This window comes from Labrus mixtus, chromosome 6 (assembly GCF_963584025.1).
Source record: "Labrus mixtus chromosome 6, fLabMix1.1, whole genome shotgun sequence".
NCBI classification, from domain to species: Eukaryota; Metazoa; Chordata; class Actinopteri; order Labriformes; family Labridae; genus Labrus; species Labrus mixtus.
Genome location: NC_083617.1, coordinates 29,639,254 through 29,927,611, shown reverse-complemented (window position 1 = coordinate 29,927,611; position 288,358 = coordinate 29,639,254). Strand labels below are relative to the sequence as shown.

The window sequence follows — 288,358 nt, the reverse complement described above, 5'->3', positions numbered from 1 at the left end:
ACAGGTACCGCTAACTAAATATAACATGTCTGCCCACTTTACAGGACTCCGCAGTGTCTCCAGTGTTTGAACCTGTTTCCTTTTTCAATGCAGATCTTCAGTAAGCTGCTTTCCTTTGAGCCAGTTGTTGGAGAGGCAACCTTTGCTGCTGTGCAGTGAGTTGTCTTATTTCTCTCTAAGAGTGTTTTTCCAGGTTGTAAAACAAAGCTGACAGTTGATGTCGTTTCTGCACAGAGATATCACCAAGCTGAGGAGTGTTCCTGAAATGGCTTACTACGGCCTGCGGCTGCTCTGCTCTCCGAAACATGGAGACCAGAAAGAAGTGAGATCCTTGAGTAGTACTCCATGATTTTAATACAGGAAAAAAATGTAAAAGCTTTCATCGTTACAGTTTTCCTTCAAGCATCAATGATTGTGTTTTTTTTGCCTTTGGAGCAGAAGAAATCCCAGAGGAGGATGAAGCTTTAGAAATCTATTTGCCTGACCAAATGATAAAACAGCAGTGGTTCAAAAACCCCTGATATTAACAGTATTGTTAGTTCAAATGCCACAAGAGAAGCATGTTTCTAATCCAAACTGTTTTTTTCCAGTCCCTCCGGAGGGTTTTCCACCGACTTCTCTATGTCATCTTGATGATGAATAAAAACAACACAGGGAAGCCTTCCCTCCTCGTACCCAGCCAGTCTGTCCTCTCCACCCGCAACCAGGCCATCAGTTTTGTTTGGTAAATATAATTTCTATCATTTTTCTATTTATGTTGAACAGTACCCTTCTTTGTTATTGGTTATCAGGGATCTATTAGCCATTTAAGAATGGCATGTTACATCATGCTTAATTTCTCTGTTTGTGTGATTTCAGTCACCTTGTGGAGGAGCTGAAGGAGCTGGCGCTGCCTTTCCTGCAAATCCTCCTGCAGCATATCTGCTATCAGGTGAATCTCTCAGCAAATCTTCCATGCAAAAATATAAACGTATACTTACTATCTGTGTAAAGTTCAAAGACTCTGTGACAACTGTTGTGCCTAAAAGTTATGAAGGAAGTATTATTCGAAGCTATTAGCTGAAGATTACATGGGAGGGTTTTATGATAAGAATCAAACGAAGGACCAAGGAGCTCCCGTTTAAAGGATTAAGCGGATTCTGTTTGCTCCTTTTTAGCTAAGTTTTTTATTTTTTTTTGATCCAGCAATCTCCTAGGGGTGTCCTTGTATTTTTTAGGATCACTTATACTTTGTTACAAGTTGATTCACTGGTTAAGTAGTGAAACAATGTTTCTTCTGCTGATGTTTAGATGGTGGAGAAGAGTGATTTTCGTAGCCATGGAGCCCAGGCTGTGGGTATGTTGACGTCACAGATGGCAAGTCAAGACTACGCCCGCTTCATCAAGTGGCTGTTTAACTTCTCGAGACACTCAAAGGTAAGACACCCCCAATTTCACAGGACTCCTTCCTTTAATGTAAGATCCAAACATGATGATCTAAAGTTCACTCATTTATAACAACACATTTTCACAACATTGATTTTTACCACCTGATTTAAAAAGCTCACAATCATAACCAAATCTTAACAGTTTTATTCAAACTATACAGCAAATAAGCAATCTGTCTTACATGCCGTGCCACAAAGTAAAATATTATACTGGGTTGCTGAAGACACTTTTCTGGAGAGCTATCACAAAAGTGATTTTCCGCCTCTGACCTTGAAATATTGGTTAAACCTGATGTGAGCAGTTTTCAACTTGATAAACAAAATATGATCAACACTAGGGGTGTAACGGTACACAAAAATTTCGGTTCGGTACGGTTCCAAGTTTTGAAGCTTCGGTTCGGTACATTTTCGGTACAGTAAAGGGACCTGATGCAACACTTTTTTTTTCTCTTTATTAGGAACATTTAGAATTTTCCTTTTACACATTGGGCAGCATCGACAGTTCAGACTTGTACACCTGCTCAGGTTACTTTTTAATAACATTTTAAATTAAACATTGTAAAAAAATAAAATAAATAAACTTATGCTGCATCCTTAAAATATATGAATAAAATAAAATATTTTAGAATGAAATGAATTCATTTATATAGCCTATATGTAAAAATATTTATTTTTAATTTCACTGACACCTTTTGGTTTATTAAGGCAACACTTTGTTGAATGCCCTTTGAGCACATAATAAACCTAATCACATCTGGGACAGTATAGTTTCATCGCAGAACTATTAATATTTCCCTCTGTCGATATAAGAACTTTAATGGCATTTGTTGTGGCTTTGGCCCGTTCAGAATTACTAGCAAAAGGCTGTCTGTTGGGGAGGGAGGGGGTTCATTCTATCATGCTGCAGGTTATGCTCCCACACAGACATGTCTCCCCCTCCCCCTTTCACGCAGCAGCGCTGTTGGAGTGGGATCATCGCTGAAAATGAAAACAAAACTTAAGAGTCAGTCCGTAAAAAGAACTCCATCCCGGTTATATGCAACTGTCCAAACCGACAGGGCTCGAGGAACTAGTAATCTGCAGAGTTTGCACAGTTTATGTTTGAACTTTTTTACAATTTACTAACTAAAAGTTGTGTCCCATACCAGCGGCCGCAGCCTTCCTTCACACTGAGGTGTGCTGCCGCTTTGCAGTCCCTGTGGGAACACAGATTAAAGCACTTCTGTTCTGTGCGTACTCGGATCAGTCCGTGTGCGGACCGGACCGAAGGCCCTGTACCGAAACGGTCCGGTCCGAGTACGTGTACCTTTACACCCCTAATCAATACTATTCTCCCAATAGTTCCCAAAAGCAAAGGAGATAATTAGGAAAAGGTTGATCATTTCTGCTAAGTGCTTTGAAGTGCCTGTAAGCGCTTCTAAGGGGTTGGTGTCAAACTGAGTTGCAGCACACAGGCTAAAGTGCCTTTGTTTCCACAGAACAGATTCACAGTGAAGGATTTGTTTGACAGTTACAAAGAAGCAGGGGTAGACTTTTCATCAGAAAACACAAATGCATGTAAAGGATAGGACCAGCAGATAAGACGTACCACCGATATCGACACAAACCAAAAGTCCCTCCACAGCAGCTCTAAAGACGAAACACTTTTAAAAACAAAAAAGACGAAAATATAATCATTAAGTGGTTGAGAAAAGATAGGAGCAACTGAAACAGAAACAAAAACTCTGCTCAGAGATTTTGTTCTTCTTGATTTCCTCCAGTACGTAGGCAATAATCTTCAAGACATTCAGACTTGCAGGAGCAGGCAACATGTTCATATTGAGCAGATTTCATTTTTAAACGCAAGACCGACCTTTTTAGGTCCTAGACCTAGACCTCATCTAGTTTTATTACATTTTGAACCTCCTGTGTTTCCTCATTCAGAATAAATGATAGCGTTTCCTCAGTACCTGTTCTTATCTAGTTATTTTTACCTTAGTTTTTGGATTGTGGGATAGGGGTGGGGGAGGGAGTCATGTTGTTGCTGTTTGATTAAATGTTGATGCAAAGCACTTTGGGATACATTTGTTGTGTGAAAAGTGCTATACAAATAAAGTTTGATTGATTGATTTTCTCAGCACTCTTCATGACATGAAGGGACACAGATTAAGAAGAAAGCTTCCCAAGTTGCTACCCCTAGTGCGATAAACAAAATGGGAGAACTGAAAAGACTTAGATCTTTGAGTGAGTCGCTGTGTGACATCCTCCTGAAGCTCTTTCTGCAGCTTCTTGCCCCCTTAAATCTTTTTTTCAAATATCAGAATCAGAATCAGAATCAGGGTTTATTGCCAAGTACATTTACACATACAAGGAATTTGACTTGTTGTATTGGTGCTAAACAATTAACAAGGAAATAAAGCAGAACTAGCAACAACTTAAATAATACAGTATAAGAAGATATTACAATATATAAAATATAATTTAAAAATGTAAAATATAAAACATAAAAATAAAAAGCACTAAATGTACAAAAGGTGAAATGTAGGAGCTGTGCAGTGGACTATGATAAAAAAATCTTAGTGTGTGTAACTACTCACAGTGCATGTAAGGAAGATGCATCTTTAATGTCCAGTGGGAGTTAATGTAACGCATAAAGAACAGTTCAGTTCATATTACTTATACTTCAGCCTTTAGAACAGATGAACAATCAACATTTGACTGTTTAATCGCTATGAAATGGTTGCAGATGTTGGATATAGTCTGAGTATCATTCTGGCTTCATTCTCTCTAAGTCACTGTAGTCCCTATGTGTTAAGTCTTTTGTTGTGCTTTCTGCAGATGGTGCACCGGCTCTTCTCTGTGGACGTGGTGATGGTTTTACTGGAGCAGCCAGAAAGGAGCTCTGAGGATTGTCAGGATCCAGAGCTTGCTAACTTCATACCACACAAGTTCCTGATCCAGAATCTGCTTTTCACTCGGCGGATGGACGACTCCCCGACTGTCCAAGGCCACGCCCTCTCCTGCCTGGCCCAGTGTTTGGAGCTGCCTTCATTTAACGTCACCAGGGCTGTCCACAACCTCTTCTCGCCCAGTGAGAAAACATTCCTACACACTAGTGGGGAACAACTGAGTTTGAAAAACAGTTTTTCATTTGTGCTTATTTGGGAGGTGACACTGGGACTACTTTTAGGAGAATATTTACTCTTAAAGGTCCTATATTATGCTTTTTCTGGTTTTATATGTGTATGATTTATATATGTGTCCTGTGCATGTTTAGGCAGATCTATTTGTGTCAGGAAAACGGGAAAGTGGGACACAGGTGCGGACCCAGGGGTGTCTTAAAGTTATAAGAAGGATAACCACAAAAATCACAAGCGATAGATTGGAGGGGGGGTAGGGAACAATGAAAATAGTATAGAGCCAAAACACCGCTCTAACTAATGCACCGAAAATTATCAACTAAACCACTGCTGCCAAGCAGCTGACTCGAAACTAAATTGTCCGGGAGACCCAGAAACAATTCACGAAAGTAAAGGCTGCCAGGGAGGCCTTAAAACTCAACACAAAACGCTGGGGTATATCAACTACCCAGCACCCCAAGTTATTTTGGCAATAGACACAAATACACAGAAAGTTATTTGTTCGTGTTTATGAACACACCGACAACAAGAGACAACACAGGGAGAACCTCTCACTACCTCTTAAGGTGAGATAATGAGTCAGCACAGAGCACTGAATTCCAGGAGTATATATAAGCTCCCCACACCTGGTTTTAATCAAGGCCAATCAGCCACAAACACACCTGACTCTGCACTTAGGTGATTCATTCACCAACCCCAGTGAGAAGCCAGTCCGCGAAACGCAGCTTCTCCTACCTCCTCCCGTTAGCTGTAGCATTAGCCGCATATAACGCTCGGTTCTAGCCCCCCTCGATAAAAATTTGTCAGTCCGACGTCATTGTCAGTGTGAGATCACTGATCTAAGCCCATTGGCTCGTTGTGGTAAACCCTGCAGCTCATGTTGCACGCCCGTTAACTTCTGTTAATATATACGATATGCCGCAGCCTGCGGTAGCACAGTAAGGTGCTAATGTTTTTGCTCCCCTCGGACAGAGCCAGTGGCTGCATTATGGTAAAAGAGGCGGGGCATTTCCGAGAACCGTGCTGAGAAACTGACCAATTACGGCAGAGTCGACAGGCCGACCAATCAGATCAGACTTGGCACACGTGGGGACTCTGAACGTGGGCACTTCAGAGCCTTAGAGAGAGAGTCAGAAGCGAGCCGGTGCATGGAGCGACAGTACATGAAAACATACACTTTTTTAGAACTTTAGCTATTGTGAACATACTTTAGTAGGTACATAGATTAAATATATGAACCCTAAAAAGGGCATAATATGACCTCTTTAAAGCTAAGGGAATAAAAACATGTCGAATCATTGGAGAATCTCAGGGAATTTTAAATGAGCAAAATGAAAGGATAAACGCTCATCCCAATTATTCCCATATGATTTATCAGTAAGTTACATAACTGCCACATGGCCCGTAGTTGCTACTTCAACCCAAACAGCCACCTTCAACAGACCCATGCTCCGTTAATGCGAGCTAGCTAGGTAGTGAAACTTGGTGCTACCTACCCTACCACATTGCTTTAAAGGGATACTTCACCCATTTGCATTAAGCTTTGTATCATTAGAAAACTGGTAGTATTTTTGAATGGTCGTGCATCCCGCCCTCATTTTCAGGGATATCTTTGTATTTCTAAGTATGAAAAGGAGCTTCCAATGACACAAAAATCTTCATTTTGCATATATGACCCATACAAAAATCTTCATTTTGCGTCACTGGAAGCTGTTGGGGTTAGGGGGGTGAAACTACAACGCTAGTTCCTCATATTTTTGACCACTGAAGCTACAGACCAATCACAGATCAGTGGGTGGGATCTCACTCCCAGAATCGAAACTTAACGTCCGCCATATTGCTTGGAAGCTATGCTAACAGGCTCTATGGAGAAAGCTGATAATGGCGAAAAAATAAACATATAGCGGCGAGACAGCTGCTGCCGACAGGCCGGTCTTGTGTTTTGGCTGCTGCGTCCGCTGGGTCACCTCCAGGGCCACCGCTGGCCGCAGCAGCAGAGTCACAAGACCGGCCTGTCGGCAGCAACCGTCTCACGGCTATATTGCTATATTGCCGTCGAGTCGAGACATAGGGCCTGCCTGTCGGCGGTGGTAAGGACGAGGAGCCCGGGCCGGCTCGAGCTGGGGTGGACTGGTAGTGTCGGTGCTCTCACTGTTTGTCTATGGACACAGACATAGAGTCTGTTTTCTGCCAGGAATTTCCAAGATCAATTCTGGAAGAAATCTCTGAATCAGTTGAGGAAATGGCCTTATGTGTTGAAGTAGGCCTAAATATGTCTGTCTCCCTTAGTGGGAGTGGCCTGTGCTGTGTATTCTGGGTTTTGGTGTCTTTCATCCACATGAGCCAAAAAGACACTTTCTGTCTTTTCTCGACCAAGAAGGCACCAACTTCAAAATGTATTTCACATTTCTACTACATATATGACCCAATGTCAATACAGATTCATGTTTCAACAGGTGAAGTATCCCTTTAATGACCTCCACAACCAATATGGAAATCTTCCTGGTGAAAACATCACACATAGAAAAGAAAGACTAAAAGAATACTATCTAGAGAGAATACTCAACTCAGCTTTATTTACAGTCTTGCACCTTTCATTCATAAAAACATACAGCCCAAGTGCTTCACAAAGGGACAGACAGATGAGAACAGAAGTTGAAAGGAAGAGATATAAACCAGAATTAAATAAAAGGAGAAAAAAATATCTATACAACAGGGGGAATAGATATCGGTAAATTAATAACACATGGTAAGAAGGTGACTTAGATGAAATAAAAGACATGTAAAAACAATGATAAAGAGAAACGTGAAAACTGTAAATCCACTCCTTATTAAAAACAGAAAGCTCTCTCCCTGGTGCTTGTGTGGGCTGGAACATAAAAGGAAATAAGATGAGGTAAAAAGGTGATATATTGAGGAGCAAGGCCGTGAAAAGCTTTAAAAATGATGAATATCTGTTCAACTTTGAAATAGAAAGACAGATAATTCTGACGAGAGATCTTGGAAAGAGGATGGGTGAAGTAAAAAATCGAGTGAGGGGAATAAAAATATAATTTTGATAGCACTGTGTTTGTATCATAAACTGCTTATGGACACATTTCTACTAACTTGACCTTTCTACTGTCTCTGTTTAGCTGCAACCCAGACGGTGTTGGAGAGTGAAATCACAGAAGGTAACCTTTTTCTTTCCCTTCATTAGGAATCTCGATGTTGACTAACCACAGAGACAGATGATGACAAATGTACCAGATGTTGTTCACAACAGTAGGAGTTTGGTTGGCGACCGGCCATAGGGGCTTCGAGAGTTACATTTTCACAGACAAATAAGATGTGCCCTTTTTATTTCTCTATATCTTGTTTGAAAATATATCGATATATCTTAAAAACTCAATATATTTCCCAGCCCTAGTAGACGGTAGAGCATGCTGTATCAAGTGTTGGTGTTTCAATAGACTTGCCTGTGTGTTTCAGAGAGTCACAGTTCTCAGCACACTCAGAAAACCTACCGCACTCTGCCCTTCAGGACCGTGGAGATCAGCAGCACTGACAGCTCCAGCCTTGACGGTAAGACATAACAGCATCGCCGTGTTACTCAAATCATTTTAATTGCATGCATTTGGGACTTGGAAATAGATGTGCAAGTTCACACATTTGCACTATTTTCATGATAGATTGACTGGATATGTGAGTTATTTTATATTGTTGATGCAGCAAAAGAGAACGTGGCTCTTCTCTTGCGGCGTGTGAAAGACTCCAAGGCCAATGTGAGGAAATCGGCCCTGCAGGTATTTTGAACTCAACTTGAAAAAGATATTTTCATGGTCCAAATCTTAATTTTAAAAAGTGTATACTGATCAGTCAACACTTCATGGGTTTTATCCTAGATTTACTCACTGCATGTTTTTTGGTGAATTATTGATGCACAGATGACCTTCCACCTCTGTACTTTGCCGTCACTCCGCAGGCTCTCGTTGGTCTCCTGAAACACGATGTGATCCCAGCCAGCTGGGAGAACTTGTCCACGCTGTCAGAACGCTGCAGAGACCCCGCTGTGTCTGTAAAGAAGAAGGCCCTGCAGTGTTTAGGAGAGCTGCTTGCTGTGAGTCTCAAAAATCAGCTCAGTGAGGCTGGACATCAGCAGAACATAGAGAGCTTGAGTATTGAAAAAACACTAATAGGATGTTTAATACCAATAAGTATCAATATCAAAGGGAGTTATTTTTCTCCTGCATTAACAGTCACAGTTTCTCCAAAAAAATATACAGCTGACTTAATCTCTAAAAATAAGAAGAGAAAGAAATGGCCACACAATTTTGGATACATTTTATTTTATATTTCAAAAGTTGTGATTTTTTTCTTTTCAGAAAAACACAAACATACACTTCAAATTAGCCTAAAAACATACATTCCCATCTGTCCCCCAAACCTCCTCACATCAATAATTGATTTTCTCCACCAGGCTAAACCTGAGTGCAGTGTGGTGCAGAAGGCGTGGCTGCAGGGTGTGGTACCAGCAGTGGTGGACTCTGAGAGCTCAGTGCAGGTAAAGGCCCTTGAGGCTCTGGATCAGGTGCTGCTTAGCCGGATCAAACCTTACTCTGCCGACCGCTATATGGATGCCAGTCAGAGTCTGACCTGGGCGCTGTTGGACCTGCTCTGCCAGGAATGCCAGAACCTCAGGTATAAATAACTACATTCAGTCCAGAATGTGTTCTGTACAAAATACTACAAAACAATGTTTTACTTACTGATCTTTAAAAGGCGTTGTTTCTAAATCATAATCACCTCACCAATGTTGTTCTCTCTCTCTCTAGCCGATATTTCAGCAGGGCTTTCACCATCTGGTCCAAACAGAACATGTTCACCCCGACATTCATCACCAACCTGATCTCACACACCGAGGCTGATCACGCCGCCGGGGCCTGGCTGCTGCTCTCCAAGGTGGTCACTTCGTCCTCAAAACTTCCTTATGGAAAGATCCTGGATGCCTGGAACAACATGATCACGTGAGATGGACACATTCATATCCAGCATTTACATTGAGATTATATTTTATTTTCAGATAAATAAGTGTTACCTAGATGATTTTTCACTTTTTTTATTTTTTATTTTTTACTTTTTATTTTTTATTTTTTATTTTTTATTTTTTATTTTTTATTTTTTATTTTTTATTTTTTGCTCTCAGATCAAAGGACGTACCGGTGACAACCTGCTGTCACATCCTGTGTGTGATGGGAGACATCGCCACTCATTTGAATGAAGACACCAAAGACAGGATAGTTAGTAAGTGATTGTGGAAGGATTAAGTCTTGAACTGTCAATCTTTCTCTCTCCCTCTCTGTCTTCATCTGATTGGTGCACTTTCTGTCTGAGCATACAACACCCTCACTATGACGTCTCTCAGCGTGGCTGCTGGGGAACCCGCTTGGTAGGGAAGCGTGGCTGCTGCTTGGCTGGGAAGCTTTGCTGTTTAGGCTTCTGGGGGTGCATTGGGCAGCTTTTCTATTTCATAAAAATTGAATGTGTATTTGTGTATTCCTGGCATGTGTGATTGAAGCATGTCCAAACCAATAACAGCGTAAAGTAAAACAGGATCAATAAGCTGATTTAAAAAAGCTGGCCCTGTGATTGGCATTACCCCAGACTCACTTGAGATCACTGTTCATAAGAGAATGAGGACCAAACTTAAAACTGTTTTGATCTTTGAAGGCGATCCTCTACATGGTGTTTTTAACGGACTCCGAAGCTCCTTCAGTGAGCGATTAGTGATGCCACAATGTTCCACTGAACGGCTGAGGAGGTCCTTTGTTCCTGCAGCAGTCCGATATTTTAATGAACATTTTTACTTGTGTTTCTGACTCGTGGCTGTACATGATTATTCAAATGGTTTCAGTGGTGTTTGCTATTTATTTACTTGTTGTGTACTGTCAATATTTTTCGTTGTGTGTATGAACTGACCAGGTGACAAATGAGTTACCCCGCTGAGGATCAATAAAGTTTTCTAATCTAATCTAAGTATGTCTTCTTCTTCTTCCTCTGTTCCTCTCTCCCTTTCCTTCTCTCCAGGTGATCTGATGTCTTGGTTAAAGACCTTCACTTTGTCTCTGGAGGTGATCAGTGCTGCTGTTGAGACTCTTCATCAACTTGGCCACAGTGAGGATGTCAAACAGACCCAGGTTGGAGGCCCCGGTTTCTCACTATACAACCTACTGATATGCAGTGTCTTTCTTCCACATACTTTTGTGATTAGACATACGGTACTAGGGTGCTGATAATAAATCAGTGGTAAATCTCTCTTAAAGGCTTTATATGCAATTTTTCACACTTAAATGTAATAGAAAAGATGAGTTAAAGTGAACTCTAGCCATGCTGTGTCGGTTGATGTTTCACCCGGACATTTGATGGAAGTTTCCCCCCCTGTCCTTATTAACTTTAAAGGCTTTATATGTGATTTTTCACACTTAAACATAATATAAATCAAGTATATCCTCTGAGAATAACTCTGTGAGTCATGACTGTCTACAATGGGTGTAACACCAGAGTCCCACTGTCTGTGATGTTTTCAGAGTTTTCAGAGTCCTATCTTCACTTTGTTTACATCGCCTGGACGGCCGGCTGACTCCTCCCCTCGTGTATAAAAGTTGTTTAATTGAGGGACTAGAGAAAAGAAGAATAACATACTGTACTCACTGCTTAACTGTGTTTCTAGATCACGCTCATTTCAGGTAAATTTACATGCAGTGTGAAGATACGAGCATAATAAAGATCGCTAGCATTAGCATGCTAACACAACAATGCAGCGCGAGTTGTTTTGGTTTCATGCTGGTGCTCATCTGCTGGATCAAAAAATCACATATAAAGCCTTTAAAGTAAAAAAAAAAGTGGTAGAACTGAAACAGATAACTAAATAACTGTATTTCATGTATACTAGTGATATTTGCCTGAGTAGCACATAGTAGAACCCTTTTTTTTTTTTCCTCGGGATCAATAAAGTATCCATCTATCTACCATCTGATTGATTGGCCAGCCGATAATAACGGCCGAAATTAGCTTATCAAGTGACTATCAGTATCAGCTAATTTTTAGGTGTCAATATTACTAGATTTATTCACAAGTCGAGTATCATTGTATTAAACTAGCAGTTCTCTTTCACTCCACTCCAGAGTGTGAAGTGGTGATGCATGTGTACATCTTGTCTTCATTATACTGTAAATCTTTTCCACAAGTGTTTTTTTAACTGCATTTGAGGGATCAATGCACTAAGTGTTTGTATCTATAGCTATCTATCTCTACAGATCAAAGGTGGATCTAAGAAAGATATCGGTTGATATATTGATATCAGATTATTTTTCTCTACCTAAAATTGATATCAGTATGGCCAAAAAATTCCATATCGGTCAGGCCCTTGTACATAGAGTGCTAGTCTTAAATGTTAACTAGAAAGCAGATGTGTATACAAAATCAAGTAAAGTGAGATGTGGGGGTGTTTCTAATGACAGTTTGGGCCTTTTTTTTTAGAAATAAAGCTGAACACGGCAGTCTTAAACATTCATGGTCTGTGACTTGACTTCTATCAATTAGAGGTCATTATAATGACTATATTTTTAAGTTATTGCTCAGTGGTGGTGACATTATCAAGTTCAAAGCTCCCTAAAAAAAGTAATCCTGTTAGCTTTAGGGAGCAGTCAGACACTGTAAAATATGTTCTCCCATTATGATCGCACACCATCATCAGTCATATCAAAATCTGTCATTTCTTTCTTACTGAATTGAACTTCTTTTGTTGTTTTTTCAGGCTTTTCTGAACCAGCACTGTGGTGAGCTGGTGTCTGTGTGTGAAGCTTATCTAGCTGCCATCATCCTGAGTGAAAAGGGAAACGAGAACTTGAATGAAGAGCTTATGGTGAGAGCTGACCTTCAGCAGGAACATGTTCACAGTTTGTTGTTCAATAAACGTCTGCCTGAAAACGTCTTCACCAGTTATGTGTCACTAATTTGACATCAACAACATCATGCAGAGACATGCCATGTACAGCAGGTGATACCTAATTTACAACCATCTGTTGCTCAGAAACATTCTTCACCCTCTTCTTTAAGTCATAAAGACAAAACACCATCACAACAAACGTCCGATACAGACAGCTGTAGATTAAATCATTCTTTTTTGGTTGTCTTGTCACTGACAGAGGATAAGATTTGCCAATTTGCTTTGATGTACAAAGTAATTTTAGAGATGTGAAATATGTCCATTTAAAATTGAAAAGAACAATGTTTCAAATAAAGAAAAGAAACAAAATCTAAATATTGACCACAGAATGGGAAATATTAACAAGATTCAGATTCTTTATTGTCCCACAAAGGGAAATTAGTTTTGCAGCAGGCGCACACAGAAGAGAACATATACAGGGACAACAGTAACAGTGAACAGTAAACAGTTTTTAGGTTGTTTTAGCGAAATTCATTTTTTTGTCCAGAAACAGGCTATTTGAGGCATCTATTTAAATGGCTGTATTTGTCACATTACCCTTTAGTTGACCGAGACATGAACCCATAGGTCTACACTGTCCCAGTGCTTGAAAGCTACTCTTGTAGTGTACTGTGATTGTGTATGAATTGAACAGTTGGCAAATGAGTTTCCCCGCTGGGGATTAATAAAGTTTTCTAATCTAATCTTGATCTAAAGATGATCTCTGTTCCAGATAAAACACCTCCACACTCTGGGTGTGGCATCACTCCACTGTCCTTTAAAGGTTGGCAAGAGGACGGTGCTGCTTGTGGAATCGGTCCTGACAACACAATCTGACAGAGTGGCAGGTATGAGGGATGAACAACGACCAGACAGAGCTACTGTGTCCTGCCTGTACAAAACATCTAAGAATGTCTTTCGCCTGACATACAAACTGAATGCTCACAGAGACTGAGTATGATAGAGTTTTGTTGGCTTCTAGTTTTTGTTTATTTGTATAATTTTATATCTGAACAACAAATGATGAAGCCGTTTAAAAGACTCTTTTAAGTACACACTGTTTCTAATTAACCCTCAGTTTAGCGTATGTACCACAATTTCTAGCAGCTTCTTGCTCTTGACTTTTACTCAGATACCAGTGTATCAAGAAAAAAGCTCAGTTGAGCTCTTACAAAAACTTGATCTTTAACATTTCAAAGTCTCTTAAATGTTTCTGTATAGTGTTAACTCATCTTCACTGGCGCAAAAACAACTTGAATAATATTAAAGTCAAAACACATGAATCCTACGACTACAGACTAAATTATTCAAGATTTTACCTTTGTGAATGTATATTCTGTATTTGATGGTGTACTGTCCAAACGTTGTTTGATTATAGAGAGGATAAATATCTGTTGATGTCTGGTTGTGTATGAAGAAATATTGGAGTTTATTAAAAAATAAGTTATAAATACATGAAAAAATTCTACTTATGAAACATTTTAGGGCTTTATTGATTTCTATTGAGATTCTGATTATTAAACATGATTTTACAACATCTGCATCCCATGCTTTTATCAAACTTAAACACTCAACACTTTAACAATCTGAACACTTTGAAAAACAAGCAAGAAATGAAAAAAAGTTACCAAAATATAACACTTATAACACATATCACAACACGGCATGTGGCTAGTAATCGTTTAATCTCCATGATCTTGTTGTCATGATCGTGGGAAGCCAAAGACATAACTGAAATCGAAACAATTAATTGTCCAGCACGAGGACATTATTACAGTAGAGATACATTTTTGGTATATACTGTATTTGTAGCTATTTATGTTTTTTGTTTCTTCCTGACAGAGTTACAGGGAGAGGTACCGGCCTCACAGCCTCTGTCTCAGTTCAGAGCAAACTCTCTGCCCACCAGAGTTAGAGCGCACGGAGTCATCACCTTAGGTAAACTTTCTATCTGCCTTCATGAGTCCTTTTCTAATAATGTTTGTCATCTTCCAGACCCTCCATTCATTTCTGCATCTGTCTGCATCAGGTAAACTCTGTCTGCAGCATGAGGAACTGGTCCAGAAGTACCTGCCGGTGTTTGCCAGAGAGCTGGAGGTTGGCACAGAGGTTGCCGTGCGCAACAATGTGGTGGTGATCATGTGTGATTTGTGTGTTCGATACACCAACATCGTGGATCACTACATCCCAAACATCTCCGCCTGTCTGCAAGATAATGAAGCTGTAATCAGGGAACAGACCCTCATCATGCTGACCAACCTGCTTCAGGTGAGAGTTCTTCTAACCACATTCTTCTCTAGGCTTCTTTCTTTGTTTTTTTTATTTTTACTCTAGCCTCTGTAGATAGGGCATGTGATATAACCTATATTCAAGCTCTCCAGTGCCCTCTTTAGGTAACAGTTTGAAAATGTTGGTAAATATCTATTTTGGGTGAACTTAAATCGAATAAATTGGGTAATTCAACATATTTAATCGGTAAAGGTCACACCTTTTCAATCAGTTTAAATAAGTCTCAGAGCTCCCTAAAACATGTGTGTGAAGTTTCTTGTTGTAAATCCACTCTAATCATGTCTATAAACCCCTCTATTTCAGCCCTGCTCAGAACAGGCTGTTTCTGTGTCTGTACCTTTAAATATGTAAATGAGCTGTGTCTGACCACGCCCTCTCTCTGGAAGGGGATGAGGCTCAAGCTTTCTCGCTCCATGTCCTATTGTTTATGGTGAGAAGGCAGACTCAGAGGGCAGAACAAACACCTAGCTGTGGGAGTGTCACCCACCTGGGGGAGGGGTTACTGTGGAGCGTCACTGAAGAATTTGTTGGAATCATAAATTCATGAACTCTGGTGTTCTTTGAACTCATCAGCAGGTGCTTCAGTGAATTAGAGATACTAAAAGTCATAGGCTTCAGTACATTTAGGTAAAAATCGCTGTGTGGTTCCATGTTCGCTTTAATAAAGATATAAACTCTTCTATGCATCACTTTTTGTGTGACTTTTAACACTTTTTCAAATAGTTATTATCTTCACTCAGGTTTTTTATTAGCAGTTTAGAACTCCACATGATTTCAGGTGGATGGACTTCTACCTTTTACTAATAGCTTTTTTTATATTCCAGGAGGAGTTTGTGAAATGGAAGGGGTCTCTCTTCTTTCGCTTCATGGTGGCCTTGGTCGACCCAATCCCTGCCATCGCCAGGTAAAAGACAGTGTGCATGGCTAGGAAGACCAGACCAAGTAAATAATTATAGAATCAAATACATATCTGAATATATGATCTGTTTCTCATTTTTTTTATTTAACCAGGGCTGCATGATGCAGGATTTTTAAAAGTAGGCAGTAAAGGGTGCTAATATCACATTTAAATAACCGTGCGTGACATGATGAAAGGAAATGCACATTTGAGTTGTCATTTGGGTTTATGTGTCATATACAAAGACATGGTGACATACATTCAAATCTTTGTACTGCCATTATCATTTTCAAGGCAAATGTCATATATCATAGTATACCTATAATAAAACGTGTATACTATGATACGATGACACAGTTTCACATCGTACATAAACAAACTGAAATGTAATATTGCTTTAAAGGCTTTATATGTGATTTTTCACACTTAAATATAATATAAATGAAGTATATCCTCTGAAAATAACTCTGTGAGTCATGACTGTCTACAATGGGTGTAACACCCGAGTCCCACTGTCTGTGATGCTTTCAGAGTTTTCAGAGTCCTATCTTCACTTTGTTTACATCGCCTGGACGGCCGGCTGACTCCTCCCCTCGTGTATAAAAGTTGTTTAATTGAGGGACTAGAGAAAAGAAGAATAACATACTGTACTCACTGCTTAACTGTGTTTCTAGATCACGCTCATTTCAGGTAAATTTACATGCAGTGTGAAGATACGAGCATAATAAAGATCACTAGCATTAGCATGCTAACACAACAATGCACCGCGAGTTGTTTTGGTTTCATGCTGGTGCTCAAGGGCGACATCTGCTGGATCAAAAAATCGCATATAAAGCCTTTAAGCAGTAAAAAAATTAAAAAATCACAATTATTATATCAAGTTTTGTACTTCCTGTTTTCTCTGTCCCAGTCTGTGTGAATACTGCCTGCTCCACCTGCTGCTAAAGAAGAACCCAGAAATGTTCAGCATGCATTTCATCGAGTGCATCTTCCACTTCAACTCCTATGACCAACACAAGACCTACAACAAGTTCACTCAAAGTGAGAGGTAGGACGCGGGGGAAACTATTTCTGACATCTAGTTCATGTTTGGCTTAACATTTTATTTAATTTTTTTTAACAAAAATCACTTTTACATCCAAGTTTGACTTAAAGTGAATAAATAAACCTAAACGGTTTACACTTAATGCAAACAATATGAGTTATTTCTTTAACTTTTTGCAGAGAAAGGGTTAAGTTTTCACTGAAAGGAGCACAGCACCGTGAGAAGCGTTTTAGGATCTACCGCTTCCTGTTGGAGCACTTCACAGACGCCCAGCGCTTCAACATTGTCAACAAAATCAACCAGTCTGTCCTGGGTAAGCATGCGTGTGGATTTAGAATCAGAGCTGTGCGAGAAATCTATCATACTGCATATAGAACAATAATTTAATTTTCCATCTCTGTCTGACATGAATAATAAAATCAGCCCAGGGTCTCTATAATTATAAAGTTTTTTATGAACAGGAAACATCTTCAGGCATCTTGACTCATTGTCTTTGTGGATTCTGAACTATTAGCCATCACTTTTCTTTGCCTAGGAATAAACTTCTTAAACCTTTCCCTTTTCCAGCATGCTTTGCAGACGAGGAGCTGCCACTGGATGCAGACGGTGTTGAAATTCTTTCAGAGACCTTTAAAATTCTGAGTCTGAAGGAGATGAAGCTGCAGGCTGTATCTGCTCCAGCAGGAGGCCCAGCAGAGGAGGAACCAGAGGAGGAGAACATGGCTAACATGGCCAAAGCTGTCCTGCAGGCTGCACAGAAGAAGGTGGTATCACAGGTGAGCTACATGAAAATAACTACAGGTAGGTGAAATATGGTACAACTGTTTTTAAACAACAGTCAGTGTTTTGGGCTTGATCAACGTCACTCTGCTGCTGAAGTAAGGTAGGGTGGAAATAGCGGCCGCAGGGCAATATTTCAAATCTGAGGATGCATATTTATGTTTCAAATCAGATGTTAGGCAGAGGAATGGCTTCCACCAAAAAGTGGGCAAATAATGGAGAGACTTACAAACTGCAGAAAAAGAATGCAAATATAATAAATTACTCAAAACAGCACCATTACGAGAAGCTGTCTACACCACAGCAGACTAAGCCAAGTTGAAAATATGTTTTTGCAGCTTCTTCTATCCCCAGTTTCTTTCCTTCACAGCTGCTTTATCAAAGCCGATTTATTTGGCTGTTTCTCTGGTGGCTGCTAGCAAGCAACAAACAGCTAATTTAATAACTGTGGCTGGATACGTTGCAGTAATATTGCATAATACAGATTATTTTTTACTCACCACAGCTAACACAAAACATCTCCTTCACAATCATTGTACATGAACCTGAGCTCATCTGGACACTCATTGTTGACTTCTTTAACAACCCATGGAGAATACCATGTTTTCTTTCATATTTGACTAATTTCCTATAACAAACCAGCCTAACTACTTCACATACATATGAACCAATAGGGCCACTTCCTTTATTGGGAGGCCAGGTCAGTAACGCTGGGATAGGTCTTACAGACACTCAGTCAAAGGATAAGATGCATATTTAGGTTTAAGGTGTTTTTAGTCCTGAAACTAGAAAAGTTGGTTGACTCCCATTATGGACAAACATCTGGTTGATTACTAGGGTTGCACCCCTAAATGACTGTTGCATGTAACAAAGTATTGTAGTCCTGCAGAAACAATAGGAGTTGACATTTTGTTTCCTACTTTCCTAAAACAGCAGTTCAGTATGATTGGTTAATGATTGGCTTTATGCTTCTGTGCACAGGTCCAGAAGAAGGCCTTCATAGAGAACACAGTTCCTCTCATCATCGGCCTGAAGAGTCTGCTTGAGCAGAAACGCTCTCCTGTCCTCAGAGACCTTATGGCATACCTCCAGGTGAGAACACAGCTTGGAAATGTGCATCTGCATCTCTATGCAGTCATGATTTCTGTAGTTAGTGGTGTGCAGTTGAATGACTTTCATCATTTGAAAAATAAGGAACGAAGATCACTTTCAGTTTTTTCATTGATGTATTTATAATAGCGCGATAACAATTTGAATCACTTAATTTAACTACATTTATAATCCCATGTTTGGAATTCCATTATTTCACATTTAAAAATCTAAATACTTAGGGCCAGATTTACTAAGCTCCCAAGTAAAGAGTACTAAATTGCGTGTTCACTCCAAAAGTTTGCACGTTTGGTTGGTGGGCGTTTTGCGGGTGATCTACTAAGAAAATTTGCGTGAATGACACCAGGTGCAAACCTTGTGGATGCGGTAATATTTAAGTTAGGCTTTTGCGTGTTCTACTGGTTTACATCATGGAGAGTTTGGACAGAAAGCGGGATGACTGCAAGCGCAAAATAGGTATTAGTGGGAGAGGCAAATAAACGCACAATACTTTTGAGTTATAGGAGATAAATCTGAATATTACAAAGAAAATTTGGTTATAAGAAAACATCGGCATTAAACAGGGCCTCTCTTTTCTTCCCTTCATCTTAAGAATGAAGTGTCATACATTGAGCAGGAGGTGAGAGCTGTGTCCTCTGTGGCACGGGCGCTCTACACTCGGGCCGTTGTTGCGCACCAGACAGCTGGCCAGTGCTGTGTCTGATCGGACATAAATGCTCTGGAAAAAGGTATTGAAGACGGGGGTACAAACAGTGGAGAGGTACCCCCATCCAAGCGTCCTACAGAGTAGTAGCAGCGGGCTTTAGAGGAAGGAGACGCGTGCACCATGGAGAGGAGCGCACCGGAGGGGGCGAGCTGGGGGAGAGACGAGCGACCAGAGAAAAAGGAAATCCCAGTTTAAAATGTAATGTTGGCGAAAAGAGGGAAATAGGAAGACTTAAATGTCAATGTTGAAATTCTATAGAGTTCAGAGGCTGTGAATGTTCAGTTTTCTTTGGCTGTAGGCTATGGCAACAATAGCCTGTAGTTTAATCATGGTGTTTCTCTTCCTTAACGATTAGAATATTGAATAAAATTTTCTGTCATTTGAAATATTTAAACACGTGGGGAAAGCGCAATCTTTATGCCTTCTTTTGTTGTGCCTATGTCTCCTCCTAACTACAATAACAGCAGCCTGTTGTGTGTAATGCTGGTCTCCTGGTTTAGCAGGAGGTAAATCGTAAATGTGTGTACTAACTTAACTTGTTTGCATTTTCTCCTCCCAGTATTTTGCACGTTAGGGCAGAAACGCCCCATATTGCATATTCATTAAGGCAAACGTACTAAATGGACAATGTGTGTTGTTTTGTTCATTTGAAAGACGCAATCCTCACTGCGCGCTGTCAGATAGCACTTTTTTTGCTGGTGGTATCACGTTTGCACACGTTTTAAGACACGCAAACCTTTAGTAAATCAGGCCCTTAGGCTTTTATTTTTACTACCTTAAGCTAAGAGTACTTTACTTGCTGTTTGAATTCAACCCTAATTTTATTTTGAAATAAAGTAAGAACTTTGTGGTAGATTGAAGGCTAGGACATTAAAAGCTAAATAAAAACAGGTCAAAGGAACGGTAAAAAGTGAAATGTTTGACTTAGCAGGACTGCCTAAATGTCATTAGATTCTATGGATTTAATTTATTAACATCATGTACTCATCTATCTCTAGAAGTAGCTAAGGCAGGTGGAGGGCTAAAACGGAGAGAAAGTCCTAGGAAAGAAAGTCATGGCCCAGAATGAACAGCCTTTTTGAGGCTACATCACATTCTTAGTGTGACTCTAACTCATGTTCCACTTGAACCCATTGTTTCCATCAGGTGACGATGCAGGATTACCGTAACGAGGTGAAGGAGTTTTTCTCTGGAGATGAGCAGCTGGCGGCTGAGCTGGAGTTTGCTTTGAAGACAGCTGAGAGGGAGAGAGAGGTGGAGCAACAAATGGACAACTGCAGTCTGGAAGGAGACGCCAGAACTCCCACTGCACAGGTACGATCACACCAGAGATACTCTAAATCTTTTGGATTAAAACTCGCTTCTTCTCAAATGTATTCATCATAAAAAAATGATTTTAGATTCACTTTTTTATTATGTTATGGACAAAAACAGGCCAGTACCTGTGACTCATTGAATGTGTGATGGTATCTGCTCTCGTCAGGCTCCAGTCCTCGGCTCTTCCAAGTCCAAGCCCCTCCTCCCATTTACCTTTGCTACTCCACAGCCACGGCGGCCAAACGTCCTGTCTGCTAGACTGGCTCACACTGACAGGTAGGCTTCCCTCACTGCGGCTGATCAGTAAAGGGTGTGGATTTTTCTTTTCTTGACTGATTTGTTTTTCACAAGTTGGTTTGAGATGTTGCAGCTCCTGATTATATCCTGCTGTGTTCTCACATCAGCTCACTCGGACTATGTGCAGAAAATTACTAGGGGGCTGCCAGGCCTGTTTGCGTTCACACTGAAAACTTGGGGAGTTTTGTGAACAAGACTCAGTCTCAGTTTGAAGACCCTTGTGAAGTATAAATGCTCCAACAGCTATGGCCCCAGGAAGCAGTGAAAAAACAGGTGTATGTATAAATCTGGTTTAAGTAGCTGGCTTTGAGACCCATCCCCTTTTATTGAGACTCATTGAGGTTTGACCTCTTGACTACAAATACTCCAGATCCTACCAATATTCTCAGTTGATATAATCACTTTAGTATAGAGGCACTGCCATGCAGTTTTCAAAAATGTAATTATTAAAAGGACAGTGCAGTTCATTCAGTGCGATTCATGTGGCTGTTACAGACCGGTAACATGTCGAGAGAGCAAGGGTAAAAAAAGTCATCTTCTTGCAGGACGCTTCAGGTAGGCATGTCCACAGTCATTCAGTCAATGTGCCTTTCTTTCAGCACAGGCTGCATACACACTTACATGCATGTGGCATCAGTGTGAAAATAGAGACAATCATTTGTGTATGTTTCTGTGTGTTTCTGTTTCTCAGGCGTGCTCATAGATCCAGGCAGGAGGAAGGTGTCCAGTCTAAGTCAATCACTCTGGAAAGAACAGGTAGGACGATAAGTAAAATCAGCAAAATGTCTTGTGAATTTGAAGGAGAATTCTTTTTACAGTCTGTACGTGCATCAATGGGTACGATCCTTCTCAGGGTTTTTTGTTTGTTTTTTTCACAACAAGCAAAAGATTCATTTAAAAAAACACAGTGAAACTTTCAGAATCCACATTGTTTATGTCTTGTGAAATAAATACATTTCTCCTCATTCACCAACCGTTCTTAAAAATTAATTAAGAAGTTTTGAAGAAGATTCTGTGATTCACCAATGTTTTCTTTTTTGTGAGGGGTTAGTTCTTTGGTAAGAACAGAATTTACGAACACTCAAGAGCCCTCTTACTAACATTTGAGTGCTGACCAGCTCGGGCAAAATGACTGGTTATTACATTTCATTTATATCTACAGTTGTCTAACAGCCTGTCCTAACAACACACGACGTGAGCGAGCGTCAGTGACAAAATCAGCCTGATTCTATAGTTTCCACTTGGAGTTTCCTAACTGCCTTCTGACTTCCTGCAGTACTTCCTCCACTTCACAACTGATACTTTTCTCTTCCGTTAGGATTCAAGTGCTCCACCAGCGCAACCTTCAACCCTCCATATAGATTTCTCATCAACCTTATTTTTTTCTATCAGCATGCGTTTCTGCATGTCTGCAGGGCCCTGTACTCATGCCCTTTTATGGGCATTAGAGGGTGGTTACCTAATATGCTAATTGGGAACAACAGGCACACGCTTTCAACTTACCAACACAAGAACACAGCTGCAAACAATTCAGTCATTTAAGAAGAGATTTAATGGAACAGAATTGAATGATGAGGTAATTGACATGTTTTGCTGATAAATTAATGTTATTTTTTTGTATTTTGTTACTGCATCAGAGCAATGTGAAGTCCAAGGCAAACTTCCCACTGGGACAATAAAGTTCATCTTATCTTCTTTTCTGAAATCCTTCAAAATGCAGTTGAGAAATGACTTGGGAAGATAACTGTACCAATAGAGTAATTATGTATTTACAGGAGCTGTATAAACCTGAGTTCAAGTGTAACTGAATTATCTGATGTATTATTGCTAATCTAACAATTTTTTTTATATGTAATCAATCTGATGGTTTCTATATGCAAGACATTACCTTAAAGATATCTATTTCCTGATCAGCTGTTGACTGTCTTTTGTGACTTTGTTCTTAGTGATGCTTAAAGGAGTCGTGAATGACCGAGCCATCAGCACACCAAAGGGTAAGAGACCATTTCTCTGTATTGGCCTTTCCTCTACTTAGCACATCACAAACACCTCATCAGGTATATTTCAGATCGATCTGGAGACTTGACACGTCCTATCAGTTGTCAAATAAAAAAGCATACAAGCATCCGTCAGTATTAACTAACCACTTATACTCATTCACACACCGCTGAAGCTGCAGTGGGAGCAATTTGGGGTACATTTTCTTTTTGGGGTAAAGGACACATCGAGGTTGGTGGAGGTAGCTGGAGACACATCGACATGTGACTGCAGGAGCCGGGGATCAAACCCCAAACCTTCTGGAGGAGAGACGACCGACTCTTTCCTACATCCTCAAGCTTAAATAGACTGAAGAGCCCATACTTTAACGCCCCTTGACCTTCTGAGGCGGGGTTTACATCTCTGGCAACTTTTTTCCTCTGATAAATGTGCTTCCTGGTGTGATATAAACTGCATGATGTAACGCTCATAATCTTCTAGAACAGAAAGTGTGTATTAGTGGTGTGGTTGCTTATTATTGGAGATGTATTAAAGGTGAGATATCATAGACCTTTCCACCTTTTAACACAGTCTCCTGTGGTCTAAATGAAACGTCTGTGTCATGCTTTGGTCAAAATATAATGTGCATCAAGCACCAGAGAATGTTTCTGACTTTGTTTAAACCAGCTCTAAACAGCATTTCTCAGACAATTTCGATTTGATTTGTGTCTCTTTAAATGCAAAGAGCTCCCTTTTAACCTTGCCCCTCTCTCTTCTGCAAAGTGTGCCTAAACGATAACAGCTGCGCAACTTGTCGGTGTGCCTCTAGGGGGCACAAAAGTGTTTCTGTCTGCCGATGTAGAGACAGAGGAAGAGCAAAACATGCTAACATTGCTAACCCTACTACATGAATGAAACAACACAACAATAACCTTGTTACAGACCAAAGGCTAATGTTGCTAACCAGACCGCATATATGAAACAAGTTTGTATGGAGGCCAGCTGCTCACGTTGTAAGCTTTAACTTACCATACAGAGTAACACAAAACATAATGCTATTTAAAATACTTACATTTCCCTTTGATTAGATTTGCCACACACAGTCAGTACATAGGCAGCTTCAATCAAAGTGGTTCTGTTTATTTTACGTTTGGTAAATGCATTAGGGGGGCCTAAATTTATGTTTGTGTTTACAAACAGCACTTGACAAATACCTTTCATTCTGTTTTTATGTCATAAATGGTGTGCAAATTTAGTCATTTTAAATAAAATGTATGTCTTCCCCTCACACCATAAACTCAATCCGTCCTCCTCCCTGTTATCCAGGTGTCAACATTAACCTAACGTTTGATGAAGGACTGAGTGCCATCTTCAGTGACCAAGGAAGAAGTAAGCTATCAAGATTCACTAAATGTCATTCACATGGTGTTCAGGCTGCAGTTTATGATTATGAGAGCCTTGTTTCAATAAGAAACCAGCTTTAAGTCAATCAAAAAGTGCTCAATCTTTGATGTACTCAGCATTAGATTTCCATTCATCAGTCTACTGTGTCCTCACAGCTCCTGTCGGGGAAACCAGTGTTCTACATGTGAGGTCAAATGAGCAGCAGTAAGTCCATGTTCCAGTCACAGTTGTGCTCCTGCAGGCACTTTCACATGTTGTCTGGAGGATGGTGTGTAAAGTCTGTTAGAGAGACAGTGTCTGCAGGGAGGCTTTGATTTGAATCTCTTTTCTGTGTTTTAGAACTCCTGGACTGAGGCAGTGGAATGTGCAGTCTCCTCTCCGCCAGAAGAGACAATCATCTAAACATTAGTCGACATACTGTTTCATTTCTTTTGATTCAGGTATTTGTCTTCAAAACAACTTATTCTCTTACTACTTACTACAATTTAACTTCCATCCCCCTATTGTATGTTGGTGTGTCTTTGTCTTCATCTCTGATATGTCTGTGTCACTGCTTGTCTTTTGTATTTCTGGGTAATAAATTGACATGTTCATATGATGTTAGCTCTCTGAGAAATTTCTATTTGAGACAAGTAAATATAACAACTGAAGGGGTGTCGATGGCCTAGTGGTTAGGTCTCACGACCCATGTATGGAGGCTAAAGTCCTCATCGCAGCGATGATATGATATATATATATATATATGTATGTATGTCACTGCTGAGGTATGAAACTTTCGCATCTTAATATTGCACTTAAAGAGGTCATATTCTGCCCTTTTTGGGGTTCTTATATTTAATCTATGTACCTACTTTTGTATGTTCACAATAGATAAAGTTATAAAAAAGTGTCTGTTTTCATGTACTGCTCCTCCTTGCTCCCTCTACGCTCTGAGTCCGTCAGCTACGCTCTGTTGAGCCCACACTGTTAGACCCCACGTGGGCCAAGTCTGCTCTGATTGGTCTGCCGATCCGCTCTGTCATTATTGGTCAGTTGCTCAGCATGGTTCTCGGAAATGTCCCACCTCTTTTACCATATTGGGACTGCAGCCACTGGCTCCGTCCGAGGGGAGCATAAACATTAGCACCTTAGCACTACTGTGCTACCGCAGGCTACGGCATATCGTGGGCGTGCAACATAAGCTGCAGGGCTTGCCACAACGAGCCAACGGGCTTAGATCAGTGATATCACACTGACAATGACGTCGGACTGACAAATTATTATCGAGGGGGGCTAGAACCGAGCGTTACATGCAGCTAATGCTACAGCTAACAGGAGGACATAGGAGAAGCCGCGTTTCCGCGGACTTTGAATTTTTGCAAATAGATGTGCCTAAACATGCACAGGACACTTGGAAAACACACTGAAGAGCATATAAAACCAGAAAAGGAGAATATGGGACCTTTAACATAAACTTCAGATAAAACAAAATGTGATTGCTTTGCGTACAGTATATTAACATAAAAATCCCATAGATAGAGAGTATACATCACATTATACAAACATCAATAAGAAAACATGTGCCTTTAAAAAAACATGACAGACTATAAGATGGAAGTGTTGGATGCTCTTGTGTAACAATCAGGAGTAAATGTTCCTCTGTTGCAAGGACAGTTCAGAACAGTAATATTATAATGGAAACCGCTGAAATCCAGTTCAATAAGTGATGAAGTTGAAGGCTTGGGAAAAAAAGCAGTCCAGACACCATTGCGATGGTGGCGACTTCCACTTGTCTGATTAAATGGAACCAATACAAGAGTTCATATACAGATGGGGATATGGGATACATAGGGATGCACTTACTCCAAACAACTAGGCTTTAAAGTTGAATTAGGATACATTTAAATGTTATCTTACACTGATGTGTAAAGTAGTATCTTTGTGTTAATCTGTAAATTCATTTGGTTCCAAAAGTACGGTGGCTTTGAAGTGCAAACCAAAATGTCAAAGTGTGAAACACTTTAAGCTTGAGAAAAAAAACACACAAAAAAAGCAAGCAAAAAAAATCTACCAAGGAAAAAAACAAATGTGCATAATGCAAAAAACTTTTACGAGTGCTGACACAAATTTTCAAGTGACAGACACTAACCAGTCATGGAGCCAATTTACAAAAGCAGAATCTTGCCAGGTCCGGAAATACAAATACCGGAAGTGATTGAGTGAGCGGTTAATGATTTTGTTTTGATGGAAAGACTGTGTGATATCTGTCTCTGGTGGCTTGAACAAAACAGACACCATAAACTCTGTGTAACACATTTCACACAGTCTTTTTAAAACATTCATTTGTTTTTGCTTTTGTTATTTTGTTTTAGAAAATGTTTTCCAAAATGTAAATTTGTCTCAAGTTTTGTAAAAGTGTGTGACACTTTGTAATTTAGTTCTGCACTTCCCGACCACCATACAAATTTACATTTTGCATGTTTCCATCAGTCAGTGTGGTTAGAGCTCCATGTCAACAACCTGTATGCAAAACTACCAGCCCAAACCCTGACAGTCAAATGACCCTCTGCTCCAAAGAAAAACTTTATTCCAATAGTCCAGACATCACAATTAAAAGAACAAATGTATTAGATACAAAAGTATATGAGCACAATATGTATGTATTGAAACAAAAACATAGCCATTAATATCTGACTGAACAATACACTACATACTTTGTTAGAGTATGTAGTGTTCTAAGCATCCGTTATTGCTGTTGTAGTCACGGCCAGAACTTACTGTACCTGTGTTCCCTCTCCTGTTAGGTGACCTCTAACTTATTTCCAGTCCTATCTGATGTGGCTGGGGGGCACTCTAAGTTAAAAGTCATACAGATCGAATCGTTAAAGTCCTTATACATTTTAATTTATTGTGAGTATTATATTGAGATGTTTTTACCAAGTTTTTAAAACATGGCATTCAGTCACAACCAGCCAGTTTCCTATCTTCACACTTAAAGAGAGGGGCATCAAGCTACAAGGAACCCCTCAGAATCCATGTGTTTTGGTTTATTACACACCTCTCAATTGAAGTCTGATAAACTCATTCATGTTCTGACGATTAGCCTGTGCAGCCCACGAAGGCTGGGTCCTTTGAAGAATGTTTCCCCTTGAATTGAGACGGTTCAGATGGTTTTTGAAGAGACGTTTCGATTCTTACCCATGGCAGGTCGCCATATTGGAAATGCTATCTTCTTCTAAATTTGGCTGTGTCCAAACACCATACTAACATACTGCCTACTACACACTCAGTTTATACTGCATACAAATCCTCTAATATGCTATTGGCATCATACTTAACCAAGGGTCACATGGCGTATTTCTGATTCGAGCTACGATGGATAATCTAGCAGCAAGCTATCGTAACGGTCAGTCCGTAATATAATTCAGCAATTTGCATCCATTTATTACTAAAAAGAGCTACGTATCAACATGTAAAACATAATGCAACACGATTACTCTGCTACTGGATAGTCAGAGAGCCGCAATGCATTTTGGGTTGGTTTAGTATGACCACTGTGCTCCCGTTTCATACTTAAAACTTCTGGCCCGTCGAGTAGACATTCATCGCATACACAAAACTGCATGCTTTGATTTTGGATCGTACCACATACTCCATGTGACGTAGTTTCAGACACAGCCTTTGATCAAACTAACAGACAAGCAGGTGGAGTTGAGGCGGGCCTTAAGCCTCCTGGCTAAGACATCCTAAAGTGGACACTGAAAGGAACTGCAGCATTTTCCATCACCTTAGTTTGCCACTTGTGCTGTACATAACCTCATCTGGGACCAGTACATCTCCCCAATATCAACTTTGAGTTGCAAAAAAGTTGATTGAACACTACTTCAGTAAAGTAGAAACAGACCGAATGAACACTGGAAAAAGACATTAGCTAACCATAAACACCTCTTGCAGCATCAAACAGGAAGAGTTCAAAAGTCTGTGAACAGCTACATGAAGGACACCCAAAGAACAGTGACGGGGGTCACCGCCTCTTCCCATACAGATGTGGTACCAAAAGCTCATGATAGGGTCCTGTGATAAAACCTTTGGCATCTCCATTTGCTGGACCCTGAGATGCAGCTGAAAGCTTTCACTGATTGGGTAGTGAAAATTGGTTTTAAGACCTTACTGCTACCTCTGAGGAAAAGGAAATCTAACATGCTGTAGTAGATTAATTTTAGTGAAATGATCTCCATGTCATGATTCATCCAGCAGATAAACACCACTGAATGTGTTCAGACATCAGAAAATAAAAGCTTCCCATCACGGTCCTCCCAGGTGACACACGTCCGGGGTCTGTGTGCTATCCTAGTGACGTCCAGTTCAGGTTTACTGTAGTACCACTTGTTGAGCAGCCGGTCCATCTGCTCCTGCTTCGAAATCCCATGAAGTCTCTCCTCCTCTTCATCCTCCCACTCGTCTTTGGTGTTTGTAATAAAGGCTGGGTAGGGAAGGCGAATCACAGCGTCCTCCCTCATGTCCTCAAAGAACTGCACAACACATTTACGGGCAAAGTCTCGAGCGTGCAGGACACAGGTTTCATCAAAGAGCTTCTGCTCCACGTCCAGGTAGTTGCTCCAGTAGCGTGTCTGCAGAAAGGTCCCATGGTCGTCAATGCAGGGCTTGACGAGGCGACCAACTGCTCCTAGTACAATGAGGAAGAGGAGGGTGGACCAGCCTATTGCCTTTACAGGAAGAGGAAAGTCAGAATCAGTCATTCTGTGTAACCTCAGCGAGGAGCCAAAATGGAGTTGTCAGTCAGTGGCACCAATTGTTCCTGACACTTCCACATGAAAAGATGAGTTAAAGTGAACTCTAGCCATGCTGTGTCGGTTGATGTTTCACCCGGACATTTGATGGAAGTTTCCCCCCCTGTCCTTATTAACTTTAAAGGCTTTAAATGTGATTTTTCACACTTAAATATAATATAAATCAAGTATATCCTCTGAAAATAACTCTGTGATCATGACTGTCTACAATGGGTGTAACACCCGAGTCCCACTGTCTGTGATGTTTTCAGAGTTTTCAGAGTCCTATCTTCACTTTGTTTACATCGCCTGGACGGCCGGCTGACTCCTCCCCTCGTGTATAAAAGTTGTTTAATTGAGGGACTAGAGAAAAGAAGAATAACATACTGTACTCAGCATAATAAAGATCACTAGCATTAGCATGCTAACACAACAATGCACCGCGAGTTGTTTTGGTTTCATGCTGGTGCTCAAGGGCGACATCTGCTGGATCAAAAAATCGCATATAAAGCCTTTAAGGAAATCAGCTTCCAAAGGGATTCCAATGTAAGTGAAGGGGTTCAAAATCCCCCTCCTGATTTTATTTGAAATATTTGGAAACTATTTCATGCCTCACAAATGTCGAGGTGAAACGTGTCAACAGTGACAACCACACGGCTTGCTTTGGTAACATTTAATAACCATCATCAATAAAGGGTAAACTGATAGTTAATGAACTTTAGTTAATAGCTATTTTACTGTTAACAAACAATGAAGTGATAGTTAATAATGTTTGCTAATTATTTGTAAAGCACAAATGTTATGTTTACAGTTTATCATTGCACACATAACATTTTATACAGGATATAAAGTGTTTGTTAGTGCATGCATGTGTGTGTGATAATGCAAGGTAATGATGTTGCAGCTTACTTGTGAATAGCAGCGAACATAACGTGAGACTGCTTTTGGAAAAGAGCTGTTCCTGAAGATAACATCCTCTTTGCAGGGGACTTTGGCCATGATTTTGATCACATCCAGACCTGTGTTGTTGGGCAACCCTAAGGAAACAAACCTCATAATACATTGTCTGATTTGGCTGTAGTAATGATACTCCTTGAATTTGCATTTCTCTATGCAGCTATAACATGTTTGCAGGTACCTGAAAAGAGTGTAGGGTCGACAGTCAAACTGAAGGCACAGATGAAGATTTTCCCATCCAGTAAAGTGACCAGGATCCACACCATCGGAGCCAGCAGGGCCCTCTGGAGCATGGCTGAGAACAGGTACCTGCAGAGAGACGTAACACCAGTTTTCAGGGAGACTGTTATGAGATATAAACAGGTCAACTACCAGGTTTGATTCCTGGCGTCTCTAATCATCTTAGTACCTTGGTGCAGATACTAAACCCAATAAACGCTCCTGAACTCTCTTCCTTCTCTGTGACAATGTGTGTGTCACTGTTGCGATGTGCTATGAATCACTCTTTGAGTGTTTCGATGGCTACTAAAGTGCCATTAAAAAAAAATATTTATCTCTGTATTTTCTGCAGCTGGACCCTTATTTTTCACATTTAAGTTTCAGTAATTTCAAATGTTGGTATTTCAGGCCACTTGTAGATCAAAGTGAATGTGCCCTGAGAAGGATGACGTTCAAATATCTTTGAACATACTAACTGAAATTTGAGTGGCTTGAAGAGTTATGTTTGTTTTGTCTGTAAATTAATGTTGGTTGTCTTTGCTGGCCGATGTTCCAAATGCTGAGGCCAGCATCAGTGTGACTGTGGCTCAGTGGTAGAGGCTGTCGTCTCTCAACTGGAAGGTCAAGGGTTTGATCCCCAGCTCCTGAAGCCATATGCCAATGTGTCCTTTGGCAAGACACTTAACCCCACATTATTCCCGTTGCTGCGTCAGCGGTAGGTGAATATGTATAGATTGATTAGTTAAAACTGATGGACACGTTTAAGCCTCTGCCGTCAGTTTGTGAATGGGTAGGTGTGACCTGCGGTGTAAATAGCGCTTTGAGTAGTCCATTGCTGGGAACCATTTTTTGGTCATTTGATGTATAGTTCAGTAAGATACAGAACATGGTTGTGAATGTGTGTGGTTAAGTTCTCATTTAAATGTGCAGTTTTTCCATATCACAAGAACACTAAACTTTATACTGTATATGTGTGTGACTCAGTGTTGGTGAAGTAAAATTGCAAACGTCTTTGACTCACTTAACGGCAGCAGGGTTTTTGGTTCTGTGTCCAACGGGTCTCATCCACTCGTCCATCATGATGCCTGTATGTCTGTTGACCAGGACCCCCAGGAAGAAGAGTATGATGGGCGGGACGATCATCACTCCCAGAGAGTACAGTTTGTTGTACTGAGGCAGGCACGGGCAGTTAAAGTCAAAGCTGGTGTAAAGCTTGACACTGACCAGGGCCAGGATGACACAGATAACATTAGAGATGGACTCAGAGTTGGACTGGAAGTACTGCAGGACTAACTTCAGACGCTCCATAGCTTAATATATCCTGCTGCTGTGGTGTTGTTGTGTCTCTGTTGACCTGTGGTTTAAACAGAAATAGTTCCTGAAGTTATTTATAGTGTAACAAGATGATTTAGCTCATGTTAAATTATTTTTCAGAGGAAACTGTACATGAATTAGAAATTATTCAATTTCAATCCTGAATAAGTCACTTTACCTTAGTATGTTACCTTACCCCTTATCCTCTCTGAAGTAAGAATCTAGAAGCAGTTTAACAGTCCTGTGATGAAGCCTGGTCTTTGGAGGGAAAACTGCACAAACAGAATGAGTCCTGCAGTGATCCAGGGAGAGTCTGAGAATGCATGAACACACCTGAGCAGGTGACGGGGCTGCCTGGCCACACCCTGCCCACTGTCAAAGCAGTGTTCACATCAAAGGTTTACAGAGAGAAAAGGCAGTAGGTGGGGCTGTACTGTAGTCAAGACATGAACTAAAACTCAACTTCAAAGCATGGTACAGATGATCCTCCACTACTGCTGTGTCACAGAGAAATGTATTGTCATTTAAAGATGCAGCCTTGATGTGATTTGGTTCAGATCCTATAAGGTCAAGACTTACGAGCAGTCGGGCACCTTAGGTTTGTGGATCAAACGGAAAGTGAGAGCACGTGAAATGTGACAGGTGGTTCTGCAATTGTTTATACATTCAACTTTATTTTCTGCTCTGAATAAAATTTAATGAACCTTTTGGATTAGTCTGATCCTTTAAGATCAAACTGAATTGAGGTGATGTTACACCCCCAAGATGTCTCATATTCATTACATAATACATTATAACTAAATGAAAAACAAAACTTGAAAAATCATATCCTAATTTGTAAAAATAGTTGTTTTATAAGAATAGTAAAGAAATAAAATAATCATATTTATTCATAAAGTGACTTCAGTTTTATTGGCTGGTGGCACAGTGGTTAGTGCGCGCGCTCCATGTATGGAAGCTGTTGTCTTCCAAGCGGGCGGCCTGGGTTCAAATCTGACCTGTGGCTCCTTTCCCGCATGTCATTCCCTACTCTCTCTCCCTGATTTCTGAATCTGTCCACTGTCCTATCTCTCAAGTAAAGGCACAAAAAGCCCAAAAATAAATCTTTAAAAATTGGACAATCGTGTTAAAACCATATCATGGTAATTATCATATTGTGATTTAAGATAAGATGAGATAAGGTAAAACTTTATTTATATCACAACAGAGAATTTTACAGTGTATCAGCAAAAACACGGAAAGCCAAAAAATAGCACAGAGTGCACAATAAAATAAAATAATTGTGGAACTAAAACAGAGCTGGGGTTGTTACAAACGTAGTCTGAACATTCACAGTTTAAAAAAAAATACAGTGCACATAGTTGATCATGTCATTGCACCAAGTAAGTTCTGCATATTAATCCATATAAGTATCAGAGGATATTGTAAGTTAGCTGAGATAATTTATACATCCCTACAAAAAGGTTTTTTAAAATCCACCTACACATGGAGTCTCTTCTCCACAAGCTCCTCCTCTCTGCTGCTCTCAGCCTGCTTAAACAAAGCAGGAACATTTCCCTCAGCAATTTAACTGCTGTCACATTTTCTGAGTGAGGACCCAAAGTACTTTATATATTCATAAAACTTCAGCCACCATATTTACTTTGATGAAAGAGCAAACTGGCAGCTATTTAATACAAGTCATTGCACAAGTGAACATTGTTATTTTAAAAGACCATGTTCTTCCCACTGCTTTTGCCAGATTTCTTTAAGCTTCATTGTGCTCTGTATTTAATTTATACTTTGGGATAATAAGTATACATGTTAAATACACACCTGTAGCTGACTGCAAAATATTCATGATTAGGATTTTTTCTAATTTAAATAAGGTGTGAGGTGACACCAAGGAAAGCATCAGTCAGTGTTGACATCACAAACTCTGACATTGATGTAAAGCACCTGCACAGCCAAGAGAGGGCACCACATGCTGATGTAATACAGAATTATATTCAACAACCATGTCGACTATAATTTAGAGATACATAATTATGATCCATTCTGTATGATCATTTTCACATTTATAGAGTGTGTTAGTCATCATAGTTTGTAGATTGCTCTGTTGAGTTCCTGGACTCCAGTGCATCATATGAGCTGAAGAGATCTAAGTCTCAAACCTGCACTGAGTCCTCACTCCTCTCTCAAAAAGGAAACCTCCTCGCATCTTCTCCCAGCTAGCAGCCTCTGTTTGTGACCTGGTGGGCGATCTGCATATCCAGCTAATGCTAATGTTCAACCCACTGAGGAGCTCTGGGCAAACACAGCTGGGCCATAAACAACTGCTGACACTCTCTTCAACTGTGTCTTCACTTCTGAGACTTTATATAAAGTGGCAGGCGTCTTTGTGGACGAAGAGCTCTCTGCTCCTTCCTGCAACAAGTGGAAGGCTTCTGTGCAGCACCAGAGCAGGCTAATGAAAAGATCTAGGATATTGAAACAGGTGAGGAAACAACCGGTGAGAAAAGAGCCAACACCTCTGAGCTCCATCACTCACGACATCATTAGAGCTGAGTCTGTAGATTAGTCAAATCCTACCAAGCCACCCAGGGAGGGGGAGAGTCAGCTATCTCTGTTCTCCCCTAAGAACATCAAGAAGGAAATATTGGAGGTGTGTGGGGATCCTGTTTAAGACAAATAAGGTCTACCTCAAGATTTTCCCTCTAAGGAAGGTGTGTTGTGTGGACAAAAAGTATTTCTTGCTGATTTCTATGAGCAAGTGACAACTGAAGAAATCTCTTACAATTCTCAGTGGAGACACAGGAAACATCTTAAATATGGAGATTTTTTAATTTTATTTATCCTTTATTTTAGCAGGGAGGACCCACTGAGACCGAGGTCTCTTTTCCAGGGGTGCCCTGCAGCAATACAAAAATAGAAACAACACAAATATAAACATATTAACAGTTAACAATAATAGCATCGAGACACTGAAACAAACCTCAAGTACCTTAACTTTTCACTGACCAGGCCATGGCCATTACATTTGGTGTGATAACACAGCTTTGGTGAAACTATTCACCATCATATGTGTTCTTGTGGGGTTTTCCAGGGTCAGAACATCAAAAGAGCCAGGCTTTTGGAAAACACAGGGGGATTATTTCCAACTGCTGCTGACAAAATTAGTAAATTAATCTGAGAAAAATTTTATTTCTCAAATACCCACAGCAAGAACTATGAGCTGGGAAATGGGTAAACCTTTATATGACAGGCTGGATGAGATTCTGCTGGAAAGAGAGGGCCTGATTCAGGATCCTCTGGTGGCCTTGTTGGCTTTATAGCAACATTATAGGCACAGGGATCACAAACCAACTCAGTGGGCTTGGCCACCAACACTTAGTTTGGACATTGTTCATTGTCATTCCACAGAAGAATTTGAGTGATCCTAGTGGAAAATGAAATTCATTTTTTGTTCTTTCTTGTCCTTTGTACCACACTCAGCTTTTCTGTCAAATGTCTGAAGATTGTCCAGATTTGTTTTCTATGTCTGATGAAGACAGACTGAAGAACCTGTTTACACACACGTCTTTAAAATTGCTAAATTTTTCTTAAATGACAGCCCAAAGGGACACTTTATGTTAGATATATGAGTTGCTTAACAAGTACTGAAGTCTAAGTGAGCAACAATGGGTTAACAACGACTATGTCATTGTTTAAAAATAACTGCAATGTCCTATTTTTCTCTCATAATGTTATTGCTAATTTTTTTGTTATGTTTCTCAGTGTCTTGTGATTCCATGTGGGCTGCTCTTCTCTTTTGGTCAATGACATGATGAATAATAAACTACTACTACAGCTTTTTCTATAAATATACCTGCATTCAAACTCAGAATCTATTTGTGTCATTTAACTGGTTTTTTTTGTTTGTTTTTTTAATTAAAATGTGTCTGTCCTTATGTATTGATAAAGTGCAGGACCTTTAAGGTTGTTGCTACTCTAAAAGGACCCCCCAACAGGATTGAAATATTATTTTATATTATTATAATAATAATTCATGATCTGCCCATTAACACAAAGTGCAATATTCAAACAAACTGTGCAATAATCTTGAAAATGTGAATATATTCCATACGGTCCTCACCCTCTGCGCTTTTGTACAGCGCAAACTGATATTAAGATGCACTTGGTACTAAGTTGTATTCTTACTTTTACTCTTATTCGTGAACATTTTTCTTGTGCTTATTGCTTGATATCTTATTTACATTCCTATTCTATTTTATTATTATTTGATTTGATGTTTTTAGCAAATGTGACTCAAACAGGATTTGTTTTATACTGGACTATTTTCTATGAAGGAGTAATCCACACTGGGTGCTTATAATTAAGTAGTTCTGTCAGAGTGACAGTGAATGTGGTTTTGAGTCAAAATAAACTATGGTGTGTATGTTTATGTTTTTTTGTGATAATAGATCTCTGAGAGCAGAAGGATATGAGATCTTTGATGAATTTATGCGTTCATTGTTGGTGTTGATTTTTATCATAAAAAAATATAGAATAGCAACAGACCAGTCTTTAAATAAAAAAAAAACATGATAAATATCAAAAATAGAAAAAATAGAAAAGCTGCAACTACTATTATTTAATCAATTAATTGATTAGTTGAAATCTTAATGGTTTGGTCTGACATCTAAAAATGAAAACTGTCCTTTACACTTACAAAAGGTGATAGTACCATCACAAAGCCCAATATATTCAATGTGCTCTACAATGTAGAAAAGCCATAGACTAGTGTTTGACAACTGGAATCAAATGGGATCTTTTTTTAGAGGTTGATTTTTTTATGGTGCAGCTTTTTCCTGAAATCTATCTCAAGTACACCTTACTGGTGAGTAAACTGTCCAAGTAATATCAGTATGGAGCGCTGCTGCATCTACTGGAAATATGAATGGAGCAAAATAAGGAAGCTTAAAAGCACTACACTTTTTAAGAGGAAGTCGAATACAGTAAAAGCCCTGTTAACTCAGAGTGAAACATGTTAATAAGATACTTTAAAAGTTTACTAATCATAGAAATTACAGCATTAAAACATATCTTTACATTAACACAACCAACTTGGTAAAGAACTATGTTTGGTCATCTTCCAAAAGAAATAAGCTATTCTTGGATTTACGAGCTGACCTTGAAGGCAGCATGGATCCTAGTAGCCCTGCATGACTGAGGTGTGTGATCAGTCTGAGCCGCCGCTGCTGGGCTGGCTGTAGCGCTTTGTTTCACCTCACGTTGAAGGATACCTGTCTGCGTTTTCTTTTTCACCTGTTCACCAACATTCACAGCTTCTATCCTATCCGGATCAAATTCACAGTTTGGGGAACGTTACAGCTTCAACAATGAGCACTTTGACTGCGTGTAAGAAACCTTTCGGTAAGTCAAATACTGTATTAGTCTGTCTTTCTTTAATTTGACAAACTTAGGTTGTTCACATATAATAAATTACAGCGTAATGACTTTCTTAAGAACTGCCTTTTATTCATTTGTTTGGCCTACTCTTATACAAACTATAGTTCAAACTTAACTCCTACATTATTATAGCCTATATACTGTATACCCTATGGGTTATTTTATTTAACAGCTGGTTTGTATAGCCTACCTTTTCATAACAGGTCAAAGTCTCAAAAGTTTTATTGAATCTTAATGAGCATAATTGTCGCTTTCAGATCATTATCAGTTGCTTGTCACTTGTTTTGTCTCCGTTAGTTTAAGGGGAAACAAGTGTTTCCTTTCCGTTTGAAACTAGCCACGATACCAAAGTTTCCCTCAATTTATAGATCCCGAACACATTAAAGGCCTTTGGAAAGTCCCATCACCTTTGACCAAGTGATATTTGTTTCCAAATAAATTTATAATGAAGTGATCTTCGTTTGGAAATGAAACAGATAAATGTCTGTTAAACAAACAGACCTTTACAGATCAACATGCAATAAATAATAAACCAATGGAATGAAGTATATGTGGCCTACTTTGATTCATTTTTTAAGTTAGCTGTTAAGTGTAGGTTACTTTAACATGGTCTGTGTTGTTGTTGTTGTTGTTGTTGTTGTTGTTGTTGTTATTGCCCTCTAACTCCTGACACTTTGTTTATTTTCTAGAGGTAAAACTTATATAGGATCAAATGATTTATTATTTGAAGAAAAAGGAGAAAACTTTCATGAAAACAAAAATGTTGTGTTATTTCTATTTTTATATCATGCATTATAACACAGAGCCTTACTTTGGGTTGGCTGTGGCTCAGCTGGTAGAGTCGATCGGTCTCTCAACCGGAAGGTTGGGGGTTCGATCCCCATCTCCTACAGCCACATGTTTGATATTTCCTTGGGCACTTAACCCCACGTGGCTCCCACTGATTTGTGGACGGCGTATGAATGTGATTAGTTCTGATGGTCTCTTTACATATCTCTGCCATCAGTGTGGATGGGTGTGAATGGGTGTGATCTACTTATACATCTATCTATCAAAAGACTAGAAAGTGCTACACAAGCTCAAGTCCATTTAAGAATTAAGGTTGTCATAACAGGAACTGTTGATGGTGCTACATCAATGTGTTTGAAAAACCCCAAAGTCATTCTATTGAAACCATGGAAGTGCTCATTTCTTTGGAACCCATCCAGTATCTCTATACACGATGCTGTGTTTGAATTTGTCATGAACGCTGCTTTCAGTTTTTTTCATTGTATACATTCAACCGGCCTACTTACCAAAACCTATAACATTGTCCTTAAATAAACAGTATGGACCTTCTCAAATTAAAAAAGTTGTTTTTAAGGTATAGATAACTTCCAACAGAGAGAATGGTGTCTCCCCCCATGTCCACAGCACAAACCTGGCAGTCAACATGATTATTTGAGTCTTTGTCAGCTTTGCATTTGCCAAAGGAGGCAAGTTGTCAAAGGGGTGGGGGATGTGAAACAGCACTGTTTCACAACAGTGCAGTTGCACACAGATACTTTTGTAGGGTGCTAGAGCACACACCAAACAAAATTCCTATTGTTACATTTTTTTTTTAAAGTGAGTCTTGAATCATGGGTATGGAGGGTATTTACAGGGATTTTAATCAAGATGGCAAATGTGCAGTAGTCAGGATGTATTAATACTGATTCTGCTCCACAATCACCATCAGGCACAAAAACTGCTGTCTCACATCAGTAGCAGACATGATTTCATGGCATGTGCCTTTGTCACAGTCTTACACCTGTAGATCATTTTCTCCTGTCCCAAAACCACCTGTTGTTCCTGCCTATAATTGCAAAACCCCACCACACACACTCTGTCTCTCTGTGATACTGGAGGATGAACATGTGTTCTGTCATATTGTAGATAAATGACTGTCTGAAACCCTACAAGTTTACGCTGTAGTTCCCTTCACCCATCACTGAACTCTAATTTATTTTGGATCCAGAGTGTTTTTGTAAGCTTTACCAGGATGTTGAGTTGAAGTTAAAAAGAGGTTGATGCAAAGTTTGAACCAGAGATACAAATTTTCAATTTTAACTTAGATTTATAAATCTTATACTGACATCATATGAAAGGTGAATGCAGGGTAGGGGAAACACTGACGTTTTTCTTTCTTTCTTATTCAGTTGCACCTGATTTGTTCTCAACCTCTTGTACCACAAGTGAGCAACAAGAAAACTACACAAACCACAGCTGCAAAGCTTTGCACACTGACATCTTCACACATATTTTTTTCATTTTTCATCACACTTTCCTTTTTTTTGAATCTGTGATAGTCATGCTAACGTGCACCTAATGTAACACCTGTGGATTTTAGAAAATGTGTTAACCGTGATCAGTTTGTAGAACAAACACAATACATTTGTGTGCTTGTCTTTGGCTGGTAGTAAAGATGTGTTTGGTTTAAAGTTGATCTTTTATGAATATTGTTCTTAGGCTGCACAATGTTTAGCGCTGTCACCTTAAAACACGATGGTTCCTGGTTTAAATTTCCAGTTGGATGGTAGCCTTTCAGTGAGGAGTTTGCATGTTGTCCCCGTGCATGCTTCCATGTTCTCCGGCTTAAGCTGGCTACACACTACGAGTTTAAAATTATAACTCATTTAAAAGAGAGACCATTGGAGACCATATCCATAAGGACAGTTTTAACTGATTTTTAACATTATAGTACTCCAAACACACACACTAGACGATTCAGCCCGGCTGTGGAACCACACACCTGCCGTTTATACTACGATTTCACTTAAACTTACATAATCAGACATGAGTTCAAAAGAAAACCAGCTATGGAGGACGATCAACGAGGTCAGAGGGCTGTCCTGCCATGTATTCAAATTTGCTTTGAAAAACATACAAAAAAAAACCCAATATGCATGAAATCCCATCTGAGTCATGTTTAGGCGCAGCAATTTACAATGTTTCAGGGTTTTATTCATCTGTAAACACCAGGAACTGTCCCAGCCTGGTCTGAACTACACACCATTTCTTTGGTAGAAAGTAGTTCCAATTTAAGTTCTTGAAGCTTGTTTTTGGGAATACCTGGATAACAGATGTAGAAATGTTGCTGAAACAAAGAAAAAAAGTTGAAGTTGAAACTTTTTTTTTTGATGAACAACAATTTGTCCATCAGTTCTGTAGAACATCTTCAACTGTCAAGTCAAGTGAATTTATAACGCACATTTCATACGACAATCATAGATTCAATGTGATTCAAGGTAAAAGATGAACTGAAGCAAGTGTGGCCGGATATAATCGAGTCAACCTGGGTTTGGGATCTTATTGTGACTGGAAGCACAATCACTCCAACCTGGGATTGTTCATCAAGGATAGTTTATCAATTCAGAGCAATACGTGGCAGTCCAATTGAATTAATACTCAATAATAGCAGCAGTCAATGAAAAAACAGACTTTTAGGAAGTTCCTACCATAAATCTGATTTAATAATGAGGAAACACAAGAGACAGAATAAGAAATAGATTGGTCTTTATATATAATATACAAATATTCCAAGAGATTTAATGTATCTGTAAATGAATGAATTTAAACTCAATTAAAGGCCAAAAATGAAAGTTATCACTCCACAAATAAACAAACAGATCAACTCCATGGAAGTCAGCCTTTAACCTCACATCTGGATAATGACAGTTCTCTTTGTGTACAGATAAAACAAACTAGAAGCAACTTTTAGAAACTGCCAGGATAGCTCAATCTGCTACTGTTGGTCTTTATGCTAGGCTAAACAAGACACACAGTGATACAATTTGAATAAAGTGTTTTTTCAATTCCAGAAATATGTGTGTAGTGTACTTCACAAAATGTTGAATCGGGTCAAATAGGATTTTCAGTAAAGAATCCTAAATGCTCTGAGATACTTTATAGTACACTGTCATGTAATAAAAACGCATGTCAGGTGTCTGCAGAATGTTTTTTGTAAGGCGTCCATTTTTTGAGTTTTACTCTACCAGTCTAATCTTGTACAGCTCACCCACAGTAAAATAGACACTTACCACCCACCCTCAGCTATGTGACACATGTAGCAGAGAGCGTTTGTAAAAGGTGGGTGCTTAATGCTGCTCACACAGTCTAGACTTCACTGCGGTCTGGCTCAGGTAATGTCTTCCATTCACCTCCATTCATGTGCGGAAAGAAGCCCACGATAAGCAAACTGCCCAATGTACAGGCTGCTCAAGAACTGGGCTTTATCCCTCAGGAGACATGGGTGGTCAAAATGCAAAAAAGGTGGGTTCACCTGTGTGGAATTATGGCCCTAAGCTATGTATTATGATGTGGTTTATATTTCTTCTCTTGAACTTTATCCGGAGCATGCAGTTACACGCCCCTGCATTCCCAGAGAGGGAGAAACAATGCTCAACTGATCTGGGCTTCGACTTACACATGATAATTTGGTGACTTGCTGTAGGTCTCAATACTGTATGCATGACAAAAAGAGGGGAATACCACCAAGGTCACAATTTTATTGACTTTTCTGTTTTTCTATATTTCATGTTATTCACTTGTTTTATTAATTGCTCTATTGACTTGATGATGTGAAAGCCATTTGATACTTTTCTTTTCTTTAATTAATTAATTTTGTCAAAAATGCACACACAAAAAACTGGTTTCAACTTTGAATTGTGCTGCTCTCCTTTTTCTCACATACTGTAGGAAACTCAATAGATATGTGCTTCGGGCTGGTGCTCAAACAAAACAACATAATTAAGAAATCTCTGTGACATTAAAGTGGGTATGTTTGCCATTTTCACCTCAACCATTACTAAAGATAATAACTAGATATTAGTAATAACGATATATGTTATTTCCTGCCCTGAAGTCGTTGTCTTTGCTTGGTTGTACCATTCAACTATTACTGATTTGTCTCCTGAAGAATCATTAGTTGGGATGCTACTATGCACAATTTATATAAAATAGTCTGTAGGAGGGGCGATGGTGGTGTGGATATTTAAAGGCTATGGTCCTCCAAGTGGGCGACCCTGGTTCGAATCCAGCCTGTGGCTCCTTTCCCGCATGTCTTTCCCCACTCTCTCTCCCTGATTTCCAACTCTATCCACTGTCCTATCTCTCCATTAAATGCACAAAAAGCCCAAAAATAAATCTTTAAAAAAAAAAAAAAGTCTGTGGGTAAACATTTGGCTTGCCAAGTGTGGCTAATGTAGCTAATGTAGCGCCAGTCCTCCTTGCAAGTGTTAAATGTTGTAACGCATAGTCCCGACTAAATGCCAGTTTAACCTGACACAGACTATACATTTTGATCTCCATTTTTTAGACTGTGCTGCTCCTATGAGATGCTATCTGTTCACTGGGCTTGTCTACATCTGGGCAGCAGAGTAAGGAGAGCTGGGTCATGAACAAGAGCCACAGACAGTTTATGGCTACAGCTACAGCTAGTGGCGGATGGCTGCATTGCAGTTTGTACATAACATTTGACGGGCATCGAGGACCAACAGAATAAATATTAATAATGTGTTTAACAGACTAGTAACTCTGGTGCAGACTGGCAGGGGTTTTGTTTGTTGTTTTGCGCCTATCTTTAATACAGGAAGCAAAGAAATCATGTTTGGTTGCACACATGCTTTTAACATGTTTTTTGAGCCTCAACTTTAAATTGAAAAAAAATGCTTTATCTCAGCTGTACGGATGCTGTACTGTTTCACGAGGTAGTATGGCATTGGACATTTTGTAGATTTGCAGAACTGTTGGTAAGTTTGGTCATAGAGATTGACAGCAATATAAAGCTGTGTGTCATCTGCATAGTGGTGTTAATTATTACCACGCTTACTACTAAAGGCCCGCTAGTGGTAATGTATTAAAAACTGCAAGGTTGATGACAGTAGTGATGCTAAAAATCATAACATGGCGATAGTGTCAATGAAATCACCCATTGGTATCTAAAGCAGGCCTTAAGCTTTACGGCAAACAGCCACATCATGGCTGCTTGCAGCTTCCACCCCTAATTATGCATAACTTTTATCTTTTATCATGACGTCAAAACAGGTTTGTTATTTTAAAAAAAACAACTCTCATACTGTGTGTGCCAATAAAGACAAATCAGAACAAATGTGTTTTTATGTACTGCTGTACTCTCTGTCTCTTGACCAGAAAGTTGGGGGTCCGGTGTGTCCTTGGGCAAGACACTTAACCCCAAGTTGCTCCCGCTGCTTCGTTGGCGGCGTATAAATGTGTATGAATGGGATTAGTTACTTCTGATGTTCACTTTACATAGCAACCTCTGCAATCAGTGTGTGAATGTGTAGGTGTGGCATGTGGTGTAAAGCGCTTTGAGTAGTCAGAAGACTAGAAAAGCATTTTACAAGCGGGCCACTTTTGGTAAGCAGATCTGGCGCTGCGGTCCATTTACCATTTACTGGGGTGTAAACATAAAATGGGCGTTTCAACATGGTTGTATATGAGACTTTTGGGCTTTTTGGAACCACAATCAAGTGGACACTCGAGGAACTGCAGTATTTTTGCATTTCCCCATTGGCTTCATTTTCAACACAGGAGGTTGTCCTGCTATAAATAATGGTACTGTCATAGATGAGAAACAAATATATTTACATTTTAATAATAAGGCAAATTAAAAAAAAAAGAATAGTAATGCAAAGTTTAAATATGGATATGTCAGTGATGATGTTTTATTCTTATATTATTGGGTCATTGTGACAAAGTGGACTCCATATGTCACTTTTGTCGTATTTATTTCCAATTAATATAACAGTATAAACCCCCAGTGCAGAAAGGGGGCCCCCCCTTGTTTCCCCGCCTATTCAGCAATACCACCAAGTCATACAATACCAAGTCACCACAATGTCTGGGGGGAAGCTGCTGACAGTATTACTAGTATTACTATGTATTTCCTTCATATGTGATCTGTATGCCAAGAATACCGCATGGTGTGATGCATTCATGTACCATGGGAAATTTTTTTTTTTTTTCCGAAATTGGTTCTGTTTCAGTATTATTTTCCTATTTTATGATGATATGTGTACACAACCCTGTAGGGAGGATGGTAAGAGATAGATGCTGGTTATCGGGGAGGTCTGCCTCTGTAAATTGAGTTGTCTGTGTGCAGTGAGCGAGGAAGGTCAGGAGTAGACCCCAGGTTTTATGCTGTCATGAGTTTATTTATCCTTTTTTTCTTTATGTTAATATGTTTATGTCCACATTTTGTTTTGCATGATGCATCTTGTTGCAGTTGTAAGTAAATGTCCACCAATGGGACACAGAATCATGAGTTTGCCTCCTACTTCACCATGAACCCTCTGACACTACCTCACAGTCAGTCTTTCTTTTTATATTGTTTGCTGAAGCCTTGTCCTTAAAACCAGGAACAACCTTGGTAAAAGTGCTAATCTTGATGACCTATAAGCTGTTTGTTTGCACTTAATGACATTGTTTCCTCTGATGCATGCTGCTTTGGACAAAAGCACAATTGTCTCGGGCATGAATCAGTCCTTCCATCCCAGGTCCAATGCTTTCATTAATGCTTATAGGTTTAGTCTCTGAAAGCATTGCACTATTGGATAAATACTGTCCTGTACTCCATCTGCTCTCGGCTTTTTCTACAAATGTATACTCCAGATTTGCTATTTATTCTTTCTCCATGTCTTTTGGTGACATTTGGAGATATTGATCTTGCGCTGTGTTTTTGTATTATGTGTTTTTAAATGAGTTGGACGAAACTACATTCTGTAAGGCACATTGGCCCTACTCTGAGGAAATAGTCCACATGGGCACTTCATAGTGCTAAAATAATCAGAAGCTCTGAAAGAAAGTTAGAAAGAAAAAGCTGCTATCCCATGAAGGACTGATAAAGATGATGTTTCCAGTCAATTAGAATATGCAGATTAAGAGACTGAAAGACCCTTTTATATCTAGTAAACAGTGTGATGTGAAAGATGAAGAAGAAATTGTTCCAGAACAAAACACAGTAACAAAATTACCAATAAAATGTCATTTTTATTTTAAATTATTACGGAAACAGAAAGAAGAAAAATAAAGCTGTCATGTAATATGATTTCAGTATAGGTTTTCCTTTTGATTTCAAACTCATGTTTCTGAGAACTAGTGACTGTGTACGATAAAGATGAAACATGGAAGTTAATTGCATCATATCATGTGCTTCATTTCCCAGTAGTCTTTCATTTCCCTTTGAAATGGATTTCACTGTCTGTTGCCGTATATGATCTCTGCTGTTTAATATAAAAAGTTATTTATACAAATACACATTTTTATTATGTACAACATCTTATGAAGTGTAGTTATGAATATCCTTGTGGAATTGAATACATAAGTGATATAAATATGTATGTTTTATCATAACTTTAAGAATTACATATGTGTGCCAGTAACCATGAAATATATATTAATTAATCTAATGTAGAAATGTAAAAATCTCCATTTTGCATTGAACATTGGGGTTACAGTATACCGCTGCTAAGTAGTAAGATAAGATACACTTGCTAAGATTTAAGTTTTTTTTACAGTGTTGGCGTTTTTTCTCTAATCAAACAGTTATAATATATTGCACAATACAGTGACAAAATACAGTACAGTTTTTTTTTTTAAGTTATCTTTTAGGCCTTTCTGCCTCTATTGGATAGGACAGCTGAAGAGAGACAGGAACATGCTAGGAGGAGAGAGTAGGGGATGACATGCAGCAAAGGTGCCGAGGTCAGATTGAAACCCAAAGCCGCAGTGATGATGAATAAAGCCTCTTTACATGGGGCACGCTCCCATTGGTTTGTTGCTAATAGTTTTCAACAACAGTGGAACTCTATTGCACGTAGGGAGATTATATATCAGATCCTTAATAAAAGGGTCTCACTTTAAATCACAAACATAGGCCGAAATACACACACATGCACAAACAGGATCCTGTGAACATGCATTAATGGAGAGGTCTCAGAGTGAGGGGGCTGCCCACAGTGGGTGCTCCAGAGCTGATGGGGGGTTAGGTGCCTCTCTCTCTCTCTCTCTCTCTCTCTCTCTGTCTCATCTCTCTCTCTCTCTGTCTCATCTCTCTCTCTGTCTCATCTCTCTCTCTGTCTCATCTCTCTCTCTGCCTCATCTCTCTCTCTGTCTCATCTCTCTCTCTGCCTCATCTCTCTCTCTCTCTCTCTCTCTCTGTCTCATCTCTCTCTCTCTCTGTCTCATCTCTCTCTCTGTCTCATCTCTCTCTCTGTCTCATCTCTCTCTCTGTCTCATCTCTCTCTCTGCCTCATCTCTCTCTCTGTCTCATCTCTCTCTCTGCCTCATCTCTCTCTGTCTCATCTCTCTCTCTGTCTCATCTCTCTCTGTCTCATCTCTCTCTCTCTCTCTCTCTCTCTCTCTCTGCCTCATCTCTCTCTCTGTCTCATCTCTCTCTGTCTCATCTCTCTCTCTCTCTCTCTCTCCCTCTCTCTCTCTCTGTCTCATCTCTCTCTCTCTCTCTCTCTGTCTCATCTCTCTCTCTCCCTCTCTCTCTGTCTCATCTCTCTCTCCCTCTCTCTCTCTCTCTGTCTCATCTCTCTCTCTATCTCATCTCTCTCTCTCTCTGTCTCATCTCTCTCTCTCTGTCTCATCTCTCTCTCTCTCCGTCTCTCTCTCCGTCTCTCTCTGTCTCTCTCTCCCTCTCGCTCTCTCTCTGTCTCATCTCTCTTCTCTCTCTCTGTCTCATCTCTCTCTCTCTCCCTCTCTCTCTGTCTCATCTCTCTCTCTCTCTCCCTCTCTCTCTCTCTCTGTCTCATCTCTCTCTCTCTCTCTGTCTCATCTCTCTCTCTGTCTCATCTCTCTCTCTGTCTCCCTCTCTCTCTCTCTCTCTCTCTCTCTCTGTCTCATCTCTCTCTCTCTCTCCCTCTCTCTGTCTCATCTCTCTCTCTCTCCCTCTCTCTGTCTCATCTCTCTCTCTCTCTCTCTGTCTCATCTCTGTCTCTCTCTCTCCCTCTCTCTCTCTCTGTCTCATCTCTCTCTCTCTCTCTCTCTCTCTCTCTCAGGTTAACACTTCCTTGTTAGCAGCATATAGGAAATGCCCCCCTTACACAGAATCACTTAGTCCTCATTCTGGCTTCTGATGCAATTGAAAGTTTCCTCGTCATAGAGTTGAACCTGAGAAAGGCCAACGCAGATCGCTGTTTTAAGCTCTTTGAATATATTGGCTTCACAGTGACACAGTCTGCAGAGGGTCTGCCTATGATGTGTCGTTACCACCCATGCCCAAACTGTGTCATGCTCAGTTGCACGTAGCAGAATATTCTTGTTGGATGGAGGATGTGGCTTTTCTGTGCCTCTCTGCGGCTGACACTCTGTCCATATATAGAGAGTGGATGACATGAGCATAAAGTCACGACCATGTTACAAACTTCTCCTTTGTTTGTAACAGACAGACCCAGATCTGAACCCGTGGAGGACACAGACACCACCAGCTTTGTGGCAGAATTTGTGAGTAACTTTTCATGTGTTAGTTTAACCATCCAATTGTATTGACTTGCTTTCAGTCCAGTTTGCTTTGTGCTGATTTCTCATTGTTCTTCCTTGGAAAGCAGAGTCTTACAGTAATCTGCTCAGAAATGTACCATAACTGAACACACTGTGCTATGATTGCTAGCGCCCAGAGGGCTCATTCAGGAACAGGTTGCGGCAAGCTTTTCCCTGTCTTTGCACACAAGAGAGTCATTTACTTCCATAGCTACAGACTACATCTTAAATGTTGTCTCAGGCTCAAGAACAAAGTGACAGTAAAGCTTTCTCTCTTTTTTTTGGCTTTATTCATTTTCCTTTCTAATATGATCTTGTCTACCATATTTCTCTTCCAGTCTCTGGAGGCCAATTATCCAGTGCAGGTGACAGATCCACATGGTAAATACACGAGCATAACCATAATGGTCCTTTTTTTACAAAGCACATATTGACAAACTGCTTCTATCAAAGTTCAGAAATACTGTTCATTCTGAAATCAAAGCAAATATTTGATAAATGTTCATATATCAATCTATGCAGCTGCCTTAAATGTTGTCCTGCCACTGTTAGTTAGTAAGTTAGTCTATTGGAAAAGACTGAATATCGAGTTCTGTTAGTGTTGAAGTAGCCAGGTTTGGTGTACTATGAATCAGGATTTGCAATGAATAGGGTAACATCAGGGTTAACTCTTGGTTTACATGGTGCGTTTCAATTCATCTTGGAAATTGGAAATTTAGAGTTGCCGGCCTCCCTGAAGTCGGAATTCCGACTTGGCAACTCGAAGAACCTTCAGTTGGCCCGAGTTAAAATCCAACATGGCTGCTACACTGTACACTCTTTTTGTGTAATTAAATCAATCACATCAATTAAAACAATGGTTCTCCTGAAAGCGTCCATGTTGCTTTTCCGACTTGTTGCTAACTTGCAACTGGAATGCGGTGTGATGTCATTCCCAGCTCTGAGATCCGAGTTCAAAGGTAAATGGAACGCACCATCAGTACCATGAAGGTAGTGCACTTCGTACTTGGGTAGATCGCCACGGTAACGTATGCTGGACGTCAAGCGGTATTAAACTCTGCCTGCTGGCCCATCAGACTCCTGCTCACAGTGGTGTGAAAGTTCATTTTGAGAGGGGAGGAGGAAGAGAGACAGCAGACACGTCGTCTTCCTCTAATGATATTTTATATAAAATATATGATCAAGAAAGATATTATTAATGCTTTTCGTTAAAGATATAAGGCAAAGCACAGTACTGACCTACATACAGCTTTGAATGGTTTTATTTTTATGTTTTTTTTGTTTGTAAAGCCTGGGAAAAAAGACGTAACACGTGTACACTGTGACAGGAGCCAGCAACTTTGTAATGCTATGATATGTAAATGTAAACCACTCCAACTGAATTCTTTGGTGTCTTAGAAGCCCATGAGGGTTGGGCACTTTGTGTGCATGAAACACAAAATAAATTAAATCATCAAATCATCATATATACAGTTGTATACTGAAGGTCTGGGCTGCAGCTGAAGTATAATGTCTTAAACTGTCATACACAGGACAAGCAAACATTTAAGAAAGGAAGAAACCAGAGGAGCTATCTCCAGATCTGTTGTGCACTCATGATCATAAAGTTAGGTTCTTCCTGCTGCTGTGGTGATTTTAGAGTGGATTAAGTGTTTAACTAAGATTTTCTAGTTTGCTCTGAGGTTGTAAAATATGCGGTCTGCTGACAGCAGATCTTGTTAATGATGGTGATATGAAGGTTATATAAAGCTAACAACGCCCCTTCTATGTGAATACACTCAAAGAAACTCTGGGTTTACTTACCAGATTGATAACCACTTAATGTGGGCCTGTCTATATTTATATCATGAATTCACCCTAACCCTAACAGACCTAGTTCTCTTTTGTAAATAAAAAAATGTTTAAAAAATGTTCAAGCATTTCTGTAAATGATGAATGTAGTTGCTGTCGAGGTTTTTATGAGTAATGTGTCTCCAACAGATGCCGTGACTCTCCACTTGAGCTCGATGCCCTCTGGATTCCTGAGTCCCTCGTCAGACAGAATAAGACAGGTCAGTATTAATCAAGTGGAAACATCTGCTGTTGACAAATGAAGCTGATTCAGCAGTGGAAAAAAAGTTTCTCGAGTGACCACTTGAGGCTGGCTACAAAAGCTCGCTGAGTTGACTGACAGGTGGGCACATTAAGGCTGTAGGCCTGGAGGAGCTCCACCTCTTTACCTGCTGCCAGACTGATCAGAAGTGAGGTTGAGATACCACACCAGCGTTGGGCTTCACAATGCTTCTTCAGACACAAGTTGGTGTTGTGGACTACGTCTGTATATTAATGCATTTGGTGCATGTGCGCACATGCAACCTGTCTTTGACTGATTTTCACTTCTAACCACCTTTGTCACAGTTCCACCACAAAGACTAACAGAATGTTGTTACATACGTTGGTCCCTAGAAGTTTAGGTTCAGTTCCACGTCTGTCCACAGTCTACCTCACCTGCCCACTCATTCTACCTCTGTCTGACACAAGTCACCAAGGTAACTGTTCAATCTTTAACCACAAACTGTTCCATATGCAGGATGCAAGCTCGATAAACTTTAACCAACTTTCATTTGGAAACTATGGGACAACAGTAAACGCTGAAATGTAGTTTATCAATATAACATATGGAGAGAAGTCATACACCTGGTATACTGAAGCATGATTGTGAGCTGTGCCGTTATATTTATCCAAAGTCTGCACAAGAGCTTACAGTGTAATCAGCTAAAGGTAATTCCAGAATAAGTTAGGCTGTAAAGTGTATCGATGTAAGCAGTAGGGCTCCTTCTAACTTGAGTGACTATTGAAGAAAAATGAGGGGAAGAAGACGGCTATTAGTTAAAAGCAGAATCCAAAGAAATGTACCTTAGTACACCTGTGTAGCTCATTAGAAGAAGAAAAATAAAATAGGACAAACCCTTGTTTAACTCATTTATCAAAAAGACCTGTGCCCCTTCTTGATTTCAATTGGTTGGTGAGAGTGCGAGCACCAGGGGAATTTTTTTGCGTAGGTACTGAGCACTGAAAACACTTAAATGCATTGATTTTGTATGAAAACTGGTGCTGTCAATGCACACACAAAAACGCTAGTGGACGTAGTTAGTGGACATACTGTAGGCGCTGACATTTACCTTTTTACTTTATAGTATCCACCCTGATTGATCTTACAAAAAGCTGGGCTTTCAATGTATTTAGAGCACCATTAGTCTGATAACTGGCAACAACTTAAGAGGTCATAGTTCAGTTTAAAATGATGCACATCCCTTTACAAATGTTCATGGGCAGCATTTTAGTAATCTACCAAAAATATGACGTTACAATTGAATCAGCCGTCACTTTCATTACTAAATGTACCCTGTTACAGATCTGGATCCAGGTGATTATTAAATAAATTATTGAAACTGCCTCAATCGTACTATTATACTTTGGCAGAGATACACAGAGAGTACTTTCTAATTCTAGCTATGAATCAACAGGATGTGGTTTTGCCCCACTGAACTGAAAGATGCAGCTAATAACAGAGCAGGAACACAGACAGCAGTAAGAGCGCTCATGTCACTCCCTGTCAATGAGCAAATGAGACAACACTTTATTAAGCAATTAACAATTAACAATAAAAGAGTTAGATGTGGGAATTAAAATATGATAATTTGTCCTTTCCAGCCAAAGTGATCATCACTGGAAAAATTAATTCATCCCTCGAGGGGTAGGGTCTTGATCTCTGTCTGGCCTTGATGTGCTGCTGTCTGCAATGTTGCTTTTGTTGAAACATGTTCAATTTGCATGCATCCAGATTTTTAGGTTGTAACTCTCATAAGAGATAACGTACACCTGCAACAGTTATGCTAAAAGTCAGACAAGTAGAAGAAAAGAAAAGTGAAGGAAGTGAACGGCAAAGAGGAAAATAGCTGGGGGTTTTTTTGTTGTTTTTTTTAAAGGCTAGATTAGAAAGAATTTAGAAATAAAGATAGATTTCTGAATATTGTGCTCTATATGTTGTGGTAATACCACCATATAACAATACAATAAACAAATATACATAAACTCATGTAATATTTTTTATATGACAGACATGTTCTCAATCTCAATCAGTTAGAGTAAAACCCATCAATAAGTCAGTACAATTAACTGAACACAACTGGATACACTAGAATGTAAATTGTAATCTTAGTTACATTCTTTGTGATGTTTCTTTAAACATGCAATAATAAATAAATACTGCATAACCCTTTAGTGCATGCATTCACTGTTGGGAGCCATGCTTTAGATGACAGCTGATATAAATTCATGAGTAACTTTTATTCTGTTGCTGTGCTACAATTACGGCTCCAATGGTAGCTATTTGGCTTCGTCATTCCAACACTTCTGTCAAGACTGAAAACCGATATTACTTAGATTGCTAAAGATGTTCTCATAAGCCTTGGCAGTAATTGACTTTTACCGCTTATGATTTTAATTGTAAGGATTCTAACACACAAGAGATTGTAAAATAGTAAACATGATAATGGATTCGAAGTGTCTGAAGTGCTTTGTTTGATAACGATGACTTATAAGATGGTTTCTATACTGATTAGAGCTCTCAAGAACTGCCCTCAATGTTGTGCTTTGCCTCTGGTCACTTCCTGTCAGCACCTGTGTGTCCAATCAGACTCAAAGCTGATCGTTTGCTCTTACTGACATTGTTCCTTTTTTTCTAGATCCTTGCTTGTGTTCTTCTTACTCTCTGATGTACGTCGCTTTGGATAAAAGCGTCTGCTAAGTGAATTGTAGAATTGTAGAAATGTCAATTCTGGTTTGTGTTTCTTTTTTTTTGGGGGGGGGGGGGGGGTTGAAAAAAAAAAAAAGATAATCAAAAAAGACCAAGAACTTAGAGTTTTCTGTTGTAGCTTTCATCACTAGAAGTTCACTGATTGACAGTGTGAAGTTTTAAAGGTAGAGCAGGCGCCCCACGAACAGAAGCACGGTTCTTGTTAGACTGAACTCTGGCTCGACTCCTGACCTGGACCTCTAGGTGCATGTTATCCACCATCCCTCCTTCCCACATTTACCATCTCTTCAGCTGTCCAATAAAGGAAAAATGAGTCTTACACAAAAAACATGATTGATTTATAATCAACCTAATTTGGGTGTAAATCGTGAATTGTGGTGGAGAGTGGTGACTGTTTATTACTGACTGATCCTGACTCCATATTACAGGCATGTTTGTGGAGTTTTGGCATTTAAATGAAAATGACTGACATAGAGGGATTCTGTAAGTAATAGTCGTGTTTTTCTGTGTTAAAGCCAGTTGAAGATGTCGAAGAATGCACCTGCCCAACTTCAATTTCACCAGGTATGTCAATTCTTCCAGCAGTATATAAAATGCCTGATGATAATCAGTGTTTCCCTTACCATTATATTAGGGGGGCGGCCGCCACCCCCCTTGAAGGTCAAGTTAATAAAAAAAAAATTAAAAAAAATTATAGACTTATTTTTTGGCTTTTTGTGCCTTTATTGTAGAGATAGCATAATGGATAGAGTCGGAAATCAGGGAAAGAAGTCATTTAAGGATACCTTTCCCATAGAAAAGGACAGCTGTCATTAAAAGTAACAGATGAACACGAGATTACTTCAAGTGTTTGTGTCGGCGTGCCTCTGCCCCCCCCCCCCCCCCCCCCCCCCCCCCCCCCCCAAAAAAAGCGGTAAACCTAGGAGAAACACTGATAATCATGACTAAATTTTTCTGCATGATAATTGTATTTACAATATTAATAGTTATGTCTGAAATATGGCTTATAAACATCAGTCTTATTCAAGGAAATACATTTCATGTTAAAAGCTAATAGATGTAAGCGGTGTCATACTAGGAACATAGTGTTTTGGATGTGACAGCACCGTACAATTATTTGAATAGTTGAAAGGTTTGTATGATAGTCGACAATATGAAAATAAATGAAACAGGAGTTTATCCAATCAGACAGCAGCCCCACACTAACATACATGGACACTTGTATTGATTTACTTTCTAAAAGCCATCAGGAGACTTTAACAATGAAATGATGTCATACATGTGCATCACCTGTTAAATTTGATGTCGATATACTGTCATTTGCAATGTACTCATTGTCTTGAGCGAACTTCTTCTTTGTCCATCTTCTTTGTCCATATCTGAGCTCAGACTTCCCCAAAGAACTGCAGATGCTAAACAGCCCGTGTGAAAAGTGCTGCTGCCCAGCACCTCCTCCGAAGATCAGCGACCTCATGAATGACAAAGACCTCCTGGACTTACTGCGGCTCAAACTGGATCCAAACCACTGCACCGTCAAAAACTGGAAGAACTTTGCAAGTCGATGGGGAATGAGCTATGATGAACTGACTCTGCTGGAGCACCGGACGCAGGGCTCCTTGTCCCACAGCCCCACCCAGGAGTTCCTGCTGCGCTACAACCAGAAAACAGTCACTGAGCTCACTGAACTTTGCCGTATCTACCAACGCATTGACGTGCTGCGACTGCTACAGAGCTGGATAGAGAAGGTGTGGCCATCACGCTGGCAAGAGACTCATTAACCAGTTTGACTTTTTACATATTTATCCAGTCTCTGTTTTTCATATTGTCAGGGTTGTACTTGTTAGGGGTATTTTCTTCTTCAAAACTTAGATACTATTTTATAGATTTGTGTAGTAGAAACTGTAGAAATTCATCTTTAGGATAACTTCCTGAAATGAACGTCAGCATCACTGAGTTTCAGGTACCAGTGATATTACAGACTTTAGAGCACTTACATGACTTACAACTTACGAATAGTAGGGCGTCTTTAAGATTTAAAGCCACGCTAACAGTGTGATTTTAAGTTGAGGAGTGTTGATTCTTTTTTGAGTTCTATCTTTGTGGTGGTCTGATTGTTGGTCCATCACACTGGTCGGATGGAAATGTCTTAACAACCAGTTGATAGTTTGCCCTGAAATTTTTGACACATTCATGGTTCATGCTCGCCAGTCTCTACAAACAATAATGGTTTCTGGACATTGCTTCTAGCTGGACTTAACATTTGTGGTTTTAAAGGAAATATCTCAACAGACGTTTAATAAATTACCAAACATTTGGTTGTAAAAAAAAAAGTAAACTCAGTGATTCTCTGATTTGTTTTCATCAGGGCCATGAACTGGTCCAAATTACGACACATACATTGAATATTTCCCTATTTATCCTCAGCCGCACTTTAATTGCTAATAAGCAATGTTAGAATGACACGTAATAACATGCTTATGATGGGGATTATCACTGACATTCAGCATGCTAAGCATGCGCAGGTTAGCATTGATGACGTTCACATTCTTGTACGCTAATGTTACAATTTAACCTCAAAAAGCCACTCACTTTACCATAGTCTAGTTTTGTGAATTTGCTTTTCGACTGTATACATCTGCAAAACAAGTAAAGCACAAATGAATGGGGGAAAAAAAAATGTTTTTATAAATATTTGGTTTATTTCTTTAAAAATACTCATATGGTCAGCAGGATTTATGTCCCCACCTTTGAGCAATTATTGCATGGCTTTTTCATTTACTGTTGCTCTTGTATCTTTGTGATAAATATCAGAGCAGGGAGAGTTAGACCAACAAGAGAAACAATCATGTCATTCATTGATTTCCCTTTCATATGTCAAACCAAATATCATATTTCTTGAATTTTCAAAACAAAACATTTGAACAGTTGATTTTTACTGCTCCCATCAATGTTATTTGGGAAACCTTGATGATACATTTTTTGGTAATGTTTGTATTATATTTTTTATTGTACTTGTTTTCCAATTATGAAATAAACACATTGAACTGTGCAAAAATTTTAATTTTTAAAGGAAATTCAGGGTCAACATTAGCGTTAAAGACCTCAATCTGTCATACACTTTGACAAAAAAACATAATCTTAATGCTCTGAATTTAAATAATTATGGATCTGTAAGTTAAAGTGTTGTTAAGCCTCTCATTCCGTTTAATTCAGTCAAGTTAGACACAAACAACAAGTTATTATTTGAATACCTCGCTTTTATAGTTGTAAAGAAAGACAAGTGTATTGAAGATTCCATTATATTATTAGATATTTATTGAACAAAAACACTCACTCACACAGTTCACTTATCTTACAAAATGTTTAGGTAAATAGAAGCTCTTCTGGGAATCCTTTACAGCTCAGTGTTATCACAATCAATACTGAGGCAGGTATTTAAAAAGGAACATACTTGCAAATCATACATTTTCAGAAAGAAATCTTGTATAAATAACAGGAATATACACATGGTTTATGAAACAAGTGTCATTGTTAGGCTACTGAAAATTATTACACAAGAAAGATACTGTAGCTGGCATTGTCTGCAGAAAATAAATTGGCAAGTGTAAATGAACAGTAAACATTTCTCCTAATGTTCACAAACCAATGTTTAGTTACATGTATTTACAATGATTCTTGACTCAAGCTTTACATGTCAAGTAAGCCTTGCAGGAATCAGTCAGCACTTGAATCCTTGATATTTAGGCCAAGCATATTGGAGAGACTCAATGACAATTTGTCATTTTCATCTGATGTCGAAATTTGAGGGGCTACAATGCCCAGTACAGCGTCTGGCTTTTCTACTTTGAAAGTGCCTCCCCTCACCAAAGAGGAATCTTTTCCTTCTGTGGAGGCCTTGACATCAAGACTTGGGGCAGCAAACTTCAGATCAACATTATTCTTTGCTTCAGTTGGTGAGACGTTAGTGGATGGTAATTTTTCCTTCGCCATTTTTAATCTCTCCAGAATGTCAATTTTCTCTCCCGATTTTGATGTTGTGTTTAGTATTGGCAGGCGGACTCCTTTGCTGAGGACATAATCCTCTGGCTCAAGTTTTGGTAAGCCTAGGGATTCACCAATATCTAAAGTGCCGTCAATGCTGTTTCTGGGCAGTTTGTGGAATTTGAATGCAGGAACCTCTACATCATCATTTGAGGCGCCAGTTTCAAATTCAACATCATTTCCCTCCTCATCACCTGAAACAGACTTTCGTCCAAATTTAAAGGGCCATTTCAGCTTACTTTTTGGAGATTCCTTAATAGCAGCATCTGCTTCAGCTGTGATACCCAGGTTAGGTTTGTTGAGGTTAGCACCCACTTCCGGACCAGAGACACTGACATCAGGTGGACTGATTCCTCCTTCAACACTGGGAGCTTTGAGCTTCAAATCAGGAGAGAGGTCAAGGTTTCCAGTTGCATCAATCTCTGGAGCCTTTACATTGTTTCCTGGAAAGTTAATCTTGGGAAACTTGAAATGTGGAAATTTGGACTTTTCAATGTTGGCATCTACATTTGGAGCTTTCACATCTAATTTGGCTCCTCCGAAATCACCATCTAGCTTTGGTCCACTTAGGTCAACTGTAGGAGCCAAGTCGACATTAGCTGTAGGAGTGTCAATGTTTACCTGTGGTGCCCCTACTCCCGACTTGACTGAAGTATCTGATAGTCCGAATTTTGGAAGCTTCAAATTTGGCATTTTAAAGTTGCCAAGACCGGAATCAACATCCAGATCTGGTGTTTTCAACTGTGCATCAGGTCCTTTAAGATCTACTTTAGGCATGGTGATGTCACCCTTTGGTAAAGTGATATTAGAGTTGGGGGCCTTAAGGTCTGTGTTGAGATCAGCATTCAGATTTAAATTTGGAGCACTGAGATCTCCTTTAATTATGGGGGCTGAAAGATTGAAATCAGGTGCTTTGACATCAGATTTTGGCAATTTAACATTAGGATCAGAAACAGAGACATTGGGAGTCTTTAGTTCTGCATTAGGTAATTCAGCCTTTGGTCCTCCTATGTTAAATTTTGGCAGGTCAATGCCAAAATCTGGGGCATCGAAACCGCCTTTGATTTTTGGCTTAGACAGGGAGAGATCTGGTGTTTTTAGGTCTACATTTGGTGCATCCAGGTCAATTTTAGGTGAGTCAAGATTAATGTTGGGTGTGTCTAAATTAGCATCTAACTCAGGACCCTTGACTTTGGGTCCTTTAAATTTTGGTAGTTTCATTGTAGGAAACTTTAGTTTACCATCTGGCGAGTCAAGTTTGAGATCTGGACTATCAACTTCCATATTTGGACCTTTAATACCGGCTTTGGGTAGGGTGACATCAAAGTCTGGTCCATCAAATCCACCGTCAACTTTTGGTGCTGAAAGGTTGACATCTGGTGCCTTGAGGTCTAAATTTGGTGCACTCATATCAGCATCAATGTCAGCCTTTGGACCCCTCAGTGTGCCAAATGTAGGTTTTTTGAACCATTTGAATAATCCAGACGGAGCTTCAACATCTGGAGCATCGATCTTTGGGGCTTCTAGGTTAGCACTTGGTAACTTCAGATTTACATCTGGAGCATTTATCTCACCATCAATCTTTGGAGCTTGGAGACTCAAGTCAGGAGCAGAGATATCAGCATCCAGATCCACATCTGGACCATTAACCTTAGGACCTGACAGTCCCCACTTTGGCTTTTTGAGATTGAACCATTTGGGGTTCCCGGACGGAGTGTCAATATCTACATTTGGTGCGTTAACATCAACATTCGGTCCATCAAGGGATAAAGGAGGGACACTGAGGTCTGGTGCTTTCGCATCATAATCAACATCAACGTCTGGGGTTTTTACCTTTGGCCCAGAGAGCAAAAACTTGGGCCTTTTGAGTGTTGGGAACTTGATTTTGCCTGAGGGAGCATCAAGGTCAGCGTCTGGTACATTAACATCAACATCAGCTTTGGGCAAATTCAGACCAACACCTGGTGTGCTAAACTCACCATCAAGTTTTGGAACAGAGAGATCACCATCTGCACCAAGATTCAGATCTGCTTTTGGACCGTGAAGTCTGGGTTTCTTTAACTTATGAAACCAGTTGAATTTGCCGGATGGAGCCTCTACATCTAGATCAGCACCTTTGAGGTCAGCATCAGGCATATTAATGTCTGGGGTATTAATTCCCCCCTTCATTTTTGGAGCCGAGAGATCAACATCTGGTGCATTCACATTTGCATCTAAGTCTAGATCAGGTTTTGAACCATGCCATTTGGGTTTCTTAAATTTCCAAGTCCTGAATTTACCTGACGGAGCGTCAATGTCAAGATTAGGGGTTTGAACATTCACATCAGGGCCTTTAATGTCCGCTTTGGGCAGGTTAACATTTACATCTGGTGCACTTAAATCCCCATCGATCTTTGGTGTTGACAGGCTGGCATTAGGTGTGTGCAGTTCAGCATTTAAGTCAGCATCTGGACCTTTAAGCTTGGGTAATTTCCAGTTTTGATGAGGCCATTTAATTTTTCCTGAGGGTGCATCGAGATCAGCATTTGGGGCTTTCAGATTTATATCAGGGGTTTTCAGATCCACTTCTGGGCCTGAAAGAGAGAGGTCAGGTGCCTCTAGATTTCCATTGATTGTCCCTCCTGGAAGATCTGCTTCTGCTGTTGGGGTTTTGAACCTCGGCATATTGAAGTGTGGCATTGTGAATTTTGGGGGCTTGTATTTCGCATTGCCTGTTTTGATGTCTGGTTTTTCAATGTCAATAGAGGGACTGGTAGTGTCTATCTTGGGGGTTGAGACACTGAAATCAGGTGTTTTTAGAGTGCCATCTAGGTCTCCTTTTACATCTGGTCCAGTCAGACCTAGGGAGGGCATGGAGAACTTGGTCCCAGCATTGGCTGAGGGCTTGTTTAGACTGAAACTGGGGATGTCTCCATTGAGAGTGGGACCATTAATATCACCCCCCAAACCCTGCCCAGCATTTACATTTCCACTCAGGCCATTAAGGGAAAAAGCAGGTGCCTCAGAATTTGCATTCAGTGACAGATCCTTCTTTAGGTTGAGCATCTGTTGGTGATAAATTCATAAAAAAAAGTAGGTTAACATCTATTAGAGAAGATCTCGTCTCGATCTTTTATAACTTGCTTATTATCGACAATAATTTGATTTGGTGACATTTTGATGAATAAAGCCAGGCAACTAGCTTTTATTTTGTATGCCTGATCTGAAACCGTCTGTGGGCCCTAGGAGGTTAAGGACTAGAACTCATTTAGAATGAAAAAATGTACCCCATAAAAACTGTTCACTGCACAAATTCAATGACAAATTCAAATTGACCTCCATGTCACTGGAAGGTAGACAGGAATCTAATCTCAAATCATTTTAAATTCCAATCTCAAAACAATTTCATTTATAAACACATCAATCTGCATAGAAATAAAGATGCCCCGGCAAGTTTTTTAAATTGTCTGAACCACCCCCTGTACCTCTGAAGGGTCTCCAAGACCTAATCCCAAGGAGCCAAGGCCAGCACTTGTGTTCAGCTCCTTCTTTGTGAGAACTTTCATGTTTTTATCATATGGCTCCAGGACCTTCAGGATGTTCAGCACTTCATATTTGTTGAGGTGATCTAGGTGAATAGTGGCTGCAACAATCTCATCCCCTAAAAAAAGTAGAAACCACTCTTCAGAAGTAGCATATTGTGAATCTTTTCCTTAAATGCAACAAGGGTAATGTAACATAAGTGATTTAATTTTCACTGTTCTTTCTTTACCTGTTTGCAGGCCACTCTGTGCTGCAACCCTGTCATCTGTGATTCTTGTAATGATAACTCCGTCTCCGGTGTCGTCCAGGATGAGGCTGTCTGATATACTTCTTCTCTGCATGTCCAGGCTCTGTTAATTATTTGCAATGGTTAAAAAAAAACATAATTGCTCCACTTTCCCTTTTGCACTTCGCTCTTGTGTTTCATTCCATATTTCAAACTCATATGTGGATCATAAAACTTCACACATCATTTGTACGTTTATTTTTTATATTTACCATAATTTCTCAGTTTGATTTACATCCACATATCCAGCAGTAAAAAAAAGCCTGGAAACTCGATTCACCACAAAGATATCTGCAAAACATCAGAGAAAGGCAACATTAGTCATACATGATAATGATAAACAGTATCTTAAACTATTTTAATACAAACATTTTGTACCTATTGGAAGATAGGAACTTAACACATTATTTAATGTTTAGTTGGTTTTTTTAATAAGGCAATTCCTTATTGACCCCAGATGAGCACACACCCTCATGTTGGCATGAGGGAAAAGTAGAATAAGCACCGTCAGAAGTTAGAGTTTAAAACAGTATCACCTGAAGATCTCGATGATAGATACTAGAATAATTTGCATCAGCTGTCTAAAGACCTAACGGGGATGGGGTCAATGTATCCCTGCCTGTCCTTGGAGTTCTTCACCTGCCTTCAGCAACCCTTTCATTTTCTATGGGAGAAACAACGACGCCCACGCCCACGCACCGTATGACATCACAGCTTAGGAATTCAAAGCTTCTGCCAGGTTTGTTCAGGGGAATGCATGCATCTAAACCAGTTGGTTTGGATGCATTCTGACAGACATACCAGCAAGCACAGCACCCTCACTCATACACAGCCCTTCCTTCAACCACACCCCAACATCATCACATGTTCACAAAATGTAATACACTTGCAGAAAAGTTGCAAAAGTAATGACAGAGCAGGCCACAAGTTTAGAGATGCAACGTTGCAAATAAAAAGGTCTCAAGAAAAGTAAGTCAGGGAAATCTGAACTGTCCACTTATGTAATAAAAACATGATGCTACAAGCTAACACCCATTAGTGTTAATGCAACAGTCATAAATAGGCGCTGCCTTTGAAGCTAATTAGGTCTTTAAGTAGACAAGCAACCCAGCAGTCCTAACTTTTTTTAAATGGTTGTGACTAAGAGATTGACAACTTGGCACATGTAAAGTGTTAAGTAACATGGTGTATGCTTTTTTTCAGGGGATATGGAGAGTAAGATCTTAAAAAACTCAAACCACTGTGGGTGTCCAATTACTATTGTTACATATTGTACATATGTGTTATGTGAACATGTATGTGTGTATGTATATATACATGTATATATATATGTGTGTGTGTATATATATATATATAAATGTGTGTGTCTGTGTATATATATATATATAAATGTGTGTCTCTGTATATATATATATATATCTATATATATATATATATATGTGTGTGTGTATGTGTTTATGTAGGCCTATGTGTGTAATTGTTATCGCTTTGTTTGTTCTCTTAAGGTCCCTTGTGTAAGCCTGTTGGCTTCTTGACCTCTCCTGACACACCTTTTAAATGTTTGTAATCCTACTTGATATAAATAAATAAAAGGTAATTACGCCGATGTTCTTAACGGGTGTACCCTCTTAAGTAGGGCGGCAGCATCAGCAGGGTGTGAGCCAGATGACAGCAGAGATTGGTATGTCCCAGTTAGGACAACACCAAATCCCAATGATAACCATATTTATTAGTAATAATAGGCGTAAAATAAATACACAGTACATTTATTAACCTACAGCTTGTTTAGTGTTTTTTTTATCGCTTGTCCTCAATACAATAAGGAGGAATCCATTTCTGATGAATGAGATTTTCGGCTTTGCAACTGAGACATGACGCATCAAAACTCCATGTTCAGAACCTCACCTCGTGATCAACTTTGGCAATCACTACAAGACAATATGATATTTTTATACATGTCAAGCATGTCAACTTGGAACTTTAAACTTTAAAACTAAAGGATCCCTTAAAATCCGGTGTACAACTTTGCACAACATCTCAGGTTATTTATTTATTATTTATTTACGACATTCATCAGGTTTCTTTGATCCTCAAAACAAGGTTTTCTGAAGAAATGCCACAACCTCAACAAAATACCAGTATATGTATAAATTGTATCACATTATATTCATAATGCACAAGCTCTCTTCATGTGGGCTAAATTTGCTGAACATTCCTGTTTAAAAAAAACTCCCTTTTGCACTATTTAAGACGAGAGAAAAATATGAATTCAGGCTGTGCAATATGTCGCATTGAAGGCAGCGAGCAGTGTTGAACTGCTAGTCTTAAGAACGATGATTTTAAATGTATTTTAAATATGTAAAATAAATAATTTTTTGCTTCATGTGGGCTAAAGTGTATAACAACCTAGTTTCCAACAACACATTTTTAGTATTTTCCTCCCATATAATCTTATGATACAGTTTCTTATTAAGCAAAAAGAGGCTTTCAATAAAGTGTGGTGGACTCACCGTTTGCTCCTGCTGGTGACACCTCCAGCTAACCAAGCAGAGATGTTTCCTCTTCACTGTATCACTGCTGCTCTGTCAGGCACGACGTGTTGTCTTAGCCAGTTAAATGCCTATATCTTAAAGCTAGCCTGGAAAACAGGTTAGGCCGCATCAGCACCGCCTCTCATAGCGCCCCCTTTTTCCCTTAGAAGACACCCACACATACACACACACACACACACCTACACACACGCCTTGACTTAGAACTATGTCGCAGAGAGTCACTTGGAGGCCTTTCGGCAGCCGAAACCTGACTAGAGAGCACGAGAGAGTTATACACCACTCCTTAACTGGACAAACCAGGTTTACAAAGAAACAAACTCATAGCAACAATGTTTCACACATAAACACTTCACACTTCATTCCTCTTCCATTTTGACATTGTTCTGTTCAGTTTAGTGATTAAAGGATCATGACACTGTTTTTGCATTATTTTAGGCCTTTAAACTAGATGTTGTTTTAATGTACACCATAAGAAAATGATTTTTTACTGGTGTTTTTAAAGAATATATTGAGGTACTTGTTCATATTCATTTTAGTACATGTTGAAAATGAAGTTGCAGAGTTTCTTGTCTGTTTTACTGCTTTGATCGTTGTTGTTAAAGTAGACTTCAATGCTTATTACCACACTACTATTTAACAACAATAAAAGCAGACATAGTAATCATGTTTTATGGGTCTAACCCCTCATATTCATACCATTGTGACATTGATGTCACCCAAATGTTGCAGTCTACATTTTCAGTATCTGTTGAAATAGTAAGAAATGTGATAATCCTGCTTTCTATTCATTGCTGGAGTTGTAGAGGTCGGTGATTTGGTACTGAAGTGTGTTATAGTAATAGTTGTTCTTAATATTTTTGCTCCCTTGTGTTTGTTAAATGACCAATTAAAAGGGAGTTGAAGTAGAAGAGTTAGTAGAACTGCTCTATTGGATTGCATAATGTTATGGCTGACTTTTGTATCTCACATTGAGAAGCTGTGATATGATAAAAAAAAAGCAGTTTAAAAATGCAAACATTTAGGGTTAAAACATGAGTGTTGCAAGCGATCATAATGATTGGTAAATTTATATTTTTAATTTCAATTTTTAATTATGTATGATCCATTCTATCACAGTGTGGAATCTTAAAGAATGCTACTCAGTGTTTGAATTGGTGTCTCTTAAAATGATCTAAATAAACTTAAACAAAGTCCTTGGGCAAGACACTGAACCCCAAATTGCTCCCTCTGCTCGCCAGCGGTGTGATTGGATTAATCAATAGTGATGGGCACTTTACATAGTAGCCTCTGCCATCAGTGTGTTAATGTAGTATGAATAGGTGAATGTGAACTGTTGTGTCAAAGTGCTTTGAGTAGTCACAAGACGAGATAAGCACCTTACAAGTCCAAGTGCATTTATCATTTAATGTACTATGCACATAATCATAATGATCGAGTTATAGGAAATGCTTCTCTAACCTGCATTAAACTTTAAATACAACTTTTTAATGTAGTATTTTTGTATTAAAGTATTGCTACTCGAGATGTGGGAGTAAGTCACACATTACATGTCACAAGCAAACCTCAAGTCTGAACCGGCAAGTCTCATTCATTTGTCAAGATACTGTGAAGAGATTTAGGCAAATCACAGATCAAAGAATTAGATGATCATCCACCCAAGTGTCTGTTTTGATTCCTTAAAAGAGTCTCTGAGGATATGAAAAATTCATTTTGAACTAAAAGTTTGGTTTCATCTCTATTTTTTTCTGCTTTTGTCATTTTTCGGACTAAGAAGCAATCTTTAATGAACAAAATGGAGAGGAGGGCTCTGAAATTACAATGTACTTCAACATGTACATCTTGTTGATCAAAGTATTTTTTCCTACTATCCTAATCATCAAAATAATAATATCTGTATTATTGTTGGAATGATTGTCAACATGACAGTTGCCTCATGCATCAGCCCATTCTGGTGTGTTGTGAAGGTTGCCAGGTTTGCTTACAATACATTAGAAATCACCCAAACATCTTTTAGAAAGCAAACTAAACTTCTCAAATTCTTGACAAAATCTGTGACATTGACAAAAGTTACTTGTGGAGTTCCCCAAGGTTCCATCCTGGGGCCTCTTCTGTTTAACGTCTACATGCTCCCATTAGCTCAGATTATAAAAAGCAATAAAATAAGTTATCATAACCACGCAGACGACACACAAATATATATCACAATGTCACCAGGCAACCATGGTCCCATAAAAGCACTGGGTAAATGCATAGAGCAAATCAATGAGTGAATGTGCAAAAATTTTCTCCAGCTAAACAAAGACAAAATTGAGGTTGTTGTTTTTGGAGCAAAGGAGGAGCGACTAAGAGTTAGCAATCAGCTTCAGTCAGTAAGACTTAAAACCACAGACCAGGCAAGAAATCTGGGCATAGTGATGGACTCAGACCTCAATTTTAAAAGCCACATTAAGACAATTACAAAGTCAGCCTACTATCACCTCAAGAACATATCAAGAGTTAGAGGACTTATGTCCCAGCAGGACCTGGAAAAACTTGTCCATGCTTTTATCTTCAGTCGTCTTGATTACTGCAACAGTGTCTTTACAGGTCTGCCTAAAACATCAGTCAGACAACTGCAGCTGATCCAGAATGCTGCTGCTAGAGTCCTCACCAAAACCAAGAAAATGGATCACATCAGTCCAGTTCTGAGGTCCTTACACTGGCTCCCAGTCTGTCAGAGAATAGACTTTAAAATCCTGCTGCTGGTTTATAAAGCGCTTAAAGGTTTAGGACCAAAATACATTAATGACCTCCTGATTAATTACGAACCATCCAGATCACTCAGGTCGTCTGGGACAGGTCTGCTCTCTGTCCCCAGAGTCAGAACCAAACATGGAGAAGCAGCGTTCAGTTTCTATGCTCCTTATATCTGGAACAAACTCCCAGAAAACTGCAGGTCTGCTGAAACTCTCAGCTCTTTTAAATGGAGGTTGAAGTCACACCTGTTTACAGCTGCCTTTCATTAAACAATTTTAGTTTGGGAACTCTTGCGGCTCATGGGACCCTGTCTCTCAGGTTTGATGGTACATTTTAAAATCCACTGTTCAGAGTGAGTTCAGGTCAGAGACAATGCTGTTAGCCAGCCATAACATGTTATTATAGTAGGCTGATTCGTCTCTGGAGTGGTTGGCCTACAAGCTTTGAGACACATGGACCATGTGGTGTCACAGTACTGTGGGACACTGAGAATCACGGAAGTCATCCCAAAAGCCATAATAATAATAATCACACAAAGTGGATGGCTGTGGATCAGTGGTAGACTCAGTCATCTCCCAACCGGAAAGTTGGGGGTTCGAATACCCAGCTCTCGAGCCACATGTCCGATGTGTCCTTGGGCAAGACACTTAACCCCAAGTTTCTCCCTCTGCTTCATCAGTGGAGTATGAATGTGTATCCATGTGACTAGTTACTTCTGATGATCCCTTTACAAAGCAGCCTCTGCCATCAGTGTGTGAATGGGTGTGAATATGTAGGTGTGACCAGAAGTGTAAAAGCTCTGAGTAGCCTGAAGACTAGAAAATTGATATCCAAGTTCAAGTCCATTTACCATTTACAAGACAGCTTTGTCTTGTGGGACAGACAGCTGCACACACGTTGTTTCTGCTTCAACATAATGTGTTTCCCTTGTTATAAATGTAGAACAGAATGAAAAATAATCTCTGAAGGAATCAAGTTGTAATCTTTCAAAAAGCGACCTTGTAAGATTCCAAGTTTTTGCAACAACTTACAGTCTTCGACTTAAAGTCTTCAGATGTGAGAGAGTGTCAGACGTAAGTCTTGTGATTAATAGACATAAATGCATTTTGTCAATTGTCGCTCTACAACACAAATTAAAGATACCTAAGAATTATTACTTTACACCCTTATTTTATTCTTCACTCTGTTTTTAATTTCAGGGAGATATTAAAGTGCTCATTACAACAGTATTCATGTGACAGCTGTATGTGTGGCTGTACATGTTAATAAGTAGATTACAATTTTAAATTTTAATTATAACAAATCCAGAACCAGAATTACCAGAATATACATAGGAGGGAGAAAACAGCACACATACATTACAGATTCAAAAAAAGGACTGTGAAGGAATAAATACTACTCCCCTTTTATTAATGAGGTACCACTTCTGTGATTTAACAATGTGGTACGTTTTCAGGCCACAGTCTTTGCATTGATGAACAAGACTCGCATTCTGACGTAAGGCATTTCAGTCATTTCTTCGACAATGTCGCTTCAACATTCTTGTTACCAGGATACTTACCAAGATATGCAGCATGACTCACTACCCAACCCATCAGACCAATTAATACAATGTGATGACTGTGCGCAGGACAGATTGAGAAGGGTGTTACCTGTGTGAGGTGATAGCTTAACGATGAGCCATAGAAACTGTTGAAGAGATGATGGGAGTTGGCCTCCTGCATTAGTGTAAGATTCCTTCTAAGGCACAAACTTTCAAAATGAGGGGTGTGTTTGTCCTTAGAAACATTATTTACTTTACATCATACCACATTTCTCATTAAAGACACAGAAAATTACAAATGTGGTGAGTAGACAAAGTGATGTTACTTCTGCTACATTGATTGATTGATTAATTCATTCATTCATTACAATTTATTGTCAGGCAAGTTCGGAAATGTGTCTTGCATCACAGCGGCTCATGGGACCCTGTCTCTCAGGTTTGATGGTACATTTTAAAATCCACTGTTCAGAGTGAGTTCAGGTCAGAGACAATGCTGTTAGCCAGCCTTAACATGTTATTATAGTAGGCTGATTCGTCTCTGGAGTGGTTGGCCTACAAGCTTTGAGACACATGGACCATGTTGTGTCACAGTACTGTGGGACACTGAGAATCACAGAAGTCATCCCAAAAGCCATCATCATGTCTTCCAGTCTTACATAAACACGAACGTGGAAATAACATTTATTGCAGATAAATTCAATGTTGGTTTTCCAGGAAGATCTTTACACCGGCGGCTGTGGCTCAGTTGGTAGAGTCATCGCCTCTCAACCAGAAGGTCGAGGGTTTGATCGGGCAACATGTCCGATGTGTCCTTGGGCAAGACACTTAACCCCGAATTGCTCCCGCTGCTTCAGTGGTGGTGTATGAATGGCATTAGTTACTTCTGATGGATGATACTACATAGCGACCACTACCATCAGTGTGTGAAAGGGTGTGAATGTGTAGGTGTGACATGTGGTGTAAAAGGGCTTTGAGTAGTCAGAAGACTAGAAAAGCGCTATATAAGCTGAAGTCCATTTACCTAAATATAATTAAGATAACACTTGCTCGATGTTTTCATTATGATTAAGGATTGGGGCTTTGTGATGCTTTGTGCTTTACATCAGATTGTAAACCAAACACAATACACTATAATGGGATTATTTGTCTTTATATCAATGCTTTGTATAGTTTTAAAGAATCAAAATATGAACAAAAGAGCGGAGATGACTTCACTGGCAAACAAAAAATGAAATGCACCCGTTTAATCACATGCACAGAGATCGGACTAGGCGTGCATACAACCCTCTGTCGTACATCGATCACAGGGAGTAATAAATGAACACTCCTGCTGCGTTCTTACATCAGCTCAATCCAAATTTCTGCAGAAAAACTCCCACTGTCAGCAGACATGACTCTTTTGGTGTTTTCACCAAACTATTCCAAGGGCTGAGCTGCAAGTGTGAACACAAACAGCTGAATTTTCCACCTCAATTTCATGCAGAGTTTTAAAGGCAAAAATGTCTAATAAGCATTTAATTTAATTACTAAAAAACTCTACCTCAGGTAAATTAACCCATCTGTCACATAAGTACAATATTTAATTACATTTTTTATTATTATGTTTACTTCAGCATCTTTTGCACTACTCACCACTGCACTGTTGTCTCATTTAGTCTTGTACATATTAGTCATTGGTATTTTGTGTTTATTGTATATTTTTAACGTTATCCTTTTGTACATAGAGAGCACAGTTCACTGAAGTAAAATTCCTTGTGTGTGTAAGCATATATGACCAATAAAGCTGATTCTAATTTTAATCTGACATTGCTATGTTCGCTATTTTGGCAGGCTGTCAGGGGCAGGCTGTCATGAAATTTTCTAGAAATTTACCCAAGTGTCTGTGTGGAAACAGCTAGTGAATCATCAGTTGTCAGATAACATTACTCTTTGTCTCTTTTTTTCTTTTACACCCTGTTGCTCCTGGTTGTAGATGTGTGGGGTGTGGGGATGGAGCTTTGTTAGAATCCTATTAGCGTTTGAGAGACCACTTGACTTTTGATAGGTAAATTAATTTGAGCAATTGGTGCTCCCAGTTTCTGTCTTCCCCCTTCCTCACATACATATATCTAGATATCTAGGTAGATATCTTTGAGTTAGTTGGGAGGAATGTAACTTCAAAATGCAGATGCTGGTTGGGGAAAGCTTTCTGGGGCCCCAGTAGCATGGGAAGAGCCCAAAAATGGTGGTTGGCAAAAAAAAAACATGGCCCATCCTAATTTTAAGCGACAATGACCAAATGTTATTATACACCTAAATACTCACCATGACCTCTTAAAGCACACCTTTTGTTTAGTGTTGCTTCAGTAAAATTTGTCTATGATATGAGCCCTTTTATTTTGTAATGTAATCGACCTAAGCAGGCCCAGTACACTTAACTGGTATGCCAGTTATGTCGCAGTCAGAAAAGCCATTCCAGGACTTGCACTAAGTCAGGATGCCAGAAGAGAAAGAAGAAGAAACTGAGGAGCTGGCTAGGGCATTTGACCCCAACAAGAACATATTTCAGTCAGCTCCAAAGGTTGATGGGAGCCAGGCAGAGAGAGCTAATGTTAGCCTGTAGGCTAGCGCTAACCGTACTGATCAAATGTGCATACATTGACTTAAATCATATCCTGTGAGGGCCCAGACATTTCTGCAGACGGGCCTGCACTCAAGTATTGTATCTCTATACAATTTTGACTTTCTTGTGAGTTTTTTTAGTGAATCCGATAAATATTTGCTACATTATGTTGCAGAGCTTTATATTGTCCTTTTAGATTTTTACGACATCTATAATTTCTTCTTACTTTGCACAGACTCTCCGCTCTAATTTTCTCCATATATCCCCTTCTATCTGATCTCCACTCAGCCCCACATTTCAAAAACTTCCTGACATTTCCCTTTGGATTCGGTTAGTAGTCTGTTGTGTTTCTTTATTATGATTATTTCAGACTATAAGTGTCAAAAAGTGATTAAATTCATGCGTTTGCATTCACCCCAGCAAAGACCTGAAATCAATGATGTGGTCTCCAGTAGTATGAGTGCCAGTTTCCACCTCACTTAATCAAACTTGGACGTATATTCTTATGAATTCAGATTTATTTGACCGTATTGGCAAATGTCTCTTAAGACTGAGGTATCAGAAGTATTTGAAATGACCCTGTTAAACAAGCAAAACCAAATGTGGAAAAATATCCAAGGGCTATATTAAACAGCTGCACTTGCCTGTTTCAGTGTTTAAGCCTTCATAACTGTTCATAGAAGTTCACTGTAATTACTTTCAATAGTTTCTCTTCTTGTGGTTGATTCCCAGCAGATGAATCTGCCCACTTAAATACCACTTTAGCTCTGCATTCAGCCTAACCTGAAATGTGTGACATGTAGGTTTAAAGAAATTTATGATGAAAGCATTCAAGCATCAATGGAGGAAAATGGCTGGTTACTCGTACACCATTTGAATCTAACATTCTTGACTTTGGTACAGTACAGGATGAGATTTGCTCACATAAGCTGTCAAATGACCCAAAAGTTACAGTGTAGGTAGTGAGGGGGTTGGCGGTGATTTTGTTCATACACGTCTGGTAGCTGAGGACTGCTTTTTCTAGAAAGAGAGAAAAAAAGTCTCCTTGATTCATGTTTCATCCGCTGCCTCCAAATCAGGTCTAAACTTGTGTCTTTTAATGAATACCTGTGAAAGAGTGTGGAGCAGGCGGGGGACTGTGAAACAAAGATGTACACATAAACACACAGACGCCCCACACCTCCTTCACTGTTACAACAGCTCAAATGTTGTGTTTGCATCAGTCGTCTTAACTACTTTGTTGTAGGCTTTGCTGCAGAAGTTTTAGTTCTCTAGTCAGTCAACAGCATTCCCTTCATAGCTGGCTTTCCTCTTGTTTCAAAGCAAAATTCTTCATTTAGTCTTTCAGAACAGTCCTGCAGCCTCTCTTTAGTTGTAGCATGCATGAGGGGTGGAGGGAGGTAGTAAATATGTGTAGGGGAGTAGACATTGTCATTCTGGTTATTGCATAGCAGTGTTATCTGCTAAGAGCTACCCATAGTGAGGAAAGGCATGTGGAGCATGTGGAGCGGGAGCTTTCTGAAGCTCTAGATGCAGCTTCCAAGCTAGCACTGAAACTAACAGTGCACGCTCATTCATTCACAACCCTGAAATGTGCCAAGGGTTACATACCTCAGGTTTGGTTCATCAGTTGATTCTGAAAAAAAAAACGTGGGCTGAATGAGCCACTGCATCCATCACTTCTCTAAACAGTCCTTTCTCAAACAATTAATATCTGGGACATTGTGTTTTTTATTTACTGTTAACATACAGAGTAGCATAATTGGAGGAAGTAGCCAACATATCCCATTCATTTATTTCTGTTGACAGTGGAACATGTCTAATGAATGGAGCACTTTTACATCTTGGATTGGCATAAAACTTCCCATTTTAATCATTATGAAGAAGAAAAGGACCTAATTAGAAAACATTTAGTGCTTTGAAAAAATATTCTACATGATTGTGCGCGTAAAACTACAACATATCCCCATTTAACAGATTCTATATATTGATAAAAAGCATACATTAAATACAAAAGGTATATTTTCTTCTCATATAGACACACAAAGTAGCAAAAAATTCTCCATCAATTTCAAGTTCCTGTTTCAAATGTTTAAAGACACTCTTTCAAATCTGCTTCAAGGTACTCTTGAGAGTCTTTTTAGAGTAACCATTCCTTGTCTGCTTCAATGTTCTTCTTGTGTTTCAAGGCATCTTTTGTCGCCTGTTTTTAGGAACCCTATAGCATTTGTTTCCAAAGCCTCCCTCTTTATTCTGTCTCTTTTCCTTTCTTTTTTACACATGCATTACGAATGTTAAACTTCTTTTTTTAATTTGAGAGAATAGATCAGCTTGTTTGTGAACGATAATAACTCATGATGTCTGATGTCCATACAGGACTAGAACCCCACCAGGCAAACTGAACACAATCTTTCTGCAACCTCAACTGACTTCCCATAAGCTGAGCAGCTGGAGGGGGTGGAGTGGTTCTCTGAGGGTCTAATACTTCTGTAGATGGGTTCAAATCGCTGTACAATCATACAAGCATGGATATAATCACAAATTATAGTGGATTAGTTTTTGCTGGTCTAAGGCCAAACACTAAAATATTTAGTATGACTCTCAAGTTTAAAATCAACAAGAAACATCAACCACAAAGCTTAAAGGCTTTATATGTGATTTTTTGATCCAGCAGATGTCGCCCATGAGCACCAGCATGAAACCAAAACAACTCACGCTGCATTGTTGTGTTAGCATGCTAATGCTAGCGATCTTTATTATGCTCGTATCTTCACACTGCATGTAAATTTACCTGAAATGAGTGTGATCTAGAAACACAGTTAAGCAGTGAGAACAGTATGTTATTCTTCTTTTCTCTAGTCCCTCAATTAAACAACTTTTATACACGAGGGGAGGAGTCAGCCGGCCACCGTCCTGGAGATGTAAACAAACTGAAGATAGGACTCTGAAAACTCTGAAAACATCACAGACAGTGGGACTCGGGTGTTACACCCACTGTAGACAGTCATGACTCACAGAGTTATTTTCAGAGGATATACTTGATTTCTATTACATTTAAGAGTGAAAAATCACATATAAAGACTTTAAGAGTGTTTTTAATGTGCAATGGTATAATTACCCTCACAAATTTAATAAAGTTAAACCGAACAGTTAATGTAATGAAATAAACATGAAATAATAAATTTGAAATAAGTTAGAGAAACATTGTTATTGAATCCTTTATCCTATTCATGATAAAACCGTTCAGGATTCTGAAAAACCATTAAATATAACTTTTTTTTAAGTACTTACAACTCACCAACACTCCCTGCAAATAGAGAGGTCATCCAGTGAATCACTTAACTAAAGATGTCCTATGGTGATATAAAATTACCAAACACAACACTCATTTCTAAACAGTGAATCATTTGATCAAACAGGACTAGTGAAGGTTTGACACCATGCCCCTGATATGGTGATTTAAGGTGAAAAACAAACATGGTGCATCAAGTCTGCCTTGTTTTGTACCGACAGGCAACTGTAATAAAGCCAGTGCATACGCTTGACCAAAACTATAATCAATCAATCAATCAATACATTTTTATTTGTATAGCGTCAACTCATAACAAGTGTTATTTCGAGACACTTTACAAAAAGCAGGTAAAATACCTTACTCTTCGTCTGTTAACATTACAAAAGAGCAGGTAAAAAGACCTTACTCATTGTTATGTTACAAAAGAGCAGGTAAAAAGACCTTACTCATTGTTATGTTACAAAAAGCAGGTAAAAGACCTTACTTATTGCTATGTTACAAAGATCCGGCCTATCCATCATGAGCACTTTAGCAAAGCAGCAAAAGTTACAGTGGTAAGAAAAACTGCCTTATTAAAAGGCAGAAATCTTCGGCCGGATCCCCGGCTCATGACGAAACAGTCTTCACAGGCCTAGACTGCTGTTCTGGCAGGCCGTCAACCAACGATCTTGAAGAGCCTAAGAGAGCTCAAGAGCTCCCAGGAAAGTAGGTGGTTAGTGACTGAGATTTATAGATAGATACATGCAGTAATATGATGTACTGTATATGCACAGAGAGAGAGAGAGAGAGAGAGAGGAGCTCAGGGTGCCAGTTCCCCCGGTAGTCTAAGCCTATAGCAGCATAACTAAGAGCTGGTCTACACCAGCACCAGCCCTAACTATAAGATTTATCAAAAAGGAAAGTTTTAAGTCTATTCTTAAAAATACAGACTGTGTCTGCCTCCTGGACCCCGGCTGGAAGGCGGTTCCAGAGGAGAGGAGCCCGATAACTGAAGGCTTTACCCCCCATAGTACACTTAGAGACTGTAGGTACCACTAGTAGGCCTGCATTCTGGGACCATAATGTTCTCGAGGGACAGTACGGCACTAGTAGCTTCTTAAGATAAGATGGTGCCTGGCCATTTAGAGCTTTGTAAGTGAGAAGAAGGATCTTGAATTCTATTCTAGACTGTATAGGGAGCCAGTGCAGAGCAGCCAAGACAGGAGTGATGTGGTCCCTTTTCCTAGTTCTGGTCAGTACATGAGCTGCAGCATTCTGGACCAGTTGAAGAGTCTTTAGAGATTTGCCAGAGCACCCTGACAAAAGAGAGTTACAATAATCCAATCTGGAGGTAACAAATGCATGAACTAGTTTTTATGCATCATTTTGCGACAGGATATTCCTGATCTTGGATATATTACGAAGGTGAAAATAGGCTGTTCTTGAAATTTGCGTGATGTGAGAGCTAAAAGACATATCTTGATCAAAAAGAACTCCTAGATTCCTAAGAGTGGTGCTAGATGCCAGGCTGATGTCACTAAGGACAGTCAAATCACTAGAAAAAGTCTCTCTGAGGTTCTTAGGGCCTAGCACAATAACTTCAGTCTTGTCTGAGTTAAGTAGCAAAAAATTTCTGGTCATCCAGGTCCTAACGTCCTTAAGGCGCGTTTCTAGCTGACATAACTGACTGGTGCCATCGGGCTTCATTGATACATAAAGCTGAGTATCATCTGCATAACAATGAAACTGTATGGAGTGTTTCCTCATAACATTTCCCAGAGGAAGCATATATAATGTAAAGATAATTGGTCCAAGCACTGAACCTTGTGGGACTCCATGGCAAACTTAAGTGTGCATAGAGGACTCATCATTAACATGTACAAACTGAGATTGAACTATAATACTGTATGACCTTATAATGAGACATTTGTGCCACCCCTCCCCCCTATCTGACTATGAGGATGTGGTAAATAGGTGGTAAGATAACTTCCTTCCACGAGGGTGTCATTAGAAGATGGAAAGAATGTCACATATTCGGTTTACTTGAGAAGTAAAATGATTCAATGCATTCTTTAACACTTTTTTTTTTTTTAATATTGCATAATGATCCATTGTATACCATTGGAAGTGGACTTCAGATTAACAAACCTGTGCTCAAGACAGACTCTGTATGAGCAGACCATGTTAGACTTTACTCAACATGACATTGGTACATTTGTAATAACCAAACACAAAGGCCTGAATGACACAAACTGGACGCAAGCAACTTTATGATAAGCTGCCATGTGAGAGCTCCAATCAACCCACATGTTCAGCATTCAGGACAGTAATATAGATTAAAAAAAATGTGATCCCTTGTGAATATAAGAGTTTGTTTCTTACAGTCTGAAGAAGCATTAAAGTGAGTTTAGGGCAGGCCTTGTCACTATTGGAGCCGTCAACCAACCTACAACAGCTTACAGCTTGCATCATACTGATCAGATTTTAAGTGTACAGAGTAGCTCTCAAGAAAACACATTTCCTGCAGGCAGCTGTGATTCCCACAGATCTATGCACCTTGATTTGAGCCAAATAATTGAAAAAATATAGCAAAAAAACTACCTTGGGGAAATGTGTCATGTGTTGTCCTTTTCAGCGTGTAAATGTTATATAATGATGTACTTATGGCTGTATTACAGATTGTGCATTGTTTGACTTAGATTTAGTTGTACCAACAATGTGTCAGGCAGAGATAAGAGTCTTGATACTGTCTCTGCTCGTGTAATGTGTTCAACAGAGAATGCGGTGAAACTGCATTCTTACCACTCTGTTTTAAGAAGGCAGCGAGAACCCATCCTGATACTGTCTATAGCTCAACACTTCTGGATACACTAAACCTCTACGGTACAGTGGATGGTTTTTAAGTGATGAAGGCCCCAATAACATTCAGTCAGTCCGCATGGTGTGATCCATAACAATAGTCATAACAAACATCCTGTGTCTACAGCACAGCTAAGGCTTTACTTTCATAAGCATTCCATAAGAAACATGATCATCATAAATCCATCGTCATGACACCTGCACAAGCATGAGACAGGAAATGTAACACCAACGAAAAACTGCAACGTGAACTAATTAATAGTAATCAATCAACTTTTAGATCACCCAAACAAGACCATGTGTAGGGATGAACAAACATGTTTTTTTTTATACATTTTTAAATGTATAGGTTCCAATAGGAGCACCTGTGATCTGCTTTTTTATAGTTTTTAGTTTTTGTGCATAATACAAATAATACAAGAACAGACAAGAATTCAAACAAACAAACGCGGCTCAGACATGTACATTAAAGAATAATGATGATAAAATATATGGAAAGTCAACTGAATTTGCTTAGATAGCTTCCAGTCATTCAGTACACTCAAATATGCTTCATATTGAGTTTCTAAGAAGAGGTCTGTGGAGGCAACAAGGTGAGTTTTCACCCCATGTCAGTTTTGTCCAAGTGGGCAAGAAACGGGGTCCCAGATGGCCAAGAATTTCTTCATTGAACTTGTCACCTGTGACCGGTTTTTAAATGCATGTTCCTTTTTCAGTTTCACACCTGCTGACTGTCTACCTGCGGCCTAATGCCCGTCCCAACACTTATCACTCCTATTCTAATTGCAGCCAAACAATTCTAGGTGGAGCTCATCAAGTTGATAACCTCAAATAACTGAGTAGAATCAAAAATGTTTTGATCTGTTCTTGAAGCTTTGAATTACGACCAAAAGAAAGTTAAATCTCCTTGTGAATGTTACTGTTCATTCACTCACTTCTTGTGCCCTGTATTTTTATGTCGTGATCATTTGTTTACAGGCAGAATGCTGAAACAAAATCGTACTCTTAAAGCTCATTTGTCTCTTCACTTGTCCTTAAAAAGTTTGGTGTTGTAGATAGTGTCTTAACTTGAAAGCGTGTCAAGGTTAAGGCAGTCATTGGCCCTTGTGCAATAAATCAGCCCAGCTGAAATTTTGACTGAAGCATGCCAGGTATCCAGATTATCTGAGGTATTCAGCCCCACAGCAACATGCTGGAATGACTAATGTAATAAAACTCACTTTGTAGACATCCGTCTTCTTTGACAACATCTCTACACTACAGCAACCATTACTGAAATAAAAGACAAAGCTTGGTTTATTATAGTGGTCGTAAGGTTATTTGAAATGGTAGGCTAATAAACACGGCTAACACTAGCACAGCAGGTATCTAAAAGACATGTGGACCACAGGAAAGTGAAGCTGGAAAACAATGTAGTTTATTTTATTTATTTATTTTCACAAATGACCGAAGGCCACCTTTAATAACACCACAACTACATTCAGCTGCTCTTCATTAGCTACTCATTATCCATGTATCTATAGTTTATCTGAATCACTTGTACATAGTTATTAGTCGTATTTTTGCTCTGGTTTCACTACGTGTTTAAACAGATCTCACACACACACTCACATTGACAAACATTTTCTGCTCTTGGTTTGTTTGTCATTGTTACTGCTTGTAATTTAATCTTATGTCTTATGTGTTTTTTTTATTTAGTGATATTTTAACATTATTTAGGTTGAGGCTTCAAATAAGCTCCTTCTGCACTGTATCTTGTTAAAATATTTTGTAAATATGTTTTTTTTCCTCTGCACTTTGTCAGTGTCCCCTAGAAAAGCTTGTGTTATAATCACAGACAATATAAAACATGGACACAGTATCAGGGACATCACCCATTGGTTTCTAAAGAGGTATGATGAAACCATATTTTGGTGGTTGTCATATTGAAAACAGTCTCAGGTGCGCCAATGTCCTAGTGTTTGGTTTGTATGCCCCATGTTCAAAGGCTGTCATCCTACAAGCGTGTTGAACAGTCAGAATCGGAGGTGAATATGTCAGTTTTGTTCATCCTGGAGGAAGTTTAATTGTAAAAGAAAAAAGAAATAGCACAGGTCTTTATAAACTGATTCAGGAATATTTAGACACTTTATGTTTAAATGTTTAAATAAAAATAAATTGATCACATATGTAACATTCCTCTCCAAAAATGTATTCTTGTCTGTGTGCAGAATGCTGGTGAACAACAGTTAAACATTAAGTCATATGGAGAAACTAGAATTATAAACAGTAGAACTAAAAGTTATTCTCCATTTCATTGCAATAGCAGCTTTGCTATCAGAGTGGTAGGAGGACTATTTACAGGATTGGAGAGAAGCTGCAAAAAAGTATTAAAGAAAAAAAAAGTATATTTTCATTTTGGAGAGGTAGATAAACAGAAACTACAAACAGATTGCAAAGAAACGACCTGAGGAGATATTTATCTTAATAAAAAACACAAGAACACAATCAATTTGATGTTGGTAAAATGAAAGAACGGATCCTTTCCTGACAAGAAGCGTTCACTCAGGCCGACAGGTGTAAAAACTCAACACTGTTCTGGAGACAGAGGGAAGCTAGCAGTCTTATCTCCACATTCCTCAGCATGCATGCAGGTCGAGCATTTTCAGTAAACACTCAAGTATGCATTGTGCATTTTTACTAGGTGACACATTCTTTGACTGCAGCGTTGAAGCAACAGACAAAAGAAAGAAGATGTGATGCAACCTCACTTTAAATAACTTGAGTTCAGTTCAGAAACTCACAAACAACACAAACAGGATTGGCTCAACTCAGAAGACAAGTATCTTTATTTAAAACAACACATAAAAAAAATACATACACGTTAGCAAGAAATCCTGGACATACATGGTATGTTTAAAAGCTTCAGTCCCACACAGGGCGTACTCAGCACTGTGGGAGACATTCAGAGTATGGATCAGAAGCTGGTTATTACGTTTATGTCCGTCTGAGGGGAGCTGGCCAGCAGGTTATCTTTGACTGGAGACATGGGCTTTCCTTTTGACAAGGGAGTCATCTTTTGAGAATCTCTGAAAAACACAAAAGAGGTGGTGTGATAGCAGTTCTATTACAAACCGTGTCACTGCCAGCAATCACAGCCAGATGTCTGAGGCCTAAACCGATTTCTCCTCCCTGCTTCGACAATGTTTTTTGGTTTTTTTTAAACAATGTGAACAATCCTGTTTCTGCTTCAGCTAAGCTTTTAATTCTTCTGGTGTGATTAACAGGTTGAATAAGAAATGTATTTATTTGTTTCTACCTAAGAGAAAATACTGGAACTGAAAATGTTGGTGACCACCGAAACAACACATCTTGCAGAGGACATAATAGAAATGAGTTAAAAGAAATTATTGGAAAAAAAAAACCAGATGTCTCACTTTGTCAACTGTACAAAAAAGCAAGTCAGCTTTTCTTATAAATCAAAATAGTTGGTCATTTGATTTTGTTCTAGGCCACCTAACAGTTAGAAGGTCAGAGGTCAAACAGTTAATCGGAGCACTTGACCCTGTGCACTTAAAATCTAAACAAAATAAAAGACAAAGGAAATGTCAGAGAGAAGGGCCTTCCAGTATTTAAGGTCTTTAACTGCTCTATAGATCTTTTTTAAATTGATGGTTGAATACTAGATTGAGATTGGGCAATAACAGTGCTGCTGTCACAGATGCAGCTCTACACTGGGTTGCACAAGTTACAGGATCTACTGGATCTACAAAGAGTGAGAAGTGTGAGTCAGAGTCCTGCCAGATGTGTTGTTGTCTGAGCCGTGTTTACATCGTGTTTATATGGACAGGACGGCCTTGTGTGTGTAACATACTCACTGCTTATTTGGATGTCACCTAAGTGTCTTTAGATCACGGTCATTCTGTGTCAATCGATGTGCAATATGAGGCTGAGTTAACCAAAGTGTGCTAACATTAGCATGCTAACACAACAATGCAGGACACAGGCAGTTTAAGCTCGAGCAAAGGACAATTTTGTACACAGCTTGCTCTAATGGTGCTTAATTATGGTGCTTTATAATTCATAACTCCGTCATGTGAACGCGAGTGGAGAGGGGTTGGAGGTGTGTCGCTGGAGGAGAGCAGAGGCTTCAGTATGGAGGAGGTGTGGCCTAACAGCAGTTTGTTTTGGTTTAAATGCTGGTGCTCAAGGGCGATATCTCCTGGATCAAAAAGTCGCACATTCTTCCTTTAAGCTTTACAAACATTTAAAGTGTTGCACCAGATGAGATAATTCCAATTTAGACAGAAGTAACAACTTAAATCTTACACCTTGTAGGTTTAACACCCTCAGGAAAATATGACCCTCTATGATTTGTTTTGAACGGCTGGATAACTTGGAGGATGAGGAGGAGCAGATGTTTTTACCTGCTGCTAAGTGAGTTCTCTGGAATAGAGATTACATCTCTTAGAAATGTATGATGACTTTGTTTTGTACCAATAACAGAGTGCTGTTAAATTACCTAATTAATGATTTCACCAATTGATGTCACTGATGATATTTTATACTAGCTGTAGATTAAAGGTGTTGGCTTTAGTTATCACCTACCGGTAATGGTAAAGCTTTGTCATATTTTCTTCACTGTGTGTCACAGCTGCTTTGAGAATGTGCTTTCACTGATTGGTCAGATTAAGTTTAAATGTCAATTCTGCCACAGTATTTTGGTTTGTTATGCTCCACTAGGTAAGATGACTCTTAAGTCTCTGTGGTGCAACCAACAATGACACCACTTAAGTTACAAACTAACTAATTTCAACGTGGGAACCTGAGTCACTATCCTGTCATTTCAATCCACAGAGAACAGAAATGTATACATGTGACACTATACCACTGCAATCAAAGGGATTAGAATTACATTCAAATATTGTATCATTTACAAAGTAGCTCAAGTACTTTTCTTTTTACTTTTTGAAGCTGAAATTCTTCCACAGGCTGCTGATTGTGGCCTGGACACCAGGGCTGTTCTCGTTGTTGGTGGAGGAGTTTTTCTTCTTCCTCAGACCGCTGGCCCTGGCTGGGCCCAACATCCCCACTTTGGCTGCTTGACCCTGGCTGCTGGACTTTGGTTTGGACAGACCTGAAACCTGGAAAGAGAAAGAACATGTATAAAAGAGATTTAAACACTGAAGACAGTGAACACCTGCTGCTATTAAAAGTGGCAAGATATTTTATTATTTATTATTATTATGAAGCATTAAATATCCCATGCTGTCAAGAACTAAACTAAAGGAAATTATCTAGGGTGTTTGTGGCTCTTCAAGACAGACAGACAACAGCCTGCTCTACTCACTCAAAAAACAACCTGGGATGCCTTGCTTCATTTAAAACAGGAATATTGAACTAACAGCCTGTGGGACTGACACGTTTTTCATCTTTCCATGACCCATGCGATGCTGCCTGCATCAGGCTGAAGTGTTTACAAGATGAACGTCCAGTGTTCCCCACACAGACTGTTAACAGGTGCTCAAGTATATTTGGCGTCCCAATTTAGCATTTAATTATTATTTCTGCACAGTTGCACATATCACATCTGCTAAATGAAAGGTGTGTGTACTTCATGTTCAACATTGTCACAGCTCATACAAGAAAACGATTGCAGTAAACGTGTTATCACAAAATGATTTCTGTTTTGTCTTTGTAATTAATGAATGAAGCAATCTTTATTTATATAGCGCCAATTCATAACAAACGTTATCTCAAGTCACTTTTTTAAAATAGCCGTACTCTTTGCTGTATTATTTTCAAAGACCTAACATGAATCCATGATGCAACATTTGTCAAAGTTACAGTGGCAATGAAAAAACGTCCTTTAAACACGCAGAAACCTCGAGCAGAAGCAGACTCATGATGAGCAGACATGTGTCGGGGTTGTGAGGGGATAGAGGGAGATGCAGAAAGATGCAGACAGATAGAGATGAAGAAAATGCTGATGACTTAGTTGGAGGTAACAATAACTGTTGTTGAAACAATGCAGCATTTTTTATAGAACAGACTTTTTTTTAAAAGTCAGATTTTTTTAAAAAGCACGTTCTAAATAAATAAATAGATATAAACAAATAAATAAACAAATAGGGACTCTAGGTTTATGTGAATGTGTATAACTATTGGCATTGTAGCAATGAGTATATAGAGGATGCTGTACACTACTTGAGATGCATTGTGGTTATAATCACGACTGACTGAGGAGTAAATCATGCATAAATATCATGCACAATATAAACAACTGAGAAAATAATGAGTAAACAGTAGAGTTCATGCCACAGATACTTTGACATCGTGGGAGTGTTAGAGTCAAAGAGACTTGTAGTAGTTAGACTACAGTTAGGCTAGTAGTTAGACCTTCACACATGTCACATGTAGTGACGACCGGACAAAGAAGGAGGCATGTTGGAGAGGAAGTGATGAACAGCTCACAGATGTCACTGTTATTTTGATGATTGTGTATAAAAGCAGACACATGAAAAACTGGAGCACACTCTGTGTCAGATGGATGTTGACAGTTCACTTCTAATTTAAACTCAAATTCCATCTGCAATATGGTGTGTTCAACCTGAAAAATGTCAATCTCTTGTTTGTTGTCGCTTTTCCTCCAGTTTCATGTTTGTGTTACAGAAATGACCACAACATTATTTTATAAAAGGCCTCTTTTTTGGGGGACCAAATCGAAAAACGACCAAATCCCTGACACAAAATCTGTGATCTGAGCTGTGAGATTTGTGATCTCTAAACGCCACCTAATCAAAATCAGGCCTTTTACAGTCAGGCTCAGCAGAATTCAAACCCCAGTTGTGTTTTAGGTGATTCAATGAAACCTGCTGTTGAATGAGACAGTGGCTGAAAGAGTTGGGTGGGGCCAGCTGGTGTGTGGTGTCGAGAGATGGCAAACAGATGTGTGGTGTGTGGGGAGAAGTGGAGCAATCAGAGCTGATCAAAGTTTGATGAGGAAAACACACAAAAACTAGATGATAAAGTAGGAGTAATAGTGTGATATAAAAATACTGTGATTTTAAAAAAAGTGTCTTCTAGGGGCAGCGGATAGCCTAGCGGTTAGGTTGCACGTCCCATGTATAGAGGCTACAGTCCTCACTGCAGCAGCTGTGGGTTTGAATCCTACCTCGGCCTTTTGCTGCATGTCATCCCCAGCTCTCTCCTCCCTACATTCCCTGTCTCATCTAACAAAGGCAAAAGACCCAAAACAATATTTAAGGTTAATGTCAGTTAATATTTATTAATTTTATTTTTGTTAACTTTATTTTCTTCATCTTTTAACATTTTACTTCAAGTGTTGGAGCTTTGTAGTCGTTAATTGACTAAATGTTCTGAGTGGCTTGTGTGTGGTTTTTCATTGTGGCACTCTCTTGCCATTGAAATTGAATATACCTACATTAAAAAGCAGAATTAAAACGCTGCAAAGGAAACATCTCACCTTTGATCTCATCATGCTGGGTGTCATTTCTGCTACTGGTGAGTGTGTGGGACTTTGTTCACTCTCTGAATCTTTGCTTGAATTCATATCCTGGGGAAGGACATGAGAGACACATAAAAGATCAAAAAGCCATATAACCAGAAATAGCTCTCATCACACCTACTAGTGATCCAGGAAACTCTGATGATGATGTATGTGTGACGGGCAACCCAACCACAAGATGTGCAGAGAACAATATGAGGGCGTTGGAGATCAGTAAAGAACCTACACATGCAGCATCCTCCTGGTGGGAGGTGGGGAAGCTGTAGGTGGGGAAGCTGTAGGTGGGGACCTCCTCTTTGGGACAGGAAGTGATGTGAGGCTGGGACTGTGAGAAGTATGCACTGTCCTGGGAAGGGGGGGAGTCTGTGAGGTCATCATTGTTCTTTTGGTTTTCCTCAGTGGATGACAGACGCAGTGGTGGATCTGCAGTAGATCTGCATGTCTTTGTGGACGACATAAAAGCCTCTTTTTTATACTGAAACTGCTGCAGGGCACCCAGACCTGAGGTGGACTTAGGTGTTCTTGAGCTTTCTGTCAAGGGGGAGCTGCTTGTCCAGTTAAACAACCTGAGGCCCTGACTGGCTGAACTGGGAGACGTGGTGTTTGGTGACTGAGGGGGACTGGGGGTGTCAACAGATGAAACATCAGGGGCATCGCTATCATCGGCCTTGGTGCCGGGAGACTCGTCCTGAGCAGGACTCAAAGATCTGGGCTCCATATCCTGATGTGAATCCTGCTGAGTGGACTTCTTAGTGCTCACACAGTCTGCTGAAGTCGAACTGCTGAAGAATCTACAAGTTGTAATAAATAAACACATTAGAACACAGCATTAACCTTATTGTGTTCTACAGGTGCTGGACTATTACAAAAAAAAGCTAATACAAAAAATATACCAAAATAAGGATGCAATGATACACTAAACTCATGCAAGAAATGAGATTGGAGTAAATTTACGATTACTTTCATTCAACTGTCTGGAAAAATGCCAAAGCATCTTCCTCCTTCTCCAATAGCAGTTCCACTTAATTTATTTTGATCTTGTATGGTTACTCATTAAATATTGCATCTCTTTTTCTTATTAAAAGCCACACATGATGTATTTTTTGTCACCTAATATAAGTTCTTATTTAATTTCTGAAAAGGTATATGACTGAATTAAAACTAGCTCCAACGTGTTCATCATCAGCTCGTTTCCTTAAAATGAAGCTGCACATATTCAAAGTTTGATCCAAAGGCAACTGGACTTGTTGAAGATCTTGAAGACGATGTATAATGGCAGCGATGGCATTAGAGGGAGAGAAGATCTCTAAAGCCTCAAACAGAGGAGGCTACTGAGGATTATTAATTATGTTGTACCATGTGCTGGATTTTGGTTTAGCCGTTTAGATATAGTATTTTGGCAGCATCAAGAGTACTCACTAGAACACAACACACGTCTTCAAAATATTTACATCATGTTTATTTTTCACACTCGCTGCGCCAGGCTCGCTGCTTCTATCTGATTCCAGTCTTTTTGCTAAACTAGGCAAACCATGTCTTGACTTCACCTCATGACTAAAGCTTTATTTAACTTTTTATAGATGTTTTTTATTTGATTATTTCAAAACGTTTTATTTAGTTTTCCTCTATTACTGTCCTTTATTTTCTCTGTACCTTGTCCTTGCAGCTTATTTCTTCCTGCTCTAAATTAAAGGCAGGGTTGGTAATTTTCAAACACAAGCATGATTTTGAAATTAGCATTCCCTCAGTGCTATAAAAAAAGATATTTCTTGAATCAAAATGATTTCACCTACCGCAACTGCTGCATCACATTTTCACTCTTTTTTGGGGAGGAGTATTTATAATGAGCGGTAGTTACAGAATCTTATTTTGACTCGTGCTGTCCTTATTGAAAGCATTAAATGAACAATACATTTCTACTTTTTTTTAATCAAAGTGTAGTTACAAACTGTCAGCTTTTTTTAATTACAGAATCTTCAATAATCTGCGGATGGACTCCAGATTCTGCATCATGCATCGTGTCATTTCCCTCCCGAATCAAACAAGTTATCATTGTGATACTTTATTTTCCCTTTTGTTCTGTCTGCCTTATTATGAAATAAAAAAAATTATCCTGAGCTTATTTAAATAAACCAAAATTGGAATCTACAACAATTCAGTCAGATAATAACTGAATGTACTCTTAGACATTAAGGTCTGTGAGTTTGTTAAACATTGTACGGTAAATGTTTGTGTTGTTTGCTTGACAGTGCTTCATAATGAACATTTGTCTCCAGATTTGACAAAAACGTGTCTGATAAGAAGCTGACGAGCAGAAGAGACTGATTTCTGTGATGTCACCTGCTGCATGTGCCGTCTCCATCCTCCTCAGTTTCCTGGTTTCTCCTCTGCAGCAGGGTGGCAAAGCGGTTGCGTGGACGTGGCTGACTGGTCGATGTCGGCTTGTCTAGCTGCTTTTCTGACCTGGATCTCTTGGGACTGAAGGCAGAGTACTGCTGAAGCACATCCTGGTCTGATATACCAGAGTCTATGGATGACAAACAGAAAGGACGCTCTGATTGATATTAAAGCCTGCTATCACTGCTTTGAACTTTATTTTTCATTCGGCTTGGTGATATAATAAATATTGATTTGTAGTGACTCATTAAAGGACCAGATAAAGTACCTGAGGAGGATCTGTTTCTTCTACAGAAGAGGACATGATGTTTAAAACCTTCTGATGTGTTTACCTGTTTCGCTTCAAATCTAACACCAATTCTTTCTTCTTCAAAACTGAAGCTGCAGCACAGTTTAAATCTAGTTAATCTTTGTCATCGATTTTTCCCCAATGAGGGAAACAATGTGCAAGAAAAGTATTGATGTTTTCTCTGGGTATGAAATGTAGATTCTCTTCAAGATGCTACTCCTTTAACGGGAGACATGGCAGGCAGATCAAAGACATTTTTTAATAGTCTCCAAAAAAAGACCAAAACGGCTGCAGTTGACTTTAGGATATATTTCTTATATTGCATGAAACCTAAAAAAAAAAGAATTATATGCAGTCATAAAGTCACTCTGTTCTTTTGAAAGTCCACATTAAGTCCATCTTATTTTATCTATTCTTCTAAACTTTTCTATATGTCCTCTGCCTTTCTGGTCCCTTGATTTTGTTTTATGCAGACTACATGTTTTTCAAACTAATTACAACTACCGGTACACTTCACTAAAACTGTAAATACTTAACTAAATAAATAACTTTATACTGCATCTTTTCAAGATGAGAAACTGAAAAAAAAAAAAAAAAAAAGAAACAAACACTCATACACAGGGAGATCTCTAAATCTAGATTTGGAAACCTTGTTAGTAAACAGTTCCATAGCACAACCCTTTCTTATCATGAGGTCTGTGCAGTGGAGGATCTGTTTACTGACAGGGTAACATAGATTAATTTGTAGAGAAGAGATCCAAACGTTGTATGTAAACAGCGCACCTTCCCGTGGTCTCTTCACCTGCAGCTCTCTGCAGGGCAGCCTCAGACCGTCCAGGCTGACAACTCTCTCCTTCCCCCTGGTGGAGGGAGGCGTGTCAGGGGAGGCAGCAGCAGACTGTGGTGGGGCAGCAGATCCAGGCTTGAAGCCTTTGCTCCAGATACTTGACCCGGTGGAAGCTGGTGATCTGTTCCAGCTGTGACTACGGGGCTTAGAAGCCTGAAACAACATTTTTAAAGTTTTTCATCTAAAATTTGACACTCGACTTTGCTCATCAGAACTCTGTTAATCTTTTGATCAGATACCTGTTGCATAGGTTTGTCTGGGTTGAAGTCGTCTATTTTCTTCAATGTGTTGATGTCAACGTTGCCCATGGCCATCAGCAAGCCTTTTTCATCTCCTAGGTTACTGAATTTAATAAACTCAAGGATGAAATAGTGTGCAAGTCATTAAGAGGAACTTCTTCAACATAAATCAGCAAGGGTGACACTTCATGTTTACAAAGGTGACACTTTGACAGGTGTGTTTCAGGACAGGAGGATACACTCCAGCGTAGCTGAGGGTTGCTGGGTCGATGTGCTCTGGGTACGGGTTTAGGGGGATGACTTTCCTCCCGACTGGATCAAACACCAGCTGGTAGAGGAAGGTGTTGTTGGCTCTGATGAATCCCTCAATGTACTCGTGAGGGACAACAAGACTCATCTTCAGGTACTGGCCCATCTTTCTGATCACCTGACGGGACAACAAGTGTATCTTGTCAAAAAATACTAGTGATTGTGTCAAAAAAAGTTTGTACTTGTTATGAACTGTGTGTATTTTAATTGATTACCTACACTAAACATAACACTTTGGTTTGTTTTCCTGCATGAAGCCCTATTCGAACAAGACTGCTCTAGCATGAGGATCTCTAAAAATTACAAATAACTGTGGAGCTCATCAAGGGGCAGCTGTGACTCAGTGGTAAAAATTGGTTGTCTCTCAGGCTCACACATCAACCTAACAGTCTCACCTTGAGGATATCAGGGTCTTTGGCCAGCCGCAGCAGCTTGCAGGCCTTGCCCAGGCCGATGCCGTGCAGTGAGGCCAGATAATCGCAGCCAGAGAGGATGCACATGTGACGAAACTTCTCTTCTGTGAAAACGTTCCCCAAAGGGCGGCAGCGGCCCAGGTTACCTTGGTCTATCTCCAGGCCGTTACCCTCCTTGTCCATTTTGAGGATTACCTACAAGGTTGTAACAAAAGAGTGTAGAACATTCAAATGGGTTTAAAAACATGACTAACCATCTTCATAGAACGATCAGGGCTCCTGCAGGTGTTATACATGTACGCAGGTGGACAGGAAAGTTTTGACTTGGTACCTTTTTGCAGCCAAAAGCCAGCAGGTCAGAGTCTTCTGTGATGACAGCCTGGGCCAGACCGGACTTAGTGAGGTAAGCTAACTGGGCATCCGCTTCATATGGAGCCACGACGCAGTCCACCCCTCGTGCCCTGGCAACCTGGCTCAATATAATACATGAATTACTGAAACACAAAACATTTTCACCAGCACTCTAGAATGTAATCAGAAATAAACTAACACAGAACAAACAGAGCAACATGATCTGTGTTTTTAAATTGAAAGCGTATTATTCATTGTGTACAATGGTTACTCTTTGGGAGCAGCCTCAGAATTAAGGCTCTCATATACATCTGGCAGGAGAAAATAAGTCTTTACCTTTATTAGGTTATGAGCCATGGCTGGGGTGATGTTAACACAGCGGGTAAAACAGTCTCTGGCCTCAGACAGTTTTCCTTCCCGCAGCAGCTGTCGGCCTTTCTGAAGGTTGGTTTCTCTGCGTCTGTAGAGCACATAAAAGAAACCACGATTAGATTCATTAAAAATTATCATTAGAAGATAAGCTAAAGTCCCATTTTAAAACAAAGTGAGAAACAAAACGGAGGCTCATAACTGTTCAAAATAAAAACAGGAAGGTCACAGATACAGCTCAGCCTCCTTGCTGATGATAGCAAGCTCTGTTGTCTTCTGTCTACAGGTGGATGCATTCCTGTTTGCACCTTCACACATAAACAGTGAGTCAATGTTGCTGTTTTGGAATGCAGTCCTTCAGAGGAACAAAGCTTTGTCTGAGCCTGTTTGTTACTGAGAAACACTGGATTGTTGTGTTTGGCACAGTGTCATTATCTCTGTGGGAGATAAGGTAACATTAATTAATTCTGTTATTCTGCACAGAGATTTGTTTTCCTGTTTGAGTGATCTTGTAGTCAATAATTGCTTTACCCTCTTGTTATCCCAACTTCAGTCTTAGTATTGTTGTGTCCAGGAATTGTGTCCTTGAATGAGACATCATTCCTGATACGTTGTGTGAAACTCAATCTCACTGGCACTCATTCGACATTCACCCACATCTTCCAACACGTTACTTCAGATAGCAGCTGAAAACAGGTGATGCTACTTATATTACAACTCAATCCTTTATAGTATCTTCTCTCCAAAATGTCAGATAAACATGTCTAGCACAGTTTCCCTGGCAACGCTATGAAATTCTCTGTAATATCAAACCTACAGTTCAAAAGAGATTTTTTGAATGCATGCAGGAAAAAAGGTCCGTTTGAGGAGTGAAATCAGACGCTGCTATAATGACAAACCGGCCAGCGTGAAGCCTCTGTGTAACTTTTATCTGTCATGAGTGTTTATGCGTGAAATGCAAATGTAATCAAGCTCTGGAGCAGCAACTGCATGTCACCAAAGCACTGATCACAGTTTGTCACAGCCTGATGAAGGTGCAGACTGCTTCTTTGGAGGAAAATGTCTGAAAGACAAACCTGTTTTTATTTTATTGTATCATAGACGTCCCTGTAAAGCATTTGGGAACTTGTGAGGTCGTAGACAATATGCTGTTATGGATGCTGCGTATCATATACAATCAAGGTCAAGGTAAATACTCACTCTCTGCGCGATTTTTCCACTTCATGTTTGGAAGGTAAATTACGTCCATCAAACACCAATATGGGTTTGACACTGAAGTTCAACAGCATGTCCACAAATTTCATGCAGTACCACACGTACCTAGGATGGGACGAATTAAAATGTCAATATAAATATTGAACTTTCAATCAAAGAAACTTATTTAAACATATTTATTTTTTTGAAAACCATAAATGCTTACTGGTCAGTTGGTTCTCCTTTAGCGAGCTTCTCAGCACATGAAAATGCTCCTTTATGCAGCCAGCAGTACGTGTCCACAGCCACAGTCTGGCCTTTGTATTTCTTTACACTGATGGGCTCTCCTGCATCTTTGATGAACTGCAGCAGTCCAGTGATTCCCATTTTGAGCAGCTGATCTGAGTCACACAGATTCTTTAACTGTACAAAAAAAAAAAAAAAAAAAACAGGAAAATACTCATTAAAGCAATCGGCCATCCTTGAAACTCATTGCTATGACTTGTTAAATATTTTGACAGAGTAAATCAAATAATTCTTTCTGGTGTTATGCCCTTCTGAGCAAACAATGAGATCCATGTTTGAGTCACTACTTTTGAAATAAGACACTCTGTCTCTTCAAATAGATTGGACACCTTCCTTTAAAACTGCTAAAGTCACAAAATGACTAAAGGATCTTCATTACTACACATGCTATGCAGTAGAGATTATAGAGTTTGTTTGGACCCAAGGCAAAAATCACAAGGGGCCCCTTGAAACAGTGTTCATCCCTATTATGTTATAAATAACACGAAAACAACATTTTTAGTGGAAGTTAGGTTTCCTGCTGTAATTTCAAACTTTGCACATTTAAAGTCACTGCTGTGGTTTAAAGATTATCAACCCTTGGGGGCCCCCTATTGGCCTGGTGCATCATTTCTATTGATAATAAACTTGTCATCTGTCATCTTATGGTGCTTCCTCTTTCTGATATAGAAGGTAATGTAAGCCTTTTATGACTTTGCATCCCTTGTTCTCTTGACTTAATCGTCACTTATTTGACCATCTTCATTTTCCTCTCTCCTTACCCCACATCTTTGGATTGTGTTGGTTTAATTGATTACTTCTAATCTTCTGCTACTTCTGCAAATGTTGATGCCAATAAAACTGAAGAACTATATATTTTTTTATGATAACTGACTATTTTATATAGTATGCATTTGTTAGACTGGAAACAGTTTTCAATACTGATTTGAATAACGACTGGTTTAAGCATTGTTATAATGCTAAGAAGGGTAACATATGCTGGATAAATACTTATTAATCTTTACTTGAATATATGTTCATATATCTTTCATTAAACTGACCTATTGGTTGAGTTGACAATCTAACAGATACGCTGAGCATCTTTTGATCTGTCTGATTTTCCTCAGCATCATTAAAGTCTCTATCCATCTGTCTGTCTATATCTCTTTTGCACACACAAGCTCTTTGCGTGAAGATGTGCAGACTACTCTTCCACCTGGATTGCTAACATGGGCCAAGATCTGGTCTTACAGCTTTCTACCTGACCCTGTATGTAGACTATAATATCAGATAGCCACGCTGCTGCAAACTAAACATCAAGTAAACTGGTTTCAGGTTTACGTCAACAAATACAGAAGAAAAGGCTTAGGGTAACTAATGCTAGCTAACACAATACAAAAGTCGCATTTGAGATTTCTGGTGAATGAAGACTTGCTTGGCCATCAACAGTCGGCAGAATTTAACGCTAAACAAAAGTATAAGAAAAATAAATGTGGTCAGGTCAGTTATACAGTAGGAGCTGTGTCTGTTTGTCCATAAACAAGGTGACGTTCATTTGGATGTTTGTGAAAAGCACTAGTAATCTCTACATACAATACAGACAGTATACGATGATATGATGATAATATTGTTTTTTTTTTTTAATACAGTGCAGAAAGTTCATCTGGGAACAAACTTTTTATCAACCATCGTGAGAAGACAGACAAACATCCCAGTGGACAGACACACATCCCAGTGGACATACACACATCCCAGTGGACAGACACACATCCCAGTGGACAGACACACATCCCAGTGGACAGACAAACATCCCAGTAGACATACACAGATCCCAGTGGACATACACAGATCCCAGTGGACAGAAAAACATCCCAGTGGACAGACACACATCCCAGTGGACAGACAAACATCCCAGTGGACAGACACACATCCCAGTGGACGGACACACATCCCAGTGGACAGACAAACATCCCAGTGGACATACACACATCCCAGTGGACAGACAAACATCCCAGTGGACGGACACACATCCCAGTGGACGGACACACATCCCAGTGGACAGACAAACATCCCAGTGGACATACACACATCCCAGTGGACATACACACATCCCAGTGGACATACACACATCCCAGTGGACGGACAAACATCCCAGTGGACGGACACAGATCCCAGTGGACAGACACAGATCCCAGTGGACAGACACACATCCCAGTGGACAGACACACATCCCAGTGGACAGACACACATCCCAGTGGACATACACAGATCCCAGTGGACAGACAAACATCCCAGTGGACAGACACACATCCCAGTGGACAGACACACATCCCAGTAGAGACAAACATCCCAGTGGACAGACACAGATCCCAGTGGACAGACAAACATCCCAGTGGACAGACACACATCCCAGTGGACAGACACACATCCCACTGGACAGACAAACATCCCAGTGGACATAAAAACATCCCAGTGGACAGACACACATCCCAGTGGACAGACAAACATCCCAGTGGACAGACAAACATCCCAGTGGACAGACACACATCCCAGTGGACAGACACACATCCCAGTGGACAGACAAACATCCCAGTAGACATACACAGATCCCAGTGGACATACACAGATCCCAGTGGACAGAAAAACATCCCAGTGGACAGACACACATCCCAGTGGACAGACACACATCCCAGTGGACAGACACACATCCCACTGGACAGACAAACATCCCACTGGACAGACAAACATCCCAGTGGACAGACAAACATCCCAGTGGACAGACAAACATCCCACTGGACAGACAAACATCCCAGTGGACAGACAAACATCCCACTGGACAGACACACATCCCAGTGGACAGACAAACATCCCACTGGACAGACAAACATCCCAGTGGACAGACAAACATCCCAGTGGACAGACAAACATCCCAGTGGACAGACAAACATCCCAGTGGACAGACACACATCCCAGTGGACAGACAAACATCCCAGTGGACAGACAAACATCCCACTGGACAGACAAACATCCCAGTGGACAGACACACATCCCACTGGACAGACAAACATCCCAGTGGACAGACAAACATCCCAGTGGACAGACACACATCCCACTGGACAGACAAACATCCCAGTGGACAGACACACATCCCACTGGACAGACAAACATCCCAGTGGACAGACAAACATCCCAGTGGACAGACACACATCCCACTGGACAGACAAACATCCCAGTGGACAGACAAACATCCCAGTGGACAGACAAACATCCCACTGGACAGATAAACATCCCAGTGGACAGACAAACATCCCACTGGACAGACAAACATCCCAGTGGACAGACAAACATCCCAGTGGACAGACAAACATCCCAGTGGACAGACAAACATCCCAGTGGACAGACACACATCCCACTGGACATACACACATCCCAGTGGACAGACAAACATCCCAGTGGACAGACACACATCCCAGTGGACAGACACACATCCCAGTGGACATACACACATCCCAGTGGACAGACAAACATCCCACTGGACAGACAAACATCCCAGTGGACAGACAAACATCCCAGTGGACATACACACATCCCAGTGGACAGACACACATCCCAGTGGACAGACAAACATCCCAGTGGACAGACACACATCCCAGTGGACAGACACACATCCCAGTGGACAGACACACATCCCAGTGGACAGACACACATCCCAGTGGACAGACAAACATCCCAGTGGACAGACACACATCCCAGTGGACAGACACACATCCCAGTGGACATACACACATCCCAGTGGACATACACACATCCCAGTGGACAGACAAACATCCCAGTGGACAGACACACATCCCAGTGGACAGACACACATCCCAGTGGACAGACACACATCCCAGTGGACAGACAAACATCCCAGTGGACAGACACACATCCCAGTGGACAGACAAACATCCCAGTGGACAGACACACATCCCAGTGGACAGACAAACATCCCAGTGGACAGACACACATCCCAGTGGACAGACAAACATCCCAGTGGACAGACACACATCCCAGTGGACAGACAAACATCCCAGTGGACAGACACACATCCCAGTGGACATACACACATCCCAGTGGACAGACAAACATCCCAGTGGACAGACAAACATCCCACTGGACAGACAAACATCCCAGTGGACAGACAAACATCCCACTGGACAGACAAACATCCCAGTGGACAGACACACATCCCAGTGGACAGACACACATCCCAGTGGACAGACAAACATCCCAGTGGACAGACACACATCCCAGTGGACATACACACATCCCAGTGGACAGACAAACATCCCACTGGACAGACAAACATCCCACTGGACAGACACACATCCCAGTGGACAGACAAACATCCCAGTGGACAGACACACATCCCAGTGGACAGACAAACATCCCAGTGGACAGACACACATCCCAGTGGACAGACACACATCCCAGTGGACAGACAAACATCCCAGTGGACAGACACACATCCCAGTGGACATACACACATCCCAGTGGACAGACAAACATCCCAGTGGACAGACAAACATCCCACTGGACAGACAAACATCCCAGTGGACAGACAAACATCCCACTGGACAGACAAACATCCCAGTGGACAGACACACATCCCAGTGGACAGACACACATCCCAGTGGACAGACAAACATCCCAGTGGACAGACACACATCCCAGTGGACATACACACATCCCAGTGGACAGACAAACATCCCACTGGACAGACAAACATCCCACTGGACAGACACACATCCCAGTGGACACTTTCCTCACTAACATAACGCTTACTAACGGTGGCTGCAGCCGTTGTTCGTGTGTGTGTAAAAGATAAACACACTGGTCGAGACAGAAAAACAGAACGATACAAAATGTATGTTTTACACTTACTTATTTCCTGAAGCTTTCATCCACAGCCTAGCAGCTTGTCAGTGTAGCAGCCGAAGCGAGTTTGGTTTTAGCGGCAAAAGACGTGATTCAGTATGAGCTGCTGTGATTGGCCAGCTGGATCGAGAGAGGGCGGAGTTTCCGGAAGAACAGAGGGAGCGCTCCAAAACTCATTCTGGACATCCCGTTCACATGTTTACGTTGCTGCTGTTAATGACTCTTTGTCTTCTCTGTCAACTACTTTTTAACTACTACTAATCTCCTACATACGATGCTGCTGAGTAGCTGACCGCTGGTGGAGTTTTAACGACAGACTGGTACCACTTGCAGTGCCAGTATGCCACATACTGTGCAGCTAGTTTCCCCTCCCTCGCCTCTCTATGAACCGCGACACGCCGGTTCTTATTCCGGCGTCTGCCAGCAAACTCGTACCCTAAATAAATATTTGAATTAAATTATCACTTGAACTGTGAAAGTATCGATACGTGGCGTTAAGTATGTTTTCACTGACAGTCCCCTCTGTAGTTCATTCCCATTAATGCGGAAGAAGTATGCCTAATGGCCTTTTTTCATTTGACTTGCAGTGAATGCGGAGCTCCTGAAGTCCCAGAAAGTGTTTGTCTTGTTATTTTAGCGCACAAGACAATACATTGTTGTCACATGATAATAACTTGTCCACACAAGGTACCTATTTTCTTTGTGACTTCGGGGTCTCAGTCCAGAATATGTAGGCCTATATTGTTGACAAACTGGTTTGGTCTTGTATTGGCCATTTTTTCTTGAAGTTGCAACATGTTTAACAGTGCATAGCTTAAGTTTTAATTGGGCAGAATGCATGGAAATCATGATATTAAGGATTAAAAGCAGGCTGTAATTAAATGTAAATACAGTGTAAATTGTAAACAACAAAAAAAGAAATCAGTTAACCTATTTATGAGTCAATTTTGGGCTGTCTCATTTTGTAGTAGGGCCAATTCCTTAAAATATATAGATTTTTAATTGGTGTTCACTAGCTGTGAAATGAAGTTAACACATCATTATTACAAAATTATGTTTTCAAGTGTGTTCTACTTTTACTAAATTTACACTTTTCGCTAACATTATGAGAAATATGTTAATTCTGCTCAACACTATGGTTGTAGGTGATAGTGAAAGTGCAGAGCAGTCACTGTTGGAAAAAAAAAAACAGCCACTAGCCAGAAACATTAGGAACTCTTGTATTCAAAATATTAACAAACACTGAAAGTGAAAACCCATATGCTTGTTCAATGTAAAAATATCCACCTTTATTTGAAATCTTGAATTATTATTATTATTATTTTTTTTTTAACACACACACACACATTACAGACTGAATGACTTAAAGAAAAAAATAACAAAACATGACAAAACATACCAAATTAAATAGAAAGGAAAACACAAAAGAACAATCAGAGGTCTCATCTGGAATCAAAATCTGTGAATTGGTGTTTATTTCTAAAGCTTTTTTTAGTTATATTTAGTTTGTTAATTCATTAATGGAAATTTAAAAAGGGTGGTTTAACTTTCAGAAGTCGTAAGTAATTTGTGGACAAAACAATTAACGTGTTCAAAGAATAAGTCACATCTCTGTTGAGCGGACTTGTCTTGGGAGCAAGTGTATTTTCCAGGGTTTATGACTTCACTTGAACGCATCATTATACGTGTCTCATTTCCCAGCTTCCCCTGCACTTCCTGCTTTAGCTGCAGAAGTGTCAGACGGAACGAAAACAAGATGCAACTTTGCGGATGAGCTGTGATCTATGACAGCGATATTAACGCTTTCCGACACATCTCTGAACACTTTTTTAAATGTCATCTGTCTGTACTCCACGGGAATTGCATTAAAATACAACCAACCATGCAGTTTCCTCCCACTAACGGGGATTTCACGTTCGTCTCTTCGACAGAGGCTGAAGGTAAGCTAGTGCTAACACAGGCTACAAAGCTACAGCTAGCAGGCCTTAATACCCGTTGACGTGCCATATTAAATCTGCCTTAAAGTACCGCTATCACCACGGTAAATTACTTATTGATCTTGAACGTGGCTTGAGTGTGGGCCTTTTATAATAGTATATTTTCATTGTTATATGCATGCTATCTTCTATCTCTAGCTAACAGTAAACAGTAACGATACGTGTCGCCTAGAAAAGCAGCCAAAACATTCTCTTAAGTTTTTCCCCCCTTCAACTTACCGTTTAAGTTACGTAGCTATTAAAACAAGTCTTGTGTATATATTGTTTTAGTCATTTAGCTCTGACGAAACACAGTTGTAACTTAAGTTATCTTCCGATGTAGCCTACATCCTACTGTAAACAGTATAGATTTCAGCTGCTGGTTAGTTTCATCATGTACATTGATGTCACAATTGTAATGAGATGGTTATGAATATCTCAAGAACATTTCAATAATAGTTGCTTTAATATTAATGTAATACTATATAATATATTTTATTATTTACAATGCCTGATCTTTCATGGCTTGGCCTTGTTTGACCCTAAACCACATTCTCCGGGCTATCTGATGAAGTCTTGTGAGTGTGTTTTGGGTTTCACATACTGTGAAAATAAAGGCAAGTTTGTTTTTAAAATAGAGGTTGCCAAAGTTTCTCCCCTCTGTTTTTTATGTCTACCAGCATACTTGTCCAAAGAGCACCTCTAAGTAACTCATTATGAGCCAATGACGTGTTCTTGTGCTTACTTTTTATAAGTATTTCATTATTTCCCCTGAATGAAAAGGGCTAACATAGTAAAACTTGAGCAGAATGGTTTTCCAGCAGGTTTTGATGCAGTGTGTCAAAACGACGATTTATTGTCGCTTGTCTTATTTTGTAACACATACTGTTAACGTAAGTATAACCTGTGCCACATCAGTCTGTGACCCAACACTGTACTCAAAAGCAAACATTTCCTCCACAGAGCTCAGTGGCACCATCAGTGCCCCGGACATTAAACTAAACATGGGCAGTGAGAATGTCAAAGATCCTTATGCCACCACCTTCCTGAGGCAGCGAGGCTACGGCTGGCTGCTGGAGGTGGAGGAGGATAACAGTGAAGAAAGCAAACCTCTTCTGTGAGTATATGGTTGTTATTGTTTTTTTTCTCAGTTTTTCAACCTTTGTCATTTTTTCATCACATCATTATATTTCTCCAATAGAAGCTGCAAGCAAAAGTGTACGCAGTAAAAGGACAAGCCTTGGTGCAACCAATACCAGCTAAATTAATTTGATGCACCCCAACAGAGTGCATCTCCAAGACATAGTTATGGTCCACTCCCATCTACAGACATGCATGTGAGCTGTTAATCTTTAAAGGAGATTGTGATATTTTTAAACTGGTTTGGTTGGACTCTAAATAATCTCAAATTGGTACACATCATTTTTGACTGCTCTTTTAGATAACTTCAGCTGGAAACAGTTGAAAGGAGTGTAATAACTGAATTGTAGTCTCACTGGGGGTAAATGTGCCTGATCAAGTATGTCCAGTAAAGTTTTTGATTGTTATTTGACGTGTCAGACGAGTTTCTCTACAGAAAAAAAAACATCTTTTTTTTAGGTAAACAACTTTTAAAACCAGAAACTGCCTTAAAATTTCCTCCACAAAGCCACATGTTTGTTTGTCCGTGCTCTTGGGTTCATTTGGTGTTTTAAATGGTTACTTCAAGTCCAACCCAGTAGTATGTTAATTTGTATTACACAGTTGTATGGTTATTCCTATTCCAGTAGGTAAGTGTTTCTAAAAGGATCTATTCTGTAATTTCTTTGGGACCTTAAAACGGCAATCTGAACATTCATTAACAAAAACAAAGAACCTTTACAGAACCACTCTGATCAGGCATGTTTGACCCCAAGCTGCAGCCATTACAACCAGTTCAGCTGCTGCAGATTGAGGCAACCTACTGTAGGGCTTCCACACATGCAGAAGACTGACTGGTGCACGGTGCATAGACTCCATGCAGAAGACCGCGACTAAGGCAAATATTCACATTATAGCATCGTTTAGGAGACTCTGTTGCTTTGTCTGCCACTTCTTTTTTTGTCATGTCTAGCCTCAAGAGACCCCCGCCACCTCTTCTGTCTGAAAAGGATAGTCTCCAGCTCTTTGGTGCATATGTGAACAACCAGGACAGAAGAATCTAAAGATCAGTAGTACTGAAATTGTCTTCATATTTTCAGGAGTGCATATCTAAAAGCAGTTCTGGAGAACATCCAGATTTTTAAACCAAGAAATACATGAAAATGACTGCAACACCCATTGATTACGAGCAGACACAGTGTTGCATGATACTACTTAAATCCTTTTTGTAACACTTCATCAACTTAATTCAAACATTTAGGAATATTTAGGACATTTCTTTTGATAAATTGTGATAGAGGTTAGGACAAGGCAAGAAGTCTAAAAGTGATCAAGCCGAGGATGACAAAAAGTCTAACTCTACTAAGGACGTGCTTACTGGAGAAGTTGGTTGTGCCATCATAGTTGAGGCAGATTAACAGTGCTTTCTGTATTTAAATTTTAAAAATGAATGTTAGTGGTCCTCAAGGATTAACCCAAAATCCTGAGGTTTTATTTTCAACATCTTAAGATACTAATTGAGGGTTTAGCCAGAATACATCTTGACTCTGGAGCAGAAAAGTCTCCTCTGTGTTACCCCCACAGTGTGGAGGCTGCTGATGGTTGTTTCAGATGTAGCACTTTGTGACGGAAAAAGTGTCAAGCGGCGGCGGTAGGCTAGCATTTAGCATGCGCGCCTCATGTACAGAGGCTGTGGTCCTCCAAGAGGGCCATCCAGGGTTGAAATCTGGCCTGTGGCTCCTTCAGCATTCCTTTTCCCAAACGTCTCTCCCCCCCCATTTCTGACGCTAACCACTGTCCTGTCTCTAAAAATAAAAGCATAAAAACCCCAAAATAAACCATAAAGTGTTAAAATGGTATAAAATAATAATGAGCGGAAAAAACATCTTTAAATAAATGCTGACTTGTAATATTGTTTATTTTGAAAGTGATCAATTGTCAACAAAATAAAATTAACTTTAATATTCTTGTTTCAGCTTTACTACTGTACACTAACACTAATGATAATGAAGCTGAACCTGTCCATAACATTTCTAAAACTGTATTATTAAGTTAAAAAAGGGTAAAACAATTGGTAAAATCTGCAAGCCCAGTGAGGACAGAGACTCCTTTTCACAAGTCTTTTAGTCAAAAATGAAGTCAAAGTACCCCCAGACGGGCGCTGACATAATGTGCCACCAGAGTCTAAGACGTAGAGATTGACTGGAAGAGCTGCCGTATGTGTTATGAGGCTTCTTGCACAGCTTTCATTTACTAAAAAAATCCCCATCAAAGATCCCTTGGGAGTGGGACAGTACAGTCCCCAGGAAAACACATTCTTGTGTCGGTTTGAAGCAGACACCCATAGTTATGGAAAATCCAATGACTCTTGTGTTAGTGTTTGTAACATTTCCTCTTGCTGTCGTTGTTGTACTCTGCCAATCTGGTGCACACAGCGTCACAGGAACCTAATGCATCAACAGAGCTGCCAATCATAGCATTTATTTCTCTTACAGTGAAAGAAACTTCTCAAAAACACGATGACTTGAACCCAAATCTGCGTAATAATAACTATCATGACAAAACCAGGTGTGAGGAAAATAGAGTTGATGTTTATTTTCATTTTATAGTCGTCGTCGTCGTCGTCGTCCCCCCACCCCCCCATGTCCAATCTGTTAACATGAGGGAGCCAGGGTTTACGATCTATACTAATACCAGAGACAAGTTTTTGGCTTCTCTTGAGGCGAGATATAACACTGTCCATTCTTAATACAGTCTAGATTTGGCACCAAGCTGAATGTGACATTTTTTTCTTTTGATTTTTGAGGGATTTTACTTTATATGGCATTAAGGAAAACCCAATCTGTAGAATCACAAAGGCAGAAAATTGTGCAAGTGATGTGTCACTGTTGTTAAAGTACAATATGAAGAGAAGGCTGATTAAGACTTATGTTGTCTTGTCTGTGTGAGCAGGGAGGAGCTGGACATCGACCTGAAGGACATCTATTACAAGATCCGATGTGTGTTGATGCCAATGCCATCGCTGGGTTATAACCGCCAAGTGGTCAGAGACAACCCGGACTTCTGGGGCCCTCTAGCCGTGGTGCTGCTCTTCTCAATGATCTCCATCTACGGCCAGTTCAGGGTAAGCAGAAACACAGTAAAACATCACCCTAATATTATCAGCCTTCATGAATTCAGGCATGTTTCCCACACTGCTTAAGGGTTTGTCTTTAAGCCCTCTCCACTGCACAATGCCAGGAGGCTGGGGCTTCCCATAACCTCAACTTTTAAGAACTCAGTGAGGCCTTTCTTGAATTTCCACTGTTCAGAATCACAATCGTTTTTATTGCCAAGTACATTTACACATACAAGGAATTATTCTTTGTGTATTGGTGCAAAAACAGTTAACAAAGGAAATAAAGAAAAATAGCAAGAACTTAAATAAAATAAAATATAAGAAGTAATTACAAATATATATATATATATATATAATATATTTGCAGCATCCTTTACATTTGTATACTCATGATAGCCTACATCAAAACCAGCCACAATGGTTCATTTTTAAGGACTGTTTGGTTTGCATAGGAAGAAAATGGTTGTTGGACACACTGCCTACAAATAATACATTACGAAAAAAATAAAGGCCAGCAAATATATTTTTTTTACAATTTCTCAATTTCCTGATCTGATGACATGATCAAATCTGTGACTTAAATTTGTTATTGATTAAACAGAACACAATGCCTTCTCAATTAAATTTACCGTAACAGATGTATATAGGACACAAAAAACAAATTTGTTGTTTTGGACGGTAAAAAAATATGTTTGGCCGGTGAATTTTTTCATCTACCTGCCACCTTGGCCGGTGAGTCAAAAAGTTAATTTCAGACCCTGGACACAGCTTTAGAACACTATCTGTGACATTATTTCTTAACTCATAGGATCAGATGTCATCTTTCCTCATCTAACCGGGGTATTGTCTACAACCTCCACTTCTAGACAGCAGTACATGTTATGGCTTTAAGGCAGCTAATCGCTTTACAATGAAGACCAAGGAAGGCTGGCATCACTTTCTACATGTCTACATGAAAAAATATATATGTAAACTAAGTAAGCAAAATTTGTAATCGCACTGCAAGCTTATTGGTTATCATTGGCCAGCTCGAAATTCAAACCTAAATCAAAGTACCTTCTGATTGTGAGCTCTCAACACCACCAGCTGTTAGCCAGACAAATAAGTTAACCAGCAAACACTGATTTCTCTGCACAATAAGACTTCAAAGGGAAAGTTTAGTAAGGGTTTAGTTAGGAAAAGGTTATAAATATGAGCCAGACTTTGCCCCCTATGCAGCAGTTTCCCTCCCTATCAAGTGTAAAGTAAACATCAAAGTTGCATTGTCATTGACAATGGACTTGCCTGTGGACTCGGCCGCACGTCTATTTTATTTTTTAATTTATTTATTGCTGTGTCTGATTAAAATGGCTTAAAAATAAGCTGCAAAGTCAGTAAAGTAGCTGTCATACTCTCTGTGTTTTTCTCTGATGTGCGGCCGCGGACTCGACTGCGCGTCTCTTTTTATCTCTCTCTCGTTCTCTCTCTCTCTCTCTCTCTCCGCCTGTTTGTAAACTGACGTTATGTACAAGAGGTAATCGTGCTTTTAAGCACGGATAGTCTTGTGCAGCGTGCCGGCCAGCGTGGGAATGGTGCAGGGGGGGGGGGGGGCAATCGTGCTTGAGTACAGCACGGTACAGATGGCCAGTGTGACCACGCCCTAACATGCACTGCAATCAGCCAGCATATTGACATTTAAGGCTTGCTTGATATCTATGGTGGGACAGACTGAAGTGGCTTTTATTGTGATCGATTTTCTGTCATGTTTTTTTTCATCGTGCTTAAATCTAGAGCAGTGTGGAAGCTGGCACGTCACTTTGATGACCGGTTTAACCTGTTTGCCTCTCTGTCGTACTCCAGTTAAAATGCAGCACAATCCTTTCTGTCGTGTCTTACATAGATTCTAACATGGACAATGGGGTTTGTCAATATATGTGTGAACACTTTAAATCAGATGGCCGAGCAGTGAGGTCACGCCCCCATTTACAGAGGCTATAGTACTCAAAGCGGGCACGCGGGTTCAAGTTCGAACTGTGGCTCCTTTCTGGCACGTCTTTCCCCACTTTCTCCCCCTGGTTCCCTACTCAAGGCACCCCCCCCCCCACTTTAAAAAAGCAAAAAGCGTATTGTTTTGAGTCCTGCGCTACAAACCTAGTTCAACATACAAAGGATAACATCATGTGAGCAGTCACACTATGCTGATAATCAGCTCATTAAGTAAACCCAGGGATTCCATGAGTGTGTACACAAAAAAAGTGGGTGCACCCCCTTGCTCTCTATCCCTCTTCCTGCATCTTATCCCATCTCTCCCCCTATCCCTTTCCAAGCCCGGTGCAGTCTAGTCCTGTGAAGACTGTTTCGTCATGAGCCGGGGATCCGAAGATTTCTGCCTTTTAATAAGGCAGTTTTTTCTTACCACTGTAACTTTTGCTGCTTTGCTAAAGTGCTCATGATGGATAGGCCGGATCTTTGTAACATAACAATAAGTAAGGTCTTTTACCTGCTCTTTTGTAACATAACAATAAGTAAGGTCTTTTACCTGCTTTTTGTAACATAACAATGAGTAAGGTCTTTTACCTGCTCTTTTGTAATGTTAACAGACAAAGAGTAAGGTATTTTACCTGCTTCTTGTAAAGTGTCTCGAGATAACACTTGTTATGAGTTGACACTATACAAATAAAAATTGATTGATTGATTGATTGATGAGCAGGAGATAACGTATCACAAACATTGACTGGTCCACTTGCAGCAGCTAGCATATTTTACAAATAAAAAGCTATATTTATTATGATACAAATACAAAGGACTCAAAAAAGTAATTTAGGTTAAAAGTACAACAGATGCATGCAGCTGCAGCTGTTTGGACGGATGGAAAAATAACAGGCTGTTACTGTGCGTACACAACATTATAATATGGATGCCTCATTGTTATGACACGAGTAGATTTGACGACATTAATGTGTAACATAATTGAATGTAATGTGGTGCTTTGATGAATGCTCAGGGGTGTGTATGATGGTTTGATGGCGGTCCCAAAGGGGATATATAATCCCTCCAGCAAGCTCTAGGTCTACCCTGGGGTCTCCTCCCAGTTGGACGTGCCCTGAAAATCTCCAAAGGGAGGCGTCCTAACCAGGTGCCTGAGTAGCGGCTCTACACCAAGCTCACCTCCAGATGTCTGAGCTTGTCTCTCTAACCCTAAGCGGAGTCCAGCCACCCTTTGAAGGAAACTCATTTCATCCACTTGTAAATATGATCTAATTCTTTCGTTCACTACCCAAAGCTTATGAGAAAAGGTAAGGGTTGGGACGTAGATCGACTCTTAAATAGAGAGTTTTGCCTTCTGGCTCAACTCCCTCTTAATCAGCATGGTCTGCTACAGTGCTGATGCTGCACCAACCAGTCTGTCAATCACATGATCCATTTTACCCTCACTCCTGAACAAGACCCTGAGATACTCAAACACCTTTGCTTGAGGGAGATATTCACTGCCCACCTGGAGGGAGCTTTCTGTTTCCAGCAGAGAACCTTCTGTCCTTCTGAAAGCAACTTAGGAGCAGAACACTTTTTTTTATATGACATTATGATGACATACAGCCTGATTTGTACTTCTATGTTGAATATTGACCCTATGTGTGCTGTAGAAACTCCAGACATGTAACTGAACACAGCAATATTGACAAACAACATCATTAGACCTCTCTGTAGTTATGCACCAAAACTAAGGAAAGTCGGCCTTAGGCTAGCAAGTAGCCTTCTACTACTTTCTGGCTTCCACATTAGGCTTCCATCGAATGGTCATTGCAGGTCTCAATGTTTATAAGAATACTGAGTGTGTATTCCTTTCCACCTTGCAGTTATTTCAGTAAGATAAATAGCTTTTCTCAATTTTTTAACTATAACACAATGGGCTCAGTCTGAGGCACCGCTGTTTAAATCAAGAAGAATTTTCTCAATTTGCTCAATGCAGTTACATAGAAACCCCGAAGACAAATAGTGCTTTGGCTGCAGAATCTGTGATACTGGAAACAACTGATGTTATGTTTGTTTACATGATAAGGGGAGAAAGCTCTTAGGTGGCTCTTGTTACTGTTCATCCGTCTAAACGTATTATTGAATTCAGGAGAAGCTTATCATGCCTACTAACACACTCCAGTTAAACATAAATAAATTAAGAATGAAGTGTTTTTTAACCGACATGGTTTGTTTTTGTGGATGGCACGGTATTCAATGTTACAATAGTTACAATTCACTTAGCAGACGCTTTTATCAAAAGCGACGTACATCATAGAGTAAGTACAACACTAATCCATTCATACACCGCCACAGTAGCAGCGGGAACATTGCAGGGTTAAGTGTCTTGCCCAAGGACACATCGGACATGTTGCTCAGCTGGGGACTCTACCAACTGAGCCAAAGCCGCCCCACATTTAAAAAGAATATCATGTTAACCTCTCACCCTTTCGAAACTGTTTTTATTTCGCAGGTTGTGTCTTGGATCATCACCATCTGGATATTTGGATCACTAACGATCTTCCTGCTGGCCCGTGTTCTTGGTGGTGAGGTAAGCGCTTCGGACACTTTTGCAGAAAGTCAGAATACCGTCAGACATGACTTTAACGTGTCCTTGTAAAATCAAATATAAACATGTTCTGAGGGGATCTGTTGTTGTTCTTTTGTGCAGGTTTCTTTTGGACAGGTTCTTGGTGTAATTGGATATTCCCTACTTCCTCTCATCGTTATAGCCCCATTGCTCTTAGTAATCGGGGGGTTCGAGGTGGTGTCAACACTAATCAAAGTAAGTCAAAGACCATTCACTAATAAACAGACATGTTGTTAAATGGATAGATTACAGGTCTTTCATAAAATACCCCTACACCCTCTCTACTTTACGTTCTTGGGCTTGTCTACCTGCTTGCATCGAGGGTGTAGGGTGTGTAGCAGCCCCACTCTGACATCTCTCCAATAATGCATGGGTCTTGTTTGTGCATGTGTGTGTGAGAAGCATGTCTCTAAATAACAGAGTTTAAACCAGAAGTTTCCTCAGGAAAATGAAGTATATCAAATTCAAAATTTCCAATTCATTCATACGCCACTGATGAAGCAGCAGAGGAAATTCAGTGTTAGATGTCTTGTCCAAGTACACAGCAGACATGTTGCTGCAGGAGCTGGGGATCGAACCCCTAACCTTCCGGTTGAGAGACAACCGACTCTACCACCTGAGCCACTACCTCTAAACTCTGCTCCATTTTCTGATTATTAAGGATGCAGCCACCCAATGACTTAAATCCTTCATCTTGTTATGTGATATAGGAGCAGTGGAAACATTGTCGACATGATTTAAAACACAGCAAAATGAAACTCATGTAAAACAAAATATTAGCGGAAAATCCTAACAATGTTATTTTGATAGAAATCCATACCCTTCTTCTTGCTTCCTTAAATAATCTGTTATATGATGCTTCTCAATGAGACATGTTGATGGATAAAGATAATGAAACTGTGGTCTCCTCTGATCTTTCAGCTGTTCGGGGTGTTCTGGGCTGCTTACAGCGCTGCTTCGCTGCTCGTCGGAGATGAATTCAAGACAAAGAAACCCCTACTCATATATCCCATATTCCTTTTGTATATTTACTTCCTGTCACTATATACTGGTGTGTGACTGGTTGAGTGGAAACTGTGGACCTTTTCATGGACAGTGACCCTGGATCATGGGGTTAAAAAAAAAAGTCAAAGTTTGGACCCAGGATTATTTTTTTTTTTTTTAAAAGGTGTTTATTTCTTTTAAACTCTGTTACATTGTAGAAGGTGGGGATGTTGGGAATATATATCCGTGTATATAGTTGTGTCCCTCATGTCTTATCAATGATCAATAAAATCCTTTCTGCTTTTACAGCTTAAAGCTTTCAGTATGCAGACTTGTTTACAAATGCAATACAGTTCCTATAGTGCTGCATTTTCTTGTACTTTATGAAGTTGGAAATAATCACAGGCTTATTTATTTAATGATTTGTTTCCCCCTCTCTCTATCCTACTGAAAATGTGTTGCCAAATAAATGTGTGTATATGTCAAAGGAATAATTTTACAAGAGACAGCACCACAGAAGGAAAGGGCATACTGTTCCTCATTGTTACACATTGTAATGTACTCTGAGAAGTGTCCATTTATGCTTTCACATTTTGTCCTACAGACTTATTTTCTCTTAATTATGGATTTGAGCAGCAGAAACACGTTGACTGGGTATTAAGATTGATATAAACTATTGTATTCAAAATGTGGTGCCTTGTTTTCCCAGCCCTGTTTCCTGTCAGTCAACAGTTCCATAAAGGAGTATAATCATTTGATCGATCATTTCAGTAAATCATTAGTTATTTGTCACTTTAAAATCTGTTATTTAATGACTGTTTGTGCATTACACACAGTTAACATTCATACATTGTTCTACATTCATTTATTACACTTTTCTTTGTAAATTGGACTTTTTAAAGTGATCATAACAGGTTTTCCTATCCTCTCATAACAGTTGTTTGTCATTGTTAAGTTATACAGTGCTGGATCCTTGTTTAAAAAAAAGACAGAAATGATGTCCTACTCTGAAGATTTCAACATAACAGACGGTAACAAACAACTGAGACATTAACATAATCCCTGACGCTGGTTAAAAACCAAGATATTATGTCAAGTAACCAGTGCTGAGAAATGTTTTTTTACGACAAAAATCAAAATGCCAAACTGGTATTGATCAGTGCCAATGCTAAGGAATAAGAGATAGTTCACTCACATTTTTTAATTATGATGTCGTCTCAGCCTATGTTCTGTGGGCCAGTGTTGATTTCAAAATCAGCTCTTGTTGGTGGCTATTCTTAAATTCATAATGATTCTTACTCTCTGAAGCCGAGCCTCAGAAGTTACGTGACTGTGGAAATACTAGGCCCTAAATATGCAAGAGTAGCTCATGTCACAGTTCATAACAAAGGGTGTTACCCTTTGCTGGAGGGGCCGCTATGAAAGAAAGTACATTTGGGGCATAAATTAAGAGTATATTGTCCAAATGCAACTTCACCACTGATTATTGCACTCTTTGTACTCCACCTATATCTGAGCCCAGATGATAATCTGTTTAACGTAAGACGATATTTCAGGAAAAAATACAAAAACTGAACAGCATGAAGAGCTAAACAGCTGTGAATGAAAAGTAGTGGGTTACTAAGAGACATAACACTTAATTGTATTTTAAAGTTGGATAGAAATGAAATTCTGGGCCGATGTGTCTTCTCTGTGAGTTACATGACGTGCTCGTTTATGAAACATCTCTTTTTCAAAAGGAAGCATTTGTTCTTTTCTTTTGGTTTGATGAATGTGACTTTTCTTTATGTTCATATGTCTGCATAAAAGATAACTCAGTTGCCTCTTAATCTTATCTTAAACAGGACAATAAAAAGCAGTAGGTCTTTCTGTCTTTGATTGTTTCCCACTTCTCCCATTTAACCAATACATCTATTTATCCATCGATCGATCAGTCGGTCGGTCACTTGGTCTATGCAGTATATACTGAGGAAAAAATCTGTGTTGATCCCCATTTCAACACCTATAGCAAGATCAGTGTGCATGTAAGGGTGTGCCTTTACAGTAAATATCAGACCTTCTGTTTATGGTATTCAGGCTTTATTGATCCAAGTGAAGAGAAATAGAACCTTACACTCATTTATTTCTTCAAATTTATATTGATATACATACAGTATATAACCCAAATGAAACCAAAATTCTTACAATTTATTCAAAGCTTTAGTTACTGAGATACATGAGACTCCACAGATTTACAATTGCGCTCCACTCTGGGTGCCAGGATCAGAGAGTTGACTGTTGTTGAAATGTTTGTACTGAATGTGTCTGTTTAAAACAAAGATTTGAATAATCAAGGATTAGATAATCAAAGATTAAATGAACATGCACGGGCATTAATAGAATTCAATCTAGTAAAATATATGTCAGACTTATTCTGTGAGACTTCCATGACTAGTAAGAAGGACTGATGAAGGCAGGCCATTTTGAACCATTTAAGTATTACTTTTATGTTCCCAACATCATGATATGGTTAAGACAGGTGTAGTGCAGGGTATATGCAGGTATAGGGAGTATACCCACTTATTTTTCAGTCTCGGGTATACCCACTACTAAATCTCTTTTGATTCACACCATTGATTGGTTGATTGACAATTTTCAGTAGTTTGCTGCAATTTTTTCCTAGGATGGTGAAGGGATGACCTTCCTACTCCGTCTGTAATTGACTAGTACGTAGGAACTGAATACCCCCTGAAAGGGTCTAATAAAGAGGTCGCGATAAGTGACGATTATCAATACGTCATTATTTGTCATTTGTCATGCACCCATTTGTAGTTCTTATCGCCGGCCGTTTACTTTATTGATTGCATTTTCTGGTATTAATCTAATTCGTCAGGATTATTTTGTTAAATAAAATTCTGAAATCATATAAATCACACAAACTGTACAGTATTGTCTTTATGTATTGTTACATTTTACAGTTTATAATGTTGCTAATATGCATCGATCTGTTCCAATCATTTTATTAAATGTGGCTGTAATGAAAGACATCCATAAAAATGTAACAGAAATCATTATTTATTGCATAGGAGCTTAGTTTGATGTCTAGGGTCTGATGTAACCCGTTTTAAGAGCCGCGAACCGAACGTCCACTTTGTTGTTAATAGCGTCCATAGCTATCACTGCTAACTGTGGATGTTTTTGTTTTTTCCGAGACTTCAACAATGACCCTCTTCCTACATCCATATCCACCATGCAGCTCAGACGATGAAATGAGCTCGTACTGCGCAGATCACGTTTTTTTAAGTGAAGCAGTGAAAAGTCCACCCCTTTTAGTGGAGAGCCAAACTACAGATGGGGGACAAGCAGGCTCAGGGGAGACGTCTGAAGACAAGGCAGATGTAGTGTGGGCTGCTAGTTAAGGAAGACTCCCCTGACTCTGAAACATGAGAGTGGAATAATTGGGAAAATTATAATGAAGAAATGAAAACACTGTTCATCATGTCCCTCGGGTCCCCCAACCTCAGCCCCTGCTCAAGGTTTTGCTAAGGTGCTAGCGTCTTCACCTGTCATTGTACTTGCTGGGTCAATGTGCCTTGTTTCAGCCACAGGTTTCTGAGGGTAATGCAGTTCTGGTAGAGGTCTTAGGGGTGGAGGAAGGGGTTTTACCTAATAATTTCCTGGTGTCCACATCTTAAGTCTGGGTTGAGGGAGGGGAACTAATGGTCCCCATTGTCAACTTGGGCAGCACAGATGTTTGCGCACTCGCCTGGCGATGATGAGGTTAAGGTTTTCAACGCTTGACTTGGCAAGTGGTTGGCCTGAAGGTTAAATGGAGAAAATGTTCTCTTTTTCGACGGGAGGTGTCATACCTGGGGTATGTCATTTCTGCAGTGGACTATGCAATGGACCCTAAAAAGATACTCAAATGAATCAAACTAATCAAACTCTCCATGACCTCTTGATAACACTGCTCAGTCCCTCCAGGAATTTGTGATCGCAACAATTAGTGCAAATTCAACCAATCCCTATGAATTCTGGGAACCTTGCAATTTTATCCAATCACCGCAACCTTTCTGCAACTTTGACCAATCAAAATAGTTTCCCCCACAAGTTTCAGCCATACATCACCAAAGTTTACTCACTTCCTTGTTTACATGCAGATGCAGACATGTCCGTCACAAACGTTGCACATTTACCAACAAAAACTACAGCTGAGGACCGTGCAAGGCAATTCCCCGATGTTCTGCACGGAAGCAGGGGTGAACTTTTTTGCACCCCATGCAATGTTGTGGTGGGACACAAATGAAAGTCATCGATCTACCACAAAACACACTAGGAGAATGACTGAAACACACGGACAACATACAAGACATATCACAGTGACAGACGCTGTTGCATCCGGATCAATTGCAAGTGCTGAAAGAAGCGAGGCGAGTTAAATAAAGAAGCATGGGTAGAGCTTGTCTAATTGCGAAAGGTGTGTTTGTGTGTGTGCTTGCGTGCTTGCGTGCATGCGTGTATTAATGAGAGAGAGACGTCACTGAGTGAGGCAGAGGAAGATTCACTTCACAAAGCTAATGGCTCTCCTCAGGTTAAAAATCTAGGCATCACTCAATCACATCAAAGCCTGTGTAAGAAAATAAGCTTAATAATATAAAATCTCGATGAAGAACAATAGAGTTGCTGGTTTACTTGGACCATGATTAGCTAGTTTTTGTGTTATTGTGTAACTTTAGAGTTAACATTGAAGTAAGACACAAGATGGCATACAAACTAACTGATTGAAGCAGTGGTAGACCAGCCACTCCTCGGTTTTGCAAGGTAAAATGATCCTTTTCTTCCAATGCAGTCTGGTAGCTTTGACGAGAGCAATGTTTAAGCTATTTCTAGATTCTTAAAAAAAGCTTCACCCCTTGAAAAAAGGTCTTTCTCTGCTTGGATCCTTTACATCCGCTTCCTCCCTCCGTCAGCCTAACATGGTCACTACAGATGAATATTCAACATGAGTCTGGTTCTGCTTTAGGTTTCTGCCGGTTAGGAGGAAGTTTTTCCTTACCTAATGTTGTCAGGTTCTTGCTCATGTTTGATTTGAAATAAAATAACAAAGAGAATGTTCTAGACTTGCTCTTCTGTAAAGTGTTTTTTGAGCTTCTGTTTTGATTTAGTGCTATACATAAAAGGATTGATTGATAATTAGTTTAAAACTGCAGAGCCAGTTCTTTATTTACATGAAGCCGTTTTATTTTGTTGTTTTGAGCAGGTCGACGTTTGAAAGGCTCAGGGGTCCTTTAAAGATTTCGAACTGGAATCGATGATTTTGATGGCTTCTTCTTGGTGCTGTCCTTATCAGAGGGTAAAACCTGCCGTCAAAGTTCTCATAGTAAACAGAGAGGCGTCTGGGTCCAGTGTAAAAGTCACACTTTTCTTGAGTTTCATGGCGATGTCAAAGTCTGGCAGCATCACCAGGACGGTGTCCCTGGTCATCTGGAGGGTAGATGCAACACATTGCAGAAATAAACAGCAGCATCTCAAAGTTAAAATACATCTCATCTCTTTGAGTTCAATTAATAAATACTGGTACACATTTCAAAGAAGGGCACAGATAAGTGAATAAGGCTTTGTTTCATTTTTCACACCCATCATTAGTCCCCATTTTTCAGTCTGGTCCACCGTACTTTAGCTCACACACTCCCACTTTGACTTAAGAGTTCGTACCTCCACAATGGTGGAGCTCAGAGGGAGGAGGCCAAGCACCCTCTGCCTTTGATGGAAATCTCTGGGCAAGTTGCAAATACGAAAGATACTCTGGCTGAAAAATGGAAAAGAGAAGTTTAATTCAAATCAAGGCAGCTTTAAATCCACATAGAGACTTCAAATCGTTTGAATACCTGGCTGTACGCAGGTGGATAAAGTCTGAGGTCAGTGATGTCTCCATGGTGGCATGGAATTAAAGTCATCTTCATGGAAAAATTCGGGTTTGCTGCAAGGGCTTTTTGATCCTTTATCTTGGACTTTTCTCTCCTTCTTTGGTGCTTGTCGACCCACAGTGAATGTTTTGTTGTCGATGAGTTCCATCGTGGCCATCAGAGCATCAGTAGCATCGGAATAAGTCACCAGGCCCCATGCATGTCCACATCCTCCTATTTTCTGAGATGTATGAAAATAAAACACATCCCCATCTTTATTAAAATGCTGACAACAGTGAGTGAAAATCAAACATTGAAAGAGTGTAAGCTACCTGGACGCTTACGACACATCCAAAAAGGCGAGGACACGTGGAGCAGATCCTCGGCAGTGAATTCAACGTGAGGGGAAAACATTGTTAATGATCATCGTTAAGACATAATGATCAGAGTGAAGTGAGTACACAAACTTACCTTTGAAGCAGACATCTTTGTTCAAATCTTCGTTGGATATCCCCAAGTGTAATGATCTGTGTTTGTTTTATATTATAAAGTTATCAGTGTCCAGGTCTGTCCTGTATTTAGATCTGTGCACTTTACAAATCTCTGATATTAAACACCACAAAGTGTATTATCCCAGCATAAACACAATGAGTGTGTTTACATGCAACTACTTTGTAACCATGGTAATACAGGCTAGTGCCTGATGTAGAAAAGAAAGACGCCTGCATGTCTCAGAGTCATAAATGTCCATCCTAAGGGGGTGTTCACACTTGACTTCTTTTTTCAACTGCCAGCGCCTTTTTTACATACAAGCCTATGGAAAAAGGAAAAAGGAAGACGCCTTTTCAAAAAGCGCTGCACGCGACGCCTTTTTCAGTTGAATTATTTCAACTTTTCAGGAAAGCGCTGGGTGACATCAAGTGCCTTTCTGACAGCTGACCAATCAGGACGAGTAGTAACTATGTATAAAACACAACATTAGAGTATTAAATATGTACTGTATGTATAAAATACAACATTAGAGAGTATTAAATATGTACTGTATGTATAAAATACAACATTAGAGAGTATTAAATATGTACTGTATGTATAAAACACAACATTAGAGTATTAAATATGTACTGTATGTATAAAACACAACATTAGAGTATTAAATATGTACTGTATGTATAAAACACAACATTAGAGTATTAAATATGTACTGTATGTATAAAATACAACATTAGAGTATTAAATATGTACTGTATGTATAAAACACAACATTAGAGTATTAAATATGTACTGTATGTATAAAATACAACATTAGAGTATGAAATATGTACTGTATCTATAAAACACAACATTAGAGTATTAAATATGTACTGTATGTATAAAATACAACATTAGAGTATTAAATATGTACTGTATCTATAAAACACAACATTAGAGTATTAAATATGTACTGTATGTATAAAACACAACATTAGAGAGTATTAAAGATGTACTGTATGTATAAAACACAACATTAGAGAGTATTAAATATACTGGAGGCGAGGGTGTCTGAGTTAGAGAGACGGCTCCGCACCATTGAGTCAGAGTCATCATATGCAGCAGTAGTTAGCCAGCCACCTGTAGCCAGTGCGGGCCGACATAGCTTGGTTTCCTCCCGGTAGCTCCCGAGCAGCCGGGAGGCAGTGGCTGGGTTACTGTCCGAGGGAAGCATAGTCGAAAATCGAAGCACACGGTTCCCCACCAACCACTTCACGTTTCAAACAAATTTTCCCCACTCAGCGACACACCTGCTGAGAATAAAACTCTGATTATTGGAGACTCCATAGTCCGAAACGTGAAGCTAGCGAAGTCAGCGGGCATAGTTAGGTGTATACCCGGGGCCAGAGCGGGCGACATCGCATCTCATTTAAAGTTGCTGACAAAGACTAAAAATAGATTTGATACAATTGTAATTCATGTCGGCACAAATGACTCCCGACTACGCCAGTCGGAAGTCACTAAGGTTAATGTGGAGTCGGTGTGTACTTTTGCTAAGACGATGTCGAACTCCGTAGTGTTCTCTGGACCCCTCCCAAATCAGACCAGTGATGACATGTATAGCCGCATGTCATCACTCAACCGCTGGCTGTCGAGGTGGTGTCCAGCACACGATGTGGGCTTCATAGATAACTGGCAGTGTTTTTGGGGAAAACCTGGTCTGCTAGCTAGAGACGGCATCCATCCCACTTTGGACGGTGCAGCTCTATTATCTAGAAACATAGCAGAGGTTATTAGTCCAAAACCCTGACAAACAACACAGAGTTCAGACCAGGAGGCAGAGCTGCAGTCTTACACACTTCTCTGCGCCTCCCTTAGATCTGTCTCCCAGTCACTATAGCTGTAATTCTGAATCGAACTGTAGTTATACTATAGGTACTGTGTCTGTCCCCCGGCCCAGACCCGTTTTTATAAGTCATCTAAACGGCGTGGATCGTCAAAATCTCATTAGAATCAAAACTACGAATACGATTTTGCTACAAGATCGGAGGATTCACTGCGGACTTTTGAACATTAGGTCCTTAGCATCCAAGTCTCTTTTAGTGAATGATCTGATATCAGATCAGCACATTGATTTACTTTTTTTGACTGAAACCTGGCTGTGTCGAGATGAATATGTTAGTTTGAATGAATCCACTCCTCCCAGTCATTTTTGTACTCATATACCTCGAGACACTGGACGAGGTGGTGGAGTAGCAGCTATTTTTAATTCCAGTCTTTTAGTTAATCCTCGACCAAAGCTGAACTTTTCTTCTTTTGAAAGCCTTGTTCTTAGTCTTCCACATCCAGTCTCAAGAACCTTTCAGCCAGTTCTAGTTGCTGTAGTTTACCGCCCTCCTGGCCCATATTCTGAGTTTTTATCAGACTTAGTCCTTAGCAGTGATAGAATAATTGTTGTAGGTGACTTCAATATCCATGTGGATGTTGCTAATGATAGCCTGAGCATAGCTTTCATGTCACTATTAGAGTCTATTGGTTTCACCCAGGGTGTAAACGAACCTACTCAGCGTTTTAACCACACCCTGGATCTTGTTTTAGCTTATGGAATTGAAATCCATAACCTTACAGTTTTCCTAGAAAATCCTCTGCTATCAGACCATTTTTTTATTACATTCGATTTTGTCCTACCAGAATTACCTCTGCCTGGAAGAGGTGTGCTCTCTAGAAGTTTGTCGGATAGTGCTGTGGCTAGATTTAAGGAAGCTATTTCAGCTGTTTTTGATTCAGTACCGTGTTTCAACCCAGTTGGAAACTCTTATGATAGCTTTAGTCCCTCTCAGCTAGATCAGTTTGTTGATAGTGCAGTGGATTCGCTGAGAGTTACTCTGGATTTGATTGCTCCCCTGAAACAGAAGGTTGTCAAGCGGCGGAGAGTGGCTCCATGGTTCAACTCAGAAATCCGTACTCTGAAACAATCGTCGCGGAATTTTGAAAGAATATGCCGCTCGACCAAAACGGTAGAATCTCGTTTTTTCTGGCAGGATAGTCATAGAAGCTATATGAAGGCTCTACGTCACGCCCGAGCTGCCTACTACTCCTCTCTAATTGAGGAAAACAAAGGCAATCCTAGATACCTTTTCAGCACTGTAGCCAGGCTGACAGAGAGTCATGGCTCCATTGAGCCTTGTATTCCTCTAGCCCTCAGCAGTAATGACTTCCTGAGCTTTTTCAACAACAAAGTTCTAGACATCAGAGACAAAATTGGTAACCTCCTGCCCTTACCTGGTGCAGATACGTCTGATACGGCAGAGACAGTTCCAGGACCAGATATTAGTCTCGACTGTTTTTCTCCAATTGACCTTTCAGAGCTATATTCCATTTTTTCTGCGTCGAAACCATCAACCTGTATTTTGGACCCAATCCCAACCAAGCTGTTTAAGGAAGTCTTTCCCTTAGTTAGCAACTCCATATTAGATATGATCAATATGTCTTTACTGGCAGGCTATGTACCACAGGCATTTAAAGTAGCGGTAATCAAACCTCTACTTAAAAAGCCTACTCTGGACTCAGGAACTCTGGCTAATTACAGGCCTATATCCAACCTTCCTTTTTTCTCAAAGATCCTGGAGAAGGTGGTAGCTAAGCAGCTGTGTGACTTTCTCCATGACAACAGTTTATTTGAGGAGTTCCAGTCAGGTTTTAGAGTCCACCATAGCACTGAGACTGCACTAGTTAGAGTTACAAACGATCTACTTCTAGCCTCAGACAGGGGACTTCTGTCTGTGCTCGTCTTGTTAGATCTTAGTGCTGCTTTTGACACCATTGACCATCGGATCCTGTTGTACAGACTGGAGCATTTGCTTGGAATTTCAGGGACTGCTTTAAGTTGGTTTGAATCCTACTTATCAGACCGATCTCAGTTTGTACATGTTAATGATGAGTCCTCTATGCACACTAAAGTTTGCCATGGAGTCCCACAAGGTTCAGTGCTTGGACCAATTCTTTTTACATTATATATGCTTCCTCTGGGAAATATTATGAGGAAACACTCCATACAGTTTCATTGTTATGCAGATGATACTCAGCTTTATGTATCAATGAAGCCCGATGGTACCAGTCAGTTATGTCAGCTAGAAACGTGCCTTAAGGACGTTAGGACCTGGATGACAAGACATTTTTTGCTACTTAACTCAGACAAGACTGAAGTTATTGTGCTAGGCCCTAAGAATCTCAGAGAGACTTTTTCTAGTGATTTGACTGTCCTTAGTGACATCAGCCTGGCATCTAGCACCACTGTTAGGAATCTAGGAGTTCTTTTTGATCAAGATATGTCTTTTAGCTCTCACATCAGTCAAGTTTCAAGAACAGCCTACTTTCACCTTCGTAATATATCCAAGATCAGGAATATCCTGTCGCAAAGTGATGCAGAGAAACTAGTTCATGCATTTGTTACCTCCAGACTGGATTATTGTAACTCTCTTTTGTCAGGGTGCTCTGGCAAATCTCTAAAGACTCTTCAACTGGTCCAGAATGCTGCAGCTCGTGTACTGACCAGAACCAGGAAATGGGACCACATCACTCCTGTCCTGGCTTCTCTGCACTGGCTCCCTATACAGTCTAGAATAGAATTCAAGATCCTTCTTCTCACCTACAAAGCTCTAAATGGCCAGGCACCATCTTACCTGAAGGAGCTACTAGTGCCGTACTGTCCCTCGAGAGCGTTGCGGTCCCGGAGTGCAGGCCTGCTGGTGGTACCTACAGTCTCCAAGTGTACTATGGGGGGTAAAGCCTTCAGTTATCGGGCTCCTCTCCTCTGGAACCGCCTTCCAGCCGGGGTCCGGGAGGCAGACACAGTCTGTATTTTTAAGAATAGACTTAAAACTTTCCTTTTTGATAAATCTTATAGTTAGGGCTGGTGCTGGCGTAGACCAGCTCTTAGTTATGCTGCTATAGGCTTAGACTACCGGGGGAACTGGCACCCTGAGCTCCTCTCTCTCTCTCTCTCTCTCTCTCTCTCTCTGCATATACAGTACATCATATTACTGCATGTATCTATCTATAAATCTCAGTCACTAACCACCTACTTTCCTGGGAGCTCTTGAGCTCTCCTAGGCTCCTCAAGATCGTCGGTCAAATATTCAGGTGCTGACTCTGTACCTGGATCCAGACATCCTGTTTGTAGTTCTTGACTACAAACAGGACTCAGTGAAGCCTCCTCTTTGTTTTGATCCAACAAAGAGACGACTGATTTATTATCAGACGACCAACGACTCGTGGTTAAAAGCAGAACTTCACACTTTAACTTGCACAGGTGGAATCAACTTCTACTGTTATCTGTGAATATGAGTCAATGAATAACCTGCACCACTACACATGTCCACAGGGTGGCGCTGCAACAGAAACATTTATATCCAAATCAAAGAGTTCATCTTCGGTCGTTGAGTCATGAAGCAGTTTAAATTCAGAATATGAGAATAGAAAAATGTCCGAGGTCGTGGTCCTGTGTGTGACGGTGGAGCTGATCTCAGAGCAGCTCAGACTGCAGCACTGAGAGTCATCTGTGCTGTGATTGGTCCGTCAGACTCCCAGTAACATAGCCCAGTTAAAGACTCACTGACACACCAGCTGCTGCTTCCAGCTCTGTGATCGGCAGGATCCTCTCTTTAAAAACTCCTCCCCCAGCTGTTGATATGAAAAGACATAAGAGAGAGACTTCATGATTATTCTGATCATATAATATCATCGTTATCATGATTATTGTGATTATCAGTGATACAGAACATCCAGTATGAAGAGCAGCAGGGACTTCAATCCTGCTCAGAAGTGAAGTGGGCGTGCAAAGTAGCACGCCACCTTTCAGCTCTCGTGGTCATGTGTTGGTGACTTGAAGCTTAAAGGGACAGAGAGTCCTTGAAGGCATCATCATGTCAGAGACAGTTGAGTGGTGTGTTTACCGAGACTCCTTGAAGGCATCATCATGTCAGAGACAGTTGAGTGGTGTGTTTACCGAGAGTCCTTGAAGGCATCATCATGTCAGAGACAGTTGAGTGGTGTGTTTACCGAGAGTCCTTGAAGGCATCATCATGTCAGAGACAGTTGAGTGTTGTGTTTACCGAGAGTCCTTGAAGGCATCATCATGTCAGAGACAGTTGAGTGATGTGTTTACTGAGCACAGGTCATGTTAAGACCTAAACACACTCAGGGGAAAGAGGAAGTGCTGATTCAACGTTTACTGATGTAAAGGTTCAGTGATTTATCTCAAGTGTCCTCATAGGGAAATGAAAAAGTGTCCCTCTGAAGAACATTTCTTTGTTTGGTGCAAAGTTAACAGAACTTCACGTCATATTTCAGAGATCATTAAACTGAATTTATTCTGACTTCAAATAACAGAAAAATAACAAACATTAACTTTGCTCTATTCAGTTTGATGAAGAATGTCTAACTGCTCTGAATCTGAATGGCTACTCCTCATGTCTCTTATTTTTCGTCACTTGAACCAGAAGTCGTTCTGTGCCGCCATGTTGATGGACGTCTCATGTCTCTTATTTTCAGCACAGAGGATCGAGGAAATTTGAGACCAGCCTTCCAGGAAGTCTTTTTACAGACAGACACGCCCCCTTATCAAATATCTCTAATTGACTGGATCAGACTTCAGTGAAACTTCTCAACATTAGCAGAGTTTAATAAGGGAGAAAAGACGGACATTAAAAAGACGCTAAACAGACACAGCAGACATTTAAGTGTCTGTAAACATCTGTCAGTTTGTAAAGAGTCGGTCTGTGATGAGCTGGAATTCAAAAAGTGTTTGACATGAAGATTAACAACCAAGCTATCTGTTTGAAACCCGAAGTCAATTTGGACTTCACACCAACTTTATAAGCTGGTTGAAAGCTATGTACAAGCAGCCTAATGCCAGAGTTAGAGTTAATGGAGTAATGTAAATGTATTTTTAAGATCTCAAAAGGTACCAGACGAGGGGATCGATTGTCACCATTGATGTTCGTACTATCTATTGAACCGCTGGCTGAATATATTAAGGTAGAACAAAAAATAAAAGGCATATCTATAGCAGGAGAAAATCACAAATTGGCGATGTATGCTGATGATATCTGAATTTATTTATATAAGCCTGAACAGTCAGGTGAAGTACTAATGAAGGTAATTAAAGAGTCATTTCAGGGTACACATTAAATATAAATAAGTCTGAGGGAATGCTAATGGGCTGTAAAAGGGGATGAAATCAAACAGAAATATGCATTTCATTGGGATGTCGAGAGGAGAAATTAGTTTTTTTCCCCAATTAAATAAGAGAGAGATTAATGAGCATTATTGTAATGCTGATGTTCTGAGTTTTAACTCGACTTCCACATAAATTACGAGAACGTGCACAAGCCTGCTGGTTAAGAACATCGGTAGGTAATCAGTGTTGATAAATCCCATGTTCTTAACCAGCAGGCTCGCACACGTTCAGGGACATTTGCATTCAGAAACGCCTCCAATTAACCATTTATGGTAACAACACACCTCTTTAAAAACCACCTGAATATATTTACCTCGCTGGAATAATGACTACGAGAGCAAAGAAAAGGAGCTTCATAACAACAGGAATGGAAGTGGAAGAGGTTGAATAACAAAAGGGAAATAAATAAATAGATAAATAAATAAAGAGATAAAATAAGGTTAGTAACTCTCGCGTTAAGTGACCCAGATAAATGATTAGTCTTTTCACTTAGTGGAAGTTACTGACAAAAGAACAAATGCAGCATGAGAGAAGGTGACAGGTCAGAGGAGAAAACACCAAGATGAAGTTTGATAATAAGTTCAGTGCAAAAAATAACAACGCATCACGGCACAAAAGCGAGAAGTATCTGCTCCACAATTTCACCTTTGAACATTTACAGCGTGGTCAGGGGCACAGCTCTCTCTGGGGGATTAATCAAACAGTGACGCTCTCCCAACAGAACAAGCTGGACCAAACGGATCAGTGCGCTCTTTTGAACTTAGTTGAAGTAAAAGAACAAGTTTATAAATTCCACTCTTTGCGTGGGAATGTTCTTACACACTCATTACTCACAGATCCGTGCTCACACACTGTTGATAGATGAGACCCCTGGACTTTTCTCCTTTCCTCTAGGTGTATCGGGTTTTTTTTCAGCACTTTTGTAGTAATTTGCTTGTATATTTAGTCACTTCTAAATTGTAGTTCTCATCTGCCTTGGTATTTTTTTTACATTTTGATGAATAACTTTCTTTGTTTAAATGTGTAACCTTTTTACTAAACCATGTGACTAATACTGATCATGTGACTGGCTGTGAACCGTTAAAGGAAGTAACTTGGCTGCCATTTTGTACCTGCCCTGATGAAGGCCTGTATGGCTGAAACATGTTGCCATGTTTTTATGAATCTGTAGCCCTGAAAGGCTTTTTATGCTGAACCCTCTGAGTGCCTCAGACTTCTTCAAAAACTTCTAAGTTGGATCCCCGCACGGAAGAGCACCAGAGGAACTAATTACCAAAATAATTTACAACACCCATGCAGCACTCCATGCATCTGCTTTTTGACTGGAAATATTGTATTTTCAAATTCCAAAACATTTCAAGGTTTTTAATGACTGTACGAATCCTGAACTGTGTTTAGTGAAACCCTGTAGAGACCAGGATGGACTAAACCCAACCCTGTACTCACAACAGAGCCTCCAGTCTACAGTTTGGACTCTGCAGAAAATCACACAGCAGCTTCACTCCTGAATCCTGCAGCTTGTTGTCACCCAGGTCCAGATCTCTCAGATGGGAGGGGTTGGACTTCAGAGCTGAGGCCAGAGAAGAACAGCTGATCTCTGACAAACTGCAGCTCCACAAACTGAATAAAGAATAAAAGATGTGAATAAAAAGAATGATCAATCAGATGATAACATAACAACATAACTAGGTCCAATAAGTGAGTATGTCCCTAAAATAAGTAGAGAGACTTTGTCATTCTGTTATTGTGGATCATTCAAATGTCAGCTTTCTACAGACATCATCCAAACATTCATACAGCTGTTCATGTCAATAAAGACACCAACATGTTACTGACCTCAGTCAAGATTACACAACCAATACTCTACTGATACATCTCTTCACGTGTGGTCTTTCTACACCAGAGGATACATCTCTTCATGTGTGGTCTATCTACACCAGGGGATACATCTCTTCATGTGTGGTCTATCTACACCAGAGGATACCTCTCTTCACGTGTGGTCTATCTACACCAGAGGATACCTCTCTTCACGTGTGGTCTATCTACACCAGAGGATACATCTCTTCACGTGTGGTCTATCTACACCAGAGGATACATCTCTTCACGTGTGGTCTATCTACACCAGAGGATACATCTCTTCACCTGTGGTCTATCTACACCAGAGGATACCTCTCTTCACCTGTGGTCTATCTACACCAGAGGATACCTCTCTTCACGTGTGGTCTATCTACACCAGAGGATACATCTCTTCACGTGTGGTCTATCTACACCAGAGGATACCTCTCTTCACCTGTGGTCTATCTACACCAGAGGATACCTCTCTTCACGTGTGGTCTATCTACACCAGAGGATACATCTCTTCACCTGTGGTCTATCTACACCAGAGGATACCTCTCTTCACAAGCTTCCAGCTTCAGGGGAGACACACATTTCAACCTGGTCTACCTCCAAGGCCTGTTTTAGGAGTTTTGACTCAATCAGTAACTATCTGGTTCGAGCACAGAGAGATTCTTTCCTAATATTCTCGTCAACGTCGGTAAAAGCAAATGGACATGTGCCACGCTGTTTGCTTGATAATGTCTGTTTGTTTAGATTAGTTTATAATAGTTATTTGTTTGATAAAGTTCATTGATTTATATATTAAGAATGTTGGTGGTGTTATCAGAATTAGTTCTAAACTGTTGAATCTGTCTCTACCTTATTAAAATGAACTTACTAACATGAAATTATTCACTTGTATATGTATGATCAAATTAGTTTAATATTGCTGTTTTGTTTTGACTAGTTTGGCTCTTGGAAAAACATGCCTCTGATGATGCAGAAATTAGGCCTTATGGTAAAAAAATACAGGAATAAAATAGGGAAATTAGAGGTGCTGAGGTGGAAGGGGCTATAAAAGCCTACTGCTGCTGTATTTCATTATGTGTTGTAACAGACACTTTTTTATTTTGATAAGCAAAGGGTCACAACCGCTTATAGACCCTAGGATCCATGTGACAAAAGACACCAAACAAAGCTGCCCAATTAGCGGGGTGGCATTATTGGAAGTCATTTTATTTAATTGTATGTTACTTTTATTTTATTTTCAATTTATCACTCTTGCTTACTTTTTGATATGGCCTTGGAACATAGTTAGGAAGACAAATATGAAAGAATTTATGAGACTCAAAACATTAAAAATGATCTTAGTATGTCAGGGGACATTAAGATAACTTCACTAAATGTGAATGGCTTAAAGAACCCAATAAAAAGGAAAAAAGTGCTACAAAAGATGAAGAGAGAGGGAGGAAATGTTATGTTCCTCCAGGAAATTCATCTCTCAAGAGAAGAACATAAGAAACTAGAAAGATTAGCAAATGCTCAAGTACACTCAGCCTCTTTTCATTCTGCAAGGAGGGGAGTAGCGATATTGATTACGAATAACACTCTTTTCCATACTGAAAAAAACGATTGCAGATAAAGATGGGAGATATATACTAGTTAAAGGAAGAATAGATAATGCTGAAATAACATTTTTGAATGTATACGAGCCACCGGAACAAGGGCCTGACTTTATATCCAAAATAATAGACTTTCTTGAGGCAAAAGGGGCAGTGATTATGGGGGGTGCTCTAAACCTGGTCATGAATCCCAGACTGTCAATACAATGTAAAACACAGAGCAGAGAAGGCCTCACGAATATTAAAAGCGGCAGAAACTGAGATTGGTCTTATAGACATCTGGAGAAAATTAAATCCTAACAAAAGAGACTACACTTACTACTCCGCAGCCCACAATAAATATTCAAGACTGGACTACTTTTTTATGTTTAAAACAGATTTAGAAAAGGTTTCCGAATGTGAAATAGATGCAATAGAGGTATCAGACCATGCAATGATATATGTGAAATTAAACTTAGAAATAGAGAAAAAGTCAACAATTTGGAGACTTAATAACTCACTTTTGAATGATACCCACATTAAAACTAGAATAAGGAAAGCAATAAAATAGTATTTGGAGATTAATGATAATGGAGAGGTCTCCCCCATCATGGTATGGGAGGGGGCTAAAGCAGTAATTAGAGGGGAACTGATAATGCTGGCTTCATTTAAGGTAAAGGAAAAAGAAAAGCAAAAAAAGCAATTATTAATCTCCTTAAATAGACTTCAAAATGAACACAAACAATACCCCAAAAGGCAGACTTTTCATCAGAAAAAAGTTAGAACAAATTGAACTGGAAAAGATTGAAAAAGCATTAACCTTAACTAAACAAAGGTATTATGATAACGGACCAAAAGCACAAAAGTTACTGGCATTCCGGCTGAAAAAACGAAATACAAAAGCAAAGATACTGAAAATAAAGGACAGTAACTCAAAAAATCTATTTAACAGGACAGAAATAGCAAATGAATTTGTAAATTATTACCAGAAGTTGTACACCCCAGAGTCTCAAAGTAACCTGGAAAAAGTCCAGAATTACCTTGAAAATATACATTTACCCCAGGTAACTGAAGAAGAAAACACAGAGCTGATACAATCAATAACAGAGAAGGAACTAGAAGAAACTATACGAAAAACAAAAAATGGGAAATGCCCAGGTAGTGATGGCTTCACAAATGAATTTTATAAGGAATTTCAACAAGAATTTATACCATATTTATGTAAAGTATACAACTGGGCCCTCGATACTAACGAGTATGCTCCCACATGGAACTCAGCAATAATTACAGTAATACACAAAGAGGGCAAAGACCCAACAGACTGTGCGTCATATCGACCAATTTCGTTGCTGAACGTTGACCAAAAACAGCTGACAGCTATTTTAGCAAACAGGTTGATGAAAATAATCCCTAATATTATAAATTTAGACCAGACTGGCTTTGTTCCAAATAGACACATGAGTGACAACGTAAGAAGGACTCTAAACATAATTGAACACTCTCAGAAAAAAAACAGCAATTACTCATGTTGACACTTGATGCGGAAAAGGCTTTTGATAGGGTACTGTGGCCTTATATATTTGAAACATGTGAAAAATTTAACTTCAATGGAAAATTTCTTGGTTGGCTACAAATGATGTACAAAACATCAAACGCGAGGATTAGAGTAAATGGCACCCTGTCGAGAGCCTTTGAACTCTTAAGAGGTACACGGCAGGGGGACCCCCTCTCCCCGTTGATCTTTATACTAGCTATGGAACCTTTAGCAGGAAAAATTAGGAATAATAACAATATACAAGGAATACATATTGGACAGGAAGAACACAAAATGGTAATGTATGCGGACGACGTAATTCTGTATGTAACTAATATAACCCAGTCTCTTACTGCAGTGATGGATGAAATAAAGCAACACATTGAAATTACAAGAATACAACTATGGCAAACTGGAAAACAACCTTAAACAGGACTTAAAGAGATGGTCAACCATACCACTATCTATAACAGGAAGAGTTGAAACAATAAAAATGACCATCTTGCCAAGATTCATGTTTTTATTTCAAAACCTACCAACATGCATTCCTCAAACTAACTTTAATAAATGGGACAAACTGTTGAATACCTTTGTTTGGGGAGGGAAAAAAGCTAGATCTAAATTTAAGACACTAAAAAAAAGAAAAACATCTGGAGGACTAGCCCTACCAAACCTCTCTAACTACTGTATAGCTGTCCAAATAAAAGTAATCCTAGCCTGGTTGAACAACAACTCTAAAGCAAAATGGAGAAAAATTGAAATATCACAAATGGAGAAAACGTTAAATGAATGCATATTTACTAAAGTAACTAATTTTACCGCCGATAGAATAGATAGCACCTGCATTAGCAGTACTTTAAGAGCCTGGGTAAAAGTTACACGAATAAAACAACTCCAAAAAGACCTGGTGTACTTACTCCTCTGAAATTGCAAGCGATAGAGACGTCAAACCAAATACAATAGATGATACATTTAAATTATGGGCTGAAAAAGGGCTGACCAGATTTATCCAGTTCATTGAAAATAAGGGGGTGGATACCTTTGAGAATCTCTCAAAAAGTTTCAATCTGCCAAATTCTAATTTTTTTAAATAGGCCTACCTCCAAGTAAGAAGCTACTCAACAAAAATAATGGGCAATAAGACTCTAAATGACATACACCCCTTAGTAACATATATAGCCAACACGTATAACAAACAAAACTCTAAGAATGTACTAGGAAACATCTATAGAATTATAGAAGGGGAGGGAGATGTGCTTAGACTTAAGGCACTGACTAATTGGGAAAACAAATTACATGTAAACATATTGGATGATGAATGGGAAAATATTTGTAGTAACACTTGGAAAACAACAAGCTCCTTATTTTGGAGGGAGTTCTCCTGGAAACTTCAAATTAGATACTTCAAAACACCTATCATCCAATCAAAATACAGCCATAGCATCACACCAAGCTGCTGGCGCAACTGTGGAGAAAGCAAAGCTAACCACACTCACATATTCTACTCATGCCCAGTTTTAGAACAATACTGGTCCTCAGTGAAAGAGGAAATAAACAAGATTTTTAAATGTAACCTTTTCCTCGGTCCACAAGATCTACTTTTGGGAGTTCCCCCCATGCTCTGTCCCTCAACTCAGATAAATACCTCTATAGAATTTTAAGAATAACAGCGATCAAACAGATAACTAAAAACTGGCTTAAACCAACCCCACCACAAATAATTAAATGGAAAGAAACAATTAAGAGTGTTTATAATATGGAGAGAATTACACATAGGATAAGGAATCTAGGTGACGTCTTTGAGTCACGATGGAAGATGTTAACAGACACAGATTTAATATAGGGGCGAAACGAAGATCAACAAAGAGTGAAGTTTTGCGTATACTTGAGCATTGAACTTAAGCCACAAGCAGATGTTGAAGAACATATAGACAAAAATATATATTAAATTCTATTAGAGTAGAACAATCCAAGGCCCACTTTTTTATTGTTTTGTTTTTCATTTTTTATTTATTCTTTTTGATAAGTTAATATGCTCTGTTGTTCTTTTGCTCTTTTTCTATTTTATTCTTTTATTTTTACTTTTCCCTTCCTTTTTGCTCACTCTTCTCTTCTGTCGTAGAATGAGCTAACAGAAATATTTATCCATGCCTGTATAGATGATGCACTTATATGTAGATCTATGCTCATTCTGACAGTTTATGTTATTTTTCTTCAAAACTGTCAAATAAAAAGTATTAAAAAAAAAAGTGAATTGAATTTGGATTGATGTTGCTTTGTTTAAATAAATTCTGTTATAATTTAAGAGAGCAGTTGTTTGTGATTACTGGTGTATTTACATTGTGATATAAGCTGGGTGCGAGGGCTTTGTGTACGGATTTCACGCCTTCAATTTATTAAATATAGTTATTAATTATTAACAATATTAGTAATTAAATAACTAATTTGAGACTGATTTTAGTGATATTTTGGTTATTTTTCCCTGATTTCAGGGTGGTGCCCCCAAGTTGATTAAACATAGTTTAACGATATTGTTATTTATCTTAATAATAATTAAATATAATTATTACAGAATATAACCAAATTTCACTAGATAAAACCCCAACACTTCAGACCGTGTTATCTATATCAACAGGACGTTTTAGGTCAAAGTTCAGCGTGGCGGTAATGTGTAGGGTTATCAATTGGGAGAGCTCCTGCTTTTCATAAATCAGCGAACAGGCTGAACAAAAAGAGAGAGGTGACACAGAATGGTTAACAAGAGAGATCGAAGGAGCGACATTTTTTAGTTTTATTTGCTCAAAAGTTGCCAAAAATTTAGCAGAGCTACGGGACTTAAGCACAGGAGGCGCTGCACTGCGTGCTCATCCTGACGCTCTTCAGTTCTGTCCACACTTCTCACCATCTTCTTCTGGCTTGACTGATGTAAAACAAACGCTTAGCTGATAAGAACATCACTTCCTTTCTTGAGTGAGCCCCAAAGAGCAGCTTGTCCGGAAACAAAAACACTTCTCATCATGCGTAACGGCCCAGACCATCTCCACACATCCAGCCGGTGTATGCTGCAGACACCGGAGTTGAGCTCCGACATTTCCTGACTTATTTTACCTCTGATTATGGTAAAAACAGTCAAAAGTTTCAGCGTGACATCACTTCTAAATACAGTAGCCTGCTGTTGAAGATCACCAGCTTTCATCAGACTCTAAATATGCCATCATAACTGAACATTTCCTTCTTATCCGAAAACGATATCACGCACAGGCGGTCCGATCATACAGAGGTCCGCTAGTTTAGCAGCGCTAAAATGCTTCCTTGAATTACGCACGGAGATGACACAGATAAAAAGTCAGTGACAGAGTTATAATATGATAGTATGGACAGATAGAAGAACGGACTGCCAGGCTCGTATCAAAAGTTGTTTAACTGAATTTACTTAGTTGAAGAACGTGAACTCCACACGGAGCTGATCAGACTGCTGCGCAACGCTGAAGGAGAAGTTCACGTCTGATGGTAGATTTGGCTACCCGGAGGTTCTTTAGGCTATGTGTGAACGCAAACAACAGAATTTTTCGTGCGGACTGTACCCGGAGTTTCTCCTCCAGACCCCGAGTATTTTTTCCGCAGAAAGTCAGAGTGAGCTGATATCTGAACGCCGTCGCATATTATCCGGAGAATTCACCTCGAGCCAATAGGAAGAGAATGATGTTTATATACAGTGACCGGCTAAAGTGTCTGCACGCGACCACTACGATCTCCGTGCACGTAATTAAACGGCTGCATTCTGTTTTCTGTTCGTCAGTATGTTGTTCTCCACTCTTTAGTGGATGTTGTCATTCCATTGGATTACACATAGCATTGATATAAAGGCAAATATTCTCATTATAACGTTGTGTAGCGGACTCTGTTGCTATGTCCACTATGTCCGCTACATCCGCGTTGTTTTTTTACGTCATGTCTTACCTCGGGAGACCGGGTTTCACCGGGGCTATGCCCCGCTATCTATTGTGCGCAAACACGACTTTATAACATGTACAAAAAAAAACACACAACTTTGAGAAATGAGGTCTGGTAGACCAGTGGCTTTGTTAAGTTGGCTGCCCGGCTATTGGTACTGTTGTCCGGCTTGAGTACGAGACATCAGTCCGCCAGGATTTTGAACTTATCAGGCCTGGGGCAGAGGGCATCAACGTCCTGTTGATATAGATAACATTGCCTAAAGTGACTGAAAAATAAATTAATCACACGTCTGTAAGTCAGGCTTTTCATCACCAGGTAATGGGGCCTCTACAGCTGTCAGTATTTAAATAGCAAAGCGTATGCTTTTAGATTATCTCAAGAAATAGCTGATAAAGATGGCAGATACAGTAGATCATCATATCAGGTTTCTTACTAAATGTGAAGTGCACTCTAGTGAATGCCTGCGCTCCTAATAAAGGTGAAGCCGAATTTCTTTCCAAGTTGAATGTGATTCCATCTCAATAACTCAGTCAGCGATCCGGTTGTGGATAGGCCTGGCCGCCCACTTCCATCTGATGGTGCGTTATCAGCAGCACTTCATGAATTAGGCTAAAGGACATTTTGGCAATGACTGACATATGGCGTGTTGTAAATCCTACAGCTCGTGAATACACATTTTATTCTAATGCTCATAACTCATACTCTCAGATTGATTATCTATTTTATCACAATCTATGGTGGAGAATGTGATTGACAGCAATATACATAATATGATTATTTCAGACCACACCCCCTTATATGCTCTCCTCTCACTTTCTGTAAATAACCATAAAAGTAAGCACTGAAGATTTAACAATTCTATACTTAAAGACAAAGAGTTTGTGTCTGTGTGACGAGTATATGTAGCAGAACAAGATGCAGACGAACTGACAACCCCCCCCCACCCCCCCCCCCCTCAGTGACCCGCTGGATCAAACAACTGTGAACTACAGCTTAAAAGCTCTACAACATCCTTTAGGTAAACATTTGACCAAAGACCAGGACACTTCTCATGGCTCTGTGTTTACATTAGACATGTCGTCTCCCACCCACAGATACCTCATGCTGAGATCTGGGAGACCTCAAGAAGTTGTAAAACTGACAGAGACTTTTTGGTCTTCTCAAATTAAAACAATACTCCCCCCTCGTGGATAGTCCGAATCGGGTCGTGTTAACAACAGTAGCTCCGAGTAATAATTTCTAATCCAAAATCCTCCAGTGTTTCCCACTTATAGACGATATTTGGGCGCGCCGCCCAAGTAAATTTATGGCCGCCCGAGTATTTATCCGACTTACTTATTTTTTCATTCATTCAAAAAATTGCTGCCAGAGAAAGAGAGACGGAGGGAGAGAGAGAGAGAGAGAGAGAGAGAGTGAGTGCAGGCGCGCTCATGGTTCAGTGCAGGAAGAGACGGGAGAGTGAGAGAGAGAGAGAGAGAGTGATAAAAAGAGAGAGAGGCAGAGAGAGAGTGAGAAAGAGAGAGAGAGAGAGCGAGAAAGATAAAAGATAAAGATAAACTTTATTGATCCTCCATGGGGGAAATTTTTGCGTTACAACAACTCAAGAAAACAGGAAACAGGAATATAATTATTAAAAATAACAAGAAGTTAAAAATCAAACATGTACATCAGTTAAATAAAGGGAGAAAAAATACAATAATAGAATAATACAAGAAAGAGAGCTAGAGAGAGTGTGTGTGAGAGAGAGAGGGAGAGAGAGAGAGAGAGAGAGAGGGAGAGAAAGTGTGTGTGAGAGAGAGAGAGAGAGAGAGAGGGAGAGAAAGAGAGAGAGTGTGTGTGAGAGAGAGAGAGAGAGGGAGAGAGAGAGAGAGAGGGAGAGAAAGAGAGAGAGAGTGAGAGAAAGAGAGAGAGAGAGGGGAGCGCTCATGGCTCCGTGCAGCTTCAGAGAAAGAGAGAGAAGGTCCGCTGTCCTCACACTCCTCTTGTAAATGGACCTTGCGCCAATCAAAACTGAAGCTTCTCATGGCTTCGTTTTAAAAATGTTAATGTACAGCTGCTTGCTGCTGATTCTGAACTCCTATAAATAACAGAATATCAAGAGGAACTTTTCAAAACGTGAGGCATACTCCTGGTGTTTGTGTCTGTCACATCATATGAATCTGAACAGAGAAATTAAACCTGTTGTCTTACTTCAGAGTCTCCAGTCTACAGACTACTCTGCAGTCCAGCACACAGCAGCTTCACTCCTGAATCCTGCAGATCGTTGAGGCTCAGGTCCAGCTCTCTCAGATGGGAGGGGTTGGACTTCAGAGCTGAGGCCATGACTTCACAGTGAGTCTCTGACAGTCCACAGTTAATAAACCTGTCATGACATTAATGGTACATAATATGTTATTTAAAGGAATGTTTGACAAATTGTGTTTTTCACATCAGAGGTTCAGCTGATCTGAACTCACTTTTGTTAACAAACATTTCCATCACTTGTAAATGTGTGTGTGTGTGTGTGTGTGTCTGACTGCTCCTGGTCCCCGTGATGGAATTGAAAAGTGGAGCGTGCATTTAGCGTGAACTATATCATCAGTGTGTACAGGGTTTTTCCTGTATAGAGAATTCATTGGCGCCCCCAAAGAGGTTTTACCCAGCGCCAAAGGAAAATCACGAGGGCCAAAAGAAAAAAAAGAGGATTCAAATTGCAAATCAAATCCTCTCTGAATGTGTTAAAAATATCAATACATTGGGGCGCTGGTGGCGCAGTGGTTAGTGCGCGCACCCCATGTATGGAGGCTGTCGTCTCACAGCATCTCCGCATGTCGTTCCCCACTCTCTCTCCCTGATTTCCGACTCTATCCATTGTCCTGTCTGTCCATTAAAGGCATAAAAAGCCCAAAAATAAATCTAAAAAAAAAAAAATAATAAATATCAATACATCAAACAACTGTTGAACAAGTAGAACATAACCTTAAATACGACGTCTCTGACTTCTAGCAGTCATCTCCCTTCTCATCCGTTTACACATGTGGCTCGCACTGGATAGCCAGCTGATTGACTGTGCGTTTCTTTTGACTGGTTCATGACGCTCCGCTAACACCCACAAGCGCTAAATGAGGGTTGATTTTCCGTTTGGCGAGTTCATTTCAAAGAGTAATGCTCTTCATTGCGGTAAATATTTATCCCAACAGTCATGTTAAAACTATACTAAACCACGTATGATGTAGCTGCGGCTACTTGTCCCTGCTCCTCTGCTGTCTGCAGACGGGTCATCGCGGGGGCACACCGAGACGAGACACACCAACATACATGGCTGCAAACGCACACGCACACACACCGGAACGCCAATCACCGCGCGCACCTGTTTACTTGTTGTGCAACGGAACACGGTTATGGACCGAGTCAGACTCAGGAACACACGTTCAACTTTTCTCCGTTCACTTCCACCGTGTCTGCTTTTATCAACAATCAATAACTTAAGGACCGTAACGTCAGCCAGCTGTAGTCTGTGAACTTCTCCACACAGACTGTCAAACAGCGCAAATATATTTTTATTATTTCTCAATTTCCTGATCTGATCAAATGATCCAAATTATCTGTGACTTAAATCTGTGATTATTTGACATAATACCTTAACTCAAATAAATGTACTTAAACAAATGTGTATGTAAAATGAAAACACAATTTAAAGGAAAAGAGCAGCCATCATAGGAAGAGGGTGAAATGAACTGGCAGGATGTGACCCCCCCTCTCCCAATTTCATTACACCCCTCTCCCTCAAAACCCCTCTCCTCCCGTTTCACTGTTGCAATAAAAAACTATTCTTTACCAGATTTAATTTGGGTTTCAGTAACTTAAGCATAATGATAATATTATTTATAAAATGGTCAGAAATAACAGGAAATGCATAAATTTCTGTCAAGTAAGGTAATACAGACTCGTAGACTATACTGTTATAGGCAGATCGAACGTTTACTACAGCGCATATAGTCACCCCCCAAAGGCCCATTCTGAGCCAGGTAAAACCCTCGTGTATAACGCAGCGCAGTTTAACAGAGTCTGTGTTGAGATGTTCACAGACTACAGCAGACTGTGAGATGACGTCACTATCGTTAAGTTAGCTGCAGACACGGTGACAGTGAACGGAAAAAGTGACCAGATCACGTTTGTTCCCAGCACACGGCCGTATGGCTCAAGGATCCACTGTGTTCTGTTGCACTAAAAGTAAAACTGTGCACCCAGTGGCTGGAGTCTCTCTGTGTGTGTGTGTGTGTGTGTCTGTGTTTCTGCAACAATGTAGGTTGGTGTGTCTCAGCGATGCTCCGTCATGAAGACAGCAGAGAGAGGAGCAGGGAAAAGTAGCTGCAGCTACATCAAATGTGCTTCATAAATAAAGTATAGCATAGTTATACATGAATGATGGGTAAAACATTTACCCGCCCTGTGGCCGATAGCCCTCTGAAATTTACTCGCCAAAAAGAAAATCTACTCGTTTGGCGGTTGTTCATTTCAGACCCTGCGTATACGTCATTACATCATACATAATATCAAATCAAGGCTTATAGTATTCAAGTAATAGGCTATTAATGACAGGAAATGTTTAAAGAAAATACTGACATGCTCTTTGTCTTGCTTTTTAAAAAGTTTATTTTAGATCTTTAAGTTTACTATTTTGAGGCTGGAACAAGTTTTCATTGTAGCCATGTAGGCTAACTCATTTAGCTGCAATCTGCTCATAGAGTCAGAGCAGAACAAACAGCAGACTCAGATGGATTCTTGTTTTGAGTTTGTAAAGTTATAATAAAGGGGCAGTTAAGAGGGGGGGGGCTCCGTTGTGTCAACAAACAACATAAATTGAGTCTGCTGACACGACTTCCTTTAAAAAAAAATAAAGGTGAGCATAATACTTTTAATTTTCCACGGAACATAATACCTTACTAACACTATTAAATGTACTGGAACAAATGTGTGTCAAACAAAAACAAAATTTATTATTTTGTCCGGTTTACTTTTTTATCCACCCGGCCACCTTCTGTAACGTGATGTAAGGTATTACTGTTGTTAACTTCAGTGATCATGTCACTTTTCATGTCACTTTTACTAAACAGTTATCTGGTTAATTGTGTTACTTTAAGTTCTTCTACTGTCAGTGTTGCTCCCCCGACCTGGCCTAGTGGTGCCAGAGAAGAAGTTTCTGTATGTAAATACAAAGAAGCAACACAGTTTAGCTGTGTTCAGCTCGGCTGCAGGATTTATTTATTTATTAAATATATACAATTTTAACCTGAGTAGCTGTGTTTTTTACTTACTCAAATTAGCATACTCAGCCTCAAATATCACACATTCACACACAACTGTCTCTATTTCAAGTCAACAAGAAACATATACACAAATAAGAACATGACATGTTTACATTAGCTCTGATTTCTGAATCATTAGCAAAACAAACCCCTTTAATGTGTCTCAGCATTTCCACGTGCTCCGTAATCTTATTACTTACTAGCAACAGGTGCGCTAGCCTAGCATGCTTAACATCTACTTTTCACTCATACCTAACTGTAAAAATACTCAACTACAACCGTTATACTTCACTTACTAAATTCCCAACACTCTTAACCATTATACTGGTGTCCATGCTTGTGATTTTGAGGACAATAAACCCACCTATTGCGGCTATATCAGCCTTTGCAGGTCGTCAAAAAAGTTTGCCGCGAGGGACTAAACACGGGAGTGAAGCTGTGGCGCGCTGTCGTTATAAATGACTTCCAGATCCAAGATGCTTTAGTCATTTATTCTTCCAAAACAAAACAAGATAACCCTAACCCGTAGCAGATCTGCATCCTCAACAGGTACCCGTATCTGATGAAACATGGCCTCAATGTCAGCCATGAGTACTACAGGCTCCTTTCTGAACCGGGTCATGACTCCTACCAATGTGCTAGTAAGGTCTGGTCCTTGCAGGAGCTGTGCATTTAAAGAGGTTCCTTGAAAGGTTGCAGCACAGTCAAACACAACTCGAATCTTTTTCTTTATTGGATGGTATACACCATGGTGTGGTATATACCATACACGACCATCCCTGCATTCCAGATCCTCCTTTGGCACTTCCTCTGCATATCCCTTAGAGATTATTTCATTCATACAAGCAGTGTAATCACCATGAAATGCAGCATCCTTTGAAAACCTCTTCTTGAGGCTCAGAGCTCGTTGTTCTGCCACTCTCTTTTTTTTTTTTTACATCTTTTTCCTTTAATCAATCAATTCAATCAATCAATCAATTTTTATTTACACAAGCAGGTAAAATACCTCACTCTTTGTCTGTTAACATTACAAAAGAGCAGGTAAAAAGACCTTACTCATTCTTATGTTACAAAAAGCAGGTAAAAGACCTTACTTATTGCTATGTTACAAAGATCCGGCCTATCCATCATGAGCACTTTAGCAAAGCAGCAAAAGTTACAGTGGAAAAGAAAAAACTGCCTTATTAAAAGGCAGAAATCTTCGGCCGGATCCCCGGCTCATGACGAAACAGTTTTCACAGGCCTAGACTGCGCCGGGCTTGGAAAGGGATAGGGGGAGAGATGGGATAAGATGCAGGAAGAGGGATAGAGAGCAAGGGGGTGGGGGGAGGTAGACCATCCATCAGCAATCCGGTGGGGAGGGGAGGGTGTGCGTGTGGGGGGGGGGGTTGTTCTGGCAGGCCGCCAACCCACGATCCGGTGGGGAGGGGGTAGTGGTGGGGTGGGGGTTGTTCTGGCAAGCCGTCAACCGACGATCTTGAGGAGCCTAGGAGAGCTCAAGAGCTCCCAGGAAAGTAGGTGGTTAGTGACTGAGATTTATAGATAGATACATGCAGTAATATGATGTACTGTATATGCACAGAGAGAGAGAGAGAGAGAGAGAGAGAGAGGAGCTCAGGGTGCCAGTTCCCCCGGTAGTCTAAGCCTATAGCAGCATAACTAAGAGCTGGTCTACGCCAGCACCGGCCCTAACTATAAGATTTATCAAAAAGGAAAGTTTTAAGTCTATTCTTAAAAATACAGACTGTGTCTGCCTCCTGGACCCCGGCTGGAAGGCGGTTCCAGAGGAGAGGAGCCCGATAACTGAAGACTTTACCCCCCATAGTACACTTGGAGACTGTAGGTACCACCAGCAGGCCTGCACTCCGGGACCGCAATGCTCTCGAGGGACAGTACGGCACTAGTAGCTCCTTCAGGTAAGATGGTGCCTGGCCATTTAGAGCTTTGTAGGTGAGAAGAAGGATCTTGAATTCTATTCTAGACTGTATAGGGAGCCAGTGCAGAGAAGCCAGGACAGGAGTGATGTGGTCCCATTTCCTGGTTCTGGTCAGTACACGAGCTGCAGCATTCTGGACCAGTTGAAGAATCTTTAGAGATTTGCCAGAGCACCCTGACAAAAGAGAGTTACAATAATCCAGTCTGGAGGTAACAAATGCATGAACTAGTTTCTCTGCATCACTTGGATCTTGGATATATTACGAAGGTGAAAGTAGGCTGTTCTTGAAACTTGACTGATGTGAGAGCTAAAAGACATATCTTGATCAAAAAGAACTCCTAGATTCCTAACAGTGGTGCTAGATACCAGGCTGATGTCACTAAGGACAGTCAAATCACTAGAAAAAGTCTCTCTGAGATTCTTAGGGCCTAGCACAATAACTTCAGTCTTGTCTGAGTTAAGTAGCAAAAAATGTCTTGTCATCCAGGTCCTAACGTCCTTAAGGCACGTTTCTAGCTGACATAACTGACTGGTACCATCGGGCTTCATTGATACATAAAGCTGAGTATCATCTGCATAACAATGAAACTGTATGGAGTGTTTCCTCATAATATTTCCCAGAGGAAGCATATATAATGTAAAAAGAATTGGTCCAAGCACTGAACCTTGTGGGACTCCATGGCAAACTTTAGTGTGCATAGAGGACTCATCATTAACATGTACAAACTGAGATCGGTCTGATAAGTAGGATTCAAACCAACTTAAAGCAGTCCCTGAAATTCCAAGCAAATGCTCCAGTCTGTACAACAGGATCCGATGGTCAATGGTGTCAAAAGCAGCACTAAGATCTAACAAGACGAGCACAGACAGAAGTCCCCTGTCTGAGGCTAGAAGTAGATCGTTTGTAACTCTAACTAGTGCAGTCTCAGTGCTATGGTGGACTCTAAAACCTGACTGGAACTCCTCAAATAAACTGTTGTCATGGAGAAAGTCACACAGCTGCTTAGCTACCACCTTCTCCAGGATCTTTGAGAAAAAAGGAAGGTTGGATATAGGCCTGTAATTAGCCAGAGTTCCTGAGTCCAGAGTAGGCTTTTTAAGTAGAGGTTTGATTACCGCTACTTTAAATGCCTGTGGTACATAGCCTGCCAGTAAAGACATATTGATCATATCTAATATGGAGTTGCTAACTAAGGGAAAGACTTCCTTAAACAGCTTGGTTGGGATTGGGTCCAAAGTACAGGTTGACGGTTTCGACGCAGAAAAAATGGAATATAGCTCTGAAAGGTCAATTGGAGAAAAACAATCGAGGCTAATATCTGGTCCTGGAACTGTCTCTGCCGTATCAGACGTATCCGCACCAGGTAAGGGCAGGAGGTTACCAATTTTGTCTCTGATGTCTAGAACTTTGTTGTTGAAAAAGCTCAGGAAGTCATTACTGCTGAGGGCTAGAGGAATACAAGGCTCAATGGAGCCATGACTCTCTGTCAGCCTGGCTACAGTGCTGAAAAGTTATCTAGGATTGCCTTTGTTTTCCTCGATTAGAGAGGAGTAGTAGGCAGCTTGGGCGTGACGTAGAGCCTTCATATATCTTCTATGACTATCCTGCCAGAAGAAACGAGATTCTACCGTTTTGGTCGAGCACCATATTTTTTCAAAATTCTGCGACGATTGTTTCAGAGTACGGGTTTCTGAGTTGAACCATGGAGCCACTCTCCGCCGCTTGACAACCTTCTGTTTCAGGGGAGCAATCGAATCCAGAGTAACTCTCAGCGAATCCACTGCACTATCAACAAACTGATCTAGCTGAGAGGGACTAAAGCTATCATAAGAGTTTCCAACTGGGTTGAAACACGGTACTGAATCAAAAACAGCTGAAATAGCTTCCTTAAATCTAGCCACAGCACTATCCGACAAACTTCTAGAGAGCACACCTCTTCCAGGCAGAGGTAATTCTGGTAGGACAAAATCGAATGTAATAAAAAAAATGGTCTGATAGCAGAGGATTTTCTAGGAAAACTGTAAGGTTATGGATTTCAATTCCATAAGCTAAAACAAGATCCAGGGTGTGGTTAAAACGATGAGTAGGTTCGTTTACACCCTGGGTGAAACCAATAGAGTCTAATAGTGACATGAAAGCTATGCTCAGGCTATCATTATCAACATCCACATGGATATTGAAGTCACCTACAACAATTATTCTATCACTGCTAAGGACTAAGTCTGATAAAAATTCTGCAAATTCAGATAAAAACTCAGAATATGGGCCAGGAGGGTGGTAAACTACAGCAACTAGAACTGGCTGAAAGGTTCTTGAGACTGGATGTGGAAGACTAAGAACAAGGCTTTCAAAAGAAGAAAAATTCAGCTTTGGTCGAGGATTAACTAAAAGACTGGAATTAAAAATAGCTGCTACTCCACCACCTCGTCCGGTGTCTCGAGGTATATGAGTACAAAAATGACTGGGAGGAGTGGATTCATTTAAACTAACATATTCATCTCGACACAGCCAGGTTTCAGTCAAAAAAAGTAAATCAATGTGCTGATCTGATATCAGATCATTCACTTAAAGAGACTTGGATGCTAAGGACCTAATGTTCAAAAGTCTGCAGTGAATCCTCCGATCTTGTAGCAGAATCGTATTCGTAGTTTTGATTCTAATGAGATTTTGACGATCCACGCCGTTTGGATGACTTATAAAAACGGGTCTGGGCCGGGGGACAGACACAGTACCTATAGTATAACTACAGTTCGATTCAGAATTACAGCTATAGTGACTGGGAGACAGATCTAAGGGAGGCGCAGAGAAGTGTGTAAGACTGCAGCTCTGCCTCCTGGTCTGAACTCTGTGTTGTTGTCAGGGTTTTGGACTAATAACCTCTGCTAAAAGGTAACCCAATACTGTAGTGTCCATCCACCAACTTTGCAGAGGCAGTGACATGCGCCATAAAATTCTCATCCTCTCTTGAGAATCCAACCTGCTCATCCTGACTGCATTCAGGGAAATCAAACTTTAAATGCTGCTTCCACAGATCATCCAGTTTTGCAACAGAGATCCTGTTAACCATGACATCCTGTGGTCCGTGAGAAGTGTCACTGATTTCAACTCTTCTAAGAGGCCCATTCACAGTCCAGCCCAACATAGTTTTGACTGCATATGGTCCTCCATCTACACTCCGAACAACTTGCCATGGCTCCAATGCCTTTGGAACATTTGTTCCGATTAGCAGGTCAATTCCTGAATCAACCGCTGTTATTTTAACATCTTTCAGATGTGGCCACATTGGTACATCTTCCTGACGAGGAATGTTACCTTGATGCACGGGCATGCTTTTCTGTGTGAAGATATCAGGTAGTTCACAAGAACAATCATTGTCCAATGCAGCTACTTCCAAGTCTGAAACAATATGGCTTCCAACCACTTTCTCCTGACCCATGGTACGAAGAAGAATGCCTGTCCGTCTTCCTCTGACATTTAGTGAGTTCATTAGCCGTTCGGTACAAAACGATGCCGAGCTCCCAGGATCCAGGGAGGCGTAGGTAATCAGTGTCTGATCCCCTTTTTTAGACTTGACACGAACTGGTACAATAGATAGCGTACAGTCCTGTACACCGGCCCCGGTAAGAGCACTAGACTGAACAGAGAGGTGGCTTGCATTGAGTCACTGTTCTTCACCTTTTGATGAACATGAAGTATACTTGGATGCTTCAGGTTGCATACTTTGCATGTCAAACGCTTCCTGCAGTCTTTGCTCATGTGTCCAAAACACAAACAGCCAAAACACACTCCATGTTCCTTTAAGAAAGCAATTTTCTCACTGTGCACCCTTCTTTCCAATTGAAGGCACAGATCCAATGTGTGTTCCGTCCCACAAAACAGGCAAAATGTTGCACCGTTTATGAGTTTCTGCTTGATCCTGGGTCCAGCATCAACCTTCCTCTCCACTGTTGTAACTGTGGTTGCAAAGCTACTCCCTTTTGCCCTTGAACGAAGCAGGAGTTTTGGTTTCCGATTATCTTTGTTTAACACTGTTGGTGAGGTATCCTGTATGTCTCCAAACAATGGATCACTTGCAATCTTCACCTGTCTCTCAATGAAGTTAACAATGTCATTAACTGTAGCTCTACGGCTACGCCTTTCTTGCAATTCACAGGCCACAGTTCTCCATCTGTCTCTGTGTTTGTAAGGCAACTTTTTGATAATAGCCAGCATATTGGCAGGGATGTTTAATTCATCCATGTATTCCACCTCCTGCATGGCATTGTAGCATCCTCTCAAAAACAAGCTGTATTCCTGCAGAGCTTTCACATCCTCTGATTTTATTGAAGTCCATGAGAGAGCCTTTTCCATATAGGCAGAGGCTATCTTCTGTGCATTGCCAAAATGTTCTTGGAGCAAAGCTTTAGCTTTGGCATAACCTCTGTCATAAGACAGATGCTGACAGCTTCTGACAAGTTCCCTAGGCTGCCCCCTGGTGTATTGCTCTAGGAAATACAAGCAATCTTTAGGGTTGCCAGTTTTCTCTTCTATGCTGGCCTCAAAAGCTCTTCTGAAAGTGTGGTATTGCAATGGGTCACCATCAAAAATCTGAATGTCCCTTCTAGGTAAAAATGAAAGAGACTGTTGCTGCACTAAGAGGGCAGTGATTTCATTTTGTTTCTCCAAAACAGTTATTATTTGACTCTGATCATTACTGATTGGTGCCTGTGCTGCAGGTTGACTCATTTGGTCTTGAGCCTGTGGTTGTGACTGACCCTCGGAGTGTCTTGACCATGTGTATTGAGGTTCTGAATCTGAAAAAATCATTTTCTCCTTGGGACGTATGCCCTTACTTTGTTGATGTGAATCAAGGCGGCCTCTTATGGCAGGCATAAAAACTACTGCATCAGCATTGAGTGTTGCAACTTTCCTTTGCTCTCTTTCAAGATGAGAGTTCATACCATTGGAGTGCCATGATGCTTGACTAGCAACATTTGACCCTCCAGAGCCTCTTAACACATTCACTTTAGCCATTGATGCGGCTATTTCTACTTCAAGTTCAAATTCTTCCTTCTTTTTCCTTAGCTGCTCCTCTTGTTCTTCCAATCCATGCTTTGTCTTTAATAACCCTTGTCTTGCAAAAAGAGCAGCCATATCAGCCTCTGCTTTGATCCGTGCTGAAGATGTAGATGAAGTGTTAGAACCAGCAGAGCTCCGTTTAGAACCTCTGCTCCCTGCATTTGACACACTGTCACAGGGATTAATTTCATCCTGTGCAACAGAGTTTTCCACATTTTGACCAGAAGGTTTTGAATTATGAGAATTGTTGCCATCCTGTTGTTTGTTTAATTCATCATTTGTTGCCAAATGCTCGTTATTCAGCACTTTCCTTCCAGTTTCAGAAATCCATTGTTTCGTATCCTCGATAAACCCAGTGTTGTACTTGAGTATACTTGAAAACCATTCCTGTTGTTTTTCCTGTTCCTCGGTTGGAAGTAAAGGCATCACAGACTCGTGTAACAGGGTTGTTTCCTCCATTAGTTTCTTTAAATCCTGTAGCTGTGAGTGCACTCCTTTAACATTGTCATCCTTTTGCATGAGCTCTTTAATTGCTTTTATTGCACCTTTCATTTTGTGAACCTTTGTTTGACGACCTTTTTGGAGCTTTTCAACTTTATGGACCAAAGCCTTTGCGGTGAGTTTGACTTCTCTTTTCTGTTCATCCATTTTGAGTCATTGACAAATTCACACCACATTAATCCGTGCGCTGCGCACCAAACACAGCACAGCTGTGAGCTCACTCGGCTAAATTCCACAATTAATCCAGCCACTTCCGTCTCATAAACATCCGACAACAACCAACAACACACACAAGCAACAACACGTCCCCAATGGACAAGCAGTAGTAACAAATCCAAAACTGTTCAAACAAAACAACTTACACAGCAAGAATTGACACAATGTTACATACCGCTTTCATTGCTGTGTTGAGTGGCGTCAGGATTAATGGATGAGCATTCCTCCGAAACAGCTGATTTCCATGTCATCAAAGCGATCCAAAGGTTCCGCTGAGATCCAATTCCGCAGATCAAAACTTTACTTAAAAGCTTTCTGTTGACTAATATTGCGGCTATATCAGCCTTTGCAGGTCGTCAAAAAAGTTTGCCGCGAGGGACTAAACACGGGAGTGAAGCTGTGACGCGCTGTTGTTATAAATGACTTCCAGATCCAAGATGCTTTAGTCATTTATTCTTCCAAAACAAAACAAGATACTACAAACGCTGTTTTCGGATCATCAAATAAACTTGCGATCGCAGTGCAGTATAGTGTGGCGGTCAACACAAATTGTCTCTTCCCACGCTCACCCCCTCTCTCCATCCAAGCCAAAAAACCAGGTGAACAGGTGAGTGCGGCCCATATAATCACTGCCATCACCACGAGATTTCCGGTGAACACACCCACCACCAGTAACAAGCAGACCGTAAACAATAAACAAATCAGTAAACAACCCATGACACCAAATACACAATCAACTTACATTTATGGCTCCTACACCACCTGTATGTAAATACAAAGAAGCAACACAGTTTAGAACTTGCCTCTTTGGGGTATTATGCTCCTCACAAGCGCTATGCGCCCTCTAGTGACCTGATTGAGGATTGCAATAACATAGTAACAAGTTCAGTGCACTGGAATTCGGCTCTAAACAGCTATTTTAGACACATACACATAAAAAAATATATTGGGGTCTATTTTTAACTCAATACATTTGTTCTGACTGTCCCAATGACTTTTAACACAATTTTCAAATCTTGTAATCCATTTTCTACTTTTTGATAACCTTTGTTTTTAGCTTTAGACGATACACATTTTAATGAATTATATACACTTTTTTTAACCCTTTACATCAGTATAAAGTGAGGACAGAAAATCATCAGACTTTAATCTTGTGACGTTGGCTCGAGTCCATGAAGGAGGAAAACAAAAATGTCCGAGCGGTTTAAATCAAGACAAAGAAAAATATTCTTGATTTACTTAATAGACCGTGTGCAGGAGTTAACCTTTAAATCAGCATTCAACATTATCCCAGTCTTTGGTTAATGGCGTTGTAATTAGGGCTGCCGCGGTGATCCAAGGTGGCTCAATAGGTAATATCGCACGCCCACCCCCCACCTCTTTTATTTGTTTGTGAATCAGGGGTCAGAAACTTGCCCTACAGTAGTGACATATGGCCCACAATGTTATTTAGACTGTGACTTTCACTTATTTGATCATTTTCTTAACATAACGCTGTGATAATAAGTGGAACAGAGCAGCGCTGCAGACAGACAGCGTCTGGTGCTGAAGTGAAGCACTGTCACAGCAGCAACAGGTATGACCAGAGTCACCTCCTCTTAAGACTACGAAAAAACACCATGACAGTTCATTCTATACAAATCTGTACAGTAAGACTGACTACAGAACATATACGAGAGAGGGGGGGGGGCAGAGAGAGAGAGTGTGTGAGACGCTGCACAGACTTTACTGAGTTCTGGTCAAGTTGAGTCCATTTTCTTATTTAGTAAATACTCAGCCTGTCGTTATGTAGCCAAATCGTACTGAACAGGTTTGAAAACCAACTGTCATGATTATAACTGTTGCTTCCACGACGGTGCTGTATTTCAGCTGTGTGTGTGTGTGTGTGTGTGTGTGTGTGTGTGTGTGTGTGTGTGTGTGTGTGTGTGTGTGTGTGTGTGTGTAGTGTGTGTGTGTGTGTGTGTGTGTGTGTAGTGTCGGACACGCTCCGCTGATGGCGTGAACGTCTCTGCCGCTGATTGTCACTGCGTTGTTGTTAAGAAAACAATAAAATAAGTTTGAATAAATTATAGACTTAAAACTTTCCTTTTTGATAAATCTTATAGTTAGGGCTGCTGCTGGTGTAGACCAGCTCTAGTTATGCTGCTATAGACTTAGACTACTGGGGGAACTGGTATGGAAGCGATTAGTGATCAGAATTCAAATGATAAAGCTAATTTGAAAATTCAAATTAACAGAAATTCTTTTTAATTTTCAGAATATGAGTGTATTATTTGACTCAAAAATAAAATGATGATTCATTTATCTAATTTGAATTTTAGTTTTCAACTAAAAAATGCCTATATTCTGAAAATTTAAAACATGTTTCTGTTACTGTATTTTCATTTTAAAATTAGCTTTTTCATTTGAATTATGATACAGATTTAGAGGGGCATTTTTTGAAAATGATAAAGCAAATGCCATTTTCTTCCTCATTTTAATTTAGTCAAAGAATGTGCATTTTTGAAGTTGAAAACTAAAATTCAAATTAGATAAATGAATCATCATTTTATTTTTGAGTCAAATAATACACCCATATTCTGAGAGTTAAAAAGCATTTCTGTTAATGCATTTGAATTTTCAAATTAGCGTTATCATTTGAATTCTGATCACTAATCGCTTCCATAAACTGTTGCTCTGTCTTCTTGAGTTCTAACTCTGCTGCATTTAAATGCTGTGGGATACGGTCGTAAATTCGCCTTTCAATGCCAGGATTTTTTTTATAGACAAACCTAAATGTAACCTATGCTGTCTACTTGAAACCTTTGAAAATACATATTAGATAAATATTAAGGTTTAAAATGAGAAGAAAACAATGATTTACAATAAATAAATCCAAATGTGTTGTAGTTTATTATATATAATTAAATCAATTTTATGATAAAACAAATCTTAATTTCCTTTGCTGAAAGTAACAATGTAGGTCATGTTAATGATAAGGTAAGCGAGGTGATGATAAGAGGATTTTCTTTGACTGGTTGTAAAAATATGGGTTTGTTTCCTGCTTTACGGCCCTATTAACATTTGAATCACATCTTTTTTTAGTTGGAAAATACTCTGTGTATACCAAGGGTTTCTTCAATGTGACCTTCTCAGACATGGCACCCCTGGATAGAGACAAAAATGAGGATTCAACAGACAGCCAAAGAAGATCATTGTGAGCAGCCCTTCTCCTTAACCTTCAAATAGAGATTTTTCTGAATCATCTGTGTCATCCACAAGCCAAGGTAGGCCTCTGTGTTATCTGATGTCAGGTACTTTATCTACTCTAAGATCATACAATGAAGTCCCTGTGTGAAAAGGATTAGATCCTCTTTAAGATTTATATCCTCCAGAACTGTCTTTACCATACCCACCAGGTGACATGACTGTGTTGAAGATTAGAAAATGAATGGCATACCAAATGAAAGATTTAAAGGCTGGTGGGTGTTTGTGTGACAATTTACAATATACGTACTCAACATTTTGAGTAAATAAAACTTTCCCCAGAGGTGGAAAAATAACTAAAATTCTGTACTCAAGTCCTGTTACATTATTAAAAGTTTACTTAATTACGAGTAAAAGTGGTGTAAGAAAATTACAAAGTAAGTCTTCTCAAAATGTACTCAGAGTATGTGTTACTTTTTTACCTTTCATTCTTAATGCATAAATAGCAGCAGTCTATCAGGTTTCTGCTTCTCCAAATCTTCAGTCTAAATTACCTCCAACTCCTGTGATGTTCTGTTCAGTTAGTCATCACCCCTCTGCAACTCAAACAGGGCTGTATGAGACACCCCCAGGATGTATAAAGAGTTAATGATGTATAGTGAGAAATGTCAAAGTTGGAGGAGCTGGTGGTGAATGGATGGATGGATGGACTCTCACCCAGGCGACTGAGGTTCATGTCCCATGAAAACAAAATCTTAATAAAAGTAGGAAGGCACATTAGGTTATGTGCGTCATGTGACTGTTGTTGTCATGTCACTTTGAAATTAGGAATATAATGTAACATTTGTGTGTGTGTTTTGTTAGGCGCTGCAGTGACATCACTTGACATACATAACATAACAACAATGGTCTTATCCTAAATCAAACCAAACTGTGACTATTTCACAGAGTTCATCACATGTCAAACAGGCTTTCTGTCCGTGTGAGATACAGCTGCCAAAGGTCACCTTGTGCTTCAATATCAGACGCTGAGGGGTGGTGATAAATTGTCGGTATGAAATCCCCTGCTCCTCCTTCATATGAAAATTGGATTCACTCTGTATTAAGTTGTGTAAAGTTGGAGAAAATTAGACACACTCTAAGAGGGTCTCTAAACAAATTCAATGCAATGTGGTCCCCCTTCATTTCTTATGCTAGGCGTCTACATTTCCCTGCGATTCCAGAGTGATGTTTATGCACAGGTATTTGTGTATTAGACTATGCTGTATGTATGTGGATCTATATTTGTACGCTTATTTATTATTTCTCACCCCTGCCAGTGCAGGAGGCGGGATTTGGGGTAAGTATGTGGCAATTAAAGACTTATAGACTGCAATACAGTTTTTCTTTCTAAATCGGGTTGACCTGTAATTGATCATCTATATAAATGATCTATTTTTTATTTTTATTTTATATATTTATACTTTTTTTTAAATGTATTCATTCACTACCTTTATTTTCTTTAGAAGTTTTTTTTTTGGCTTGTCTGTTGCTTTCAAATAATGTTCCTCTGCATAAAAAATCACAAGTGCAATTATTGTTACTATTATGCTTGCTGAAAATCTCAATAAACAAAAGTTTAAAAAAAAATGTCGGTATGTGGCGAGTTGAGATGAGAACATGTAACCAAACCTGTACCTGCTTCAGCATTTATGAGTGGTTTTCATCCTTATATCATGGTTTTCATTGGCCCATTTACAATCAAATAGCCTCATTAGCTACAAAAATGCAGATGAAAGGTTTGAATATTAAAGGATCAGTGTGTAGGATTTATTGGCTAACTGGCAGGGAACCTGCAGTGGCTGTGAAACTTGCACAGACTGCTATAGATCTTATCTAGAGAAAGTGTTTGGTTTGTCCCTTCTGGGCTACTGTAGAAATGTAGGTACTGTACATCATAGTGGATTTTCTCCCCCTGCAGATAGAGGGGCTCATTAGGTAAAATAAATCAGGTTTTTATAAAAACATTCTCTGAAATGCTATATTCCATCCCTGCCAATAAATCCCTGTAAGTACTAGACCTTTCATACAAATTGTACTCAGTGCTCAATTTTATTTTCAAAGTTACTAAGTAGGTGACTTTGTGACTGTGTTTACAAGTTACAGTGCAGAGTTGATAATATAATCATAAAAGTCCACAAAAAAACAACTTAATTGAAGTAACTTGAGTATTTGTGATTAGTTACTTCCACCCCAAACTAGTCCCTTCATAATTCCTTATACAGTGCTATATAGTAGAACCAATAAGAATGATCAGGTAATGATCAATGAATGACCATCTGGCCTCACTCTCACTGATCACAGGAAAAAAACATTGAAAACAGCAAAAGTAAACATTTTGGGCACTTTTACACAATAAAATAGAGTGAAATACAAATAAACAATAAATGTCCAGATGTTGGAAGGAAGGCAGCTGCTGCTACATGCATGGGTCATTAGAGTATGTGGAGATTGTTTCATACTGCTGTAACCCAGAGATGACCTTAAACACTCTTGGGAGGTAGCATGATTGGCATACTGGCGCAGAGAAGGGTGTTTGTGTTTCTGGAAGCTGCATCAGGACAGACTGAGGGTTATGTGGCTCCATCATGCTAGTAACCGTTTCTGGCTGTGGCAAAAAAATGGTTTCCATGGGCTGCATATAAATAACACTCATTGCCCCAGTGGAGGGGTCAAACACATCCACCATTAGAGTCTGATGAGAGTCCAACACGGGAAGTTGTTGAAAGGAGGGTTGCCCAGTGTGGGGCTCCTGCAGGTCTAACTGAAGGGGATCTGGCTGTATCACTGGTGTCTCCCTGTTTGACTCCTGCAGGTCTAACTGAAGGGGACCTGGCTGTATCACTGGTGTCTCCCTGTTTGACTCCTGCAGGTCTAACTGAAGGGGACCTGGCTGTATCACTGGTGTCTCCCTGTGGGGCTCCTGCAGGTCTAACTGAAGGGGACCTGGCTGTATCACTGGTGTCTCCCTGTGGGGCTCCTGCAGGACTAGCTGGAATGGATAAGGCATCATCCCACCTGTCTGTAGAGGATTGGGCGCCATAACACCTGTCTGCTCCCTGGAAGGCTCCATCACACCTGTAAACAAACAACCATATAACCAGTCAGTCTTCTTAGACGTCTTAGTGGTGTTTTTTATTTTACATAAAATCCTGCTGTGATTAATAAAAAGATCATCATACCTTCAGTTCTGGTGGGAGCTCTCCTCCTCTCCCTTTTCCTTTTCTTGCCCTAAACAGCAACAAAAACATCAGACATCAGGACTGTGTTTCATCTGGAGTTGTTGTTCTACTGATTTCAGTATCAGGACCACTTCTGATACAGCCTAAAACAATAGATTGGATTTCAGCATGTAGGCCTTATGCTAAAAATCAAATTTTGTAATTCATTAGACTAGAATCAACTTGCTCGACCGGTAATTGAATCCTCTTTGCTGCTCCGAAACAATTGCCTACCATACCATTGCCACCATGAAAGTATCCATCTGCTACACTGAATGAAGCAGTTACAAATCAGTTTAAACATCTGGTGTGTTGTGACACTATGGCTAATATAAATGTGGGCTGTGTCTAGGTGCTATGCTGAGAAATGGTTAAACCTGATCCTGGCAAAAACAGAAGAAGATTGCATTCAGGTCACATACATACAGGTTGAGCTGTATAAGCATGTTTTTTTAAGGATCACACCTCTGTCAGGGATGGAATCTGCCGCCAAGCAACTTCAGTTATCAGAAACTATATCCAAAATAAGTCGTTATGTGATCTCTAGTTTCATCAGCTGCAGTGTGTGTGTTTTTTTGTGTTGTGATACATGTATGCATTATGTGTTCGAAGGTTTACTCACATAGTTATTACCTACAGTCCAATGAGGGTACAGTTGATTGTGGAGATTTCTTTCCACTTCGGCCGAATCATAATAAACGGCCTTCTGTTCGCTTGTCAGAGACTTCCACTGTAGACAGAAGACAACTCACAGTCAGATACTTTATTCAGGTTTGTCACCCAAAGTGTCCAGAACACACAAAACTATCATCCTCACCCTCTGTCCAAGGAACGCATTAGTTGATGCACCCCCTTTGTCCTTAATGTCAGACAGTACATTAGGCCTCTGCTCCCTCATAAAGAGCATGAAGGCATTCGGTGGCTTCTTGATATACTGCCCGTCGTCCCACTGGGTTTCTACAAGAGTTCTTTTTCTGTGGTAAAAAAAAGACAGTTTGAAAATTCATGTTATCACTCTGTGAGGCAAGAGGTATTTATGAAAGACATGTCAAAACACACTGTAAACATACATTGTAGATAAATGCTGGAAATTAAATAAAATACAATGTGTGATTTATGGCTGCACTTATTGTGGCATAAAATAAAGAGACAGCTTTTCTCAAACACTTACCTTGAGTAGGAGGTGCTTGGAAGAGGAGCAGCAGAGCTAGTGGTACGGAAGTTTGCCGCTGGAACCTGGCACCACACGTCTCCATTGCTAAACAGACACAAAAGATTAGTTAACAGAAAGAGTGTGTGGGCAACACAAACAGGTGCTCTGTAGTCTCCTGTGTTTTGATGTGTTACTTACAGAACTCCAGCAGGCTGCAGGTACTGTTGGAAGCTTGCAGAAGGCCTCAGCGGTTCCCAGTTATACTACAAACAGAAAGAACAGGGGATGAAACAAGCTGCAATGGTGTCTTCTGTCCACCAGGAGTCATACTGCCGACGAAGAAGCTGCTGTGAATGCAGAGAACTATTTTGTTTGAATTTGCTGCTGGTCAAAGTTAAAACATTTGTCTTTGTCCCCTACAGTTGTGACGCTTCCAGCACCCAACGCTTGAGGGAGCGGGAGGTTAACTGGGGTCTTACTTGTTGTTGAGGAGGAGCGGCAGGAGGACTGAAGACTGGTGCTGAAGATGTGGGAGCATCATTTACAGGCAAGTCATAGGGCAGATACTGTAGTAAGAGAGGGAGGGAGTTTAACAACAATCATTACTGTATACTGACTGAGCACACAACTAGATATCTGCTTAATAAGACATTTCCCATGAGAATCATCTTGAGCACCACATGAATACATCTCTTTACATTTTGTAGACCGTTTGTGTGCATCACTCTTGAGAGTTTTTAACGTCGCAATTCCTTAAATGTACCATCACTGTCTGATATATCAAACAACAAACTTTAAACTCAGAAGAACTTCCTGAGGTACACCAGCTTCAAGCAGCTGTCTGCTAACATCTCCTTTCAATGAATGCACAAAGCCTGAGGGATTAAAACATCTGACATAAAGAACACATTCCTTCGGATACTGAGGGGATTTCTGTTTAATGCTACATTTGAACTCTTAATCATTTTTTTATTCATCTGACATTTAATGTCTAAACTAGCTTCACACAAACAAGAACACACATTTCGACACATTTGCACTGAACATAGAAATATTGAATATATAAATATGTGATTAGTCAAACTGACATTTATATTTTTAAATCTTTTTTATTAAAGTTGATTTATTTTAGTTTAAAACAGGTCTTTTATTTCAGGAATTGTGTATGGTAATGTATGTAAAAGACGTTTTAAAAATATCCTGATTTGTTTTTTTAGATTGACTTCAAAATGACAACACTTGTGATGGTTCAAACACAGAACACTACAAAAATTCAAAGGTAACTGGGGTCTTACTTGTTGTTGAGGAGGAGCAGCAGCAGGAGGACTGAAGACTGCTGGAGCATAATATACAGGCAGATACTGTACAGAGGGCAGATACTTTAGTAAGAGAGGGGGGAGTTTAACAACACTCATGTTGATGTAAAACTATCATAACATGTATACATACAGAGTCTGCGCAGTAGGGTCCGGGGGGAGGAGCCCTGGTAACACGCCCCGCCCATGTAGCGTACTGCCCTGATGACTTACGCAGCCCAGCTACGCCGAAAGCGCTCTGCCGGTCTACGAGGCTTATTATGAAGAAATGTGTAAGTACAACCAACCACCGTATTCAAAGTCTAATATTTAAACACACTGTGTTTTAAAAAATCCCGCTATTTTAATCATTATTGAAAATACGTGGGCTGCTGGGTCCTCTGTTTTTAACGAAATCGTTCTATATTTAAGCTATATTTAAGATATATTTAAGCTATATTTAAGCTGGGTTAGCACCACAGACCGTAGGCTACAGGTGGTAAGATATGTTGTATTTTGTTAGAAATTGGTAGTTTGTGAAACACTGAGTCATACACCAGCTAAATGTTAAATAGAAAGGTGATGTTTTCTTTTCCATTTTACAATCAACAGAACCTAGAAATGACTAATTTCAACCTTTGTCTGCACACCTGTTACAGAGGTCAGGCTGGGGTCACATAGTTTGAAGGAACCTCCTCCTTCTTTCACCTGTGCCAGACGCCCTGCTCATCCACTGTGGTAGAAATGACCTTACACCAGCAGCTCTCCGTGATGAAAATAGTCCTCTCTGCCATCACCCAGAGGAGCTGATCGACATCTGCACAACTGAAGAAGGTGGACAGAGTCTGGTGCTTTGTGACAGTGAGAAGGCTACCATAGTCATCCTCAGTTAAAACACAGAGATCCTGGTCAATATTCAATGGTGCTGTTTTTCTTTCCATGATGTTGCCCTGTGTTTGAAAGGCCAGATGCTGGTGGGTTGTGTTGGATTTGCTTTTCCATCATATTTTAACAGTCAAACAATCATCCAGGATCTCTATACTTTATTTGATTTTTGTTGGGATTTCTTTGTTAAATTATTTTTTATACTTTCTCCTATGTCCCAGCAATTCGACCTGATGGTCTCCCTTACTTATTTTCCACATGGTTAATGAAGCCAGGGGTTGTTTATTGAAGTTTTTTTTTCATAAAATGTTTAAATAAACATTTAAAAAATCTGACATGACTGTCTCTGATTAACTGGAACACTACAACGTGTTGGTCACAGTAAAATAATTTAGCAGTTAAGTTTATAGCTCACATTTGAAAAGGCCTTGAACTGACATGAATTTCTTCTTGACCAACAACAGCTAAGACAACAGCAAAGCTAACAGACGAGCTCAGCTTGTCACAGCCGGTCTCGTCTGAGATAAATGGCCTTCAAACTTATTTAATATTAAACATTTAAAGCCAATAAGCATAGCAAGATACGCATGAGATTCCATTTCCATTTATTCAATCACAGACTTGTCAAACAGTCTGGCATGTTGTGCTGCTGTTTTCGAGAGTTAATAACTGAAGAGAAGAACTCCATCGAGAGAGGACAGGAAACGCTCAGGGAAAGAGTCCTCCATGTTGTCAGTGGTTGCTGATGGATCTGAATCTGAGGGAATCTTCTGTAATAAAGAAAAACAATCATGGAGTTAAATGTAAAGTATAATGAATTTTACTGTGATGTTTATGCCTCAGACCTGAAATCAGATCTGTCCTCAGGTTCTGTTAAACTTCAGGTTCTAAAGTTTGTTTTAAAGACAGGAGAACTATTTAAGAGGAAAAACAAAATATATAACAAGACTGGATGAATCCAATAATATGATCAGCTTTATGAATTTATGTTTTAAGACAAGTGTTCCTGCCACTTTCTATTGAAGATTATTTTAAACTGTCATCACATGGGCCAGCCTGATAAATTAAACTAATGTTAAATATTCTCATATAATCACAACATAAACAGGGTTACAATAATTAACTTTTGCCTATGATTTAGTAGCCAGGGATGTGAGCTAACAGGTGAAAACTGAAACAGCAGAATCAACCTGAGAGGCAGAAATCAGAAGCTTGTGTCTTTTAATATACATAGAGTTTATATTAACTCAGTGTTAGAAAGGACTGTGGCTTACTTAATATGATTCTGTAATACTCCACCTTCTTATATCACTTTAAAGTGAGACAGCTCTTTACCTGATAGAGTGATTCAATCTGGGACTTGTGTTTCTCGTACATGGAAGCCAAGTGTCCTCTCTCTTCAAGTCAGTGAGCCTATGGACAGGGACAGACAGATGAGCAGAACCGGTTTATACTGGTTTTTGTGAGCCATGGAAACTTTTATTTCTGAAGTGCAAACACATCAACACCTTTAGTTTAGACAAAACTCACTTTAGACACTAGGTGGCGGTATTTGACTGTTGTTTAAGTTATTGATCAGTATTTGGGTCAGTTGCTGTATGCCCTGAAGCAAGTTCAACATATCCAGGCTTTCTTTAAGAAAGCTGGTTCAGCAAAGTCAGAATTCCCAGATAAAGATATCTGATAGTATGAGCTGATTATGAACTTTGTCTTTCTGTTAGGCTCTCAGCGTGTCACAGAAAGGGCGCGTGTGAAATGTCTTTTGACCATTCTTATTCACAAAAGCGCAGAGTGCAGGCGGTCCAATATAATGAGGTGTGATGATGAAGTTGAAGTGGTAAAATAGGGTCCCAGGGTTTTTCCTGCATAGAGAATTCTGTGCGCCCCCTAAAGAGGTTTTACCCAGCGCCAAAGGAAAATCACGAGCGCCAAAAGAAAAAAAAGATGATTAAAAATGCAAATCAAATCCTCTCTGAATGTTAAAAATATCAATACATCAAACGACTGTTGAACAAGCAGAACATAACCTTAAATATGACGTCTCTGACTTCTAGCAGTCATCTCCCCTCTCATCCGTTTACGTATGTGGCTTGCGCTGGATAGCCAGCTGATTGACAAACAATCTCTGAGATTTCCACCTCTTACTCCACCAGGGTCTCTGTGGCAGCAACTGACTCCCCATGTTTTATTAACTTGTGTCTAATTTAGAAACTGTTTTTGTTCAGCTTCCTGGGGACCATCATCACACAGGACCTCAAGTAGGAGCTGAACATCACCTCCCTCATCAAGAAAGGACAGCAGAGGATGTACTTGCTGCAGCTGAAGAAGTTCAACCTGCCAAAGACCATGATGGTGCACTTCTACACTGCCATCATAGAGTCCATCCTCCCCTCCTCCTCCATCACAGTCTGGTACGCCTCAGCCACAGCAAAGCAATAGATCTGCCTTATATCTCATTCTAAACAATTCAACTTCAAATATATAGTCATTTAAACATCTGAACTTTCTCATGTGTACCTGAAGTGGAGGCCTTACATATCATAAAGATGTTTCCCCATGCTCATCCCATTTCTAATCCCTCTCCTTTTTTTATTCTTTGATTTTCAGAAAAGTCCAATCGGTGGTTCACATTGTTCATCCCAAACAAGGAGAAGTGGAGTTTGTGAGGAAACGACCACTGCTGGAGAACGGTAAGTTGCTGCAAATGTTCTTGTGTGACTGTTTGATTCATCGTCACAAGAAGGGGTCAGGGGTTTGAAGAGGAGTAGCTTTTTATTTCAGATGATCAAATAGTCTCCTTAGATATGAAAAATTGCAAATTCATCATTTTGAATTCAAGTCCAGGCCAACGAGCTTGTGTCAGTGCAGTGAAAAAGAGAGACTGCATGAAATAGAAGACACGCAACCAACAGCGTATTCATTTGTCACTGAGGGTCAGCAGCATTTGGTGTAAACAAGTGGTCAAACACAGGAATCATTAATGAATATGCATTCACAGCACGTGGTCAGCTTTGACTGAAGAGGACATTGTTAAATACTGTAGTGACATTTACCTTTAGCATCTTTCAGAACAAGCTCTAAATAATACAGACATTTCAAAGTGGATCTTTCAGAGGTCTGTAGCACTTACATTCATCAGGTCAACATTTCACATGAAATGAGACCAAAGTGGGTCGAACCACTTTTTAGGACTATCTAACGGTAAAGCCTTGTACATGTGAAACTGAGAGTTTACAGGTGAAGGCTATTAAAGCAGTACAGGTGAACCTGTACACACATAGCCCCCCTGTATTCAATGTAGTGATGACGAGGTTACCAATAGACTCTCTCAGAAGCACTCTTCAAAGGGCGTCATGTGTAGAATTGAGTTTGGAAAAATGGTAAAGATTGACTGAAGTCCCTGAGCTCCTCCTGTTCAATGATATGGAGCCACACTCCCACTCCTCAAAGGATGTATCCATTAGGTCCAATGTTTGGGGGAGTATTTATGAACAACATGATGACATCTGTACTCTTTTGTAAACACCTTTCCTTCCTGATGTAACGTCAAAAAGACTTTTCCCAAAGCCTATAGGTGAACTTCCATGGTTTGCTGGTAGAAATGACCGTGGAACTTTTTGTGGTGGGAAATCATGTTGTTGGCCCAGTTTGAAAAGGCCTAACGACCGTCATCAGCTATGGGAGCACATCCCCCCACAGTGTTTACAGGACTAATGCAGAAGCTAACAGTTTGAATGGGACAGGATCACACCTCCACCCCCTCTGGGTCCATCACTTCTCAGAGGAAACTCTCTGACCAATTCAGCCTCAGAGGTTCCCTTCTCCACAGGCTTGTAAGCTAAGATGACATTTGACATGAAAGAAATGAGCTTGACTTAGATAGAGTTGTTGAAAAGGATCTCCATTAGTTTTCTGTTGACCCACGACGATCCAGTCAGTCCAGCTGTTTGAGTACCGTTTGCTTTCTGTAAGGTACAGAGATACCATGTATTCAAGATCAACAGGATTTGTCTTTTTATCTTTTTACCTTATGACAAAATGGGTAAAGAAGTTCAAAGCAGTAAACACACCAAATACAGAATGAACAACCTGGGTAATCACTCATTAAAGCCTCCAACTCTCAGCATCCCAAGCAGTCTGATCAAAGATAGCAGTATATTGATCAAGTTCTGGCCTCAATAGGCTGAATATTCACTTCTTCTACAAGTGATACTTTGACATTGTGAATGTTGTTGTAAGCAATGTGTCTCTGCACAGTGATTGGATGAGAAATGAACATTGTGATTGGTCTTCAGTTAAAACCATCTCTTAACCAAGGTGGTGGTCCGAGACACCATCTTTCACCAAAAAAGGGTGTTAAAAAGTGTGAAAATGTTCCAAAAGACAGAGGGTCATTCTCCACTATATGCTGTATGCTTTGTGAACAAGACTGATGTTAAAAACTGCTTAAAAGAGCTAATTTGACCATTTGAGGCCTAGCAGAGACATGAAGCCTTTTGACCTGTTCAACCCTGTTGCTCTATGAAAGACATTAAACTGAATATTAAAACAATGAATGATGACAAATTAGATTAACTCTTCTTTAAGGAAAGAAGGATAAAAAAAGTACTAGGATGAATTAATATGGACAAGAGCATAAGAGATTTTTACTTTTAGCCATAATTCTAAACCAGGCACTTCAGGCTGTCCTCCAAGCATATAGTTCCCCAGATTTTATGATATACTTACACCAAAACAAACAAAATAAAATAAAACATTTTATGTACTGGGCTTTGAAAGAGCTCTATGAAAGTATGACTGCAAGACCCCTATGAAACGAGAATATTTCAGAGCTGAACGACAGACATTGTTGGAAAGGTCTCATCCTGGAGAGTAACATATGTGAAGATGAGGTTTCAACATGACCCCTGTTTTGAAATAATGCCCTTTGAATCTTGATCCAAGGGCATGTTTGAAGGCTTATACCTCAGCAACAAAAGGGGCTACAGACATGGGAATAACTGTTTTAGAGAGGTCTTGGAACAAAGTACCATGTGAGGGTAGTCAGCTCATCAAAACAACAGGGGGAGCTGCTAAATATGGTTAAAATACATTTTAACAAATGTATCAATTATTTTTTAAATATCTGATAACATAAATGTGTTAACCATCCAATTAAACTCCCCTATGTACCCTCAATTAAATATATATTTCTTCTTAGGTAAGGGAAACACTGAGATTTGTTTAAAAGACTACAATTCCTGAGTCAAGTCATACAGCTTGATACTGAATGGCGCCATAATTGTAGTCTTTTCTGTTTCCAAAAAAAGGTTGTAACTAGGGTTATACAAGGCTTACAAAAGATATATTCACTGAATATGTCACGGATCTCGTGTGGCTGAAGTATTTATTGCATAGTACATATATGAGCTATGTTAAAATAAAGTATATCAGTTCATTTCAGATATTTTGTTATTCTACAAATGGGAATTTGGTAGTTATATCTGGCGTTGTGCAAAGCGGGAACATAATTAGGGTTGTAAAAACCTGTCTACCCACTATATCAAATATTTACTAAAGCCGAATGGGTTTTGTAAAATAATCTAGACTATATATATTGTAAAAAGTGATGGTGCTGGTTTATTTCACACAATTTAGCGATTTTTGTGGAAATCACGTTTTGTTTTGGGAATTCTTCCGGTTTCAACTTTTCATACATAAATATACATTTATCTTTTAAATATATCATATTTATACTACAGCCGAAGTAGTAGTAACGTGGAATATCTGTGAAAATCGTTAAGAGACAGTAAAGTTGATTTTGACGTATATAATATGCCGTGGATTACAGCTTCCGCATTACGTCATTGACTCATAGTTGGGGTGATGCACAAGATTTACATAGTGTAAATGTATATTGATAGCTATTTTTCTGGCGCTTATCTATGAATAGGGCAATTCTATACAATCAAGGCACATACCATATGGTTGTGAGATTACATTTGTTGGTTGTCCAGTTTTTTTTCTTTTAGCAGCAGAAAATATATTTATGGTTGTAGATTGATTTATTACTCAGTTGACATTCAAATTTGAAAATGCTACTTTGCACAATTTCAGTCACCTAAATGTTCTGTGCACAAAGGATATGCAATGCCATGTGCAATGTACATTATCTGCTCTAAAAAAAGTTTTTTAAATCTCTCCTAAATACAGGTTATTTGTTGTGGAAATCTTTAAGTTTGTGCACTTTGAGGTGAAGCATTTCTAATTTCATTGTACAGTTATATACTGACCATAAAAGCTTTCTATTACAATCTTATTGAGATACATAAGACAAGTCCACAATTCCCATACAAATTTTATTTTTAAAAGACAAAAAAAAAAACGACACCTCTGCATAATTGAGTTTGTGGAAACCCACATGCAGTTTTAACTCAACCCAGCAAAATAGAACCACTTATTCGCAAGTTGATCTTCAAGACGATCAACCGAGGGGAGAAGGAGATCAAGAGAGGAGAAATACTCAGTGAGCAAGAGACAGAGAAAGAGAGAGAGTAGACTCCTTTTGGGGGAAGTCAAAGTTCTTCATCAGAGGAGGAGCTATTTTCCAAGTTTTCTTCTTCATCAGCGGAGGAGTCATCCATAGACACCGTTTGCAGTCCCAAAACACTTGGTATATTGTACGTGCTGCACCCTGCTGAGCTTGAACTACGGAAAATCTTCTCTTTAGCAGACAGAGTAGCCCCTCACGTCCTTTCTCCGTCAACTTAATAACAACTTAAATTTCATTTAAAATAAGAAAAAAAAAAAGCTACAAGCAATTTCCCAAAACTATTTATTGTACTTACTTTGCTGGGTGATGCCTTCAGAAAGCTGGGATGAAAGCTCTCCTCATGTACTCCCAGTGCTGCTTGACTTCACCAACCACAATAACCTCCTCTTCTTTCAGTCTGGTCAGCAGCATTACCTTGTCATGCACGCTTTTTTTCTTTGCCATATCGCCATGACCTGCAATTCATCACATTAAAGTGTTATCAATAATCTAATGTTTATCTCAAGGCATGTGCATCACCAGATGAAGCAGCAGACACCTTGGATGAGGACCAGATGAAGCAGCAGACACCTTGGATGAAGACCAGATGAAGCAGCAGACACCTTGGATGAAGACCAGATGAAGCAGCAGACACCTTGGATGAGGACCAGACAGCAGATACCCTTGTTGAGGACCAGGCAGCAGACACATAAGGTGAAAGGAGCCCCCACAAAGAGGAAGAGACAGGTATGTTTTGATGACGTGCTGGTTGCATCCTCTCCATCTCCTCCCAACACATTAGGGGAAATATACCCGCTTCTTCTGGCACCTCTACACCACTGGGTTTAGAATTAATAGCTGTATTAAAAAACAATACTTCAATTCTTAAATCACAATTTATTTCAATGTTTAAAGTCTACATGCATTGTGTAACCCATTCTGTTACTGCGGTGTTAAAATACATTGCATGAATACCTAACTTACCCGACATGTGTGAAAAAGTCATACAAGTCAACAATTCATGCATGAAACGGGGGTTGATTCTAAATTTCAGATTGTGATCACGTTTGACGTTCAATTCAGTTCAATTCAATTCAAAAAACTTCATTTGTCCCCGGGGGGCAATTCAAAGGCACAGAGAGCAGTAAATTAACAACAGTGCAAGTAGATGAAACATTTTAACCTAAATATAAAGTGTCAATTTAAATACAACTTAAAGCTTAAACTTAACTTAAAAATACAAAATATAAAAGAGTAGATATAAGTGGACAGTGATCGGACTAACAGATGTAACCATAACTATGTGCAGTAAACGAGAAATAAATATATATATACAGAGCTATGTGCAAGTTTGTTATGTTATTTTGACAGTGTTAACTACGAAGGACGAGATCTGACAGAAGTATAAATAAATAAATGTATAAATAAATACTGGAATAAATAAATAAAAGAATGAATAAATAAAAAAAAAAACTGGTACATAAATTGGACATAATCCATAGTTAACAGTGTACACAACTGCTTTAAGAAAACTTAAGAGTGCCGTTGCAGAATGTAATTGTTTTTTGTTGCAAAACACTTATTTTGGCGTTCCTGTCATTTTGTCCATCCGTAGCTCTCGTTCAACATCGGAGTTATCGCGGGACTTCACATAGAGATACGCTAGCGCCGTGCACCCAACGTCCAACTGACAGAAAGCAGAGCCTGGAGTTCCTCAGCGCTGATGGTGAATAGCCACTGTTGCGGTAACGGGCGGAGGAGAAGAAGCCGCAGAAGGAGTCAGCAGTGGCAGGGAGAGATAGTTTGGAGTCAGTCTTATAGATTTAGCAGTATTACGTGTATCGTCTGATCTTTAGAAACCTCAGAAGGGAAAGGAAGGGAGAAAATAAGGAAAGATGGCGGCCGCGGCCTCGCCGGCCTCCGGCTCGTCCACCTCCTCGGACTGGATTGTACTGAGAGACGGTTGCCTGCGTTGTGACGAGGAGGGCCTGCGAAGCCTTTCCTACCACCCGGCCCTCAACGCTATCCTGGCCGTTACCAGTCGCGGCAGTATCAAAGTAATTGACGGCACTTCGGGGGCTATTCTCCAGGCTTCAGCGCTGCACGGTAAACAAGCACTGACACCAAACCAGCCTCTTATTGTCAACAGACACAAACACGACACAGGATGAGATGTAACCTCAGCTCACTAACGTTAGCATGTGGGCCTGCTTAAATCATTTGGCTACATGCTTCCTTTTACATTTAAATACACGGTCTTTGGATCAGGATCTTTTATGGTGAAATGTTAACTTACATAAGTGCTTCTTGAACACAAATCTTTGCCACTGTTTCACACCATTTGCAACATGACATATGTACCATGCAAGCTAGTCGCTGGCTAGTCAACTTAGCACAAGGCTAGTTAGCGGGGCAGCCTTCCCTGTCAGTTTCTGTCACTCGAGTGGTCAGTCACGATGTGCCGTTAGATGGGTAGCTCATATTTGACAACATGGAGTAGCAAATCCATTTTGATCTAGGAACTTAAGGTAGTAATAGTGTCATTTCGAATTACTTACTTAATAGCATGTAAGCTAGCTTGCGGTTCTTTAGCTGCTTAACTTTACAGCCTATAGTGCGCACTGTCAGTTACTGAGGGACATTGGTGTAATGCTGAAAGTAAACTGAATTGATGCTGTTCAGTTGGTGGATTGGAAATATGGAAGGGGGGTTTGGGGTAATTTGGCTATTTCACTGTAATAACAATTCTTACAAGTTACCACTTGTCTTATTGGTGTTGCATTTCAGCACACAATGTCCTGTTACAATGTGCTGACAGGACATGCAAGTGTCCGCAATATTTACAAATGAGTTTGTCAGACTGTACTCCACACTCACTTGGATACCACAACACTGAACATTGCTCTCTGCTGTGTTTACATCCGAAACTCATGGACACAGTTGATGTAATTGTACTCTGAAGAATGGTCTACACTACAGCTACCATTTGTTTACGTCTTACATCATGCCAATCCACTGTAGGATGTTAATGTTTATGGAGGAGAAATATTGTAAAGGGAAAGAGAATAGTATCTCCAGAGCTGGCTCTATAGAGATTTTTTTGGGGGCTTTTTTGCCTTTATTTACATAAGAAAGTGGATAGACTAGGGAATTTGGAGAGAAGGGAATTACACATGGGAAAGAAGCGACTGGTCAGACTTGAACCCAGGCTGCCCCCTTGGAGGACTATAGCCTCCTTACATGAGGTGTGATCTAACCGCTAGGTCATCTGCGCCCTAGTGATAGTCATAGTTTTTTAATGTTGAATGTAGACAATAGTCTTACACAAGGGTAGCTCTTATAAACACTCAACTATTGAACTTTTGTTTGGACTGGTCATTGTGTTTAAAAGCCTGCAGCTTATGAAGAACTGTTTCAGATTACTTTGTTTATGCTGCCAATTTTTGACTTTGAAAACAGAAAGCAACCATGGGAGGCATATGTTATCAAAGTGATTATTAAAGTGAAACTATACCATCTGTACTCAAAAGGGATATTCAGTTTCACCGAGCTGTTGGATCCTCAGTTTGCTTGCTTCATGGTTACTTTTGTTTTCAAGTTATGGTTATGTCTATTAGGTTTATTCGTCAGACAGCTGTCAGTTGATGATACTGGATATATATATTTTTTGCAGCCTAGTCTTACATTCTTGACTTGGACGGGTATGTCATATCCAGATCTGTCCAGATCCAAAAGAGTGTGAAGTTTGGCACATTGCTGCCTATTACTGCCCAGTTTGCTGGGCCTCTTAAAGAAAGACCGAACTAAAGAAAGAATGTAAAAGTCTGACATAATGTTAGGATGGTTAAAAGATTTGTATGGTAAAATGTATTTTGAAGACTTTTCCCTGTGATAAAAAATATTATGTATTTTACTCCTCACTACACTTAACCTTGTTCCTGCTCCAAAATCAACTGACAGATGGAAATCTTTCACAAGTCGAAAGTTTGACTCTTAAAGGGGGTAAAGGGAAACCAGTTTATCAGTTTTCCACTCAAACAACTGTTAAATGCAGAGAAAATGTCAATCATTGTAATTTCAACAGAAAAAACACATTGTTATTGTCTCACTAACAACAATTACATACATGTAATTTTAAGACCAATAAACTAAGTTTTGCATATTTTGTTGTTGGACTGTATGGCCTTGTGTAATTTGCCATGTGGATGAGGCGCTTACAGATGCTGACTTAATAAACATACATTGTAATTTAAAGGCAATCCTCCAGATGAAACATGTATCGTCAAATATACCTTTTTAATATGTATTGAACCAACATAGTGAATATAAAGACAGGTTACATAGATTTCCTCTAATAAGATCGCTGTTTGCTGTAAAGTAAATCATAATAAGGGCAGTGTGACCATCCCCAAGCTTTTCAGGGACATTGCTACTACTACTAAGAAATCTGATGTCATATATGCAGAGTATCTTTTTTTGGGCTGACCATGTGAGGTTTTGAGTGCCATGAAGTGCAGTTTACATTCAATAATTGACTGTTGCATTTATATAGTGAATTTCCATTAAAGTTGTTTGAATAGTGTTTTAGGGGAACACCTTTTTAAAAAAAAAACATTTTTCACAACTCTCAAAGTTTAGCCTAATGCTATACAGTACAGACAAATTATTGTAGGGCTGTGTATTGAAAAGAAACTGGCCATAGTGTGCTTATCACAGTCCAGGGGTTACAAAATAATATATTATGTAGTGAGATACAGCAAGCAGCAATATAGTTTATTCCAATGTTTAAAACAAATCCAGATATATGACAACATCCCAGGATGAAGAACACTAACAAAGACTGACTTGCCAGGATCGACACACCCCTTGCTGCATCAGTGTACCATGAAAGGTTTAAAGGGGTCTCGAATGATAATGTCAGGAGCTTGTTTTTGTGCTCAACTGGTAAAATAGATTCTTGGAAGATTTGTATCGAGAATCAGAATTATAGAAATGAATTATAGTCATTCTAACATGAATGATGTTTTCCCACACCACTATTAAATGAATTATTTGACTTTATACTTAATAAAATAGAAAAAGTAAGAATAGAAAACTAAGTGAGTTTTGGCCAGAAAAATCAGGAAAACTTTATATGAAATATTGAATTTAAGACTTCTGTAGGATTGTCACAATACCTGATATTTAAACTTCAGTACATTTCTAGTAAAAATCAAGCAATAGTGGCAGCTTTTCCGACACCATGGCAACAGGAATACTAGTCCTACGCACGCAGTATGTGATTATTTCTTGTTTTTAATTTGAATAAAATGCTTCTCATGAAAACTTATGCAGTTTATATATATATATATATTGAACAAATATGTTCGAAGGTATTTCTGTGTTTGAGACAGTGCTCTCTTTCGCTTGCAGCAGCTTTTGGTTAAAAATTTGACTACAGATCTTCAGTTTTTTAAAGCTTTGGTACTTTTCCATACTATCACACTTACAGAGTGATTGCATAGATTTAAAACAGGTGTCAGCGAAAGAAGATCCTTCTCCTGCAATTCAAACAAACAACCACAACTACACACACGAAAAAAGTATTTTTTGTTGAACTTAAGTATGTGGTTAAATTCAGCCTCACCTGTTGTGTGGGCTGAGGGACATGTGACCCATATAACGACTTTATCAAGCCCTGCTTAAAATAACTTAAGTGTGCACATACAACAAACAACCCAAAATATGCAAAAATTGGTTTGCATTATGTTGTCTGATCACCTGCAAGGTGTGACACACATACCTTTGATTCAAACACTGCAGTTAAGAAGCATACAGCCAGTTTTAAATGGTTACAGTCTTTGATCAAGTAATAAAAGAAGTGTTTAAAACACTGTTTCAGAACTTATATACATCCTAACATGCCTGAAACACAGCAAAAGGAACATCTACTTCTGTTAAATATATCTGTTCTAGTTCCGCTTTAGAAAAAGAGCAGTATCTCTTGACTTTCTTTTCATCATGAAGTAATAATTCTGACCAGCTTTCCAGTTTGAAGAGTAACTGATGTTTGTCTGCGTAAATGGTGGCAAGTCAGACTTATTTGAAGAAATGTTGGACTAAAAGAGGTTTTCCTGTGTTATACTTACACTCTACCAGAGAAAATTCCAGGTATTACCTTTAAACATGGCTTCCAGCATCTCTCCTTCAAATTCCCCTGACCCTGTGTGCTGTCCTCTGTTTTTGTCACAGCCAAACCTGGAGGCCGTGTCAGGTGTCAGTACTTTCCCGCAGTGGACAAGGTGCTTTTTGTGGACGACTATGCAGTGGGATGCAGGAAGGACCTGAACGGCATCCTGCTCCTGGACACAGCCCTGCAGCCTCCAGTGGCCAAGCCTGAGGACATGGTTCAGCTGGAGCTGCCGGTCACAGAGGTAAGTCAGGACTGCACATTTTCTTTACTATTCAGAGAGGAACTAGGAGGCATCTGTCAGAGATTGTTGCTGTCACCTGATATCTGACACCAGTTGTTGTATAGCCTTGATAGGTGTGTGTACACTGAGCCTTTTGTTCCACAGTCAGAATATTAACCCTTGGCCGGAATAACTAGCTCAGTCAGAGCATATGAAATCCTGGTTAAATCCTTCGACCACAGTCATTGAGCAGGTGTCAATCATTTGTTTAACTTTTCCCTTGTAATTTAAGAATCACACTAGCTTTTTCTACTCTTTACAACTCCAAACTGATGACTAGAGGAGTAATATTAAGATTATGAAATGACAGCGCTCAGCAGAAGTTCCTTTTTAACAGAAAGAGACAATCAGATACACACAAATGCAGACATTCATAAAGAGAGATGTTCAAAAGTACAGAGGATAATCAAGATCATGTGATAATCATCTATCATCATCATTACCATGTGACGAGTAAAGAACAGCAGAGCAGAAGAGCCTGTTGGCTGGTGGTCTGAGCTGAGAATTGCTCTTCTGGTGTAAATAGCCAGTCCACTGCTTGCAAAGAAATAACATACTCCTGCCTTTGTCGGGGTCACACCTCATCTGCAAGGTCACAGCTCCATTGCTTTCTAGGTCAAATTTGAGTTTATTTAGTTTAAGTATTTTCACTGAAACTTACATTTGGTAAGTTTCTGGTTTTAGCACCTCCACATTACCTGAAAATTGGGAATTTGCAATTTTAAACATCCATCCATTCCAAAAGGAATGTGCTTGATTAGTGAACTCAATAATTGAATGTCATCACCCATGTTAGTCTGCACATGAATTACCGGTCGGTCAAACACATTTTGAGTTTTCTGAGTGTTTTCTTACTTTTAGAAAAGTAATGTAGTCTGAATTTAAAATTCAGTTTAATTCGACACTAACGCAGTGTTCTAGTACTTGAGTCCTAGACTTGCACTCTAGTCCTACTAGAGCCCGGATTTTCAGGACTCGTTACTTGACTTGAAATGTGCACTGTTGACTGGGACTTGTAATATAGCATTTACTACATGTGGACTTGGAAGATGGAGAGGAGGACTCCAACTAATTTATAAATAAAGAAATACTATTATTAGTTATTTTATTTATGAAAGAAAATATGTAAAGGCTGTAACTTGCATTCACCTGCATACTTGTTCACCTGCCGTCTCGATGAGTTTGTGTGTCGTCATGAAGCACGGATTGCAGTCATATCACTGTAATGGTAAATGGACTTGAGTTTATATAGCGCTTTTCTAGTCTTCCAACTACTCAAAGCGCTTTTACACCACATGTCACACCCACCCATTCATACCCTTTCACACACTGATGGTAGTGATGATCGCTATGTAGTATCATCCATCAGAAGTAACTAATCCCATTCATACACCACCACTGAAGCAGCGGGAGCAATTTGGGGTTAAGTGTCTTGCCCAAGGACACATCGGACATTTGGCCAGCTGGGGATCGAACCCTCGACCTTCCGGTTGAGAGGTGACGACTCTACCAATTGAGCCACAGCCGCCCAGCCACTGTGTAAAATTTAAAATTCTTAATTCTTAATTAATTCTTATTAATTAATAACAGGTGGGTTGCAGCAGGTATTTTGGAGTGTATTAGACACCTGTGCTGTAACTTGTTTAGCCAAACAGCGTTCAATGCAAATTTGCAGAGATCAGCCGCCCTGTGAAAGAATCTCACAATCAGCTCTTGACAATCAGCTCTTGAGTTTGGCTATAGTGGTAAGTAAGGATCGACCATATATTCATCCTATAAGTGCTTATCTTGTTTAAGTGAAGAAAGCTGCTGAGTCAGCCAGGGTCAGTGGGAGGAGACTTATTAGTCAGTTATTAGACTTATTAGTCTGGGGTTAATTATTTAATTCAATGGCTTTGTTTCTTTTGTTGCCATTAATCACTTTGCACAATTATGTTTTCCTTCCATTTGACCTGACTGTATTAAGCTGAGCGTCTTTTAGCACAGCAGATCAGTTGGAAGCACAATTTTCTTCCTTGCCCTTCATCATCACTGCTCTCTGTGACCCTGCTCCAGGATCTATCCTCACATTATCACAGGCTTTCACTTTGGATAGAATACGTTTTTCAATTTGACTCTGTACAACTATGTGGCTTTCCTTAGGGCAATATCCATAAAGCATAGTGTGAAGTAGTGACATGAAAGTCCCCACCTCCAGTATAATCATGTTTTTATTTCTTCAAATCATTTCCTGACAATGTTGATTAGCCACACAGTTTGCTTTCTTTCTTTTTTTTTTATAATTCCAATTTTTTTTCAAATTAAAGAAATTAAATCTGTCCTTTAAAAATAAACCTTTCAGGTCTGGGTTACATTTCCGGGACTTTACTTGAATGATTAATTGGAGATAGGCAGCTTAAATTACGGTACAAAAACACTGCTTTTAAACTCCATGCACAGATCCCTAACCATATAGTATAGCAGGCAAGGTTGCCATTGTTACATGGAATTCAAATCGAGTTGCCTGAAATGTATATTTGATGATTAGGACAAATGATATTGTATATTGGAATATATTAAACACAGACCAAAACAAGAAACTTGCAGAGTTTCTGTCGTTTGCCATCCATTGTGCAGAAATGTCATCCCAGCCTTTCTTCCTCTGTCCACAATAATTTACACAACATAGCCGAGATGTGCTACATTAAAAACCATTACATGATTTAGATCAAATACATTTGAGCTAGAAGCTGTATGTGTTTTGGATGCCTGGGGTCACCAGAGTTTTGTAAAGTCAAAGTGGGGTAACAAGCCAAAAAAGTTTGGGTACCACAATAAAGACTTTAGTGTAAAGTAAGCAAAGAGGGACTGGCTCAGTTTGTTATGTGCTGGGTTCAATGGCTAATAAAACAAACAACATTTCTTTTGCATATTTAACGATTTCAATATTTATCTCAATTTCTGTTTTTATTGTGCCGCCAGTTTGAATAATATCCTGTTTGTTATGAAAGCATGGTGATGATAGCAGATGTTTTTATAATTAATAATTGTGAAGTGTAACCCTAGCCTTCACACTTTTGTTAGATATGAATCAAAGATTCTCAAAGCTTACTGTTGAAATCGTAAATATGAACGTACCTTTGTTTGTTAACAGAAAAGACAGGTTGCTGGGTGGGGCTGACCTTCTGGCATTTGCTGTCTTGATTTTGTGGTTACATGATCACATGCAAATACACTCTTTCAGTACTGCTTGTATGTTTCACAACAACAATCTTAATTAGACATTTACCTAATAGTGACTGGATTTTAAATTATATATACACTTTTCAAAACAAACCCAACTGAATGTAAAACCAAATTTCTTCCATTATTTCTTTATAAACCAAACAGAAATAAAAAGTGCAACTGACCCTGATGCTTTAATGAAAACTTAATTCACGTGTAGGAACATCTAGCAGAACCTCCATGGCCAGACAACTTATGTCATCATGTAAAATATTTAAATTGAAAAAGCAGAACTTCAATTTGGGACAATAGTTGTTTAGGCTGGGACAATGAGGAAAAAGTGAATTTAGAGTTCTGGATCAAAGACTTATTCCTTCTGTCTCACATCCAAACACTACAGGTGAATTAATACAATAGATCATTTGGAGTAGGGGTAGACCAATTTTGTTTTTTCAGTGCTGAGACAGATACAGATTATGACTAGTTTGTGAGACAGATAATATGCATTTACAGTAAAATTGAAAATCTTTGTCAAAATGTAGAATTTGGAATTGTACAAATCCAACACAAGACTTAATTTAAATATTTAACCGGATACTCTCCTCCTACTCCAGGCTGCTCTCCTCTTAGTGCATATCAGTGGCACCCAGGCTTCAGCGTTGTTTGGCTTTTACTCATGTGACCATGTGGTGAGACAAAGTGTGGAGTGAAAACAGACCCAGCAGCGGAGCCAAAGTAGAGCACTTTTTAATTCATTAATTTTATCAGTGATTGGTAAAATCAAACTCTGATGCAGATAATTGGCTAAATGCCGAATATCAGCCAGACTGATAATCAGTCGACCCCTAATTTGGAGTGAAGGGAGATGCTTCTTATGAAGTTAATGAGTGGCTGAACTCATAGTATTCTGCATCCACCTACTATTTTGAAACCATTTTGCATGAGCATCTTACCAACACCTGACTCTGGATGTTATAAATATATTTAATATGTTTATGTGTTTGTTTCCAGGCCCAGCAGATGTTGTCAGCCTGTCAGGAAAAGATCGATGTGTCCAACACAGAGGGCTATGAACTCTTCATCAACCAGCTCAAAGAAGGCCTGAAGAATACCTCACACGAGACGGCAGCCAATCACAAAGTGGCCAAGGTTAGTCTTACATCCTTGTTTTCATACATTTTGATTAATAAAGGCCTGATCTTTGTGTTCAGACAGTATGACAGTGGCATTAAAGGGTTTTTAATTTGGCCGTTTTCTGAACAATAGTAATGACTTATGTTTCAGCATGTGGGATATCATGAGTGAGGATAACGTGAGAGAAGCCAGTCAAAAAAAATAAAAAAGAGAATGCGCACGGCTCCAGGGCAATTCACAGAACGTCAGAGTAATTTGTAGTAATTTAGAGTAGTGTTTGTGTTCTCCTTCAGTTCTGCAGCTTTTCTCAAAGGAAAAGAAGAGCAGCATTCATTGTATGGTCTTTTGCTGAGGAGCTTTGTTAGACCTAAAGCTTCTTAGAGAAGCTAATAAGCCAAGAAGATGAACACCTTCATAATCTGTTGCAATCCAGTGCACCAACCTCCAGAAATTAGATGTTTTGTAATGCTTATGTTTTTATTATTTTTGACTCTGAACTGCTGATTTAACTTTATTGTCATTTCCAGGCTGTTTGACATGGCGTTTGTTCAGGTTCATGTTGGGGTCTGCTGTTTGACTAACTGGTGTTTTAACATAAAATATTTCTTAATCAGTTTACCACTGTATTTATGAAGGTCTAATGCTACTCTAGCTTTTTTTTGTTAAATTAAAAACATTTGTCGATTAAATAACAGGGAAACATATATATTCTCAAAACCTTTTACCATTAAATTGTAGCATTCCTAGGTCATAACTGACTTTTCTATACTCTTACAATCAGTCTGTATTTGGAAAATCATGCAACTCCGAATCAGCGTCACATCCCATCAGCCTCTTATTACCTTTGCTAGTAACTATGGAAAGTTCATGTCAGGGAGTCTGGTGGTGGTTCCTTTTGAATTTAGCAGATAATCGTGCCAGTACAACCAAACTAGGTACTAGGGGAATCTGTTTTGTTAGAACATTAGTATGTAGTGAGGAGTACATTTAAATGGCAAAGTATCCAATGAAATAACACCACACAACTTTACAAGATGTATAAGCCGGTTATCGGCCTGCCTTAATGGTGAATGAACATACTCAGTTCTCATTATGTATAGACTGTATAAAACAAGGAAGGAGTGATGACAACCATTGATATTTTAATCCCAGTTTTGAATGGACTTCTGGGGCTTTTGCAACCACCCTTAAGTGTACACTTGTGGATATACATTATGTTGCTCCTCCACATTGGCTCAATTTTTAAAGACCAGAGGTTGCCGCTTAGCAGTAGGCTAACTATGAGGCTTACTTAGCTGAAACATTTACATGCAGACAGCACAAGTAGAACAGAACTGTCTATAAACAGCCATCAATGGCAGGCTTTTACACCCAGTCTACATTCTGTAAGTCAGATACATTTTCATTTAATTTTTGTGTAGCCAAGTAATTGTCAAGCCTTGCTTAGAACAAACCATGAAAACAAAGGGGGGAAATGTTGTATCTAAAGGAGTAGTTATCCCTTTGAGTGATTTATTTTTTTATTTATTTTTTTTGGCCTTTTTGTGCCTTTAATTGAGAGATAGGACAGTGGATAGAGTCGGAAACCAGGGAGAGAGAGTGGGGAATGACATGCGGGAAGGGAGCCACAGGCCGGACTCGAACCCGGGCTGCCCGCTTGAGACTACAGCCTCCATACATGGGGCGCGCGCCCTAACCACTGCGCCACCAGCGCATGCCGTTGTGTAAATAACATAAATAACTTAAGGCTATTTAGTTTGTTAAATAAAAGGATGAGGTATAGACCTGTTCTATAGGAAAGGTATCCTTATGACTTCTGTTGTGATCTGGCGCTATATAGAAAATAACATGAACTTGACCATCAAGGGGGGCGGGGGGTGTTCCTAATATAATGGTAGGGGAATCACTGCCATTGCACCTTTGTCTTTATGACAAAAAAAAAAACGTAATAGTGTCCGGTTTTGTCATTTTATCCACTAGCAACTCAGGAGGATTACAGGACCAGCCTATCTTGACATTTTTTTGTATTTTTTTTCAGGAGTGCATGTTTGAAAACAGCTTAACCTGCTGCAGAAAGTAGACTGTTTGAAATGTGGTACTCTCTCTTTCAAATCTACTTTTTTCTTTCTCTCTGTGACCCTTTACTTTTGCTTTCTTTTTTCAGTGGGCAACGGTAACCTTCCATCTTCCCCACCAAGTGCTGAAGCTGGTGGCCAGCGCCATTGTCAATGAGCTGAAGAAGATCAACCAGAACGTAGCTGCCTTGTCTGTGGCCTCATCCATCATGGACAGGCTCTCCTACCTCTTGTCAAGCGCACGGCCTGAGCTTGGGGTGGGGCCTGGTCGCTCCGTAGATAGGTGAGCAAGAAGGGAAACAAATTCTACTGTATCCTAATCATACTTGGGAGGGTGTACATAGGTTACACGTTCACACGTGTGAATGCTATGTCATGTTGGGGGCAGATGTGGCCCGTGGTCTGCCAGTTGGTGATCAGCGATGTATTTCTTTATAGCTGTCGGTCCAGTTAAAATATGTAAATCATTCAATCTTTATTAGTATAGTGCCAATTCATAACAAATGTCATATCAAGACCCTTTACAAAAGAGCAGGTAAAATATTTTACTCTTTGTTATATTATTTACTCCCAACAGGAATCCATTATAAGCCCAGCACTAAGCAATATTTAGCAAAGTTACATTGGCAAGGAAAAATGTCCTTTTTAAGAAGCAGAAACCTTGAGCACCCTCGAGACCTACCTGCAGTATCCACAGGCCAACACTTTTGGAAGCACTGAGATAAAGAACAAAGAGAGGGGGAATCGTCAAAACGGTGAATCAGAGAAACAAAACATTTAGATTGTGCTTCAGTTGCCTAAACAGAGTAGAATTAAAGAATTGGCCTCTCGGATGATGGCTAGTTATGTATCCTTTTCAAAAGTCAATAACATTGCTTTTCCCAAACATAGCCATGTTTTGATTTAGCATGTGTTCTTAGAGGAGGTGCTGTTCACAGACGCCATTATCATAATACAGAGCCAGAGAAACAACCAAGCAGGGATAAGGGAAATACTGCAGAAGCATTTAAATAACTTACCAGGATTATGGTTTTGGAAATGTATTTAAAAATGTGATAAAAGTTTAATGCAACAAAACAAAGCTTACATATTTCAAGCATGTTTCTAAATGTGGATTTCTCTGCAGGTCTTTAATGTACAGTGAGGCCAACAGGAGGGAGACATTCACATCGTGGCCACATGCTGGGTACAGGTGGGCTCAGCCTGATCCCATGGCTCAAGCAGGCTTTTACCATCAGGTAGGTTCTGCAAGGATACTGTTTACTATCTGTAAAACTTTTTAATGTTTGCATGAGGTCAAAGATGTATTTGCCTGTGTGGTAGAGCAATCTGATTTGCTGTATTAGTGCAAGATTTTCATCTTAAAAATAACGTTAATAATGCAGCTTAAGGTGTAATATTGATGCTTTTATTTGTGGTATTTTTTAATTTGCTGCTGAAACTCCAGGATTCTTTAGGTCAAAACTAGACTAGAGATCGAAGCTGTGTCAATGTTTGCTTTATAGATCATGTCTCTCTTTTCACAGCCCGCCTCCACAGGAGACGACAGAGCCATGTGTTTCACCTGCAGCGTGTGCCTGGTCTGTTGGGAACCTACAGATGAACCGTGGTGAGTTCAGATCATTTTCTATGTAAATGTTTTGCAAGAATGTCATATCACTGATACCAAACCTTTCTCAATCACCTCCTCCAGGTCCGAACACGAGCGACATTCTCCCAACTGTCCATTCGTGAAGGGAGAGCACACACAGAATGTGCCCCTGTCAGTGACGCTGGCAACCAGTCCCGCCCAGTTTCCCAACAGCCCCGACAGTTCGGACAAAATTGCCTGCTATGGTTTCGGCAGTTGCCCGCAGTTCCTGGCTGCTGCCACAAAGAGGGGCAAGATCTGCATATGGGATGTCTCCAAAATGATGAAGGTCAAAGAATCAAAATCTGAATGCATGAGACACTATTTTGTCTTGTGTTTCAATCTAAAAGACGCAGTCAATTTTAGCATTGAACACATATTAAATAGTATGTCATTGTGTACCCAACAGGTGCATTTAAAGTTTGACATCAATCCGTACGACCCGGCCATCCTGAGGCAGCTGATCCTGTGCGGGGGTGTGCAGAGCCAGCAGGCGCTGACAGAATCTCGGAGACCAACTCTAGCTTGGCTTGAGGAGACATCCTCCTGCTCGGACCTGCCCAAGTTGGAGGGAGACAGGTAAAAACAAACACAGCTGAGCACACGCATGCATTTACATAGAGCATATACATGTAAAAGATAATGTACAGGGAACAGGTCATTGTGTCAGTTAGTAGGAGTGTAGGGGTTTTGTTGTTTCCATAAAAATATTGTTGTTGCTCACTGCATATTAGGCCAATTTCATGGCGTTTGCAGAATAAATGATCAATTTGACACATTCTGTTAATATGAAAATGATTGAATTGTTTCGCGTGTCAACCTTAGAAGAAAGGTTTGTTTGTGAGTTTTTCGCTTCCTCTACTCATACATACAGTAAATCATTAAATACTTGATGTTTTTTATGCAGTATCTTCATGCTGGGGTAACCTGAAGCTGTAACTGTAACACAGACTATTAGAGATTAACTCTCTTACTGACATTGTTCCCTTTTTTCTAGATCCTTGCTTGTGTTGTACTTACTCTCTGATGTACGTCGCTTTGGATAAAAGCGTCTGCTAAGTGAATTGTAGAATTGAAGAACTCATAACCAAATCATATTTTGCTGTCATCGCTGCATGGAAGTTTTAGGCACGTTGCTTCTGTTGCACCTAATCACAGCCAACAGTGATGACATGATACCTGATAAATGCAGTGTGTATTTTACGTACATATTAGGCCTGCATGCCATCAGAAAAATGTAGAATGTGTGAATTCTTTGTTCAATATTTGGATAACGAAATGAAGAAAAAAGACAGTTAATTACAAAATTGGTGCCAGTTAATCTAGTAGTTGATATTGCCGATAATAAAAGCTGATAATCTGTACTGCTCCAAAACCTGCTTACAAAATATGTTCTCTCAAACAGTGAATAACTCTTCTATCACATCATTATGACACGTGATGTTAACACAAGAAAAACAAAAACAGTCTGGATGAGTGGAAAGTGTGGGTGGTCGCATACTGTGACATAGACACTCAGTCCCTGTTACTCCTTACCCACAATTCACACATACTCCGTGCGTGCCACGGTACGTCAGCGCCACGGTTTTGCTCCGTCGGACGGCTCGCGCCCATTCACACTGGATCCGTTTCTGGGACGTCAGCGCAGCGGAGCGCACCCATGACACATCACAGGAGAACTACAAGATCCCGTGGGAATTAAGAGAAAAACATGCAAACAATATGTTGCTTTGTCTTTCTGAAGATGCAGTGTTGTTAGTTTGGTTCCTGTTTTGACGTAATGTTGATAAAGTGATGAAAAATACGATCGCGAGTCCGTATATTGTGTTTTATTTTGAAATTGACCGGATGCTCTGTGCGTTTCCTTGTCTGACTTCCTGTTCAGGCTGTCATATTCTGTCCAGCTTGATGCAAACTTGCAGCGTACTCCGGCGAAAATAGACGCAGTGCCGTCAGTGGCTTGCGCCGGAGACAGACCGCAGCGCGCCCTGTGTGAACACAATGATTGACTAGAGTGGAAGCTAAGTACAACGTTGTGCGCGGCGCTGACGGACCACGGCACGGATTATGTGTGAATTGGGCTTTAGGCCTCATGTGTCGTTGAGTGAGTGAGTCACAGCTCAATGTATGATTGTAGTCACAGTTTATAACCACTTCTTTTCTTCTAGTGATGACCAGTTGGAGGATTCCGACAGTGATGAGCATTCCCGATCAGAGTCAGTAACAGGTAGGACTACCATATTTCGGTCATGTTGACAATATCTTTTTCTCAATGTTGTATGTTGAGCTTCCAGGCTCATTGCATTATTCATCATTGGACAGGAAAAAAAACCTCAGACCTTGTCCTTTGCTTCTGTTCCAGGCCAGCAGTCCCAGTGGGAGAGCATGGATGTGAACCTCGGGGTGACGGCATTGAGTGTTCTTCAACAGCCAGAGAAGCTCCAGTGGGAGGTGGTGGCCAGCGTGCTGGAGGACACAGTCAAGGACCTGGAGGAGCTGGGGGCTAACCCCCCAATGAACCAAGCAAAGTCTCACAGTCAGGCAAAAGCAAAGGACAAGGTCACTGACCACCACAACATTCCCTTCCCCTGCCTACTGGCCGGAGGCCTGCTTAGCTACCGCTCACCATCCAGCACCCCCATGGCTGGACCCCCACCCACAGCCCCTGCTACAGCACGCAGGACTGCAGATGGCCCCCTCAGAACTCATGGCCCTGAGCCCTTTCATCCTGGTCCTCTGCATGACCAAGGTCCCATGGAAATAGAAACCTGTAACCCCCAGACTGCAACCCAGGAGCAGGGCTTCCCTAACCTAACAGGTTCCCATCCTCCAAGCCCCTCCTCTCTGCCAGCGGTGCGCAGGACTATACCTGTCCTTCTGTTGTACAGTATAAGAGAGGTGGATGACAAGTCCTCTGGACAAGTGTTTGCTCAAATGAACAACCTCATGAGCAAGGGGCTCCATGAGGAGGGCTTTACTGTACCGCAGATTATAGAGATGGAGTTTGACACACATGAGCAGCTCCTTCTTCAGGATCCTCCAATCACTTATATTCAGCAGTTTGCTGATGCAGCAACTAATCTTGCAGGGTTAGATGGACATGTGGACAAATGGAGCACGCTGGCTGCTTCTACTGTCTCTTCCCCGCCCCGTCCTGGAGCGCTTGTGCAGTGCTTGAGGATGCCAAAACAGCTTGAAGAGGAGAATCTTTATGTGGACTCCATCACACCCTGCTCAGATGGTGTGCACCTTCTTGTTGGCCTTCAGCCCTGTGGCGCTGAATCTCTCAGCGCTACAAACCAAGTGGAAGCTCTCAACAATCTCAACCGCCTGCACTCTGCCCTGTGTAGCCAGCGAAAAGGAGACCCCCTACATCCAGTGGCAAATGGGGTGGAAGGCCACCACCCAGGGGGGTCACCACCTCAGACACCCCTCATTCTGCCCCCAGGAGACCAGCAGCAGCAGCAGCAGCAGCAGCAGCAGCAGCAGAGGCCCCCGAGTGGGGGGAGCGGAGGCTTTCTTGCCCTCTACAAGCTCAACTACTCCACCCGTATAGTCACCTTGGACGAAGAGCCAATCAAAGTGCTGCAGATCTGGGACCCCTCTGATGCAATTACTTCTCTTATTTTGCTTCCTCCAGATGTGCTTGATAGCAGGGAGGATGATGGCGAGGAGGCTTCTGAGGAGACTCTCCCCTCTGTGTCAAAGAACGGCTCCTCTGTGTTTGGAATAGGTCCAGTAGGCTCTGTTGGAACTGGAATTGGGACTGCGTGTGGTGCAGCCACAACCAGCAGTAGTGCTAACGCCACCAGTCCCTTCACCTCTGCCTCAGGCCACAAAGAGAGCAAACGGGTCGAGGTAACTGGTCTGGGACACCTGGTGGTGACCACAAGGGCAGGGTTTATTATGATACTGGACCTGTCCACGTTGGAGGTCATGGCTAAAGTGGAGCCACCTAAAAAGGAGGGGTTCGATGAGATGGACCCCTTTGTCTCAGTAACTTATTGCTCTGGGACTGACCGCCTTTGTGCCTGTACCAAAGGTGAGTGCATCCTTGACAAAACCAGTGTTGTAGGACTGTAACATGGTTTTCGGTTTTTGTTAATGCTCCGAGCTCATGTTTAGCTGGGCCCACTCACCTCCGTTCAAAATATGTGGCAAGTCTTATTTTATGTTGCATCTGTAAAGCTGTGCCCAGCTATGCTGAGTAGATGAGCAGAAGACAGGCTAAAATAAACACATGATATTTTCTTAGTATCAACTCTTTAAAGATTTGTTGACAATAAGAAATACAAAGAATATATCTCCAGTGTTTCTATTCAAACATATTAAGAAATTTGCTAAAGAAATGCTAAAGATGTTTACTGTGTAGATATTTATAGCTAGTCCACTAATGGACTAATCCACTAAATGTATATTTATATATATATATATATATATATATAAGACTGTGTAGAAGTGTAAAGTCCAATGTGCCATCACTGGATTCTTAAAACTCTAAAACAATAATTATCAAAAGAAATCTGTGTCTTCTAAGAGGTAGTTTCAGGCCTGCTGTGAAACACATGCTTTCTTAATGTTGCATATTACATCCATAATTTGCATTAGTTCAGCAGTAGCAGGTGCTTGAAATATGTCTACATATAGATGAACTTAGGTCAGTTAAAGTAATAGGATGATCTGTAGGTTTTGACTATGTTTCTCCTCTCCCCCGAAGGTGGAGAACTTCATTTCCTTCAAATTGGAGGTGTTTGTGACGATATAGATGATGGAGACATGTTTATTGATGGCCCCCTTTCTAAAGGGGCTGAACTGCTGCTTGAGGGGGCCAAGCCCTCCTCCAACCCATCTAGTCCTGGGATCACAGGTAGAGCTGACATAAAAAACCCTTGGTCATTTAACCTCAGACCAAATGAGGACATTTTATTCCAGTGTTCTGTTTACTGGCCTCTCTGTGAGGCTGGTCATCTGATGGCCTCGACATTGTCCTGCTTTGTATAGGAGTGGACCTCCTGGTCGATCAACCGCTGACCACAGAGAGCTTAATGTCGCTGGTGGAGCTGACGCGCTTCGAGACACTGACCCCCCGCTTCTCAGCCACAGTGCCCCCATGCTGGGTGGAGGTACAGCAGGAGCAGCAGCAGCGACGGCACCCACAGCACCTTCACCAGCAGCACCACGGAGATGCAGCCCAGCACACCCGCACGTGGAAGCTTCAGAGTGATAGGTAGCTTTCTTTCTTTGTAACTGTCTTGGTATTTTCAGGCAAATAAATAGCAGGTAGTACTTGCACAGGAACAGGGTCTTTTAATGTCAGATTTTACAGGTAACACCCTCTAGGCATGCATATGTATTTAATTTTTTCCCACGTATTGATGTTTCTATAGACCTCAGGGAAGTGCTTCTCCATATAGTTGTGGCTAAGTGGCTCAACAATCGGACAGTAGTTACTAATGGTGCAACAGATCTGAGTCAATCCGATCACCACGTGATTATGAAAAAAGAGCCATGGAGATACACTGTAGAAATAGGATGACAGTTCAGTCCATCAAACATATATCAGTGCAAGGTTTTTGTGGACTTTCTTACAGAAAACAGGGTCATAAAGGGTTGATATTTCATATGGTTACTTTGTGTCAAATAGCGCTTCAGCTTTTCTCTGTTCTCTCTCACCATATCCACATTTAGTATACAAGTATCAGCTGGTGGTAGCTCGTGAAAACAGTCAGTAAAGTTATCCTGCAGCCTGCTGTAGTCTGGATCTGTTAACTCAGCCAAACAAACTCCATTACAGTGTGTGTGCAGAGTGCTATGTTTGGCCAAAAATTTAACCTTAAGTCCTGAAACGCTTGCACCCTGTTTTCTCTCTCTCACACAACACACACTGCAGGTGCAGCCTTAATGATCGTTGTGTGTATGTAACATATTCAACATTGTCAAAGCTCATACAAAATTTTTGTTTGTAATGTTGATGTGGTTAGTTGGGTGGTAACAAATACTGCTATTTAAATTACACCTGTTGTCCTCAGATTTTTAAAGTCGTTGATTAGAAATATGTTTGGGTCGGTCCCTATAAACAATATACTCAAGGATGAAAGTCTGTGATCCAAACAAACAGGGAGATTTGTGATCTTTTGCACCACTTGTAGTTACAAGAATTATGGAAACATTTTTGGAAACCATACTGAGATGTTTACCAGAGAAGTAGTTCCATGTCAAGGCTCCTTCTATAATGACTCATGTACAGTACAGTGCTGTAGTTAAACGTCTAAGCTGTTGGTGACTTGTGATCCATCTGCAGCTCCAGCTGGGATGAGCATGTGTTTGAGCTGGTGCTGCCCAAGTCCTGCATGGTGGGCCACGCAGACTTCAAATTTGTCCTGAATGCCAACATCGTCAACATTCCTCAGATCCAGGTCACTCTACTGAAGAACAAAGCCCCCGGGCTGGGCAAAGTCAGCGGTGAGGATCCTCCTTTAAGATTGATTTTTCATGAAAGCTTCTAATTTCTGTACCTTGTATATTTGTATACGGGACATCATATTTGTTGGAGTTTCAAGATGTTCTCTTTGTCTCTCTGATATTCCTGCAAAGGATTTGGGACTTTCTAAATATGAAGCTGTTATCTGTCTGAATATTTGCTTGTTATGTCTTTAACAGAGACTGCAGTGGACAGACAGATCTCATTCCCCCTCTCCAGCGTTCTCCATGCCAATGGAGAGAGGAACGGCCAGCCTCTGCTGCATGACTTCTCGGAGGACATCCAGTTTATGGACATAGAGGACACATCAGGTAAAGAATGCTCTGTGTTGCTAACATTTCATTTGTCTTCCAAACAGCTGTTGTTCACTTAGAGCATTTAATTAATTAAATGTAAATATATTAATTTAGTGGCTTTACCCTTGTGTAAAAAAATAAATAAAAATGTTTTCCAATAAACTGACCTAATATTTCTTTATTTGTGAACTGTGTTTGCATTTGTAAACATTTCATTTAAAAGGTCAGTTTGTGTAGGTTAATTGCTGGATTTCATGCCATGCAGACAATTTTACCCATTTTTTTTTTTTTATTGGAATTTAGGAAGTAAATTGTGGAAACTGACTGTTGAGTTCTTAATCTACCAAACCTTTATAAATAAAGTTGATGTGTTAATATTCCTACTCTAAGCAAAGCTTTAGAGAGGGAAGTTGTTTTGAAACATTCTGACACTGTAAAATATGTCTGATCTCTACCCTGGGTAAAATATTTTGTCCTTTGTTTGCTGTAGGCTCTATGCTGTGTCCATTTCTAGAGGACCACAAGGAAGACATCCTGTGTGGTCCAGTGTGGCTGGCCAGTGGGCTGGACCTCTCTGGTCATGCAGGCATGCTTAGCCTCACCAGCCCCAAGCTGGTCAAAGGTAACAGGCACATCTACCAGTTTTCTGCTAAATCACTCACTGATTCCTGATAATGAAGAGTTTATGGGGTTGTAAGTGTGTTTCTCACCTGACCGGTTCTTTCTCTGGTGCAGGCATGGCGGGAGGGAAGTACCGCTCCTTCCTGGTTCACATTAAAGCAGTGAGTGACAGGAGCATGGAGGAGAGTCCCCGGCCGGTGTTAAGAATGCCCAGTGCCAAACCTCAGGGCACCAAAGCCCACTCGCTGTCTACACTGCTGCAACGGGCCCAGGCCTCCAAGGTGCAAAGTCACGCTACATTTAAAAAAAAAAAATAAAAAAAAAATATGTTCTTTTTAGAGGTCTGTCTGAAAGCATTTACCACATAGATGTTATTTCTTATTTTTGAAGAGGGACAGTGTATAAAAACATTTCACAGAAATAAATGAAATGGGCGTGCCGGACAGCCTATCTGTTATGTCACGACCTCGACCCTTAGCTGCATGTCATCCGCCCACTCTCTCACATTTCCTGTCTCCTCGGCTGTCCTATCTAATGAAGGAAAAAGGCTGAAAAAAGAATAACATAAAAAAATGAAATAAATGAAAGGAGGTCATGGAAAAAGAGATGTCATGATAATTTGCCCAAAAGACATGAAAACGTCATGGAAAAGTTGTGGAGATGTATTGGAAGAAATGTGTCTGAACCCTCTACAGTGAATGCACAACAAATGAAAGCACAGAAAGGCAAAGGACGTGTTATTATTAATTATGTAGACATGTGTAGCGTGTCCAGCAAAAGTTTCCCCTTGAGTCATAGTTACAGTCTTTTTAGTTATAATTTTGTATTTCACCAGTCAGTGTGTCATTGCTGCAGTGAAGGTTTTTTTTTACTGTCGTACACAAGGGTCTAAATGTCCTAAACACAAAGTAAACTATTGAAGATATTTGCTTTATTTGACTAAATTCTGGTTGAGAAAGCCTCATGGTAATGTTGAAACCAACTTAAGAAAAGAAAAGTCATTAAAACATTTTTTTGCACTAATCACTCACGTCAGAATAATTAAAAAAATAAAGCTGTCTTCATCATGAGCAATACTTGATGATCTCTGTCCTGAACACACATACCATCTTTCTTGATTATAAACAGAAGGAACATTTTTGGGATCAGGAATACAGTACAACCCAATTACACAGTCACATTTATTTGTGTTTTGTATGAAGTCTGCATGAGTTGATCTGAATGTGTTTTGATGTAGGACAAGGTCTCTTCAGTGAAAACGGAGAGCTCAGCGCCCTCGAAGAAAGTCGAGAACTTGCGAGGATGCGACCTGCTGCAGGAAGTTTCTGTCACAATCAGAAGGTTCAAGAAGACATCAATACCCAAAGAACGGTCAGATCACTGATTCCTTTTACCCCGTTATCAAAACTGTCATAATGAACACTAAATAGTCAGAGTACACAGGCTGTGGTAAAACAAACAGAAAGAGAACATTTGGTTGGTTTAGTGTTTTTTTAGGGTCACACATTCATCAGAAAACAGTCTTTCCTTGGATTTTCTGTCATGCTGATTGCCAAAGTTAAATAACAACCGGATTGTCTCATTTTTCATGATGCCTTTCAGGGTCCAACGCTGTGCTATGCTGCAGTTTATGGACTTCCACGAGAAGCTGCTGGACGCACTGTGTCGAAGGACAGAGGGCAGTGCAGCCACTGAGCATGCACAAAGCCTCATCCTAGACATCTTGTGCTGGCTGGCTGGGGTTTTCTCCAACGGTCCCTGCGGGTATGACCCAAGCATCAGCACAGCTCATACATCATCATTGATCAATCAAGGTGGAAGATGATGGTCACTTAGACAGTTTACAAAGACAACTAATACATTGTGTTCTTTTTGTTTTTTAGCTTGAGAGAGGGGAAGGAGGGCCTGCTCGCAAAAACCCGGACGCGACTAACGGATATTGTACGGATGTGCTTCTTTGAGGCAGGCCGGAGCATAGCTCACAAGTGTGCTCGCTTTCTTGCACTTTGTATTAGGTAAGAACCCCAAACCTAAAGTTTCTCATACCCTGGACCTGAAAGAAATGTTGTTTTAGAGGCTTTATGTTCTGGCTTTTGTATCCACAGCTTGAAAAGTCACTTTGGTGAGAGCAGTTCTTTTTTTGAATGAAACACCAAATTAAATGAACCGAGGGGCCCATCTGATATAGGAGCTTGACTAAATGAATCAAAAGATGTGCTTTATTTTTTAATTTAAGGTAGTTTATCTACCTGTAGTGTTCTGTAGATTTGACAAAAGTTTTCATGAACCGTTTCTTGTCAATAAAACTATTTGATTGGATAAAAGAAAGTTAACAAGGCAAGAGACCAGCTCCCTCACCAGGGTGGCTGTGTTCCTTGGGACAGGTATCCTGTCTGTAAGGATGCCCTTGCAACTGCCTAGGTAGCATTTTTTCTCCTTACTGTCCCTAAGAAAATAGCCACACTGTCCAAAGAAGAGCTAAGACAAAGTTGAAACCTGAACAAACAAAAGCAGAGAATGATTTTTGTACATTAAGGGCACACTCACACTGGCAAAGTTGTGCCGTACATAACTCTGAGTTAATCAGTGGTTATGTCATAATAATAGAAAAGGCCTTTGTGATGATTACCAGTAGATGTTTTTTTATTTTGTGTTTATATGTAGTTGATAAATAACGTGCTGTACTTTTTGTAGCAATGGGAAAGGGGACCCCAGTCAACAGGGTTTTGGCATGAGTCTTCTGAAGGCTCTATTGGACAATATGCCTTACTTACCTGCAGCAGCAACAGGTGGTAAGTGACTGAAATGAACAAAACACAGTACATATCTGTTGTTTGGCTCCCCTGTGTTTCTCATTTCTCTCTTTCTGGTTTCAGGCTCTGTGTTCTGGTACTTCGTGTTGCTGAACTATGTGAAGGAAGAGGACATGGCGGGCTGCAGCACCGCCTGTGCCTCCCTGCTCACCGCAATCTCTCGGCAGCTGCAAGACCGCCTCACCCCACTGGAGGCACTTCTGCAGACCAGGTATGTTCCCAACTTTTCAGGTCAATGATAGCTTACAAATATTTTTTTTCAATTTTAGTATTTAAGTAATACTCGGTAGATATAAGTAATTCAAGCTACCTCTGAGGTACCACAGTGTTACAGCTGGGCATTGCCTCAGTGTGAGAGTCCTCGCTTCCTCAATATTTCTGCTTAAGTCTCTGCTCTCCCACCTTCTGTACACTCTCCCACAGGTACGGCCTGTACAGCTCTCCATTTGACCCTGTGCTCTTTGACCTGGAGGTCAGTGGTTCCTCCTGTAAGAATGCCTTCAACAGCAGCATCGGAGTCCAGTCAGATGAGATCGACCTCTCTGACATTCTCTCAGGTATTAGCTATGCACTTATTCAAATCAAGGAGGTTACAATGACAGATTAATAACATATGATCAATGTATTGAAGTAAAATGCTGACAGAAGTGTGGCAATTTAGTGATATATTTCAAAATGTCGACCTGTGTCAGACATGATCAGTGCAGAAAAAATGGCTTTGTTTTTATGTATGTAGTATGTAAATTGAAATACTTCTTCATCTGTTTTAAGAGTAAATGGCCAAAGCTTAGTTGTTTTCTTCCCTGTTTTCCGTTACTCATGCTGTGTACCCCGCAGGGAATGGAAAAGTGAGCAGCTGTGCAGCAGCAGAAGGCAGCTTTACGGCTTTAACAGGACTCCTGGAGGTGGAGCCTTTGCACTTTACTTGTATCTCCACCAGTGATGGCACACGGGTGGAACGAGATGACGCCAGCATGTTCACTGGTAAACAATTTTTAAAATACATTTTGTTTTGAGTCTCTTAAGCAATGCCTGAACTTCTCTTTTTTATCCCCAGTGAGTACATTTGGCGTGACGCCGACTGTAGGTGGCCTGTCAACAGGGCCTGTGGGCGAAGCTTCCACAGCTCTCAGCTCTGCAGCCCAGGTGGCGCTCCAGTCGCTGTCCCACGCTATGGTTTCTGCAGAGCAGCAGCTGCAGGTCCTGCAGGAGAAACAACAGCAGCTACTGAAGCTACAGCAGCAGGTCAATGCCTGAGTCACACACAAATCCATACTTGGGATTTCCCTTACCTGGACAGTATAAGAGGGCAAACAGGAAGTCAAACCCAAGACGAAAATCTGTAGACTTCGTCAATTCCTTGCTCAGAACATCTAGATGACACAAATCCAAAAAGTCCCTTTTTTAAAAAAAAAAAAAGACATAACAGGTAGCATAAATTCAGGGAGGCGAAGGGATATTTATGGGTTGTTCAGTTCTTACAATGAAAACGTCATGCTTGAGAACTATAATTATTATGTAGTATAATCTACATAGACATAAATTCACAAAAGGATGTAAGAAAGCCCTTATTCATTTTTTGGCAGCAATCAAAATACCTGGGGATTAAAACAATCTGCTGACTTTTGAAATGATTTCTGTTTCAACACTGATTCTTTATTGTTTTACAACTATCCTGTTCTCTCATTGTACCCCGCCCCCTTACCATTTAACAGCACTAATAGCTGTTATTATACCAGTTTTAAGATCCTATGTTGTGCTTAGTAAAATCTCTTTTGTCTGTCCCACGTACAGAAGGCCAAGCTTGAAGCCAAACTGCATCAGACCACCTCTGCTGCCGCCGTTGCCTCAGGCGTGGGGCCCATCCACAACTCTGTGCCTTCCAACTCCTCCTCTGCCCCGGGTTTCTTCATTCACCCCTCCGATGTTATCCCCCCAACACCTAAAACCACTCCCCTCTTCATGACTCCTCCCCTTACCCCACCCAATGAGGCAGTGTCAGCAGCCTTCAGCGCTGAGCTGGCTCACCTGTTCCCTGGCTCCATGATGGACCCGGGGCCTGTCAACCTTGCTGCACACAAGAACACACACAAAGCCAAACCGGTCAGTGACACACTATCAGAATCAATTTATTCTATATATTTAATGAACATATAATTGCAGTCATAAGCCCTGATTATGGTGTCAGGCGCTACTTTAATGTGTACACTTGGGGGAGAAATCAATCACTGGTTTATTGATGAGATATTAAACTACAGCAGCTAATGTATATTGTACTTTCTTTCTTTTTTTTGAATTAATAAAAGAAAGTCATTTTTTTAAATTGTGATTATCTTATTACCGGTATATGTTTCTGCTTCAGAGCCCCATGGGTAGTGGTCTGGCTTTGGCTATTTCCCAGGCATCTCACTTCCTGCAGCCTCCTCCTCACCAGTCCATCATCATAGAGAGGATGCACTCTGGTATGTCATTTAGCAATGCTACACTTTTATCATCAAACTTTTAAAGTTTCAATAAACGTTTGAAACAGCTTAGAGGGTTAGGTTTGTTTATACATAAATCATCAGAAAGTTACATTTGTGTAGTTTCTTCAGCTTGATTTTATTTTTATTTTAAAAAAAAAAAAGGCAAAATTGTGGCTAAGGGATCTTCCTGTTTCTGCTGTACTCTTGACCAGGAGCCCGACGCTTCGTCACGTTGGACTTTGGCCGCCCCGTGCTCCTAACTGATGCTCTCATCCCGACGTGTTGTGACCTGGCCTCGCTGTCGATCGACATCTGGACGCTGGGGGAGGAGGTGGATGGCCGCAGGCTGGTGGTAGCTACTGACATCAGCACCCACTCTCTCATTCTTCATGACCTGCTGCCACCACCTGTGTGCAGGTTCATGAAGGTTAGTTATTTGTCTTAATCGTCTTTGAATGATTGCAGGAAGACCTGATGTATCTGAGTATGGCGCTTTTGTTAATCACAGTAATGTAATCTCTTGGTTAATGTCCTTCTCTTTTCAGATCACTGTCATTGGGCGCTATGGCAGCACCAATGCTCGGGCAAAAATCCCCCTGGGCTTCTACTATGGACACACCTACATCCTTCCGTGGGAGAGCGAGCTTAAATTGATGCATGATCCTCTGAGGGGGGAGAGTGATGCAGCGAGTCAGCCGGATGTGGACCAGCACCTGAACATGATGGTGGCGCTGCAGGAGGACATCCAGTGCAGGTAGAGCTTTAAAAAAACTACTGCATTCTCAGTTTGTAGAGTTTGACTTACTTTGTTCTTTATGAATTTATAATCTGTTACTTAAATAATTTCAAGTAAATGTAACAAATTGTTACAATTATCTTATCAAAAAAATCCTCGGGAAAGAACGACATCAACTATGTTCTTTTTCCTCTTTCTTTTTACCCATTGCTTCAATTTTTAAGAAATAAACTAGGGCTGTTAGCATTAACTAGTTAATCGTGATTAATTAAGGTCTAATATTAATGATTTTCTTTAATCGCATGCTATTTTGTCCCTTTAGGCACACTGTAGATTAGCCTTCGCAGTGTTTCACTACAGTCGCAGTGATGGAAAAGTATGACACTGCTGCTCCTCTGAATGTCTCATTTCACTCTAAAACCTAGTAAAGGCTTACCAATTTTCTTTCAAAAGCTTTTCACCGTATTTGTTGGCCAGTGTTTCTAATAGGAGCATGTGGTTACTTATTAGACAAACTCTTCAGGAATGTATTCATTCATATTTGCTGATGTGAGTTTTAAAGCGCGCATGTTCCTCTGTTCCTATTCACTAGGTATAACCTAGCTTGCCATCGCCTAGAGACCCTCCTACAGAACATCGACCTGCCGCCTCTCAACAGCGCCAACAACGCTCAGTACTTCTTACGAAAACCAGACAAGGTGGTGGAGGAGGACCAGCGGGTTTTCTCAGCCTATCAGGACTGCATCCAGCTGCAGTTGCAACTCAACCTAGCTCACCACGCCGTCCAGAGGCTGCGGGTGTCACTGGGTGCCGGCCGCAAGTCTCTCCCCTCAGCTGGGGCGGCAGAGACCCAGGAGCTCGTCCACAACTCGTCTACTGAGCAGCTGAGGACCATAATCCGCTACCTGCTGGACACTCTGCTGGGCCTGCTGCACTCCAACAACGGTGAGCAAGGAACTGGACACAGCTGGCTCTGAAAATCCATTCAGTGTTGAAATATATGCATTTTTTCCCACCTGAATTTGACAAATTATTAATGGGCCACAGCCTGCTCAGCATTAGTCCTCATTTCTTTAATTTGTGTGTTTAATTTGTTGAACATTTTTAGGCCACTCGGTGCCTTCAGTGTTGCAGAGTACCTTCCATGCGCAGGCCTGTGAGGAGCTCTTCAAACATCTTTGCATCAGCGGGACGCCTAAGATCCGTCTTCATGCTGGACTGCTGTTGGTGCAGCTCTGTGGAGGGGAGCGCTGGTGGGGCCAGTTCCTCTCAAACGTACTGCAGGAACTCTACAACTCAGAGCAGCTACTTATCTTCCCTCAGGACAGGTAGAGGCCATTACATTTTTTTTTATGACACTTCATACGGTGCTTTTTGCTTAGTACAAATCAAAAAAGAACAAACGAACATCACTGAATGAAAAGGCAAGTGTGTGAGAAAAACATAGAAAGAAAGCAGGTTAAAGAACGGTAGATGCAAAATCTACATGGAGTCTCTGAAGGGAGTTTTCATCCCACATCACCCTCATCCAGTCGGGCAAGAAATGAGTCCAAGATAGCCGGAAATGAATGGCTGACATCATATGGGCAATCTATTTCTGAACAGAAGGCGGGTCAGAGGACTCCCAGTCTCTTAGAATGAGTCTCTTGGCGATTGACATTCCCAGCGCCACTAATGGGCGTGGAGAAACCTTCAGTTACCTTTGAGCAGCCGAAGATGGAAAATCCACCATCTGACTGAAAGTCTTTTATAGGACTTGAAATACGAGGCAAACACTTTAATCTAGAATCTAGTTAGTGAAGGGCAGAACCAGAAGGCGTGAGAAAGCGTGTCCTCTGACGCTCTGCATCTACAACACAGTGTCAAGACAGATGAGTAAAATCTTAAATTAGATTTAATCCAATTACCAAAAGCTCTACAGAAAAGATTTCCAAAGTTTTTAAACACATAGAGGACTATGAAAGTAATTAAAAAATATATATTTTCTTTTGTTTTAAATACCTTTATTTGATACTAATAAGCAGGGGGTGGGCAGGGTATGACATATATATTTTATTAAGTTCAGTTTGCTGCTTAACATGTCTCATAAATCAGCTTGTACAAACATGAATTTCAATCTAAAAATGTAATTAATCCATGATAGAGTAACCTACTTTGAGACGTTGAGTAAAGGACATACCGTAGTCGCTCCTTCATTACATGTTAGAGCTTATATATATATATATATATTAATATTTCTGTGCAGGAATGAGTGCTGAGATTGTAACTTTTGTTTTTCTTTCCAGGGTGTTCATGCTCCTGTCTTGCATTGGCCAAAGATCGTTGAGTAACAGTGGAGTGTTGGAGGGCCTCCTGAACCTCTTAGACAGCCTTCTTTCTCCACTGCAGCAGCCTCAAGCAGCTGCCCAGCGCAGGACTGAAGGTATTGCTACCTTGAATTTGGAAGAGTTATAATTATATTGCAAAGCTTTTCATGTGTAACGGAGAGAACTTGTTAAGCGTGAAAGGCTTATAATATTGATCAAAGCACAAATGACAGATTTGTGTGTGATGAATGTATATTTTAATTAAATAATTGATCAGATTGAGGTCAGAGACTGTGTATTTATTATGTGTTTTTTCAGGAGTCTTGGATATCCCCATGATCAGCTGGGTAGTGATGCTGGTTTCTAGACTATTGGACTACGTGGCCAGCATAGAAGACGAGGCCTCGGGTGGGAAGAAGAACCTTGGAAAAGAGCGGGAGAGAAGTTATACAGGTATGTAAAGATTAAGATTTAATTTATTGATCCCTGCAAGGGGAAATTCTGTTTTTACACTCTGTAAGTCATGCAACACACACATGCACAAACAGGATCCTATGGACATGCACTAATGGAGAGATGTCAGAGTGAGGGAGCTGCCCACAGCGGGCGCTCCTGAGCTGGTGGTGGGGAGGGGTTTTGGTGCCTTGTTCAAGGTCACCTCGGCAGTGCTCAGTAAGTGATTTGGCACCTCTCCAGCTACCAGACCAACTTCCATATTTTATCCGCACCGGGACTTGAACCGGCGACCCTCCGGTTCCAACCCAAGTCCCTACAGACTGAGCTACTGCTGCCCGTAAAGTGTCTGATGATTTGATTTGAAATTTTAAAACCTTCAGTGAACAGTTTTTAATCCACTTCGTGACTTCACTTTTTAAAGAAGGAAAGTTCAAAGAAAAGAAAAAAACAATTGTCATTTTCATATTATCAATCACTATATTATAATATGAGGCTGCTGTGAATTCATTCAGGCTGTGTTTAGATATATGTTCTAAATGTTAAATGTCTTTTGAAATGCCGCAACTTCTAAATGAACCTCACACATGATGAGCTTTTAAAGAAGAAAAAATAAAATCCTCATAGATTATTGGGTAAGCTTTTTTTTTTCTAACAGCAGAATAAGCGTGTCCAAAACCTCATGTAAAAGTCATGCAAAACACATCAGGGATGTTACAAGCGACTCATTTATTTTTTTATCAAATGCAAATTTAAATTAAATTGGTCGACTCGTCGAAACATAAAAAAACACATGAACAAACAGTCAAAATTTTAAAAAATGTCAGTTAACAAAGCAAAACACAGTATCACAAACTGTTCAGGTAAACAATGTTGAATTAGTTTGTAGAGTGTGTCTAATGGTAGCATTGCTAGCACCACCATCCTTCTGTCCTCCTTGCAAGTCCACATTCCTGTTGTAAAAGTGGTTGAGCATTGCTCCGGTCGATTTGCTGGTTTAACCTGCGCACATCTCTGACAGACATCTGATTTCAGAACTTGAACCTGAACGCATGGTTGTTTTTTGTGGATTTATCAATTTTCAACTGGTCAGCTGATGATTGTTGTTGTCGATCTGTCCTTCAGGTATTCAGTGGAGCTTCATCAATAACAGCCTTCAGTCTCAGAGCTCCAGCAGATCAGCCAAAGGCAGCAGCAGCCTGGATCGACTCTACTCTCGCAAGATCCGAAAGCAGCTCGTCCACCACAAGCAGGTAAATGTGTCTCAACCAAACACCAGCTCCCATTTAAATAGATACATTTTGATGTGTTCTTGAAATCCTCTGATAGTGTTATATGAAAATGTGCACTTAAGTCTGATACAAGTCTTATAATATATAAACCCGGGACTATGACTTTCTTGTTTTGTTTTTTTACTTGTTTGCACATCTCATGATGCTGCAGCATTAAATTTGGTTGTCTTGAGTGAACACTTTTGCAGTTCTTATATTTATCATGCGCTTTTTATTGTAGCAGTTAAATCTATTGAAAGCTAAACAGAAAGCTTTGGTGGAGCAGATAGAGAAGGAGAAGATCCAGAGTAACAAAGGCTCCTCCTACAAACTCCTGGTGGAACAGGCCAAGCTCAAACAAGCAACATCCAAGGTGAGAAGTTAATCATTCACTGCAGTGTATAATAGGAAGCCCTGTCACTTTATAAAGCCCTGTTCACACATGCACAAAACTCCTGAAAATTTCCCAAATTTCCATGGTGTGCTGCATGTGTGAACACATAGGCTAAACTTTTAACCTAGACTTTAACTGGAATTTTCCCTGCCAGCCCCCTAGTAATAATTGTGTTGTGAGGTCAGTGGTAAGCCGATGTGTGAACCAGGCAGGTAATATTCAGGAATATTCAGCCTGAGGGGTTGGGAGAGGATTGTGACGTTTATATCATGCGACCGATGCCATCGTCATGCATGTCATGAAACTGCTTCCGTATGTTTTCTCCCTACCAATATGTTCTTCTATTCTCTTTTGTTTATACTGTGGATACCTCCTAAACATGTACCATTGATATAAAGGCAAATTAAACATTAGACTCTGTTAGTTTGCCATCTTGACACATCCTCTTTTCTGCCATGGATTGCCTGAGACATTGAAAAACGTGTCCTTGTTCTGACATTTTTAAATGTCTCGTAATCCCCTGTTTACCCTCCCTCCATATTGCAGCACTTTAAAGACCTAATCCGTCTCCGACGGACAGCTGAATGGCCCCGCTCCACGTTGGATACAGAGTCCACAACTGCCAAAGAAGCCCCAGAAGTAGAACCCCTGCCCTTCACTCTGTCCCATGAACGCTGCATCTCTGTGGTTCAGAAGCTGGCCCTCTTCCTCCTCTCTATGGACTTCACCTGCCACGCTGACCTGCTGCTCTTTGTCTGCAAGGTATTCATCCTACTCAAGTACAAAGACTTTTCAAATATTCTTATCTAAAATGTCACGTCAATGAATACTGTTGTCTTACCCACTTAGGTCCTTGCTAGGATAGCAAACGCCACAAGACCCACAATTCACCTGTGTGAGGTAGTGTCTGAGAATCAGCTGGAGCGTCTGCTGCTCCTGCTTGTGGGAACCGACTTCAACCGAGGGGACATTTCCTGGGGGGGCGCCTGGGCTCAGTATTCCCTCACATGTATGCTACAGGACATCCTAGCAGGTGTGTTAAGTTTGTGGGTTGTTGTGTTATTTTCTATCTTACAGGTCTTGTGTTTTGTGGCGTACAGTTAATATATGAAACTGATTTCACACTTTGTCATCCTCCCAGGTGAACTGCTGTCTCCAGGCTCTCTGGATGTAATGGACGAAGTGGTGGTGGGTGAGGAGGCTGGGGCATCGTCCTCCTCAGCAGGGGCAGATTCAGATGACTCCCTGCCCCAGCCGGCCCCCATCCCCCTGGTAGAGAGCATTGACGAGGCCCTGGTACCCGATATCATCGCAGGTACTGCTGGGAACTCCTCGGTTTTCCAAAGTGCGTGGGTAGCCCTATCGGTTCTCAACTCTTCCAATAACACAACACAGATACAAACACACACATGTTTCTCATCTCAATATCAAGTATGACTTTTCTTCTTTGACATGGCTGCATGGTTACTGTTTTTTCTCCACAGTATGATTTGATGAGAACTGTTAATGTCTTTTTAAAGCTTTTTAGAGTGAGAGTTCAGACATCTAGATTCAATTTAACAACATGTCATTCAAAGTTGCATTGTCATCATGGGTTATTTGCCTTGTTGTAGAGATAAGTGAACATTCCATTGGAGATGGACACTATCATCACTGTCACACCTCTGTGTCTCAATGAAGAAACACTCAATTTGGTGTCTTGTGTCTGGACTCTCGCTCTAGTACTGGAGTTTAGGCCGGTATAGCATTAAAATTGCCCAGTAACGTGCTAAAGAAAGAGTTTCTCTTGCTTCTATGTTTCCCTAGTGTGCTTGCTTGGCAATATTAAAGCTGTTTTCATTATCTGAAGGTGCTCCACCTCTGTCATCTTTGGAAAAAGATAAAGACATAGACTTTGACTTGCTACAAGACCTGATGGATGTTGATATTGATCCTTTAGATATTGATTTGGAAAAAGATCCACTTGCTGCCAAAGTGTTTAAGGTACGTTGATTAAGACATATTATTCTCCCTTTTTAAAATTCACTTCTGTAACGATGTAACAAATCTGTCGGTAAATGCAATGTCACTTCTTAGCCATTACTGTTATACGTAATTCTATATGTACTATTTTTTTTACTTTAAACTTCTTACTTATGATATTTCTTGCAAATTACAGTTTAGGTTCATAACCATACACTGCATACACCATTTTATTTAAAATGTTTCTATTTAATTCTTAAACAAGAGCCACCCCCCAATCCATAGACTGGAAAGAAGTGAATGTGGACACGTGATTCCTACTTGGATTCTGGCAGATGTTTTTTTTTTTTTTTAAATTTCATCTATTTTATTTATTGACTTTATAAAGACAAGAGGGTTGAGCTGGATGTCAAAGGGTTAGATTTGTTTGACAAGGTTAATTGATAATAACATTTTAAGCTAGAAAACACAATGTTCTTTTTCATTAAATCATCCAATCTACTCTTTAGAGTCTTTTACTATGACTGAAGAGGTTGTAGTCAAAGGTTTGACATGGCAGTTAACCATGCCTTAAGCTAAAGCTCAAAATAGATTTTTTTCTAAACAAAATGACCATTGTTCTGTATTGAAGAAGGCTTCAAACCAACCATTGAAACCGTAATAATGAACCCTTACAATAAAAAATATTTTCTGAGGGCATAAATCCAGTAAGAATTGGCGTCATTTTGGGCACGATAGCCGAGAAGTTAAAGCATGTGTCCCGTGTACAGAGGCTGTAATCCTTGTAGCAGCCTGGGCTCGATCCTGACCCTCTGCACTTCGTCGGTTGTCATACCCCTCAACTGTCCTCTCTCCAAAATTTGGCCAAAAACAGGGAAAGGAAGCAGCAAAAACACTAAATACTTTTAATGTTTTCCAGGGCTGGTAAACAATTACCGCTACATTTTTTAATCACGATTAATCATTGAATTTCACCAGTTAATTACAATAGATAACATTTTTATCGTATGTTTAAAATCCCATTACTTTGCATTTGATAAGAGTTTTTGTTTGGCTTTTATTTTGTACCGTTTTAAGCTGAGAGTATTTTACCTCTTATTTGAATACAAACTTTTATTTTGAAATAATACTGACAGCCCTAATATTTTCACATTATTGTTTTTCCCTCAAACCTACCCTACAGCGCAGCTTCCCACACTTTTCCAACGAAGAAATTAAAAACCTTCTTGTTCAGTTAATTGTTCATTTTAATCAGTGACAGAGATATAGCATTATCTAAAACTCTGTAAGGTCAAACAACTTCCAAGCTGCTTGTTTATTAGCAAGCGAAACTGAAGAATCGCCAAGAACAAGTAGCTGTTAAATATGTAGACAAAGAAACGTTTATCGGCCCTTTCTAGGCTTTTTTTTAAAATGCTTCAAATAAGAAAACTGGTTTTACACTCTTTTGTACTTTTAGCACCTCCATCAATATTCTGGGATCTTAAATTAAATGTAGAAATTGAAGTGTCCAAACAAGACGAGTAATTTTTTTGTCATGTTTCACACCCCCCTTTTCTCATGTCCATCCTCAGCCTATAAGCAGCACCTGGTATGATTACTGGGGCGCTGACTACGGCACATATGGGTACAACCCATACATTGGAGGCGTTGGTATCCCGGTGTCCAAACCTCCTGTTGCTGCAGAAAAGCCAGGATCTCAGAGTCTGTCGGTGTCCGTGTCACAGGGTGAGTACGGGTGGAACCACAGACCTCACTCCATTTGCTTTATATAATGTCTTTCAATCTGACCTTTATGCCTACCTTTCACAGCGCTGGATGCGCGGCTAGAAGTGGGACTAGAGCAGCAGGCTGAACTCATGCTCAAAATGATGGCAACTCTGCAGGCTGATTCCATTCTCCAGGCCCTCACCTCAAGCTCATCCACAGGTGAGTACAAAAGACTGTATGAAACATGGAAATGATCATTTAACACAATTAGTATTTTTGCTTATTGTAACGTAATTTCTTCAGGATTTTCAACCACATCTCTTGAATCAGTGGAATAGTATTGTTATTTTTGAGTTATTTCAATCCTTCAGATCTCTTTTACCTCAAGGTTTGAGAAATAATACTCTTACTATTATATTTTCTATTTAAGAACAATTTAAACACAATAATTAAAACACCATGCTCTCATGTGGCTGTTTTTATTGCTGCCCCCCTACATGATTTTACCATGTTTGAAAAAACACAAAATCTAATTTAATTATGCTATCAAAATCAAACAATAAAGGTGATATGAAAAATGGAAGCCTTGGCCTTGTTGCAAAAATAAAAATATGTTATGCTCATCCATGAGCTGCAGCTCTTTAACAACCGCTTCACAAGAACGAAACAAATTACAGCTGTTTATTTAAAGCACACCTGGCACACCCAGGAAACAGGAGCTTTCTTGCTTTTGTGCGCCACATAGACAATGAATGTGTTTGAGAACGGAGTGCAGCGCTCACTGCTACCTGAAAGGCCCTTTAGAGTTAGGCTGCAAATAAGGATGAAGGCTTCGGTAATAGTTTTTTTTGCAATAGATGTTTGCAAACTTTCTAGTTGTTTTCAGGAAATCTGTTTTGATGACTAAAAAAAACTTTAGGTTTACATTGCTTTCAGTATCACAGTCCCTTTTCAAGTTTAAATTGGTGGTCTTTCGTTCTAAAGTACAAGTTTTACTTGTTGATTGGCTTTCAGTGAGCCAGGCCTCCAATGGGACTGATGACTCCTTGCTGAGAGCTCTCCATGGAGGAGGCTCTCCTCCTGTTAGTGGCCTGATCCAGGCCTCATCCATCCCAATACTGAGCGCCTGCTTCAATAAGCTCTTCTCCATGCTGCAGGTCCACCACGTACAGGTATGTCAGACAGACTCAGTGCATCTTTAAAACACATGATTCTTTGTCACTAATGTTTGGAGTAGAGGCACCTACTGAAGCCTTGACTCTACAATGGTTTTATTTTTTAACCTGTTCATAGTTTCATGGGAGGCTACAGAGCAAATTCTAGATTGTCTTTATGTGTAAATGTTTCTTTTGCCACTTTATAGCATTGATATTTGCCATTGAATTGAAGGTAAAGTTTGTCTTATTTTGTGCAGATTTTGCATGAATATCTCCAGGACACCCTGTAAAAACTGTAGCAATAATAAAGTTAATAAACCCCAAAAAAAAGAAATATTCTCTATAATGTAGCCAGTCATTAGACAGGCAATCTTTTCACATGCAAATCAGCAAACTACATCAAGCCCTGCTTTCATCCTCATCTTTGGAAGAGAAAGCAACATGCACAACATTCTGCCCTATGAAATCCTTACACTCTGTATTATGTGCTCATAAAATCCTCTCAGTCTAACTTCACTCTCTCCACATCTTTTTTGGATGAAAGTCTTGCTTACACAATTTTAAATCATTATTTAATCCAGCAGAAAGGAACATTTCCTGTTGTGGTCATTAATGTCTTGTGTTCCCAGATTCTGAATCATAACTTTATTCAGTTTTAAGGCGATGAAACTTCCACTTAAACTAAGTGATACCTCATAAACTCAATACTCTACAAATAAAGAAGAACAGACAACAAAGGGTATTTAAAAAAATGCATTCTCTTCTTAGCTGGAGTCTCTGCTGCAACTGTGGTTAACGCTCAGCCTCAATACCTGCTCTAATGGCAATGAAGAGAGCGGCTCGGACATCTTCATGTTCAACGCAAGCCGAGTGCCCACCATCCCGCTCAACCAAGGTAAGGACTCCATCACACTCTGTCTTCCTTTCAACACCTCTGATACAGATGTGGAAAGTTGAGTCAGTTAAGATTCCTTTCTTGTACTATTTTTTTTTACTGTTTGTATTCCTGCTGGGTTTATAATGTATTGTGTCTTTGTCCAGCATCCATCAGCAGTTTCCTGACAGTGCTGGCTTGGTACCCCAACACCTCCCTGAGAACATGGTGTCTGGTGCTGCACTCTCTCACCCTGATGACCAACATGCCCACCTGCAGTCAGTACCCCATTCTTATTGACTTGCTTCCATTACAGTAACCCATGTGAGAGAGTTGCACTCCCAATCTGTGGTCTTTATGTCCACAGTTAATAGTTAAGCAGGTATGGGAATGGTCTGTGTCAGTGGATATAAAATCAAAGGTTCATGAAGGTCTACAAGAGCAGAAGATAAGATGGGATGAATATAAGAAACCCATTTAAATGTATTGCTGATTTAGCTGACTCTTTTTTTTATAAAACATTGTCCCTTCATTCAAACACCATCTGAATGTTGATTCTGGAGCTAAAATGCAATTTCACTTGTGTTACACCTAATGTGTACTAAAGTTATGACCATAATTAAAAAATTACCCAAACGTACCCAATAAGGAGCCTATTTGAGCATCAACACTTAGCATTAATGCTAATCAGAGTAACTTCCATGTTTGCTTATGGTTAGAGATTGGGGAAGATTGACACAGTACTTTGCCGTGATAATTTGATGAGCAGACTGAAGTGTTTTGTTTTTTCTCAATGTTTAGATGATTCTGGAACGATGTTCAGACAATTTAGACTCTGGTATCAGGATTATATTTGTCATATCACTTAGACAGGATACTAATAGAAATTAAGTTGTTTTTTTGTTTTTTTTTTAACAAAATTGCAAGCAAACTCCTGCACACTATCTAAATATTACAAATACATTAGCACCATTGATTTGATTTGTTTATTCCAAACAACAACAAAAAAGACAGAAAATAAATAATTACAAACAGTGGAAAGTATAATTTAGAAAAAAATAAAATAATTTGTACACTAAGCTATTATAAGTTGCATGTCTGCAAAGGAGTGGGAAGAAGTAAACACTTATTGAATCCCACCCCCTCTCCAACATTTGGGTAAAGTTGCAAATGTATTTCTTTTTCAATTTGGACAATGCTCTCTCTCTTTGGGTTGAAATTATGACTGATGATCTGTAGTGTTTTTAAAGCTTCTGCACACCATCGAAAATTTGAAAACAGAGATTGTAGAATTTGAAACACACGTATCTTAAATTCTGACATCATTAACTACGACCATTAAAAAACAAACAGTCTACGATTACACATAGCCTGTTTCTGGTGAGGTCATCAGATGTCAAGTTTCAGGGTTAGCATAAGTAATTGTTATACAAGTTTAATTTGTATGATGCCTTTTAAATTTGGGGCAGGTTTTTATAACAGTGTCGGTCAGTATACCTCCTTTAAAATCCCACTTTGTTTCAATTTACACCATAATAAACTTAATGTTGTGACATAAAACATTACAGTATTAAATATCATATTACTGACAATGTTTCACAACACATACAGCAGATAGCAAAATGTTTCTAAATGCTGTGTGTTTGATTATACAATTCTAATGATATAACCTAATTATAATCTACTTAATTTTGTTAAAAGCTTAATAGATGATAAAATGCCCACAGCTCATTGGATTTGGATTTTCATTGGCTCTGTCTACACCTTGCATTAACATCCATCCTCTGTAATAGGATAACAAGTGGACAGCACTTAAATACAGATGTTTACACTTTGTATTAATAATGAGTCTTCTTTAGCACTTGATTCGGATCTCATTTGCAAAAAAAAAAGTGCCTGCTAGTTTGAAATGTGTCATCATTTACAACCAGCGGGAGGCAGCATTGTTCTCCCAGTAGACGGGTTGGTCCTTAATGCTGCCATGGATGCATTCATGTCTCCACTACCTAACCAGTCTACGTGCAGGACCACCTCTGTATCTGGTCTGAGCTATCAGATCTCAATCCGGCTTTAGGATGCGATTGGGGTGCAATCCCAACTTGCATGAAGACTATCCACTTGTTATCAGAACACCCAGGATGGTTGTTTATGCAAGTTGTAAACAGGGCCATTGTGAAAGTAAATGCATGAAAACCACTGCGGGTTTGGAAAGGAAATTTTATCTTAACAGCTCCAACTTGTCTTTTAATTTAGTCAGCAGTTTGAATCTCATTAGTTTTGTGACTTAAAATCCGACAGCATGTTTTTATTTATGCTCTCATTCTTCTGTAGTTGGTACCTAATAGTTGTGTTATGTGCAATGATTTACATAGAACCTGTGTTTGGACTTTCAGCCTCCAGCAATGGAATGGGCTCTCAGGAAAGCACAGCCCAGCAGATGGTGTCCGATCCCACCCTGGTTCACGTCCTGGTGCGCTTCCTGACTGGCTGCAGCACCAACGGGACAAGCCAGCACAGCTCTCAAGTGGGACCCACTGCCACCCAGGCCATGCACGAGTTTCTGGGCCGCCTGCAGGTTCACTTGTCCTCTACCTGCCCCCAAATGTTCAGCGAGTTCCTGCTCAAACTCATGCACATCCTTTCTACTGAGAGGTATGAGTATCTCTTGAAGTTTTCTGCCAATAATGTTTGCATCTTAAAGATTTCTAATTGACTCTAACAACAACAACAACAACAACAACAAGAGATCTCTTTGATAACTCGTGTTTATTCTCATGCTTTAGGGGTCCGTTCCAGTCAGGCCAGGGCCCACTGGATGCCCAAGTGAAGTTGCTGGAGTTTACTCTAGAGCAAAACTTTGAGGTGGTGTCAGTGGCCACCATCTCCTCTGTCATCGAGTCCATAACATTCCTGGTTCACCACTACATCACCTGCTCTGACAAGCTGGTTTCCCGCAGCGGCTCCGACAGCTCTGTGGGTGCACGCGCCTGTTTTGGTGGTCTCTTTGCCAACATCATCAGGCCAGGAGATGCAAAGGCTGTGTGTGGAGAGACAACACGCGATCAGCTGATGTTTGACCTCCTTAAGCTGGTCAACGTGCTGGTGACGCTGCCCCTGTCTGGGGACAGAGAGTTCAGTGGAAGGCTGCCGCCGGCTGGCAGCGGGGCAGCTGATAGCAGTGTGTCAGACGAGGAGAAGGTCTGCGGAAGCAAAGAAAGCATTGCTGGTGGATCCACGTCCAGTCAGGGTCCTCCTGCGGGTGTGGCTGACTTGGTGCTGGCAAATCAGCAGATTATGAGCCAGATCCTGTCAGCATTGGGCCAGTGCAACAGCAGTGCCATGGCCATGATAATAGGTAAGACATTCAGACCACAGAGAGTTATTTACTACTTCAGTTCCTCTACCAAGGGTTTCATCTCTGCTTTGGTTTTTCCATTCACAATATTTAAGTTTTAACCTTTAGCCTTATTTTCAGAACCAAACTGCCCACTGACACAATTAGTAACTTGCTGAAAAAAAAATTGTGTTGGCGCTTAAATGACAAGGAATTTTGGACTCACCAGTTAACAGATGTATTGGAATCTAAACGGTGCTGAAACAAAAATGTTAACCTTGCAAAGCTCCTGAGTAGAAAATTATGCTTAGATGCAGAATTATCTGACTTTTTAGCTATAGAAAAACTGTAAATTTACATTTGCTGAACACTGAGCACTGTGGCCACAATGCAGGGTAACTTTCATACCTGCACTTCCATGCTACTTTTATTAGTCTACTTTTATTGCATTTGCAATCACAGGGTGACACAAGTGTAAAATGTTGAACAAAGGCATGTGGATGTGAACGCATCACAGTGTCTGAGCACCACAGGTTTACAAACACACAACAGTACAAATGTTTATAATAACACAAATAATCAGTATCAGTTTCATCATCATCTTGTTTTTTTATTTCTGTCATTTTTAATTATTTTTTGTTGTTGTCAATAAAAAAACACACGAGCTGACATGTTCTCTGTGTTCCTTAGGAGCCAGCGGCCTCCACCTGACCAAACATGAGAACTTCCATGGTGGTCTGGACGCCATTTCCGTAGGTGATGGCCTGTTCACCATCCTTACCACACTGAGCAAGAGGGCCACATCAGTCCAGGTCATGTTACAGCCCATCCTCACATACATGGCCTGTGGTTACATGGGCAGACAGGTGAGCATAACACTTTTCAGTTTGTCTCTGGCTAAAAAAAAATATAATGTTTAGACATTTGTTTGTCATTGTTCTTGTTGCAGGGGTCTCTCTCCACCTGTCAGCTGTCTGAGCCTCTTCTTTGGTTCATCCTCCGAGTGTTGGACACCAGCGAGGCTCTCAAGGCCTTCCATGACATGGGTAGGTATACACAGGAACAGTCTCTGGTAAATTTGTCCCTCCTGTGAATACTTGGGCTACCGCCTCTGCTGCACTATGTAATAAAAGGAGGTTTATAAAAAAAATTAAAAAAAATCAAATATGATGATTGAAATAACTGTGGACCAACGCCATTTTCGGGTGCCCCCCATCAGTACAAAACATACTGATTATTGTATTGCACTACTTTGGTTGGTTGGTTGGCTTGATCATGCCTTTTTAAAATCAGCAGCCCCAGTTTGTCAAACTATCTGTTTATTGCAAGTTTACATTTTCACTGGTCACAAAGCTGTTAGAAACGTGATTTGTAGTTGAGCTTCCTCTGTGCTATTCTACCTTTGAACCATCACCCAGCCATCCCGGTCTTTCACCATAGCTACAGCCACAGTTAGCTAAGCTGTCCTGCGTCAGCTAATGGGGACTAGCTTGCTACGCCAGCGAATGATTTATTTTCCATGGAGCAGATATGTATTTTCCAAATCACAAGCATTGGCTCCATTGGGGGACGAAGAGTACATTGATAATGTTTACCCTACTACTGTCACTGTGGGAGGCAGAGAATGAGCTAAACAAGATCTTTCCCTTCATTTTCTAACTTCTGCTGCTAGGTGGTACTTAGTCGTAAAGCTCTGCAAATCAGCTGCCTATGGACATGTCTGCAATTGTGTTTTATCAATTAAGTTTCTTGTACTTTCCAGGTGGTGTGCAGTTAATCTGTAACAACATGGTAACCAGCACTCGGGCCATTGTGAACACAGCACGCAGCATGGTATCCACCATCATGAAGTTCTTAGATTCAGGTCCTGGAAAGACAGCAGATGGCAACCTGAAGGCCAGAGTGATGACATCAGAGCCAGACAATGCAGAGGGACTCCACAACTTTGCTCCATTAGGTGCTTTCAGTTGCTTTTGACTCGATATCTTACATTTAAAAACCTTATCATCTTTCATGAACTCTCCACTCATCATAAATGATCTGTTTTTCCCCATAAAAGGCACCATCACATCAAGCAGCCCCACAGCCCAGCCAGCAGAGGTCCTTCTTCAAGCCACGCCCCCACATCGCAGGGCGCGCTCAGCAGCCTGGTCCTACATCTTCCTGCCAGAGGAGGCCTGGTGTGACCTCACCATCCACCTCCCTGCTGCTGTGCTACTGAAGGAGCTCCACATCCAGCCTCACCTCGCCTCTCTAGCCAGTGAGTTGAACCAGTTTATTAATGAATGTCAAATAAGGATTTTCTTTCATAAATTCACAATGTTGTGTTGGTAAGTGCTTTTTCTTCGCTGTTTTTATATCTAGTTATTTTTTTCCTCTCACTTGGAACAAAACTAAGCTATGTTTTTGTTTCAATTCCACCAGCCTGCCCATCCTCAGTCTCTGTGGAGATTAGCGCTGATGGAGTCAACATGTTGCCGCTCTCTACGCCGGTTATCACTAGTGGCCTAACATACATAAAGATCCAGTTGGTAAAGGCAGAGGTTGCATCAGCTGTTTGCCTGAGGCTGCATAGGCCTCGTGATGCCAGCACTTTGGGTCTATCCCAGATCAAACTCTTGGGGCTTACTGCATTTGGTAACACCTCCTCTGCAACTGTCAACAACCCATTCCTGCCTTCTGAGGACCAGGTTTCTAAAACCAGGTAAAATAATGATCCTGGATTGAAAGTTTTTCAATTAGTCTTCAGTGTGGGTGTTGTTTTTCAACTTTTCTTCCTCCACATACAGCATCGGTTGGCTGCGCCTTCTCCACCATTGTCTCACCCATGTCAGTGACCTTGAGGCCATGATGGCCAGTGCTGCAGCGCCCACTGCAAACCTGCTGCAGACCTGCGCTGCGCTGCTCATGTCACCTTATTGTGGCATGCATTCCCCAAACATCGAGGCCGTGCTGGTCAAGATCGGGCTGCAGTCCACTCGCATCGGGCTCAAACTCATTGACATTCTTCTGAGAAACTGTGCTGCCTCTGGCACTGACCCCGCAAGTGAGTCACACATAGCTGCATCACTGAAGAGTGGTAATCACAGGCTGCAGATCCCCATGACCTTAAAAAACATGACTGCGTTGCCAGATGTATTCCCTTGAAAGATCCTTAATTTAGGTTGTAAAGAGTTTAAGACTTACACAAGGGCAAATTGCATTTAATCATGTAATATTTGGTAATTACAATGTTAAATCAGGAATGTTTCATATGATAAAATTAAACCAAGAGCAAACACTTCAGAGTCTATAAATAAGTGAACAGCAGGTCAAATGGGAATTACACTTCAACATACATGGAGAATAGATTTTTTACTTACTGATATGTGTTTATAAAAATAGTTTACTAGCCCTATGATAAAACATTTCCAAATATCTTTATTCACTAAAGCAATATCTGGTCACTGTAGTAAATATTCACAATAATAAGGGTTCTGCACAGGCCTGAAACTAGGAGCAGGACTTGCCAAGTCTGTGTGATACTGCCAAATTTGAGTCCCAAATTGACCCTGAAGCCACAGTTTAAAAAAAAAAAAAAAAAAATTATTTGATGAATAATCTTTAATCATTAGCTCACCAGATTAATACTTGTTTTTCTAGATGATGTTTCACGGTTAGAATTTTTTTTGTTAATACTGCAAGTAAGATTCAACCATGTTTTGGGTTCCTCTTTGGGCAATGAAGCTGTGAGTTTAGGAAAGCTTTAGATTCAAGGGTCCTTCTACAAAGAAAAATATTTGATTATGTGATTTAATGGTACTGGGATAAAAAACAAAGAACAAAAAAATGTATAAACCTTCCTCATGTACTCATTCTTATTTTGTCTCTGCCTCTGTCTTTGAAGATTTGAACAGCCCTCTCCTCTTTGGAAGACTGAACGGCCTCTCCTCAGACTCCACCATCGATATTTTGTATCAGCTGGGCACAACACAGGACTCTGGAACCAAAGACAGGTACATCAACATCCTCGTTTCACCTAGACTAAAACCGTCCTTAAGTCCCCCTCAATAAGAATTACAACCAATGTGAAACAGTTTTCCAATCAAGGTGATTTCCCAGACAGACGCATGTGCTGGTAGTAAAATGTGTCCTCACACTCTCCTTGTTATCTCTTACAGCCGTGGAAGTGCTTATTGCATATAAATACTAATGTGATTCACTTTACACGAGGGGCTGAGGAGATGATGCTGTGTTGTCCAAACTATGTGATAAGTCATTTAGCAAAGTTTGTCTGAATTTTAACCCCTCCAGGATCCAAGCTCTACTCCAGTGGGTTCATGACTCCTCGCGCGTAGCAGCCCACAAGATTAGCGGCCCCATGGGATACACTGGTGCCGGAGCCAGCTCTTCCTCTGCTTCATCAAGGGAGTACGGCCTCCTCATGCCTTCTCCTTCCCATCTCCACTGTGTGGCAGCCATACTGTGGCATAGTTACGAGCTGCCTGTCGATTATGACCTGCCTGCACTGCTCAACAGAGAGCTTTTTGAGTAAGTCATTTCCCTTTTTCAAACAATGTTTCTATGTAAAGGATATTAAACATGCATGTTTTGTCAATACATGTTTTCGGCAGCACCTGTCTTTCATACAAAACCAATGTAATTCAGTGCTCAGCATCCTTAGGGGAAAAATTATATTGGAGTTAGCTTTTTTTTGCTGCTGACCCTTGAACTGAAAAAAGTCAACAAAAATGGCTGAGGAGAAACTAACACTTGCTTCTTTTATCTCGTGCAACCAGACTTGTTTTTTCGAGATTATAATTTCCAGGTCTGGATTTAATGCTGGTCCAAGGACAGGATTCCTTTCCATTGTTTTTATGTTTTCTTTGTAAAATTTCCTTAAATAAAATTCTTTACAGTAACTACTAGTAGCAGTAAGCAGTGAAACAAATAATGGTAACTTAGCGTAAGTTTAGCTTATCCTTCTAACTTACCTCCCCTGACAATGAATGTCAAATATACAGTACAGACCAAAAGTTTGGACACACCTTCTCATTCAAAGAGTTTTCTTTATTTTCATGACTATGAAAATTGTAGATTCACACTGAAGGCATCAAAACTATGAATTAACACATGTGGAATTATATACTTAACAAAAAAGTGTGAAACAACTGAAAATATGTCTTATATTCTAGGTTCTTCAAAGTAGCCACCTTTTGCTTTGATTACTGCTTTGCACACTCTTGGCATTCTCTTGATGAGCTTCAAGAGGTAGTCACCTGAAATGGTCTTCCAACAGTCTTGAAGGAGTTCCCAGAGATGCTTAGCACTTGTTGGCCCTTTTGCCTTCACTCTGCGGTCCAGCTCACCCCAAACCATCTCGATTGGGTTCAGGTCCGGTGACTGTGGAGGCCAGGTCATCTGGCGCAGCACCCCATCACTCTCCTTCTTGGTCAAATAGCCCTTACACAGCCTGGAGGTGTGTTTGGGGTCATTGTCCTGTTGAAAAATAAATGATGGTCCAACTAAACGCAAACCGGATGGAATAGCATGCCGCTGCAAGATGCTGTGGTAGCCATGCTGGTTCAGTATGCCTTCAATTTTGAATAAATCCCCAACAGTGTCACCAGCAAAGCACCCCCAAACCATCACACCTCCTCCTCCATGCTTCACGGTGGGAACCAGGCATGTAGAGTCCATCCGTTCACCTTTTCTGCGTCGCACAAAGACACGGTGGTTGGAACCAAAGATCTCAAATTTGGACTCATCAGACCAAAGCACAGATTTCCACTGGTCTAATGTCCATTCCTTGTGTTCTTTAGCCCAAACAAGTCTCTTCTGCTTGTTGCCTGTCCTTAGCAGTGGTTTCCTAGCAGCTATTCTACCATGAAGGCCTGATTCACACAGTCTCCTCTTAACAGTTGTTCTAGAGATGTGTCTGCTGCTAGAACTCTGTGTGGCATTGACCTGGTCTCTAATCTGAGCTGCTGTTAACCTGCGATTTCTGAGGCTGGTGACTCGGATGAACTTATCCTCCGCAGCAGAGGTGACTCTTGGTCTTCCTTTCCTGGGGCGGTCCTCATGTGAGCCAGTTTCTTTGTAGCGTTTGATGGTTTTTGCGACTGCACTTGGGGACACTTTCAAAGTTTCCCCAATTTTTCGGACTGACTGACCTTCATTTCTTAAAGTAATGATGGCCACTCGTTTTTCTTTACTTAGCTGCTTTTTTCTTGCCATAATACAAATTCTAACAGTCTATTCAGTGGGACTATCAGCTGTGTATCCACCTGACTTCTGCACAACACAACTGATGGTCCCAACCCCATTTATAAGGCAAGAAATCCCACTTATTGAACCTGACAGGGCACACCTGTGAAGTGAAAACCATTTCAGGTGACTACCTCTTGAAGCTCATCAAGAGAATGCAGAGTGTGTGCAAAGCAGTAATCAGAGCAAAAGGTGGCTACTTTGAAGAAACTAGAATATAAGACATATTTTCAGTTGTTTTACACTTTTTTGTTAAGTATATATTTCCACATGTGTTAATTCATAGTTTTGATGCCTTCAGTGTGAATCTACAATGTCAATAGTCATGAAAAGAAAGGACACTCATTGAATGAGAAGGTGTGTCCAAACTTTTGGTCTGTACTGTATATATTCATTATTGTTGACTAATTGTATTCCTTTGCTCTCTTCTAGGCTGCTGTATAACTGGTCTATGTCGTTGCCATGCAACATAGTGCTGAAGAAAGCTGTGGACAGCCTGTTGTGCTCCATGTGTCACATCCACCCCAGTTACTTCTCCCTGCTCATGTCCTGGATGGGGATCGTTTCAGCGCCCAGTGCCAGTCACTCTCAAGCCCAGCACCAACGTCTCGCCATGACCGATGATGGGAAAAAGCAGCATGATGCCAACACCAACGCTGCAGGACTCACTGATGATTCCAAGCATGCAAGACCCCCTATCAACCTGTCGGAGTCCCAGTTAACCACGCTGGCTGCTGCCTCTCAGTCTCCAGGGGCCATAGAGCAGCTGCTCGACTCAGGCTTACCCTCACTGCTGGTTCGTAGCCTGGCCCAGTTCTGTGTCAGCCTCCTGGCCAGTGCAGACCTTCCTCTGCCAGCTGCTCAAGCTGAGAGAAGACACCATCATCACCACTACCACTCATCCTCCTCCACCTCACACAGTCGACCTCCTCTGGCTGCAGAGCTGGCAGCTCCGGTGCTGCGCTTCCTGACGGAAGTAGGAAACAGTCACGCCATGAAAGACTGGTTAGGCGGACCAGAGGTGAACCCACTGTGGACGGCACTGCTTTTCTTGCTGTGCCATTCCAGTGCCAGTGCAAGTACCAGTGCCAGTGCAAGCTGTCAGCCTCTGGGGTCCGGATCTGCAGCTGGTCCCCCTCCACCCCAGCCTCAGCCTTCAGGGTCACGCTTCTCCCTGGCTTCTTCTGGGCAGCCAGGAGGACTCACCACACAGCAGAGGACAGCTCTAGAGAACGCCACCGTGGCCTTCTTTCTCCAGTGTATCTCCTGCCACCCAAACAACCAGCGGCTCATGGCACAGGTCTGCTTTTACATTCCACACTGTTTGAATGACAAAGGTTATAGCATACGCTTTCTTTGAGACATCAGACATTGAGGGCGCGGTCACACTGGTCATCTGTACCGTGCTGTACCCAAGCCCCCCCGCTGTGCCAATCCCACGCTGGCCGGCACGGCCTGTGGTCACACTACACAGGACTATCCGTGCCTAAGCACGATTACCTCTTGTACATAACGTCTTAATACAACACATGCACGCTTTATGTTATTATGAAGCGTGCTCAGTTTACAAACAGGCGGACAAGAGAGAGAGAGAGAGAGAGAGAGAGAGAGAGAGAAGAAGAGATGCGCAGTCGAGTCCGCGTCTGTACATCAGAGAAAAACACAGAGAGCTTGACAGCTACTTTACTGACTTTGCAGCTTATTTTAAGCCATTTTAATCAGACACAGCCATAAATAAAATAGACGCGCGGACTCACGCACGCCCGCACATCGGAGAACAACACAGAGAACATGACAGATACTTTGTGTCTTATATTGAGTCATGTTAGTCAGATACAGACATGAAACTCTGGATTTCTCCAGAATGAAGGCTGTCAGTGTTGTGTACCCGCGTGCTTGTGAAATGTACCGTGCTGAAGCACACCTCTCCGAAGTGTGCCAAAGCCAAGGAAGTGTACCGTGCCTGAGCACAGCACGGAGCGGTCACACTGGTCAAACGAACTGGACTTTAGGGTTGAAGCGTGCTTGGGCACGGTACGGATGACCAGTGTGACCGCGCCCTGAGTGAAAGTGAGGGATTCTCTATAAAGCTATTTGCTGTACAAACACTTTTAAGATGACATCACAGCAGCACAGATGACAAAGACAGTTCTAAAAGTTTCTGTATCCATTGGTCTTAAGGGCCCATAATGAAAACACCAGAATTCTCCATAAAGGCTTTAGTAACACTAGGAAACCTTACTAGTATCAAACCTATTTTGATTTATTAATCAATCTCTATCATGACTTCAACACTGTATTTTCTGCCTGCAGGTTCTGTGTGAACTCTTCCAGTCTGCACCTCAGCGAGGAAATGTCCCCATCTCTGGAAACATATCAGGCTTCATTCGAAGGCTTTTCTTGCAGCTCATGCTGGAGGATGAGAAGGTCACAGTCTTCCTACAGTCTCCCTGTCCGGTGGGTAACTTTCTCTCAATTTCTTCACTGTCTCCTTGCAGGTTGAAAAATGGTTATTCGAGCAATTGTTGCCTTTCAATGCCAACGGCTACGTACATGTAACCCTTTGGATTTGTTTTCTTTTTCTTTTGATAAACAGAAAAATAAATATCTTAATGTCTCTTAATGCTTAGGTTAACACAGTGTCATTAATACTGGTGCTATGCAGACATGTTGACATGTGCCTGAGTAATATCATGATTGTTAAGGGGCTTGGTATTTAAATGTTATATATTACAGGTTTTATATTTCAGTAGGATTGCTATGAAATTAAGGACCACATCATCATTGTATTTCCCAAGCACACCTACCTTGAGCCATGTTTTTCAGAGTCTCAGTGATGCATTCAAAGCATGTCATGCTCCCTGTTTAATGGACATGAGCAACATGATATAATCATGTTATTGTCAAAATTGATTGTGTGGCAGAGAGGACAAGAGATTGACGCTAAATTCAGCTGTGACCACAAGGGGGCAATGTGACACAAAAAACCTCTTCTCCTATCACAATGATCCCAGTAGACTGATGCATGCTCTGTAAAAAGGTTCCTCATTGACACGTTAATGAACTATATTTTATAAGCTTAATGATTGGTTGTCAGAAAATCTCTTTTAGGAAAAGTGTGTGTCTGGGGGCAGGGTGTTGAAAAATTGGTTTTAATTACCCAAAGTAAACCATTTTCATATCCTTGCTGTCTCATTGTTCTCAGTATGATAGGCTATTTTTCCTTGTTGCCCGCTAGCAGAGAGAACTATGGTCAGCAAGGTCGTCTGCTTGGTCCAGACGAGGTATTTTAGCAACCGCTGCCCAGACTGTCCTGACATTTTCAAGAGATATCCATTGTGGTTGGAGGTTAACCTTTTGGGAATTTTATTTGGCGATACCCTGCTCTTCCTTTTAAGCACAATTGTCAGGCCAGACGAGAGAAAAATCCAAATTAGAAGCCTGAAAACAGATAAAATCACATCACATATGTAAAAAAAAAAAAAAAAGACTCCTGAACGCTGATACATGAATCTGCCTCAAGCTCAAGAGCTTCAACTATTCAGTTCTATTTTCAGTTAATTAATACGCCAAAGGGTTTAGAGAAACAACATTCTGAGCCAGGTTCAGCCCTTGAAATGACACGAGCATCTGTAAAGTGATGGAGCTCTAATAATGGCAGTGTCACACTGACAGTCTGCTGGATGCTGGTTTGTTGTCTTGTTCTTCCTTCGCTTTGGTCTAGACTAAAAATACCTTAAAGCTACATTAGAAATATTACTTCATTAGAATTTTGGTTAAAATAACACAGTTTGTTCATTGCTTGTCACCGACAACATTACATTTAAAATTTTCCATCTGAAAAACTAGGTGTGTCTGATTGGCGTCTGTGAGCCCATGCCCTGTTGTATTGATGATGTTGTTTTTTTACTCATCCTTTCCCCTCTCGGGTGTGCTGAGAAACATAACACCTGTGTAACACATAACCCCCGCACAGTGTGTACGAATAAGAAATGAGCTATTCTGACAAAAAACGTTTTTTTTAAACATGCTTATTTTTGCCTTCAAAAAGAGCAAAGAGAAATGCAGAACATTTTTTTCTGTTAGAATGTTTGTTACTTACTGCCACTTTAACATCTGTTCATTGAAATGGCCCCAGGGAAATGTGATCGTTTTTGCTTTCTTTTGATCCCATTATTTATGACCCAAAACTTCAGACAATATCATTCTTATTGACAAAGAAATGAGACAATTCTAGAAAACTAAGCTGTTTACCTGCTAAACATCAGCATGTTAGCATACTATTGTGAATCTTTTCAAATCAAGCTGAAAGCTCTTCTCCTAAGGGTTGATACCTAATCATGTCAAGGTATTCTTCCAGATCATCTGAGAATTATCTAATAAAAATTCCCTCTTTTTGTTTTTTTCTTCCTCAGTTATATAAAGGACGCATTAATGCCACCAGCCATATGATCCAGCACCCCATGTATGGAGCAGGCCACAAGTATCGCACCCTCCATCTGCCCATCTCCACCACACTGGCTGAAGTCCTGGACCGGGTTTCTGGTATGTAGAGCCTTAAAACATTCCCTAGACAAAAAACTTGGTTTGTGAGGGAAGCTGGGAAGTATCACCAGCCAGTATTGACTTTTGGTATTCCCTAATGATATTTAGCAGACTTACAGTTATACAGTTCATTTAGCAGACGCTTAATTATCCAAAGGGATGAACATCGTAGAGTAAGAACAACACAAGCTAAGATCTAGAGAGGAGGAAACAACGCCAGTAAGTGCAAACAAAGAGCTTTAAGTCGGACAGGCTCAGAGGCAGAGCACTTTTTTAAATACGGTAATAAATAATAATAATAATAACTTTATTTATATAGCACCTTTTAAAAACAGGTTTACAAAGTGCTTTGACAAACAGCAAAAACAAGAACAAACTAAACCAAACACAGAAGAACATAAACAACACCAAGAACATAACAAATGCAAAATACTCAAAATAATTAAATACAATTCAACAGAAAAGAACCCAAAGTGCACGATACCCAACAGACATATATAACCCGACCATCACAAGAAACCAGGCAACACAAGAACCCAACAACATGAGCTGAGACCAAGAGGACCAAAGATTTAAAAAGATGTAAGAAACTAAAAGAGCTCAAAGCAAATCAGAAGATAACAGCAATAAGAAGGTAAGAGCAGTAAAAGAAATAGAAACAAGTGAATAAATAATCAAAAAAAACAATAATATTAATAATAATAAGTATATATACATATAAAACATAAATAGACAAAATAAGTAAGATAAAAAATGACCAAGTTAAAACATAAGAGGAGTTAAGATATGAGCATAAATAAAAGGACAGTAAGAAGTAAAAGAAGATAAAAATAGTAAAACCAGTAAGAAAAGACATTAAGAAGACGACATCACATAAAAGCACGTCTGTAAAAGTACGTTTTAAGAAGGGATTTAAAAGAATTGAGGGAATCTGCGAGTCTTATCTCCTCAGGGAAGTCGTTCCAAAGTCGAGGGGCCCTGACTGAAAAGGCCCGGTCACCTTTAGTTTTAAGTCTCGACTTTGGAACGACCAGGAGACGTTGTTAAGGCGTAAGTTAATAGTGACCCTGGTTAACAATATTTTCACATCTCTAGATGCCTCTCTTTCTGCTTTTTAATACTGACATCTGTACTGCCTGTTGTGCGTACCAGAAAGATATTTGCAGGAAATGTCCAAACCTTTCTGTGAGTTTGTTAGTTCACAGCAGCTTTCACAGTCAATTATCATCAAACACTGTTTTTGACGCTTGACTTGAGTCTTCATCAATATTGTTTAGCCCCACAGCTGCTGTTTGTGTGGCTCTGCACACACCAGGACACGATCACAGTGAAACAGGGTAGACCCACTGCTTGTGTCAGCCTTACCACTCAGGCTTCTGATCCCTTTGGTTGTGTTTTAAATGTTTAAAACGTTTTGAGGTTAATGTCTTTTGACAAGCTTCTTAAACAACAAACATGGAGCCACAGCATCTTAGAGCCTTTCAGTGAAAACAGTTTTGCTGATGTGTTGAGGTTTTACAAATGGTGTTCTTGGACTTCAGTAATAAGATCATCTTCTTTTGAAAGTGGTAGCATGTGGTGTGAAGAACAAACTCTTACCCAGGTTGATTACACAGACACAAACTTTGGAAATGAGTTAATACTTTTAAACCCCACTTTCCAAATTTTGTGAAAAAAGTAACCGTTATACAAAAGATGATAGAATTTGTTCATGGTGCAGAGCAGATTCATCAAACTGTAAGAAACACACACACACGTAATCTTTAACTATCACCATTTTCTTGCATTACTTTCAGACATTGCCCATGCATTTTTTTTTTTTTTTTTTTTTTTTACAAATGTAGAACACAATTGGAGTTTGTTGTTTCAGATTAAAAGTTATACTGGAAGTTGTTTAGATGTTTAAGCTATGAATGGCACCTTGGTAGAGTGAGCTCAGGAGGAGGCCTAACTAGTAATGAGGACTTTTTTTTATAGATATGAAAACTTTGAAATTTATTTGAAAGTGTGTGCAATTGACGAAAGAGTGGAAAGCATTATATGCAGCACATCAGCACATTTCTGCTTGCATGTATTCTAGCAATTTGATATTTTTTTTAGAATTTCAGATACTTTATTAATCCCTGAGGGAAATTCTGGTTTACACTTTGTTATTGATAGATGCTTCTTCTCTCACAGAGATGTCAGAGTGGGGCTGCTACACACTGCTACGCAAGGAGCTATTGGGGGTTCAGTCAGTACCTTGCTCAAGGGCACCTCTTCCGTACACTTCCGTATTATGGTCCTCATCTGGACTTGAACCAGCTGTTCCCAACCCAAATTCCTACGGATTGAGCTACTGCCGCCCCCCATACAAATCTCTATATTAGCTGGATTGTCAAAAGCCACAGATCTGCATTATATAAATATAAGGTTGTTTACATTTTGCATTAACATTCCAGTGGCTTGCAAATGAATTACAAATAGACAAATAAGGAGGTAATGTTCAAGTAAAAAGGAAAGACACAAAAAGCAGAATGCTGTAAATAAATATCAGAGGTTGATTTAAAAAAAACAAAAACAAAAAAAAACATACATTTGTTTTCTGCATTTTGGTGAAATCTTATGCACAAAGTCTTCATACGTTCCCTGTGCTGGGTGACCGTAGTTCTTCTAACCCGATGAGAGCACATATTTACTGGCATTATCTAAACAAATGTAGCTTAGAATACACTTACAGATAAACTGTCGGTCATATATCTGAGCAGTTAACATTTTGACATGTGCTGAATTCTGCTTTCCACCCTGTATGTTTTCCTGCTGGTTTTTTTCCTTTTCCAATTACATGCCTGAAAAAATATCATCAAAGCTGCCCTCCTGTAATCAGCCTTCACTCTAACCTTACTCCTATCAAGAGGTGAATGATTAGGAAGGAGTTTTTAAACCATTACTGCTGCAGTTTTAATTACAGCCTCAATGATTAAGAAATTGCTTCCCAGACGTCAACTCTGTAGTCAACCATGTGCCCTTGTGGTTTCATTCTGTGGATGTTAGTTGGCCATAAAGGTCAGCGGTACAGCATGATGAATGGCTCACCTCCTGGGACCTTGAACAGCTGATAGAAGGCCTGATACACAACTGATGGTGTGTGTGTGTGTGTGTGTGTGTGTGTGTGTGTGTGTGTGTGTGTGTGTGTGTGTGTGACAGGGCCATACCATATCTACTGCTTCTACTTTTATCACAGCACAGATGTCTTTTTTTTTTATATACTTTTATAATTGTTTTTTTATATCAAGCTAGAGAAAAAGAGGAATACACACTCACACACTCACAGGTACACAGTTAATGGTCATACTGCGTTCATAAGAATACATACAGAAAAAAATAAAAAGTTGATAAAATATCAAAAAAGGCTTCATGAAGATGGAGGACCAAAAATATCTACATGGTTTTCTGCAACAGGAAAAAAATCACTCTCTCTGCTGAAAACCAATTATTTTGATTTGTGATTTAGGGTAAAATATAAAACTGAGATAAGTGTGTAGACTGTTTCCCAGATTATATCCCCTCATTCTTCAGGATGTTTTTTAGCAATGATCCATGATATATATGTTGCTGATGTAAAAATTCTAATCCAACTCAGCCAAAAAGCCTCCTTGGGACAAAAAAATGTGACTCGTAATTTTTTGTTCTTTTCTATATTTATCTGAACAGACACACCAAGCATTACAGCGAAACTGATCAATGAGCAGAAAGAGGACAAGGAGAAGAAAAATCACGAGGAGAAGGAGAAGATGAAAGCAGACAACGGCTTCCAGGACAACTACAGCGTTGTTGTGGCCTCAGGTATTTGGCTCTGTTCCATTCATGTCTTTGTCCATTTGCAACAAAGTCATCAGCTAATAAGCCAACCTCTGCCTGCCACTGGATCCTGTCCCACAGCCTTAATGCCATACATTAAGAGAATTGTGTAGGTTGTGTGTGTACCTGAGGGACAACTTTGGAAATGTCATATATAACTTGTACTTTCAAAGATTACTTCTCTGTAGAGTGTATATTTTTAAATAAAAAGATTTTAAGCTGTATTTTGGTCTTTGAGAACACTACTAACATGCCACTAATAATTCCTTATTGCCTGTCTCTACCATCAGGCTTAAAGTCCCAGTCCAAGCGAGCCCTTTCAACTCCCCCCAGACCTCCATCAAGGAGGGGTCGTGTGATGAGTGACAAGTTGACTGCTTCATCTGGTGTGGACCCTTCAGCCAAAACCATCAGTGTGCCTGTCTTCCACCTCTACCACAAGCTACTTCCAGGTACTGCATTTACAAGTTCAGGTTTAAGTTAGAATAGGTTATTTTTGTGCCTCATGAGGTAACAATCCAATATTCAGTTTTTCAGTATTCAAGTGATCTTCTGCGCCACCTCTTAACTCAGCTTTCAGGCCTCAGGAAATCTAGCATGTCATGGGAGACTTTAGCTATTCCCAGAACATTTTTACAGAGAGGGGGTACCCTTTTTAATGTTTTCTACAAAGCCTGATTAAATAAATTGTGGGGAAAAAATGTGCAGATTTGTTTTTTCAGTTCAGGCTCAGCCAGCTACCCCAAAAAATGAAGATCTATTGAAAAGAGAGTGACAAAAAAGCAATAAAAAACAGTTTCCATAGCAACAAAGAGTTCCAAAGATGAGAAAGTGTTTGCATTGGCATGAAGTTGTATTTTGCTTTTATTGATCAATTAACCATGCTCTAATACAGCATGTATAGAATGTGAAATAGGTGTATAATGCTTGCTCGAAGGGTGTGCATATGTCAGTAAGTCAGAGGTCTGCAGTGGGAGGGTTGTGTTTTTGTCAGATTCTCACATCTTTTCTTTTTTAGCCCTTTGCAGACATCTGAATACCCCAGCTTTAACATGCTGACTCACATATGGCCACAGGACATCAAGGTGTCAGCCAAAGTTCATGTGTCAGTGAACTAAATTTTTCCTTTCCCCCCTTTTCTCCCCTCCAGGTCAGCCCCTTCCACCTGAGATGACCCTGGCCCAACTACTGACACTCCTGTATGACCGCAAGTTGCCACAAGGCTACCAGTCCATCAACCTGACAGTCAAGCTGGGCTCCAAGGTCATCTCTGACCCCGGCCTCTCCAAGACGGACTCCTTCAAGAGGCTGCGCACTGAGAAAGGTACCAAAAAACATTCAGCTCTAAGGTTTAGTTGACAGTATAGTTGTTACCACTTGTCTCTTACTGGGATCTTTTCATGTACATACACATTAGCTTTTCTGATAAAGAAAGGGAGAGAGAGAGTGGGGAATGACATGGGGTAAGAAGCCACAGGTGGGATTCGAACCGGGCGGCCCTCTTCAAGGACTACATTGGGGCTAGCCACTCGGCAACCAACGCCCCCATGTCAGATTTTCAAAAAGAAGATAGCAAGTATAGGTTCACATACATTAAGCTTGGCCTTGAAAAATTTTCCTGAGTTTGTCTTCTTCTATGGGCAAGAGTTCAGAAACACACATACAGGTGACTCGCACACAGAGAACAAAACGATAACAGAAGGGATTTTAGATAGAAAAATATTCTTATTGAATCATAAGTATGACAGACTAAAAAGATATATGCCCAGACATTACACTCCATTAGACTTCTCTCAGTGTTCAAGTGCAAAATGGACTGAGCCACCATACAAGCATATTTTAAAATGACTATTGTGCTCCTTGACAAATGTTTTTTTTTTAAGCTTTATGTAACATTATTTCAGTCTAGCTCAGGGAATTCAAATTCTAATCGTCCCAAGAAATGCTAAAAACCAACTGGTGTCATCTTCTTGTTTGGGTAACTGCTTGTTAACATTCACTGAACCATGGCCGTCAGTATAAATCTGATGTTTGACAGATCAGCCTCTGTCCCAATGCTGCTGAATTCACGTTAAAAATACAATTGAATACAAATACAAAAATGTTTAAAATTTCAAATGCAGCTGTATGTTAAATGTTTTTTTTGCTGCAGTAGAAATCTAGTCCACAGCCATTTTTCTGCACCCACGTCAAGATTAAATGGAGTTGTACTTTGGTCAGGGCTGAGCTCACATCACCTGGACTTTCTCTTGGGTTGCTTTGAAGTCTAAAAGCTAATGGAGTGGTTTTGAGCACAAACCCTTCAATCACAATAACTCTTCTACTTACCTGTGCAGCCCTCAGGGAATTAAAGCTTTTTCACCCATAGAAGTGGGGTCATTAAATATTCATGGGATTTTAGATGTAAATGTAACATTCATGTATTTACGGTGGCGTATAGAAAGTTTGTGCCATGCCAGCGTTGTTGTGCTGAATTGATGTAATGTATGTTAAAAGTGTACTTTTTGCTATTTACCTTGATTCCAGTGTGACGGATAATAAAAAGAACAGTGTAGTTTAAAGACATTCAGTCAGCACAGGTTGCAGCTGGGCTCATATTGCTGACCTTTTTATAGCAGGAGAGCAACACTACAACACCACCTGTCCATTTCAGAGGTGGCTGCTTATTTTTGGCGACCTGATTCTGCAGGCTTGAAGGTCGGTTCTAGACCAGATTAGTTTTTAACATCGATGTCTTGTATTGATGATCTCAGCACAGGTGAATCTGCAAAACTGCGCAAAAAGCTTTTGTCCATTGGATTTGACCTGTTCTATTGTTTCCATTTCAAAAGGTTATAGTTTAATTTTTTCATCACTTTATTCTGGATAGTTCAGCTATTTAGCATTATGTTGTTGTTCTTTTTTAGTAAAACATTGTTTATATTTATCGTTTATTTTCTCAGATTTTTGGTACCCCTATGATTTCCAGCATCTTGAAGTGTATCAAAATACCTTTGTTCGACTTGTTGTAGTAGGGAAGCCCAGTTAGAAGAAATACCATCACTGATGACTCAGTCAATAGAGTGGGACTTCTCAAAACACAAGGCATAGGCTACTCCTGGTGTTTGAGTCTGTGCGCGTGCATGCACAGATAATATTAGCAGATTAAAGTTTTTTGTTTTTTTTTGCAAAAACTAGATTAATTTAGAGAGAAAAACACATTTCATATAAATACAAACCTAAAATTAAAATATACCCAAGGATAAAAGTTTTTTTTTTTTTTCAAAAAAAGAAAGAAAAATATGTTGACCCCCTGCCCCAGCTGCGAACTACACCACCCAGGTATCGCATTATTCTGTGTGACTGGTCTTATCTCCTTGCTGATTTTGTCCTTCACATGTGTAGGTGATGTTTTTTTAAATCTAAAAATAGCCCTCTGCTTTTGCAGCAGTCAAATGTATCACCCACTTTTATTTTTTGCTGTGGAAAATGTGAAAAAAAGTCTGTTTCTGCATCTTGGAGTTAATCATTTTGTCTGACACCTTCCCCCTAGCTGCCATTTTTGGACGTTAATAACAACTATATAATTTAAAATAATCAATCTTATCACTAATAGTCTTATTTGCTTTTGTTGCTCATAAAGAGACATCAGTATTCATTTAGCCTGTTTCATAACTAGTTAAAATTCCTCACAGGAGCTTTAAAGATGTGGGTAACAAAGTCTTTCATTCTATGTTTGGTAGAGGGTGTAGTGTGACAGACTTTTTCATCTACACATGGTTTTTTTCTGTGCCTTTTCCATTTTTCCAGTATGGTGCAGAGGGTGTAGACCAATGGTTCTCAAACTTTTTAGACTGCGTACCACCTCCAAAAATATTTGGCTCTCCAAGTACCACCATTATGGTAGACGTTAAAATACACTGTAGGCCAATTTCTACACACATTTTACGCAGGAGGTTATTTATTATTGACTGTTGACAGCCACACTATAGGACTACTAAGTGCTAGCGCTAGAACTGGCACTTAAACTAACACAACTCTGACATTTACCCAAATCCAAAAAAAAGTGCAGCACAATAAAAATGACAACTTTATACCAACAACCTGTTTGAGAATATTTAACTCCAATAAACAACAGAATATTTGTTAATGTAGGCCTACAGCTGCTTGCTGTTGTTTCAGTACTGAAATAAAAACGGAATATCGAGTGGAACTTTTCAAAACGCGAGGCGTACTCCTGTTGTTGTTTATGTCTGTGTGCATTTGAGCATAAATTGAGAAGATTAAAGTTGTTTATTGCAAAAACTAGATTAATTTAGAGGGGAAAACACATTTGATATAAATACAACTTAATACAAGACAGATAAGATAAGAGTACGAGAAAAAAATTGACGTTTTATGGTGAACGTTTTAAAAAAATATATATTGTGGAGATTTCTTTGCGTGCCACTACAAGGGAGCCCGCGTACCACCGGTGGTACGCGTACCATAGTTTGTGAACCACTGGTGTAGACACTTCATCCACAGTGCTTACAGCCTTCCATTAAAGTTGATGACGTTAAGGTTCAGTTATGTGGCCTCCCTTTTTACATGCAGCAGGAAGCAGACAGGGAACAGCCCTTTATTCTTCCACCCTAACATTCCCAAAAATGAGCAGCCACTGATTTGCCACTTCCCCTCCAATGAACCTCGAATAAACTCCCCCATTCTTAAATGTGCCCATTGCCCCGACTCTAGCCACACGATGAGGTCAGTCATTATCTTTATTTAACCAATATGTCCTTCCTATCTGTGGCTGCTGAATTCAGATAGCCTCATTAGAGGAGCTGTAGAGATTGGACAGCCAGGCACATTGAGAGACTAACAAATAACTTGGATTACTGGCCCAGTGGAGGCGCTCCGTGATGCACACGCTGCATAAAATAATTAATTTTCAAAGAGTTTTGACAAGAAGGTTGAAATAGAAAGGGTTCCGCTTCATGAATGTTGCTTCCTTTTTATGTAAGACTAACTCAGCTTGAGTAAAATCATATTGTAGTAATGCTGGTCTATTTCTCAGGCAGGCTGCCTAATGAGCCTCTTGTTTTGGTCTCCAGATAGGGAGAATTCTCTAATCCTGTTTTGGAAGTTCAACCCCCTTAATCTCTGCAGGAAACCCTTGTACTCTAGTTCCATGTCAAGCAATGAATTATCCACCTAATTTTCTCCTCTATAAAAGGAGATTAGTGGCTCTTTAGAAGATGACCCATCAATCAACCAGTACTTAAGATAGTCATAAATCTGCAAGGCCATGCCATCACAATAAAGTCGTGGTGGGTTAGCACCTCTGACTGTTCCTCTAGCCCTGTGTTTCGACTTTGTCTTCATTGCTGATGGTAATGTAATCAAGGTCATCAGGATGGTGATATGTTTTCTTCTTTTTGATCAGCACACAGCCTATTAAAGGAAAGTGCATCCTAAACTGGAAACATGAAGCCTCATTTGTGACTGCAGTGATTGGGCCAGTGATAGGCTGTTTGGTTGTGTAAGAAGTGGAAAAGAAATTAGCTTAAGTCCCAAATGAAGCTTCTGAAAGCACCAAAGACCATAGAGCTGCCAAAGAAAAACAGCTACTGAAATGAACTTTAATGCCTTTCATGTCTAGGTTAATTTGTGGGGAGGCTGCCAGAGTGGTTCCAATGTCACAATCAGTTACAAGGCAAATTTTTCCAGTCATGAAAAAAAGTCGTGAAGCCTCTTTGTGACCAAAACGGCAGCATATTTTCTGTTTTTATACCTGAAAAATATTCTAAGATGATGCACATTGTTTTGCATGACATGCTTAGTTCTTAAATACTATGCTAACACAGTGCATGAACATACAACAGGCCCTCTCTTTGCTCTCCTTGCAGTTGACCACTGTGACATGCTGAACAGCTGTCCTGAGGACGAGCCAATGACGCCCGGTGAAGAATGTTCAGATGCTGCCACTGATGAGTCCCTGCTGGAGACCAACCCCATCCAGTCACCTCTGCAGGTCTTTGCAGGCATGGGGGGCCTCGCCCTCATCGCGGAGAGGCTGCCAATGCTCTACCCTGATGTCATTCAGCAGGTGAGACTCAAAGCCCGCCACAGAAACAAGCGTATGCTTTGATGATCAAAGTTAAAAGTAGGAATGTCATATCACGTATTTTTTGAAGGAAACACTGATTTTATTCAGCTTTTGGCACTTAATTTCTTTCTGGCTCATATTTCTGACATTGTTTATAAGGAAGGTATAAACACTTTTTCTTTAAATACAATCTTGATTTCTTTAAGTTTTTTGGGGGGCTTTTCTTAAGTCATGTTGCTATGGAGATTGAGCGATCGAACTGTGAATATTATCTGTTTTACTGAATCATCTGTGATTGTAAAATAATTGGATTCAGGAGTCTGATCATAATTGGATCAATAATTCTTCCACCCTGTGAGTTCAAATGTATGGTGATCTGGCTCACATGAAAACTTCTTTAGAGAACATCTTGTGAAGAAGACAATGCTTGGGGTAATTTAGAAATGGTATCATCTCATGGATTGTCAAGCAGAGCGCAAAGATTTCCTGCAAACTCCTGCACACTGCCTAAATTGCACATGTACTTTTTGTATACTTTTGTGCAACTTGGATAGTGTCATGCGATCTCATCTCCTCTGATGTTTGTCTGTAGGTGTCTGATAAAGATGCAAAAGTTACTATTATTTCTCTTAAAGGACTTATGAAACGTCAGCATAAGATGACATGTGAATTTAAATGGACCACAGCTGCTCTCTCTCTTTTGCTCATTGCCGCTTTGGGTTAGAATATGACTGAAGATCCTTTTTAGGTATCTATGGTTTTAAATCACTGTGTATCAATAAGTATTGAACATATTGACAACAATAGTTGACAATTTTAAATTCTATAACAAATCTTTAATAAATTGATCAAGTCATCTGTAGAGACGTTGTCATCTTTCATGGTGACTGTGTATGGCTGAAAGCTCTGAAACACTAGTTGTTAGTGGACTGAAAGTTTGTATTTTCTATTTTAAATCCTCATAACGAGGCTAAAATCATTGTAATGATGTTTAAGAATAACTATAAGGTGAAGCTGGTCAGCAGTGTCTCCTCTTCCTCTGGCCTGAATTTGCAACATCCTGACACTGCAGAGTTTCTGCTCTGTTCTCCCTAATTCACCTGTCAGCACTGTCTCGTGTTGCCTCCTCTCACCTTTGCTAAATTTAACCTCTGCTCTCCTGAATTGCCGTTCACAGGTCAGCGCCCCGGTGGTGGCCTCTGCCTCACAGGAGAAGCCCAAGGACAGTGACCAGTTCGAGTGGGTGACCATCGAGCAGTCAGGCGAGCTTGTTTATGAGGCGCCTGAGTCCATTGCCACCGAGCCCCCGCCCATCAACAAGCAGCAGTCGCAGTCATCTTCATCGTCATCGTCCTCTGTACAGACCATGTCACCCATCCCTGCTCACTCACTGGCAGCTTTTGGGCTGTTCCTGCGCCTCCCAGGGTATGCAGAGGTGCTGCTGAAGGAGAGGAAGCATGCCCAGTGTCTGCTGCGTCTGGTGCTGGGTGTCACAGATGACGGAGAGGGCAGTAAGTCTAAATCACCAATTGGCTATGACCAAGTAACGCTATTTTATTGCTCAACTTTTTAAAAGTTGTTTACATGAATTATGTCTATAAGCGACAATGTAAAAACCGTATTTCTTCATGTATAGATGTTTTATATAACCAAATCACATTTTCTGATACCGCTGTCTGCTATGGTCTCCTCTTAGGTCACATCCTGCAGTCTCCATCAGCCAATGTGCTGCCCACGCTGCCTTTTCACGTCCTGCGTGCATTGTTCAGCAGCACTCCTCTGACCACTGACGACGGTGTCCTGCTGCGCCGCATGGCTCTGGAAATCGGCGCCATCCACCTGATCCTGGCCTGTCTGTCAGCTCTCAGTCATCACGCCCCCCGCAACCCCAACGCCAGCACCAGTGTGTCTGAGGTACGGCCCAAACACACACACAGACAAACAGACAGTTAAAATGATCTTCATGAAGACTTTCACTATATGCTCATTCTATTTCTACATGTGTAAATACTTTGAAAACACTGTTGCTATAATGTTCTTGTCCGTATATTTTAAAGATACAGTATTCTTTTTGATCCTTTTTACCACTGCAAATTTCAACCTCATATGTTCAATGTTCCTTTACCATGTTCCATTAGTTCATGTGCAGGACTTCCCAAATTCGTCATATCTATAAAACAGTGATTGTTTTGTTGTTCAGACTAATAGAGAAATAAGGGTGAAACATCCTGGTGTCTATTTATGCTTTATGCTTTCTGCCTCACTGGCCTTGACTCCAGGTCCTTTTTGCATTTCTATCGCTGAGCCTTTGACAAATGGGTTAATTATTCGGCCCAAATCTAGAAGGCAAATTGAGATTTGGCATGCCCTTTTTATTACTGACCACTTCAGGGAGAGACGCCTCAGACAGAGATGTTATGAATAGACATTGACTCTTAAACTTCCCTTGACTGTCTTGTCAATAAAGCTGTGAAGATTTCTATTGAGCCGTCTGCAGGGCCTCGATAGCACGTAGCCGAAGAAGATTCTAATTGTGTGGAACTCTGGAAAGAACATAAATGTTCAGTCAAAAGTTTCAATGAGACCCTGCCTCATTTTAAGGAGTTTTCAATCAAAAATTCAACAGTTGTTGTATTCACACAAACACAAAACTTCTGAAATATGTAGGTGTATGCTGCATGTGTGAAGAGACACATTTTTCACCCCGACTTCACCCTGACTTTTTCCTGCCAGCCCACAAGTCAAATTTCGATGCAAAGTCTGGGTGAGTCAGTGAAGCAGGTAAAAGTCAGGGAAATTCACAGTACGAGAGTGTGATGACATTTATATCACTCGACGAGTGAGCTGCTAGTGCTAATGCAACATGGTGGAAACATGTTGATTTTCACTTTCATGCAAATGGCACATATACTCTGTGAAGACAGGTTGGACTGACAGAGACGAGAAACAAACCTGAGCTCTAAAATAAATTTAAAAAACACAACCATTCTTGTTGTTGGGCATGAATAATTCATGCATTAAATTAGACCTGACCTTTGCTGGCTTGGTTGTTTGGTAAGGACAAAACATTTTCTGGAACTTGAATGAAAGGAGGGTTGGCACACTCTGAATCAAACCTGCCTTGTTTTTGTTGTCATGGTGACATCCAGTCTCATGCTCCATCCCGCCCCCACCCCCCACCCACTCTCTGGATTTATGGAGTTGTCAAAGCTGAGGACTGATCATGGGGCTGATGTCTTGAACTTGAGCCAAAGACTTGTCACTGTGGTGGAGTCTGTCCTTGAGCCCGCCAGTAGAGGAGCTGCCAATGGAGCACTAATGGGAGAAAAGATGTGGAAACACATTGTTTTAAAAGGCACACACATCCAATAAAACGTCAACCTCTTATTTCTATATATGATATGACACTGTTAACTACCATCCTTGTGGCCTCCTGCAGATTACACATTATCTTTAGTAACGATCAGAACCTCACTTTATAATAAAGGACAGTTTTTAATTTAGTTTTGACTAAATCTGCTTACGACTAACTAACGTGATAATCTTTGTAACTACAAGTGACGTGAATAAGAAAGACAATAAAAGTTACTTTTAATTCAAAATATATAATAGACTTAAAAATCAATGACTAGAACACACTGATTGCTGATTCTTGTTTGCTGTCTGTGAGTCTACTTGACTTGAAATAATAAGTCAGTTGTTATAATAATAAGAAGTCTGCTTTTCTGTCGTGGTGATGGAAGATTTATTTTTACAGGGCTAATAGAATGTAACCCCCCCCATTTATCCAATGTCAACATTGGATGATAGGTGGGGTGCCAGTCAACTACGTTCTCCATAGATAAGCAATATAGATAATGCATACATGGATGGATGAATAACAAACTACAAAATCATATAGGTCCACAACATTGCATACTTGCCTGTAACCAAACCAAACCACACTTCAAGCTTTGTAGGAGGAATTGAAAAAGTCCATCTTTCTAACCTTTTACATTGTCTCTCGTTACCAGCCCCAGATGTCCAGTTGTCACGGTGCTGGGACCAGCGAGGAGCAGCAGTTGTACTGGGCCAAAGGAACCGGTTTTGGTACTGGATCCACAGCTTCAGGGTGGGATGTAGAGCAGGCCCTCACCAAACAGCGACTAGAAGAGGAGCATGTCACCTGTCTACTTCAGGTAAATCTACCTATCTATTACGACTGTTTTCGAAAACCAGATTTTAGTAATACGCTAACCTCAAAGTGTACCTGTAAATATTAGTCTGGATCTTTACACTTTCTTAGACCTTTGTCATTACCATGGTCCTTATTTACATGAGATTATGATGCCTTGAAATAGGCCTCAGATGTTTAAGTGAAGAAAATATCTGCCTTATGCTGCATTGACAAACAGTTTGTGAACCTCTGGCATGCCATAATGACAGAAAACCAAGTACAGGGCCCTTAAAATGGACACTTAAAGTGTGATGATGTATTAGAGGTTGGAGTTTAACCTGAACTGCTTTTTATGCCTTTGTTTGCACTTTTTAATCAATTTCCAAGAATGATCAGGATATGCCTGTCTTCCAAAATGATGAATTGATTCTCCTGCATAAAGCCCCCTTCAATGTTTAAATTAAGATAAATGTACGGTTCCTCTTTAACGATAGGTGGTTAATAGCCGAGTGTACATACTATAGTGACATGGTCAAAGACAGGTATCGTCCCTGATGGCCCTGCTCCATGCTGGGTCATGCAGAGTTCATACTTGAACTTGTCCAATTAGCAAGTCTTTTCAGTCACTCGTTTGAAAGTTTGTCTACCCTTTTTTTTTGTTCTCCAGGTTCTGGCGAGCTACATTAATCCAGCAGGCTCCAGCAGCTGCCACAGTGCTGATGCCTCTTCAGCAGACAGCAGAGCTCACAACAGTTCAGCTCTACCAGCCGTTCTGCAGGAGCTGCTGAGCCAGTCCTGCCTCATCCCTGCCATGTCGTCCTACCTACGCAATGACTCAGGTAAGCTTGCTGACTGTTCTTCGTGCAAATGACAGACATGGTGGCATAGCGAGCCTGAGAGCACCAGCGACCACTACCGTGTATACCCTGCATCCTGAACTGAATGCTACTGATTGAAACTGCTTTGCTTTATGCATTTCAACAGAGTATCATGATCACCAATCATAAGGGGAAGAAATTTAGATTTTTCTGAATAAAATTGCATTCTTGCCAACTTACACCTACTTGTTCATTTCAATGGCAACAGTCTGCACATAACAATGTTTGTGCATCCTTTCACAAGTTGTTTTTTTCCAAGGTCAGTAGGGTTCTCATTGATCCACTCATATCTGATCTATGCCAGTTGTTGAAATAGTCTAAATTTTCTTTCTCTCTGCGGTCTCTGCTCATGATGTGAAGTTCTTGCCTTCTGGTTGCCTTTTGATGCTAAGATATTGGATTTGAATGACTCTGGTTTAAATTTCTCAGTCCTAACTGGAGGGCAGAGTTTTTGCTTTTAAGCCTCTATTTTAAGGGAAGCTGCTTCTGTGTTTAAGTACAAATGTGTGCTGGGGATGGGGGATCTTTGCTAAATGAAACAGCAGATGGCGCTACAGCATCTTGACTGAAGCTGAGATTTGTGTGTGTCTTATTGTTGAATACCACCAGGTCCCAGTTAATGAATTTAATTCATTCAGGCTTGTCAATGACATCTTCAGATCATCATCTTATTTTTACACTCAAGAAAGAAAAGGCTGGTCTTTCAGTTATTATCAGTTCTTCTAATCTCATCCCAGATTTAATCTGATGTCATAGCGTTGTTGTTCATTGTTCAGTGAATTGGATGAAACTGTTTTTTTCAGAGAGATAAGGGAGCTTTGTCCTTTATGGATATTTTAAAATCATGTTGCATTTTGAACAGTGCGATATGATACTGTTATCGTGTACCCCTGAGCTTTAAATGGCGTGTTGGTGTTAGTGGTGCGGTGCAGCTTTAACCAGCTCGATTTTTGCACATCCTCTGGTAATCCCTTGTTCCTTCAGTCTCCTTTTAGCAGACAATAAGCTTCCATCAAAGTGCTCAGTACACAGTGGACTGTTCAGGTCAGGTCAGTCCATTGCTTATATCCTGCCCCAGTGCCTCAGGGACTTACTGGTTATTAGTTCTGGGCTGACTCTTTGTTGTCCAGCTGCAGATGTTTTTCAGGAGTGTGTGAAAAATGGCTACCAAAAAAATCTGATTTTTTAAATTATTGGGTTTTTTTTTTGGTTTTTTTTGATAAAACAGATTAAAAAATGTAAGGGCAATTTTTCCCCACCAATGTAACATAAAAGCAGTTTACCGTAATTACCCCGGGCTTTTTTCGCTTTACAAAGCTCTCAACAATGTGTTGTCAGCTCTTTACTGTAATGCAGACAGTGAGATGTGTTGAAGCCCTGAAGGAAAAGCTACTAAGTAGACCTTGAGTATAAGAACAGTTTTTTATTTAACTACTCCTTCAGGGTTAGTATTGAACATTTAATACAAAGAGAAATAATATTTTAAGAATGATTTAACCTTTTTTAAATTATAACTATGGCTGCTATGTAAAGTGCCCATTAGTTATAACATATTCATACACTGCTTGAGCTGGGGATTGAATCTCTGACCTTTTAGGTTGAGAGACAACCGACTTTATCACTTAGCCACAGCCGCCCTGGTATAACCATGTGTCTATTACTTAACGCTTTATCCATTTTTTGATATCATTTGATTCATTTTTTAAAGGTAACCATGTATGTTTGGATTTCTTTTTTTAAACAAGCCTATGCCATAGATAATTAGTCAATATTGGCTGATCATATTAGCAGACTTATAATGAATTTCCAGGTCAATTTTAAGAACTATTTTGCCAAGGAAATGTTAAGTAAGTAACTTGGAAGTAATTTCCTTTTTAGCTGTAGTGATCCAGGGGTGAAATTCTCTTGCATTCATCAGCAGAGAAGCAGTCTGAGAAAAGGGAATGATGGGATCTCCATTTTAAATTTAGCTTGATCAGACTATTTTTATATAAAGTTCGGACAGAATAGTGACATGAGGATTAAGCATCAGTGTTTCTGCTCTCCCATTACCATTGTGTGCTGTCGCTTATCAGCCCAGGGCCAGTCACAGCTGAATGTGTGCCACCTCTGTGTGCCTATGCTGCTGGGGTGTTTCAGTTTGCAGGAGTATCTCTCTGTGTGCATGCTGATGTGTGCTAATGTGCCGCTGGTCTCATAATTAAATAACAGCTGATAAAAAGCATTGTGAATGTTGTAATTGTTCCTCATTATCTTGTAAACGCCTCTGACACACGATTACATGCCAGTGTGTGTATGTATGTGTAGTTTAGTTTATAGACCTTTGTTTGATTAGGTATTGCCACAAGCTTTGTGGATGCATAGCCCATTGTCCTTTAAAATCTTTACATTTAACACTCTGTTAAATAACATATGACATAACTCTGTGCTAACTAGCCATTGCGTACAGCTCATAAAAGCAATGGTGCACTGAGTCAAATGAAAGATGGGTGTTCCCGGATCGCCTTCTGTAGAGCCGGTTGGTTCGCAGCGGCTTTCAATGAGTATCAAGAAAAACGTTCTGTGATGAAAACCTGAAAAATCCTGTTGAGCAAGAAAACAGGTCAGAGTTTTTGCCTTCACTTTTAAGAACCCAAACCCACAATTAATGTTTGAATCTTGATAAACTTAATTAAAATAATAACCTCTGGGGCGCTGGTGGCGCAGTGGTTAGTGTAGTCTTCCAAGCGGGCGGCCTGGGTTCAAATCCGGCCTGTGGCTCCTTTCCCACATGTCATTCCTCTCTCTCTCCTGCCAGACCCCTAGTATTTTTTCCGCAGCAATTCAGGGTGAGCCGATGTGAGAACTCAGCAGGATATTCTCTGGAGAATTCACCTCGAGCCAATGGGATGGAGAGTGACGTTTATATATTGTGACTGCTGCACGGTGATAGAGTGTATGCATGCAACCGCACGTAATTAAATGGCTGCATTATGTTTTCTGTTTGCCAGTGTGTTTTTCTCCACTCTTTTGTTGATAGTGTTATTCCGCCAAACTACTCGTGGCATTGATATAAAGGAAAATATTCTTATTATGGTATCTTATAACGGACTCTGTTGCTTTGTCTGTTACTTCTGCGTCTTTTTTTCATGTCACATCTTACCTCGGGGACTCCTCCCCCCCTCCTGTCTGACAGGGATAGTGTCCCGCTTTGAGGTGCATAAGTGAATAGCCAGGTCAGGAGAATATTCAGAGCAATCCTCCTGAAAAATGTACAGTGTACACTTTTTTCTTTGCTCTGTTTTTAATGCTTGTTTAAATGGGCAACTCATTGGTTACATGTTTCCATAACAACTTTATGTCAGCTCTCCCACAGCCCCTGCTGTTGGCCAAATAATCAGTTTATACAGCATTAACAATATGAAATATAAAATCAATTTGTTGAGGATGAATTGCCTCATCTACCTCTTTTAGAGGGAATTACAATACCAATATATTTAAACCAAGCATCATTAACCATATTCCACTGTGTCCATTAAGAAACAAGGATCATTAGAGACCAGCCCATTCCTCTAATTCAACTCCTTTTTCTTGTTCTTCTACATCATCATTGCCTCCTTCAAATATGTGGAGCTAAAGAAGCTTATGAGGCCCTCAGAGAGCAGGGAACACTGAATAAAACCTATTTTGCTCACCCATTTACCCTAGTGCTCATCTAAGGTTAAATCCAGAGAATGATCCCTTCCTTATGATTTTAGTATGTGGTTTAGTGATGAACCACTGTATCAGAACATAGGGAAGCATGTCCCACTTAATAATAATACTAATAATCAGCTGTATTAAAAAAACATGGAAATGAAAGAGTATATATATATATATATATATAAACCTGAAAATGGTATGTGACTTACATAATACAGATTTGTAAAACTGTGCACATGCGCAGCTGGATGCAACGTTGTCTTTATAAATCATGATCCACCTGGAAATGTGTGCATGTGGATCAGCCTCATATTCTTCCCTCTGCATTCACACACTCAACCTCATAAGGTCAATGCAAAGCATCTCATGAATGAAAATGGCATACATAAGCAGGCAGATCAGAGGTTACTAGCAATGAATCATAGTGACAACCAAAAGGAAAACAAAAAAACAACTTTCTGACACAGGTATCGAGTTGCTTGTGAATGAGATGGAGGTTAGAGCGCACGTATTGCTGGTTTGTCTCTGAAGATGTGTCACAAACAAAAGTAAAATCTGACAGTTGTTACATATTTCCAGTTCAAGGTGAGATATAAGTCCCGGTTACGCTTTGTGTCACATCACAAACTTTGATTGGGAAATGGCTTATGCTATTTTCAGTCCCCATTTTATGCATAAGCACTGTTTATAAGTGAGGACTGTCCAAAACAATGGAAATGAATAAGGGCGCGGTCACACTGGTCATCCGTACCGTGCCCAAGCACGCTTCAACCCTAAAGTCCAGTTCGTTTGGCCAGTGTGACCGCTCCGTGCTGTGCTCAGGCACGGTACACTTCCTTGGCTTTGGCACACTTCAGAGAGGTGTGCTTCAGCACGGTACACTTCATGCACGAGCACAAGCACGCGGGTACACAACGCTGACAGCCTTCATTATGGAGAAATCCAGAGTTTCATGTCTGTATCTGACTAACATGACTCAATATAAGACACAAAGTAGCTGTCATGCTCTCTGTGTTGTTCTCCGATGTGCAGCCGCAGACTCGCCCGCGCGTCTATTTTATTTTAATTTCTTTACGGCTGTGTCTGATTAAAATGGCTTAAAATAAGACAACAAGTCAGTAAAGTAGCTGTCATGCTCTCTGTGTTGTTCTTCGATGTGCAGACGCGGACTCGACTGCGCACCCCTTTCTCTCTCTCTGTCTCTGTCTCTCTGTCCCTCTGTCTCTCTCTCTCTGTCCCTCTGTCTCTCTCTCTCTGTCTCTCTCTCTGTCTCTCTGTCCCTCTGTCTCTCTCTCTCTCTGTCTCTCTCTCTGTCACTCTCTCGCTGTCTCTCTGTCTCTGTCTCTCTCTCACTCTCTCTCTCTCTCTCTCTCGTCCATCCGTCTGTCTGAGCACACTTCATAATAACATAAAGCGTGCATGTGTTGTATTACGACGTTATGAACAAGAGGTAATCGTGCTTAGGCACGGTTAGTCCTGGCCAGTGTGACCGCGCCTTAAGATGTGATGTTGCCACTCCTCCCAAAGAAAAAACAAGCTTGTTGTTGAACACATTTTAAAGGTTTAGTTTGGTTTATAAATTGGTAAGTTTGTTGGATTTTTTTTCTTGCCTAAATACGCTTGGTTAAACTGGTATTTATTCCCAAGACCCTTAGCAGTACATTGAACTACCATAGCATTCCATTGTCCTTGTACAGTTACAATAAAGAAATCCTATCTTATCTTGGCATGTTTGCTGGCATGTTTGTCATTATGGTTTTGTTACAGAAAAATATGCTTGGTAATTTAGAAAAAAGTGCAAGGAATGATAATGTGTAATCAACATTTGACAATTATTTGCTGAAGACTGCTTTCTTAGTCATATTAGTGTAAAACGGTGCATAAGCGTTCATTTAAGGTTATAGTTCACCATATTTGCCACAATACTGATAATACGGGAATTTTTAGCCCCTAAAAGAGTTTATAAGTGTTCCTCCAAAAAATTCTAAACATATCTTGCTCCTTTTCAAAGCATTAAAAACATTTTGCTGTTTTTACTTCACTTTCACTAGGTGTCAAAGGGCCTAATAAATTCAAGGCTCACCATGTAAAAATTCAGCAACTGGAAGTAAGCTCACAGTCTAGGTAAAAAACTTACCTGAAGCAAGTATGCCCAATGTTTTTAGGATGATTTTCTGTTAAAAAAAAATAAGTCCATACCAATCAGTTAAGATATTTCCAAATACCTCTCTAATAGCCCACAGAGCCAGTGACAGCGTTGAAGCTGAGCTCTTCGCACTGAAATACTTTGACCAACATTTTACCACAAGAAACCATTAAGCCTTACATCAAACACTGGGGGTTATTGTTAACATCGGCATAAAGTTTTAGTGGACATTTGTGATTTCCATATACAATTATATTAACTGCATCATCTAAATCAACCATACATTCCCCCTAAGAAATAAATCCCCTTCTCATCTCAGAACTACCCCTAACTACATTTGCCCCATAGTCTTACCTCGTGTATTCTAGCTGCTGTTTTCCCTCGTACCCAGAGCTCCACAGTCCCGTCAGGCTAGCACATTGCTCCACATTAATCATCCGTTTCTTGGCAAAGTCTTTTGGGATTCACGACAGCTTCCCTCCGTTGCCTGGCGTTTCATCACAGGAAACTAAGCAGTTAGTGAGAGGTAATACCTTTGAATGTCACCACACCACTAATTCATCTTAATTGAAAGATTCAATTCTACCATGTTTTGTTAGACATCAAATGGTTTTCTGATCTGATGTGGGATTTTCATGTATGTGTTTTTCTACCAACCTTAAATCCCTTCAGTTCTACCATTCAATTCCTCTTTTGACTTGCCAAGACACACAAGATTTAAAGTTAACCAAGTTACCACTAGGCAACGCCACTTGTGTAATGGCTATATTGGTCCATCATTCACGTTGAATGGGCTTGTTTATGATATTGGAGCGTAATCTGAACATGATTGGCCTGTTGGATGGTGGTTAGTAACGATTCATCACTCCAAATACCAAGAGAGACCATGTGCAACAGACAGCAATCCCTGCATTGCTGGACAGCGTTCTGTGGGAGTGTTAATGGAGACTCCCTTCCCATGAATAATGGCATTCCTGAGTGAAAAGTAGGAGTTTCAGTGAAATAAAAAAAATAATGCCTTTGCCTGAAGTTTTTCCCCTCATGCACAGGTGAGGAACTTCTACATCCAAACCTCATGTGCGTTTCAAGGGTTGACATTAAGTTAAATTTCCCCTCCGGGCCACTAGTTTTCAAAGATAACTGGCCCGACCATTGTAGCCGCTGGCCCAGGAACGTTACTTTTGATTTGAAAAATAACAGTCACCAATTTAATCTTGAACCATTCTGATGCAAGATTAAATTACAACTTTTATTTAATTAATTGAGCTCTATTATATCGTTTTTAAAATAATTACTGACAAAACACCGGTATGACAGGAAAGCACTGTGAAATTGAGAACGTGTCTATTTTTTTTCAGGCAGTATTTGAACTGGCCCGAGCTGGCCAGCTAAACGTGCAATCAGCTGGCCCGGACTCTGTCAATCATTCATCCGGGCCAACGGGCCAGTTATAATGTCAAGCCCTGCGTTTACTTTAAGAATATCCCCTGTCACAAGATATATTGCTGGACTCAGTACAAGGTGAAATCTAAACAAGCTATAGCACCACCTTCAGTCATTACCAATCCATCCCTGTGGATTTGCAATTTATCGCTGCTCACCCGTGAAAATGTTTATTCTATTACCACGGGCCTTTTCTTCAAGCAGTTGAAAAAAGTAGATAAGTGGGCTGGGGGCAGATTTGAGGAGTGAGGTGGCACCAGAGGTGGTCATCTTTGCAATAACAGGAGCCATGCTATGCTTTTCCCTGATTTATAACCTGACTGTGTAGGATAGGACTACAGATGCTTGCCACTCTGATTTCTTGTATCCATCTCATAGAAGAGCCGATAAGGGCTCCAAGATATCAGTATCTCTGTTTGTGTTTCCAATATGTGCCAGTTTCGACATTTTTTACAGAACTCATTTTGCTGAAAAAAATTCTTGGGGTTATTAAGAAATGGGGTCATCACATTTTTCTCAACAGAGCCTCACTGCTGAGCTGCCATTAGGACACATGGAAATTACTTGACAATTTGTAATAATTTTAGATATAGATATAAGTTATTTCCCTAAGAAATCAACCTTGTGAGTTCTATTGCATTGTAATATCACAGCAAAACAGTGACCAGTGAAGTTAGAAAAGGTCTAATCACATTCTGTCTTCAGAGGAAAAAAGAATGGCCTCCTAATTTAAGTTTTTCTCTTCAGCAGTCAGTATCGGTTTTTCAACACCATTAGCACTCAGGCTCTACTGAGAAGCCAAATTCCAATTCCACTGCTTTTTGAGCAGTTGGTAGACTTTAAAAAGATACTCATTTTTACATCTTTGAAATAATGATGTTAGGATCAAAGACCAAGATCCTGATAAGCATGTCTTTGTATTTGCATACATTTAACCTGAAATATGCCTTTTGAATCCTTATCAAATTTTAAGATTTTTCAATCGCAGTCACAAGAACACCTGTACCTTAAACCTGCATATATCATTCTATAACGTCTGCGATGTCCCAAATGGTTTACTTTCCGTCACACTTTCTGAGTTATTTCCCACAGACAAGCCTCCAGAATATCCTTATTGATATTCTCTGATGAATTGTTCAAATATCCCCTATTCCACAACACATCTAGACTCTGTTTAAATATTTATTAAAAAAGCCTTTTTAATACAGGAAAACAACATGAACAAATAAGTCGATAGAGTCCTTCAACACCACTTCAACTCATATTCATCTTGTATAAAATCAGTTACATTGTTCAGGTTAATGTAACTCATTTCTGCAGATGTAACAGACCCGTTTTCAATAAAAACATCTTCCCTCCTTTGTATTTTCACATCTTTCTTGAAGTAGCATTTATAGAAATTCACCCTCGATGATTTTTTGATGGTTATCTTTTGTTGATCGAATGCATTTTGGAGACAACAGTATTTTGAGAGATGACAACACAACAGAGTTTGTCTGGAGCTACATTTCCCCGGAAAGCTACTCTTTGACGTGGGCTCTGAAGCTATAAGAATTTTGGTCCTGAAGCCTACTTGCATTTGTTTGCCAACATCAACTCCAGAGCAACATCCTAGTGTAACTCAAAGTCCCTTCTCACTTTGTAATCATGTGGCCTAAAATCCCTTTTAGACAAGAAAAACAGTCAACCAACTTTAAAATAAAGTAAAATTAATGAAAAAAGCATCAGTTATGTCCACAAGACTACATTATTTGGCTTATGTTTCCAAAGTAAAGCAGTCCAAGAAATTTAGATCAAGGTGAAGTTTGTAATTCCTGTCAAGCCACTGACGGTTCAGTCCTGGCTGACAGCTTGTAGTGTCCGTCTGTCCCTGATCACGGAGGTTCGAGCAGAGCTCTGTTCCTGCCATGTCATCCAGCCCTTTGTTATCTCCCTGGCTCATGGCTGTGACTTGAAAATACGGCTTCTTCATCCTCATCATTATCCAGTCTCTCCAGTTCCCTCCTCCTCTCTGTGGGGAAGATGTTCATGTCCAGCCTCTTTCCCCAGCACTTGTGAATTTCTAATTAAGAGGTCCCTCCCTGCTTGCACACAAGACAGACTGTTTGAGGTCCTCTATCTTCTGCTTTGGAACCTCACAGTGTGGTGTAGATGTAAACAAAGACGATTACAAAAAGGTTGAGGAATGTGCCAATAATGCCTAACATTGCCAAAATGGACTCTTCCTGCTCCTCTTTGACCTCCAGTGCCTGCACATCCTCAATGGTGACGACTGTGGTGCCCATGATCCTGATGCTCACCTAGCCTGGCAAGGGAACTCTTATCTGGAATAAAAGGACATTGTGGATAATTGAATCAGGAGTTGTCAGTCATGCAAACATGGAAACAAGAAAACGTAGTCTGATTAAACATGCTGCTTCTGAGCAAGGCACTGTTTCTTTTGTCCTCCTGGTCATTATCCAGTTTGTGTGCAAAATCCAGACCAGAACTGCTCTCGGTTTTTGGCAGCCAAGGCAAGAAGAAAGAAATCAATCTTGAATATAACAACACAATGGCCAGGCAAAGAGGAGTGATATTAATCTATGAACAACCTTGTTTACGACCAGCTACAGCTTAAAGCAAGCTCCTCAACAACAGTGAGCTTGACACCCACCCTCATTTTTTCATAAGCCTTAAAATATTAACCACCACCAGTTCCTTGTCAGTAGTTATTCTGAGCATAATTCCCACATTCACAATGATGGAAGATTGGAAAGTAAGGACAAGGAGTGGGGAAGGATGTCATCCTTAATAGAAATGTGTGAGCTAAAAGGTAAACAGGATCATTCTTGGCTCAGGCTGATTTGCGAGTGGGTCTACAATCATCCTCATCCCCTTCAACTCTAACGTCAACATGCAGTGTAGTTGACTCTGACAAATGACTTCTTTAGATTTCGAGAGAAAGAAATATACAGACACTTCATTTTACAAAGGAAGCTTGGCTTACCCTAATGCGTCTGAAGTGTAAGACAACCTCATCCGGCATGCTTTTTGGATCCTCACTGGAAAGCCATGGCTTTGGGGGCATGCTACATGTGGAGACCTGGGAGAGAGGGAAGAGAGAACGGCAGTGTAGCCACAGTATCAGTGCCTGTAAGCAACACAGTGACAGAGAGAGGAATCGGAGGCAGAGATGTCACGACAGCTTCGTAGTGCTCAGCAACGCTTCCAGTGAAAAACTCCTTGTGTCATTTCTGCACTCTTCCAGTCTGTAGTGCCACCTGTCAGGATCAACAAACTCCCAAAATTCCCTTGCGATTGAGTTTTCCTTCACAAGTCTTTGCAGTCAGGTTTTTAAAGCGGGGGCTGCTAAATCACTCGCAGCATCTGTTTAGGGGGCGAGGAGGAACCCTCTCCCCATTTGCCCCCTCCGCTTCCCCACTGTTCTTCTCATCCTTTCCTTTCTGCTTTCTCTTTTGAGTCCCTTGTCACTGTTTTGCCTAAACTCGTCCACACAACTCCTCCACCTCCTTCTCACTTCATCAGTGAATGCACACACCCCCTCTTACTGTATTGTTGCTCTCGAATGCTCCGGACTCCCCAGGGCAACAGTGCAATTAGCACCTTTCAAAAAAGCAGCAAAACCATCGGGACAGTCCAAATGCCAACCATAACAACTCTTTATTGTGTCTGTAGGAAAACACCCAGCTGCGCCAAGCTAGGTAAGAACAGACTGATCCCTAAAACAGTCGCATCTAGCTGGTGATATTCCAGAAGAAAAGGAAAAGCTGTAAAATCCCATGAAGCAGACGTCTATAGAGAGGCAGAGGCAGCCGGAGTGCCAGACAGTCGCGATAGCATTATGGATCTGCCCCTACCGCCAGTGACAGCAGTGTAGGTCTCCAACACCAGTTAGTCACCGGGGGGGGGGTCTGTGAATTGCATAACCAAGCAGAATGATGGCGAGAGAGGGGAGGTTAGGATCCTGATGGCCGTGGCAATGAAGGAGAAGCAGCATAAGAATGAGAGATGGAGAGAAAGGGAGGGGGAGACAGCACTGCTCATGCTTACTGTTGTCTCCTCCTCTCCCACTGCTGTGGGGGCTGGCTGAGAACACACATGCACACACCCGTACAGCTACCAGTTAAACAACACACAAAAGCCAAAGAGGAGGAGAAAAAAAAAAGGAGGTGAATTCAGCTTCATTGTGCCACACTCTGCTCTGAGTGTAGTCGAGCCCATCATCAGCTGCTGTTATTCTGGCAGACCTGGGGAGAGGGGAGGAGTGGAGGAGGAGGCAACAATAGAAGGCAGCGGGGAAATATAGGATGGCTGAGGCTTAGTTGGGGACAAAGAGGCAGTGGGAAGATGTGGGGGTCTGTGCACGCACTTAGATTTTTATCTCAAAAGATGGCTTCTGAAATGAAGACCCAATGCCTGCTGAGCTGTCTATGCTCTCCCCTGCACTTCCCCTGCCTTTTTATTTCAGAAATATATTTCGCTGTGCAATACCCTCTGAATCTTTGCTTTGTGACTTCTGTATCTCATCTACTACTGTCAATGTCACCACCAAGTTTACTTAGGTTAATAAATATGTTTATGAGGTTAATAAATAAGGACAATTTAATTTCCTTCCTTCTTGTGCACTTGACCATAGGTCAGTGTAGTTGGACTATACATCTTAATGTATGTGAACAGGCTTCTGATTCAGTCAGCTCATCTCTTCCAGCATTATGACTCACTCTTCCTCCTCTCCTCTTTGCTCATTGTTTTATTTTGGTTCAGGTAGGCTGCAAATGTGCCTCTCCAGCCAAAAGCACAGTTTTAAAATTTCAAATGAACAGGATGCATTTTGTTTTAAAACTGAAGAGAAGGACCACTGCTGGACAGGTATCATTGTTGATGCTTTCATGTTATTAATCAATCACTCACAAACAACATTGCTTGGATTAAACAACCATTCAAAGGTAACATGTTACCCTGATAACAGAGCACCATTTGGTGTTAAATTTAGTTCACAATTTCAAAAAGTGCTCCTTTGACTCTGGCTGACATGTGCAAAGCACACCTATCCTGAAAAGTTTCCATATTACTTGTGTTTATACAATCCAACAGGAAGTGAATGGACAATTTGAGGCACAGTGATTTTAATTTAGGTTCAGAAATGTCTATAAAATGAGGTTAAAACAACTATCACATCAATAAATGAACACTTGAACAGAGGTGGGCTCCCGTCAACGTCACAAACCTTCGTGTCTCTATGGTAATGTTCACAAGAAGGTGCCATGTAGTGTCAATCACAGCTGTCCACTTTGTTGGGATGGCAAGTAGAAAATACTTAATTTTTTTTCATTTTTGTGCCTTTTATGGTTACCTACAGCAGAAATCTATTGAGGGTGAGACTAACAATTGTGTTGTTTCTTAAACTTGATTGAAGTGTGATGGCTCATCAATCAACAAAGAAGAGGGGTGGTCTACCATAGCAGCTGTCCTCCTACATTTATAATAGTCTTTTTTAGGTCTCGTTTCATTGGTATAACGCTATAATTGACTACTTGGTTCTGCTCTTCTAGATCTTTTTCCACACCTCCCAGAGAGCGTTCATGAGCACATGGTGGACAGCTTGTCTATTGTGTTCTGCCTGTGCATAGATCAGAGACATATAAATGGGAATAGCTGAATACAAACAGTAGATTGGAAGTTTATTGGATTATTGGACAGCTTTCATTCCTCATTGTGTCTTCATCTAAATGGGCGAGCTTATCTCTATCAACCCAGCGTCTCACCCACTTTCAATATCACCAGGCAGATCAATAGTGTATAGTTTCAGAGTTGCAGTTTTCTTGACCTTAGGGGATTATAGAGCTGCAGCTGAATTATTGGAGGTCAGTAAAGTGATATAGCAACAATCTTATTTCCTCTAAGCTCCCATCCTTATGACCTCCATCTTTGGACTTTCCTCTAGTAGACCTTAACCTAGTCCTCGTTGTTGACTAGACACTAGATGTTTTTTAAATAAATACAAACTTTAAATTTCTAGGTACAAACTAATCCAGACTGGGGGCCTTTAACATGTCAAGACAGATCTCAAGATCACAGCCACAACATGTAGTTTTTCACAATGTTCAGACCAACCATGTAATATTTTGCATATAATGTCTAATAAGTAGACATTTTTGAGAGAAATACATTTAGTTCTCTGTATTTTACAAAATGTATCTTGTTCTGAAATTCAAAATTCCTTACTTGGTTTCCTTTCGTGGTCTCCATTGTAATTCCTTTATAAACACCTTTCACTCAGTTTTTACTTCAACTCAGCATTTCCTCTATCTGTTTTTACATTAGGCTAGGTTTCATATTAAATTAAATTAGAATAAAAACAAGATTATTTTTCTAAGTAAATATAAACTCTTTGTTTTAAGGTTATGAAGTAAAATGTGATGGTTTTTCATCCAAACAAGAAACCGTAGATTCAAGTAAATGTTTTTGAGCAGACAAATAAAATACATTTTCTGGGTCACAGCAATCAGGTCTTAGACTTCATATAACCCCGTTAAGATGTCCACACAGAGAATGTCAACCCAAAACAAAGTAACTTTGGGTATCTCGGTTTATAAAAGGATTCTTTGTTCACCAAAAAAATGCAGCTTCTGTTTCTCCTGTCCTTTGAAATGGCACAGAGCTTCAGGCACTTTTTTGTGGTTGTTCCACATCGTTTTGCTTTGATGCACATTATCATTTTAGTGTCCACTGAGGCAGACTGTGTTTGCCGAGACATGTCACAGTCTAACTATTTCAGCCGGTCTGGCCTAGAGGAGCCAGGAGGACCTGACACTGTCCAGCCACGAGCTTGAGTCAGAGCTTTAGCCACCCACTCGGTGTGACCCACATGCTCAACGCCTTCTTTCATCCGTTGAAGCAGCAACCGCCAGCCCACGCATCTTCTCTCCAGTTCACCCATGAATAAAGTCTCAGTGGTAACCTGTAACGTTGTGTTGCTTAGGTTTATTGACCATTTCAGTAAACAAGTGGGTGTGTGGAATAGATGGGTTTTATGAACACCTAGGACTGTCATATCCTGGTGTCTCTGTGGATTTGTTGTAGCGGCTCTGATTGGAACATGATATTATAGGACATTAACAAACTGCCAGAGTGGTGACAATAAATTGGCTGGTGTGTGTTTAAGGGATAATGTACAGTGTGCGGGTTATGGCGGGAATGGTCCTGAAGGGTCTCCTTGATGATAACATCCTGCTCATTGTACATTACCCCGTTTATTACACGGCGACTTAATTAGAAAATGAATATTTTGAAACAAAATATTGACCTGGTAATTATTTTATTGATTTGAAAATAATTGATTTCTCTCACTAAATCGTAGTCTGTTGCAATCTACAGTTAAAGCTTCGTCCATAGGAACTATTAACTCTGTAGCCTTCATAAAATCAGTTACTAGCTGTTATTACTCACAATAAAGAAAACATTTCCACTGATGGTAGAGTGACACAAGGTGAACAAATCAGCATGGATCAGTGCAGCAAGTTTTCCCCCTCCCCTTTGCTGGAGTCTGTTGACATTTTCTTTTCCATTTACATCTTTAAAACACCACCACATCCCGTACCAGGTTCTGTTACCTGCTTCTTGACGGGCCATCTTTCATTTGCAAGGGGCAGTTTTTGCATCTTTTAATTTCTTTTATCCATTGTTACACTCTCCTTTCTCATTTATCCACTGTAAACAGGCCAGCGTCAAATTATCTGCATTTCATTTAGCTGATTGATAAACTTACAGTTAGTCCTCCAGAGACTGAGACTAGAGCGGACTCCCTGTCTGCCTTTCTGGAAACAGTTTGTTCTTCTTAACAACCGTTGCTATCGAGGGATAGCGGACCTTTGCTATGCAAATTAGCAAATCGGAATCAAGTATGGAACACAGCCGTGTACAAATAATAAATATTAACTGTGCAGTTGGCTGTTGTTTTAGGTTGAATCACAAACTTTTTTAATTGTATTTATTTAGGTCATTTTAAAACAGACAAACAAGCAGACAGCCTAAGAGCCATTGCAATAACATCAATTTAGCAAAACCTCTCCACTGACAACCAACTGCAATAGATGACTAACATCCACCACAACTCTTCTGTTCATGTTATATCTTTTTTGTTGCAGCTTCACCCCAGTAAATGAAACTTAATTCAAGTCCTTTAAATGATTGTAACGTGTTAAAGGTAACACTGAGGCTTTGAGATGCTTTATTTCCAACAGTGATGACTGTAAAAGGCCCTCTCTCTTGTATTATGACACACCCACACACATTTGCAGAACCAGGCAATTAAGGGCTATAATAAAGTGTTCTCTTTTATACTATGAATCTTGGTTACACTCATTAGAAACTGTCCATGGTCTCAGGAGCTGTATAATCAGCTGCTCTGCAATGATTCATTTTGTTCCACTGAGATAAAGAAAAGTGTTATCTGGGCTGGTCCATACAAGACAGCTAGAGGAATTGTTTGTTTGTTAGTAGTAGTAATATTTTTCAGTAGAAACTGGCACTATTTTTTATTAAATGTTGGTTATGATTGCCTCCCAAATACCAATCTGAATCCATTATGTTTGCACATCACAACTTTCCTCCATTCCTAGCCCTGTTGTGGCACTTTCTTCAGTAATTAAATGCACAGAGTTGGCCAACTCTAAACAAGTTCCTCTTTTACACCTGTCTGTGTTCCTTTTGTGAAAGCCTGCTCCCCGATGTCTCATCCTCAGTGAAATACCAAACGCCAGTCTGTCAGCTGTAATTACAAGTCTCTTCCTTATTAACAAGGGACTGTGGGGCAAGGTGGGAACTAAATTGGATGAAAGTAAGTCAGGAGTGGACAACAAGGTGTAGGGGTTAATTAGGATGTCTTTGTTTGGCATTTTATATCAGGGCAGGATTTCTGTGGTTTATTATCATTAGTTGGATCTATTTTGTCGACTAGTGTATATGAGGAGATGCTGTTGACATTTAACAGGTGTGCAGGGAAGTCATGCCCTGCTACACATTTATTAGCTGTTTGTTATGTGCACACAAATGTGATGGCAGAATCATTTTTACGCATTTATTGTTCAGTTTCTTATATATCATAAACTTCTAATGACACACCTGTCAGTCATTGTATATAACACAACACCATTGATGCCACATGTGTGACTAGTTCCAGCATCATTAACTGATGTGATGATCTGGAGTCAGACCTCAGCACCACACTGCCATCACTCAGCTGTCAGACATTGGCTTGGAGGGAAAGACAGACAGGCAGGATGACATGTCATACTTTACACTTAACACCCTGAGTTTGCACAATAGTAGCAGGGATTCTACTACTGTATATTTTCAGCTGGTCAGATTTGTATCAAGTTTACATCCATATGAGATGTAAGCACATACTGGGGGTACCCACGGCTTCTGGTCGTGTTTGTGTATCCTTTTTCCTCCTTTCTATCTTATGTTATCTCAATCTATGACTTATCTTTTGCATCAGGTACTTCACGCCAGAGGAATGCTTAATGTGTTTGAATAAATGTTAGCAAGAAATAGTCATGAAATAGTCAACAGAAAGTAGGATCTTAAATCGGGCCCGACAAATAAGGAACTCTTTGGTCCGATATCGATATTGTGGGAAGAAAATAATTCAATACAGATAAATGGGCGGATATCTTTCTTAGATCTATGTTTGATCTGTTAAGATATATATAGATATACACACACTTGTATTGCAACGATCCCTCAAATGCAGTTATCAAACACCTGCGGTAAAGATACAGTATTTAATCAAGACAAGATGTCACTCAACTGGAAAGTAACTGCGTATGTACAGGCATCACCGCTTGACACTCTGGAGGGTGATATTGCTTGTCGTAAAATACAATGAAACTCAAATGATGAATGCTATTTGACTGACTAATAAATCTAGTAATACCGGCACATATCTGTGATCAAATTAGCAGTTATTGATAGTCACCGGGTATGCTAATATAGGCTGCTATTATTGGCTGGCCAATTAATCAGTCGGGCTCTAATCTTAGATTAACAAAATTTAAGAGAACACAGAAACATACAATGAATTGTGTCAAACAAGCAAGTTTGACAACTGCATGTTACAACATTGGGTATACATTGCCAATACTTTCAACTAATGTTGTCCAATCCCTATGATTAATTTTCAGTCATTTATTGGCCACTACCAGTAATGTGCTCATTTTATTGTGCCTCCCATATTATAATTCCATGTTATGACATTATTCAAGGTGTTAATGCGTCTTTCAGTCAGTCGGCCAGAGATAGCCCCCGAAGTATTTAAAAAACATATCTATATGATGGAGTAGTGTACAACCAAGACTAATTGTATATGAAGTGATGACCTGAGGGTAGGTCTGTGTTTGTATTTGTTGTGAATTAAAAACCATAAAAAACTGTTATTAAAAATATATATATATCTGCGATGTTTTGATTTTTGTACTTGTTTACAACCACCAGTGTTTCTCCTGAGCTTAAGTAGTTTATAATGACATTAGTCATTAACTCTAGTTCTTGTAACAACAATTACAATCTTTCCCTCAAAGGCACCCCACTTGTCTGGAAGTGGGTCAGTTTTGCAGCATCCTCCCTCGAGCAAACCCAAGTGGCAACAAAAAGCAGCAACCTGACATCTCAAACATGTTTTGTTTTTGTGACATCAAAAGCAATGTCTAAACGCACTTGTTACCATACTGTTGTACCACGCTTTGAGCCAGCTGGGTCCTGACATTGTTTTCATTGATACATCTATATGCCAGCACAACTCGGCATGCTGTCAGAGACATGAGTGGACCTTTTGAAATATCAGTCTTAAGCTTGATCTTAGACTCTTCCTTTACTGTTATCATCCCTGTATCACTGTATCACTGTGTTTGTTTCTAGATGATTTACAGCCTGATTTGAAATGCAACTTCCTGACACACTATTTTGCTGAGGCAATTGATGTGACAATAGGTGATTCTACAGGAGACATTAAAAGCCCACAGTATTGCCTTTATTTCAGGCAGCCCTTACATATGCCATGCTAACTCATCACAGGTGCTCCCATTCAGGTCCAGGGCCCCCCTGTTAACTATTCATCAGCCTGGGAGTTTGACATGGCTACACACAGTCTTCTATCTCGGTACGGCTCCCAGAAGGCCCTAAATCACAGAGAATGGAGGTACGCTGTTCGTAGCACTGCGATGACTACAGGTCAGCACCACCAAGATATTCATAGCTGTGATGGATGTCCAGCCTCTTTGGGCTGCTCTGGTTGAGCAGAGCAGGCTCTGTTTTCTCTTTACTGTGCTTCACTGTTAACTGAATATCATGAAATTGATGTTTACAGTACAGGACAATGAAAGCCACAGAGTTGTTAGAGTTTGTAAAATCTCACGTGCATATGTGAAGTGAAAACGTTCTGGGTGGTTATTGTAAGAGAACCAGTCCTGGTACATTTGAAGAGCAAATGTAATAATATTTTTTATCCTAATACACTCTGCAGGGACCCTTTGTAATTGGCTGTATTTATTATGGTTTTTTAGGGTTTTTCTATTGATTATTTCAAAAGAGTATGCCTGACATATCTCCCCCCACAGCGAAGAGAGGAACAATCTGAGATTGTCACAGAGACGGAGTAATTACAGAGTAATTACACAGATGTAGCAAGAATTGGATTGGAATTCTAGGCAAGGTGTCACCCAGAGACAATGCTTGAAGGGTTTGCGAGCAGATTAAAGCGCTGTGAGGTCAGTGTTGTGCAGAGACTGGGAGGACAGTACAGAGTGGGGAATTTCAATATAAATGTAAAACAGTCCAGGAGCCACAAACAAGAGCTGTTCTATTTATTTTGAGGCTGACACTTCAAGGCAAACACACACACACACACACACACACACACACACACACACACACAGAGCAGACAGCCGCTCTCTAAACAGGATATGGCTTACACGGTCAGCCTGTTGATGATTGCTTCACTGTCTCAACAGACCCTTGTTTTTGATTGGCTTCTTGTCGAGCACTGCTTGATGCAACAAACAAAACGTCAGTTGGCTCCAAATAAACAGCATTTGCCAAACAGTTTTGTTTCATTGTTTTATCATTGACACAGGCTAACCTTTTTCAAACACTTTTTGAAAACCATTTCCTCCCTGTCAGAGTTTCTAGGTGGCTTCAAGCTTAGTGAGGATGACTCCAATGATGCAAGTCTTTAAAGGATTCTGTATTTTTTTCAGTCACATTAGCAGCTTAAATCTCGGGAAATATGTTAAGACTTTTACACTTTCCATCATGAACTTTTGTTTTTGAACTATTGGATGTATTTCTTTATATCTTTGTAAAGACCTCCCCCTCTCCCCAGGACAGACCCTGATGTCTTAATTGATCCATTGATCCTCCACATTTCATCACTAACACAGCTACATTTTCTTAGTAAACTTATTTATGTAAATATTTTTGATATTGTTAGCCCTTTCCATTTAGCTCAATGCACCATGTTGCCCATTACTACCTTGATGCATTGGCATAGCTGTAGAAGTGTACAATACATTTATTTTTTGATCTGTGCGTCACATATTTCCTGAAAACTTTCCTATTCTCTCTCTTTTATGAAGACTCAAGTTATCCTAAATGTCTCTGTCATATTTAGTGACAAGAGGTGACATACCATTTACTAATGGAAATACCAGGGTGGAGTGCTTTTCTCTCCATTTTCTCCTAAAGTTTCTGTTATTGTCCTGGCTTTTTTCTTTTTCTTTTTTAAAAATCAGTTCATGGAGTTTACTGCTGATGGTATTTGTTGTGCTGCCCTGTTCTGCCTTAGCATCCAAACAACTTCACAGCAGGCTGTGTCCTGCTGCATAATATGACCTGCTGCCTCTGAAACTACTACTTTGAGAGCTGTTTGCACTGCAACCTCTAAACATCCATTGGAATTTCAATACTTTTGTTGTCAAACTAAATGTATTAATATTAAAGATGGATTGATTTTACCACTTACTGTAGTCGGGACAAAACATTAGTGATGCACTGATTGAAATGTCTTTGGCCGATTCTGATTTCTACCTGGTCTGACCGGTTGATACCAGCTTTTGGTCGATAACAATTTTCTTTCTTTAAAGCACTATAATTGACAGCAAAACAAAAGTTAATTGGAAATTAATGTAATGTTCATAATAAAACACTGACTGTTAAGTAACAGTTTCCCTGCACCATCTCTCATTTTCACTCAAACTGATCTACACTAGAACATTTTGAGTGTCAAACCCTTTATTACCTGTATTCTCCTTTATTATTATGATGCAGTTATTTATGGTTAAAGTGTCTGTATATATGTAAGGTAAAATAAAAAAAGAGGTATTCAATTATCTTTTAAATAAAAAATAAATCACATTCTCTGCATACATTTTTCACTATCTAGAAAGATTCAAACAACCATTATTAACACTCTTTACTCCTATATGTTGTAACTTATTGATAAATCAAATGATAGAAACAGTGAAGTTTACTGCTTCACTCTCTTCAGCTGAATTCTCATGAGTGGCTCCTGAAGAAATCATCACTTGCAGACTCTCACCTGTCTGTCTCTGTGAACAGTATTTGTCGTTTTAAAAGAAAATTTAATCCATTAATTATTAATATCTATCTATGATATTTTCTGCAAAGTGACACTTTTCACACTGGGTCTAACTTTTTAATAACATGCTCATACACTGTGGTTTAATCGTGTAAGTGTCCCACTGTAACCAATAAATATTAGGTGAATATTAAATAATATTTGAATGTGCTGCGTTTCCTCAGCCTGTGGGGGAGAAAGCGGAAGCATGCTCATTCATAGGGGCATGATCCGCCGTGGGCAGAGAGGTTACTTTAAGACAAGAGGAGCAAGTGCAGGGACCCTATCTCTGTTTATCCTCCTGTATGTTCAAAGTTTTTCTCCTCTGCTGATGGGCAACGAACTGATTGCTTGTGTGTGTGGCCTTTCCTTCGCGTTTGTGTCGCTGTGCGCACAACATGAAACTGCTTGTGTGTGGGACTCCATATTATATATGGGGTATATTTGTGTGGACACCGGTCAGGGCCGAGCAGGACAGAGAGACATTTTAATCCCCCACCAATAAAAATTATTTTACAAGTTAGTTTGTTGAATACAAGGTTTAGTGTCACTGTTTCTAATACTGCAATTTCACCATCCCTGGTTTGATTCCTGCTCCAAAACCTTGTTGGATATGTCTCCCTAACTTTCTGTCTAAGTCTCTACTCTCACTATTTGAAGCAAAATATCTTTCCAAAAATCGTCAACGCTTTAGTTAGACCGTTCACAGTATCCTACTCAAAGCTAGCTAACTTTATTATCACTTAAAATCATGCTTGATTTTTGTGGTGAAACAATGGAGTAGCTGTCTCCTTTGGGAAGGCATCGAACACACTGAAATACTTTTCTTTCAAAAATTAGTTTTTAGTTATTTTGTGTGGACTACACAATGTGTAGGTCACAAAGGATGTTGCTTACACTGTCAGACAGTTTGTGTTTCAAATATATTTTTTTATCATATTCTTATTCATGCTGTCACTTCAGTGACTGGATCATGTATGAATAAATGTATGCTATTAAATATTAACAGAGAAGTGCCATAGAGATGTCCTGTAGAAAAAAAACAAGCCCTTCTTCATTTTGTTCCTCTTTCTGTGAATCATCTCACACTTCATCTCCTCTCTTCCCTCTGCAGTTCTAGATATGGCACGACATGTGCCTCTATATCGGGCACTACTGGAGCTGCTGAGGGCCATTTCTACCTGCACAGCGCTGGTTCCTCTGCTGCTGCCTCTCTCTGGAGACCCCGGGGAGGACGAGGAGGAAGAGGATGAAGAACGCTCAGAGGGACAGACCTCTGTTGGGATGCTGCTGGCCAAGATGAAGACATGTGTGGACACATACACCAATCGCCTCAGGTGAGATGGAAAAAACACTTAAGCCCTTAGTGATTAACAGGATAATTTAGATTCATGGGGATAGATTGTAAAAGTAAAATCTGAATGTTGAGCAATTGAATGAAATTATACAAGATTGTTGTATCTTTTCGGATAACCCCAACATATCACATTTAAGGACTAATGTGTCATTTAACACTTTGATTAAATCAAGAACTCGTCACTCTAATATCGTTCATTCTCCCTCTCCCTGCAAAACGGCTGAACTGGGAGTCTCAACATGTATAGCCAGGTGTAAACGTGGCATTAAAATGTATCCAGGGTGACCTGAATGTACCCCAAGAGGCATCGAGACACATTTAGATTCAGTCTCTAAGCTGCTTTTGGAGGTGGTCAGGAACACATGTCAAGAAATATATGACGTGTTTTATTGTTGCTGGAAAAGGCTTTAGCCTCAGCAGAAAAAAAACAATACTTTTACTTTGCATTATACACACACACACACACACACACACATTTTCCCATGTGAGCTTACTTCCTTACCTTACAGCTCTGGTAAACTTCCTGACAACATGTTGTACTCAGGTTGACATACTGTACATGCACACTGCATACATACATGGAAAAGTGCCTGATGATGTATGATCTTCCTGATGGTATTTTTTAGAAAATGCATGTCATAGATGTTGCAGCAACCATCCCATGGCAGCATGGTTCATTTAAGGTATCACATGCAAAAAACTTTAACTTTGCTCAGATGTCTTTGAGACTTAGGCTTTCATACTAAATGATTAGCTGCTGTATTTGCAAAACAAGCAAGTTTCTTTGATATAATGCATACTTACAAATATTGTAAGTAATATTATCTAAGTCCAGGTGTGTACTGTGGCATTTTTGCTTAAATAATGGATCCCATGCAATTCTGAATTCTATCAGTTTAAAGGATTATGCAAACCACAGCGTGATCTGGGCCACACGCTGACCTCTGCATTTTGAAATGACTAGGAAAAGGAGGTGGCTAAACCTATTTGAAATGACTTCCAACAAAGAAATATATCCTTGCAAACTACAACCCAGTATTGCGGACTGACTTAATGTATATTTGTGTGTTCCAGGTCAAAGAAAGATAAGAGTAAAGGTGTGGTGAAGTCAGACAGCTCAGATCCAGAGCCTGAGGGTTTGACTCTGCTCGTTCCTGACATCCAGAGGACAGCTGAGATAGTCTACGCTGCAACCACCAGCCTGCGGCAGGCCAACCAGGGTACGTTTACAACACACTGTGGAATCTTTCTCATATCATAGCCTCTTGGGTTACAGCAGCTATACAGACTAACATCAGTACATTTGAACTCAAATACAAACCTAGTTTCATATCAAATGTGTTCTTAGTCAGACTTTTAAGCTTTTACATTTAAGCAAGTGCTGACATCATTTTGTGTCCTTGCTTCCCCCCTGACTTAAAAAAACCTTGGCTGGCATCCAGTGTTTTTTTATTTCCCTTCTCTCAACTTGATCTGAATAATTCCAGCTCTTCATAATTCTCAGTCAATTCATCCTCACGCCCTCATCTGTTGTCTGTGTCCTGCCCTCATGGAGCAAGGACAAGAAAATAGGTTCTCTAAGTTTAGCTGAACAAAAAGTCTGAATTCCCTCAACTGTGATTGATTCTGCCCTGAAATTTAATCTTAGGACGCTATCGGCCCATTTTTTGAAAGTATAACTTGATTTAACTGTCTCAAGATTAGAACTAGGCAATGTCTGAAAGTCCTTCTGATGTAACATGTGTAACTTACTCTTGGATTCTGTAATGGACTGTGCCAGCAGCTTTTTACTCCTTTATTTCAGATCAGTGCTATACACAACTCTCATATCAGCCTATAGAACAACATCTTTAGCCTGTAAGAGGTATGCTGGCTGTCAGGCTACAAATGAATGACTGGAAAAGTTGAGAAAAACGCCAGCGATACAAACAGTGCAGCATGATCTCGCCGCCTGGTCCAATGAACAACTCAGTTAATGAGGTTGACTAGCAACAGGCAAAAGAAAGCATCTCTCATGCTATGTTCATGTGTACATACAGCATGTGTAACCTGCACATTTTTGAACTCATCATTTAATGATAAACCATATATACAGGTTGTGGATTTATTTATGCTGCTCTGTAGATCAAATCTTTTGATCAGCCTTCTGGACGTATGACACCAGCATGGCTCTGGAGTAAAGAGTCCAGGTGATGAACTGGACTCCCAGCAGTCCCTGCTTGTCACCCACAAATTTTGGAGCATTATGAGGCATACATTAAGACAAAGGAGAACCTGAGCTGTTGAACAGCTTCAAACCTAAAGCAAGAATGGTAAAACATTCCACTTTCAAAATAAGTGTTTGTTCTAAAACGCTTTAAAAAAGAAAAAAAAGAAAAGCGTTGTTAAAAGAAAAAGTGATGTAACAGAGTGGTAAACATGACGACCATGTCCCAACTTTTTTTGAAACATTCAATTCAGAACAGGTATACATTTTCCAAGACAATGATATTTCTCAATTTCAACATTTGATAGGTTGTGTATTTCAAATTTAAATTAAATATGCGGTTTCAAGGTTTTGCTAATCATCTAATTTTTTTTGTTTCAATTTTTTTTGCATATTACACAACAAAAGTCCAGATATGTCCATATAACTGTTTAGGGAGAGGTTTAGACCATGCACTCCTAATGTCCTGTCTTTAAAATTGTTTCACCAATTTTAATGTATTTTCTAACTCCCATCATTCCTGATGGACAGATGTGACCCAAGATTGAATCTGTACAATGTACATTATAACTTGTGTTGTACATGGAGAAACAAAGACAGAAAGCAGATTCTTCTAGCTTGCCAATATTCGGCTAAAGAAAGCAGCACCATCAATAAAATGTCTGCTGCATGATGAAGCATTACACCTCCCCCATTACCTTGTTGCTACACAGTACACTTTATTAATCATCTCCCACCCGCCCATTTCTTCTAGCTCCCTCCAGAGAGTTTTTTACGCTCACTCCCCATAAATAGTGCCTAACTGATCACTTAAGACGGAGGGACAACTGTTAGATCTGCTGGTAGTGTGCACGTAGTGTAGGGGGTTATGGGTAATGATCAATCTCACTTCATATGAACAAATCCATATGATAAAAGGTTTCTAGAATCACACATTGCATACAGTTGTGCAGGGTGGAGCTTGAAACATGAGGGCCATGACCGATGCATAATCATTTAATTGGTGCACGGGCTTTAAGAAATATATCTCTGAGATAAGCCATGATCAGAGCAGAGCAAGACGATATCGAGTGAGGAGAGGACGTATTAATCTGGAGCATCGATGTACCCGCACTTACTGACGGGCCAAATAAATGAGGATGTAAACACTCTCATGTGCACTCCTATATGCACCTCTTTTGCTTCCGTTTCTGGATTGCACACAGCTTATTCTTGACCTTGGAAAAATATTAGTATGACTATTCTTTAAAAAAAGATGGATCTAGTTAGATAACTAGATGAGTATAAATATAAGCAGCCTGTGTGGTAAGAGATAAAGACTTGCTGTGTGAAAGTCCAACATCCTTTAAGCCAGCCCAAGTATTATGTTTTGTTAAAAGAAAAAAACATTTACCATCAGTCCTTTTTTTTTTTTTTTTTTCATGAGGGAAATTCACTACTGTGCAGGGAGCATGCCCGTGTGTGTTGGGGGTTCGGTGCCTTGCTCAAGGGCACTTTGGCAGTACTCAGGAAGTGAACTCGCACCTCTCCTAGCTACCAGACCAATATCCATATTTTTGGTCTGCACTAGAACTTGAACCGGTGACCCTCCGGTTCCCAATACAAGTCCCTTCAGACTAAGTTACTGACGCCCCCGGTAGTATGTAAAGAGGGATCTGGAAACATATTATAGCTGATGCAAATGTTATATGTTGTAGGCCAACATGGGACAAGAACATCCCCAGAAATATATATTTGTTGGGCTCTTGCAGAAATGTCCAAAGGTTATGATATTATTTGACCATAGTAGTTAGATTTATGAATCAACACTTAATGCAACACACAATGAAACTTGTCAAAAGTATTAGTAAGAGCATCTAGCAGTTATAACTTTTCATTGCACAAGAAAAATGGCAAAACTACAGTAAGTCAGAAGGTCAAGTTAGCCATGGTGTCAATCTTTAATCTTTGATTGATGGGTACAAGAGAAGTGTGGCTAATGATCTGCAGCTTGTGTTCTCTCTCAGAGACGTTTGGCTTTTCTAGTTGCTTTATTTGCAACCTGTCTGGTTGTCTTATTGTGCTCACTTCTCCTTCTGACTTATCAGAAGCAATTTCACCAACTCCTGATATTTCACATTTTAATGTAAACATAAATGATGATGGAATTTTTCCCCCCCAGCTTTAGATATTTATAAATTATTTGACCAAGCCTTACACAGACATGCTCTATGGGAAAGCCTTTTTTATGTCACCCTTACATTGCTTGTAAAGAGTGTGTGTATTTGACAAAGATTAGTGCAAAGATTGCAGCCAGTTTCCCGCTGATGTGACTCGTCTGATAAATATCCCTGTGGCAGGTTGTCCTTAAAGGATTTTCACAAGGGACGACTTTCTACAGCAGGTGCTTCTTCTCTGCAACGGTTACTCTCTGAATGCCTTCCACTTTGCTCTTTGTTCATTCTTATCGTCACGATTTGTCTCCCATCCCAGAGAGGAGGCTGGTGGAGTCTTCAAAGAAGGTGTCAAGTCGCCCCAAGCCACTGTCCATTCTACGCTCTTTAGAGGAAAAATACGTTGCTGCCATGAAGAAGCTGCAGTTTGGTGAGTTTGAATAATATTATTTGGATATTTCCAACATTCATGATTAAACATTATGTTTTTTCCCAGACATAACACGTGCTTTGTGCTCATGCTTTGGAGCATCCGTGCCAAGGCTGTACCATATTGGAATTTTTTTTTCTTTGCAACACATATTGTGATATTAAAGGTCACGTATCCTCCTTTTCAACACGTTTAAATAAGTCTCAAAAGTCCCCAAAACAGGTCTTTGAAGTTTCTTGTCATAAATCCACTCTGATCTTGTATTTTAGCATGACTTTAAACCCCTCTATGTCATCCCTGATCAGAACAGGCTGTTTTTGTGTCTGTACCTTTAAATGCAATTGAGCTGTGTTCGACCACGCCCCTCTAGAAGGGCTTTGGGTGGCTTGGGCTTTCTTGCACTTTGTCCAATAGTTAACGATGAAAAGATGCACTCAGAGGGCAGAACAAACACCTAGCTGTGGGAGTGTCGCCCACTTGGGGGAGGGGTTACTGCCCTTTGTGATGTCATGAAGGGAAAATCTCCAAATGGCCTGTTTGTTTGAGCACACGTTTTCTAAAGAGTGGAGCAGGGTAAAGAAAAGAGGGGATGGACTTTTCTCATCATTGGGGGGTTTGTAGACAGACTCGGTACACATATTAGTGTTTGAAAAACACGGTGAAGTTTATTTTGCACAATATGTGACCTTTAAGATAATGCCGTAATATATACCAGACAAATGCAGTGCATTTCTTATTCACATACAATTCCAATTTCAATCATGCAATCCCAAAATATATTATTTCAGTCTCTGTGGCTAGTTTCTTCTTTGGAATCACAACCCCCTCCTAATTTTACAACACTTGGTTCAGCCCTCTGACACACAGTGGAGTTATACAGAGACAACATGTGGAGAGAGAACTGGTGGAGCAACACTTTTCTACACATAAACATTCATCGTTTTTGCATGAGCAAAGTGCAATTACTACCGTTAGACATAATATCTTTAATGGCCTATTTGTTTAACTTTGTACACACGTAAAGCAAAGCAAGAACCTTGACAAAATCCCCCACTTCCTAAGTACACACAATCCTCTGTCTCCATCTCCTGTCTGATATGATCCATAATGCCTTCACTGCCAGAGCTCTGAAAGAGGAGCAGACTCAGGCTACAGTCTTATCCTGCCTATCCCTTTTGTCTTGTCCATCACTCTCCATTAGACCATGTCATGATTAATTACACCACTTTTGCTGTCTTGTAATTGATTTGGTATGCAGCTTGATGTTTGAAGTCATCGCAAGTGACTCGACTGTCAACCGTGTTGTTTCAGTGTGGGCAGAAAAGTCAGTAGACATTATGGGCTCCACTTTAACCTACTTTATCTGCTCTAGTGTTTTAGCTCTATTATATGGCAGGGGAAAATGTCTGTTTACTGTAAAAGTGATTAAAAAATGTCAGTGGACCTGTGTAGTTTTATTAATGGTAAATCCAAAAATACAGTCTGGTGAGCCTGATGTAAGACTACATAAAACAACACAGAAGAGCAAAGCACACACAGCGTTAAATATGAAACTTTTAAAACCTAAAAGACATCAACAGAATATATTTTTTCATTATTAGCCTATTTTTTTTAAATTGAGAAGTGTAATTGTAATAGTGCATTGGAGAAGGCTGTCATTGCATGAATAAAACCTGGTGGTGACATGTGATATTTGGTGGCCCTGGAAGAGCTTCTTTTAGCCACAGGCCGTCAGGCAGTGGTTAATGTTAAACTCATTCTGGCCCTTTTTTTCACTAAGCTTGCACCAGTTCTGTGTTTTGACAGCCAAAGAACTGGCTCTGGGCCAAAAAAAAAAACGGTTCAAGAGTAGCACCAACTACCTGCTGGTCTACAAGAAAGCACCGCTTATGTCGGGGGCTGGGGGCGGGGTTTTCGTGATCAAAAAAGAAGCATGCAAAACTGGGGGATAGACCTGTTAACGTTTATTATTTGGTGACGTAATGACGAGGCTCTGTTGCGGCCCTTGCCCGTGGAAAAGCAAAGCCGCCTTTTAGACGGTTCACCAGTTTAATCAGCTCTGCACCAGCACCTAGCACCACAATCTTAACAGCTTACTCAATCTGATCTCGTTGTCTTTCCAGACACCTTTGAAATGGTCTCAGAGGACGAGGACGGGAAAGTGATGTTCAAGGTCAACTACCACTACATGTCTCAGGTGAAGAACGCCAGCGATACAAACAGTGCAGCCCGATCTCGTCGCCTGGCCCAGGAAGCCGTCACCCTGTCCACCTCTTTGCCCCTATCATCCTTTTCCAGTGTCTTCGTCCGCTGCGATGAGGAGAGACTTGACATCATGAAGGTAGAGTTACTACTTCAACTTCTCTTCAGCTGTGTTAGGCCCAACATGCTGATGTGACATGGAGTTAAACTTACTGCTGAATGACCATTGTACAAATCAACATGTAAGGTGTCAGTGTTGTGACATCATTCATGTTGATTTGTAAGGTGCTGTACTCTGGTATAAATATAAACCACTATTTTTCAGAAGTGAGTCAGACTGCTGGAACACATGTGTCTTCTATAAGGATGTTGTGTACAGAATGACAGCGTCTGGAGTTTCTATCGTAGGACCTGTCATCGACGGCTCTTACTCATTCCCCTAGTGACATTTCATAAATTGCTCTCACCCCACAAGTTAATTAAAGGTGACGTCTCCTTCGCTAAATGTCAAAATCCTTACTCTTTACCTCCGTTTTTTGGGGTTCAAAAGAACTCTTTAAAGCAAACCAGTAACTAAAGTGAAGTCAGAAACAAACTAATATAAGAATCACCCTTTACAACCATCAAATTAAGAACATTTTTACTGGGGTCAGTTCAGTATATGCTCTTAAAGTCTCAAAGTGAGAAATTACTACAACCTAGCAAAGTAAATAATGAGGTGGTCATAAACTGTACACATCCTTGAACAAGTTTTAAAAGCAGGATGCCAAATACTGCATTTTAACGTTTGAGCAGAGACCTTGAAGCAGAAGTAATTTTGTTTTTTATAAAGCACACGTTATAGTTTTTTAGGACGTGGTACCAAAGTCAGGTTTAAAAGAAAAGATCTTTGCCCTCAGCCAGCAGTCCTGTCACAGCAATGCACCGTTTTGTTATGTGAATATGTTCATACAAACCTACCAAAATTATCTTTCCCAAGAAAAGCATCGCCTCAGGGGTAGCATCAGCAGAAAGGGACAGTGGTTGCTGAGGTGGAAATGTCATGATCTGTGAGGGGTCAGTACTTCCTTGTGCCTCGCCCCTGCATCCTTCCATTAGCACCAAATGAGCCTTGTGCATATACTCCACCCTGTGACTGCGGCACGTTGGTTACAGACGTGAAATGCTTCCCCACCAGATTTGACCAATTTTGGTTGGAAGTGCGATAAAAGTGTCGGGTCTGACTGTTCATGTCAAAATAAACTTAATGCATGAATGGTGCTCAGCGCCCTTAAGAAATATTGCAAGTGTTGTTGCCAAGTCATCTCAGTGTTACAAACCCTGACAGCACCACTCAAGACCAATGTAGTGGTTTAGACAAGTGTCAGGATGTTTGTATCCCCCTGAACGAACAACACATCCATACTGCATCACCGCATAGTGTCCTATAGCACGCCGGCAGGCCCTGCAACCTGTCAGCTGTGTATCAATCAATCAATCTTTATTTGTATAGCTCCAATTCATAACAAGTGTTATCTAGAGACGCTTTACAAAAAGCAGGGAAAAGATCTTCCTCTTTGTTATATTTAATATTACAAAAGAGCAGATAAAAAGACCTTACTCATTGCTATATTACAAAGACCCAGCGTTAATCCATCATGAGCACTTTAGCAACAGTTTAGCAAAAGTAACAGTGACAAGAAAAAAACGCCCTTTTAAGAGGCAGAAATCTTTGGCAAATCCAGGCTCATGATGAACAGCCATCTATCGAAACTGCGCCAGGCTTGAAAATGGGAAAGGGGGAGAGGGGATAAGATCGGGACAATGATCCTGAGGAACCTAAGAGAGCTCAGGAGCTGTGTAGCAGTCAGCTTCAACCATTGTCCTAAAAAACTCCTCAGTTGTGACTGAATAATGAGGAGTCCAAGATGTTTAAACCAGTAAGAGTCTTAAGTGCACATTGAGGTTGTCAGAGATGTCGATACTTTAATTCTTTTTGATACAGCGTGTTTTTAAACGTTTCAATCTCTGTTATTTTTATGATCCATAGTGTCTAGAAGTACCGAAGCTTTAAACAAAATTAAAAAGGGTTCAGATCTTCATATTGTTCTTCAAATGCTGCTGCAAGTTAAAGAGGGAGACAGATGTTTCTCAGGTCCCTTTGCCGTCTCATAAAGATGCACAAGTGACTTTTATGTCTCTTAGGAACAGACGGAGAGAAGAAGTGACGCTGTCTAAATTGCACAACGGCATTGCTGAATCGTGTTCAGGAGTTCTTGGAATTTTTGTGAATTTAAAAACAAGTAAATTCTCAATGTTGTGTGCTTAGGACCCCCATTTTTGTTCCCCTGGTATTGAAACGGGGTTAGATATTATTTGTTTTTAAACTGCTTTCATCTTGAAGTTTAGAAATTCAAGTATCTTGACAACACCAGTGCACATTGCTGCTTACTGTTCTTTATGGTTTTTCCCCAACTACACAGCTTGAGAAAAAACGGCTTTTCAGCAGCTCATTCTTAAATACAAAACACTAAAGACCTTCCTGCTAATAAGGTTCTCAATGTTTTTTTTTTATGAAATATATATTTTTCTTTGTAGTATTTCACTTTTAAGATTTATTAGGGCCCGAGCACGAACCGTGCGAGGACCCTCTTGAAACCCTAGCGATTATTCTTCTTTTTATTGTTCCTTACTTTTCAGGGCCTTAACGTGCCCGAAAACTCAACAAACTTTCCACGGTCATCAGGTCTCGTGAAAAATTTGATATTTTGGTGGTTTCGTAAAAAAAATTCACAAAATGGCTCAGTGGCGCCCCCCTTGAAATTTAAAAAATGGCCTCCCCATAAAGGTTTTTTTCATGTACACTCACGAAAATTGGTACGCATAATAAGCTTGTCAGGATGGACTAAAAATCCTCTTGCAGCGTTTCAAAAAACCTGACAGGAAGTCCACAAATTAAAGTTCAATTTCACAATAACAGCCCAAAATCGCCCAAAATGACTCAAAATCGCAGATTTCAGCCTTCCTATTTGAAGGATCTTGTCCGAGGGCGCTCATCCGATCAGCGCAAACTCAGTGTCAGTGCGTTCTAGACAGGCTCAACATATCTTGTTGTGCGCTGCACGTTATTTCGTCAAAGGGCGTGGCCGTGGCGTACGTTTTAAGTTTTTGGAGCGTTTTGGCAAGTTGCCAAAAAAGTAAATGCTTATATCTCTGCCATCTAGTGTTCAATCATATTAAAATTTCTCAACGCTGTGGCCATACGGACGCATCGCTCGCCATCAAACAGGAAGTCGTTTTTTCACGGGCTTAACATAGTCGTACTGTCCCAAAACTTAATACATATAATCCTGGTAGTAAAGTCAAACATCTTATACCGTTTAACTGAGTGGGCGTGGCTTAATGGCTCAGTGGCGCCCCCTACAATATTTCAAACATTCAGCCCCCGCAGCACGTTGAACCTGCAATTCTGAATTTTACTATGCATTTCCAACATGACAAAACCTACAAAAAAGCCTCTTCAACCCACACCCAAAACTCAACAGGAAGTCCACAAATCACATCGCCATCAAACAGGAAGTGGCTGTAACTCTTATATACTTTGTCTGATCTTCTTGAAATGACATAGGTATGATCAGAGTTGGCCTCTGAACACAGTGACACAAAACAATAATAAAGTTTAACCATAGCTCCCCCTACTGCAAGGACTAAGCACTACATCATATATACTTTGTCGGATCTGCTTAAAATTTCACATGTATGTTCAGGGTTGGCCTCTGAACACATTGACAAAACAATAATAAAGTTTAACCACAGTGCCCCCTACTGCAAAGAATAAGTACTACCTCCCATATACAATGTCAGATTTTCACCAAATTTCACATGAACAATGTCAGTACTGGCCTGATGACATCTAACCTAATACAATTATGCCATTAACATAGCGCCCCCACTGGAAAGAGGCGGTACTGAATCTCAGATACTTTGTCTGATCTGATTGAAATTTCACATGTATGATCAGGGTTGGCCTCTGAACACATTGACATAACAATAGTCAACTTCAACCATAGCGCCCCCTACTGCAAAGAGTAAGTACTACATCCTATATACAATGCTCAATTTCCTCCACATTTCATAGCTATCATGACAGTGCCTGCCATAACTGCTCTACATCAAAATGTTATGTGTTCTTCATTAATTTGCCTATTTCAACATACCATAGTACCACTTTTACACAAATCGGACTGCACGGCCAGCTGCTTACCCATGTTCCGCTGCTGCTGCACTCCCGCGGTCGCTACACACCCCGACATGCACAGGGGTGCGAGGGCCCTTCATCACCGCTTGCGGTTTTAATTCACATTGAAATCCCGATCCTTATTATAGTTCTAAGTGCTTGTGTGTATTTGATGAATTGGCTAATTTCATTTAGTGAGATAATATATAGTTTATTCTACAAATGCCATGAGCACTGTAGATAGAACTGATCTTTTTATCTCAGCTAATTTCACCCTTTAGCCTTGTTGTTAATTACATTGTTGTTGCAGTGGAAAATACTGAAATAGACTCGGCACCATTTCTTCATTAATATTTTGCCTTTTGGCCTTTGTTTAATCCATATTTACTGTTATCAGTGCGCACACCTTTCTTTAATTAACCCTCGTTCAGTGAGTGATTAATAACTACCCTTCCTCAGGCTGTGTGTATTAAAGCCTCCCTCTTCCTCTCTGTGTTTTAAGGTTCTAATCACAGGCCCGGCCGACACACCGTACGCCAACGGCTGCTTCGAGTTCGATGTGTACTTTCCTCAAGACTATCCCAATTCGCCTCCACTGGTCAACCTGGAGACAACCGGTGGACACAGTGTGCGCTTTAACCCTAACCTCTACAATGATGGCAAAGTAAGTTCAAAAGGAACCTTAGACTGTTGCTGTTTAATCAAGGACATGTGAATGTTATCTAAGTTTTTGGACTTGATTGATTTTGACCTAATCGATGCAACTGGAGTCAGAAATCCCCCAATGTCACTCTGTGTATGGTAATCGATCTGTGAATAATGGGAGGCCATTTTTGTCTATTTAGTCATCGACAGCAGCATGCATACTTTATGTGCAAGTGCAGTTTCTCTGTATTTTTACAACTAGTTGGATATACATGTATGTTGGCAGCATTGTTGTTTTCAGTTTATATTCACACTGATTTATGTTTGCATAGTGTTGTTAGATAGATCTTAAATAGAAACTGTTGCTGGGTCATAACTGTCAGCATATTGTACGTTATCGATGACTTTGTTGTGTTATTGGGGGTAAAAAAAAAAATGGTGAAAATGTGTTGGACAAATCAGTTTACAATTATTTGCATAATTCGGTTGAACAGTTTTTAAAGAGCCCATATGATGCCCTTTTTGGGGTTCATATATTTAATCTTTGTACCTACTAAAGTATGTTCACAATAGCTAAAGTTCTGAAAAAAAGTGTATGTTTTCATGTACTGTCGCTCCATGCACCGGCTCGCTTCTGACTCTCTCTCTAAGGCTCTGAAGTGCCCACGTTCAGAGTCCCCACGTGTGCCAAGTCTGATCTGATTGGCGGGCCTGTCGGCTCTGCCGTAATTGGTCAGTTGCTCAGCACAGTTCTCGGAAATGTCACTCCCCTTTTACCATATTGGGAATGCAGCCACTTTGGCTCCAAGGGTAACAAAAACATTAGCACCTTAGCACTACTGTGCTACCGCAGGCTACGGCATATCGTGGGCGTGCTACAGAAGTTAATGGCCGTGCAACATGAGCTGCTGGGCTTGCCACAACGAGCCAATGGGCTTAGATCAGTGATCTCACACTGACAAGACGTCACACTGGCAAATTTTTTTCAAGGGGGGCTAGAACCGAGCGTTACATGCAGCTAATGCTGCAGCTAGCAGGAGGACGTAGGAGAAGCCACGTTTCCGCGGACTTTGAATTTTTGCACATGTGTGCCTAAACATGCACAGGACACTTGGAAAACACACTAAAGGGCATATAAAACCAGAAAAAGCGTAATATGACCCCTTTAAAGCTGCCATGATCTACACAACATAGACACAGATTTAGGTTGTGATGTGATTTATTGAAAGATTCAGAAAGGTTTTATTAAATTGTGATTTAATGGAAATTACAACACAAAGGTAGCATTCAGACACTGAAGGTTGATTTCTATTTCATTTGAGTGCATATAAATTATATATAAGTTAGTTGGAAGTGGATATTTTGTTATGATTTTTAAAACAATCTACTAAGCATAAAATAGCAAACAGTATGTTGAAATTAATTTAATTAATGTAAGACCCTCTCAGCTTTCAAGTGACCCCAGAGTATCTGAAGAGTCTGTCAAATGGTTGATATCATTTTAAAATGCAACATTTGGAAGTGGACTCAAATATTTCTCCAGGTGAGACATGTTAGGAGATATACTGCTCCCCCCACTAGGGGGGTCAAGGTGCTGAAGCTCACCCATCTGCTACACCCCATTAAGCAGCTACTGACAGTCCACATCTATTTCCATAAAAGACCTAGACAGCTGCTATAAAGAATATCTGGGGCTCCCACATCAATGACAAAGACAGCAGCAGATGCACCACAGCAAGCTTGTGGCAGAGGACTGTTGATCTCAGGTGTAGGTCTTCTTGTCTTTACCAGCGCAGTGCCATGCAACAGGTTTTGGTTAATTGATTTGAAGCAGCTGCAAAGTTGTAAATAAGCAAATAAATGCTGCGATCAGCCTTAATTGGCACACAGAGGGGTATTTGTTGGAGGTAAATGCAACAAGAATAAATCATTTAATTCAAAAGCTTGTTATACCATTACCTTAGCTTAGCTACTAAAGCTCACTATATGAAGTAGCTCTATGGTATTTCTTTAACTTGTACTCAAACCAATAATAGAAACACGTTCTTTGCAAATAACCGCTCGACAAAGAGGTGCAGGCTCAATCAGCAGGCCTTGGTGTTTTAGTTAAAAAAAATTATAAAAGAAATCCAAATTGTAACAGTCCAGTGGGGGGGAATTTGGGCTGTTGGACTCCTTGGCTTGTCATGCACTAATGGAAACCCTTCAACAAAATGTCACATTTTCCAAAGGTTAAAAAATACGATTAGGTAGTGCGTAAATATATGTGGTCCTTTTGGACTGAACTGCATTCAACATAGTTTTATCTTGTCTGGACAAAAAACCCAAATTCACCTCACTGTTTAATCAAAACTGAGCGTATACGTTGAAGGTAACTGTGACCTCTATTGTACCTACATATTATATGTTTCACTTTGGTAACACAGAGGGCTTTATGGATTTAGAAAAGCAGATTATATTGAACACAGCTGAAGATAAATGTGTTTGACATAAACGGCCCAGCAACTCTTCAACGCCTGTGTAAGGCTTATATGTGTGTGGCATAACCCACAAACTGATTCTCTCTGTGTGTGTATGTGTGTGTTTTTGTGTGTTGTTCAGGTATGTTTAAGTATCCTCAACACGTGGCACGGGAGACCAGAGGAGAAATGGAACCCACAGACCTCAAGCTTTTTACAGGTGAGGTGAAGATCCATCACGACAGTCACCTGTCTGCGTGGATCAGCGGGGCTGTCGTCTGAGTCTTTGTGTCACAGGCTATAGTTTATCACTGCCCTGTCATTACCCCGCCCGGGGGCTCTGTATTAATGGGCTTGGTGTTTTGACAGCTGACATGAAGGATCCTTTTTAAAGTCAAGTTATTACTTTGCTTGGGTGACAGTGTGTGGGTGTTAATCAAAGCAAACACAAACTGGTATCATTTGAACCTCCAGGTTATGCCTGCTTACACACATCACTCACACTGGAGTCAGAATCAGTTGGCTTCAGTTGTTTGTTTAGACCAGGCGCCATCTGTCTGTAGCCTCGATTCAGAAGACTGACATCACTTTTTATGCTGAAAGAACTCAGTTTGTAGTCCTGTCCCTAATAAGGTTAACACAATTTCTGTTTTATAAAATTTTTGTCCTTTTCTTTCAATTGTGCATGTCAAAGAAAAGCCTCACACTCACAGTTATCTCATTGTTACTTCATAGTTACTTCTTCATATCTGGGGTGTCAAAAATTTTACATGCATTCCTGCTTTTATATATGCTGAGTGTAGCTACAGTTTTTCAATAAGAATTAAGGGGTTAGGGAATTTCTTTGCTCGTGATGCGTTTTGAAAACACAGTGTTTTACCTATGTTTTTATCATCTGAGGCCTGAGGCTTAAAATGTGTTCAATATGTGGTGTATAGCATTGAGGGACTGCTTTTCATTGAAACTGGATGGATAGAAACACAAAATCTTGAACACAGCACATTGCCATACACACTAGCATTAATTTTCCATACATATTGATCCAACAATAAGCAAGCCAGAGCCCCTGGAAATGGATTTCTCTTTCCCTTTTTTTCTAATAATTTCCTCATTTGCAGGGTTAGAGAGTGCATAGAGATGTCTCCATTGATTATCATTCCAGTTAGTGTGCTGCGGATCAATAATGGAAAATAAGGGGGGTTGGTGAGTACAAGACGGGAGGGGCTGGAATCAAGCGCACAGGGGGGATATCTGCTCTGAAAACTGGCAACCCAGTTTAAAACAGACAGACCAGTTGAAGGTCATTGGTTTCCTCTTGATGGAGTGCTTTCATGTGCACATCATCCAGCTCCAGTGTGTCTGGGGCCAGCAGGCAGGACTCCAAGCCCAAAATCGTCATTGTTGGTAAAGTCGTGTCTTAGAATGGACGGGATGATGCAGGAGGACGTTCTTGGTCTCCTTGAGACAGGCAACAGCATTAATCGAGCTGTTAATAAAGATATACTGGCAGATAAATCTTTATGGAGCCAAAACATTCCTTGCTTTTGTCTTACTCTCTTCTAAGTGTCCACTACTGCCAAGCTTATTTAAGAGGCTTTGGATGTTGAGGACAGTGAGGGAATGTGAGGTAATTTACCGATAGATCAGGGTAATACCTTTAACTGTGTTAGAATGTGGTTCACCCCAGCCCTCCTGGAATCAGAAACATCACATCAATCAAGTGCTTTTCTTCTGAATGTTTTCGTCACTTTACGCCGGTCCTCTTACTGATTTTTTTGAATCTGTCTTTCTGTTATAGGTGCTAGTGTCAGTGCAGTCCCTCATTCTGGTGGCTGAGCCCTACTTCAATGAGCCAGGGTATGAACGCTCCCGCGGGACCCCCAGCGGCACCCAGAGCTCACGGGAATATGATGGCAACATCCGACAGGCCTCAGTCAAATGGGCCATGCTGGAACAGATGCGCAACCCCTCTCCATGCTTCAAAGAGGTAGGAATCCCTTTAAAGATGCTCTGATACCCACTACTTTCTGGTGCCATTGTTTGTGTTGTGTGAAGTGCTGCCCTCTCATGAAGGACCTACAGTATAGGGCCTATGTCCAGTAGTGCTGTTTTTTGAACTTGCAGCCACATTTTCTGTACAAATCCAATGGAGTCGAGCATTAACAGTGCTCAGTGTCCTAAGCCGAAAATCGCTCTTGACGTCAGCTTGTTTGTTGTTGCTGCACTCTCAGTTGAAAATTGTTCTCATTTTGGAACACTGCAGCGCTCGTCAATGCCACTTACCAACCAATCAAAATCTGATTTCAACTTTGTCAACAACAATGGCAGAGCAAAAACAAATGCGCCCCATCAATTCAGAGGTACAGTTTCCAGTACTACTGTAGATCTGCTGCTAATGCCAGGACAGGATTCCTTTGTTCATTTATTTGCTTGTTTAGGTTTTTTTTTTTTAAATCCAAATTTTCCAGGATATAAACTAATTATAATGTTTTGTATGACTTAAACCCAGGTAGGCAAATTATTTGAAGACCTTTTGGTTGTATTTTTGAAGTCAATTTAGCAACTTGTCAGCAGTCCCAAGCCTGTAATACGCCAAGTGGAATATTTTGTATTATTCAAAAGTTTTTGGCTTGATCTGAAGTTTAAGAGAAGTACACAATCTTGGAAAGGGAAATGTGAGATTAACATTTTTAAAAAGAGCTTTACAAAACAACTGATTATAACAAAACACCTCAATTTAAATAGCTATGTTTTTTTACGCAGTCGTAAGATGAAAGAGTCGACCTGTAGTTAGTAGAATTCTCATCAGGCCACTGTGAGTAAACATGCGGTAAACAGTCCTAAAGCCAGGAATTGGTAAGGAAATGGCAGCAGATCAGAGGAGGTGCAGGTTCGCTTTTTTAAGAAGAAACAGAAGTTCACTATTGCGACTGCACATGCTCCAACCAACATCTCTGTAAGATAGGGCTGTACCCTACTGACAGGTTTGTTACAGTGGATTCCCAATGCAAAACTTTGTCTTTATTTTAAGTTTAGTGCCACATATCAATCTATATATGTCTTTTGAATTGACCTTTAAAGGTTTTCCACAGGTGCCGGCTGTTGAAAACATTTTCATGCAGGTGTTTTCTTAGCATCTCAAGTCATGAACTTTGTCATTTTTACCGAAAGAATTGACCAGATGAAGGATCAAAGTCAGTTAGTGAGCTAACATAAGCAACAGCAAGACAACCCCAGTAGCCCCACCAAGGAGCCTCTGAGAAACATTGTTTTCAAACATGAAACATTCTTTAGTGGCTTTGTTTTTTGCCAGTTTTAATTCCAAGATCCACTTGTCAGTTATGTCTCAGTGTTAGTCTCGTCTTTGGATCAGAAGGATGGCGAGCCTTCAGTCCATATGTAGAAATGTCCTTGTGCAAGAAACTGAACCCCAAATAGCATAGCATCCTCTGCCATCAGTGTATGAAGGTGTTTGTAAATGGATGAATGAGATATGTAGTGTAAAAGCGCTTTGAGCGGTCAGAAGACGAGGAAAGTGCTACACAAGTAGAGTGTAACTTAACATTTTATTTTTGAGGGAAGGAGAAATCTGTGGGAAATTTGTCTCCAAATAAAAACTTAGTGAATGATAAACATCAAAGATATCCTACCCTGATGTCAAGAATTCAGAGAAAGAAGAACATCTTAGAAACACACATTTTTAACTTAAAAACGTTTAAGATTTTAATTGTAGTGTGGACTTTGACTTCCATTTTTTTTCTTTTGAGTAAAAACCTTGTAATTCTATGCACACTGAAGGCTACTATTGAGACTCATTTTATTAAACCTGCATTGCTGTTGCTACTGCATTGTTATCTGTATTATTACACAGCCAAAAAGAAGGTGCAGAGATTTAAGTGACTGAAGGAAAATCAACTCAAGGTTTTATTGTCTGAATATAGTTGAAATAGAAGTGTAGCCTTACTATGAAAATTAAGAACGAGTGTGATGTGTAGTCTAATTTTACAAAGTAATAAATACAAATCTGGCTGGCCTCTGCCCCTCCTTGACATTTCTCTAGCTTTGTCAGTCCAGAAACCAGGGAGGAGAAGGAAAGCCACGTGTCCTCCAATGTTGTTTGGGATGGCTGTCTGATAATAAATTCTCCTCTTATTAAATCCTCGGTAGATGACTTCGTCTGGAGGTTGGTTTGTCCCTCCTCCCCCTCTCCCCCTCACCGTTTTCTGATTTCCTGTGATCCTTTAAATGGTCCATGCTGAGACGGATAGTGCTGGGGAAGATAACAATCTTTCAAGCTGCTCATCCACAGCAGGCTCATTCAGAAATGTCAAGAAAGAGGAACGGAGGAAGAGGGGCGCTTTGGAGAGGAAAATGAGAGAGGGGGAAGGGGCGGACAGAGGGAGAATAAGAAAAGTGATCCAATCTCTTTGACAGGAATAAATGAGAAAAACATAGGTATTAGGAGGGGAATGAAAATGCTGTGGTGTCATGGTAACTGAAGGGACATTTGTGAAGCTAAGATTTCAGCTCACTGCCTATTGAGTTATTAATGCCTTATTGTTATTAATGAAAAATATACATTTTTATTTCATCCACCCAATAGTACAGTTTAAATTACAGTCCATGAATTCATCTTTAGACCTGTTTTACTGGTCTCATTTTGATCTAGTATCATTTATCTCGTACCGAGCATAACCACAAACTCAAAGAAAAAAAGTGTCAGATATAATGAGGCAGTCTCTTATTATTTCACTCCCAAGATGCTTTTCTTCACAACAGTCAGTTGGAGAGAAGTCAGACTACAAGTTAGAAAATAAATGAACAGTTAAAGGCAGGGTTGGTCATTTTCCCCAGATTCTGATTGAAGTTGTCTTTAGGTCCTGACAGAAATGAATAACTCATGTGCTCTGAAAAAGGAAGAAATCTGTCATCTGTATCAGTTGTAAGTCTATAAAAACTTCAACCAATGTCTTGCCATGAGGTGCCAATCTGATGAACCAATCACACGCCTCCCTGTCTCCCTGCTCGTTCTCTACCCCTTGCGCGCACTAGCCCACACTCAAAGCGCGTCACCGATGACAGAGTTTATACTGTGAGTTGGTGGTTGGCTGTGTTGAGTAGTAAAATAGTGACTTTTTTAAAACATGTATTATGATAAAGTTTAGTGACTGTCTAAAGATATAATGTGATTAAAAATGGCATTTTGTTCATTAGTACATCAGTAACGTCCCTTATAATGTAAATCTGATAGATTGTAGATGTGATAGTGTTGACAGTTGTGTTAATCTGGTTGACCTTGAAGGCTGAACCCATCACACAACAACATCAGGAGCTTAATAGTTTAACTCTGAAGCCTGTCTCTCTCAAGGACACTCTGACATGTAGACTGCAGGTGATGTGGAACAAACCCACGCTCTTTATTGGAAGACATCCCTCTCTACCTCAGAAGCACCGCATACTTTCTCGTCTGTTTTTGGCAAAGAGCACAAAGGCTTTCTTCATGCTCGTCCGGTGACTGGTTTTGCTACTTGGCGTGCGAAGGGGCAGGTGTGCTATTTGGATGAGAGGTTGCTTTGTGAGCCCATACATCTGATGCATCTCTCTGTTTCACAGGGTCCTTATTTTATTATTTACGTTGTCTAAGTGGGTTATACGTTCCATTTTAATCAGTTGAAATTAGGGCTTCACAATAAATCGCAGTGTTATCCCAATATGAGCATTCGCAAAAAATTTTTTTGCAAAAATCTGAAATAATCGCAATAAAAAATAGGAATTATAATATTTAAACGCACAGTATGTAAATGCATGCTGCCAGGGAGCTCTCAATTGGGCGGGGGATCATGGGAGTGATTCTCTCTGCTACTCCACCCCCACCCCCCATGAAAAGGAACTACTTGGTCCAGGGAACGGTCTGTGCCACAGGCCCGTCCATACCTGGTTCTTGGCTTTATTATTTTTTTAATTGCGAGGAAGGCGAGGAATAGAATATGTTTACAGAGGATATATCCAAGTATAAATTACTTTAAGTTTTTGTCACAGCAGAGCATTCAGCAACAGTATGACAGCTTTAAGTATCAGTTCCCGCTGCCTTATGTAGCAGTCTTTGACGTAGCGTTTGTTGTTTCCATGGCAACAATCAACATGCACCGTGTGTCATTGTGTGTCTGTCATGGTGGCCGCTGAGACAAGACACTACAACTACAACTATACAATGAAGGATTTCTCTGGCTTTTATAAATGTTACATATTTGAGGTAATATAAGTACTCAACAACAAAAAAGTATATAACATAGGTTCCTTTTTTTATTCATTTAGATATTTTAGTACAGAGAAAAATTTCCACTACCCTCAGAATAATTGCTGCCAATTTTGTAGTAAGAAAACACTGTGCTTGGATTTATTTGGCTTCTGGAATGACATGTTGCAACCACAGGTATTGTGTAAAACACTGCAACAAATATGCACAGAAACTGTGAGTGACAGCCACTATGCACTCTGTTATATTGTTTATTTACTGAACTTCATTTTGCTATTAAGATATTGAACAATCTAAGCACACATTTAAAAAAAAAGAAATTGCATGTCTGGTCTGATTTTCTGTAATTTTTCAAATTGTATATATTATAGCAGAGAAAGAAAATAAATCACAATTTTATTTTTTTCCCCAATATCGTGCAGCCCTAGTTGAGATCCTCAATGTTCCTGGTCTTGTTCAGTACTTTTGGCCCTGCAGTATTTTTGAGGTTCTTTATTTCCCTCGGTGTATTCTCAGCCAGTGCTGCTTGTATTTCTGTCAGCTTCTAAGGTGAAATATTATAATTCTTTCTCGCCTTTGCACAGCAGGCGATGCTAGGATTAAGGAGAGAAAAAAAACTGGGTTCATGACATCACCAGTCAGCCGGTGAAATGGGCCGCTGGACCGAGAGATATTGCAGGAATATAGTAGGACTTGGCAATGCCACACGGTTGAGCAATCTCACACATACGCACACAGAAATTCAATTAACCCTGGCAAGATACTCTCATGTGAAACCACTGGTCTTTTAGCACTTTTAGACCTTAGCTGAAGAAAGTGTTAGCCGCAAAACAAAACCAGCCATTGCTGATAACCATTTAGACATGTAGAACTCTGCCATTGAATACAGTCCAATGTGTGGCTCTAATTTCATCTAATCATTTCTCAGATTTATTGTCTTGAAGTTAAGAAATAAATCATCTCATGTTAGGAGTGTATAAACCATAAGATAGTTCTAACAATATTTCATGGCCTTTTAAGTGGTTTGTATATCTTTTATTAGAAATAATCATGAAACTGGAATTTAACAGGTCAAACTACATATATATATATATGACAGCTTGCTTTAGTCAACCATGCATCCAGAGCTGTGAAGAAGGTGCTAAGGAAGTATACCATTTCTATTCACTCCAGAGTGCTCGTCTAACTCAATGAGCATGACGCCAAACGTATTTGCATCAGTGAATATTTAGAGATATTTGATGTAAGATAAGCAACATTCTCTAAAAACACAAATCTTATTTCTTATTTTATCTCATATAGTGTTAGCAAACTCATGGGCTACTTTCACATCTCCCTGCAGAGATGAGTCATTTGTAAGACCAGAGAGAAAGCATAGATAACCTGTGAAACTGTCAAATGAATACAGTCTGATGGTAGACGTTTCCTGAAAACATTACATATTGCTTGTTGAACATGAAGTATTTTGGCTTACATCTGCTTTCTTCACTGCTGAAGATGCAGCAGAGCCTGCTGACGTAGTTTAGTTCCTGCTGCAGCTGATACGTCTTGAGACTGACGCTGTCAAGTCTCTCACTTGCCTTAGCACGTCCTGTCACTCTTCCTGAAGCAGCGTCTTTAGCACTTTAAGTGTTGACACAGAAATGTGGCAGTTTCATGAGCGGGGATGAGAGACATCCTCTCAATGACCCCCTCTTGATGGTGGAGTGCAAGTTACATGTATGGTTCCCTACAACTGTCCCTCCAGATCTTTCAGAGTATCTTCCAGAACGACTGAAAATCAATAGAGTAGTTCTCAACCTGTCTTAGAAGATGCCCTCCAAATGAACTAGGTGGTGTCTGTTGTCGGTTGTCTTGTATTTCTTTCTATTTTGCACAGCTTCTTTAACGCTTCCATATCAACTCTACATAAAGCAGTTGTCTTTGAGCTGAGCTTGAAGTTACAGTTTATAGGTCTTCATGTTGTCATATGACCAAGTCATCTTCGTCTTCATGTTTTTTTTTTCTAAGCTGGCAATTTTTATGTTCGCCCCTTTTCTTTAATTATCTCTTAAAGGGGGCACAGTTGGCCTAGCATTTAAGTCTTACCCAAATGTATAAAGGCTGTAGTCCTCCAAGTGGGTGACCCGGGATCAAGTCCAACCTGATCCCGTATGTCATTACCCTCTCTCTCTCGCTGATTTCCTCCTCAATCCACTGTCCTATCCAAAGGAAGTTAAAAGTCCAATATAAACCGTGTTTTTTCCCCCTACAATCTCCTGAATAGAAACGTCCAGATCGTTGGCTCTCTTACACAGAGTGTTGGTCAGCCTTGCCCTGCATTGTCCAAATTTATGAAGAAAATAATGCTCCAAGGGCAATGAAACTGTTTCTTTTAGAGTAAAGATCCTGAAATGGCAAAGCATATCAGCTTGAAGGATCACTGAATACCCGTCATTTTGAAGCCGAACTATGGCGGTCGCCATATTGGAAATGCTGTCTCAGACTTACTTTCTGTCAGCCAAGAAACAGGCAAGGAGGTTGAGCTGAGGTGGGCCTTGAGAGCTGCTGATGGGAGTTCCAGTCATTTTGGAACCTGCCTCAAGTGGACAAGTTACACTTTGCATTGGCCTTATTTTTCAACACCGGAGGTTGTAGCTTAGTGCTTACTTAGATAGCCAAAGAGCTTCAAGCAGTTTCAGACCCTCTCCAATAGAGTAGAGTTTGCATTTGGACCATGGAATTGTGGATTTTTTCTGAGCACATTTTCACAGTTTCCATGTCCATAAAGTAATTTCTTTAAGTGCTCAGGTAAATATAGTTTGCAAGGTAGGAAGCTCTAAAGCAAGCTACTAATAGGATCTCAAGTTGAGTTTGTTGTCTCCGACTTAGAAATGTTAAGAGGGTAATGAAAAATTTAGCCTCAAGCATTCTCTAACGAGGCTCTGATTTTTTTTTGGCTGAGATCCTATCCCCTGTGACAAAACCAAAATCCATTAACTTTAGTTGTTTTACATCCCACAGATTTCTTCTTACCTTGTGCCCCCTCTTGTATATGCTTGGACGGATAACAATGTAATGTTTGTGTGCTTCAGGTGTAAAAAGTCATTTTTAGAATCAAGACTCAGATGAACCCAAAAGGCAGGTTAATTCTGATGATGTGCAGCAGCAGCATTTTTTTAACTAATGAGAACATCAGATTAGTGTGATCCAATTGCATGGACACGGTTTTATTTTTGGTATGTGTGTGCAAAATTCAGTGCAACCACAAGCTATTTATAGAGGGAGAGCTGGAGAATAGAGTACAGGCCTGAATAATGCAGCAGCAGATTGTCAGGTGGAATTAAGGACAATTGGTGGCATGTTAAAATATGGATCATTGTGTGTGTGTGTGTTCCTGTATTTCTGTGTGTGAGAGGGAATGGGCGAGAGTTGACTTGTAAATGTGCATGTTTAATGGAAGTAGGGGCCTCACTGAGTGTATGTTGTTAGCAAGTTGTGTGTGTGTGTGTTCGTATGTGTGTGTGTGTGTTTACATCTGCACTAAAGTGTAAAAAGGTATTTGGAGCCACTGAGAGGTGACACCCTTAACTAGCGCCACATCATCTCAGTCCAATAGTGCAAACACTGTGTCGTCGTCGTCGTCGTCCCCCCCCCCCCCCCTTAGGTTCTGCCCCATAGGGTGAGGGTCAAAGTCACGGACCAGACCGTCTGATTCATAGCTGGAAGGAAAGGGGGACACAGAACAGATTATGGTGTGCGAGTAGCATTGGAGGTTCAAGCTGCTTCCATATATTGTTGAGTTGACATCTGGAGGCCGCGCTCATGCGGATTGAAAGCTGCACTCCATGAACCTTTCACGGCTGCAAAGAGGATATTGCCACTGAGCAGTCTCAACATTTATCTCAAGTGAATGTGTGCGGAAACACTTGTGACTCTCACACCAAATACTTCGCATTCACTGCCTTCAGTATTCCATAGAAACACTCTCACACACATCACAGATTGGTTGGATGCTGCTTCAACAGGCAGTGGGATAGTTAGTACTCATTTGCTGAATTATTAATGATTTTAAGTAGGGCTGGGGCAACAATTAAAAGTTTTAATCGCGTTAATCGCATGAGTTCCTGTGATTAATCGTGATTAATCGCATTGTTATACGCAAAATCCAGTAATGAATTCAAAAGTAGTGTATAGCGCACTTTTATTGTAAATGTACTTCTCAACTTAAACAATGTAGTCAAAGCAAATAAATACAAAACTAAAGCTTATTGCATTCGTTGCAGTCTGGACGCAGAGTGGTGTGGGTCTCCTCTCTGCTCTCTGACTGACAGCCTGTGAGAGCTTTTGGAAGGGGGAGGGGCTCACGGCAGCACCCGCTGCTCGTTGAGGACAGTAACTGCAGAGCAATACGTGCTTTCACGTCAGTTTCTTACACCAAAAAAGTCTCCAATAACACCAGAAAAAGTCGCTAGATTTGTCGCTAGTAGCTGTTGACAAAAAAAGTCACCAAGGGGGTTTGGAAAGTCGCCAGATTTAGCGAGAAAGTCGCCAAGTTGGCAACATTGTTTCTCCTCTTTCCTGTGAGCACCGCAGCAGACATGCGCAGCAGTAAGCAACATGCGAGGCTCGCTCACGATGGAATTTTACAAAATAAAAGCCAGTGAGCAACAGACTTTCACAATAAGAAAATAAATAAAAAAACTGCGTTAATGCGAGATGAAATAATTGTCGGCGATAATTAATTAATGAGTTAACGCGAAAATAACGCGTTAACATGCCCAGCCCTAATTTTAAGACATCGCTGTTCGTAACCTAGCTGCCAGACTCAGGTGTATCCCTTTCTTCAAGAGTGTGTGTATATGGGGCGTTGGTGGCGCAGTGGTTAGTGCGCGTGCCCCATGTATGGAGACTGTCATCTCAAGCGGGCGGCCCGGGCTCGCCTCCCACCTGTGGCTCCTTTCCCGCATGTCATTCCCCACTCTCTCTCCCTGATTTCCGGCTCTATCCACTGTCCTATATCTCCATTAAAGGCACAAAAAAGCTCAAAAAATAAATCTTCAAAGAGTGTGTATATGTGTGTGTGAAATAGTAGATAAAAAGGCTTTTCAGTTTTACTGGCCCTCAAGAAAAGAAAACCACCAACACCTTTTAAATTACAGAAACCTGACTACTTTAGCCCCGCAAAACCTAGACTCCATCTACAGTAGTGCTTTGAGGAAATGTCTTAGCCAGGCTTTGTTCACACTGCAGGCAAAAGTGACTCCATCACATTTTTTTTTGCTCTTATGTGACTAAGATTGGGCTTTTTTTAAGGCTGCCCTAGTCACATAAAAAACAATGTTTTGAAATCTGTTTTGGGACACTTTCAGATGTGGTCCTAAATCAGATACAGGTTGGATCTTTTGCACATGCGAGACCTTCAACCGGAAGGTTGGGGGTTCGATCCCCAGCTCCTGTAGCACCTTTTGTCCCAGGGGAAAGACACTTGCTGTAACCCAGAATTGCTCCCTCTGCTTCGTCTGCAGCGTATGAGCGTATATGAATGTATTAGTTACTTCTGATGGACACTTAACATAGCAGCCTCTGTCATCAGTGTGTGATTGTGTAGGTGTGAACTGTGGTGTAAAAGCACTTTGAGTAGTCAGAAGACTAGAATATATATATAGATATATATATATATATCTATATATATAATACAAGCTCAAGCAAGTGCAGGAATCAGTCTTTGTTTCTCCTCCAGTTTGTCGATGCTTTTATTATTGGATATAATTGAGAGCCCCAGCGGGCCACTAATCACAACCCAATAGGCAGAAAATCATTTGATTTCGATTAGCACAACTCTAATATTTAGATTTGATGAGTTCTTTGAGATCACGTTGTGTTTTGTGATAGAAACATCTCTTATCTTTACATTAGAGGAGCTTCCTGGAGCAGGAGTTCTTCCACTGTGGGAGTGGGTCAGGGTTAGTAGGACAGGAACCTGAGCCCTCAGCATATTACTGATAGAACACTAAGAATAAGGAACTTTCTAATGGCTGCATGATTCACATTTGCCTTTGACCCTTCTAGTGTCGGGCGTTTACACATACCCATTCCTCGTCTCTTTCTCCTCCCGCCTGTGCCCCGTGGAATAATGAGTGGACAACATTACCTCAAAGGTCACTGAGTTTATCTGGCAGCTGGGGCTGGTCTCTGACTGCACATATGAGCTTAATGTTCTCTGTGTACATTTCTCCACGTGTGTGCGTGCGTGTGTAGATATGTATTTCCAGAAAGGTCATATGTCAGGCTGGTCTACTCCAATGTTTGCATCATGATCACAGCTGCTTTGCATATAGAGCTTCCTCATGCGCTCTGATCGATAGCCACGTCCAAATGCCAAAAGTGAAACAGCTGCTGGCCCACGACACATGAAGCCCTTTGGGAAATCGACCCTTTAAACCAGCACATATCTGATCATGTCCACACTGAATGTCAGACATGTGCATCTGTCTTTATGTGTCTTATCATAGGACGTAAACGCCCTTGTCTCTTGATTCCTGTGCCTTGTTTGAGCGCACTGTGTTTACTGCACATCTGTGACCTTGAGCCATTCCCTCTCTGCTGGGGATCTTCTTCCATCTCGTTGGATGTAAGTTCAGCAGGCGAGGGGAGTGTGTGTGTGTGTGGGGGGGGGGTTGGGTTGGGTTGGGAGGAACAAAAGACAGAGGAAGAGATTAGAAGGAGTGGCAAAGATGGAATGAAGATGAAGAGAGCGGAGGGAGATGGAAGAGGGGGATTAAAGTGGTCCCCAAACCCTTTCTGCTGCCTCTTTGCCTCTCCTCTCCTGGTAAACAGCAAATCAGCAGCTACCCTAATAACTAATCCACTCCCTCCACCAGCACAACAGCAGCGCTCACTGCATACTGATGGCTCAGCCCTGGCGACTGTTGCTAGGAAGTCGACCAGAGGGGCTATGAAAGCAGGGTACATGGGTGCAGATGATCGGCATCAGCCATCACGCAGTGCTGTTAACATGATGTCAGAGAGTGACTGAAGCGCCCTTGATGATTATAAACAGCCCCATTGTTCATTTGTATGCTGTGTGTGGCCTGCGTTTCATTAGATACATTGTAGAGCGTAAATAGACCCTTCAAAGAGACCACCTGCTCTGTCAGCAGCGGTTATCAGCAAGGGTGGTACACAGCTTGTGAAAAACGTTCTAAATTTGTGCTTAAGAGATGATCATCTGAATGATCATTTGAACGTTTTATACAGGGGATTGATTTAAGAGTGATGAAAGGCAGCATTAGCATCAAACAGATAATAAACTCTAATGTATGAACTCTTATTGTTTTGTATTTCAAGGTATGAAGTATCCCTTTTGTGTTTTTGTATTTGCTTTAATCCTGTCGTGTCTTTGGTTTGCAGGTGATCCACAAACACTTCTACCTGAAGCGGACAGAGATCATGTCTCAGTGTGAGGAGTGGATCGCAGACATCCAGCAGTACAGCAGCGACAAGAGGGTCGGCAGGACCATGTCCCATCACGCTGCTGCTCTTAAGGTAAAGTTGATCCCAATACTCACCAGTCTGTAAAATCATCTCTGAGAACGCAGCTCCGCATGCTCACTTTTGTAGAGATTGTGTGAATATCTGAACTGCTTTAAAGATCCCTGCTGGGAATCACACTGATGACACGATGGTATCCACCTTAACCACTGAGCTACAAAGCGCTGAAGCTGCTTGGTATAACCTCAAGGACCATTTGTTCATTGCTAAAGGGCTTCTTAGCGTTGGTCATTTATACTGTGGACAGAAGAAGATATGTCTGCACACTCGCTCAACTGCCACATGTTCAAATCAAACGTTTTTGTTGCATTTAAGTAAATGTGCTGGTAATCTTCTTCTTCTCTGCTGTTTTTGTATCGCCCTGCACCTACATGATGTGCTTATAATGAGCCACTTTCTCTATTTTTCATCATTTGAAAAAATTTTATGTTTAAAATCTTACAATTTTCAAATGGCCAAAGAGCTAGCCATATCTGACTATAATGTATGTGAATCCAATCACTAGACTGCATAAAAGAGTTGGACCAGCCTCCTGGTTTCTAACAAGAGCTCGGTGCTAAAGCGTCTTTGAACTTTGGTTCTCTTCTTTCTCTTTAATGGCCCACAGGAGGAGATTTCACTGATTTAAAAATATAGATAGAAAATGACCCTGCTACAGATAGACTTCACATAGAGGAGTAAGTAGGATATGCTCGAGGGCAGGTTATCACAACATTTGCACTGCCGATGACCCCCATGTAGCATTAGTATCTGGCAGACCCAACTTTCCATGACCCCACTATGAAAAGCTCTGCTTTAGGTGTGGACTTCTGGTTTACTTGTCACTACCCAGCCAAGTTCTTAATCAGGAGGGAAATGCATCAATGTGTAGTCGCTCTCGTCATTTTTGGCAAAAACAAACAAACAAACAAACAGATTGCATCGGCCAAAGGTCTAACTCAGTGCTACAAAATTAGATTCTTCAAATTGTTTGGCGATGTCAGTGTGGCTGTGCATTTTGTTTTCAGTCTTTACTACAAAGTTCATTGAAAAAGGACTAAGAGAGAGGAAAAGATTTACAAATAGAGGTGTGTGTGTGTGTGTGTGTGTGTGTGTGTGTGTGTGTCTGTGTGTGTCTGTGTGTGTGTGTGTGTCTGTGTGTGTGTGTGTGTCTGTGTGTGTCTGTGTGTGTCTGTGTGTGTCTGTGTGTCTGTGTACAGAGACACACAGCTCAGCTCAGAGAGGAGCTCCTGAAGCTCCCCTGCCCCGACGGTCTGGAGCCCGACGGCGACGAGTTCTCAGAGAGGAGCGCCTCCCTCATCCTCAAAGAGTTGCCCATTCAGGACGCAGAGAAGCCAGGCGGCAGTCAGGACAGCCACTGCAGCGAGGGCCAGCTATGAGTCCTCCCCGATCCACCTCCTCCCCTCCCAGCATCCCCAAACCCTCCCCCTCTACTCCTTCTGATTATTACTCTGTAAAGACTCGATGGCTTCAGAGCACAAGCCTCCACTTTGTCAATATTTGTATGTAAAGATCTAATAGCAGAATAAGAAGACGAGGGGACGTGGGGAAGCAGAACGTGATGAGATGAACTCTGAACTATGCTACACCCTTAATGACAACAGTCGACAAAAACTTTTATTTACCTGTAAAGGAGTGTAAACATTTTGTGCTTTTTTCCAATTGTGATATAACCACTGATTGGTATGTTATTAAACTTGTTTATGTATACATAATGGCAGAGGAAAATTACAGATTATATAAGGGAAACTACCTTTAGAAAGAATGTTTACTGAATGTTCATTTCTCTTTTCTTTTTCTTTTTTTGTCGTTTGGACTGTTAGAGAGAGAACAGTTGTAACCAAGGATGTATTGGTTATTCTTTAAGGATGCTATTTAAAAAACAAACAAAAGAAAAACACACACACACAGGTAACCGAATCTGACATGAAAAGCCCCTCTGATCATCCGTTGCTTCATTTGATTTTTCTCGGATCATATCCACTTGAATAAAAGCTGAGTCGGAAGTTCTTAAATGCTATGTTATCCCTTTTTAAAGGCTCCAAATTAAAAATCATCATGCTCTGGATTAACATTTTGTCGCCTCTCAGAACTTCTCCATGACCGTTTCCATTGATTGACATGACTGTAGATCGTAAGACTGTGTGTCAGAGCCTCATGGGAAATGTATTTTGAAGGCTTGTGCATGTGTACGTGTGTTTCTGTGCGTGTGCAACAATCCCAAGTGAGATACAAAGCTGTGATGTGCCTTTGATCTACACCACACCACCAAATACTCCAACAGAGTACCTTTACTGATTTACTTTGCTATTTCTACAAAATTAATAATTCTGCTCCGTCTGACATTAAAACTGCTTTGATCTTTTTTTTTTTATTATGTTGAACTCAAGTGAACAAAAAAAAAAATGCACTTTCTATTTTACTCACTCCTTAGAACAGTCACATTCTCCTTTTGCTAGGACATTAAATGGAGCTTGAAAGTATGGATTGATTGTGCAAATGCTTCTTTTCTGCATTTAAAAACACATCAAACACAGCTCACAGGGGAAGAAGTGAGAGGTAATGCCACCAAATACCTGAGCTAAATAGAAAACAAGAAATACACGTATTGGTTTCAAAGTATTGGGAGTAATGTTCTGGTGGATCTGCTTTTCTTTAATCTTTTACTAAAAAAGTTACGACTTCAACCGCAGAAGTTTTCTCAAAGAAATCCTTAAAACATCTTAAATTCAGCTGTAGTTCTAAGAGCCCTACAACCCTGCTTCACTTAAGTACTTTATATCACATCTGTGACAAAACAACTCGTTCACAAGGTTGATTCTGGATGTTTTCTTTTTATATACCAAGGATGGTATCCAGTTCACTATAATCCAAATGTTTGGGGGTTTATTTCCTCTTAAAAAACAGAAACTGGATTGGCAGACCTGATACAGACTTTAAGGATTAACACATCTGGATAACAAGTGCTTTAATAAGTACTTAAACTACTACATTTTTTTTGTCCACAGGGGGTGCAATAATCCACACAAACTGAAAGCTCCTCACAGCTGCTTAAATTAAATATTTAATGTTTTACACTGATGCCATTTATTGAACATTTTATGGGGACAAAATCATTTTTATAACAACCCTGATGTGACCCTTATTTACTTTGTTACTGAAGCAAAACATCATTCTATTGTAAAATATTTTTTTAAATGTCTTAAAACGTTTTAAAAATGATGAATTGATGGACTTATTTCGTAGGTGTTTTTTTCACATTTCCCCCTTTAATCTAGTTTAAATCAGCCCTCTGCTGGGATCAGGATGATCCTGTTTTTTTTGGATGAAGTAATCGTATACCCAAAGTTTTAGTAAACTAAAAGTTGTATACAGATAAATACCAGGATTAGATGACTTTATTTTATCCAATTACATAAACCCTTTTAATCTATTAAATAACAGATGACATGATTTGATCCAATCAGATTGCTTGATTCCCGTTGGATTTCTTCTGAACAACCAGGTCCAGGATGTACTCGCATATTTGCCAGTGTGCAAGCCAAGAAGCTGTTTTGGATTTACGTGACCAATATAGGTCACTTCCACTGAACCTGCGAGAGACCTCGGACAGATGTGTGATGGATGTGAGAGCAAGAGGATCAAAGTCCAAATCTCAATGGTATGAACAAAAGTCCCTTTTCATGCATATAAGTAAATGCAGAGTAAACCTATAACATACTGTAAAAAGAAGAAAAGAAATGTTAGTATAACTTCAGCCTTTTGAGAAATAGCATCCAGAATTCAAAAATATGAAAACTATAAAGAAATGTAATGAGTACACCGAGGGAAAAATATAAATTTGTATTTTTAGAAAGTGTTTTTAATGAAAATATGTATTAAATATTTGAGTTGAGATTATCATATTTGTCGTCTACATTTAAAGGAAACTCCTCAATCCAAATCATCTTTCAACCCCAGTGGAGACTGAACTGTATGCACAATCGATATGAATTACTCTTTAGATTTCTTTTAGTCCGTCTAGTTTGTGCACCTAATGTACCGAGGCTATAGTCCTCAAAGCGGGCAACCCGGGTTCGAATCCAACCTGTCGCTCCTTTGCTGCATGCCATTCTCCACTTCACAACTCTATCCACTGTCCTGTCTCTTTAATGAAGGCATAAACAGCCCAAAGCAGGACACACCTACACATTCACACACTGATGGTAGAGGCTGCTTTGTAAAGTGTCCATCAGTATTAACATATCCCATTGACCCGCCACCATCAAAGCAGTTCGGGGTCAAGTGTCTTGCCCAAGGACATATTGAACTTGTGGCTGCAGGAGCTGGGGATCGAACCCCCAACCTTCCGGTAAGGTGACCACAGCCAAATAGAGTGGATAGAGTTGTGAAGCCATTTTTAGAGACTGTGATTATTTAAACTCCTTGCATGAATCTCTGTTTTTTAATTAAAGTATTTCTGAGTTTTTTTTTTATTTCTGCGTTATTTGTTGGTAGTTTTAAGCATAATGTGTTATTTGCATTACTCAGAGTGAGTGGATTCTAGCAGTAAAAATTCCCATCGACAGGGCGCTGGTAGCCTTAGTGCGTGAATATGTGCCCATAAAATATTTTTAAATATCAGGATTTTCTACAATATCTTCAACTTGGATTGAATATTCATTATTGTTCTTTTTCTTGCTTCCCTGTGGCTCAGTGGTAGAGTTGGCTGTGTCTGAATTGCAAGGATAGCATCTGTTTGATCTGCAGCTCCTGCAGACCAGAAATCGAAGTGTCCTTGCAAACATCACCAAATTGCTCTTCCTGGCATTCACATTGACGTGTGATTGCACGCATTGATAGCACACAAGGTAAAGAAGAGCCCATGTTCGTCATGGCTCTGACATCATGGCTGCCTCACCTGCCTCACTCCACAGAGACTAAGCTTCCCAGTGTCACAGAGCTGCCTCAAGCCGTGTCAGGTTAATATTTATCACCACATTCATTTTGGTTTCTAATCTGTGCCTGTGTTTTTGTGACCTCGACTATTTGTCAATCGATCAGTCTTTCTTTGTGGGCTAGAGGGCCAATTCATAACAAATGTTATCTCAAGACACTTAGAGCAGGTATTGTTATATTATCTACAAAGACCCAACACTGATCTATCATGAGCACTAAGCTACATTTAGCAAAGTTACAGTGGCAAGAAAGGCAGAAACTCGAGCAGAACCACACTCATGATGAACAGCCTTCTACCGAAACCTTCACACCTTCCTGATAAGTTTGACAGTATGCCAGGAGCCTGTCCTGTGTAACAGACTGTTTTCAGGCAACAAAGTTCATACTCCAGGAGATCCATCTCCATGACAACTGAGCAAATCATCCATTGATGAAAACCACCCGATACAATTTAAAGCGCCAGATACATTTACTACATTTTCCTCTCAGTTGGATTTACAGTATTTGTACAAACTGAATCATATAGCAGCTGTGTGTTTGATGAGACTGAAGTACACTCGTGACTGTATTGCTGCCTGGGCACAGTCGGGTTCAGCGATGTTTAGCCTCTCGTATTATAAAAGCTAAAACTTGTACTTTTATAAGAGAGCACTTTTTTCATGTACTAGGTATTAGGTTGGCCTGTACTGTTGTTCTCCGTATTGTGTCCATATCATGTTTATGTACCTCCTGTCCTTTACAACACCACTCAGATGTCTGCAAAGCTGAACTTGATTCTCCATCGTGGAAATCTTGACTGAGTGTAAGTGATTTAGAGAGCTCTGTGCTCTGTGATCTTAAAGGTCAAATTGCATGTCAGAGCACAACGCGCTTCATGAATATAAAAGAACCTTAAGGACTATGTGGATCTCAGAGTGGGAGAGAATAGTAATGAGACATAATACCAGGGAAGGGATTCTGATGAAGCTTTGATTAAAGTCTCCAGGATCACAGTGAGCTCCATAGAAGAATTTAGGAACACCATCACTCAGGTTAAAAACCTCATGATGTACTGGCTGTGGGCTTTGTGGTCTGACATCATAGAGCAGCTGGATTTATTAGTAGAAGGTGAACTCTAAAACATAAAAGATGACTTTACTTGATATTTCTATTCTTAGTATGGGGGCAACACTCTGATTATTGCTTTTAGAGATGCTTTAGAATTGGTTCTAGGTTGATTTATTTTAGACTTATTGATTTGGAAAGTTAAAGTTAGAACTTCTAAAGTCTAACTTAAGTTAGATTAGAGTAATGTATGCAGAACCTCAGGCTTTGGTGCTTACAAATGATCAGATCCCACCCTTCTTGAAGCTCTCATGGTGCTCAAAATAATGGGTCCGTTATTGTTTATAATATATTTCGAACCGAAAGCTGTTGCTGTTAGATCTGGTCCAAGATGTGTTGGGTTAGGTCAGCTGGAAGAGAAGCCATGTTGTTCCTGTATGCAGATGACATTCAGCACTATGATGTTGTTCTCCCCCCCCCCCCAGAATAAATGTGCAGTATGGGGAACTTGTCATGAAAGAATTCAGTTCACTACAATTTAGATGATTGGAGACATGAATGTTATATGGGAGACACTTTGCAGAGAACATTTAATCATCCTTAATATTACCATAACTTCAACCGATCAATACTTTATATGTGATTTTTCACACTTAAATATAATATAAATGAAGTATATCCTCTGAAAATAACTCTGTGAGTCATGACTGTCTACAATGGGTGTAACACCCGAGTCCCACTGTCTGTGATGTTTTCAGAGTTTTCAGAGTCCTATCTTCACTTTGTTTACATCGCCCGGACGGCCGGCTGACTCCTCCCCTCGTGTATAAAAGTTGTTTAATTGAGGGACTAGAGAAAAGAAGAATAACATACTGTACTCACTGCTTAACTGTGTTTCTAGATCACGCTCATTTCAGGTAAATTTACATGCAGTGTGAAGATACGAGCATAATAAAGATCACTAGCATTAGCATGCTAACACAACAATGCAGCGCAAGTTGTTTTGGTTTCATGCTGGTGATCAAGGGCGACATCTGCTGGATCAAAAAAATCACATATAAAGCCTTTAAGACAAATAAAACCCGTACAGTTGGGTTTATAGAGAAAGATGAGCTTCTTGGAATCAAGTGAGACCACAATTTAATTCCCAGACAACTGCACTGATATATTTTTATTTACGAAGCGTATTATTTTCTTACCTCTAACTGTTTTTATTTCAGCTCTACTAGTTACCAGTAATGATCTTCTCATTTGTTCTTCTTCCCTGAGTTATAACAGATCTGGAGTAAACTATCCTTTCCTTTAATGCAACATTATCTTCTTCTTTGTCATCTCTCAACCTGAAGGTCCGGGGTTCGATCCCCAACTCCTGCAGACACATCCTTGGGCAAGAGACTTAACCCCAAGTTTCTCCCGCTGCTTCGTCGGCACTGCAGTGTATGAATGTGTATAAATGTATCAGTTACTTCTGATGGACTCTTTACTCAGCAGCCTCTACCATCAGTGTGTGAATGTGTAGGTGTGACCTGGGCTGTGAAAGAGCTTTGAGTAAGAAGACTAGAAAATAAATATACAAGCTCAAGTCCATTTACTATGGGGCATGGAATGATCTGCAAAAAGAGCTAAAATTAAAGTCCCTGTTGTTAACCCAGAGCAAGTTTAAGAGTATGGTACGTACATGTTATTTTCTTTTATTTGATAGCCTGTTTTTAATTGTTATGATTTTCACATTTTGTTGTTTAAGTTGGTGTTGAATTTTTTGTGATTTTGTATGGCTGCTGCTACCATAGCCAGGTCTCTCTTGGGATCTCAATGGGACTTCCTGGTAAAATAGAGAGTTTTTTTTTAAATTATTATTCCATTATATTTTAAGTCATAAGTATGGGGAAAATTCAACATTCCCTTAAATTAAAGTTCAATTAAGTTCATCAGTTAAGAGACTATTACTGAAACGAACAAACATAAGAAACCAAGAAAATGTGAGTTGTATTATTTGAAATTATAAAGTTGGATAAACATTGGAATAACAGAAATTATCTGTAACCTCCATTCTTTGTCTCCCACCTTGACTCCCAGAAGCGTTTGCCACAATCCTGATTGTGGACTCCAACTTAGCCTTCAGAACGATCATGGCATCCCAGCAGTAGAGCTCTCCAAGTTTAAATGACCCGACTTCCTTCTGTCTAGGAAGAATTGCAGAATTGTCTTTCTGACAGAAGGCAGCATGTGTGAGGATGAGGAAATATGTCTTCCTGGAAGCACCAGCATTGGTTCCCCTCAAGGCTGCGTCATTTTCCATCTGCTCCTCTGCCTGAACAGTTGCATCTCGGTCATCAATCTGTCAAACTCCTGAATTCTCAGACGAAACCACCCTCATCAGACTTCTCTATGGTGGGGATAAGTCTGCATACAGGTGGGAGATTGTCTATCTTGTGACTTGATATGAACAAACAAAATAAGGCACAATGCTAAAAAGAAAGTAGAAAAGGTTGGACATTTCACAGCTTGACTTGATCCAGTGGTAGAGATAGATAGATATATAGATAGAAGCTTTATTGTCATTGTATAAAAACACAGCTCTGGGATAGAAGCTGTTTCTTAGTCTGTTTGTCCGTGTTCGTATGGTCCTGAGTCTGTCCGGGGTGAGATGTGTCCTTTCTGATGTTTGAGGCTTGCTTGTGGAGACAGCTCGAGTGGATGTCTCTGAGGGATGGGAGAGGGGAGCCAACAATCCACTGAGCTGTTTTGATGATCCGCTGAAGATTCTTCTCTTCTGCTGCAGTGCAGCTCGAGTACCAGACAGTACAGCCGTACGTCAGGATGCTCTCGATTGTGCAGCAGTAGAAGTTCTTCAGTAGATCACGAGGGAGTCTGTTACTTTCAGAGTCCTCAGGAAAAAGAGGCGTTGCTGTGCCTTCTTTACCAGGTGTGATGTGTTCAGGCTCCAGCTCAGGTCCTCTGAGATGTGCACTCCCAGGAACTTAAAGCTGGAGACACGTTCCACCTCTTCCTGGTTTATGTGCAGACTAGTGTGGAGTGTTTTTTGTTTTTTTCTGTAGTCGATAATTACTTCCTTGGTTTTCTTTGTGTTGAGGTGCAGGTTGTTGTTTTTACACCACACAGAGAACGTTTGTACCTCCTCTCTGGAGGCCGCCTCGTTTTGTTGGAGATCAGTCCTACAATGGTGGTGTCGTCTGCAAATTTGAAGAAGGTGTTGGAGCTGTGGGTGGGTGTGCAGGGAGTAGAGGACTGAGGACGCAGCCCTGCAGCTTGTTTATCAATCAAAAGGTTGGTCTTTTGATCCCAGGCTCTGACAAGCTACATGTCCAAGAGTCCTTTTACATGACAAGGAACCCTGTGTGACTGGCACTTTGCCTCTGTTATCGGAGCAGGAATTTTTCCTTGGCTTCTCTATTGGCTTGACTTTTTTACTTTCCAGGTGCGTTCTCCAGCTCTGCATCATAGACGGGTGGAGCACTGAGTGTCTGATATGGCGTATAGTGGTCTCTAACTTTTTGGACTTTAGCTCTGGGGTTATACTGCCACACGACATCTGTGGCTGCAATTTAACCAATCAAACAGCACCGGGACAAATCGACCAAGCTCAGAAGGAAATGGCTGATTATCTGCAGCCCCAATGTTAAGAAAGTGTGTTTGCCCACATGTCTGCTGCTGGATCGACAGTGATCAGGCATCATTGCCTCATGCTCCATTGTAGGTTGTGTATTTATTTGTGAACATTTGATATATAAACTAGTGAAAACAAGATATTCATTTTTGAATTGGATGAATATCTTTTAGGCAAGCAATTCAAAACACCACAGGCAGGGAGTCGTTTTTCTTGAAAAAGAATATGACCGAAATTACTTCAAACCTGCAAGTAATCCGAGATCAGCAACTGGCTATAAGTTTGAAAACAATCGATGTTGGAGAAGGAATAATGCACAGTAGATAAAAAATGAAAAAGGCCTTATAGCAGGACAAAGACATATAATTAAACTGCCAAAAACACAACTGATACTGTGTATTCATATTAGATATTTAAGGGAATATATTGGTGTATACACACATACACAAGGGTAATCTTAATGGTGAGTTTTCAAACCGACCATAGCTGGAATTTTTACTTTTTAGTAAAGTTTCTGTGTGAAGTTGGGATCAGCAGGATATATTCATGAAAATTCACATGCAGGTGTGGGAGATGATGACGTATACATCGTTCACATAGTGAAGCTGCTTCATACTCTTTTCTGAGTGCAAGTGAACAGGTCCAGTAACATGTAGCATTGATATCGAGGCGTCAGGCTATTGCTTCCTCAGTCATATCCATGTTGTCCTTTTTCCATCATGTCCTGCCTCCGGAGACCCCCTCTCCCGTCTTACAGGGACATTCAACAGCTGTGAGTTACTTATGTGAAACAACAGATCTCCCTTAAAGGTCTGCAGTAAAAATGTGTACATAAAACGTGTAATAGAGAAAACATTACACCCATCTTGATTCAGTCACTTCTCTCATCATACTAAGATGTATGCTCCCTGGGTTAGCCAAGCAGGAAGCACAATGCAAAACCTTCTCACTTTCATAGACCAATGTAGTGGTTAATGGCCAATAAAAACCTACTTGGGGCATTTAGATGACACACCATGAGTTTACCAAACTGGTCTGGTGATCATGAATGTCTGTGAGAAAAAAATCAATGGTCGTCCACAAATCTGGACATTTGATTTGGTTATGGATTGGCTGATCAAGAGACATAGCCAACCCGAAAGTCACAGCACTTGTGTGGCTTAAGATATAATAGATTCAGATTGAAGGATTTGATTAGGTTAAAAGTCTTACTGAAATAGAATGTGAAAGTTCTCAGACGGCCCTCTTCTTGCCTTTTTTCAGAGCTATGACTTCTTTTTCATACATCAATTTGAAACAGTATAATCAATGAGTTTCCATCTCCAAAAGTGAAATACAGCCTGGTCAGTCAGTAAAATACCTCTGGGCATCCTGAATTACTATCACTCCTGTTCAAACATGTTACTCCACCAGCAGCTCCTTCACCCTTAGAAGCAGAGACGACCCAGTGAACAGCAAATCTTGCATGTTGGTTTCACTTGTTTAAAGGATGATTCAGTGACCACAGACAAGATTCCACCCCTGCAGGAGAGAGCTCTCTCTTTACATTTGCATGGTTGTCACTTTATGAACAGTTGCATGAAACAACTGTGTTTTTTGCACTTGCCTTGCATGTGAACAGATAAAAGAGAAGAGCTTCAAGCATGGGAAAAAAAAGCGATGACTGGATAGTGTGAGCATCACCAACACTGTAGACCTGCTCAGCATTTTCAAAGTACAATATCACACCACAAGCTTTTTAAATGGCTGATTGGACTTAAACACAACTTTTATAAAAGCATGGCAGTAACAACCCCTGGAGATTCATCATCTACCACACAAGTTGTTTCAAGGTCATTTTTATGTTTTACAGATTTTAGCCTTTATTACATAGAATATCTGTTGCAAATTTCTTTATTGATTCACACTGTTCAGGGGTGAATTCACATTATAACTTTTTATCGTTTTGATTTTATGAAGCCGAAGAGTTATCAATTTGCATAATTAGGGGCATGATTTAGTTTACGCCTAACCTGCACCTCTTGATTGGAAGTCAGGTTGAGACAGCATTTCAAATATGGCAATCACCTTCATAGGCTTCATAACGGCTCAACACAAACCAGTGGGTGACGTCAGTGAGATTATCTAACTCCAGGTTTTATACAGTCTGCAGACATGACATGCACAAAAAATCATCTGAACCGGGAGTCGACCTGAGGCCTGTAGTCTCTGTACATGCGCTGCCTTCTGAGCTAAACCAACACCCAGGGTCTATTTCTTAACTGTACAATGTCTTTGTAGTTCTATACTGTATTATGCCCTACAGTACTGTATGTTAGCTGTTTGGTTCAGAGAGTGTTCAGCCAGAGCAGACTGAAATCAAACGTCCCGATCCTACACACTTCACAGTTGATGCTTGCTTCTATCTTCAGTTTTAAACACAAGTTGTCACCATACAGATTTCTCTGTAGTCTGTTGAATGATAATGGCCTCAGACAGCACTGGTTTTATCCCCTATATGAAAACATCACAACACTCCACAAGTAAGACTGATACAACTCCACACATGCAATGAGCATTTTTCTGAAAAGGCAATTTGCAAATCCAGCTACTGAACCAAATTACAACCACCACAGTTCTGTTTCCATTCTATCTTAATGTGTAATTCAACTTAAGTGGGTTGGAGGAGTTATTTTTATTCCTATTTTATAAGAAGACTTTATACTGTAGAGTTTCTTTGTTCCGATCTGCCCGTTGTCTTTCAGAGATGGTGAAACACAAAGAAGAAAACTGTGAAGTCTACATCGGAAAGGATTCTTTTTTCTTCATTGATTTGACATAATGAGGCTGTCAGAA

At 40.2% G+C, this 288,358-nt stretch overlaps 7 protein-coding genes and 3 long non-coding RNA genes across 16 annotated transcripts in view; 4 read left to right on the top strand and 6 right to left on the bottom strand.

Annotated features, from left to right (window-relative positions):
* ncapd3 (non-SMC condensin II complex, subunit D3) overlaps positions 1-24,933 on the top strand; it is a 28,440-nt gene extending 3,507 nt beyond the window's left edge. The window contains exons 5-35 of the mRNA XM_061040830.1: positions 1-4; positions 94-155; positions 235-322; positions 591-724; positions 859-931; positions 1,291-1,416; positions 4,245-4,497; positions 7,681-7,719; positions 8,018-8,110; positions 8,258-8,331; positions 8,511-8,645; positions 9,006-9,226; positions 9,361-9,552; positions 9,732-9,829; positions 10,613-10,722; positions 12,342-12,449; positions 13,246-13,360; positions 14,355-14,450; positions 14,542-14,780; positions 15,626-15,705; positions 16,610-16,747; positions 16,924-17,057; positions 17,312-17,520; positions 18,506-18,616; positions 20,487-20,654; positions 20,824-20,933; positions 21,646-21,710; positions 22,901-22,948; positions 24,258-24,320; positions 24,491-24,539; positions 24,675-24,933. The exon at positions 1-4 is cut by the window's left edge and continues 161 nt beyond it. Of these exons, the coding sequence (XP_060896813.1) occupies positions 1-4; positions 94-155; positions 235-322; positions 591-724; positions 859-931; positions 1,291-1,416; positions 4,245-4,497; positions 7,681-7,719; positions 8,018-8,110; positions 8,258-8,331; positions 8,511-8,645; positions 9,006-9,226; positions 9,361-9,552; positions 9,732-9,829; positions 10,613-10,722; positions 12,342-12,449; positions 13,246-13,360; positions 14,355-14,450; positions 14,542-14,780; positions 15,626-15,705; positions 16,610-16,747; positions 16,924-17,057; positions 17,312-17,520; positions 18,506-18,616; positions 20,487-20,654; positions 20,824-20,933; positions 21,646-21,710; positions 22,901-22,948; positions 24,258-24,320; positions 24,491-24,539; positions 24,675-24,744 (3,505 nt within the window). The 3' untranslated portion in view covers positions 24,745-24,933. The remainder of the gene's footprint in view (positions 5-93; positions 156-234; positions 323-590; positions 725-858; positions 932-1,290; positions 1,417-4,244; positions 4,498-7,680; positions 7,720-8,017; positions 8,111-8,257; positions 8,332-8,510; positions 8,646-9,005; positions 9,227-9,360; positions 9,553-9,731; positions 9,830-10,612; positions 10,723-12,341; positions 12,450-13,245; positions 13,361-14,354; positions 14,451-14,541; positions 14,781-15,625; positions 15,706-16,609; positions 16,748-16,923; positions 17,058-17,311; positions 17,521-18,505; positions 18,617-20,486; positions 20,655-20,823; positions 20,934-21,645; positions 21,711-22,900; positions 22,949-24,257; positions 24,321-24,490; positions 24,540-24,674) is intronic.
* Positions 24,934-26,884: 1,951 nt separating this feature from the next.
* Positions 26,885-32,197, bottom strand: calhm3 (calcium homeostasis modulator 3). Its single transcript, XM_061040829.1, has 5 exons — positions 31,773-32,197; positions 31,302-31,634; positions 30,243-30,370; positions 30,014-30,141; positions 26,885-29,041 (listed from the first exon to the last, which is right to left on the bottom strand). Exons 2-5 carry the CDS (start codon positions 31,586-31,588, stop codon positions 28,592-28,594), a joined length of 993 nt encoding a protein of 330 aa, XP_060896812.1. The 5' UTR covers positions 31,589-31,634; positions 31,773-32,197; the 3' UTR covers positions 26,885-28,591.
* A 4,609-nt stretch (positions 32,198-36,806) lies between these two features.
* On the top strand, positions 36,807-55,401 carry edaradd (EDAR-associated death domain). Its single transcript, XM_061040828.1, has 6 exons — positions 36,807-36,988; positions 47,454-47,512; positions 47,887-47,929; positions 49,529-49,599; positions 52,862-52,910; positions 53,736-55,401. Exons 1-6 carry the CDS (start codon positions 36,955-36,957, stop codon positions 54,122-54,124), a joined length of 645 nt encoding a protein of 214 aa, XP_060896811.1. The 5' UTR covers positions 36,807-36,954; the 3' UTR covers positions 54,125-55,401.
* Positions 55,402-55,638: 237 nt separating this feature from the next.
* Positions 55,639-62,831, bottom strand: si:ch211-125o16.4 (neuroblast differentiation-associated protein AHNAK). The gene is made up of 5 exons (XM_061040827.1): positions 62,706-62,831; positions 60,408-60,486; positions 60,139-60,259; positions 59,852-60,027; positions 55,639-59,432 (listed from the first exon to the last, which is right to left on the bottom strand). The coding sequence occupies exons 2-5, from the start codon at positions 60,408-60,410 to the stop codon at positions 56,061-56,063; spliced, it is 3,672 nt and encodes a 1,223-aa protein (XP_060896810.1). The 5' UTR covers positions 60,411-60,486; positions 62,706-62,831; the 3' UTR covers positions 55,639-56,060.
* Positions 62,832-78,584: 15,753 nt separating this feature from the next.
* exo1 (exonuclease 1) lies at positions 78,585-95,002 on the bottom strand. 2 transcript variants are annotated; one of them, XM_061040849.1, is made up of 14 exons: positions 94,882-95,002; positions 89,900-90,074; positions 89,680-89,799; positions 88,447-88,570; positions 88,091-88,228; positions 87,742-87,954; positions 87,277-87,464; positions 87,038-87,140; positions 86,735-86,951; positions 85,606-85,792; positions 83,492-84,056; positions 83,224-83,313; positions 80,703-80,881; positions 78,585-78,826 (listed from the first exon to the last, which is right to left on the bottom strand). In XM_061040849.1, exons 2-14 carry the CDS (start codon positions 90,058-90,060, stop codon positions 78,715-78,717), a joined length of 2,397 nt encoding a protein of 798 aa, XP_060896832.1. In that variant the 5' UTR covers positions 90,061-90,074; positions 94,882-95,002; the 3' UTR covers positions 78,585-78,714. The 2 variants fall into 2 exon arrangements, with proteins under 2 accessions (XP_060896832.1, XP_060896833.1); XM_061040850.1 differs by having other exon boundaries at positions 89,900-90,090; positions 94,882-94,946.
* A 1,581-nt stretch (positions 95,003-96,583) lies between these two features.
* On the top strand, positions 96,584-107,546 carry yipf4 (Yip1 domain family, member 4). The gene is made up of 6 exons (XM_061040826.1): positions 96,584-96,815; positions 97,815-97,968; positions 100,923-101,094; positions 105,554-105,631; positions 105,752-105,865; positions 106,592-107,546. Exons 1-6 carry the CDS (start codon positions 96,758-96,760, stop codon positions 106,727-106,729), a joined length of 714 nt encoding a protein of 237 aa, XP_060896809.1. The 5' UTR covers positions 96,584-96,757; the 3' UTR covers positions 106,730-107,546.
* A 14,013-nt stretch (positions 107,547-121,559) lies between these two features.
* LOC132975930 (uncharacterized) lies at positions 121,560-131,738 on the bottom strand. The gene is made up of 2 exons (XR_009673342.1): positions 131,348-131,738; positions 121,560-121,867 (listed from the first exon to the last, which is right to left on the bottom strand). It is a non-coding gene; the product is annotated as an uncharacterized LOC132975930 (long non-coding RNA).
* A 2,630-nt stretch (positions 131,739-134,368) lies between these two features.
* On the bottom strand, positions 134,369-143,286 carry LOC132975953 (uncharacterized). The gene is made up of 2 exons (XR_009673344.1): positions 142,920-143,286; positions 134,369-134,809 (listed from the first exon to the last, which is right to left on the bottom strand). It is a non-coding gene; the product is annotated as an uncharacterized LOC132975953 (long non-coding RNA).
* A 9,238-nt stretch (positions 143,287-152,524) lies between these two features.
* LOC132975929 (uncharacterized) lies at positions 152,525-153,475 on the bottom strand. Its single transcript, XR_009673341.1, has 2 exons — positions 153,272-153,475; positions 152,525-152,706 (listed from the first exon to the last, which is right to left on the bottom strand). It is a non-coding gene; the product is annotated as an uncharacterized LOC132975929 (long non-coding RNA).
* Positions 153,476-160,150: 6,675 nt separating this feature from the next.
* On the top strand, positions 160,151-278,396 carry birc6 (baculoviral IAP repeat containing 6). 6 transcript variants are annotated; one of them, XM_061040837.1, is made up of 73 exons: positions 160,151-160,553; positions 164,679-164,860; positions 169,115-169,252; positions 171,402-171,595; positions 172,439-172,550; positions 172,839-172,921; positions 173,006-173,231; positions 173,352-173,521; positions 175,111-175,169; positions 175,305-176,984; positions 177,660-177,809; positions 177,944-178,169; positions 179,244-179,404; positions 179,603-179,734; positions 180,210-180,341; positions 180,455-180,621; positions 181,578-181,711; positions 181,943-182,104; positions 182,224-182,355; positions 183,035-183,132; positions 183,217-183,364; positions 183,577-183,710; positions 183,991-184,137; positions 184,211-184,398; positions 184,948-185,256; positions 185,516-185,615; positions 185,831-186,045; positions 186,164-186,372; positions 186,947-187,299; positions 187,463-187,682; positions 188,640-188,776; positions 188,979-189,113; positions 190,239-190,366; positions 190,629-190,757; positions 191,325-191,540; positions 191,628-191,811; positions 191,920-192,123; positions 192,628-192,761; positions 194,315-194,468; positions 194,553-194,669; positions 195,465-195,622; positions 196,376-196,502; positions 196,649-196,759; positions 198,875-199,133; positions 199,265-199,836; positions 200,506-200,681; positions 200,765-200,861; positions 201,578-201,772; positions 201,875-202,075; positions 202,240-202,519; positions 202,605-202,861; positions 203,702-203,810; positions 204,109-204,345; positions 206,494-207,361; positions 208,375-208,518; positions 210,477-210,606; positions 214,300-214,431; positions 214,737-214,898; positions 215,597-215,770; positions 220,293-220,516; positions 221,694-222,027; positions 222,213-222,430; positions 224,530-224,694; positions 225,340-225,511; positions 247,571-247,793; positions 248,888-249,033; positions 252,492-252,602; positions 254,726-254,943; positions 259,523-259,684; positions 262,267-262,344; positions 263,923-264,111; positions 275,773-275,907; positions 277,113-278,396. In XM_061040837.1, exons 1-73 carry the CDS (start codon positions 160,343-160,345, stop codon positions 277,290-277,292), a joined length of 15,054 nt encoding a protein of 5,017 aa, XP_060896820.1. In that variant the 5' UTR covers positions 160,151-160,342; the 3' UTR covers positions 277,293-278,396. The 6 variants fall into 6 exon arrangements, with proteins under 6 accessions (XP_060896820.1, XP_060896824.1, XP_060896822.1 ...); XM_061040841.1 differs by having other exon boundaries at positions 190,626-190,757; positions 191,920-192,093; positions 220,317-220,516; XM_061040839.1 differs by having other exon boundaries at positions 190,626-190,757; positions 191,920-192,093.
* Positions 278,397-288,358: the final 9,962 nt, after the last annotated feature.

Coding starts and splice junctions, on each gene's coding strand:
- yipf4 (XM_061040826.1), top strand. CDS start 96,758: ATGCAGTTTCCTCCCACTAACGGGGATTTCACGTTCGTCTCTTCGACA. Junction 97,969..100,922: donor GAAGAAAGCAAACCTCTTCT/GTGAGTATATGG, acceptor CTGTGTGAGCAG/GGAGGAGCTGGACATCGACC. Junction 101,095..105,553: donor CCATCTACGGCCAGTTCAGG/GTAAGCAGAAAC, acceptor TTTATTTCGCAG/GTTGTGTCTTGGATCATCAC.
- exo1 (XM_061040849.1), bottom strand. CDS start 90,060: ATGGGAATCACTGGACTGCTGCAGTTCATCAAAGATGCAGGAGAGCCC. Junction 89,800..89,899: donor AAAGGAGAACCAACTGACCA/GTAAGCATTTAT, acceptor GTCCCATCCTAG/GTACGTGTGGTACTGCATGA. Junction 88,571..89,679: donor GTGGAAAAATCGCGCAGAGA/GTGAGTATTTAC, acceptor TGTGCTCTACAG/ACGCAGAGAAACCAACCTTC.
- si:ch211-125o16.4 (XM_061040827.1), bottom strand. Junction 60,028..60,138: donor ACAGAGTGGCCTGCAAACAG/GTAAAGAAAGAA, acceptor TACTTTTTTTAG/GGGATGAGATTGTTGCAGCC. Junction 59,433..59,851: donor GTCTTGGAGACCCTTCAGAG/GTACAGGGGGTG, acceptor TATCACCAACAG/ATGCTCAACCTAAAGAAGGA.
- calhm3 (XM_061040829.1), bottom strand. CDS start 31,588: ATGGAGCGTCTGAAGTTAGTCCTGCAGTACTTCCAGTCCAACTCTGAG. Junction 30,371..31,301: donor AAAAACCCTGCTGCCGTTAA/GTGAGTCAAAGA, acceptor GTCTCTCTGCAG/GTACCTGTTCTCAGCCATGC. Junction 30,142..30,242: donor CGACCCTACACTCTTTTCAG/GTACCTGCAAAC, acceptor TTGTTTCCTTAG/GGTTGCCCAACAACACAGGT.
- birc6 (XM_061040836.1), top strand. CDS start 160,343: ATGGCGGCCGCGGCCTCGCCGGCCTCCGGCTCGTCCACCTCCTCGGAC. Junction 191,541..191,627: donor TGCTGCTCTTTGTCTGCAAG/GTATTCATCCTA, acceptor TTACCCACTTAG/GTCCTTGCTAGGATAGCAAA. Junction 200,862..201,577: donor CAAGGCCTTCCATGACATGG/GTAGGTATACAC, acceptor TGTACTTTCCAG/GTGGTGTGCAGTTAATCTGT.
- edaradd (XM_061040828.1), top strand. CDS start 36,955: ATGAGCACTTTGACTGCGTGTAAGAAACCTTTCG. Junction 49,600..52,861: donor CGTCAGACAGAATAAGACAG/GTCAGTATTAAT, acceptor TCTGTGTTAAAG/CCAGTTGAAGATGTCGAAGA. Junction 52,911..53,735: donor CCCAACTTCAATTTCACCAG/GTATGTCAATTC, acceptor ATCTGAGCTCAG/ACTTCCCCAAAGAACTGCAG.